The 286978-nt window shown below is 40.1% G+C and overlaps 4 protein-coding genes and 1 long non-coding RNA gene across 5 annotated transcripts; 1 reads left to right on the top strand and 4 right to left on the bottom strand.

Annotated features, from left to right (window-relative positions):
• The first annotated feature begins 111837 nt into the window (after positions 1–111837).
• LOC119720458 (fibrillin-1-like) lies at positions 111838–156139 on the top strand. Its single transcript, XM_038190129.1, has 57 exons — positions 111838–111906; positions 113217–113348; positions 114232–114595; positions 117405–117515; positions 117934–118154; positions 118739–118823; positions 119193–119357; positions 119653–119769; positions 120149–120406; positions 120781–120933; positions 121702–121883; positions 122432–122612; positions 123423–123569; positions 124165–124296; positions 125099–125224; positions 125490–125738; positions 126120–126248; positions 126948–127067; positions 127419–127441; positions 127537–127675; positions 128072–128191; positions 128364–128498; positions 128742–128873; positions 129586–129711; positions 130221–130358; positions 131213–131461; positions 132515–132652; positions 133322–133450; positions 134009–134128; positions 135469–135587; positions 136067–136313; positions 136462–136575; positions 136757–136876; positions 138798–138917; positions 139413–139505; positions 140220–140312; positions 141069–141137; positions 141459–141554; positions 142520–142612; positions 143303–143395; positions 144324–144416; positions 145276–145368; positions 146724–146825; positions 147415–147558; positions 148008–148117; positions 149039–149261; positions 149689–149773; positions 150564–150655; positions 150951–151052; positions 151886–152026; positions 152279–152388; positions 153020–153236; positions 153807–153891; positions 154766–154827; positions 155195–155496; positions 155869–155952; positions 156083–156139. The coding sequence occupies exons 1-57, from the start codon at positions 111838–111840 to the stop codon at positions 156137–156139; spliced, it is 7749 nt and encodes a 2582-aa protein (XP_038046057.1).
• A 7297-nt stretch (positions 156140–163436) lies between these two features.
• LOC119720457 (fibrillin-1-like) lies at positions 163437–204998 on the bottom strand. The gene is made up of 46 exons (XM_038190128.1): positions 204930–204998; positions 203649–203780; positions 202455–202905; positions 201843–202022; positions 200731–200841; positions 200080–200300; positions 199411–199495; positions 198541–198705; positions 197408–197524; positions 196712–196969; positions 195981–196133; positions 194853–195034; positions 193761–193941; positions 192531–192677; positions 191881–192012; positions 190680–190805; positions 190150–190398; positions 189831–189959; positions 188314–188433; positions 187624–187740; positions 187103–187222; positions 186803–186937; positions 186476–186607; positions 185663–185788; positions 184683–184820; positions 182392–182640; positions 180772–180912; positions 179725–179853; positions 179383–179502; positions 178779–178897; positions 178036–178282; positions 177434–177547; positions 176338–176457; positions 175740–175856; positions 174860–174952; positions 174203–174295; positions 173463–173555; positions 170683–170784; positions 170180–170323; positions 169577–169686; positions 168799–169009; positions 168129–168213; positions 166695–166783; positions 165649–165887; positions 165128–165211; positions 163437–165000 (listed from the first exon to the last, which is right to left on the bottom strand). Exons 1-46 carry the CDS (start codon positions 204996–204998, stop codon positions 164944–164946), a joined length of 6732 nt encoding a protein of 2243 aa, XP_038046056.1. The 3' UTR covers positions 163437–164943.
• Positions 204999–206076: 1078 nt separating this feature from the next.
• On the bottom strand, positions 206077–253210 carry LOC119720455 (mucin-5AC-like). Its single transcript, XM_038190127.1, has 26 exons — positions 253021–253210; positions 229846–230118; positions 228773–229033; positions 223026–223283; positions 222061–222315; positions 221474–221650; positions 220837–220998; positions 220283–220462; positions 219626–219805; positions 219070–219327; positions 218419–218673; positions 217835–217957; positions 217274–217453; positions 216616–216795; positions 215131–215388; positions 214491–214745; positions 213909–214031; positions 213521–213697; positions 212479–212535; positions 211886–212140; positions 211152–211406; positions 210531–210779; positions 209285–209533; positions 208553–208807; positions 207543–207794; positions 206077–206093 (listed from the first exon to the last, which is right to left on the bottom strand). The coding sequence occupies exons 1-26, from the start codon at positions 253208–253210 to the stop codon at positions 206077–206079; spliced, it is 5334 nt and encodes a 1777-aa protein (XP_038046055.1).
• A 21308-nt stretch (positions 253211–274518) lies between these two features.
• On the bottom strand, positions 274519–277602 carry LOC119720451 (low-density lipoprotein receptor-related protein 1B-like). The gene is made up of 6 exons (XM_038190115.1): positions 277530–277602; positions 277111–277201; positions 276616–276662; positions 275802–276115; positions 275623–275700; positions 274519–274747 (listed from the first exon to the last, which is right to left on the bottom strand). The coding sequence occupies exons 1-6, from the start codon at positions 277600–277602 to the stop codon at positions 274703–274705; spliced, it is 648 nt and encodes a 215-aa protein (XP_038046043.1). The 3' UTR covers positions 274519–274702.
• A 45-nt stretch (positions 277603–277647) lies between these two features.
• LOC119719968 lies at positions 277648–278983 on the bottom strand. Its single transcript, XR_005270026.1, has 3 exons — positions 278860–278983; positions 278150–278259; positions 277648–277746 (listed from the first exon to the last, which is right to left on the bottom strand). It is a non-coding gene; the product is annotated as an uncharacterized LOC119719968 (long non-coding RNA).
• Positions 278984–286978: the final 7995 nt, after the last annotated feature.

Genomic DNA, 286978 nt, shown 5'->3' with positions numbered 1-286978 from the left:
GAGATTTTAAATTTTTGTTCTCAGGCTCAGGTTGGGGATTGCAGTTATCTTTTTCAGGTCCCAGCCTACCTTTATTTTTTGATACCCTGGGTTGGGGATTTCGGTTTGCTTCAGTTCTTAGCTGCGATAGCTTTTCAGGCCCAGAATTGGGAATCGAGGTTTCCTTTTGTTTTTGTCTGAATTTTTTTCTGGCCTCAAGCTGAGGATTGAGATTGCCTTCAGTTTGTTCACGCCTTAGGGTGGGGATTTTTGCTTCGAATTGGGAACTGTTTGAAAGAGATTCGGACAATCCCAGTTTCACTTTTTTTAAACCTTCATTGTTGCCTTACCTCAGTTATTGGACAGTGGTCATTTTTTTCTGTTTTGTTTGTTTTTAGTTTTGTGGGTTTTTTGTATTTAGGTGCCTTGGGGGGGGGGCATTTTTTTCCCACGTTGGTTTTTTGTTGCCTCTCATTGTGAAAGCCCTGCGTTTGGGTTTAGGTTGCCTTTTCAGTGCTCATAATGGTGATTGTAGTATTGGAGCACAAACCTGTGTTCATATTGTTTCCCTCAACCCCTCCTAGCTTCAGGATGAAGGTGTTGGTTGAGTTAAATTGTTTTTCTCCTACGCACTACCTCCAGTGTTGGCTTTCAGGCCCAGAGCGGGACTTTTTTCCCTTTTTTGAAAAAAACAGATTGGCCCATACATTGTGCACCTATTTATTTTTCTTTCCAAAAACGGATGAACGGTATAAACCAAGATAGTGGTGAAGCCACCCATTACATTATTTATCAGTCCTTCACGTTATTTGTTGTGCCATGATGTATCAAAAATACTCAAAGGACTCATGTCTTAGAGATTCATTCTATTTCTTAGGAAATAACCGAGTTGACTGCTGCTTAAGCACACAACATTGCTTAAGCACAGAAACCCTTGCTTAGTAAAATCAGGTTACCAGCCAAAATTTCATGTAATTGTCATGCTAAGCAAACAACAGCTAAATACCAGTCACAAGCAGTATACATCACATGGAATTTTGTCTTATTTAACTTAAGCAGATTCTTTTAAACTGGTTCAACTCAGAAATAGTCGTGCTAAGCTTTGCACTATGTAAAATAAAGTGTTTTAGATAGAGAAGCCAATTTGTGATGGGATACCCCCACCAGGCTGACCAGGGGTATATTGCGCAGTACGTATACCTCAAACTGAGGATGCTTATTATGCGACTTCTGTGGGATGGCATAGTAGTTAGCCGGGTCCACTACGGCCCCGGTCATGTACAGTCAAGAGTTGAGAGCCCAAGTTTTATAATTATCTCATGTTTTACACTTTTCTCATAGTAAACAGTGGTCCATGATTGCCAAAGAGTCATTGAATATGTACCCATTGAATAGTTTCAAACATCCCATTGAATAGCGCCTAACATCGTACTCGTTTGGAGGGCAGGCATCGTGTACATGGGATGCACACTTCCCAGGATCGAATGTAAAAGTCTTCAAGGAAAGGATCCGTGGGCTACTTGGATTAATTTTGCCTCGATGATAGATTTAGTAGGGGCGCTACCCAAATTTTTCAGAGTTGACAATAATCCGCGGTTGAATGTGCAGAAAGGTTTTTGAACAGGCCGTAATATTGATGGTAACGTTCACCATTGAATATTGTCTGTGACTTTTGAATAAGTGTATAGAAATTGACTGGGGAAAAGGATTGTTGAAGTACAACGGAAAATGCACAGAATCAGAAAACTATGATTCGCTTTACTTGCACTGAACCAAAATTACGACAACCTGTCATTTTTTTTATTCAAATCATTCCTTAAATCGTGTTACATGATATACCACATAAAAACTCCACTTACTCAAAATGCACCTTTATATTTACCCCAGTTGAAGTTGTTTCTGCGATTTTGCCATATAAAAACAATTATAATTGTATCTTACTGAGAGCACACTTGCCCTGTTTTAGATGAATACATAATGGTTATGACACCGGAATACACGGAAGATTTTTTTTAAATAACACTGATTAGTTAATGATTTCTGTTAAAAAGTTTGTATCTTGTGATATAGGCAACCAATACATGCACTGATTTAAAGTCGCACCTTTTAACAAACTGATGAATACAAAACCATCAAAACCTTTTTACACTGGTGAATCAAACCTTTTGATTTCTGAACTATTTTGTTGGTTATAGTCTAATAATCAGTATATTTTTCTAAAATGATTTTAATTTATCCATTAAAACTGTTGATCTACGGTAATTCGTACTCAAAATTACTCTTAAAGAAACAAATGGGTATAACAATACATTTTATTTAGTTTAGTTTTGCCATATAAAAACAATTATAATTGTATCTTACTGAGAGCACACTTGCCCTGTTTTAGATGAATACATAATGGTTGTGACACGGGAATACACGGAAGATTTTTTTTAAATAACACTGATTAGTTAATGATTTATGTTAAAAAGTTTGTATCTTGTGATATAGGCAACCAATACATGCACTGATTTAAAGTCGCACCTTTTAACAGACTGATGAATACAAAACCATCAAAACCTTTTTACACTGGTGAATCAAACATTTTGATTTCTGAACTATTTTGTTGGTTATAGTCTAATAATCAGTATATTTTTCTACAATGATTTTAATTTTTCCATTAAAATTGTTGATCTACGGTAATTCGTACTCAAAATTACTCTTAAAGATACAAATGGGTATAACAATACAGTTTATTTAGTTTAGTTTTGAAAAAAAAAATTAATTGAGAAATCCATGTTAATTGAGTGAATTTGAACATTCTAATTCACTCTGCATTAAAATAAGTCATCGAAATCTAAATGAACCATTTTTTTGTGTGAATCATGATCGTGTCTACTTCTTAATCATTTACTGAACTTTAGTTTACTGAACTAAAGTTTCATTTTTTGGCGTGTTCACTTTCGGGATGTGATTTATTGGGGGAAATTCTTGATCTCTCTCTCCCCCCCCCCCCCACTTTTGGACACAAATCGCCGCCACTGCAATTACAAGACACCAACTCGTGTGTATGTAAATCCTATGAACTATTACAATTGAATGTAAAATGACAAGACATAATTTGTCTATATTTAAGTTAACGATTGACTGCAATATGAAAAGACTCGGCAGGGGCATATCCCCCCTCCCCCCCCCTCCCCCCCCCCAGCTGGTTGCCATTTTCTTTCTTTTAAGGGACCTACGTGTTAAGTTGAACCCCCCCCCTCATAAAAAAAAAGCAAAACACAAACTCAGTTGGGGTCTTTTCTTGCGTGTACGGTTAAAAACAAAACAGAGGTTAAATGGCATTACCAATGGCGACGAATAGAACATCCTGTTCGTGTTCTAATGTCCACAGTTGATATATAGGAAACGCTTGTGTGTCCACGTTTGAATGTAAAATGGGAAGACATCACGACGTCGTGTGTATACCAATGTTAAAGAACGACGTTTGTTTGTAAAAGAAGCCATGACTTGTCTTTATACTAATGTCCACGATTGAATGTAAAATGGCAAGACATCACGTGTGTACCAATCTGTGGATGAACTACACGATTGAATGTAAAATGACAAGGCATCATACGTGATGTAAAAGTGCTAATGTCCACGGTTGATATATAGAAAACGCTTGTGTGTCCACGTTTGAATGTAAAATGAGAAGACATCACGGCGTCGTGTGTATACTAATATAAAGAACTTCGTTTGTTTGTAACAGAAGCCATGACTTGTCTGAATACTAATGTCTACGATTGAATGTAAAATGGCAAGACATCACGTGTGAACTAATCTCTGCTGTGAAATATACGATTGCATGTAAAATGACAAGACGTAACTTTTTTGTATATTTACGACTACGATTGAATGTAAAATGACAAGAAATCATATGTGATGCAAAATGATAAGGGTACACATCCTGTGCGTGTTCTAATGTCCACGGTTGATATATAGAAAACGCTTGTGTGTCCAAGTTTGAATGTAAAATGAGAAGGCATCACGTTTGTTTGTAAAAAAAAAGCCATGACTTGTCTTGTTACTAATGTCCACGATTGCATGTAAAATGGTAAGACATCGCGTGTGCACCAGTCTCTGCTGTGAACTGTACAATTGAATGTAAAATGACAAGACGTAACTTGTTTGTATATTTACGACTACGATTGAATGTAAAATGACAAGAAATCATATGTGATGCAAAATGATAAGGGTACACATCCTGTGCGTGTTCTAATGTCCACGGTTGATATATAGAAAACGCTTGTGTGTCCAAGTTTGAATGTAAAATGAGAAGGCATCACGTTTGTTTGTAAAAAAAAAGCCATGACTTGTCTTGTTACTAATGTCCACGATTGCATGTAAAATGGTAAGACATCGCGTGTGCACCAGTCTCTGCTGTGAACTGTACAATTGAATGTAAAATGACAAGACGTAACTTGTTTGTATATTTACGACCACGATTGAATGTAAAATGACAAGACATCATATGTGATGCAAAATGATAAGGTACACATCCTGTGCGTGTTCTAATGTCCACGGTTGAAATATAGAAAACGCTTGTGTGTCCACGTTTGAATGTAAAAGGAGAGGACATCACGGCGTCGTATGTATACTAACGTAAATAACTACAATTGTTTGTAAAACAAGCCATTACTTGTTTTAATACTAATGTCCACGATTGCATGTAAAATGGCAAGACATCGTATGGGATGTAAAATAATAAGGGTACACATCCTGTGCGTGTGCTAATGTCCACGGTTGATATATAGAAAACGTTTGTGTGTACACGTTTGAATGTAAACTGACAAGACATCATAATAATGTGATGTAAAATGATAAGGGTACAATTCCTGTTCGTGTGCTAATGTCCACGGTTGATATATAGAAAACGCTTGTGTGTCCACGTTTGAATGTAAAATGAGAAGACATCACGACGTCGTGTGTATACCAATGTTAAAGAACTACGTTTGTTTGTAAAAGAAGCCATGACTTGTCTGAATACGAATGTCCACGATTGAATGTAAATTGGAAAGACATCACGACGTCGTGTGTATACCAATGTTAAATAACTACTTTGTTTGTAAAACAAGCCATGACTTGTCTTAATACTAATGTCCACGATTGCATGTAAAATGGCAAGACATCATATGGGATGTAAAATAATAAGGGTACACATCCTGTGCGTGTGCTAATGTCCACGGTTGATATATATAAAACGTTTGTGTGTCCACGTTTGAATGTAAACTGACAAGACATCATAATAGTGTGATGTAAGTTGATAAGGGTACACATCCTGTTCTTGTGCTAATGTCCACGGTTGATATATAGAAAACGCTTGTGTGTCCACGTTTGAATGTAAAATGAGAAGACATCACGACGTCTGGTGTATACCAATGTTAAAGAACTACATTTGCTTGTAAAAAAAGCCATGACTTGTCTTAAAACTAATGTCCACGGTTGAATGTAAAATGGCAAGACATCACGTGTGTACCAATCTCTGCTGTGAACTATACGATTGATTGTAAAATGACAAGACGTAACTTGTCTGTATATTTAAGACCACGATTGAATGTAAAATGACAAGACATCATATGTGATGCAAAATGATAAGGTACACATCCTGTTCGTGCTAATGTCCACGGTTGATATATAGAAAACGCTTGTGTGTCCACGTTTGAATGTAAAATGAGAAGACATCACGACGTCTGGTGTATACCAGTGTTAAAGAACTACGTTTGTTTGTAAAAGAAGCCCGTTGACTTAATTCTAATGTCCACGATTGAATGTAAAATGGCAAGACATCACATGTGTACCAATCTCTGCTGTGAACTATACGATTGATTGTAAAATGACAAGACATAACTTGTCTGTATATTTAAGACCACGATTGAATGTAAAATGACAAGACATCATAATATGTGATGTATAATGATAAGGGTACACATCCTGTTCGTGCTAATGTCCACGGTTGATATATAGAAAACGCTTGTGTGTCCACGTTTGAATGTAAAATGAGAAGACATCACGCCGTCGTGTGTATACTTATAAAAATAACTACGATCGTTTGTAAAACAAGCCATGACTTGTCTGAATACTCATGTCCACGATTGAATGTAAAATGGAAAGACATCACTCGTGTGTTTATACTTATGTCCACGATTTAATGAAAATGACAAGACACTATGTGTGTATACCAACGTCCACGACTGAATATGAAAAAAATCGATCAAATCTAGAAAGAAATGATATCAGTGGTCCAGGATTGAAGGCGTGATATGGTTGTTGAAAAAGCAACATTGATTTTATAAGGTCCACAGTTCAATTGTGCAAATCATTCTTTGTTTGAGGCATAACTATCATAAACTGATATCATAAACCGATTCCCGCAAACGCGTCCGCGTTTTGCAGGCAAGATACCACATTGATACACCAATGTCCACGGTTGGATGTAAAAAGAAAACCGGTGGGATTCCTCACCAGGGAAGTACATTCGCAGGTGTAAATCCTCAGACAGTTTGACAAAAATGTGACTGCCTATATGTATCCCCCTAATTTTAAATTTTGGAGACGTCCACTGTTGGCCAGTCCCATACGTAGTCCGCGGTTGGAGGCGAGTTCGCGAATGGGTGTGTGTGTGTGTGAGCTTGTCTTACATACGCAGTGTGGACTTCCGAACAAAAGACGTCCACATAATGTAGGTAGCACCGACGTTGTGTGGACTTACCCCACGTCCACACAGTGTTTCCCCATTTCTGGAAAACAGGTTTAGAGGCATTTTTGGGTTAGGTTTATCCGTAGCAGAATGAAGAGAAACACTAAAGGGAATCATAGAAAAAAAAATGGGTTGAAAGAGTTTTCACAGTTTGAGAAAAATGAGTTTTTTCACTGGTTTTTCTTAACTACACAAAAGCAATGGAAAGTCCACACTAGTCATGTGAAACAAGTATGTGTGTGTGTGTGTGTGTGAATAATTGTAAGCCTTGTATATCATGTCTGTTTGTTTGGTTCTCTCTTTTTAATTTAATTGTAACTGAAAGGACTTTTATGTAATATAAAATGTGATGTGTGTAATGTTTATACGTGTAATGCATGTCTGTTTGTTGTTGTTTAGTTGTTTGTTGGGTGTGTTTGCTCGTTTGATGTTTGGGTTTTTTTGGGGGTAAGGGTTGTGTTTGTGTTGGTGATCTAAACTGATTGTGTAAAACTTTTTACCTGTTTTTTTTTCTTCAAAATCATCAGTTGTATGGGATGCAAATTTTCACCTTTGGTGTGTGAATTTTATGCTTTGTATCATGTCTGTTTGTTAGTTTCTCCCTTTTAAATTTTACTGTAACTGTGACGATATGAACTTTTAGCCTTATTTTGTAAATATTGTACTTGTCAGCATTTATGATGTTGTGTACAATATATTTTGTTTCTAATAATAAACCAGAATAATAATAATAATAAAATGTGCAGGATGTTTTCGGATAGAAATTGACGTGCCACTTTCCTCTCCACGGCGTTGCCGTTTCGACATGTGACAATCACCATGAACTCTAGACTAGACCTGCAGTAGTCCAAGAGAACAGGGTGCTGTGTTTGCCTTGCTTTTCTGAACTCATGTACTTGAGGTTTTGTTAACAGGCAGTTTCCACAACCACAACTTCAAGTAACTGAACTGACAAAGGAGGGAACATAGGGGGTCGACGGTTGAGGTTTGGTGTTTACAAAAATGAGTTGTTCAAGTGACATTGTCCTTTGTTATACTCATTACTATTATTGCAATGTTATGTGTTTGTTGTATACGTGTATTTATAAAAGTTCCTTTAGCATGACATTCTGAAATATTTTATTAGAATAGTTCCCTAATCCTTAGTTTAAATAGCATGTATAATGGACGCCTTTAGATAAACAGCATTACCTACTTTTAATGCAAATTGTATAAGTCAACAACATTTTAGCGACGCTGTGTTCAAATATCTGGAGTGCACAAGTCTGTTTGTATAGAAAGTTTCAGCATAAGCTAAACAATGTCAAGAAAACCACAAGGCATTTCCAATTTTGTGGCGACAAAACTGCTAATACCCCAATTTCTTACATGAAATTAAAATAACCCATTACAAGTACTACCTTTGAACGTACATGTAGTTTACATTGCAAGACCGAATGAAACTAAAAACGTGGGCAAGACCTGGTTTTGGGCAATGTCAAGACCCCGAGTGAAACTTGTGGGAATTTTTGCGAAACGCTTGGATATTAAGTAAAACACTAGGAATTCAACGAAACTAATAATATTCCCTTATTTGTCATTACATAGTACACTACTGCTCTTGTTTGTATGCAATGTCAAGACCCGGAGTGAAACGTATGCGTTTACTGCACTGAAAGCGGATTGCTTATTTCGTTGCAACAAAGCCACTAAGGTGAGGAATGCGGAAATAAACTGCAATGACCTCAGCGACGACTGTTCATTCATAAATCCGAACGCCACTGCTGTTTGCAATCTCAGTGAGTAACTGAGCGATAGAGGGCGTTATCACAGAGTTTCGGCGGCGGATTGCTTATTTCGTTGCAACAAAGCCACTAAGGTGAGGAATGCGGAAATAAACTGCAATGACCTCAGCGAGGACTATTCATTCATAAATCCGAACGCCAATGCTTTTCATTGAGTAACTGAGCGATAGAGGGCGTTATCACATAGTTTCGGCGGCTAATTTGCTAATTTCGTTGCAACAAACCCACTAAGGTGAGGAATGCGGAAATAAACTGCAGTGACCTCAGCGCCACTGTTCATTCATAAATCCGTTCGCTACTGCTATTTGCGATCTCAGTGAGTTTAACCATTGTCGCTGAAGAACTCATAGATGTAACAAAATCAACTATGATGGACCCCCTTTATTTTTTCTCCTTTTGTCAGTTACTTGAAGTTGTGCTCATCCAATCCTGAAGTTCATTAGTTCAGAAAGCGAGGCACACAAGGCATGTTACAACTGACTTGTAGTAACCAACGGTTAACGTATCACCAACCGATAATGTATCACAAATTGACTGATATTGTATTACTAACCGATAATGTATCACAAATTGACTGATAGTGTAGTAAAGTTTGTATCCGATAATGCATCACGTGTCGACGGATAATGTAGTTACCAAATAAAAATTGTATCCGATAATGTGTCACCACAAAACGGATACTGTATCAACCGATAACGTATCAAAATCAACCGATAATGTATCAGTATTGGGAAAGGTATATAAAAAAATGTCTGTTTATGTCTTATTGTTTGCACTTGCTAAATCATCGTTGCGCTCACTAAATTCAAACAAATCTCAAATTGAATATAACAATATGTTGTTTACTGTCTTTTTTTTTTATCAGGGGCAGATCCAGGAAGTTTTGCGGGGGAGGGGGTGTTCAGGCCGGGCAGGTTTTTTTTTAATCAGTAAATCAGTACTGACATGAAGACATTTTTTCTTTTAACCGGACACTTGGCTTCTCCGTAAAATCCAAAAGTATAGGGGGCTGGTACCATTCTTCCAATGGGGTCGTTGTTCAAATAATAGTGTATAATTACCCCCATACTCCCGCTGGCTACGCCTCTGTGACACATTGTTGCGGACAAGCGGGCATAGAGGTAATTATAATGAGTATCATTAGGTGCGGATCCAGATGGCGGGCGGGGGGGGGGGGGGGGGGACCCCCCCCCCAGCTCTGACTCAATTTGTTTTTCCATGGAAATACGTAAACAAATAATGTGAAACTCTCCCTGCTCTGACACCCCAAAATAATTATACTGGTATTAATGATCGAATTTGCGAAATTACGGGGGTATTTGTACTGTATAATGTAAGATAGTGTTAATGATCGGATTTGAACAGCGCCCCCACTGAAACTAGGATACGAGCACCCCCCCCCCCCACACACACACACACCTATTGATTTTGATGAGGCCAAGTGACCGAAAAAAAAACTGTCAACATTGATTTCCGATGAAACCCTCCCCCCCTGCAAAAATTTCCTGGATCCGCCCCTGAATCGATTCATTGTTATAGGCTTTGTTTATGTCAGAGTGGGGCGGGTGGGGGGAGTGACCCCCAAAACTACCCCTCTGTATCCACACTTGTTTATCGCAAATAAACATTTGTGAAAAGGCCTGAGCTCGGTTTATTTTTGTCCTTACTGTGGCAAAAGTCACCTCGTTAGCAAGGCAAGGGGGAGCATTACCTTGGATCATAATACATTGGTCTACACGAATCTTCTAGCTTGTATTAATTTCCCACTGCGTTGGAAAAGGTGCGTAAATAAAACGTTTGTGTTCTCACGAAAAAGTAAACGAAAATTGTTAATGACTGTTCGATTAAGAAAAAATGTAAACACGAAAGAAAGTGCCAAAGGTTTTTTGTTACAGCAAAGTTGTCAAACAGTTTGTAAAAAAGGATAAACTTCAAAAACTATTTGTTTTCTTTTCATAATCAACTTTATTCTAGATTAGGAGGTTATTGCCACTTCATGATCAGCGATGAAAAGGGGCTGCTACGTTGGCAAACTGTGGAATCACATTTTGAAATGCTTACAAATCTTATTTCCCAAAATTAATATTCAATGTGATCAGTTGTTTTGCTCATTACAATTTAGACCAACACACGTACAGGTCCCGATCAACTTGGGTTTAGGGGAAAATGGGATATGGTATTTAATGGCGGGTAATTATATGCAAATTGTGTGTCAAGTCGTAGTTTCTAACGTTCTGTGGTATTTGACAATTTTAAAATAACTATGTCCTATTCATAATCACACGTGCACGGTTCTCGCGGGAGTGTTAGGGGCATTGCAAAAGAGAGGTATTCCTCCGAAAGTGGGACAATTTTAGATGCGAAAAATCCCCCCCCTCCAAAAAAAAAATATATATAGAAAGTTTTGCGTTTAATCTCACTTAAGTCAGTGGATGGACAAATAATAAAACAGTGAATGAACCTGTTTTGCACAACCAGAACTTTACTTCTGATTGATATGGACTTAATACAACAAAATATTGGAACAATTTTTTTTCACTACTCCGAAACAGTCATAACCTCCGAATGCGAATGCAGTTTATAGAATCCCTCGAGGCTCAACCTATGGGTGCCTTTTCAGTGGTTCATTAAAGGATGAATGCCGCGTACAACCCGCTAAATTGTTAAACTTCTTACATTGTATCTTATGTGGCAGCTCAGGTTACACAATCATTTTCAGCAGTAGATTGGCTATACAAATGCCGGGGCCGTATCATTAATCCGACAATGGGCCAGTCATATGCATGTGTTAGACATGTACGAATCAAAATGGCAGCATCAAGCATCTGTTTTCGAGGTGTCTTGTTCCCAATATATTTTGCCTTCTTGGCACTGAGCTGCGATGGACACGGAGAACGACCCCTCTCCGATGTACAATACACAACCATCACTGATTATTTCGATCAAGAGTAGTATATGAAATAAAATTAACTGGTCATTCTACAGCTAAAATTGCTTTGTACTTTGACGTCTGATGACGCCATATCATGTTGTTAGAGTCATATACACCACTCAGGATGACGGTTGATATGTGTTGAAGTTACAAATTCATACCATAAACGGTTCAGGAGAAAAGGTGTTGTTCTAAGAAAAGAAAGATTTATTAGAACAATTATAAACAGTTTCCGGGTAAGGTGCGCCCGACCGTGCACTCAAATAATATGTAACATTCCTCCTTTTCCGATACTGATACATTATCGGTTGATTTTTGATACGTTATCGGTTGATACAGTATCCGTTTCGTGGTGATACATCAGATACAATTTTTCTGGTAATTACATTAACCGTCGACACGTGATACATTATCGGATACAACTTTTACTACATTATCAGTCAATTTTTGCTACATTATCGGTTAGTGATACAATATCCGTCAATTTGTAATATATTATCGGTTGGTGATACGTTATCCGTTGGTTACTTCATTATCAATTGTAACAATTAGGCGCACGTTTGGTTATTAGAGCGCCGCAGGTCTAGCCTAGAGTTCATGGTGACTGGCACTTTCCGTTGTTTTGTATCTAATCTAGTTAATCATACTCAATCTATATAGAAACTAAAAAAAAGGTACTGTAAAAAATGAGAAAGTAAAATATCAAAACACAGAGAGTTTACATTAGTTCTTGAGCGACAGAGTCCTTGGTTAACTTATACTCAGTGTCGTGTGGCGAATCTATAGTGTGTGCAGCATACCAATATTGTTGTGCGAATGGTTTCCCCAAGTGCACTGCTATTACGAAGCTCCGCTCTCGTTGGCCAGAATGCACCCACTAGTTCTGCACCTTGCGGCTTCGATTACCAATTGAACGTCCTGCCAGTCTTTGCTTGAACTGCGGTGCGGTTGCGAATTGCCCGGCGTTCTAGCCCGTCCAGAACTAGCGTAGTATCCGCCCCGTCACCGTAGCGGGCTGTTCCCGCTACGGCCCACTTGGCTCAAGCTATCCATTCCTCGTATTGTCTAGCTAAAAGCCAGTATAAACCACGGTCCTCAGGCGTAAACATTATGATCGTGCACAGTGCCTGTTATGGGTTGACTTTGGATACGCCACATGCACACCCAAACATGTGTTCACCGTCGAAAGTGGACGTCCTATTGTCCCTCTTTTGTTTGTACTAACTTTTTTGGAAGACTCCTATGACCCCAATCACGGACGTATGCTGGGAATCGTCCACGATATTGTTCTCTTTTGTTTTCTGGGGTTTTTTTTTCGTTCACGGTTTGTAAAGATGAACACGTACACCATGGCTCGAACTGTAGTTTGATCTAGCACACTCGCTCCCGTTTCGGTCCGGCTGTCGACAGCCCGGAGCATGCCCACAGCCCACACAGTTCAGCTAGAATTTTTTATTGACTCGGTTGCGCCAGTTAGTGTATTAGGACACCAACCTCATTACCTTAAATGCTACCAATATAAAGCCTTGGGATTCGCCAAAAAGTAATGAAGTGAAGAGATTAAATAAGTTAAGTGACTGAGTGACTGTCACCAAAAAGTCCTGTTTGAAAAACTATCAAGGAATGCAACAGTATGTAACGTAAATACTTCCAATCGAAATTTGTAATTTCCCAATGATTCTAGTTGAACCGATTGGGCATAGTACGTGCTATCGACGGCCGGACCGAAATGGGAGCGGACCGCTATGGTGATGGGGAGTGTTGCAGATCCCACTACAGATCGAGCTAGGGTGTGCTCGTGGCGCATCAACCGGAACACTGTGCACCGCTGGATAATGGTTTACGACAGGACCGAGGTTACTAATACTAGCTTTAATATCTGAACAATACGGGGAATAGCTATTTGGAGCTGGGCGGGGCGTAGTGGGAACGGACTGCTTCGGTGACGGGGCTGGTACTTGCTAGAGCGGACAACTGCACTGCTGGTTCAGGCTAAGACCGGCAGGGCGTTCAAATGGTAATAAAAGCCGCGCGGTGCCACGTTTGAGTGCATTACTACTTCTCCTGGTCTACCCTCCGTAGATGAAGCGCAGCTTATAGAAACGACACTGTACTTTGGGGATCGTTTGCACAACAAATATTGGTCTGCCGCACCAATTAGGATTAGCCGCTCAACATACTAGTTGGCCGTACATAGTCAGGTGGCTTAGACCCAATTTTTCACAACATCGTAACTGACTGGTCCAAAGCACCACATTTGGCAGATAGATTTTATAGCCCTAGAGAAGGTATTTAGAAGGATGACACCTGCAATTCTTTCGGAAAGAGTTCCTCATTTACATAAATCGTAAATACCTACCGAGTATTGTATTTGGTTCCCTAATTATTTGGTTCTATTTTTTCAGTATATTTTTGTCATTTTACTTACAAATCTGCTTAAGTAGCATTTTCTAAAGCACACATGTGACTGAATAAATATTTGGACATAGTTGAACGATCCAAAATGGCTACTATTATGTCCTCAAACTGCGCGCAATTACCTTGTCTCCAGATATCATCAAGTAGACTTGCCAAACCTCAGTACTGATGAGCTTCAAATGCACCAAGGTGCTTACTGGCACAGTTTCCATGTTAACACTTTATGGAAAATCATGTGAACAATGATAACAGCTTAATTTTTGGCTGAGAAAACACAACTGGGGATAAATTAAGTGTCCGTAAATTAGGCTTAAAAAGTAGGTGAAGAGTTGCCTTACGCGGGAGACTTGAATAAGGTCAAGGAAATTCCAAACATTATTGCTAAGAAAACGTTTTGACGTAGACTTAATTATTGTAGGCAAAAGTAATCTCTTATAATAGGGGATTGTCTTGAACTTGTTTAAACCCCAACGTTAGGCCACCCTTCGCCAATTTTTAAAGCCCGATTTACGGATACCTAACTTTCCCCGTTTTTAAGTTTTCTGGGCAAAATATCAAGCTGTTATCAGTTCGGACATGGTTTTCCAGATATTTTTGCTATAGGGTAACTATGACCGTTATTAACTTTGTGGAGTAGAAGCTCATCAATACTGAGGTATGGGAAGACTACTTGATGATATCTGACGAAAAGTTAAATGCGTGCAAATTTAGTGTATAAAGGTAGCCATTTTGGATCTTTATTAGGCCATAATAATCATACAGTCTCTGATGTGATGTAGAACAATGTTATTTAAGGAAGGATATTGAGTGATTTAAGAAATGTTATATAAGTAAGGAAGTAGAATCCCCAATATAAACTTTTCAAAGAAAACAAAAATAAAAAAATACACCCAAATATGGAAATATTCTATTACACGGCAGGTATTAACGATTTCAGCAAATAGGCACCGTTCCCATAAAAGTTTCAGCCCAGGTAGCCCATATGCCATAGCTCATGGCATATGGGCCCCATCGGGGCCAATATATGGGTCCCATATGGGAGGACCCATATGGGTCCCAGATAATTTTGCACCCAAGATTCTTATGGGGCCCATATGGGCCAGCCCAGATAAACCCATATGGGTTATGTCTGGGGCCCATCTGGGCAAACATCTGGGTAAAATATGGGGAAGCTTTAATGGGTTCCATCTGGGCCAAGATATGGGTCCCATATGGGCGGACCCATATGGGCCCCAGATAATTTTGCACCCAAGATCCTTATGGGACCCATATGGGCCAGCCCAGATAACCCATATGGGTGGGATGTGGGGCCCATCTGGGTAAAATGTGGGTTGTCCAAAATATATTAATCCTAATCCTGAATCTTACCTTATTACATTCTCATCCACCATAATATATCCAAATCACATTATATTTCCATTAAATCACTTGCATACCCAGTCACATTCCTCGCTAATACATCTCACAATGCTCCATCCAACTGTCCAACTTTACTTCTCCTAATTAATCCCTTAATCCTCCCAAATAGCATTTACAACCATAATATACCCTGTAATCACATCCCCTATACCTGTAATCACATCCCCCATAATCATCCCTCCCTCTCTATCCTTTCTAACTACATCTTTTGTGTGCCACTTCCTATATATATGCCCAATAATTTCCATTTTCTAAATCACAGTTAGCAAATTTTCAAGCTCCGCCCACAGCTTTGTTTCACAAGTGAGCATGCTCAGTTACGTAATAAATATTCATGACGTTTTGTATACCAACTCTTAATGATCAACAAGACATTTTCTAAACAACTTCTTTAGCTTATAACTCTTGACTAACACCGTCGATCTTGTGAATAGTTTCCCATTCTATAGACAATTCACTGAACAACAACTTGGCAGTGTGCACAACCTCGTTTGACCTTAACTTCCGGCTCTACCGGATGTTCGAACTATGATCAATTATTTCTATTATAGATGTTCAACAATATCGCAAATCGTGTTCATACTTTGCAATGCGATGCTACATTCATAGATCAACATTTGAGAACTGTACATGACATCCTTCGACATTTACTTCCGGCTCGACCGGAAGTTCAAACTTAGATCAGCTTTTCCCCATGTAACACCCATATGGGCCGGCCCATATTCTGCCCACATAAGTTTGCCCAGGTTTTTCCCATGTGACACCCACATGAGCCCACCCGTATTCAACCCACATTGGATTGCCGCTTTTCCCCATATGACATCCGTAATGGGCCAGGCGGTGTTCTGCCCACGGTTTTCCCATGTAATACCCTTACTGCCAGCCAGTATTCCGCGAACATGGGTTTGCCCAGCTTTTTCCCTAATGACACCCATGGGCCAGCCCGTATTTTGCCCACACACCCGGTTTTTACCATTAACCCCATATGGGGCATTCTGTATTCTGCCTACATGGAGTTGCCCAGTATTATGACAACCACACGGGCCATCCCGTATTTTTCCCACACGTGCTTGCCCAGGTTTTTTTCCATTATGAAACCCACATGGGCCAGCCAGTACTAGTATTCCGCCTACATGGGTTTGCCCAGGTTTTTTCCCCAATGACACCCATATGGGCCAGCCTGTATTTTGCCCATTATGAGCGTGCCCAGGTTTATCCCATATGACGCCCTCATGGGTCAGCCCGTATTTTCCCCATATGGGTTTGCCCAGGTTTTTTCCCAATGACACCCATATGGGCCAGCCTGTATTTTGCCCATAATGAGCATGCCCAGGTTTATCCCATATGGCGCCCAAGTGGGTCAGCCCGTATTTTCCCCACAAGGGCTTGCCCAGCTTTTCCCCTTATGACACCCATATGGGCCAGCCTGTATTTTGCCCATAAGACGCGTGCCCATGTTTATCCCATATGACGCCCACATGGGTCAGCCCGTATTTTTCCCACATGGGCTTGCCCAGCTTTTTCCCTAATCACACCCATATGGGCAAGCCCGTATTGTGCCCATATGAGCGTGCACAGGTTTATCCCATATGATGTCCACATGGGTCAGCCCGTATTTTCCCAACATGGGCTTGCCCAGCTTTTTCCCTAACGACACCCATATGGGCCAGCCTGTATTTTGCCCATATGAGCGTGCCCAGGTTTATCCCATATGACGCCCACATGGGTCAGCCCGTATTTTGCCCATATGAGCGTACCCAGATTTATTCCATATGACGCCCACATGGGTCAGCCCGTATTTTCCCCAGATGGGCTTGCCCAGCTTTTCCCTAACGACACCCATATGGGCAAGTCCGTATTGTGCCCATAAGACGCGTGCCCAGGTTTATCCCATATGACGCCCACATGGGTCAGCCCGTATTTTTCCCACATGGGCTTGCCCAGCTTTTTCCCTAATCACACCCATATGGGCAAGCCCGTATTGTGCCCATATGAGCGTGCCCAGGTTTATCCCATATGACGCCCACATGGGTCAGCCCATATTTTCCCACATGGGCTTGCCCAGCTTTTTTCCTAATGACACCCATATGGGCCAGCCTGTATTTTGCCCATATGAGCGTACCCAGATTTATCCCATATGACGCCCTCATGGGTCAGCCCGTATTTTCCCCACATGGGCTTGCCCAGCTTTTTCCCTAATGACACCCATATGGGCCAGCCCATATTCTGCCCGAATGGGCTTGCCCAGTTTCTTCCCATATGACACCCATATGGGTCAACCCATTTCCTAGCCCATATGGGTTTGCCCAGTTTTCCCACATATGACACCCATATGGGAAAGCCCAGGTAGACCCCCATATGGGATAACCCATATGGGTCCCATATGGGATACATATAGGTTTGCTCATACCCAGGTTGCCCAGATACTTCCCATATGGGCCCCATATGGGCTTGCTACCTGGGAGGTGTCATCCCTTCCATATCTTCTTTAGGGCTATAAGAATATATCTGCCAAGTTTGGTGCTTTGGACCAGTCGGTCACGATTCTGACCATATGCCACTGACTACCAGCTTTGAGTTAAGGGTTCGTCGAACCGCGTGGGTGGGTTGGTTGGCCACAGTGCCGAAAATGAGGGAGACCTACGGTATTTAAATTTTGGCAACTGAAAGCTCGGGGTTTAATAATATATGAGCATTGATTTAGGAATGAATCAGTAGTAATCTTCCATGTCGAAAGATCACATGACTTGTCACATGACCTAATGAGAGTGCCTCGAGCATAGAGGCTAGTAATGTGTGCAAACACATAACAAGGAAAATGTAGAGAGAGAGGTGTGCAGTAGTTAGATTTGGGTGCAGAAAGTATAAACAAAAAACATCTTGAGCAACATTGATGGGGTCTTTAACAACCTAAATGGTCATGGTGCCACTGGTCATTTACATAACAGGGTACTTTACCACTCCCAGCTTTGCAACCACGCGAGGCTGACCTTCCATTGCCCTAAACTAAGTACGGGACTGTAATCTTGACAGAGAGCTCTAATTTTCTGTTTGTAATTTTTGGTAAAACACCGACTAGGGAAGTGTTCAGAGCCGCTGAGGCGAATGGAGAAGTGGTGGACAACTGCGCATATAAATCGGCAAATGAATAATATGCCAAGTCCTAGGGAGGATTTTGTGTACAAACCATCTTTGAGATGTTGAGAAAAAGTAGTGTACAAACAAACAATGGAAACACAAAACTGAAACAATAGGAGGTCCTTGTAAGTAGAGGATAACACGAGTACACTGTGAACCAAACATGGCTTTGTTGTCTACATTTTGGGATAGGCTGCATGCCGATGGCATTGCTTTGTGTGCTGTTTGCAATATGCACGTGGTAAATCGCGTGCCAAGTACTTCGTTAATAGTTTGTTTGTTTGTTTGTTTTTGTTTTTTTTTTATTTGTGGGGGGGGGGGGGGTTGCCCCCGTTGCTCCACCCTGGATCCACCCCAGGAAGGGCCAACCGGGTCTGTCGTGCTTCTCCGACCCAGGGCTCATACTCCTGTAGAAGAATTGCAGCCTCAGAATGATCATCAGCTACAATTGGAAAGAGAGACACAGAGAGAGGCATACCGGTTTGTTAACATTGGTGCAACTGTCAAATTAGGCACTCAGGCTGTCCAAATAGACATCTTCAAACAAATCCAGAGTATGAAAGTCAACCTGAACTTTTGCATGCTGCCGAGGTGTGCAAAGGTAGGCCCTACTAGGCGTAGGTGTGTATGAAATGTTGACATGTATGCCAGAAGTTTGAATTTCACACCGACCACACACAACTATATACAGCGAAATACCGCACACTGGGTAGGGTCGGCGGACTGCCATTCCCAATTGATGTCGGCAATGGACACAACTGTTCAAGCAAAGTCTGGTGTGCAAGGGGAAATCATCATCGCTGAACGCAAGAAAGACATGAGTATGAAAAGGGGAACCGTAAAAGACATTGATTCATAAACTACAGGTTAATGACAGGGAGAGCGCCGCAGCTGTTGAGATGGACAGACATGACGGATCCAGCTCTTTAGGAGCCAACCCGACCAAACCTACCAACTGGTCGGGTCCTCACGCATACTTTTGAAGCTTTTCTAAAGGGAGAGTGCATGTGTGCCCCAGGGCATTAAGATTGTTATCACCACTAATCCTATAATGAGTGTGATAAGAGATCCTGCCTGAACGATTCAGCTTACAATTTTGCAAATAAATACCTTGATATAAATTCATATAAATATCTTATTATTTACGTGTGTGAAATGTTATTTTGTTTTCTTTTTTGAACGGTTGAATTCCATAAAGTAATGACAGAGAACGATTATTACATACAGATGCACATACAGTGTATGTACATGTCCATGTCCATGTGGTCATATTGAAAGTATAGTTCCAACACTCACCCAGCCAGCTGTGTTGTCCACAGGAGGTTGTTTATTTAAGTGACTAGGGGGATTATCTTGCTGGACATGGGTGAAGTGTGTTTACTCAAGGACTCCCCACTGGGGTTGAAAAGTAATCCATCTAGGTTTTCTAAAGGGCTGTTCACGTAATGGATAGTACAATGACCCCCATGGGCGTCGCCAGGATTTTGTTTCCGGGGGGGGGGGGTAAAGCAATTTTTTCCCCCCAAATTCCTTAACTTTTTCATAATTTTCTAATTTATCATTTTTCCGAGCGTGAGCAGGGGAGCATTTGCCCTACCCCATCAAATTAAAAGCAATATGGCTTCGCACCTCTTTTTTCTTTTTCCTTTTTTTTCCTCCCCCCCCCCCAATTTCCAGGGGGGGTGCACCCCTTCCCCCCCCCCCCCCCCCTCGCGACGCCCATGATAACCCCCTAGGGAATGCCCGCAAGAAAACTATGTTCATGCTCGCAACACAAGCTACATATGTCGTTTCACGGGCATCGCCAGGATTTTTTTCTGTGAGGGGGCACTTTTTTTTTACCAAAATCATTGTACTTTCTTTAGCACATTCACAATGTATCATATTCCCGAGGGTGGGCGGGGGACATTTACCCACCCCACCCCTATCCATTGACACCCCTGCAGACGCCCATTTTGTAAAATATATATTAAGTTAATATCTTTTTTGGGGTTGCTTTTCCGGAGGGGGGGGGGGGGCGACGTAATACTGGTGTACGGTAATACTGGCTCCACGCACGCAAAATGTATACCGCTGCAGTGCGGTGGTCTGGTTCACAGACCAAATGATGTTGACTATTGATGTTAGATATGTCGCAACCGCAACTTGTTTAAAACCCACAGACTTACACAATAAACAATATCAGCCGTGCCGATGGAGTTCGCCTGAAGATCAGGGACAAAATACGACTATCTAACGACTTGCCATCAAGTCTAATGAAAATCCTGCAAAGGCCTATTCAAATGCTGGGGCTGTACACAGCTATAGAAAGTTCTTGGGCGTTTCTTAGTTAACCTTTGAACTCGTACATTGTGTGGGGATGTACTGAAAGCGACTGTTTTCAGTCATCGCTGTGGGTCTTTCGTGTTATTAAAACTACCAGTTTAAATTAGACTACCCAATATATCGTCGTGAAGGTGGAAAATAACTGAAGAGTTTTGTGTTTTCTTTATGGTCAAGGTTTGCTGTCAGCCATGATTTCCCAAATATTATGTTTCCCAAACATTCATTTATTCACCAAAACTGTAATGAAAAAAAAAGACTACCCACAAATGTACAGTGTATCAAAAAGGACCCAGTTTTCATTTAAACAAATGATTTATTGAATGAAAAAAAAAGGAATTCAACCCAACCTTATCAACGAAAGTTTCCACAAGGTAAAACAAATGAAGTTACGCGTTCTCGGCCAATCAAAACACCTAATTATCACTCAAAACACTTTTTTGTTACGATAAACTGAATGATCGGAAAAATCAGGCATGATATTTTTCAGATTCAGCTAAAATCAGACCGCTCGAATATGAGAGAAAGACATTACCAGTATTGACGAGTTTCAAATTGGCAGTGAAAACATGGACTTCAATGCTGTTTTTTTGTTAAAAGGATTCAAAAACCAAAGGTCCCGAATGTCATACAATGGCTTAGCACAGAGAGCCTCGGTTGCAATTCCAATTTGAAATTCGTTCAAGAAATGCATCTTTCAGACCTTTCATGCAATGTTCAGACTGTTTGTTAATATCATCCCCGAATGAAGGATAGCAAAAAACTGTCAGTGCAGCACATGGTACGGAAGATGGTTGGATTGTGCTTTTGATGACACAAGCATGGCATTTGGCACACAGTCAGAGTATGACATGAGACATATTTTCGCTAAAGGGCCTTCGCAGATTTGTCCTTTAAAAAACAAATAGGTGGAATAACAAGCAATTGGAGCCATTTTGAAATATTTGAAACTTGCTGGTTATTCTGCCTATATTTTCTTCAAAAAGGACAAATTTGCGGTGGCCCTATTGCCAAATGTCATTCATAAGATATACTCTGACTGTTTGCCAATTGTCATGTTTCTATTATCAAAGGCAAAATTACCCCCAAATATTTCCCCTATCTTGCCCACTATAATCGGCATTTTTTTCAGAGCCAAATCACTGTCCCGGAACTTTGTGAAATGTAGTGCTCACTTCAGAAAAAAAGACTATGATTGTACACGCATATATACGGCGAACTGTTTATCTCAAAAGGAACTTGTCAAATCTTGATGTGCACATTGCGCTTGCGCAGTTGAAATACCGAACTAGACTATTGAGTATCCATATACGCGCATCATTTCTCATGGTCCCTCTACTATTGGCGGATGTTTGAAAAGTATACAAGTGAGATTGAGGCTTTGCATGGTGGAGATACTAATGAATGAAAGGTTTGCAGAAACACTATGTGCGAATAGTTGCTCAAACTAAATTAATGGTTCTGAGGAGAACCAGAGGTAAAAACTCTATGTTCCGGTCAGTATGCTCTGACCGTCTTCAGGAGAGTGCCTAGACTCTAAGAAAGTAAACACATAGTACCAAATGCGAAATCGATGAAGTGTAAGATTGCATCATGTGGTGATGCCAAGTAGCTGGGAGCCTAGAGCAAGATTGGGGTGCCTACCGAAGTGACTGAAATAGAACAGTAGGGATGGAGTCTCGGTAGAGGGAGGGCCTAGGGTAAAGGAGACCCATCAGTCTGAGATGATACTTGGCATTCCCACAGGATGCAACTGCACACTTCATCGATTTCGCATTTGGAACTTATGTGTTTACTTTCTTAGAACTTAGGCACTGTCCTGAAGACGGTCGGAGCATACTGACTGGAACGTCGAGTTAATACCTGTTTTTTTTTTTTCAGAATCATTATCTTAGTTTTAGAAATGATTCCCGCATGGTGTTTCTGCAAGCCTTTCATTCATTAGAGCACGAGTGCATATCCCGCGAACGAAAAACTGTAGGAATAATTCATATGCTCTCCCCTACTTCATTGTTACCCCTGATTTAGCTTGCATATGCAGTTTCCAATAAAATATTGTTGTGTTCCATACTGTGATTCAGCGTATTTTTTTTTGGTTAATCCGTCTCTCTGAATAGGCCGACTTCCTTTCAGTCGCACGGTGTTCGCATTCCTATGACCCAAATGGCATTGTTGTGTACATTTTGGGGTAGGGTTCATGCATGCCAATGTCATTGCTTCGTGTGTTGTTAGCATAAAAAAAATCGAGGTAAAAATCGCGTGCCATGTAGGGATATTTCAACAACAACAAATAGTTGACACTACCACAAACGCGCGTGAGATCCACAACGGACATCCAGGAGCCCCTTTCGCACTATCATCAATCCAACGCGGCTTCTAAAAACAGGTCCAGCGTTTCTACACGGGTTAAATCCAGTCCTGATTGGGACAAGGGTTGAGAGGATCCACCCGGGTAGAAAATCCAAATATTTTAACCGAACTGGTGTAAAAACAAACAAACAAACAAACAAACAAACACCCCAACACCCCCAACGAACAAGCAAACAAACACCCCTGTACGGTTTGCCTGGTCAACCTGTCTTCGTTGGTACCCGTAGCCGCTCAAGGTGGACCCATGTCGATTTGAACAAGTTTATGTGGGATGATAGTCCCTTGGATGATTTCACGAAACTCATATGATCCTGCGACTCATAATTTATTAGGACTTAGGATGAATCCCCGCTCTTGGATCGACCTTAAGCCCGCTGGATACAAGAGCAACAGTCTGAGCTGAGAGGCCTTTAGCTCAGCACGTAGCTCACCAGTGCCCCCTTCTCACGAATGGCTACACCTCTGGCCGACATCATCTACGTTATTACTATTATCAATACAATTTTCAATAGTTTTCAACGGGGGAAGGGGGGGGGGTGACACAAAAAACACCCCCTCTGAATCCGCGCCTGGCCGGCTATAGCTAATATATTTTGGGGGTAGACCGTTCGCATGTAAGTCACATTCTAACATTTGATACTGCTATTCCACTTTTTTTTTTACTGTTTTATATAGCAGAGTTTTATAATAACTAAACTGGTTGCCATGGTAAAATTGGGCATCCCACGTAATTGTTTTAGTACCATATTGATCTCTGGTAGAAGGTAAGAAATGTCACCAATTTCATGCCGATCAGCCAAAGCTTTCAGGAGTAATTGCAATAGGTTTCATTGTGTGGGGGTTGTGGCCCTGCCCCTGATATATACCCATGGGGTTATAGCGTTAAAGGGGCCTGGACTTTCAAGGGGTGATAACCAATAATTAGCTACCTCGTTGAAAAGGCTACCATATCAAAATGTAAACTAGAGATTTATGGCAGTAACAAGAAAACCAATAATGGAGTTCGACTAGTACAGTGACAAAATACGACTATCGAACGACTTGTCATCAAGTCTATTGAAAATCCTGCAAGGGCCTATTCACATGCTGGGGCTGTACACAGCTATAGAAAGTTCTTGGGCGTTTCTTAGTTAAACTTTGAACTCGTGCATTGTATGGGGATGTACTGAAAGCGACTGTTTTCTAAAGAGTTTAAGCAGGCTTTCATCATTGTGGTCGTTCGTAATGTTATTGCTACAAGTTCAAGTTAGACTACCCAATATATCGTCGTAAAGGTGGAAAATAACTGAAGAGTTTTGTGTTTTGTATGGTCAAAGTTTGCCGTAAGCTATGACTTCCCAAATATTATGTTTCCCAAACATTCATAAAAGCTGTAATTAAAAAAAAGACTACTTACAAATATACAGTGTATCAAAAAGGACCTAGTTTTTATTTAAAAAATAAGTATTAAATGAAAAAAAAAAGTATTCAACCCAACCTTTTTAACGAAAGTCTCCACAATGTAAAATAAATGAAGTTACGCGTTCTCAGCCAATCAAAACACCTTATTATCACTCAAAACACTATTTTTTTAACAATATACTGAATGATCGGGATATACCCATGGGGTTATAGCGTTAAAAGGGCCCGTTTAAACCGCAGTTATCACACGCAGTGCATACCCTGTACGGGTTTTTCTTTTCTATACTCGGTCACACTTGTTCACTGCGCAGCGATTTTATCAACGCGGGTGATTTCATCCAAGGTTTCGATTCACACTCGAAGCTTCAAACCAGGGCGCGAATGTAATGATAAAACCAAACATGATAAAACCTGAGCTAATAATCATCTTGTTAATTCGAGAAACCTCAAACGTTATGTGAAACATCATCATTTTCTAATTCTAAAAACACTTGTTTCTTTCATCGCGTGTGCCAATTAAAATAAAAATGAGATATTTAAAAGCCTTTCACACTGTCCAAAATCTCATTGTTGGACCCTGGTCCAACATAAAGATTTCGATAACCATTTTTGTTCTAGACAGAATTCAAAAGCGGCTTCCACTGGCCCACGGATCCAGTGTTCCACATCGGTAAAATCCAACCCTGGTCGGGACCGGTGTTCAGAATATCTATCTTCACAAGTAGAAATCTACATCCGAGGCGCGGACATAGTATGACAAGTTACCGGTATGAAAGTGTGAACGGCATTCCTTGCCAACCCGTGTTCGTTGGGACCTGGTTCCGCACATGGTTGATCCGTGTTGATTTTAACACGGACCGTGAGACGATAGTGTGAAAGCCGTTATGGTTGGGGCAACTTCAGATATCTTGTAAACGTTGGTTTAACAAAAAGGGAATCTAGGCGCGCACGATTGTGTGGTTCAGAACATATTATATTAGCATCCCTTTTTAGTCAGAAACGCTTAAAGGCATATAGGATCATTTGCAATGATGTATTTCGTTCGTTAATTTCCAGTCATAACACCATTCTAAATCAAAGCGGAATGCTTAAAACAACCTGTAGAAGTTTCAATACAGAAGATATAACACATTTCGAGAAAGCAGTAAAAAAAAACCACATTAATCCATGGGCCAGACCAGATGTTTCATTTAGTAATGAGTAGCATAATGTCTTTTTGACGTAGTTATTTTTTTTAACGTAAATCCTATGGGTATGAGGGGCGGGGCCACAACCCCCCCCCCCCAAAAAAAAAAAAATAATAATAATAATATGATACTTATTAAAATTACCAAATTCGGCTGATCGGTATGACATTCGGTGATTTCTCCAAACGTCTACGAGGAGTCAATGTGTTACAATATATGGTGTGTGTTAAACCATGAATATGTGAATTGTTTGGCTAGAATCCAATGTTTTCTTTGGCCAAGCCTATCATGTACTTACTTGAGACTACAATTCATGACCACCTGATTAACTGCAATGTATACTGGGAATGAAATATGGCCGAGTGAGAGGAATGGTGGCTGTATGCCATCCAGACAGTGGCGTTAATCTGCCTAAATGTTATAGACAAGCCGACATGGCGACATCGAGCTGTATACTCCCCAGGGATCTGAGATGGTATATGGAATGTTTCATTGGTCAGATAGCTGCTTTATCATATATACGCGTTGTTATTAGTGTGGGATTTTGTTGAACCAGTGCTATACATGAAAACCCAGGGCCAACCCGCATGGACACCAACCCGGTTCACAGACAAATAACACTATAACATGCAATTCAAATCCACACACCGGACTGAAAAGCTCCGTGCGGCCTATGCATACCAGAACCTCATGCTATTCAAATTGCATGGGCGTTGCTCCGTTAAACTTTGATCTCGAACCGAGCTTTTTTGTGAGAGTGAAAATGTAAAATTCCAGAAATACAACACTCAACCTTGAACACATCTCTGCTATTGGTTCGGAAGCAAAAACAAGATGGCTGAATGAGACTGTGTATCACAAGATACTTTTGGCAAGTTCCCAAGAAGTTCAAGAACTGCATCTCAAATGATATTGTCACCAACAGGGAGAGGACTCCGCAATAGCTGTAGAGCATACAGGACGTCTTTCTTCACTTTATGGCAGATTATCAGCTTTAAACCCTAGAAGGGCTGGGTTATTTTGACCATCTCTCAGCCGGCGGATTCCGCCAAATCTATTGATTTTATCAACACGTATCAATGTAAATGTTTACATGCCTCAGACAATTTTCTTTAACTCTTATATAATCACCAAAACCAAATGTATGTTGTTTGGGATCAAGCCAAACTACGCCGTATTGAGAGAAATGCACATGCTAACACCAGCAATGTAGCCATTAATAAACAACTTCAATTTAAATGTGTAGGTGTCTGACTAGACCCATCTATCATATCGACTTGTGAAGACTTGTGAAAAAAATGTCAACAAATGTAGTGGGTTCTTCGTAGGAGACCCAGGATTATTCTACGAGCATAATTCTACTCTTGGATAGCACACTCTAAGTGGAAGAACATTTTTTTCACGTGACTTCTTTAGTCTGTTTTTAAAATTGTTTGGGCACTTGTGGTCTAGCGGACGAGCACAAGCTCCATGGTCTGGATTGTGGGTTCTAGCCCCGCTGTGGCCATTCGTTTTGTGTCCTTGAGTAAGGTGCTTGACCTCAATTACTCCTCTCAACCCAGGTGTTAAATGGGTATACCGGCATCATTCAATGGAGGGAAGGTAACAGACTCGCTGTAGAGGAGGTGTGGCGACCCTCCACAGCAGCAGCACTCCTTTCCTGTGAACACAGGTTTATCCCCTTTTATAATACAACAAGCTGATTTACCCGATCATAGATCGGGTAGGGCGTAGTGTTGGGGATAAAAATGTGGGGAGTTAAATGTAAATGGGGGATATAGTTGAGGAGACATGCAGTTATAGAAAAGCAATTTCTGTGGTGTGATCTGAGGCAATTTCTGACCACTATATAAAATCAATTTCAGCGAAAGATCACCTTTTAAAGTTTTGAGTTTGGAGTAATTGAATCAGCTACATGTATTCTGAGCAGTAGAATCATTATTGTTTATTTTTATTCGGGGAAGAAAAAGTTGGGGGGGGGGACCAAACAATGTCCCCCGCTTGAAAAATGTGGGGGGGGGGGGTTCCCCCTGTCCCCCGTCGATTTACGAACATGATAATTATGTACCATTGCAACTGTCTGTAAGTGTTCCCGTTGGTCTGTTAAATTGGTATTTCGTGAGGCAGTCGCATTTGGAAAACGTAGTGAAAAGGTTACCGTAGTACACAGGCGAAGCCTGATTGTACAGTTTTGACAATAAATAATAATGCAATAAAACGTGAAGGTGTCATTTGAAATGAAAATGTTGAGTGTGACCATAAGCCTTGGTGGTGGAAGGTCATAATTAAGTTTCAGTATTGGACTCTTCATTAAACGTTAACTTGAACTTCTTACAATTTGCGAGACCGTCTGGCGAGGAAAAAGTCGATTCAACTTTTATTGAAGTTGGTTCAACCATCTATATAAGAGCAAGTTTTACTCGGCCTCCGAGAAATGTTTGCTCCTGAAAGGATCCGAGACCGCGGTCTCCCGCGACGCCAAAATGGCTCCACGTCCATGGAAAAATATGGAGGGTGTCTTCCGCCGGGTCGGACACTAAAGTCTTTTTCGTCGATTTTGTTGTGACTGCGTTTAAGATTGCGATAAGTTGAAGCAATGCATCGATCCTTCGTTGATCCAAAACAGGCCCCCGAAGTTATAACGCGACACTGAAATACGTGGCGGGCAGCGAACTCACAACGCTCAGCCTTGGTGGTGGAAGCATGGAGCTGTATTATGGAAGCAACAGCACTCTATCACGCGACGTCACATGCTTGTGCTTCAAATAGCGAGCACCGTAGACTCAACCTCGTTTCCAGGGTGTGGAGCAGGCTGCAGTACGCGTTGCCAGTGACGGTTTTACGCATAGCCGGGAAGTACCACGCAGTGTAGACTTTCGATTGGTCAGACCGCGCTAGGCATACTAATGTGTAGTCCTTCTGAGTATTCGTTGCACTCGGCGCAGGGGCGGCAAGCGAAGCATATGAAAGAATAGGGACACTTGGTGGCCACGCACCATGGACAAAAAATATGTTACCAAGGTCACCCCATACTAACGTTTGGTGAACTCTTTTGCAAAACGGCCGAGTAGAACACGTAAACGAAACCCCTACGTTGACCTCGCTGACCTCGCACAGTCTAGACACGCAGAAAAAGCCAGCACAGGGGGCGGCCAGGCAGACAGCGTGAAAGCGCACACGACGGCAAATTCCTGCGCAAAACGCAGTCACGAAAAATCGACTAAACGGATCGCCGGTCCGTACGGGAAAATCAGGACGACCCAAAGTGTCCGACCCGGCGGAAGACACCCTCCGCATTTTTCCACGGACGTGGAGCGATTTTGGCGCCGCGGGAGCCCGCGGTCTCGGATCCTTTCATGAGCAAACATCGTCTCGGAGGCCGAGTTAAACTCTCTCTTATATATATAAATATGTACTCCCTTATACAATATCAGGTCTGTCTCATAAGGTAATCAAGTTCCTCCTTTATCCAGAGGATAAGGCATCACGTGAAGTGAATTTATTCAATTACCTTCATGCGACACGTAAACATCCTTTGCCTACCATTCTAGCCATTTTTAAGCGCCATTTCAAAAATCTGATATTTTTTTTATATTTTATGGTACATGAAGGTAATGTTTCTGTTTGTTTTACTGTCAATGTAACGACTCAGTGTGAATAACCTCATTTTATTGCTCATTAACTTTTTGTTAAATAATGTTTGTATTGCTTTTTAGAAATATTTATACAACCGAAAGTTTGTAATTGATGTGCACCTTTTGCAACTGGTGTTCCTTTGAAAGGTTTCCTGGGATAAACACAAAAATAAATAACCCCATCTGTTGCAGTATGGCTATACTCTAAACTTGCTTAATATAAGGCCGGGTCAACTGACAGGTTTATGTATGTCCTTGTTTCTGATATCAAACTGGTGTGCATTCATAGTACGTTGCCTTAGTGACGGTCTAGTTTGTCAGATGAAGATCAAAATACTTGCACAACAGTTTCACGTGAGAAACGGGAGTCAACACGATTGAAAGTACGTAAGGTGAGGCACAAAATGCATACTGTCACACGATCACGTAGCCTTCTATTATATTCAACGCGAGGAAATTTTGAAAAGCTTGGGGCCGATCCATTCAAATATCATTGGGTTTTGCGCTGAACTTTAACCCGGATCTTGGCGTTTGAGTTTGTCAAAGCCAACCCAAATATTTACCGCCAGAATTCCATTCTGAAAAAAGGAGATCAAGCTTGCTGTGGAAAAGTGATAACACATCAAGCTTATGTCCTTAAAGGAGGCATGCAGTGAAAATTCTGCTCATCTTGTTTTCATGCAAATCAATATGTGTTGCAACAATATATAGAAGATATAATACTTGTTTCCATATGAAGTGACAAGGGAGTGGTAGTTTTTAAATCATTAACAAATCATTTCATCAGTACATGCAAAAGAGTGCTATTTTGCTTTTGTCAGTCTTTCAAAATTACCCACAAATAAAAAGTTTTGAAGAAATATTGGCAACTATTTTTGTCCCAACAAGTTGTTTAACATGATACACAAGTAAAAAGTGGATTTTTTATAAAACAAGGAGAAAACATGAAGAAAAGATTGTACACAAAGCTGTGAAGACAATACTGTTCTGCCTTAAATGACATTACGCTTTCACTCATGAATATGAAAATTTTCATTTGCATAAAAAACTAAAATGCTGAGAAATTCTCCCTTTTATTGCTACAAAGTAGGTAGAAAGTCATAGTTACATGGCAAGAAATCTGTTTTAAATGCATTTCAGTTGAAAGAAAATCCTATTACATGTTCCCTTTAAAAGATAATTTCTACAAAGTAGGACTGTCTAGTGAGTGATTTGCAGTCAGGTCATCAAACAAAAGAAGATCAAAGAAACCTAAACCGAGCCAAAAGTAGCCCAAATAAGTGCGAGCACTCATAAAAAGGGGAAGATGCTTGTACTTATGCTGAATATGATAAGCTATACGGCAGATAGCTTTAAGTACAGATGTGGACGGCTAGAAATGCCTATTTTTTATTTTTCCTCATTTTAATTTCCGCATTCGATTGAGTTTGCCCCGTTTGGCCAATCCCGAATGCGCCAGTCAAGCGAGACAAGTACGTGCAACCCAGACAAGTACTGTTTTGTGGTGGGATAAAGTGCAATAACCACCACAACCACAATGGAGAATAGCTTTGCTAAAAGGCACCAGCCTGGAAATGATTCAATCAACCCCTTGCTCAACACTCCTACAATGAAGGGACAAGTTTCTCCAATTTGGTCTAATCATGTGTCTAATCGTGCGCAACCTCGCATATGTACGCTGCCACAAGCTGCCCTCTCTCCCAGGTTCTGGATCATTGCAAGTTAAATTATCTTGCAAATGAATTTAAAAAAGCTCCCAGCCTATATGAAGCACGATTGACAGTCTGTGATTGTTCATATGACTTGAAACAGCTATGCTTTGACCGTAGGTGATTGATAAGCAAGCTGTGGCTACCACTTGCCTGTTTTGCCTGTTGACTGAATTTGACTTGTCACAGTGCTTGGTTGAATTGACTAACCTGTGTAAAAGGCATGGCAGGGAAATAGGATTGATTTGTTGACTGTCCGTGTCTGTTCAGACAGCAGGAGGCCTAGGTTTCATTGCATTTAACGAAGCTTCGCTCGCCTGTTGCGCTATACGCATCGCAGCAGCTCTCCCGCGGCCGCTACGCTGGCGATCAACCATGGCAGCCTAATTCCCATCAGCACCTCCTTAACACCTTCACCACACACATACTTTTTTTCCGCAAATATAGCTGCATGGGTGCAAACGGAATCAATTCGTTGTGGCGTGAGATCGAAACATGGGGCCTACATGAGTTTTTGACAAAGTTGGAATGTTAGAATCTCATGCGTCCAACATGCAGTATTACACTTTTATAATGAGCAAAATGGAAAAGGTGAGATTGTTTTAGTAATTCACAATGAACGTTAAATAACATGACACGTTGAAATTAAATCATCCAGTACACGTTATAAATCAATTACTTGCTATTGCGGAATACAGGAAGCCAGTTGCCTTGTACTATTTATCGAGATTGACAGTGGACCCAGCGAACAAGGTTTAATTATAATGTTCCAAAGAGAAACAAGGACTCAGCTGCGAATCTGTTTGTGTTGGTGTTGATTCAAAACAAATCTGACGGGGATGATCATATGGCCCATTCTTGAAAAAAAATGAGAGAAACAAATCTGCTTATTCTAGTACAGGAAGCGACAATAACAAGGTGTTTTTACACATTATATATATATGTTGAAAACAGTTGCCGAGAAAAAAATATCAACGAGTTTTGAAAAACATAGGCCTTCACGGTAGCTCAATAATGATGAAAAGATGCGATTCACAGATGGAGCCCAGCCAATTTTTTTTTTATTTAATACATGACTTGGACACGATCTGTGAATGTTTAAAGAGATGTCGGTTGGCTGATTCGTTCACTGATCAGGTATTTCGAGTCATTTTACATGCATTTTCCCCTTCTTTTTTTTTGGGGGGGGGGTGAAAGTCATGGCTTACCTGGTACAAATACTTGCAAACGGTCTGTGAATTCATTTCTTTTATGAGGAACCATCAAGTGCAAATGCGATATGGAAAACACAATTTTGTTTATGTACCTGGCCTTTCGGCTTGCCCCCTGCGACGTCATGCATAATTCTGTAAGGAAGAAAAAAAAAGTTAAAAGGAGCGGGAGTCACATGCTCTGCGCAACCACACTCGGAGCTGTCCGTCACAGACGGGGGAGGGGTTTGGCATCTAAGCCCCAATATATGTTGTGTCGTCTCGGTGGCATGCCCAGACCGCTCCTACATTGCGTTCGGAGAAAGTGTTACCTGTACGTAACGCGACCATATAAGCTACAGTGATTCAACGGGATTTCTGGTCGAAGTTTAAGGCAGGGCCATCGCCGGCCAACCCAGGCGAGCAAGATGCGTCAGCGACTGAGGTTGGAGGCGCTTTCCGTGGCCGTTCTGTTTCTTCTTGTTTCAGTCACACTCCCAGTGTCAAGTCAAACAACGACTACCGGTAAGTTCAGATTTTTGTTCCTTATACCGTACGATTTTGTTTTTCTTTTCGAACAGACCAACCACCGTTTCTATTTCAGAGGAAGGGCGGAAATAACTCCACAAACTCGAACTGCATCCCGTCCGACCCCACCAGGATTCAATGCCTCCGTGCGGGGGCAAACTAACTCTTCAAGGGTGTTGGAGAACTTGTCCAAATATATTTTCTTTCAAGTGAAATTCAGTATGATTTTAACCGTTAAAGGGCCTGTCACGTTATGCGCTCTCATAGGAGACCTTACGGCGAGTAAAAATATTAAATAAGTTTAAACAATCGCAGCGAGGACGCAACAAAATTACATTTGTCTGTCTCCAATGGCCAAAAAGTAGCTCAAGCTATGCTCATAATGCGCTCATCCCGCGCGCCTGTCAAACCCAAATACTCGATTTAGTCGCCGCCGCTTAGCTGTCACTGTGCTCACACTATGCTCTACGCTCTGAGCTCGCGTCGCGTCGCGTTTAAAACTGTTGGCGTTCTTCGGAGACTATTAAAACCAGCTGGCGGCCAACTGGCGATCTAAGTAGTTTTCACTGCGATCAAGCAGTTGTTGTTGCGCCCTTTCTATTTGTTAAGGACGCAGTGAGACCCCATTATGATCGCAGGCAGTGTGGCAGGGCCTTTAGATGGGCAAATACATTTTCAAGAGAATAACAGGTTCACTTTGATACATCATACAAAATTGTTCACATCAGACAGTCATTGGGCTGGATGTATCTGAACTTAATAAAGTAAAAAAAAAAAAAAAGAAGTCAACGTTAACAGTGTGACTCAAAAAGAAAAGTGACAGAATTAGAAACAAATATTTTTGAGGGGGAATGTGGCGCTCGCTCCATAAAATAGAAATATAGTATATGTTATTTATTAGTATTATTTGAAATGCTCACGTAATTTTGATATTCTATTCCCAAATTATGTCTATTTTGAAAGCGATATAACAAAATCCAGCAGTCCACCACTGATCATTTACCGTTCAACGAACTGATGAATACCCGTTAAATACAATGGAGCATGAGCGTTTTTGCTCTTCCACAAAAATAACACAAATTTGCAAAGGAAAACAGACAAAAAGCCATTAACATTTCAGCGAACGAAAAGCAGTTGACTAGTTCCTCATATCCAAAACACGGAATGTGACAGTAAAAATAACGTTTCAGTCTTGACTCAAATGATTAAAATATCATTTGAATTTGAATGGCCTCGTGTAATCTGTAATTAAAACTCAGTTTAAAAAGCTTCCAATGACATTCCATGGACAGCTATAAAGGGTCTTTTATTGATGCATGCATAATTTCTGATCGTTTGGATCGATATCAGTTTTTTTTTTTCAGATGACAGGACGTACGTGCTCTTTTAAGACATACTTCATTTGGTGTATCAAATTTGATTGCTTTTCAAGAGGAAAAAAAAACACATCAATCCAGGCCACTTTCTTGTTGACTCGCCCTGCACATGCTGTGAAATTAAAGAGTGTTTTTTTTTTCGATATATGATTTTCAGTTCAAAGTGTTACATCGATATTGTATGAAATTTTTGTTTTGTAACAAGACATCACTGCAGTTAACATCCGCAACATCCCGGCCCCCACCCATGTAACTCGGCCCGAGTCAGACTCGCGTCACGGTATGGTCATTGTCGCGGTCCTCGACTCGCCGCTGCCACTCGATTCATGTGGTTTCTCCCAACAATGTCCCTCCTATTTTGTTGGTAATAATTTCCAAACTAACGTGAAGCCCACTGTAACTTTTGACACGACGCAGGGTTAAATTTGACACCTTCACTCAAAACGTACGGGAACCTGGTTTTTGAGACATTGTTGTACCTTTCGCGCCTTCTCCAACTATGGAAAAACATACACGCGCACACCCATGCCGTTCGTACAAGCTTGAAATATTTGTGGGTTTCGGTTTCAACTTTCTTTTGAAGTATAGGCTAAAAAAGATCAATATGCACAACCTTGACGGTGGTGTCCAGGGAATTGACTAACTGTTTGCGTGTTCCAAAGTGAGTTTAATGGTGGGTGGGACGCGTTCAATCTCTAGTGGAACTGTTCAAGCGATTTTTTTTACCATGTGTTTAGCGGATCAAACAAATGTAATATTTCATAATATGTTTATCTTTACTCAACACTTGTTTTGTAACAAGCCTATATAGATCTTCGAATTGTATTCAGTTATCCTTATTAATTCATGTTCAACAAAATTAAAAGCTGTATCATCTCTGAGTGAACCCAGCAATTTCTTATGTGAGCAGCATTGCCAAATTTGCCGGACCGTGACTTTGGGTGTGATCCCTGACTACATTTGCGGTTTATCGCTCTGACTAGCATCCCTGAACAAATGTGTATCGACAAAATGGGATAACTGCTAGCATACAGGGCAGGCTAAATAGCTCATTTATTGAAAACCGGTATATGCGGTAATCCAGAGGTCGCAGGTTCTGAAAGAAAAATACCATTGGAAAAGAGCTGTTATATAATTCACGTCTTTTCTATCTTTAGAAACACAAAATAGTTGAACACATTGTTGTTCATCCTCCGTAGCTTGAAAGAGTTGTAGGTTTTGTGTTTTTGTTTTTGTATTTTTGGAAAGCATATATGGATCCGATATGCACAAGCTTGACGGTGGTTTCCGAGAAAATGATGTACCGTTCAGAGTGTTCCAAAGAGAGTTTAAGTATTCCCCGTTCTCATTCCAACTGTAAACCTGAAATGTGGATTTCGTTTAGGAATGTTGTCTAGAAAAATAAGTTATTCACTTTTGAATGACACATCACCCGAAAAAAAGAATTTGCTCGTGTTCAATTATTGAATTATTACTGCCCCGACAATTTCGCATTATTGGCTGCCATACGATAATTCTGTCCGTTTCAGCATGTCCACGAAGGAGAGATTTCATCTCCCACGTGAGGCAGTTTTGATAAGATATTGACTAATGTGACGGGCGCTAGCATTGGACTGGATAGTTTAGTTGGATAGAACACCAGTAGGGTATTCTGGAGGTAGCAGGTTCAATTCCAGTTCTACTCAAATTCTTTGTTACATTTAAATTCATGTTTTACCAAATGGTATGCTTGGTGTTGATACATTCCCGCTTCCTTCTTTGGGCAGGCACCTGCCATGACACACACACACAAATTGTTTTAAATGATACGATATAAAAAGCGCTATTGACTGCATAACCAAAAAGTGAAGAGCGCCAAGTGTCTGAAAGGTATTAAGAAAGAGTACAGTGGCTAGCAGAATAAGACTTCGCATCTTGCTTACGCACACAAATAAGGCGGCTTAGTACACACTCTCCCAAAAGAACTAAGAAATTGGTTTTGTTCTAATTAAAATATTTGTGAACGTTGATCATCGCATGAAGGATTATATATTATTAATTATTTTGTTGGTATGTTTACAACAGTCGGGAGAATTATTGAAACTTGTTCTCGATCGCCGATTGGACTCCCAGAAAAGCAATGATGCTTGATAATGCACCGCACGCAGCGGGGAGGGGGGGGGGGCTTCCCTTGTCACCCGCTTTTTAAATCTTAATGATTCATGTTTGATCCTAATTAAGTACTGGTTTCTATCTTGAATTATGTTGTGTTTTGTCCGAATACATGGTGCAACTTGAGTGTAGGATGGACCTACCACATCACAGTGGCAAATACTGCCTAGAAGTGGGATTCTTACAACAACAATGCCTCTCCAGACGTTTATAGAACCACCACCAACGGCATACAGCCCGTGTCGAATGTTTTCTAAGACTGGTAAAGGGACAGGTCTATCGTACATCTTGAAGTTTTTGACGGTCTGGAGAAACAAAGGCAGCGCAACGAAACGGTGCTAACCGCTATGCCAAACTCCATGACCAAAACTACCCCCCCCCCCAAAAAAAGGAAGAACTTCTGGTTTGAAGCAAAAGTAGTGGCGTGAGAAGTACATAACAATTCAAAAAACGTTGGACTATGCCGAATTGTCTGAGTGCAATGATATGAAAACGTTCTTGAGGTGACAGATGGACTATTCCATTCGCCTCGTGGAATGGAACTTTCCATCTGTCACCAAAAGAAATTAGTCTTTCCATTACAAAGTGAAGCATCCATTACATATATTTTTTTATGCACATGCGCAGTTGGCATAACAAACTACAGCCTATATATTTTGCAATCATGATTTCCGTGAGGGCAAATCTCACTCTCAAAGGCAGGGTTCTACTAGTAGTCAGTGGGCTTATGGTCGAAAATGACCCCCCATATGCAATTTCGGGTACATTCTTTGAAACTCTCAGGATCACTAGAGGATACCTCAAGAAGTTCAAATCCACTTGATGCCATTTTTTTCTGACCCTTTTGTGGGCGTGGCCATGATTTTAAAAAGTGGGCGGCTTCGCGCGTAAAAAATTATTAAAAAAAAAAAATTCTTTTTCTCATTTGAACAGTTAACTAAAGTGCTACATCACAAAAAAAAAAATTCACAATTTTGCCTCTTTTGGGGGTGGGGCGTCATTTTAAAAAAAGTGGGAGCACACGTTGCTAACAGAAATAGACCTGTAACAGGCAATCTTGAGCTTTTTTGTTTTGTTTGTGTATTTGTTTTGTTTTTGTTTCAATCCCTTATAATTTGGTGTGGAAAACATGTTTACATGTCAACCCATAAATTCTTGGGTTCCCATTTGTGGGGCGTGTCACACTTTTTTCATAAAAAGGGGGCATACGTGTATTTCAAAAGGAAGCTTGTGAGAGCCCTTATGGATTTATGGCACATTTTTTCAAACTCTCACAAAGACCTATGGACACCTCAACAAGTGAAAAACTGCTCCACCCTATTTATCTCTCCTACCCCCCCCCCCATTGGCCATTAAAATGACAGCTTTTTTTTAACATATCTTGCATATATTGTACAAATACAATTTTACAATCAATTTTGAGAGACATTTAAGTTTTGATATAAATCTCCATAACTCAAACTTCAAGAGAGTGGGCTCCACTTTGAGCTAAGCAGAGTTTTGAGTTAAGCAGGGTTGTATATCACTGTTATAGAAGGGAATAAAGTCCTTTATTTTTTACTTAACAGGAGGTTTGAGTTATCAAGAGTTTGACATTTTGAGATTTCACAGTATTTTATTTCGTCCTGACAACAATGTTGACCTCGTTTTATTACAAACAAACTGCAATAGTCTTTTTAACTTCAAATTTATTTTTCTTCACTTCATTTATAAAAATGATATTATTAAATGTGGTACTCGGTCATTGGAAATAACGTTTGAAAATGACAAAAATTCAATATTAAGAGTAAAACTTATCAAACTTGGGTGATTTAGTGAATCCTTTATAAGTCACTTGTAATTGGACAACATATTTGGCATTTAATATCCATGACCTTATTTAGTAATAGAAAAGTGTGAGACTATATTGTCAATAGTTTTAAAATCCAGATCTGGATGGATTACACAAGATTTGTTTCACTGAACAGTTTTAAATTTGGCATATCACCATAAACGAAATGATTGGTGATGTACTTCAAGATTGGATATATCAAAAGGATTTGTAGCCACCGAGTAGAGAAACACATCTTAGGCTGAAACTTTGATGACTATAATTATTGCCAATAGTTTCTGAAAACCCAATCCACATGAAGGCCCAGGCAGAAATCGAATCCTGCGATGAAAGTCGAGAAAAGTAACCAATGAGCCAACCTGACTCCCCAAGCGCCAACCTGGCTCCCCAAAGATTCAAGAAAAGCATGTGACTAGTTCAAATAATAAAAGTATTTTAATAACTACAAATCCTTTACCTTAACATTCCAGCATGGTTTTGCAAAGCGAAAAACTCGAAAGTTAGGCAAACCTCTTGACAGAGGCTTGGGGTATCAAGTTTTCCTTCTGATATATCCAATCTTAAAGTATGGCACCAATAATATTGATGATAATTATATATATTCAGTGATGTGCCATATTTAAATCTGTGATACACAAAAAATGTTGTGTAATCCATCCAGATCTGGATTTTGAAACTATTTACAATATAGTCTCACACTTTTCTATTACTAAATAACGTCATGGATATTAAATACCAAATATGTTGTCCAATTACAAGTGACTTATGTAGGATTCACTAAATCACCCAAGTTTGGCAAGTTTTACACTTAATATTGCAATTTGTAATTTTCAAACTTTATTTCCCATGATCAAGTACCACATTTCATAATATCATTTTTATAAATGAAGTGAAAATAAATAAATTGCAGTTTGTATGTTTTAAAACAAGGTCAGCATTGTTGTCAGGACAAAATAAACTACAGTGAAATCTCAACAAGTCAACCTCTGATAAATCAAACCTCCTGTTATTAGTCAAACAAAGACTAATTATTCCCTTCAGTTGTATAACAGTGATATACAACCCTGCTTGACTCAAAACTCAGCTTAGCTCACATTTTGAGCCCATTCTCTCAAAGTTTGACTTATCGAGATTTCACTGTATATCAAAACATAAATGTCTCATAAAATTGATTATTTGCCCATGTGTACATGTATGTGTACAATATGCCAGATATGTTAAAAACGGCTGCCATTTTAATGGCCAATGGGGGGGGGGGGTAGGGTGGAGCAGATTTTCACTTGTTGAGGTGTCCATAGGTGTTTGTGAGAGTTTGAAAGAATGTGCAATAATCCATATGGGCTCTCACAAGCTTCCTTTTGGAATACACGTATGCCCCCTTTTTATGAAAAAAGGGTGACACGCCCCCCAAATGGGAGCCAAAGAATTTATGAGTTGACATGTAAACATTTTTCCTCGCCAAATTATAATGGATTGAAACAAAACAAAACAAATACAAAAAAAACTCAAGATTGCAATTTACAGGTCGATTTTCTGTTAGCGACATGTGACCCCCACTTTTTAAAATGTTGCCCCGCCCCCAAAAGAGGAAAAATTGTGGATTTTTTTTTTCTTGTGATGTAGCACTTGGTTGAATTGTCCAAATGCGAAAAAGAAAAGTAATTTTTTTGTAATTTATTTTTGCGCGCGATGCCCCCCACTTTTAAAAATCTTGGCCACGCCCACAAAAGTTTCAGAAAAAAATGGCATCAAGTGGGTTTGAACTTCTTGAGGTATCCTCTAGTGATCCTGAGAGTTTCAAAGAATGTACCCGAAATTGCATATGGGCCACCACAAGCCCACTGACTATAGGGGTAATACTTACCTTTTGTGCTCCGGCAAGGTCGTACAAATTGAAAGCGGGTCCGAGGTATTATGACAAATGACCGACTGTCACGCAGTCTGGTGGGAAAAAAAACAACTTCTACTGAAAGTAAGGAAATTCGTTTGAAGAAAATATGCAAGAGAAATGAAAACTGAACAATCACTAGAACCACTCAGATTGGATGAATATTCCAGCCTTGGGCAATCTGTTTCGATCTGATTGATCTACTCTTCAATGCGATTTGCACCTTTTCAGATAATCTTTGCTGGTACAGATTCTCAAGTACGCAAATAAAATTGTCATTTTTAGTCTGAATCGGTAGATCCAATTACTAACAAAGTTTAAGAGTACAAGTCCCGGTTCTTCGACAAACGAATTGTTTCAAAACAATATCAATGCATAAAGATTGCAAACGAATGAATCCCTGTTGCATTCTTGTTTCTCATACCAAGCCTCCATGCGCAATGTATAAGGAAGTTATCAGTAGTAAAGACTGCAGAGTTTATTATCGAATCAGACCTATTGCATGGGATGGGTTGCCGTGGTCCTATAATGGGGTGCCGTGGTCCAATGGTTACGGTGTTCGACTCGTGTGCCGTGGTACACGGGTTCGAATCCTTACCGTGGGAACATGGCGCTTGTGCTCTTCAGCAAGGAACTTGACCATTATTTATTCGTCCTTCGGATGGGATGCAAAGACGTAGGTCCCATGTGTTGTGTAATGCACGTTAAAGAACCAAGTTACACTTAGGCCAAAAAAAGAGTCTCCAGTTTCTGGTATGGAGCTTGCCAAAAAAGTGTTGCGGCTTCTTCTTTTTTTTACCTGACTTTTTGGCTCAAATGTCGGTTGATGACTGCAAATGGTGTCCGACTAAACTGAGTGCAAATATATGGGAGTCCAGAGAGGCCACATAAAGCTTATTCTCGATCATAACCCCATCTAAAAAGACGTTAAAATTGTGCAGCAGCAGGATTCCAGTCAAACCAGTGAGTTTGGCGCGTGGGCGTAAATATTTCAAGCAGCCGATGTCACGAAACAGTGCGTAACTTGCGCCATGCGTAGGACGTTGTACATGCTACACGCAGAATTTGGGGGCGCCATTCGGGTTTCCTTTTTTTACTCACACTGCATTTGCTCTGTGTCAAAACATCGAGTGCGATGAGTGGCCTTTGAAAGGCCAATCAGAATAATTTCCTTTTGGCTCCATAGTAGGTCCACTAGGCCAAAAAAAAAAAGTCTCCGGTTTCTGGTATGGAGCTTGCCCCAAAAGTGGTGCGGCGACGTGGCTTTTTTTTTTTGTTACCTGTTTTTTTTTTTTTTTTTTGGGGGGGGGCTTCAAATGTCGGTGATGACTGCAAATGGTGCCCCACTAAACTTAGTGCAAATATATGGGAGTCCAGAGAGGCCACATAAAGCTTATTCTCGATCATAACCCCATCTAAAAAAATGTTAAAATCGTGCAGCAGCAGAATTCCAGTCAAACCAGTGAGTTTGGCGGTTTTGAGACATCATCTTGTATTAAAAAAAAACCGTTTTCATTTTGCCGACGCGCATGGCTACGGCGACGCGCGCGCATATCAGAAACCGGAGACTTTTTTTTTTGGCCCTAGGGGTCTTTTTTTATATCTGGTACGAACAGATTTGGTAATTGTATAATCTGTGTGCAACAGCGCTGCACAAATTGTAAAAAAAAAATCCTTAAAAAGTGTATTTCCAGTTATTTACCTTTATTTCTTGATTATCAAACTTAAAAAGGAAGTCTTCCTGAATCTAGAAAATGTTCATAAAATAACGTACACTGTTTATACCTTTTAGACCCGTCGATGAAAAGTAAGCCCATGCAACTTGATTCAGATCTTGGCTACTAGTTGTATAATGCCTTATCTGCTATTTGAATCACGTAAAAAAGTCTAATAAACAAATTGCCAATAAACATTTGTTTTTGTAAAAGTAAGACAGCCTTTTTCACAGCCTCCCCTGCCCCTGTAGATTATCATGTCCGCAAAATCATGTCGGCATTAATCAAAGCGGCAATGAATAATAGTAACCCCCATTGCGTAATAGTGCCCAGTGCCCTCTGAATTGAATAGAATCCCATTGGTCGGATGGTTTCCAGTCCGCCCGACCTAGTCTGGTTCCCAGACCTGACATTTATTTTTGGGCTGAATGAATCTGAATTTAAACGAAAGTGACCGAATTAGAAACCATTTTCTTTCTTTGCAATTGTGGCGCTCGCTCAATTTACTACTATTCTATGAAAAAAAAATCACGTAATTTGGACACTTTATATTCCCAAGTTAAGTCTATTTTGATAGCGACATTACGAAATTCTGCGGTCCACCACCGCCGGATTCTTTACCGTTCAGCGAACCGATGAATACCTATTACATTGAAGCATGAACGTTTTCGCGAATAAACGCGACTTAACACGAACAAACACAAATATGCAAAGGAAAATAGACAAAAATGGCATAAATATTTCAGAAAAGAAAACAGTTGACTTGTTCCTCATATTCAAAAACACAAAATCTGACGGAAAAATAATGTTTCAGTCTTGACTCAAATGATTAAAATATCATTTGAATTTGAATGGCCTCGTGTAATCTGTAATTAAAACTCAGCTCAAAAGCTTCCAATGACATTCCATGGACAGCTATAAAGGGTCTTTTATTGATGCGTGCATAATCTCTGATCGTTTGGATCGATATCAGTTTTTTTTTCTCAGATGACAGGACGAACATGCTCTTTTAAGACATACTTCATTTTGTGAATCAAATTTGATTGCTTTTCAAGGGGAAAAAACATCAATCCAGGTCACTTTCTTGTTGACTCGCCCTGCACATGCTGTCAAATTAAAGAGTGGTTTTTTTTTCGACTGATGATTTTCAGTTCAAAGTGTTACATCGATATTGTATGAAATTGTTGTATTGTAACAAGACAGCAATGAAGTTAACATCCACAACATCCCGGCCCCCACCCATATAACTCGCCCCGCGTCAGACTCGCGTCATGGTTTGGTTATTGTCGCGGTCCTCGACTCGCCGCTGCCACTCGATTCATGTGGTTTCGCCCAACAATGTCCCTCCTATTTTGTTGGTAAGAATTTCCAAACTAACGTGACGCCCACTGTAACTTTTGACACGACGCAGGGTTAAATTTGACACCTTCACTCAAAACGTACGGGAACCTGATTTTTGAGAAAAAAAAGAACTGTTGGGACATTGTTGTACCTTTCGCGCCTCTTCCGACTTTGGAAAAACATACACACGCACACACTTGTCGTTCGCACAAGCTTAAAATATCTGTGAGTATAGGTTAAAAAAGATCAATATGCACAACATTGACGTTGGTGTCCAGGGAATTGACTTACTGTTTGTGTGTTCCAAAGTGAGTTTAATGCTGGGTGGAACGCATTCAATCTCCAGTGAAACTGTTCAAGCGATTTTTTTTCCATGTGTTAAGCGGATCAAACAAATGTAATATTTCATAATATGTTTTATCTTTACTCAACACTAGTTTTGTAACAAGCCTATGCAACTCTTCGAATTGTATTTAGTTATCCTTATTAATTCATGTTAAACAAAATTAAAAGCCGTATCATCTCTGAGTGATCCCAGCAATTTATCAGGTGAGCAGCATTGCCAAATTTGCCGGACCGTGACTTTGGGAGTGATCCCTGAATACATTTTGCGGTTTACCGCTCTGACTAGCATCCCGGCCTGAACAGATATGTATCGACAAAATGGGATGACTGCTAGCATACAGGGCAGGCTGGATAGCTCATTCGGATAGAAAACCGGTATATGCGGTAATGCAGAAGTCGCAGGTTCTGAAAGAAAAAACACCATTGGAGAAAAGCTGTTATATAATTCGCGATTTTCCAACTTTAGAAACAAAAAATAGTTGAACACATTAATTGTTGTTCATCCTCCGTAGCTTGGAAGAGTTGTAGGTTTCGTGTTTTTTTAATTTTTCGAAAGCATAAATGGATCTGATATGCACAGCTTGACGGTGGTTTCTGAGAAAATGATGTACCGCTCAGAGTGTTCTAAAAAGAGTTTAAAGTTGTATTCCCCGTTCTTATTCCAACTGCAAACCCGAAATATGGATTTTGTTTATGAATGTTGTCAAGAAATATAAGTAATTCACTTGTAATGAGACAATGAGACAGCCCCCCCCCCCATGAAACCTTGTCGCACCCCACTGAGATTTTGAGTTTCTAAAAAAATTATCATTGATCTACATGACGCTGCAAACCCGAAATATGGATTTTGTTTATGAATGTTGTCAAGAAATATAAGTAATTCACTTGTAATGAGACAATGAGACAGCCCCCCCCCCCATGAAACCTTGTCGCACCCCACTGAGATTTTGAGTTTCTAAAAAAATTATCATTGATCTACATGACGCCCCCCCCCCATGAAATGTTCCAGCCCCCCAGCGCCCCCCCCCCCCACTGAAAAATTCCTGGCTACGCCACTGATCCACACTCTCCCAGAGCAAGCCCCCAGACTCCTTGTCCCCTATAGTACCTAGTGCCTTTGCTCAACCCCCTTACAACTTTATTATCAACTCCCTTTTTCTGAAAGCTACATCTACCGCAGACAGCATATTGTTACCCGACATTTTTTTTTGTCCATTATGAATGCAAAGATGTGCATGACGAACTAGTTTGTTTCGCGCGTGACGCCGTAATTTGCCTTGCATTAAAATGGGAAGAATATTCATGTGCACAATTCTACTCGAAATATACCCGGGATGCAGAAACAGGTCAAAAATATTACTGTTTCGAACTTTTACACCGAATATAATTCTCAAGCTTTTAAGGCTTACTGTTTTACACAAACCCAGTCAATTTTAATTGATTGAATCGATTTAAGTGAGTCTAGGAACTGTTGTGACTTAAATGTTGAAATTATGAACAATAATGATTCACTTAAATACATCAGTTTAGCACTAAAATAAGTATGGGTGCTTAGAATTACCGATTAAAAAAATGAAGCACCCTACAGTTAAGTTAGCAGGATGCTTCTATTTCAATTAGGCTTAAGTTTTCTCTTCAATGTAGTGGGGCTGTTGAGTGATACAACTGTGCACTTTGTGACTAAAGCCTGAAACTTCGCATGTTGGTTCTTCATGCCATGAGGAAAATTTTCAGATGTGAAGACATTTAATATTTGACCTCTGGTGACCTTTGAGAGGTCAATGACCTTTACATACACTATTTATAACAATTGTTCCTGAAAACACTTTCCTATGACCCAAGTCTATGTCATAGGTCTTCAGGCCATGAAAATAAAGATCAGATGTGAAAGCAAAAATGTTTTGACCTTAAGTGACCTCCCAGAGGTCAATGACCTTTGTATACATTTTTGTCGTTATTATGATATTTACTCTTTAAACCCAATTTTTTTCAAGACCAAGTCTACACTGTTTATGGTATGATTTTTCGTTTCATATGTAGGGCATTTTATATCTGACCTCTGGTGACCTTCAAGAGGTCAATACACTTTGTATGCCCTATTTATAGATATTTATAAGATTTATTATTCAAAACCCAACTATTTCAGGACCCAAGTCCAAAAGTATGCTCTTTTTGACATGAAAATAATTTTCAGATACGGGGACATAATAATCTGACCGTTGGTACCCTTAAATAGGTCAATGAACTTTATATACCGTCATTTTCGCATTTTTTTAAATATTTATTCGTCAAAACGCCTTTTTTTTCGTGACCCAAACCTCAATATTGCAAATGAAAGGTATTGCACCTGTTATCATACAGTTATATCATGAATTCAAATCCCACAAATAAAATTGGGGTGACACCTGACCTCCATTTCCCTTTTTCAATTGGCTGACGCAACATGTTGCGACTGGGATAGAAGACTGTTGGACTTTCTTTACAAATATGTACAAATGTCTAACAATAGTCAATCTTGTGTACTTATTACACTCTGTGGTATCTAGATGGACTTGGGTCACCACATTTTTAACCTTTTAACCGAGCCCGCTGGTCACTGTTAGAGTTTGAGTCTTGTCCAATGTACCTCTTGTATTCTGTTGCGCCCGTGTCTACCCTTTAAAAAAGGGAAATGGAGATCAGTGTTCATAAAAAAATGTCCTTGGGGTCTGAATTAATGACATGCTGTAGAACAATACTTAAAATACATTTGTTTGGAACTATTTGGACTTGGGTCATGACAAAATGGCATTTGGAATATTAAATATGATAAATAGCGGCAAATAGGGTATGCAAAGTTTATCGACCTCATAAAGGTAACCGAGGGTAAAATATGAATGTTTACACATCCACAAATTCTGTTCATGTCACGAAGAGCCAACTTTTAGACTTGGGTCATAAAAAAGTGGGGTTTTGAATAGTAAATATTATAGATATCTTTAAATAGGGTATACAAAGTTAATTGACCCCCTGAAGGTCACCAGAGGTCAGATATGAAATGTTCTTCATATGAAAAAGTTTTTTCTAGCATGAACACCTAACTTTTAGCGTTGGGGCTTGAACAAGTTGGGGTTTAAAGTATCAATCTTATGAATAACTATAAATACTGTATATATCGGTCATTGACCTCTGAAAGGTCACCGGAGGTCGAGTATGATTTTTCTCACATCTTATCATTATTTCCATTGCCTGAACACCCATGACATAGACTGGGGTCATAGAAAAGTGGTGTTTTCAAGAACAATTATTATAAATAGTGTATGTAAAGTTCATTGACCTCTCAAAGGTCACCAGAGGTCAAATATGAAATGTCTCCACATCTGAAAATTGTCTTCATGGCATGAAGAACCAACATGCGAAGTTTCATGCTTTAATCACAAAGTGCACAATTGTATCATATAATTGACCATAACTGCCCCACTAATGTGGGTGAATACTGCCACCTTTGTGACTAACGGTGTGCGCGCATAATGTCGTGCACGACTTAAATTCTTTATTATTGTGTGTATCGTTAACCTTACATATTTTTAAAAAACCTTAATTAAGGCAACTTGTTATCTCGTTTGAGGGCTGGTTTTGATAGCGTTCATGGTGCAAGTGTGATATAATATGGCCAACAATATTTATGTTGTGAATAAAGTTCATTCAATCAACACATACAAAAATTGCAAATAAAAAAAACACACACACACACAATAATTTGCCCTTTTATTCCTCCATGGTATTAATACAAAAAGTGAACTAGCCTCACAACAACATAAATTTATGTTTCAAATCAGATTGTTTCTACAAAACTGTACAGGTTAAATTGTATGTATTTGTGACTAAGTGAGTTCTGCAGGGTACACCGGAAAAAAAGGAAATGCTCTCTTTACAGTGCACTGCACTTAAATATTCTCGTTTTTAGAAACGCAATGCAGGCTTCTATGCCTATTTTAGGGCTTGATAAAAAGGGCAATCACTATCACATACTCCAAGCCCCTGCTTCTGTTTTTATCATTTGGTTTGTTTAAAATTAATTCAAAATGACATTGTTTTGTAGTCTATTTTGGCAAACTATCAGTAGTACAAACCAAAACTTCAGAACCAACTACCACTTCAGAACCAATCAACACGACAGAACAACCACCACTCCATGTGGAAAGTGATACTAGATGTTAAAAATAAAAGCGAACTTTGAGTGCTTTCAAATATTCGTTTCGGCTCTTTACATGTTTTTGGTTGATATTAATATTTTACTTTTTAGCGTGGATGCAATCTGTATGGGAATCGCAGAATAACAGTATACTGCACTGAACAAATGTTACCTAGGTTAACTGCAAAAAGTACATGCCGTGTGGAAATACGAATGCAGGGATCCGCAGATTTGTTTTAAACGTTAAATGGGTGAGCAAGATATTGGGTATCGGGGTACTTAGATTTAAGTCTGACCTACATTCTCTTGAGTTTAAGTTTTGTGAATACGGCCCCAGTATCCCATTGTGACTAACGTTTGGTGTGCATAATGACGAGCATGACTTGAATTCCTCATTGTTTTGTGCATTTTAAAAACTTATATTAAGGCAAGTGGTGTAAATAGTCCATTCAATCAGCACAAGCTAATTGCAAAATAAAAACAAGCACTTGCCTCTTATTCCCATAGACCTTTTGACCTAAAGATGATTTAAAATGCATGTAATTGGAAGCAGAAGGTGTTTTTGTTTTACCCAGAGTTTTAAAGACTCGAGTCAACGACTCGACTCGATTCCGAATCGAGTCACAATTTGTGGTAACTCGACTCGAATCCCTTTGGGTAAATGACTCGACACGTACTCGAGTCACTGTGAGCAAATGACTCGACTCGACTCGAGTCCCTTATTAGACTACTCGAATCTACTCGAGCGAAGGCTAGTAAGACTCGAGGCACCAAAATAAAAGTCGAACTTTGCGAAATATTTCTGCATTGACTTACGCGTCACTTTGCAAATACAGTACGGTACAACGGCCGCCTGTCGTGTACAAAGACACAGACCCCCACCTTGTAGTTCTAGAACGCACAAAACACTGTCCCGGAACCAGACTGTGTACGCGTTTTCCAATTAGTTGTTTCATCAATGTGTTTGGGTGACTTGTTATTCGATTCAAACGCCAGCTAAATTTAAGCTATCCTTTTAAAAATTAAATTGATTTATGCCCACTTAAATTTAAAGAATATGTTTTTAATAAGAATATGTTTTGTATAATGCAATTAGTTTTGTTTTAATGTCAGCGATCAGCAAAAAAAGATCTAGACCTGAAAACAACCCTATAATACCAAAGTTTCACTTCTTGTTAACAGTTAACGAAAAAAATGACTTTTTCTCTTGTTGGTTTTTGTTATACATGTATATAGTTTTCAATTATTCGTAACTCGAATGGACTCGAGCTAAATATTTGGCTCGACTCGACTACATACCGTGACTCGACTCGAATCGACTCGACCTTCTTGACCTAATGACTCTACTCGACTCGAGTCACTTCTTTAAAATAACTCGACTCGACTCTAGTCACAAAAATCAGTGACTCGTTACCATTTAGATGAAAGCTCGCTGAGAGTTTTGGTGAGAAAAAAAAGGACTCATTTAACACAAAAAGTGAATAATATTCAGCCTGATAACAGAATAAATTCATATTTCCAATGATGTTGTTTCTATATATCTGTTCAATTTAAAATATAATTATTGTTTTGCCTTGGGATGTTGAGCAGGCTACACGAAAACCAAACAAAATTACCTCTTGAAAATTTACAATAGTTAAATATTTCCTTTTTACCGCCCCTTCAGAACTAACCAGCACTCCAGAACCAACCACCCCTCCAGAACCAACCAGCACTCCAGAACCAGCCACCACACCAGGTGGTAAGTGATAATATGTTAAAAATAAAAGCTAATTTTGACTCCGTTCAAGTGTTCATTTCGAATCTTTACTTGATTTTACTTATTTTAGTTTTAGCATAGGTACCATCTGTTTTGGAAACACAGAATAGGTACATGCCGTGCAACAATACGAATGCAGAGATCCGCAGATTTGTTTTTTTAAGTTAGATTTAAGTGTGACTAATATAACCCTAACCCTAACCCTAACCCCTAAACCCTAACTCTCACCCTAACCCTAACCCAAACCATAACTCTAACCCTAACCCAAAGGTATTGTTATTTGGGAACAATACACGGACTGCCCAAATATGAGTCAATCGTTTTCACATGTGTGTTGTCAGTGTGTTGTCACTTGAGGGTAGTGCAGCTAAACCTAGTTGTAGTTTGCTGCTAGAGTCTCTCTATATCCTGCTGATGGCGAGACTAAAGATTGTGCTACTTTTGCAAAATGTATTAAAATGGACTGGACGCGACTCGTATACTCAGTGTGTAAACTGTGAATTGTGATTGAGTTTGGAAACTCAATCTGACCGGTTCACATTTTTTTCCACTTTTTTTTGAGGGGGGGGGGGTGTTCCGTAAAAAACGAATCGGTAATCTCAAACAGAAATCAGAAACAGCTATGCGTTTTTCCTGTGACAATCAACATGTTAAGCATACAAATAAAATGCTTTTTAATTATTCTGTACTGTATCGAATTACACGGGAACACTTCCCAGATTTGTAATACAATGCCAAACTTTTTGTTATTTCATGGGGATGAAATTAATAATAAAGAAGTCTATAATTTCTATAGACGTGATGTGATTTGAAATACTTTATATTCAGTATTACGCGAATATGTTCATAAATGCCGCATTTTCTGCATAAAAGTATTTCCTTTGTCTTTTCAAGATAGCCCCTACCCAACCTTGTAAAATAACCAGTAAATACCTGAAACCTGAAGCATCTATTCCTTTTTTTTTCATACAAACCAAACTAAAGGCTTATAGGCTAGCAAAAGCTAAAAATAACAGGAGAAAGTTACTACTTTTAGAGTATAGCAAATATTTGTCAGTAAACGCGTTTGCTTCATTTTTTTTATTGATAGGGATGGGAGTTAATGTTTAATTAAGTAAAAATTGGTAGTAAAAACAAACGCTTGTTTTTATTCATACGACCAACATCCTTAAGGACAAATCTTTATTGAATTTCACTCAGGGACTGAAAGAAATGAAGAATACGATTGACAACTTTCGAGGTAATTTGCTGGTATAGATTGTGGGGTGCGCAAATAAGATTGGTGTTAAATGAATTGGTAGATCCATTAATTGACACAAATCAAGAGTACAAGTCCAGGTTCTTCGACAAATCGAATCGTTTCAAAACGTTTTAAATGCATACTAATTAGAAACAAATGAATTGACCCCTGTTGGATTTGTGTTTCTTATACCAAGCCTTAATGCGCAAGGTATACGAAAGTTATCAGTTATGTAGCAAAGGCTGCCGAGTTGGACCTATCGAATAGGTTACACCAAAGGCGTCATCCAAAGTTTTCAAAAAAATTACAATGACACTTTTTGGTTGTGCCAAGATTTATTATGAATAACAAGAAACGCTTTCAAAGAAAAAAAAAAATAATTGAGATGTGGAATTCAATCCACCTCACACTTGTCAACAAATGTGAATGTTGTGGTCACGTGATGTCGACGTTTAGCATTTTTTTTCTGTTCTACCCAGCAGGCGTGTCCAGTGGCCTAGCCACGGGGGGGGGGGGGGCGACAGCCCCCCCCCATGAAACCTTGTCGCCCCCAGTACCCCCCCCCACTGAGATTTTGAGTTTTTAAAAAAATTGTCATTGATCTACATGACGCCCCCCCCCATGAAATGTTCCAGCCCCCCAAGCGCCCCCCCCCCCCCCCACTGAAAAATTCCTGGCTACGCCACTGTATTGAACAAACATTTTGACTAATTGTGACGGGCGCTAGCATAGGGCTGGATAGCTCAGTTGGATAGAGCACCAGTAATGTATTCTGGAGGTGGCAGGTTCAATTCCAGTTCCACTCAAATTCTTCGTTAAATTTAAATTCATGTTTTACCAAATGGTATGCTTGGTGTTTATACATTCCCGCTTCCTTCTTTGGGCAGGCACCTGCCATGACACGCACAAATTGTTTCAAACGTTAAATGAGTGTGATAAGATATAAAAAGCGTTATTGACTGCATAAAAAAAATGAAGAGCGCCAAGTGTCTGAAAGGTATTAAGAAAGAGTACAGTGGCTAGCAGAATACTACTTCGCATCTTGCTTACGAACAAGGCGGCTAAGTACACACTCTCCCGAAAGAACTAAGAAATTGGGTTGTTTTCATTAACATATTTGTGAACGACGATCATCGCTGGAAGCATTACGTATTATTAAATATTTTGTTGGTAAATTTACAACAGTCGGGAGAGCTATTGAAACTCTTTCTCGATCGCTGATTGGTTTCCCAGTAAGTGATCATGCTTGATCATGCACCACACGCAGCGCGGGGGGGGGGGGGGTGCTTCCCTTGCTACCCGCTTTTTAAATCTTAACCCTATAGTGCCTTGCGTCTACATACGTGGACGTTACTATTATCATCATTTCAACATACATGCCTATCTGAGGATACTGCAATGTATTGCATAGTGATCTCTGTACCCAAAGTGATCATTTGTGACCATAACTATCAAAATGTGGACAATTGAGGGGGCTATATACAACTCATCACAATGGCAGCCTCCACTAGGAAAGCTTCGCCGCGAGTTTCTTTAGATTTTGTTTGAGAAATTCTTCTTTCTCTAAGTAATGGTCAGTTGGTGGCCAATTTATGTTGATGTAGTGATTCAGGAATGTAAGGGGACACTTTACTTTGTAAAATATCATACATTTTTATGTGAGTTATATCACCAAACAAATTGTCCAATTTTGTGGACACGGGGCACTAATTGATAAGGGCGCCTATCAACATATGTGGACGTCAGGCATTGTAGCACTGTATTGTATGCACCTACATGTACTTCTATACATGTTATATCAACAACAGTGACAATCTCGAAAATACTTGTGTTCTTGTTTTGTTTTGTACTTTCCTTAGTGTTCATCACTAATTGTTGTATGTTGATAGTTATTTTTCATTTGTCTATATTACAGTATTGTACAACGCATGTCGGGTGAGAGCGAATTCATGAGGAATATAGTGTATAACGCAACTGTAAATGCCTGACGACATGTATGCCTGCTCGGAATTTTACATTATTCCACATTTCATTCTTGCCATTTTCTGCAATTATTGCCAGAATGCTTATCACTAACCATCTTAATGAATAAATGTTGCAACTGAAGTTGAATTTTACACCAGACACATGTCCACAGCTCAGTTTATATCAGTCCTAATTCATGAGGAATATAGTGTATAACGCAACTGTAAATGCCTGACGTCCACATATGTGGACGTTTCGTAAATTGAAAATTAAATATGCAAATTGGCAAATGTGAATAGTTCTCCAATTAGTGATCCTACAGTGAGACACACAGCCAGCAGTATCAATTTTAATAGCCAGCAAGTAGTCTCAGGCACTAAAGGGTTAATGATTCATGTTTGATCCTAATTAAGTACTGGTTTCTATCTTGAATTATTTTGTGTTCTGTCGGAATGTATGGTCCAACTTGAGTGTAGGATGGACCTACCACACCACAGTGGCAAATACTGCCAAAAGTGGGACCCTTACATTAATAACGATCCTGTCCAGACTTTTATAAAACCATGCACCCATAACTGTAGCCACGGCGCGGCTCATGTGGAATGAATTCTGGCATTGGTTAGGGGCATGACTATCGTACATCCTATTTATCTGGACTTTTTGGCTTGAGGAACAAAGCCAGCGCAACGACACGGTGCTAACCGCTACGGAAAACTCCATGACCATAATGACCCCCCCCCCCTCCCCAGAATAAAAAAGAAAAAGAATAATAATAATAATATTAAAAATGCTTTGGGCCTGACCATGGTCGCTTACGCAACGGAGGAATATTTCTGGTTTGAAGCAAGACTAGTGGTGTGAGAAGTACACAATAATTCCAAAACGTTGGGCTATACCATGTTGTCTGAGTGCAATGGTTTAAGAATAAGTTCTTGAGGTGTCATATGGAATGTTCCATTCCCCTCGTTGAATGGAACATTCGATTAGTCACCGATAGAAAGTATTCTCTCAGTTGCAAAGTAAAGCATCCATTTAAATGCATTTGTTATGCACCTGCGCAGTTGGGAAAACGAACTATAGCCTATGTCTTTTGATTCGCATGAGGAAAAAACTCCATTTCAAAGGCAGGGTCCTACTATCGGGGGCGAGCTAAACTCCCTTAGGGATAATATTTCCCTTTTGTGTTCCGCCAATTTCGTACAAATTGAAAGCACGCAGCGTGAACGTGTATGCAGTAACCCACTGAAAACGTATGAGGGAAAAACTCCATGTCAAAGTCAGGGTCCTACTATCGGGGGCGAGCTAAACTCCCTTAGGGATAATATTTCCCTTTTGTGCTCCGCCAATTTCGTACATATTGAAAGCACGCAGCGTGAACGTGTATGCAGTAACCCACTGAAAACGTCACAATATGAGCCCCGTGATATGACGATAAATCATCGACTGACACGCAGTCTGGTGTGGGCAAAACAACTTCTATTGGAAGGAAGGAAACTGGTTGGTAGAAAATAAGAAAGAAAAATGAAGAATGAACAAAGACTAGTACGGCTCAGATTTAATGAAAATTCCAGCTTTGGGCAACCTGTTCCGCTCCGATTGATTCACTCCTCCATACGATTGGCAACTTTCCAGATAATCTTTGCTTGTATAGATTTTGAAGTAGAAAATAAGATTGTTATTTTTTAGTCTGAATTGGTAGATCCAATATTTGACAACATTCAAGAGTGCAAGTCCGGGTTCTCCGACAAAGAATATTTACAAAGCACTATAAATGCATATTAATTCGAAACAAATGAATCGACCCCTTTTGGATTCTTGTTTCTTTAAACCAAGCCTCATTGCGCAGGTTATAATGAAGTCATCAATTCTGTGACTGAGTTTATTGATCGTATCAGACCTATTGAATAGGTTACATCGTGGGCGTCGTCCAAAGTTGTCAAACTTTACAATGACACTTTCTTGGTTGTCCCAAGATTTATTTTTAATAAACAGAAACAATTTGAAAGAAATAAAAGTGAGTTGAGTTGTGGACTTCAATCCATTTTACACTTGTCGACAAATGTGAATGCTGTGGTCACGTGGTGTCGACCTTCAGCAAACTGTTCTGTTCTGTACAGCATATGTGGCACTTGAAGAGTGGGTTGTTTTACTGTATAAAGTGAGCAAGACAGCTTTTGGTAGCTTGTCGCCTATTGGCGCGTTCATGAGGAAGTAAAGAGTGTTGTCTAACAATAGTCTGAAGACACCGACAGCTGCGCGTGGGCGCGAATAATCAAGCAGCCGATTTCAGGAAACAGTGCGTAACTTAAGCCATGCGAAGGACTTGATGCAAGCTACACGCAGAATTACTTTATTAAAAAGAAAATAGGGGGCGCCATTCGGGTTTCCTATTTGTGTTTAGACTCACACTGCGTTTGCTCTGGGTCAAAATATCGAGTGCGAAGAAAGGACTTGGGAAGTACGTTACCAAAACAGACTTTAAAAAGGGGGCACCATTCGGGGTTTCCTTGGTGTTTTTGTTTTTGGGGGGAGGGGTTTGTTTTTAGACTCGAACTGCATTTGCTCTGGGTCAAAACATCGAGTGCGATGAAAGAACTTGGGAAGTACGTAAAACCAAAACAGACTTTTTAAATCAATAGCAGGTCCGGTTTTTTTTCCAAGGCCATCCAGCCAACATGCAACGTAATGTCACAAAAGTACAATATTACGACAAAGCATCAATCTTTACCCTTAACACAAGGACACATTTTAAAATTTATTGTTGTACTAACAAATCCTTAACAAGTGTATTTTCACTTACTTTCATTTATTTTCCTTTATTTAGAGTTTATCAGGAATAACAAGGGAGTCTTCTTGAATGAAGCACATTTTCATAAACAAACGTACACTGTGTATACTTTTGACAAGTAGACCGGTCGATGCATTACAGGCAATAAACCTCCTCCCCAGGGACCTAATTTGTTTTAACCTCGGACCTGAATGCCATATATAGTCAATTTTGGTGGTAAAACCCATGTAATGGATACCAAGGAAACCAAGTATATCATTGTTGATGGGACATTCGCAATGAATGGCAGCCATCTTTGATATTTCAAAATGGCCGCTATTTTGAAATAATTTGCAAAATATATTTAGACTCGAATGTCATATGCAGTCCATTGCGGTAGCGAGGCGGTGTAACCACGACAGGACCAAGGTTATCTGTGCATGTAATGCAGTTGAGTTTGGAAAGGGTCTCTAGCACGGTGACAGGTGTTGACCATTCATCTGCTTGATTGTTAATTATTAGTGCCAGAATTGTGCACTTTTTGGATAAAGCATGATACTTGGCATGTCCGGTCTTCATGCCATTACGGACATTTTCAGATATGGAGGCATTTCATATCTGACCCCTGGTGACCTGTGTGAGGGGTCATGAACTTTGTATACCCTAAATAATTGCCGCTATTCACCATATTCTATTCTTTTTACCGATCTTCTAATGGTCTAATAGTGAAAGAGAAGTGTATTGTAGCAATTATTATAAAGTTTGTCATGATTTCGAACCCAAGAGACAATTTTGTCATGATTTCTGATCTCCATTTCTTTTGTTTCCATCTGGATACAATGGAGTGTAATAAGCACACATAGTGAATACTTTTGTACATATTTCATTGCAAAACATCCTCTCAGGCTTCTATTGCAATTATATCATGTTACGTATGACTTACAAAAAAAAAGGAAGATGGAGTTCAGAGGTCACCTCCAAATTATTTGTTGGGTTTGAATTCATTTCATGACTGTAGAAAATTATGTGCAATAACTTTCCAGTGCTATATTGATGCTTGGGTCATGAATATATATGAGAAGTAGCGACAACTAAGGTATACACAGTTTAATGAACTCTCCAACGGTATCAGACAGGTATCAGATATGGCTATCAGATATGATGTCACAACATCTGAATATTATTTTCATGACAAAAAAACAAACTAACTTTTAGACTTGGGTCGTGAAATTGTGGCATTGATCAGAGTAAATCTTAACAAAAAAAATATCGTTAGGAAGTGTTTTGATTTTAAAGTTTCTGGTGTAAGGTCCCTTGGTTATTCTCATTGATGGTCATAATTGGTTGGTTGTTGATTGTTTTAATTGACAGATTTATATCCTTTGTCTTGAATTTCGAAAGTCGTTTTAAAATCTAAGTATGGTCTTAAACTGAGAAGTTTTGCAGGGCTGATTTGTTTGCCATGAGGCAAAAACAAAAGTATCCGGTTTCTGGTATGCGCGCGCGTCGCCGTAGCCATGCGCGTCGGCAAAATGGAAACAGTTTTTTTTTTCAATAAAAGATGATGTTTAAAAACGGCAAACTCACTGGTTTGACCGGAATCCTGCTGCTGCACAATTTTAACGTATTTTTAGATGGGGTTATGATCGAGAATAAGCTTTATGTGACCTCTCTGGACTCCCATATATTTGCACTAAGTTTAGTCGGGCACCATTTTCAGTCATCAGCCGACATTTGAAGCAAAAAAGTCAGGTAAAAAAAAAAAAAAGCCGCGTCGCCGCACCACTTTTTGGACAAGCTCCATACCAGAAACCGGAGACTTTTTTTTGGCCTAAGTCTTTCCTTTTTTGTTTTGCATTATTTCACTGAAAGTAATTGCTAACTTCAAATACATTTTTATTTGGTTACTTTCTGAGAAATAGAATTTGTTTTCCCTGTCTTTGTTCTTAACTTAACCTGCGTTTGCTCCTCACCCTTTCCTGGTATAGAGTGAATTTTAGTTTAGAATTCTTTCAGTCCGCTAGTTCCCCATGGTGTTGGTTTTCAGGTTACATATGCACAAAAAAGCGACAGGTGCATGACGTCATCATGAAATTACCAAAAATGACATTTTTCAAAACAAATTTAAGGGTAGGACTGATTGTCTTGAAACTTGACGGGTAGGTAAATACTGTTACTAATATGTGAAAAACGTATTTATTAAAAATAAATGTGCATGAGATGTAATAATATCAAACCTAGTCTTCCTTTGCACAGTACTTTAAGAACACCTGCTGTACGTCACATTTAGCATGTTCCCTGGCAATTGGAGATAGTTGTCTCAATGAGGCCGCGACATGTTTGGCAAAATATTCTTCCCCATCTGCTGGCTTGGGATCAGGGGTGGTGAGGACTTTCAATGCTTTTTCCATCATTGTTTGCCTTGCACTTGCAAATGGGCCAGACTTCCTCTTTCTTGGAGGTGGTTGAGTTATGGGGCTAGGCTCTGTCAAGTCCTCAGTATGGGCTGTGGCTTGACGAGTCTGAAAGAGAATGTAAACATACTGGATAAAATGACATTTAGAGCAGTGTTGTAGTCCAGTGCTTTTTCACGAGCACAAGTTTCGTAGGCCTACAATGTTTTGCCATGAATACGAGTACGAGTATTAGGCAACATTTTTCTATGAGTACAAGTATGAGTACGACGAACTTTGCCATGAGTATGAAGACGAGTACAGGAATTTTTTTTCTTGGGAGCATGAAACTCGAGTACGAGTACATTTCAATGAGTACGAGTATGAGTACAAGTGCAGAATAAAAGTACTCAAGTACAAGTACAAGTACTACAACACTGGTGAAGATCGAGTGAGCCCATATAAATTGAAGCTGCAGTTCAAAGGTGTTTTGTATTTTTGTTTTGCACAAGTCAAGAATAGATCAGTCTGCTCTAGGTGAAAACAAACACATGATTACTCACTCTCAAGTTTTGAGATTAAAATTAAGTAACAGATTTAAAATGGGAACACATTTGTTTACAATGAATGTACCTGTGGTTCAAGCAAATCTTTGCTTGGGCCAGTTTTCATCGATTCTTTTAAGGCCCTGTCACACTGTCTGCGATCGCATATGCACCCTCACTGCGTCCTTGAAAAATGGGTGGGAGCAATAACGGCTTCCAGATAGCAGCGACAACTACATAGGTCGCCTGATTGGCGCCGGAGGGTCTTTATGGTCTCCGAGGAGCGCCAAGGTTTTTCAACATGCTCAAAATAATCGCAACACCTCTGCGCTCTGGCAGGGCTCCGTAATGACGCAACTGGGGCGCTCTGCGAGCATAAATCGTTCGACATTGACGTTGTATTGACGCAGCCTAGTTGCAGGGCAGTCGATGCAGTCTCCATGAGAAAGTAACTCGACTGCTATGAAGTTGCCGAATAAATTTGAAACTCGACTGCGGATTTTGACCGTTTTGTCGTGGTATTTATAACAGCGCAAGTGACGTCACATGAGCGTATTTTGGTCGAAATAGAGAGCGTGACGCAAGCTACTATGACGTATCAACCGCGAGCAGAGCGTAGTGTGAGCGCAGTGACAGCACAGCGGAAGCGACTAGATCGAGTAATTGGGCTTGACAGGGGCGCATAGAGCTACTTTCTGAGCACTTAATAAAGCAAATTGTCATTTTCTTGCGTCCTCGCTGCGACTGTAAATCTTTTAAATATTTTTGGTTGCCATAAGGTCTCCTAAGAGAGCGCATATTGTGACATGCCCTTTAAGAGCGACATTTCCTGAAAATGGCTCCACCTGGACTGGTTCACATTTTCAGCTCCTGTTCCTTGACTGAAAAAAATAATTAAACAAAATGTTCTAAAAGAGCTTCATTGTGTAATTACGTAATCTATGTAGATTCGCTGATTAATAAGGCAAGACCCCACCTCTTGACCTCCTAGATTTTGACCAATCAGCGGGCGTTTTCTATATCGGGTCTTCGGGCATTCACCTGTTGCGCGTTATAGACAATAAATAAAAAAAGTGTCACGCGCTCTGTATCATGTTACGCAATATTGCCTCTGGCTGTTGTATTACAAAACACTGCATTCGAATTGACCAATCAAAACCGTTTAGTCCTGATTTAGGAAATTAATGACGTCACGATTTAGTAAGGTCCACTCCGATTGGCTTGCGCGCGGCATGCATATAACTGCATGTTTAGACATATCGGACGTTATACAGGACTTGGCTGCGTTGATAACGGGTGATACTCAGACTATACCTGCGGTGCGGCTTATGTCGAATGTTTCCTTATTAGATTGGTTAGGGACATGACTATCGTATATCCTGTTTATCTGGAAAGTTTTGCTTAAGGAACGAAGGCAGCGCAACGGCACGGTGCTAACCGCTATGGCAAACTCCATGAACAAAACGACCCCCCCCCCCTTCCCAAAAAAATAAAAATAATAGTAATAATATTAATGAATTACTTCGGGCCTGACCATGGCCTCTTGCGCAACGGAGGAATTGTTCTGGTTTGAAGCAAGGGTAGTGGTGTGATGAGTACATAATAATTCCAAGACGTTGGACTAAACCATGTTGTCTGAGTGCAATGGTATACAAATAGGTTCTTGAGGTGTCATATGGAATGTACTATTCTCTCCATTGCATTGCAAAGTAAAACATCCATTAAATGTATTTGTTATGCACCTGCGCATTTGGGATAACGAACTATAGTCTGTTTGTTTTGATTTGCATGAGGGAAAGTCTCAATTTCAAAGTCAGTGTCCTACTATCGGGGACGAGCTAAAGTCCGTTAGGGATAATATTTCCCTTTTGTGCTCCGCCAATATCGTACACATTGAAGGCACGCAGAGTGAACGCGTATTCACTAACCCACTGAAAACATCACAATATGAGCCCCATGGATTGAAGACAAATCAGCGACTGCAGGCGCGGTTTTAGAGCCAATATTTTTGGGGGCGAGAAAGGTGAATCCAGATTTTTTTTTTTCATGGAAGCGTGCTGAAATGTAGACCGGTTATTTTCTCTGGACACTTTTAGACCTTATTATGACCTATTATATCTCATAATTATGACTTATATCTCATAATTATGACTGATTATTAAGTAATAAAGACGACTTATATCTCATAATTATGAGTTAATATTAAGTCATAATTGTGACTTATATCTCATAATTATGACTTATTATTAAGTCCTAATTATGACATATATCTTATAATAACGACTTAGTATTAAGTCGTAATTACGATATCTCATAATTATGGCTTAATAATAAGTCATAATAATGAGATATAAGTCGTAATTATGACCTAATACTAAGTCATAATTATGAAATATAAGTCGTAATTATGACTTAATAATTAGTCATAATTATGAGATTTAAGTCATAATTATGAGGTATAAGTCATTATTATGAGGTATAAGTCATTATTATGACTAAGTGCTTTTTTTTTTAGTTTGTATTATGTCCCTTTAACGCTTCCGTACTTAGGCCTCTGAAAATCAATACGTGGAGGGGAGGCTCGTGTCATATTTTTTAGGGGGAGCGTTCGCTCGTACCCACCCCCCCCCCGCCCCTCGAACAGGACGCTGGGAAGGGCTGACGATTCAACGTTCTGATTGGATAGATTTTGCGTGACCTGTGACCGGAAAGGCGTCATGGCTACGACCCTTCAAGGTTTGAAACGGCCATTAAAACTGAGTCAATCGTCACTCTTTTATTCTCATTCATAAATGCGGTTCCCTTTTTTGCTTTTAAGCATAATAATGTAGAAAATGATCTGTAAAACTGTAAAATCTGTTTCTAATTCACGAAGGGTTGAAATTCATATCATTCGACGCTCAAAATGTGTCCACAATGAAAAAGAAATCACATCCGTTATGATGTGTATGCATTTCTATGGCAAACTTTTCGGATAGTATTTGCGCGCATTGGCTAACCGCGGTCTACAGCTGCAGCCAGATGCTTTATACAAAGGTCGTGATAAATTACCCAGAATGCCATCCCCACTTCCTTCATAAGATTATGTGAAGCTCATCTGCCCTTCCAAGCGCCCTGTTTGCAGGGCGGGGGTACGAGTAGCCTTTCACCAAGGCCATCGTGGCTTCTCTCAACCGCATTCAAAGCGGCGAAAACGCGACTGGAGATGGAGACCACACATCCGAGTAGCAAAGCCACGTGGGCCTTTTGCAACTTGTCGGGAAATTCTTATGTTTTTCTTTAAAATCTCGATTTTTGCTACCCCAAAAGTTAGCAAAATTCCAACCAATCAGCAGCCTGTTTGTGCGTGCATAGCTACTACCTGGACGCGTCGACGCGCCCGGATGCTTGCACAAAATTTAAAAACAAAAAATGCGAGTCTAGTTTTTCACGAGATCGTGACCGCGTAATAAGCCATTTGCGTGTTAAATTTGAATAAAATCTGGAACGCTGACTTAATAATACAATGCTTTGCACGTTTTAACCTAGCATTCTCCCGACCAAAGAGACTGTTACTATATCACATGATTCGGGGCAAGCCTTATGCTAGCAACCCCCAGCTCCGGCATGGTCTGGTGTCTTTGTGCCATTCTCACCCATTGTGAACGATGTATTGGTGCTGAGCGTCTCTTACGTAACTATGCAAGAGCTTGCCCCGAATCATGTGATTAGCAACAGTGTCTTTGGTCTGGAGAATTCACAGTTAAAATGTGCCAAGCATTCTGAGCAAGTCATTGTACCAGACGTTTTTCAAATGTAAATCCCAAATGGTATAGGTTACTCTCAAATGGCTTATTGTTCTTACACTATCTTATTTTAACTGTACTTATAAAGGTATTTCAAGAAATTATTTGCGGGTAAGAATTTATTTTTTATCTGAACCTACAGTTATTTGCTCTTACGTTTTCCTTACTCACCCTTCTTTTAAAAATGGAAGCGACTAGGCAAAATCCACGTTGTGATTGGTTAAGCTTCAGCACGCTTCTTATTTGCATAAAAACTATGAATAATTCAACAAAATCAAGTTGTAAAAGGCCTCGTGGCTCTGCCACTCGTGCGTGCTGAGTTAATCGTTGCTCCAGTCGCTTCGGGTCTTCGCAACTCCTCCGCTCTAAGCCACGATGGCCTGGGCGAAAGGCAAGGGTACGAGCGAATGGGGAGCGCTGATAAAATCCTACAATAGAGCAAACTATATTAACTAAAAGTGTACGTAAAATTCTGACATTTTGCCAGTACATTTTGTTTATGGATTTTTTTTTTTTTTTTTTTTTTTTTTGGGGGGGGGGGGGCTAGACACTATTTCTTGGGGCCCCATACCCCCCCCCCCCCCTACGTAGAATCGCGCCTGACCGACTGACATGCAGTCGGGTGTGGGCAAAACAACTTTTATTGAAAGGAATGAAACTGGTTTGGAGAAAAATAGAAAGATAATTTCCAGATAATCTTTGCTGGTATAGATTTTGAGGTAGCAAATACGATTGTTATGTTAAGTCTGAATTGGTAGATCGAATAATTGACAACATTCGAGAGTACAAGTTCAGGTTCTTCGACACAAGAATCGTTTCATAACACAATAAATGCATATTAATTTGAAACAATTGAATTGACCCCTTTTGCATTCTTGTTTCTGAAGTGAACCAGCTCCCACGTCAATTAAGGGGGAAGGAAGGAGGAACGGTCCTCTAATTAAAGCGGAAGAGTGTTCAAACAAAATGTACAATTATGATGAAACGACGACTATAATTTCCTGAACTACAATAAATGTATTCTTACATTACAACACTTCAAGCATTCAAGCTCATATGCACAATAGAATGTCAAAGTAAATACAATGTGAACGTCAAAGTTCAACACATGGCTGGACAGTGACTGTGTACATACACTACACACGAGTACAAAACTACAATGCAACGAATCATTTGGTCTCACTGTCACGAAAATACCACAATTTCTCTCACAAAACGACCATATGACACAACAATACTCAATGGGAAGTTTCTTTAAGATCACCCTCCCACAGTGACATACCTCAGGAGCGTGGTAGGAGCTTTGCTTCCTAAAAAAACGAGAGAATTTTCTCGACAAAATATTATGTTGTTCTTCCCTGTTCGTAGCCCACATGAGAAAACTTGTTAAAAGTTGTCTTTGAGCGGGAAGTACAAACTTCACACTATGCAAATCACTTTGCCCAACTTTCGGACGTACAATAACTGAGGGCACGCTTGGTCTCCGTACATTTCTTTAAACCAAGCCTCAATGCGCAGGCTATAATGAAGTTATCAATTCTGTGACGAAGACTGAGTTTATTGATCGAATCAGACCTATTGAATAGGTTACATTATGGACGTCGTCCAAAGCTTTCAAAACTTTACAATGACACTTTCTTGCACTCGAGATCTATTTTGAATAAACAGAAACACTATGAAAGAAATAAAAGTGAGTTTAGATGTGGACTTCAATCCATTTTACACTTTTCGACAAGTTTGAATGCTGTGGCCACGTGGTGTGGACTTTCAGCTAACTGTTCTGTTCTGCACTGCATGTGTATCACTTGAATTGTGGGTTGTTTTACTCTACAAAGTGAGCAAGACTTGCTTTTGGTAGCTTTTCGCCTATTAGTCGTTCATGATGAATAGTGTTGACTAACAATGGTCTGAAGTCACCGACAGCTTAATAGGCTGCGCGTGGGTGTAAATATTTCCATCAGCCGATTTCACGAAACAGTGCGTAACTTAAGCAATGCGCAGGACTTGATGAATGCTACACGCAGATTTTCTTTAAAAATAGGGGGCGCCATTCAGGTTTCCTGTTTTTCTTTAGACCCACATTGCGTTAGCTTTGGGGTAACTTTTGGGGTAGCAAAAATCGAGATTTTAAAGAAAAACATAAGAATTTCCCGACAAGTTGCAAAAGGCCCACGTGGCTTTGCTACTCGGATGTGTGGTCTCCATCTCCAGTCGCGTTTTCGCCGCTTTGAATGCGGTTGAGAGAAGCCACGATGGCCTTGGTGAAAGGCTACTCGTACCCCCGCCCTGCAAACAGGGCGCTTGGAAGGGCAGATGAGCTTCACATAATCTTATGAAGGAAGTGGGGATGGCATTCTGAATGCCGAGTGCGAAAAAAGGAATTGGGAAGTACGTGACCAAAATGACTTTTTAAATCAATATCAGGGCCGTTGCCACGAGTTTTGTCCAATTTCGTATGTTTTGGGGCTGCACATCAATCGTTTTTTTCCTGTTTTTCTACGAACGCCATCAAGCCAACACGCAAAGTAATGTCACAAAAGCACTATATCACGACAAAGCATCAATCCTTACACTTACAAAAACAAAAATTACAAAAACGCTTTTTAAAATGTATATTTATAGTAGTTTGGGGCTCTACAATACAAGGGCACTTGTAGGGGCACTCAAAATAATTTCCTTTTCGCCATGAGTAGGTCAGCGAGTGGATTTTTATATCTAGTAAGAACATTTTTTGGGCAACTGTATACTTTTTGAGCAGTAGCGCTGGAATCTGGAACATTTACATAAATACATATACACCCGTGTATACTTTTTTTAGACCACTGGATGAATAGCAGGCAGTTCAATTTCCCAGGTTCCCCCACTCCCCCCCCTCCCAATGCCACCGTATTCAGATGTGCATAATGTCTTGCATAATGTAACAGACTCTAAATTAACAATTTGCCAGTGAACATTTTAGAAAGCAAGACTGCCTCTCCTGCCCCTGGGGCATGGGCGTCGCCGGGTTTTTGTTTTGTTTTGTTTTGTTTTTTTTCGGGGGGGGGCAAAGCAAATTTTTACCAATATTCCTTAACTTTTTATTATATTCTCAATTTTTAATTTTTTTTCTGAGCGTGAGTAGGGGAGCATTTGACCACACTGGGATCAAAGGCCATCATGGGGTCACTGGGGTCGAACGCCTGATTTTGCTTCTCAAAATACTACTCCTTCCAGAAATTAGGGGGCACAATCACGTTACTTATGCCTGAACACGAATTTTTCGGCTCGCTGCCTCCGAGATCCGATCAAGCTCGTGTACCTATTCAATCAAAGTTACTCTTCTTTTTCGAAAATTCGTAACCTTTCTGAAATACAGTAATGTGGAACGTTAAGGATCATTGAGGGATCCACAAAACTTGTTCGTAATAGCGATTGTTCGGTAGAGCAATTTTAAGCTGTTTGTGTTCCAGAACTCAATTTCAATGAATAGCGCCCTTCAAAACTATCCGTACGCCCTGCAGGCCTAGTATTTACTGAAAGAAGACTTTAACCAAAAGCCGACTATTGAATCACGTACAGTCTTCGAGCTTACTACCTACATCAATGAGTGGCTTTCCCCTTCAATTCTTTAGGAAAATAATAGGTATTAAAGGTGTGTAGCTCTTCTGTTGACATTTTTGAACAACAATGTTCTGTTGTGATCCTAGGAGGTGAGGGGTGGGGGGAGCGTGATGTTGCAGGTGGAGGGAAACCCAATTTCATCCGTACTGAAAGTTAGACAGGTTTGTTTCACCGCACACCTGGCCTCCGTAACGTCAAAAAGTGTGTGTGGGGAAGGGGGGAGGGGGGCACCTTCTTCCCACTGGGGCGCTGTTTTTGGTCAATACACAATCCGTTCATAGAAACGGACCCTGAACATACCTCTTGACCAAACCATCGTCAGAATCTGTAACTGTTCTGCTTTTTGTTTTAAGTCTTTGACCAAAAAAGTAATGTGTGAATGTGAATATTAATAAAAACTATAAAGATTTTGGGGCAGTTTTTAAAACGTCCGGTTATAATCGGTTAGCCTAGGGCCTGGTAGTCGATAATGTTCGGTGAGGGCCATTTTGAGCAACCTGACCCTTACCCGGTTTTAAACCAGACGTTTAAAACTGTTCCACCAATCAAGGTTCTTGTGGTCAGTGACAATCTGTAGAGCGTTGCCCTACATGTCAAAAAACTATCAGATGGCAGATTTCACAAAATCTGCAAACTGCCCTCATATTGGGTACAATATTATTGACCATTTACAAATGGCTGCTACACAAGCTGTACCTGTATTTGTGGTCACACTATCCGCCAAACTTCTTCAATAGGCTCTGACAGTTGTACAGTTGAATCCATAGAGATTTTTGGCAGTTGGAGAACAGCCTGTACAAAAACTGTCAAGAGCGGTTGGGATACATGTTTTTGACAGTTTGTGATAGCTATACGTATGGGAGGGTTAAGACAGTGTGCAAGATGATAAAGCGGCACTCTTTTTTGAATTGGCCGTATCTCAAACATTTCTCCCCGAATTCGTCGTTGAAAAGCTAATGAATCATACCTGTCAAATTCGCGATTTATTTTTGTAAAAAAGGTGTGAATAAGTTTTCAAGGTAAATCCAGTATCTTCATGTATGGCTTAAAAGTAAACGACAAATTTACCTCGAAATCTAATTCGGGAGCTTAAAATGTTAACACATGGTTACAATTTTAATTTGGCGCATGTGTTTATGAACAAAACACATTTATAATGAAATTGGGCAGCTGCATTAGCTAGGTCGTGACTCGATTGTCTTAAACTAAATTAAAAAAAAAGATTCTTGAGTACTAACTGGAAAGTACGAAATCCCGCTCTGGAAACGAAATTATTTATGAAACACGTTTTGCAAGATTAATGAAACCTAAAAACACTCTCTGAGCTAAGGTAAGTGTGTTGTAGTTCTATCGTGAAACCAACAAGATCAGTCAAATCTTGATTTTGTCCTTACATGAGAAATCAGCCACTAATAAAACATTAACATGCCATCTTGATTGTTTACTTGCGTGAGCAAGGAGCCACTAATCAAACGCTAACGTATCGTCTTGTTTGTGTCCAACGGCGAATCCAGGGGGCGCAAAGGAGGCCATGCCTCCCCCCCCCCCCAAAAAAAAAAAAAATACGTCGCAGACAAAAAGGAAGTCAATGCGTACACCATCATCTTTTCAACAACAAAAAAAAGGTTAAACGTGGTCGGAAATTGACTCAGATCGCACCACATAGCAGCTAGAAACAATACAAGTTCCGGGGCCCTTATGTAGGCCCCGAATTCCACGCCATCATCATTCGTTTTGCACCCCCCCCCCCCAACAATGGTGTTCTGGATCCGCCCTTGCTTGTGTCCTCGTGTGATTAAACAGAAACACTAACATGCCTGCTTGTGTCCTCACGTGACACTAGTAAAGAGCTACTAATCAAACACATGCCCTCTTGCTTTTGTGCCCCCTTACCTTTGTCTTCACGTGAGTAAAGAGTAATTAAAGACTACCATGGCCTCTTGCTCGATAACTCTTATGAGTAAAGAGCCCATTATCAAACTCTGATATGCCCTCTTGATTGTGTCCTGGTGAGAATAAAGAGAAACGAATCTTACACAAACATGCCCTCTGACTTGCTCAAAACCTTCTCATTCTACCGTGTGTTCTTATACATGTATGTCGATTTTGTTGTCCGAGCACTGACGTATTGCCAATAATTCTTACCTATAGATCACCTTCTTATTATATATAAGAGGGTGATCATTTTGAGGCAAGTTGGTGCTCACTTTTAAGTACGTAAACGTACTTGTTCATGTAAATTCCAGGGGGGGGGGGGTATGGGATGTAAATGTACAATTAAGAACCACTTTAGGGTCAACCACCCTTCCACCAACTGTTCCGTCGTAGATGGATCTCCAACACCGTCAAACACCACTCTGGCACAAGCCCTCCCTCCAGGAGCATCCACCACTGCAGGATCAACCACCCACCGAGTAGGTGGACCTCCCACAACACCAACCACCACTCTGGCACAAGCCATCCCTCCAGGAACATCCACCACTGCAGGATCAACCACCCCTCCAGTAGATGGATCTCCTACAACACCGACCACCACTCTGGCACAAGCCATCTCTCCAGGAACATCCACCACTGCAGGATCAACCACCCACCGAGTAGGTGGACCTCCCACAACACCAACAAACACCACTCTGGCACAAGCCCTCCCTCCAGGAGCATCCACCACTGCAGGATCAACCACCCACCGAGTAGGTGGACCTCCCACAACACCAACCACCACTCTGGCACAAGCCATCCCTCCAGCAACACCCACCACTGCAGGATCAACCACCCCTCCAGTAGAAGGATCTCTTACAACACCATCCAAATGTTAGTCGTTCGAAAGTTATTGTCTTAGTCGAACAATAATGTGAAATGTGTTCTTAATGTGAAGAACACAAAATCTTGAAGACAGCTCAAATGGAACGTTGAGACAGTTTAATCCGACACCAGATCCCCAACTTCTCGAAATGATTTGTGCGTGTGTGCCAAACAAACAAAGACCACAACCTGATAACATTTGGTTGACATTTGTGTCGATTACTTTGCATAAAAATTAAGAATTCGTGTGGCTTTAACATATTGATGCAAAATGTCTTGAATTTTGATCCATTCAACTACATTTTCAAATCTGTCCTGCTATATGCCATGTTGCAGCTTCACTCTAGACTCTAGATCAGTTTAAGGAAATTCAGATTAACTATCAACATGATCAGCCACCTCAACAGTTGTACAACAACCGCTGCACGCCTAAATGCAGTGCTGCTTAGTCTTGATTCAGAATGAAGGTGATCTCGATTACCTTAACAAAATAAACACCATTAATGGCACATTCAAACAAAACACGCCTTTTCATGGAAACGGCCCAAACGAATTTTTCATCAGTTTGTTATGACTCAGATCATGAGATAAAGTAGTAGGAAAAAGAATGGGGGAGACCTCACATGTGGTGACCATTGACAAACACTGTCTATGTTTTGTGGTTAGTGTTTTTGTACTTAAAACACAAATCATACTTGATTGTTTTCTTCCGGAATAATTAATGTTTCAAAACGGAAATTCAAACGAGTCCAGCACTTTCAATGTAGGTTGTTCATAATAAGTCAAGCCAAGAAATGCTTGTCAAAGTACATGTATTGTTCTGTATAAAGCTCATGTTTCGCATCCAAAGAGCGATCTTGTAATTACAAATACGACAGCTTGTAAACCGTTAATCTTGTTTTAGCTTGATGTTGTGATTGTGCCTACCTGGCTTATCTGATTCTGGTCGATATTTTATCACAAGTCCAGAGGAGTGCATACCTATGTTCTCCGATACCAATGTTTCACAACCTTAACCCTAACCATCTAATCCTAACCCTTGCCCTAACCCTAAGCCTTACTCTAACCCTAGCCCTAATCTTAACCCAAACCCTAACCTTAACCCAAACCCTAACTATGACTTTTACCCAAGGACATTGTTTTTTTTTTCAATTATAGAACAATTTGTAAAATCAAACGATGCAGTATTAAAAACAATTTCAACTCTCCTCCCACCAACCTTCCACAGCTGAACCAACCACAATTCCAGGAACCATCTGCCCATGTGGTGAGTAAAAAAAATAACATTATGTGTTTTGATTTTTTTTTAATAAAACCTCAGTTTAGAATTGAGCGTCATCAGAGCAGTATACATGAATTAGGATGTACTCGTGTACCAGTAACGTTGGGGAATGCAAACGTTTGAAGGGAATGAAATTCTAGCACCCGAACAAACCTTACAGTGTCATTGTTTTTTTCGTTTTTTTTTGTTATATTCTTACCAACAACATCATCAACAACAACAAACAACAAAAAGTTCCTCTTATTGTTATTTTGTTGTTTAGCTGAGAAGAAATCATTATTGAGTTTCGTATCTGAGTAGAGAGTGTACCCTGTAATCGCAATGTTAGTTTGACTTTTGGCCTCATACATACACATTCAAATCCGTCATATTGTTTGTCAGCTACTTAAAATTAACTGTATATGACATTATCCCTTCCCCTGTGTCAACCACCATTCCAGGATCAACCACTCCAGGACTAACCACCACTCCAGGATCAACCACCACTCCAGGATCAACTACCACTCCAGGACCAACCACCACTCCAGGATCAACCACTACTCCAGGATCAACCACCACTCCAGGATCAACCATCTGCCAATGTGGTGAGTGATAAAATGATATTATGTTTCCTTTTCTTTGTTTAAAAAAGATGCCAATTAAGATGTGGTCATAGGGACAGCAGAACATGTGGAAAAGGATGTATACTAGTAATGTTGGGGTATGAAGCTGTGAGGACAAAAAAAAATCTAGCACCTAAACAAAAGTAAATACTACAGTTTGACAACTCTAGCTTGAAGAAAATGTTACTCTGACCGATGCAAAGCATTTTGTATTTCAGCAATTGGGCTTTTTTTAGCAGCTCAACAAATCATCATGTCTCTCCTTTAGTCCGTAAGTTAGTAAAAAAAAATTGACGTTGTATATTGCTCCTTCATATTTTGACCTAATTCAACCAAACTTTATCAAAATATCAGTAGCCCAACCTACATGTCACATGACCAAACTGGGGTCAAATGTCAGCATTGCGTCTCTTTGGTAAAAAACCTGATTTTATTTTTGATTTTGCTTTAACTTAATACACTATTCATTCCAGAAATTACTTTGCTCAATTACGTGGCTAATGCATGAACACGAATTCGTTGGCCCGTAGCTTCCGATACATTTCTGATCATATAGCTTGTTTATTATTAGTTGGAACAGCAAACACAATTATGCCATACAGGATTTATTCACCCATGATAACATGCACATTTGTGTTCGAGTTTTGAAACAAAAACTCTGACTGTTTCACATTTCTTTTCTCTTTTGATTTGGCTAATCAATAGTCTCAAAAGAAATCAGGAATAGCTATGTGTTTGTCGTTTGGCAAACACTATGTCAAGCTTACAAATAAAATGCTCTTTAAAGATGTAGGCCGTATGAATAAAAACAAGCGTTTGTTTTTAGTACCAATTTTCAATTAAGCATAAACTCACATCCGTATAAATAACAATAAAGCAAACACTTTTACTGAAATGCATTTGCTATACTCTACAAGTACTTACTTTCTCCTTTTATTGTTAGCTTTTGCTAGACTATAAGCGTTTAGTTTGTTTCGTGTGAATACAAAGGAATACATGCTTCAGATTTCAGGTATTTACTGATCATTTGTCAAGGTTGGGTAAGGGCTATCTTGAAAAGACAAAGGAAATGCTCCTGCGCAGAAACTGCTCCATTTATGAATTGTTATTTGCGTAATATTAAATAGGCCTCTTTTTTGTTCAATCACATCCGTGCAAGATTTATATACTTATTATTAATTTCATCCCCAGGAAATAACCAATAATTTGGCATTGTATTACAAATCTGGAAAGTGTTCCTGTTTAATTTGATGCAGTACAGAATAATTAAGGACAAATTTGTATTCAACTTCATTCAGGGGCTGAACGAAATGAAATAATTGTCAAATGTATTCGGTAATAAATTTGTTCCAACCGTTGTATTTAGTTTTTGCCAGCTGCATGTGTCTGGATAGTTGTAGGAAACTGTGACTTCCTCCTCAGGACATGACACTTTAAACGTTTCATGAAGTATACTTGATGCATTCCGCAACTGGCGAAAATTGTTATAAGGCTCCTTAAAAAGGAAAGAAATCCAAGTTTTGGAAATATGCCTAATTTGCATCAATTCAAAATGGCAACTAATTACATGATTTCTGATTTGGCCATAACTCTCGCTCGTCCTGGATTGCTTTTTGGGGTACTTTGAACAACCATTTGTCCTTTGACATTGATTTCATCATCATTCCAGTCCTGGGTACCTTTTGAGATCCTATGTTTCCTATGGGGTATACTATTTTTTGTTAGGTTTCTAGCTCTTGTCAAAGTTGGTGTAAGTGTTGGAAAATGTGATATCCCTGTGTCGCAGAGCGAACCCTTGCGCCGCTCTACTCAGACCAAAATAACTCAAGGAATAACTCAAGAGAACAGAGGATTCAACACAGGATTTATCAATCACAAAAATTTAATTATATATTACGGGAAAGAAATAAACCAAAAACCGCAAAACTCAATCCGAAAATACGTGGGCGTGGGTTTTCTACCCCTCCCACATGGGTGCAAGCCCGGAATTGTTTTGCTATGGGAAAAGGAATTACGATTTGCATAATTCACCTAGCATCCACCTCCGAAGTTACATAACACTTTACGGCCGTACAAATCTAGTGATTAATAAATCAACTCAGAAAATAAAAGGAATATTTTTAACATTCTTGTGACACCCTGTACATGAACTCATTTCAGGGACACAAGAATCCCTACTTTAAATCCACTAGTACACTGCATAGGGATATCACATTTTGCAAAACGTATGCCCACTTTGGGATGAGCAAAAAAACAAACAAAAAATATTGTACCCTATTTTTTGATATTTTGTAGAAACCGTGTTGGGGTTTAATATTCATCCAAGTTAGTCTCAATGTCGGGTGATCCACTAGGTCAAGGTCAAAGTAAAGGTCAAAATGTCATTATACTATTTAATAGCCCCGACATGAAAAACAATGGTAAATTTGGATTTTTCATGGTGTAACCTTTCCAAAGAAATCAAGATTAACAAATTTGGCTCACAGATTATAGAGATATGGTCATTTAAAAAATGGCAGCAAATGTCCATTTTGACCTAAATTGCCTGGGCGGTAGCGCGAAAACCGTTTGTCCGATGGCGCTAAAACTCACAATTTCGGCTTTTCAGACGAAATTTCCCCATTAACTAAATATTAACCAATTTGAAGAGGTTGGGGTTTAAAATTTAAAAGTTTTGGGGGGTGATTTGACACTGAATGACCCCAATGTCAAATGACAAAATGTTGTTTAGAGTACCCCGAAAAACAACTTAGGACGAGAGTTATTAGAGAGTATATTATGTCGTTTTTTTGGCCATTGCATTTTTCTTTGCTAAAGAAGGAATTTTTCTCATATTTTGATAGAGTTTACCTTCATAAGCTGGAAATGCTTTGGTAACATTTTTTCCATCTACCATGTGGCGGCCATCTTGGAAATCAAAATGGCCGCCATTTCGGGCCTAATTTGTATCTAACTTCGTACCTGATTGCCATATGAAGTTCATTTTGATGGCAAACCCCATGTTTTTGATACCAAGGAACACGGGAAAATCATTGTTGATGGGGTATACTCCCAGTGGAGTACCCCATCATCAATGATTATAACTTGGGTTCCTTGGTATCAAGAACATGCAGTTTGCCACCAAAATGGATTTCTTACGACATTCAGTTGCCACCTTATTATTTAAATGAAATCCAAGATGGCCGCTATTTTTGAAGATCGAATATGGCTGGCATCCATTTGGGATGCCTAAATGTGTTAATTGGATTCCCTGGTATCAAATTTATGGGGTTTGCCACCAGAAGTGACTTCATACGACATTCAAGTCCAAATTTAATATGCAAATTGGTTCAAAATGGCGGTAATTATAAAAATATCCAAGATGGCTGCCATCAATTGTGAGTACCCCATCCACAGTGATTTACTTGAGTTCATTCAAAAACATGGACTTCATAGGACATTCATGTGCAATGTTATTATAAATGAAATCCAACATGGCAGCTATTTTGAAAAATCCAAGATGGCTGCCATCCCTCTGGGATACATCATCAGCAATGGGCCATTAAGATTACTTGGTATCAAATGTATAGGGTTTGCCACCGAAATTGACTTCGTACGACATTCGAGTCCGAATTCATTATGCAAAGAAGCCGAAAATGGCGGCCATTTTGAAATATCCAAGATGGCTGCCATTTTTTTTTAGTACATAGTAAACAATAATGTACTCGGGTTCCTTTGTATCAAAAACATGGGGTTTGCCATCAAAAGGAACTTTATGTGACAATCAGATCCAAAGTTACATGATACAAATTAGGCTCGAAATGGCGGCCATTTTTAATTCCAAGATGGCCGCCACATGGTAGCTGAGAAAAAATGTCTCCAATGCATATCCGATCAACTTAGGGAGGTAAACTCTTTCCAAATATGGCAAACATTCCTTCTTAAAAAGAAAAAAAATAAAAGTACATAACGGCCTATACTATATAGCCGAATCAAATGAAAATCATGTAATTAGCGGCCTTTTGAATTTATGCAAGTTAGGCGTATTTCCACCACTTGGATTTTTAACAACTTCCTAGGGACCTTATAGCAATGCCTGTGTTGTGAAATTTGACTTGGATTATCAGGGAAAATTCAATTGGTACATGTCCACACATGGTATACATTATTTTAACTTTAATTTAGGCAAATTGATATATGGCATTTATGCAATTTATACGGCATTTTGGAAAATTTTGGAAACATAGGGATCTTGAAATTTACCTTGGACTAGAATAATAAGTAAATCAATGTACAAGGACTAAAACTGCCGTTTAAAGTACCTCCAAAATCTACCTAGTATGAGAAAAATATGACCAAATCAATACGAAAGTCCTAACATATGCGGCCATTTGGAGTTATGCAAATTAGGCATATTTCCACCACCTGGATTTCTTAAGACTTTTAGTATGTCATTTGAGGGACCTTATAGAAATGCACTGTGGTGAAAAAAAATTGTTGCAATTTGTTTAAGGTCAAACCTTATATTGCTTGTACTACTAGCCTGTAGTTTCGGCATCCACAGAGTCGAATAATAAAATACACGAAAATAACAACATTTAAAGTCCGTCAAAATGTAGCTGAGATCCCTGTAGTTGTCTTCACACTTTGAGTACAGTGGAACGTTTGTTTATGGTGTAAATCGAGGACACACACGTGCAACATCATCGGTGAATCGAGAACAGCAACAAAGTAGAGGACGACCTCGATTAGAAAACGTATACAAAACTGTCGAGAGCTGTTGCCAAAAAGTAAAAGAAAAAGGGAAGAGGAACAAAAGAAAATCCTCGATTTACACCACTCCAACAGAATCTGACTTCAAAATATTTGTACAATATGTACTCCAAGGGCGAATCGGGGGGGGGGGGGGGTGGCCAAAGGGGCCATGCCCCCCACCCCCCCCCCCCAAAAAAAGAATCATTTTTTGTTTCAAGTAATTTGGCAATAAAGGCAGGCAATGAGTAAACCACCATCTTTTCTTAAAAAAAAAAGATAGGTTAAAGTGGTCAGAAATTGCCTCAGATCGCACAACAGAATATCTAAAATAAAAAAAAAATATCATTTCTTTTTTGGGACACGCCCTTAATTTACTCACGTTTGATCCATTTGATTAAATTGCGATTAACTATAAACACGATAAACCACCCATCAAGTCACATCCACCGCTCCAGGTTCAACTTGGGGTGGCCCATCACTAGCGACGATAGTGGGTTGTACGGTCTCACTTTAGGTGGGATGTGGCCTCAGGAGTTCAATGAATGAACCACAAACAGAGCAAAGGGGACCTGTAAAGTTTGCTGTGGGATGGTTCTTGCATGGTTACAACCATCCTCCTCGTCTTGGCTCTGACGAGTCTGCTCATGGTTAGATGCCAATCAGTCCTAATATTGGCGCGGACCTCAAGTTCAAGCTCCTTTCGGTTATTCCGTATTTGGTATAGAGGAATTTGCTTGGATGCAGTCGTTAAAGCGCTTTTTAGGGCATCCCAGACTTCTCTGGCCAAGCGAAAGAATTCCATAGAGAAGTTCCATATGGCATGCACAACTCATCCATGTGTATCACGTACATAATCAGTTCATTGAAGCTGTGTTTTTAATTAACCAGACAAAAAATAAGGAGACAATGGTCAGGCTGTTTTGGGTAGAATAATGCAAAACCATTTATTCTAAGGCTACAAGACCGGACCACATTTAATTAAGAAATTCTACTAGGCCAAAACATATTCACTAGAATCAATGTTCAAACTAAGAAACAAAAGAGAGTCCTCATGAACACTGAATTCAACGTTAGAAAGTTAAATGAAAGAGCCAAAACTATTACACCATCTGTGGGATTATTATTTTTTTTTAAATAAAACAAAAGGGAGGTAGAGTGGGAAGAAAATTGTTAAAGTTGTGCTGCAGAGTCTTGATACTGAATGGAGCTGATCTCCTTTGTCCATGATTCGCTCCATGCTGACTTGTCCATCTGTTTTCATGACTCATTAGAGGGGGTAAAGAGCCACTCGTCAAACAACATGTTATCTTGGCTTGTGTCCCCTCCTGAGTAAAGATCAACCAACCAAACATTATAACATGTCCCCTTTCTTGTGTCCTCGGGTGAGTAAAGAGCCAATAATCAAACACTAACACGCCCTCTTGAGTGTGCCTTTGCATGAGTAGTACTTTCACTTTCACTTTCCTAACTGGGATGCTTTTGATAGCCATCACAGCCTGTCAATCATAACGAGTTTTTAAAGGGTGAAATCAAAAGTTTTCTCAATGGTCTGTGGGTAAAACAATCATGTATTCAAGATATTGTACTTAATCGAAAATGTATTCTTCAATGGATTCACTAACGTGTCATGACGTGTTACAGTGACTACAGAACCACCCACAACAGTGACTACAGAACCACCCACCACAGTGACTACAGAACCAACCACAACAGTGACTAAAGAACCACCCACCACAGTGACTACAGAACCACCCACCACAGTGACTATAGCACCAACCACAACAGTGACTACAGAACCACCCACCACAGTGACTACAGAACCACCCACCACAGTGACTACAGAACCACCCACCACAGTGACTACAGAACCAACCACAACAGTGACTACAGAACCACCCACCACAGTGACTACAGAACCACCCACCACAGTGACTACAGAGCCAACCACCACAGTGACTACAGAACCACCCACCACAGCGACTACAGAACCACCCACCACAGTGACTACAGAACCACCCACCACAGTGACTACAGAACCACCCACCACAGTGACAACAGAATCAACCACAACAGTGACTACAGAACCTCCCACCACAGTGACTACAGAACCACCCACCACAGTGACTACAGAACCAACCACAACAGTGACTACAGAACCACCCACCACAGTGACTACAGAACCACCCACCACAGTGACTACAGAACCACCCACCACAGTGACTACAGAACCACCCACCACAGTGACTACAGAACCACCCACCACAGTGACAACAGAATCAACCACAACAGTGACTACAGAACCACCCACCACAGTGACTACAGAACCACCCACCACAGTGACTACAGAATCAACCACAACAGTGACTACAGAACCTCCCACCACAGTGACTACAGAACCACCCACCACATTGACAACAGAATCAACCACAACAGTGACTACAGAACCTCCCACCACAGTGACTACAGAACCACCCACCACAGTGACAACAGAATCAACCACAACAGTGACTACAGAACCTCCCACCACAGTGACTACAGAACCACCCACAACAGTGACTACAGAAAGAACCACCACAGTGACTACAGATCCAACCACCACCGCGGTGACCACAGGAACAACTACCTGCCAATGCGGTGAGAGATTAATTCACATCCTATCTTTATATGTTGTAAATTCCTTTTCTGTTAGGTGTGAGTTGTGACAGGTACATGTAGTTCCAATAGCAGCAGTTATGAATTGATGTAGGTGTAATTGCTTGACATGGAAAGGTGGTATAAAAGAAACCATTTCTATACTATAAGTACAAAATATCATTTGATTGGTGAATAGATTGGCCATACATGCCAAACTATAAATTCCATAATTGTCATGAAAATCAGCCTTGACTTTCAGATTGATAATACGAGTGACTGGGACAAAAAAATAATATTTATTGCTAAAAACTTAGCAAAAGAATTGAAGTATATTCCTAATCCTGGTGTGTACTTGATCTTATTTCTCTGTCAATTGCCTTAGATATCACAATAAGTGGCCAGCAACCCATCAAAATCAATTTAATTTAATGACTGAATACAATGTTACCCATGACTGTTTGTGACAACCCCTGCAATTGCACACAATTACACATTCTTTCATATATTTTTAAATTATTAATATAGTTTTCTTACTCAATAGTTTGGAGTATAAAGGTATGTATAAATGTATATAAAGTATAAAACGCCAAATTCTGAAAACGAATACTTCTTTCGTAGTAATTGCCTTCTCCTTAACATTGGTCCCACACGCGTATTTAAACTCATTGAAATACAATCGAATGCTCTTACTGCAACTCAGAAACCGTATTCGTACCCACTGTAAAGATGCTGATTGGATCGTTTAGAGATGCTGAATCGAAGATAGTTGCCGCGGACCCTTAGTGTCACCGGATTCATACCTATGTCCCCAATACCTATGTTCCCCAATACCGATGTTCCCCGAAATCCTTACCCTAAACCTAACCCGTCGACTGGCAATTTAATATTCTAAAGAACAACATCAACAACAACAACAACAACAACAACAACAACAAAAAGTCTCTCTTATTGTTATTTTGTTGTTTAGCTGGGAAGAAATCATTATTGAGTTTCGTATCTGAGTAGAGATTGTTCCACGTAATCGTACTTCACAATGTTTGTTTGACTTTTGGCCCTCATACATACACATTCAAAACCGTCCTGCTGTTTGTAAACTCCTTAAAATTAACATTTTTGACATTATCCCATCCCCTGTGTCAACCACCATTCTAGGATCAACCACCACTCCAGGATCGACCACTAATCCAGGATCGACCACCACTCCAGGATCAACCACCACTCCAGGGTCAACCACCACTCCAGGATCAACCATCTGCCAATGTGGTGAGTGATAAAATGATATTAAGTTTCCTTTTCTTTGTTTAACAAGATGCCAATTAAGATGTGGTCATAGGGACAGGAGAACATGTGGAAAATGATGTATACTAGTAATGTTGGGGTATGAAGCTGTGAGGACAAAAAATAAATTCCAGCACCTAAACAAAAGTAAATACTACAGTTTGACAACTCTAGCTTGAAGAAAATGTTACTCTGACCGATGCAAAACCTTTTGTTTTTCAGCAATTGGGCTTTTCTTAGCAGCTCAACAAAGCATCATGTCTCTCCTTTAGTCCGTTAGTAAAAAAGTTGACATTGTATATTGCTCCTACATATTTTGACCTAATTCAACCAAACATTGTCGAAATATCAGTAGTCCAGCCCCTACATGTCACATGCCCAAACTGGGGTCAAATGTCAGCATTGCATCTCTTGGTTCAAAAACCTGATTTTTTGTTCATTTTGCTTCAACTTAAAACACTACTCATTCAAGAAATAACCTGGCACAATTACGTGGCTAATGCATGAACACGAATTCGTTGGCCCGTAGCTTCCGATACATTTCTGATCATATAGCTCGTTTATTATCAGTTGGAACAGCAAACACAATTATGCCATACAGGATTTAGTCACCCATAATAACATGCAAATTGTGTTTGAGTTTTGAAACGAAAAACTCTCACTGGTTCACATTTATTTTCTCTTTTGATTTGGCCAATCAATAGTCTCAAAAGAAATTAGGAATAGCTATGTGTTTGTCCTGTGGCAAACAATATGTCAAGCTTACAAATAAAATGCTCTTAAAAGATGTAGGCCGTATGAATAAAAACAAGCGTTTGTTTTTAGTACCAATTTTCAATTAAGCATAAACTCACATCCGTATAAATAACAATAAAGCAAACACTTTTACTGAAATGCATTTGCTATACTCTACAAGTACTTACTTTCTCCTTTTATTGTTAGCTTTTGCTAGACTATAAGCGTTTAGTTTGTTTCGTGTGAATACAAAGGAAAACATGCTTCAGATTTCAGGTATTTACTGATCATTTGTCAAGGTTGGGTAAGGGCTATCTTGAAAAGACAAAGGAAATACTCATGCGCAGAAACTGCTATATTTATGAATTGTTATTTGCGTAATATTAAATTGGCCTCTTTTTTTTTCAATCACATCTGTTCAAGATTTATATACTTATTATTAATTTCATCCCCAGGAAATAACCAATAATTTGGCATTGTATTACAAATCTGGAAAGTGTTCCTGTTTAATTTGATGCAGTACAGAATAATTAAGGACAAATTTGTATTCAACTTCATTCAGGGGCTGAACGAAATGAAATAATTGTCAAGTTTATTCGGTAATAAATTTGTTCAAACCGTTGTATTTATTTTTTGCCAGCTGCATGTGTCTGGATAGTTGTAGGAAACTGTGACTTCCTCCTCAGGACATGACACTTTAAACGTTTCATGAAGTATACTTGATGCATACCGCAACTGGCGAAAATTGTTATAAGGCTCCTTAAAAAGGAAAAAAATCCAAGTTTTGGAAATATGCCTAATTTGCATCAATTCAAAATGGCAACTAATTACATGATTTCTGATTTGGCCATAACTCTCACTCGTCCTGGATTGCTTTTTGGGGTACTTTGAACAACCATTTGTCCTTTGACATTGATTTCATCATCATTCCAGTCCTGGGTACCTTTTGAGATCCTATGTTTCCTATGGGGTATACTATTTTTTGTTAGGTTTCTAGCTCTTGTCAAAGTTGGTGTAAGTGTTGGAAAATGTGATATCCCTGTGTCGCAGAGCGAACCCTTGCGCCGCTCTACTCAGACCAAAATAACTCAAGGAATAACTCAAGAGAACAGAGGATTCAACACAGGATTTATCAATCACAAAAATTTAATTATATATTACGGGAAAGAAATAAACCAAAAACCGCAAAACTCAATCCGAAAATACGTGGGCGTGGGTTTTCTACCCCTCCCACATGGGTGCAAGCCCGGAATTGTTTTGCTATGGGAAAAGGAATTACGATTTGCATAATTCACCTAGCATCCACCTCCGAAGTTACATAACACTTTACGGCCGTACAAATCTAGTGATTAATAAATCAACTCAGAAAATAAAAGGAATATTTTTAACATTCTTGTGACACCCTGAACATGAACTCATTTCAGGGACACAAGAATCCCTACTTTAAATCCACTAGTACACTGCATAGGGATATCACATTTTGCAAAACGTATGCCCACTTTGGGATGAGCAAAAAAACAAACAAAAAATATTGTACCCTATTTTTTTATATTTTGTAGAAACCGTGTTGGGGTTTAATATTCATCCAAGTTAGTCTCAATGTTGGGTGATCCACTAGATCAAATTCAAGGTCAAAGTAAAGGTCAAAATGTCATTATACTATTTAATAGCCCCGACATGAAAAACAATGGTAAATTTGGATTTTTCATGGTGTAACCTTTCCAAAGAAATCAAGATTAACAAATTTGGCTCACAGATTATAGAGATATGGTCATTTAAAAAAATGGCAGCAAATGTCCATTTTGACCTAAATTGCCTGGGCGGTAGCGCGAAAACGTTTGTCCCATGGCGCTAATACTCACAATTTTGGCTTTTCAGCCGAAATTTCTCCATTAACTAAATATCAACCAATTTGAAGAGGTTGGGGTTTAAAATTTAAAAGTTTTGGGGGGTGGTTTGACACTGAATGACCCCAATGTCAAATGACAAAATGTTGTTTAGAGTACCCCGAAAAACAACTTAGGACGAGAGTTATTAGAGAGTATATTATGCCGTTTTTTTGGCCATTGCATTTTTCTTTGCTAAAGAAGGAATTTTTCTCATATTTTGATAGAGTTTACCTTCATAAGCTGGAAATGCATTGGTAACATTTTTTCCATCTACCATGTGGCGGCCATCTTGGAAATGAAAATGGCCGCCATTTCGGGCCTAATTTGTATCTAACTTCGTACCTGATTGCCATATGAAGTTCATTTTGATGGCAAACCCCATGTTTTTGATACCAAGGAACCCGGGAAAATCATTGTTGATGGGGTATACTCCCAGTGGAGTACCCCATCATCAATGATTATAACTTGGGTTCCTTGGTATCAAGGACATGCAGTTTGCCACCAAAATGGATTTCTTACGACATTCAGTTGCCACCTTATTATTTAAATGAAATCCAAGATGGCCGCTATTTTTGAAGATCCAATATGGCTGGCATCCATTTGGGATGCCTAAATGTGTTAATTGGATTCCCTGGTATCAAACGTATGGGGTTTGCCACCAGAAGTGACTTCATACGACATTCAAGTCCAAATTTAATATGCAAATTGGTTCAAAATGGCGGTAATTATAAAAATATCCAAGATGGCTGCCATCAATTGTGAGTACCCCATCCACAGTGATTTACTTGAGTTCATTCAAAAACATGGACTTCATAGGACATTCATGTGCAATGTTATTATAAATAGATTCCAAGATGGCGGCTATTTTGAAAAATCCAAGATGGCTGCCATCCCTCTGGGATACATCATCAGCAATGGGCCATTAAGATTACTTGGTATCAAATGTATAGGGTTTGCCACCGATATTGACGTCGTACGACATTCGAGTCCGAATTTATTATGCAAAGAAGCCGAAAATGGCGGCCATTTTGAAATATCCAAGATGGCTGCCATCTATTTGGAGTACATCTTAAACAATAATGTACTCGGGTTCCTTTGTATCAAAAACATGGGGTTTGCCATCAAAAGGAACTTTATGTGACAATCAGGTCCAAAGTTACATGATACAAATTAGGCTCGAAATGGCGGCCATTTTTAATTCCAAGATGGCCGCCACATGGTAGCTGAGAAAAAAATGTCTCCAATGCATATCCGATCAACTTAGGGAGGTAAACTCTTTCCAAATATGGCAAACATTCCTTCTAAAAAAAAAAAATAAATAAAAGTACATAACGGCCTATACTATATAGCCGTATCAAATGAAAATCATGTAATTAGCGGCCTTTTAAATTTATGCAAATTAGGCATATTTCCACCACTTGGATTTTTAACAACTTCCTAGGGACCTTATAGCAATGCCTGTGTTGTGAAATTTGACTTGGATTATCAGGGAAAATTCAATTGGTACATGTCCACACATGGTATACATTATTTTAACTTTAATTTAGGCAAATTGATATATGGCATTTATGCAATTTATACGGCATTTTGGAAAATTTTGGAAACATAGGGATCTTGAAATTTACTTAGGACTAGAATAATAAGTAAATCAATGTACAAGGACTAAAACTGCCGTTTAAAGTACCTCCAAAATCTACCTAGTATGAGAAATATGACCAAATCAAAACTAAAGTCCTAACATATGCGGCCATTTGGATTTATGCAAATTAGGCATATTTCCACCACCTGGATTTCTTAAGACTTTTAGTATGTCATTTGAGGGACCTTATAGAAATGCACTGTGGTGAAAAAAAAAATGTTGCAATTTGTTTAAGGTCAAACCTTATATTGCTTGTACTACTAGCCTGTAGTTTCGTCATCCACAGAGTCGAATAATAAAATACACGAAAATAACAACATTTAAAGTCCGTCAAAATGTAGCTGAGATCCCTGTAGTTGTCTTCACACTTTGAGTACAGCGGAACGTTTGTTTATGGTGTAAATCGAGGACACACACGTGCAACATCATCGGTGAATCGAGAACAGCAACAAAGTAGAGGACGACCTCGATTAGAAAACGTATACAAAACTGTTGAGAGCTGTTGCCAAAAAGTAAAAGCAAAATGGAAGAGGAACAAAAGAAAATCCTCGATTTACACCACTCCAACAGAATCTGACTTCAAAATATTTGTACAATATGTACTCCAAGGGCGGATCGGGGGGGGGGGTGGCCAAAGGGGGCCATGCCCCCCCCAAAAAAAAATCCTTTTTTGTTTCAAGTAATTTGGCAATAAAGGCAGGCAATGAGTACACCACCATCTTTTCTTCCAAAAAAGATTGGTTAAAGTGGTCAGAAATTGTCTCAGATCGCACAACAGAATATCTAAAATAAAAAAACAATTATCATTTCTTTTTTGGGACACACTTTTTGGGGACCAACTTTTTTTTTTTAGCCCCCCCCCCAAAAATTATGTTCTGGATTCGCCCTTAATGTACTCACGTTTGATCCATTTGATTAAATTGCGATTAACTATAAACACGATAAACCACCCCTCAAGTCACATCCACCGCTCCAGGTTCAACTTGGGGTGGCCCATCACTAGCGACGATAGTGGGTTGTACGGTCTCACTTTAGGTGGAATGTGGCCTCAGGAGTTCAATGAATGAACCACAAACAGAGCAAAGGGGACCTGTAAAGTTTGCTGTGGGATGGTTCTTGCATGGTTACAACCATCCTCCTCGTCTTGGCTCTGACGAGTCTGCTCATAGTTAGATGCCAATCAGTCCTAATATTGGCGCGGACCTCAAGTTCAAGCTCCTTTTGGGTTCTTCCGTATTTGGTATAGAAGAATTTGCTTGGATGCAGTCGTTATAGCGCTTTTTAGGGCATCCCAGACTTCTCTGGCCAAGCGAAAGAATTCCATAGAGAAGTTCCATATGGCATGCACAACTCATCCATGTGTATCACGTACCCAATCAGTTCATCGAAGCTGTGTTTTTAATTAACCAGACAAAACATAAGGAGACAATGGTCAGGCTGTTTTGGGTAGAATAATGCAAAACCATTTATTCTAAGGCTACAAGACCGGACCACATTTAATTAAGAAGTTCTACTAGGCCAAAACACATTCACTAGAATCAATGTTCTAACTAAGAAACAAAAGAGAGTCCTCATGAACACTGAATTCAACGTTAGAAAGTTAAATGAAAGAGCCAAAACTATTACACCATCTGTGGGATTATTTTTTTTTTTCAATAAAACAAAAGGGAGGTAGAGTGGGAAAAAAATTGATAAAGTTTTGCTGCAGAGTCTTGATTCTGAATGGAGCTGATCTCCTTTGTCCATGATTCGCTCCATGCTGACTTGTCCATCTGTTTTCATGACTCATTAGAGGGGGTAAAGAGCCACTCGTCAAACAACATGTTATCTTGGCTTGTGTCCTCGCCTGAGTAAAGATCAACCAACCAAACATTATAACATGTCCCCTTTCTTGTGTCCTCGCGTGAGTAAAGAGCCACTAATCAAACACTAACACGCCCTCTTGAGTGTGCCTTTGCATGAGTAGTACTTTCACTTTCACTTTCCTAACTGGGATGCTTTTGATAGCCATCATAGCCTGTCAATCATAACGAGTTTTTAAAGGGTGAAATCAAAAGTTTTCTCAAAGGTCTGTGGGTAAAACAATCATGTATTCCAGATATTGTACTTAATCGAAAATGTATTCTTCAATGGATTCACTAACGTGTCATGTCGTGTTACAGTGACTACAGAACCACCCACCACAGTGACTACAGAACCACCCACCACAGTGACTACAGAACCAACCACAACAGTGACTACAGAACCACCCACCACAGTGACTACAGAACCAACCACAACAGTGACTATAGCACCAACCACAACAGTGACTACAGAACCACCCACCACAGTGACTACAGAACCACCCCCCACAGTGACTACAGAACCACCCACCACAGTGACTACAGAACCAACCACAACAGTGACTACAGAACCACCCACCACAGTGACTACACAACCTACCACCACTGTGACTACAGAACCAACCACTACCGCGGTGACCACAGGAACAACTACCTGCCAATGCGGTGAGAGATTAATTCGCATCCTATCTTTATATGCTGTAAATTCCCCGTTCTGTTTGGTGTGAGTTGTCACAGTTACATGTAGTTCCAATGGTATACAAATATTGAATGCTTCGAGTGGTGTAGTAAAACTAGCCTCCCGAGGTGATCCATGGACATTCTATTTTCCCGAGGCGAAGCCGAGGGAAAATGAATGGTCCATGGATCACCGAGGGAAGCTGGTTTTACTTCCCCACGAGATTTGCTTGATTTTAATATTTCAAATTATTTAAATCTGAACACTGTTGAAAAAAACCTTAATTTCAATACAAAATTGGTGGAAAATGAACTTTGGCATATTCCTCTTCTGGACAGACTGTTTCGTACTATAAGGCACTCATCAGCAGCAAACTGTAGAAACCAAATGAAGATGTTATCTGATTTTGTTTCTGCCTTTTAGACGTGATCACCTATGATATACTGTTTTGCATTACTCATATTGATGGAATGAGTGCTACGCTTAGACCTGGTTACTTGGATTACACAACAGCTGAATATAAGGAGTTAAGTTCTAGGATCCGTAATGCTGTGAGTATGACGACTGTTCTCTGTTTTGTGATGAGCGATGTGATTAAATAGAAAAAAGTGAGTCAATCTCCCATCCCCTCAAAAATGTGTTAAAGCAGAGCAGGTTGTAGACATAATTGTTAAATACTCCACACGTCACAACATGTTTTGCAAAGTATCAGTTGCCGTTCATGTATGATGTAAATCTAATCAAAAGCCAACATTTCCTGAATTAAAACTTGTTTCAAAAAGTAGTGTGCGTAGACTGTTCCCTTCAGTTTCCAACAGCACAGGGCCTACAGCAGAATTGTAAAGACTCGAGTCAGTTAGCCCTCCTTTTGAATGCCCACTTTTAAATAATCAGAAACAGTTTTGTATAATTCAATTTTGTTTGAACTTGCCAGAAATAAGCGGAAAAATCTAGACCCGAGGCCAAATTGTATATCTTATATAAGATCGAATGTTCCCTCTTGTGAACTGTTACTGATACAATGAATTTGTCTTTGTCTTTATGTGTTATATATTGTTCAAAGGTTCGTGACTCGAATAGATTCGAGCTAAATACCTGACTCGACTCGCCTCGACTCGACCTTCTTGACCTAATCACTCGACTCGACTTGAACCACTTCTTTAAAACTCTGGCATACAGACATTTTGTACCACTTGTACACTGGACAAAGCTGACATCTCTAATGTTTAAATCTTTTTCCCCTCGTTTTAGGCCATTGGAAAAATTACAGAAATTTGTCCCAACGACGAGCCAGTCATCATCGAAGTTATCTTCAGTCCTGGAAATGCAATCGAAGTTTCTTTTAAAATCAGAACTACAATTTGTACCATATTTGACCTTGCGGAATTAATTTCATGTGGGCTTCAGTCGAACTCGACCTTTGTCACTGATTTTTATGTAAATGGTAAGTGTGATTATTTCGTTTTTGAACAATTTCATTTGTTCTGTCTTCAATATTTTCATCCTCAATGAAATAGAATGTACCTGTCGTTTTACATTGTTTCTCTATTTTTTGTTTGGCCTTTGTGTATGTGTCCATCCACAAGTCCATTATTTGAGTTAGTTTTTGAAAGTTGACTAAAGCAAATTAAAAGTGTCTCATCTAGTTAACTTAGCTTTGCAGTTCATGTATTCATTGTGAACCAAGTACAAATAAGCAAATCCTTTCTTTTTAAGACATGTGGGCATTGTAAATAAAGATTTCAGTCTCAAATAACACATGTTAGTGCAAAGTAAAAAACTATGTATAGGTCTGAATAGCAAGACTCAATTTGTTTTTGAGTGAATTAATTAATATTTACGTTTTGCAGTTAAATTATGGTATTTCATTTTTTTTTTTATTTCAAAAGTGGAAATTAAAAGTGGCCCTAACATTGACATCAGCATAGGATTTAAGAGTGCAGACTCATCTAAATATGCAGCCTAAAATTAAGCTAAATGGATGAAAGAAAATGAATTTAAAGTGGACAATAAATCTGGATAGTTTTGATGATTGTACAGGAACATTAGTGAATACATCAACCTCCACTCCGGAACCAAGCACCGTGACATTTGGTAAGTGGATGTATCATTTGAAACAGAAAAGGTCACTGAGACTTTGCAAAAGTGTTTGGTTTTGGTTATGACATGCTTTGATCGAGTAAAGCGCCACTAACCAAACATTAACATGCCCTCATGCTTAAATGTCTTCGTATGACTAAAGACCCACTAACCCAACACAAACAATGTCCTTGCATCGTCGCCAGGGGCGGGGGAACCGGGGGAGGGGGGCACCTACCACAGTTGTACTCAAGTACCCCTGTTGCCGACATAATTGATCCCCATTGAGCATAAACGAGATGAAAACAAAACTTTTCCAAAAATTTGGGATAATTTGTTATCAGTTATGAGAGTTCTGATATGAACGAGGAATATGAAAACCAAAACCCATAACCCTTATAATGCGCCCTGAAATTGGGCACATTATTGGTAGCTTGCATTTCGGTCGGTTTTGAAGAGCGCCCTCTATTTTGGAAGATGGTACCAGCCTCCCCCCCCCACCCGCCCTCATTCTATATAACTTTTCATCTTGCTTATATCCTTTCGTTCTTAAAAAGAGCCACCGTAATCAAACAGAACCCTTTTCTTTTGCTTGTTGAGTTAACAAGTAAAATCAAGTAATATCGATATGTCCAGTAATCGAGTAGTATCGATATATCGAAGGAGACTATTTTGAAGTAGCTTAATTCACATTTGGTAAGCTTGCATGGGGAGCTGCAGCAGAGTCAATAATCAAACACCAACGTGCCCTCTTGCCTGTGTCCTCGCATGAGTAAATGTCAGAAGTCAACCGTGCAGGATTATTCACTGTTTTGCTATAGTATGCATTCATAAAAACCTGAGACAGATTTACCCATTCCTAATGATCAAGAGCTTCTCAGGTGGGTGATCTAAAACTACCGGTAAAACACTGATCTGTGTTTTACCGCCGATGTGGAACAAATAAATCGTAATGGATTTGACTGAGAATGTATTATGAATCGGGATAATGGTGTGATTTAGCAGTTATAAACGTTTAAAACTGGTTAGGGACATTACCAGCAGCCAGCAGGCCCCTAATCAGTCTAGCTGCTCCATCACAATATTACCCCCTCAATCAATGCTGGATTTGAAGAAAAGTCTCTCTTTTTGAAATGGGTGGAAAAATAAAGAGATCGAGGTTATCCAACAGAATCTGACTTCAAAATATGTGTACAATATGTACTCCAAGGGCGGATCCAGGGGGGTGAGGTGGGTGCGGATGGCCAAAGTGGGCCATGCCCCCCCCCCCAAAAAAAAAAAAAAAGAATCAATTTTGTTTTCAAGTAATTTGGCAATAAAGGCAGGCAATGAGTACACCACCATCTTTTCTTCAAAAAAAACATTGGTTAAGTGGTCAGAAATTGCCTCAGATCGCACCACAGAATATCTAGAATAACAAAAATGATCATATGTTTTTGGGACACACTTTTGGGGGACCAACATTTTTGTTTGGCCCCCAAAAAATTATGTTCTGGATCCGCCCTTAATGTACTCACGTTTGATCCACTTACCTATATTTTCAAATCCTGCTCTGTACCATGTTCAAGCTGCTTGAGATTACTCTAATAGTTTAAGGAAATTGCGATTGACTATAAACAGGATAAACCACCCCTCAAGTCACATCCACCGCTCCAGGTTAAACTTGGGGTGGCCCATCACTAGCGACGATAGTGGGTTGTTTCGTCTCACTTTAGGTGGGATGTGGCCACAGGAGTTCAATGAATGAACCACAAAGAGAGCAAAGGGGACCTGTAAAGTTTGCTGTGGGATGGTTCTTGCATGGTTGCAACCATCCTCCTCGTCCTGGCTCTGACGAGTCTGCTCATGGTTAGATGCCAATCAGTCCTAATATTGGCGCGGACCTCAAGTTCAAGCTCCTTTTGGGTTCTTCCGTATTTGGTATAGATGAATTTGCTTGGATGCAAAAGCGCTTTTTAGGGCATCCCAGATTTCTCTGGCCAAGCGAAAGAATTCCATAGAGAGTTAAAATGGCATGCACAACTCATCCATGTGAATCACGTACATGATCAGTTCATTGAAGCTGTGTTTTTAATTAACAAGACAAAAAATAAGGAGACAATGGTCAGGCTGTTTTGGGTAGAATAATGGAAAACCATTTATTTTAAGGCTAAAAGACCGGACCACATTTAATTAAGAAATTCTACTAGGCCAAAACATATTCACTAGAATCAATGTTCTAACTAAGAAACAAAAGAGAGTCCTCATAAACACTGAATTCAACGTTAGAAAGTTAAATGAAAGAGCCAAAACTATTACATCATCTGTGGGATTTTTTTTTTTTATAAAACAAAAGGGAGGTAGAGTGGGAAGAAAATTGTTAAAGTTGTGCTGCAGAGTCTTGATTCTGAATGGAGCTGATCTCCTTTGTCCATGATTCGCTCCATGCTGAATTGTCAATCTGTTTTCATGACTCATTAGAGGGGGTAAAGAGCCACTCGTCAAACAACATGTTCTCCTGGCTTGTGTCCTCGCCTGAGTAAAGATCAACCAACCAAACATTATAACATGTCCCCTTTCTTGTGTCCTCGGGTGAGTAAAGAGCCACTAATCAAACACTAACACGCCCTCTTGAGTGTGCCTTTGCATGAGTAGTACTTTCACTTTCACTTTCCTAACTGGGATGTTTTTGATAGCCATCATAGCCTGTCAATCATAACGAGTTTTTAAAGGGTGAAATCAAACGTTTTCTCAAAGGTCTGTGGGTAAAACAATCATGTATTCCAGATATTGTACTTAATCGAAAATGTATTCTTCAATGGATTCACTAACGTGTCATGACGTGTTACAGTGACTACAGAACCACCCACCACAGTGACTACAGAACCACCCACCACAGTGACTACAGAACCAACCACAACAGTGACTACAGAACCACCCACCACAGTGACTACAGAACCAACCATAACAGTGACTACAGAACCACCCACCACAGTGACTACAGAACCACCCACCACAGTGACTACAGAACCAACCACCACAGTGACTACAGAACCACCCACCACAGTGACTACAGAACCAACCACCACAGTGACTACAGAACCACCCACCACAGTGACTACAGAACCACCCACCACAGTGACTACAGAACCACCCACCACAGTGACTACAGAACCACCCACCACAGTGACTACAGAACCACCCACCACAGTGACTACAGAACCAACCACAACAGTGACTACAGAACCACCCACCACAGTGACTACAGAACCAACCACAACAGTGACTACAGAACCACCCACCACAGTGACTACAGAACCACCCACCACAGTGACTACAGAACCACCCACCACAGTGACTACAGAACCAACCACAACAGTGACTACAGTGACTACAGAACCACCCACAACAGTGACTACAGAAAGAACCACCACAGTGACTACAGATCCAACCATCACCACGGTGACCACAGGAACAACTACCTGCCAATGCGGTGAGAGATTAATTCACATCCTATCTTTATATGTTGTAAATTCCTCGTTCTGTTTGGTGTGAGTTGTCACAGGTACATGTAGTTCCAATAGCAGCAGTTATGAATTTATGTTGGTGTAATTGCTTGATATGGAAAGGTGGTATAGAAGAAACCATTTCTATACTATAGGTACAAAATATCATTTGATTGGTGAATAGATTGGCCATACATGCCAAACTATAAATTCCATAATTGTCATGAAAATCATCCTTGACTTTCAGATTGATAATACGAGTGACTGGGACAAAAAAAATATTGATTGCGAAAAAGGTATATTCCTAATCCTGGTGCGTACTTGATCTTGTTTCTCTGTCAATTGCCTTAGATATCACAATAAGTGGCCAGCAACCCCTCAAAATCAATTTAATTTAATGACTGAATACAATGTTACCCATGACTGTTTGTGACAACCCTGTCAATTGCACACAATTACACATTCTTTCATATATTTTTAAATTATTAATATTATAGTTTTTTTTCTCAATAGTTTGGAGTATAAAGGTATGTATAAAATGTATATAAAGTATAAAATGCCAAATTCTGAAAACGAATAATTCGTAGTAATTGCCTTCTCCTTAACATTGGTACAACACATTGAAATGCAATCGAATGCTCTTACTGGAACTCAGAAACCGTATTCGTACCCACTGTAAAGATGCTGATTGGATCGTTTAGAGATGCTGAATCGAAGATAGTTGCTGCGGACCCTTAGTGTCACCGGATTCATACCTATGTCCCCAATACCTATGTTCCCCAATACCGATGTTCTCCGAAATCTTTACCCTAAACCTAACCCTAACCCAACCTTAACACTAACCCTAGTCCTAAGGATTTCAGGGAACATCGGTATTGGGGAACATAGGTATTGGGGAACATCGGGTAGACTCCGTCTCACCTATGTATGTGGATTCTTTTCTGAAAAATTACAGAAGACTAGACTGTATTCCAGAAGGGGCGCCACCCGTTAGTGCTAAGGAATGCGTTCAGCTTTGTCTGAAACGCGTTTTGCCTGTTTCTGGACACGATAAGAAGAAGAACCCGTTAGTTGTACATTGATATCAGCTAGATATGTAAAAAAAAAAAAAAAAAAAAAGTAAAGGGGATGAACCTGTGTTAACAGAAACGGAGTGCCCATCTCTCTTTCGTTAGCGTTTGGGCCAGACTCATGCTGTTGTTGGGGGATCGCCACACCTCCTACACAGAGAGTCTGTTACCTTGCCAGCATTGAATAACGCCGGTACCCTTTTAAACCTGGGTTGAAAGGAGTAATTGAGGTAAAGCGCCTTACGTAAGGGCACAACACGCATGGCCACGGGGTTCGAACCCACAACCTCACGATCATGAACCCTGTGCTCCACCGCTGGACCACACGTGCCCTAATAGATATGTTACTCTCAGTGAAGCATCATGAAATGAAATGACTTTTTTATGATTGAACCTGTTCACACAAATGTACCAGTGGCATACCGAAAATGATACAAATAGGCTAAAATGTGGTGTAATAACATACAATTGAAACTATATTATATAGGAATATTGGTGTTAAAATGCTACAAAAGATTTGAAGATGTTTTGGGGTTGTACATGTTCACATGACAAAATGAAGATCTCCCGGGTAATTATTGTAATAAAATATAAAAAATCACGATATTGATGAAATAGAAGAAAAAAATACGATATTGATATAATTAAGAGTAATTTGATGATTTGGAGTGTTATTGTATTATTGGAATAATAAGTGGATGTTTTTTTCTTCACAGCAACACCCGTCTTGACCGTGCCGACTGTTGGTGACGAGTGCATTGCACCGGGGGAAGCATCAATTCCAGTGTCATGGGATCAAGTGAGCGCAACCAACTCAGATGGTCAATCAATAACTTGTTCGGATGATGCAGGGGGAACCAGTGTGACAATCACAGCAGGAGACTTCCCAGTAGGCTCTCATAATGTAACCTGCACTGTGACCAATGATGGTGGTTGCACGGCATCAGCATACTTCACCTTCAATGTAATTGGTAAGATTTTATTTGTATTTGACACCTTTTCAAATATGATTTAAAGGCTGGGATACTAGGTCCTGAAATCCCCTAAAAAAAAGTTTTGGATTGTTTACTTTATTATCCAATAAACATCTGATTCAAAGGAAACGAAAATTATTTTTCACTGTTTCTGAGAAAAGACGAAAAAAAACCGTTGTTTACATCGGACGCGACGGAGTACGTGATATATTGAATGAGATTATTCACAAACATGTTCACGAGGTAAACATGAGTATGGTGCAGTGTACTTGAACTTGTTTCTCTGTTAATTGATTTCGACATGGCATTAATAATAATATGCCAAAAAGCCCTCAAATAATATCAAATTGATCACTGAAATAGCTTCATTCGGAATCTTATGAGGGGAACACTCTTCATTGCCTGTTAAAAATAAAATCTTTCAATTTGAACTTTGTATAGTATTACTGCATGGATCGTTTAATAATCATTGGAGTAATTTGATGATTTGGAGTGTATTTGTCTTATAGGAATAATAAGTGGAGTTTGTCTTTTTGCTTCACAGCAACACCCGTCTTGACCGTGCCGACTGTTGGTGACGAGTGCATTGCACCGGGGGAAGCATCAATTCCAGTGTCATGGGATCAAGTGAGCGCAACCAACTCAGATGGTCAATCAATAACTTGTACGGATGATGCAGGGGGAACCAGTGTGACAATCACAGGAGGAGACTTTCCAGTAGGCTCTCATAATGTAACCTGCACTGTGACCAATGATGGTGGTTGCATGGCATCAGCATACTTCACCTTCGATGTAATAGGTAAGATTTAATTTGTAATTGACACCTTTTCAAATATGATTTAAAGGGGTACTTAGTCCTGAAATCCCCTAAAAAAACGATTTGGATTGTTTACTTTATTGTCCAATTTCAAACATCTGATTAAAAGGAAACGAACATTATTTTTCACTATTTCCGAGAAAAGACGAAAAAAAAACCGTTGTTTACATCGGACGCGACGGAGTACGAATACGTTTTTCAGTTTGGCTGGTGATATATTGAATGAGATTATTCACAAAACATGTTCATGAGGTAAACATGAGTATGGTGCAGTGTACTTGAAAATTATTCTCTGTTAATTGATTTCGACATTGCATTAATAATAATATGCCGAAAAGCCCTCAAATAATATCAAATTGATCACTGAAATAGCTTCATTCTGAATCTTATGAGGGGAACGCTCTTATTTGCATATTAAAAAGGAAATCTTTCAATTTAAAAAATGTAGAGTATTACTGCATGGATCATTTTTTTAATCAATGGAGTAATTTGATGATTTAGAGTGTAATTGTATTATTGGAATAATAAGTGGAGTTTGTCTTTTTGCTTCACAGCAACACCCGTATTGACCGTGCCGACTGTTGGTGACGAGTGCATTGCACCGGGGGAAACATCAATTCCAGTGTCATGGGATCAAGTGAGCGCAACCAACTCAGATGGTCAAACAATAAATTGTACGGATGATGCTGGGGGAACCAGTGTGACAAACACAGGAGGAGACTTTCCAGTAGGCTCTCATAATGTAACCTGCACTGTGACCAATGATGGTGGTTGCATGGCATCAGCATACTTCACCTTCGATGTAATTGGTAAGATTTTATTTGTAATTGACACCTTTTCAAATATGATTTAAAGGGGTACTTAGTCCTGAAATCCCCTAAAAAAACGATTTGGATTGTTTACTTTATTATCCAATTTCAAAAATCTTATTCAAAGGAAACGAACATTATTTTTCACTATTTTCGAGAAAAGACGAAAAAAACACGGTTGTTTAAATCGGACACGAGGGAGTGCGAATACGTTTTTCAGTTTGGCTGGTGATATATTGAATGAAATTATTCACAAAACATGTTCATGATTTAAACATTAGTATGGTACAATGTACTTGAACTTGTTTCTCTGTTAATTGATTTCGACATGGCATTAATTAATGTGCCGAAAGCCCTCAAACAATACCAAATTGATCACTAAAAAAGCTTCATTCGGAATTTTATGAGGGGAACACTCTTATTTGCATATTAAAAAGGAATTCTTTCAATTTAAAAAAAATGTAGAGAATTACTGCATGAATCGTTTTTTAATCAATGGAGTAATTTGATGATTTGGAGTGTAATTGTATTATTGTAATAATAAGTGGAGTTTGTCTTTTTGCTTCACAGCAACACCCGTATTGACCGTGCCGACTGTTGGTGACGAGTGCATTGCACCGGGGGAAGCATCAATTCCAGTGTCATGGGATCAAGTGAGCGCAACCAACTCAGATGGTCAAGCAATAACTTGCATGGATGATGGAGGGGGAACCAGTGTGACAATCACAGGAGGAGACTTTCCAGTAGGCTCTCATAATGTAACCTGCACTGTGACCAATGATGGTGGTTGCACGGCATCAGCATACTTCACCTTCGATGTAATCGGTAAGATTTTATTTGTAATTGACACCTTTTCAAATATGATTTAAAGGGGTACTAGGTCCTGAAATCCCCTAAAAAAAATGATTTGGATTGTTTACTTAAGTATCCAATTTTCAAACATCTGGTTCAATGGAAACGAAAATTATTTTTCACCATTTCCGAGAAAAGACGAAAAAAAAAACCGGTTGTTTAAATCGGACACGACTGAGTACGAATACGTTTTTCAGTTTGGCTGGTGATATATTGAATGAAATTATTTACAAAACATGTTCATGATGTAAACATTAGTATGGTGCAGTGTACTTGAACTTGTTACTCTGTTAATTGATTTCGACATGGCATTAATAATAATATGCCCAAAAGCCTTCAAACAATATCTAATTGATCTCTGAAATAGCTTCATTCGGAATCTTATGAGGGGAACACTCTTAACTGCATATTAAAAAGAAAATATTTCAATTTGAAGTATGAATAGTATTACTGCATGGATCGTTTTTTAATCAATGGAGTAATTTGATGATTTGGAGTGTAATTGTATTATTGGAATAAAAGGTGGATTTTTTTTTTTTTACTTCACAGCAACACCCGTCTTGACCGTGCCGACTGTTGGTGACGAGTGCATTGCACCGGGGGAAGCATCAATTCCAGTGTCATGGGATCAAGTGAACGCCACCAACTCAGATGGTCAAGCAATAACTTGTACGGATGATGCAGGGGGAACCAGTGTGACAATCACAGCAGGAGACTTCCCAGTAGGCTCTCATAATGTAACCTGCACTGTGACCAATGATGCTGGTTGCACGGCATCAGCATACTTCACATTCGTTGTAAAGGGTGAGATTGTATTTCTAATGGACAAGTGATCAAGACAAGAAATAATAGGTTTAACAGCTACGACAGTACATTGTTAATCACTTTTTATTCTGCTTGTTTGCCTTGAAGGGGGTATGTTACAACAAAACTCTATAATGTTGAATATTATGTTCAGGTCTGATGATATCTTTTTACCTATTCAAAATCAAGAAGTTTTGAAAATATTACTTAAATTCAGAATGATTATGAAGGTCCCTGGTGGGAACCAGTGTAATTATTGAAGCACTTATTTTTTTGTTAAGTAAATAATGGGCCTAAGGTTGATTCAACCAGCATGGATAAGAGTAACATTTAAGTGAAACATAACATTTCAGAACTCATCAACTCACCTTAATGCATTAGTTATGCTGCAAATGATGTTCACACGAGAGTCACATGTGATTAATTTGAGAACGTTTTGACATTTTGCTTATCATTTGACAACTACCAGACTGATACTCTCATTCTGGGGGGGGGGGGGGGGGTTAAAATGGATCAATCTCAAAAAGACACATAAAAAATGTTTGTTCCAGTTACAAAGACATTTCAAATGCAATACTCTTAAAGGATATTGAGACTAATTTAAAAAAATAAAGAAATAAATAAAGAAAGAAATACATAAAATAATTGCTTGAATGCATCTCAGATTTACAGAACATCACTGGTACTCTGTGGATAATAACAATGACAACAAAAACTCATATACCGCCACAGTTCGGTTTTCATACGGAGGATTTTTTTGTTGGAGAAAGAAATCATTCAGTGAAATGCATTACTATTCCACTGTGTTGCAGTGTAAAACTCGTAGCAACCATTATTTGCCTCTGAAGTAGTGTTGGTCAGTCTGCAATAAATACAATTCTGAAGAAAAAATAAATACATTTGCGCTCTATTGCCAAATTAAATGATGCAAAGTGCTTGTCGTAAGGGTTAAGCAGGAGTTGATATAAAGGGAGGGGGGGTAATTCATCGTTGACTTACATTTTATCTGCACCATACAAACGTTTTGGCTGTAGTTGCTGGCATGACATATAAAGGTACACTATTTATCAAACCTAGTTGCCTAAATTTGGCATTTTGTTCAATGTTATTTCTGGTTTTAGACGGGGTAATAAAAAGGCTGTTGTTTGTTTGCATGTGGGGTGGGGTGCTCGTGTGTTTATTGGGTTGGTTGTTGGCTTGTTTATTTGTTGGGTTGTTTGTTTGTTTGTTTGTTGTTGTATCTGTTGGGGTGTGTTTAAGGGTTGCGGTCGGTGTTTGTTCAGGAGCCCAAAACAGGGTTGGTCAGAAATAAGAACCAAAACATTTACAATATCACTTTCTATGTCGGGGGTAAAAATTTCATTCGAGTTCTTTATGTCAAATGACGTTTTAAAAATAGGTGAGGAAGACCCTAGTTATTTTCCAACGTTGTTTGGTAGTGCTGTTTAAGTTTATATGGAGCGATGTAGAACAAAATTATTTACATTGCCGACTTATCCACTAGTCAAGCTAGTTGCAAAGTTCACAAATGGTACTTTGTTGCCCGACTGAAAAGTAAATATACCTACCAAGTTACAAACAAATTCGGACCTTTGGTTCTACAAATATTGGCCTCAGAACATTCTCATTTAATTTGACGTCACATGACCTGTGACGATGTCATCGTGAAGTCTCTAAAATATTTACCTATATCATATCCCTTTCTGTATCTATACAAATGTTCAACCCCCAATCAGATTTGTTCTTAAGAAAATAAAAAGCCTCGAACAATTAATGACACATCATCTGACACACAATGACGTCCTTGCAACAAAAACAATATTCAGGGACCGTCCGTGGGTGGTGGTCTATGTGTGTTCCAAGTCCGGAGTCGGTCTGGTTTGCAAAATGCCAAAGTGAATTGGTGGAAGAAAATTGTACAAACCCTGTCGAGAGAAAAAAAATGCACCTTTAATGTGACGTGACTTGACTTCTAATGACTTCATAGTGACGAAAATCTTGTTCCTAGGCCGTGTCAAGCTTAGAGTAACCAGATCAAAGGCAGTTTCAAATCGGCATTAGAAAAAAAATAGTCTTCTTTTTTTAAATCAACTGAATACGTCTACGTCATTTGGAGTCACTTCATTTTTTTTTAAATAAAGACATTAACTAGATATCCTCCAATTTGAATGACCATCGGACCATAATATATGGTCAATAATTGGTAGGTAATTTTTCTTAATGGTTAATGAAAATTGATTATATACCTTCACAGAACTACCCACAGTCATCGTTCCGGTAGTTGAAGATCAATGCATCGCAGAATCTCAAGGATCTGTGTCTGTGACATGGGATGAAATCACCGTTGTAGGCGCTTCACCTGTAAACATCACTTGTACAGACTCTGTTGGAGGACAGGCAGTGTCTTCGACCGGGGGTTCATTTGGAGTAGAATGTCATACAGTGACCTGCATCGTTATTCTACCATGTGGATGCGTAAAAGAAGTGACTTTTACTTTTTATATCTGGGGTAAGGTCATTTGATTTATTTCGACTGATCTTCCATGAGTCATGCCTGTTTATTGTCTAATTGTCATAAAATCAGGGATATTTTTCAGCTTGATAATGCATTCACCTGGAAGCGAATATATTTACTGAAAATAGTCACACAGAATTTTGCATTTAAAATGTGTAATGAGTAGCTGTTCATATTACTTGTCAAGATTATTAGATTTAAACATGGCAATAACACGCCAACTTAAAATAAATTGCATCACCTAAAACAATGCCATCCTTGAAAATTTACAGAAAGCTGTCAATTCCACATCAATTTCTTTTCGTTTTATTCTCAATCGTTGCTCAGTGTTGGTGGTAGTGTGCTTGCATCTTTGACATGATAAATAAATATTGTAAATTGCTCTGCAGCGATACCAAGATTTGATGTGCCGAATGTCGATGATCTGTACATTGCACCTGGCCAAGCATCAGTTCCTGTGACATGGGATAAAGTGAACGCAACCAACACAGATGGTCAAGCAATCACTTGTACGGATGATGCAGGGGGAACCAGTGTGACAGTCACAGGAGGAGACTTTCCAGCAGGGTCTCATAATGTAACCTGCACTGTGACCAATGATGGAAATTGCACGGCATCAGCATACTTCGCATTTGATGTACTAGGTAAGACTGAATTGGTAGTAATAAAACCTAAGACCATTCTGTGAGAAAGGATGGTGTGTTAAGTTGATTAAAGCCAATAACCTCTTCTCACACAGCATAAGGGACTGTTAAATAACATTACATTATTTTAGAATCATCGTGAAGGTCCAGCTGGCAGAAACCAGTATAATTAATCGCGCCTGATATCCGGGAGCGATTCAAATGGCAATACGATCACAATATTCATGTTCGTCATGTTTACATGTCTTGTCCGTTGTAAAACTTTAAATCAATCCTTTTTTCACAACTTCAACAATTTCCACCACAGATGCACCTACCACTGCAGCACCAACCACCACTTCAATAACAACCATCTACCAATGTGGTGAGTGATACGTTCGCATCCTTTGTTAGAATAGAAAGGAAATTAAATTCTAGCGTCTTAAGCAAAAGTAAAAATATTGTCAAATCTTTATATTGTTCATGAACTCGAAAATATGGGTGCGTGGTTCAAGGGAAATAATTAAGCATCGACATTTTCATCAGCTCGGACCCGCATTGATCGTTAACTAGATTGAAACATACTTTCGTTGTTTACCTCTGTGCTGTGCGACTTTATACTGACATTGTCAGTACATTTTTTAGTTAATGTTTATTAATTCCGCCATTGTTTAGTGAGCAACTTCCTATATTTCAATGTTATTTGAAAAAACGTGGGTGGGTGGATCAAGGAAAATATTTGAAAATCGAAATGCACATGGTAAAAAACAAAAAAAACAAAAAAAAATCAAATAGCCGGTGCCTTGCACATGAATTGCTGTTCGGTTATTTTTTTGCAACCTCATTCAAAAATAAAGATGGGGCAGAGTGTACAACCTTTTCAGCACTTTATGAACAAGGTTTTTTTGTTTTTTTAATCAGGGTATCCCGTACAGTAACTAGGTTCATTTAACATACACAACAAGTAATCTGGGCAAATGTCCAACATAACAGGGTGCACGAAACAAGTCAACACACCGTCACTGAACTAGGCATACATGCATGCGTTTAGATTGCCATACAGTGCCCTGGGTTATTAGTCTGACATGTGAAGGTGGTATAGAAGAAATGATTTCTATATTATAGGTACAAAATTTAATTGATGAATAAATTGGCCATATATGACAAATTATATTTTTCAAAAGTGTCATGAAAATCAGCCTATACTTTCAGGTTGATTATACGAGTGACTGGGACAAAAAAAATGTTTGCGAAAATTAGTGATCAACAACCCCTGAAAATTATTTCATTTAATCACTGAATAAATGTTACCCATGATTGATTCTGAAACCCTTGTCAATTGCACATTATTGTAAATTCTTTCAGATATTGTTTTAGATATTTCAATAGTTTTTAGTATAAAAGTATGGTCGAAGTTGTTAATGATGAAGATTGCATACGTTGCTTTACAGCAATACCGGTATTTACTGTGCCAACTGTTGATGATCAGTACATTGCACCTGGCCAAGCATCGATTCCAGTGACATGGGATAAAGTGAACGCAACCAACTCAGATGGTCAAGCAATAACTTGTACGGATGATGCAGGGGGAACCAATGTGACAGTCACAGGAGGAGACTTTCCAGTAGGGTCTCATAATATAACCTGCACTGTGACCAATGATGGTGGTTGCACGGCATCAGCATACTTCACATTCGATGTAATCGGTAAGATTTTATTTGTAATTTACACATTTTGAAAAAAGATATAGGTTTAACCACACCTTTTGTAAAGTTCTTTGGATTAATGTAACTGGTAAGTTTGAACTTGGAGTTCTCATCACGTTATCAAAATAAGAAATTCAGCATTACTTCAAGTTGGTTTGTTTTAAATGATTCTTAGTGATTCAGAACATCAACCCGTATATAGTGTGTCCAAGTGCCATTGAAATTAATAAGCTGTTTAACCAAACAACCAGGAACGGTTGATTATGTCTGAACATACAGAAATAATATGTAAAATGATGTACAATGGAAAGTGCATACGCATTACGATGTCATTTATTTTTTGTACGGAAGACGGCTTGCTTTCAAGAAGCTTATGCTCACCATACGTTCATATGTATGTATTTTGTCGATTGAAATCAATAAACAAGTTGAAGGTTTTGTCAGATGGCTGATTTGTATATGTATATTGAATATTGGCATTTCATGTTTTGTTTTAAATGTGACAGTAATGTTATGTTTTATTGGATGTTACTATAACTATAGTCAGTTTAAACACCAATACCTACCGGTAAGTACAAGTACGTCATCCATTTGATTTACCATTTTAGAAATGGGCACCATTCCAGGACCAACCACCACTCCAGGACCAACCACCATTCCAGGACCAACCACCACTCCAGGACCAACTTCCACTCCAGGACTAACCACCATTCCAGGACCATCCACCACTCCAGGACCAACCACCACTCCAGGACCAACTTATCCTCCAGGACCAACCACCATTCCAGGACCAACCACCACTCCAGGACCAACCACTACTCAAAAACCAACCAACCCTCCAGGACCAACCACCACTCCAGGACCAACCACCATTCCAGGACCAACCACCACTCCAGGACCAACTTTCACTCCAGGACTAACCACCATTCCAGTAACAACCACCGCTGTAGGACCAACCACCACTCCAGGACCAACTTATCCTCCAGGACCAACCACCATTCCAGGAACAACCAACCCTCCAGGGCCAACCACCATTCCAGGACCAACCACCATTCCAGGACCAACCACCACTCAAGTAGCAACCACATGTGGTAAATATTACTCGTTTATTGTATGTATTATGTCCTGTTTTAAAAGGCTTGCACCAAACCACTTCGGACAGGGTGTTTGAGGGTAATTTTATGAATGGTTCCTTTGGTAGTATACACAATGTAGTAAGCTTTGCACAAACACATAATTCATATCTCGATTTAACAAAATTAGTTTACATTATAACCGACATTTTACACATGATAACTGGTTGCCATTTTTATTTGACCATTTTTATGCCATTGGCATCCAGTACATTAAATAGTTACATATGAATTCTGTGTATTATCGTTCATAATTTCTTTATCACTGACAATTTTACGTAATGGATAATTATTATTTCCAAACTGCGAACTTTTTGCCTTCAGGTTCTAAATCATGAAACATTACTTTTGGGCAAATCAATTCTCATTGCACCCTAGCTATTAAATCTTATTTGAGTGGGACAACGCTATAACAGTTACACGTTACAGTAAGACTGTCAATACTGACTGTGAACAATTGGAAACTGTACTTACTCAATTCTGATCAGATTTATGCTTTCTCTTCTCTAGCGATTGTAAAAACGTCATACAGTTTGGACACGATGGAGGGTCATGTCCCTGTAAGCATCGAATTGCCTATTTATACTGAATTGTTACTTTGTTTTCTCAGCACCACCAACTGTGAATGTGCCGACTGTTGGTCCGCAGTGTCTAGCTGTTGGTGCAACCACACTTTCTGTGACTTGGACCAATGTAACCGCGATCAATGCTGGGGGTGGAAGCATCGCTTGTACTGATTCTGGAGACGGAACTGGATTGACGACCTCTGCTGGAACCTTTGGAGCAGGATCACACACAATCACGTGCAGTGTAACCGATCATGAGGGTTGCTATGGTTCCAATAGCTTCACATTTCTCGTATCAGGTATCGTTTTTGTCAAATAATTGGGAAAACATGTTTTTTGAAAAATGATACTTTAAAGCGCTAAAGCTGAGTCTTTATCTGATTTCGTGGGTGAATAGTTGTGAGCACATACAAACGGACTGACTAATAATTGGGAGGAATCTGAGTGTCTCATCAAAACGGTATGAGTGCTGTGGCCTAGTGGTTACGGGCATTGGGTTCGTGGTCTGCAGCTAAAGCTGCATGCTGTGGGTTCTAGTCCAGCCTGGGATCATGGTGCGTGTGCACTTGGGCAAGGCACTGTGTCACCCATTGCTTCTCTCCAACCAGGTTGGGTACATGTGAGAGCAGATTTATTATTGTGATTGAATTAGCTCCCTTGCACCTAGAAGGCTGCATCGAGCTGTTTACTCCCTAGGGAGTTGACATGGTATTTGGAATGTTTAATTGGCCCAATGATAAGAGGTAATGAATATATAAAGCGGTTTGATCTTAGTTAAAGGGCTTTATAAAACCCCGTCATTGTGATTATTATTATACAGAAAATGTCAAATAATTTGCAAAAGGGCCTTGCCTCAAATTCGTGTCCATAACTTGTTTACCCCCCCCCCCAAAAAAAAATATTCTTATATTTAAAACTCACAACATTCAGAGTGACCTTTGTTTTTTGTTGGTTTTACTTTGCTATTATTTATTCCAAATGTTATACCTCATATTTTTTCAGTTTACTTAGGAAGTAGGAAGTGGAGACGACCAAAGCATTAATCTCTAATTCATACAGTTTTAAATATGGCAACAGTGGCTTTCAAATTCCTTTGAATTTATAGACCGGATCCCTTGAAATGTGTCTTTTCACTTATTAATTTTCGTGCACAGCGACACCAATTGTGAATGTGCCAGCGGTGAGTCCGAAGTGTGCAGATGTTGGTGCATCTACAGCCTCTGTAACTTGGCCTATCGTAACTGCCACCAATGCTGGGGGAGGGAGCATCTCTTGCAGTGATTCTGGAGATGGAGCCGGTGTGACAACTACTGGTGGAACCTTTGGAGTAGGATCGCACACCGTCACCTGCACTGTAACCAATTCTGGCAGTTGCACAGGCTCCAATAGCTTCACGTTTGCTGTAGCAGGTACTGAACAAGTCTAGAACCATTAAGTCTGCCAAATGTATTGTGAAAATTGATCCCCTATTTTTTTTTTCAAGTTAGGCAGCATTGACCAAGACATTGGGATACCACCATAGGGTTTGGTAGCTTAGCTGGTTAAACACATCGGTCATTAAATATACGTTCAACCTAATATGCATTCTGTAATAGGCTCCCAGTCCGTTTCCCTTCCTTACAATGATTATTTTGTGTGCGCTAATTTTTGAAGCGAAAAAGCCAATATCCTGACTGATACCTGAACGCCATACCCAGGTAAGCAAAATTATTAGCAGAATGTTGTTAGCATTGCGTATTGTGGTGTGATCCCTGGCTACATGGCGCGTGTAGATTGATGGCTTCTTACTGGGCCAAGACATTAACAAGTTTGAAGACTGTAAAAATAGGGCTCAGTTCAGCACTTGTACGATATTCCAAAGGCGGCAGGTTGAATTTTGTTTCAACCTTACATGTGCCCAATTTTGAAAAACGTTCGACATTGGTCATTTGATATTGTGTTTGACACAGCTTCTCCATCTGTGACTGTGCCCAGCGTGGGTCCACATTGTGCCGGTGAAAGCTCTTCTACGGCTACTGTGACATGGACCACTGTGACTGCCACCTATGCTGTGGGCGAAAGCATCACTTGTACTGATTCTGGAGATGGAACTGGAGTGACGATCTCTGGAGGCACCTTTGGAGTAGGATTGCACACAATCACGTGCAGCGTTACCAATTCCAATAGTTGCTCAGGCTCAAACAGCTTCACGTTTGTTGTATCAGGTATCAAACATTATATGTTCGTGGAAGTTTTTGCCTCTGAAAGGATATCAAATTTAAAGCAAATGTGGAAATCCTGTTAAATGTTTTTGAAGATCACCTTCATTGTGTCTTTTTTTTTTACCCAATAGCTTCACCATCAATTTCAGTGCCTGTAGTCCCTGTTAGTTGCACCAGTCCAAATCAGGTGACAACTCGAGTGTTATGGAGTCCAGTAACTGGTACCAACACCAACAGTCAGATCATTCAGTGTACATCAGGTGCATTGTCTGTGTTTCTGGTTGGAGGTAACTTCCCTCTAGGAACTCACACCGTAACTTGCACAGTTACCAATAGTGGTGGTTGCATGGCATCAGAAACCTTCGCAGTTGCTGTTGTAGGTGAGACCTGTAGCTCCATTAACTTAGTATGTTGTGTAAAGGGATATCGCATACTGCTTTTCAATCCAAGCAAGCGTGCAGAAGTAGGGCAAGGCTAATTCTTGTAGTAGAAAAAAAGTGTCCTCAGCTAAAAAAATATTGAGTAGAGCTAGCTAAGGGAAGCCCAGGGTCTTTTTTCCCACATACAACGAAAGAACCCTACTCCAGGCTCCCATCATTAGTAAGCCTATTAGCTCCATCAACAGTTCCCCGCGAAAATTACAGTGGAATTAACGATGGGCACTTTTACTACATCGTATTACAGTGTATTTATTTCCAGATGATTCCATAAAATCATGCAGTGTTAAGGCAGTATAGGGAGTCCATAGTGGTCGGTTTTGGATGAAAATGAGACATATTGGGTAAACTTTGTACAACGAGAAGATTTGATTTGTACTTGTTATCCACAGCATCTCCATCGCTAACGGTGCCAGACGTGGACGACCAGTGCACTGATTTCGGTTTAGCTACCGCCACTGTGAGCTGGCCTGCAGTATCTGGTACCGACCTGGGCGGACAAGCCATCTCATGCAGTGAAGGAGGAATCGACGTGCCTCTCAGTGGCGGTATCGCCTTTGGTGTGGGTGTTCACATCGTGACCTGTCAGGTCACCATCAATAATGGTTGTGAAGATTCAAAAAGCTTCTCGTTCACTGTCCAACGTAAGTAAAAAAATATATATATTAAAGTTTGGTTTATGTAACAGTGTATTTTATCTGGTAACATTGTATCATCCTTTAACCTCCTTAGGGTCAGGGCATAAGTACCCTCTTCATCACTGAAAGAGGAGATGATTATAGCTTCTGAGCACCGTCGCCGCCATGCACTTGTGCTCTGCTCTGTGTCCTACAGCTTTTGGATCACGGCGCCATCCAAAAAATGTTTTTTAATTTATTTAACCTGTGGTCCAGTACTCAATTATTTTTTGGCCACTTATGATTTGTGTGTTTAATCATAAGACGGAATTTACGTTGGGGTGGTGTAAATTCAAATTTAGGCTCTGCCCTTCACCAACGTATAAACACTGTATACTCAGCGTGATATCCTCCGAGTGAAATATGAGAGAAAATCACTCGAATTCACGACATCCTGCATACTAGTGCAGACGTCTTACCACTCGACCGCCGAGCTTACCGGGGTCTGATGACTGGTTCGAATTTCAATTCGAATTTCAGAAGAAATTGAGTTTTTTTTCATTTGGATGTACTTGTTTTCCAAAGTAATTTAAAACACGGTTTTCGTGTTGGTGCTTCGTAAAGGTCTAGCGTGTCGTTGCCCAAGTGCATTCAACACTGTGCGGAAAAAAAATGCTGAATAATAATTTATTATGTAACATTGTCCCTTTTTTTCTACCCACATAGAATCACCGATTCTTAGCCTGCCAGTTGTCGACAATCGTTGTGCGGTCTCGTGGTGGGTGTATGCCCAGGTGTCATGGCCCCAAGTGACCGCCATGCACAGCAACAACAACCGAATCGTCTGCATAGCGTGGGGAATCTCCATGCCACTCACAGGGGGTTGGTGGTACCTGCAGGACCATACACACGTCCACACCTGCGTTGTCACCAATAATGCTGGTTGCACAGCAGTGGGGGCATTCGATTTCCACGTATTCGGTAAGGAATAATCCAAGATTCAAGGATACAGTCAAGACACGGGAAGGCTTACTTAACACGTAATACCTTTAATTGTTTGTAACCAGTGTTTTGAAGGGGAAGAAAATGCTGCCAAATTTATTCCATGAGTTTCACCCACTCTATATTTTTTTTAGCTGTGGGTAGCAGCCCTACAAATCACCATGTCTCTCTCTTAGTCTGTACGTTAGTTAGTTTGCTAGTTAGTTAGTAACAAACGTTGACATTGTCTATTTCAATGCTTCTGAGTGGCATCCATGATGTAAATTTAGATGGTGACTAATTACAGGGCGTCCTGAACAAAATGGTGCATCCTTTTTTGCGGATGCTTTCACCATCTTCAAGGTAATAGATTTAGCTCGAGAATACCGTTTGTTTCATTGCGATTGCTCTTGAAAATCTAAAGATGTGTTTGAATACGGCAAAAACAAGAAACCCATTTTTTTGCCACTTTCTGTGAAGCAGTTAAAATCAGTATAGTCCTTGTCTAAAACCAAATCAGTTTACTGCTAGTGATTTACAAAAATTTAAGCAGAGTGTGCAATATTTATATATATTTGATTGAACTCTTTCATTGAAGTTTTAAAGAAGTTAACCTGTTTGTTCTAGTAAATTGTTTCAACACAAGAACTAAATCATATACTGTCGTGTGAATGGAATGCTTTTCTTACACCCACAGGGATAATTTTATCAAAAGAGCAATACTGGCATTGTCTGATCTTTAAAGCTCCTTAAAAGTGGCACAGATTTTTTTTTTTTTTTTTTGGGGGGGGGGGCTTTGCGGTTGTTTAAAAATATCTCTGGATTTACAAAATTAATCTTAATCAAACAACGGTATCATCAAGCTAAATCTGTAACCTTGAAGATCGTGTAAACATTTGCAGTAAATTCCGATAGTAAGTTGGCGAAATTGGCGGGGTTTACGTGCACCATTATTTTTAGGACACTTTGTAGAACACCGCGAACATAGTCAGGCTCAATTTGCTTTTTGAATAGGACACACTCGTCTGTGAAATTTCGTATACATTGTTGGATGTTACATTGCTAGGCTATCATAACAAATACAGTTCTGTGCATATATAATATATCAAATTAACCATGTTAAGGTCTTGATGAGGCGTGAGACTAAGGCGTATTCATAGCTCAGTTGGTAGCGTGTCAGAACGGTAATCCTGAGGTCACAGGTTCAAAACCTGCCCAGTCGAAACGTTTGTTCAACTATAAATTTCTACTAATATACCCATAAGGAGACGTTTTTTAGTCATAGCTTTTTCGGTATACCTTTGGAAGAGAGTGGAAATTAGGGAGACATTTCATTGTCTTCCTGATGTCACGACTCCTATTTCGAGGCAAAAATGGGCTAGAGTTAAAATAGAGGTCAGTGGTAATGTAAGTTTGGAAAAAGTGTGTATACAACCCTTTGGAAAATTCTACCTCGGGTACCATTTCTAAATAAAATATCATTATTGTGCAACTGGTGAGTTCGACCCCTCTTGTAGTTTATTTGAAAATGTAACAAGATGAGTGTTTTCCACATGTGGGTTTATGTGAGTATTTAAAAAAACAATCACGAACCTCTAGATTTACATTCAGTCAATACTTCATTTGTCTCCACAGCAAAGCCCCGCATAACGGTGCCATCGGTTGTTGACCAGTGTACCCTGCCTGGACAGAATGATGTCCTAGTTTCGTGGCCTGCAGTAACAGGCAGATACTTGGACGACCAATCCATCAGTTGTACCGATCAGAACCGAAATGCTGTGCCTCTGAGCGGAGGCATCTATTTTGGTGTTGGATCTCACACAGTGAGTTGCGATGTTATGGTTGAAATCTGCAGTACTTCAAGGAGCTTCTCATTCAGTGTCTACGGTAAGAAATCCATAAGTGTTGGTACCCAATTAATGAGAAAAGGGTGTCTTTTCTAGTTCACAGCTGTTATTTTTTGTTAAATATTGTTTCTACATGGCAAATTTGTGAAGCCAAAAGGAGCCAACTTTATATATAAATGTCTGGGTCGAGTTTGCAACTGCTTTTTACTTTAACTCCTAAAAAAAAAATGACTGATATCCTTTTTGGAGCTGAAAAAGGGTGTTTCTGTTACAAGCATATACTACAGTCAAATGCTAGCCTTTTGGAAGAAACGATGGAGATTTGAATAGACTTATTTAAGTTGTTTTACCAATGATTTTGCCCTTTTCGAAAACAGAGGGCAATTTTGTTCCTTTTGGAGCCGCTGTCGGCGATAGGCGTCTTTCACAAGAACTACAACCTGTAAGTAAACTTTCATTTCATTGAGCATGAGTTTCTGAATATTTGATTTGTATCAACTTTGGAACCTCATTCTAAGTGGACACCTTACAATTATATTCAAAAAGAAGGGTAAATTCTTCCTTTCTTGGACCCGCGAATAGAAAAGACAGCAATAACACAAAATAAATTACAATTCAGTATCAGTCAGTTCTGATGAATAATTGAAAATCGGTGATTAAATATACCTTATCAAGCCACATTTAAAAAATAAGTGAAAGTGAAGTTTGGAACACAAAGATAGTCTGGCACCATCCCATTCAACAGTTACAATTTAATAAATCTCTTCAGGGAGCACGATCACAAATGGCTGGATAAGGTGCATCACCGCATGTACCTGTTACACCCTGTACCAAACTATCGCAGCACTATTTGTGTTTATGGATATGGAGTAGCCAGGGAATAAATGCAATGTATAATACGTGTTCATTTATTAACCATTTGTGAAAATCATTACATAACTGCTGAATCCCTGTTTGAAATTGCAGACAACCTGTTTTAGTTAGGAACAGGTCGATAGTACTGGAATACATAGTGTCCTTACTCCAAATTACGTTTTTATTGGGTTTTTTTGTAATAAAGCAGAGACTACTTAATACATATTGGCAAATGCAGGGAGGTACTTCTCTCTTACGTTAGTTACAATCTTAGTCACTATAGGTGTATATGCACGTCTATGGGTTGGTTGAAGAATCGGGAGGATTTCTTTTATAGATATGTTGTTTTTTTAAAACAATGTTTTCTTAACTATTTGAATCATATCGATGGCGCACTGAATTCAAAAAAATAATCCCCTTTTGTCTAAACAGCGATCACGGTCGTCTAACAAAGATTTGATCTCACGAACCATCAGCCCACCAAATTTCTTTCCTTACTGCAATGAGCTGCATGAGACAATCTATGTAAGTATGACATATGAAAAACAAGAGGAAAATGCATATTTTGTTTTGGAATAGAACACCTGCATTGAAGTTCGAGGTCACGGCTTAAGTATGCCTTATTTGTTTAATCACACGCAGTAGCACTGTACTGTACTATAATAATGCAAAACACGTGTGCCTACTATTTGGCTGTAACAAACATTCATTTTATGTACAATCATACTGACCATTGGATGCCGAACTTACTCTAACAAACAACACTAACGGGACAAGAATATGTGGGACTTCCATTCTTGTGTAAAATATATATGGACGTTCTGCTTTATTGAAGTTAATAGAATGTATCCCTTGCATTTCTGGGGAAAAATGTAATTTTTGATCGGTGGTGGAGGTAACAATAAAAGGTTGAGGAAAGCAACTAGTGTTTATGCCCAAAATAAATCATTTTGAATACCGCTTCCTAGAAGACGGTCGGACAATACAAGTACGTCCAACCCGGGAAAAAAAACCTCTAGGTTTACCGCGCGGTAACGCACGGTTTACTGGGGTTAACTCAGAGGAACCGCTTCTTTAATTGTGCATCTGACCCTAAGTGTGCCATTCAAAACTACCCATCGTGGTATTTTCGGCAGAAAAAAAGCTTGGTATTGTGTGGACATTTGTAATTTGGTTTAATAGAAACCCAGGGTTGAGAATGTGTACCTTTATAACGTTTGTCAGTACTTTGAAAAAGATGGCAATTTCGTTGGACTTGTGTGAAAAGACACAGGTCACATCTGTTGGTTTTTCTCAACAAGGGCCAGTTTCAAGGTGTTGCTTAACAGTAAGCACAGACATTGTGCCAAGTGTAGCGACAAAAATTACAAAAATCAATTAGATTTCACGCTACCGGTATTGTGCGCATGAAGATTTCTGTTGCTATTGGACACAAATTTGGCCCTGGTTCAGTTAGCTGGCTCTTGGCTGTATAATGTAGGTCTCTGTGAAATGGACAAGGGATTTTGTTAACACACAAATGTGTTCTTAGCTGTGTCATGAAATTGGACGCACTTTCAAATTTTAATATAATTATAATCCAATAACATAATTTAAACCCTTTTTTTCACGGTCCTGACACATCTCTGACTTGTCTGTTTTTTACAGTTCACAGATAATGGTGTCATTGTCTTGTCCAATGCGCGACGTCTGAACAGACGAGGTTACGCAGGCACCAGAAAGTCTTTCTTCAGGGGCCCAACAAAAATGATAGCTCCTTTTTGGGCGGACGTCAACAGCAGAAGGTTTTCTCAAACAAGGAATGTCTTCTTTCAGGTTAGTTTGTCTCAGTTTTGTGTTGTGGTGTCGTCTAGGCCAGTAAACCCTGTCCATCTTTCAGAAAATTCTGTGTTACCGCATGCAATCCGTCATGCTAATCTCAAAATCATACTGAGCACGTTTGAAATTAACCGAACAAAACTAATCTCGACACAGATCATGAATAGCAAAGCTAAGCATTTTGTGGCCTCTGACTAGTTTTTTTTTATAAAATGGCTTGGTAAAAAAGGCTTTGAAACATCTTCTTCACCTAACTGAACAAAACCAGTTTGTAGTAGCAAAAGCTATCTTCGAGTTACACGTCATGAAGGAATTTTATCTTGCACAATTGGAATCAAAGGAACACTCTGTATTGTCAATAGCTTAAAGTACATATGCATTAGGATATTGAGAGCAGGTTATGCTATTTGCAGTGCATCAGAAAAAAAGTCTTCTGTCTCCTCACCCGCTTTGTGAGATGGGGCCACTTCGCTGCCTGTGGCCTGCTTCCCTTCATGTCGCCTGCTTCGCAGGCTTTGCATGCTTCGCGCATGATCACTGCGCAATTGTGTACACTCCAAATGTCCTGGATGAGACAACGAAACTGACTTAAATTGACTTTGTTTATTTGAAGCTCGATGTAGATTCGTACTTTAAGACCCTTACCCTTGTCTTATAAACATGCATACACCCTTTGCGCGCTTTAGAGACGTAGCGGTGGTTCAGAACTTGATTAGGAATCGTTTTGTGGGATCTGGACGCAAAAAAGGTGCTTACGCAGGATTTTGAGCAGGGCAGGGTGGGTGATACTGGAATTAATTTAATTTTAGTGGCATCTTTCACCCCACCCCACCCCCATATGAATGTTATAGGTTTACTTAGTTGAAACTGTGGCTTAACAAATGTGGACCTTATCCATGTTTTTTTTCTTGGGATGCGCGTGGCGGCTTACACACCCAGTTCAATGCCCCGCCCCACACATCAATAATAAAAACATGTCATTTAACTCATGATTTGTTACACCGTAGCTGTCCCTTAATTGACACCTTGCATAAACAGTGAGAACTTTAATAGCGGGACGCACTGCCTTATGCATACTGATTGTCAAGCGTATGAAACAATGTCAGTTTGATGCACAAGCCAAACTTTGTCTTTACCCTCATATTTTTCTTTGTAATTCCAGTCGCTTTAGTCTCAGGTGTGCCAACCAACATGTTCTGGCTGCATTGGAAGCAGTTAACGATTCTGGACAGGCCATATCTTTTCGTATAAAGCACATGCGCATTCAAAACGGCCCTCAAAGATCTCGTGCTTTTGTTTTTCCCCAGGTCTATGATGGCAGTGGCTCAACCATGTTATCAACCTTGAGTAGCATCGTGTCTGCCCGGTATAGCAGCTTCAATGCAGCCTGGGCTCTTGTCATCACATGGCGCTTTGTAGAAGCCCTCTCACCGGATAAAGTAAGTATTTGTGACAGGCTTGTTTGATTTAAATAATGTCTCTCTGTTAGATATGGATGTTGAACAGTTGGGTTTATCATTAAAACCCATCTCCCACCGTAGGTCTCTAGCCACCCTCAGTTAATTCAACAGATATGTCCAAGGAAATTGTTCCGCTAGTTAGTTTGATTTAGTTCCTCCTGTAAGGGTGTTTGAGTGGCAACTGCAGGCTCTCTGCTTCCTCTAACCCATACACTCTAGCTGTGCCGAGATGCAAGCAAAGAGCTACTCTAATAGCTTTTTCCCATTTGCTGTATAGATCTCTTTGGAACTCCTTGCCTAGTTCGTTTTTCCCTTCATTCTGTGATGTAGCCTTGATTAAGAGGACTATCAATTCCTGCCTCCAACTTTTCTGATTTTGTATGAGTTCATCGTTAATTACATTCATTTACAATCGGCAAACTGGTTGAACACAAATAACACCTAAACGCATGACAAATTTGTCTTCCATATAGTTGGTCCTTCACTCATGTTCAATGTCCAATCATTTCATAAATCCATCGACTGCAATCAGAAACTAGTGAGACAGCTAATGTATCTCTTCCTAATTGGAAGCAGATAATTATGAATTATAAAAGCTAAACATGTAACGCAAAACAAGCATAATTTAACAGAATGGGAATAGAATAATACGATAGTTTATCTAACAAAATATGCATGACCATACATTTGGTTCTACACTGTTGAGTCAAATCGACATCAATTACAAAACTATATATAGGCCTACAATTTGTTTTATATTCAAACCGGATTTGGACATTAAACAAACTTGTTGATTTTTGTGTGTATGTGGTAAGTTAAGGTAACTCGTATTCTCTTTATTTTCTTCTTTTTTTCTGTTCAGAGTACAAACTCTTTCCAAGCTGTGCTTGTGACAGATTACATTCATGGCTATGTTATCTTCAACTACGAGCGCTGCGGCATGAACTGGAACGAAAAGCTCTTGGCAAACGACAACGTCATCCAGGGCTTCACCTGCGGAAATTTTGGCAACAAATTCTACCTGGACATTCCGAGTGACTCGCGTTTCCGCCCGGGAAATATTGTTGGAAATACCGAGATATACGGGCGCTGGGTCCAGCGACTGGACAGCCTACCGGACAATTTTGTCAATCCCCGCTTGTTCTGTCGGAACTGGTCCAGCAGGCAGGTTGTTGATAATTTTATCCTTTCCTACAGGTTTGCGACTGCTCACACTTGTCCATGCAGTTGGTTCCAGGCATTTTTGGACCCAAGGTGGACATACATTGGTTACAGTTATTTCCTCCCAAACTCAGGAAGCAGCACATCAGTCGGTGAGTATAGCGTATCCACTCCTCCCCCCCCCCCCACCATCATATTTGAATGAACAGTGAACAGTTCATGAAAAGACAGTAGTTGACTCGGCGCTTCATGTTTTCTTGACTTTGACTGTGCGGTTCTTTTATAAAGCAAAGAACAATAAACAAATGCCGTACACTTCTAAAACTATTGAATGAGTCAAAAACTTTCACGACAAAGATAGCCAAGGCATTCTTTTCTGTGAGTTTACTTCTTCCAAAAACTGGGTGCCGAGATATTGGGAATCTCAAACTTGACGAAAAGCAGACACGATACACAAAAATGTATTTCTTACAATCTCAAAATTGATTCTGCAGTTCAATTTCTGAAAATCAAAATGGTATACTCAAGTAAGATTCGAGGCTTTGCATGGTATAGATAATTATGAAAGAAAGCTGAAGGCGGTCAGAGCAAACTGACGGGAACGTCGAGTTGATACCTCTGGTTCTTTTAAGAACCATCACCATAGTTTTTTTCCATTGGTTTACTCAACCTTAAGGTCCTACATCTCCATTTGTTTGCAAAGAAAATTGAATATTTTATCCTCTATTGTTTTACGTATAAACCCTTCTACACTAAAGAAATAACTAATTCTACATTTTGTTTTTAAATTGAATGTAATGTTCGTGCAGCTGCTGTTTGCTATGTCAGGACGTTTACGTTTCCTAATACTCCGGGCCCGCTATGCTGCTACAGCACATGGACATGGAGTCTTCTCCGGGGCGTCAGGAATGCAATAGTTGCTTCCGTCTTTGAGCATTATCCAGTCAGTCCCTTGTTTTATACACCTGATCGGTTCAACCGGTGGTATGGTAAGTACTTAATAGGCAAAAACCTATGTCCGCAACACCTCTGCAACGTTACGTTTAGACCAGCTGGAGGCCATAGACCTGCGACATAATCACATGCTGCTTTGTTTACAAGTACGATGGCAGCTTTATTGGGTCAAGACCCACCTTTAGCTCCCATGGAAAAGCAATCAGTAAACAAAGTGAAATGTCATCATGTCTTACGACAATTTCACGGATCTGATTGGTCATTCCCTAATGAACTCAACTAAAGTCCAGGAATCTTCCACGGCCACCAACTCCGATTTTGGCTCAATCAGTTTCTGGTAGTAGGCCTACCTTATTAATATGTATCACGAACAGATAAAACATTTAAGGGTTATCACCCAAAAGTTTCTGAGACATGGTCCTCCAAAGTTTCTGAGACATGGTCCTCCAAAGTTGAGGTGTCACACCCACTTTTTGGACTCGCGTTTTGCTTACATTGATTCTTGGGGATTTAGGAGGCAATATCTTGGAGATGAATCAATAATTTGTGCTGGATTTTGCTATGCGGGGTTTGCCGGCACCAAGCATCAACCATCTCTTTTCATTTCAAAATATGAATCTTGTCAAAGACGAAAATCAAAAGTTCCATTTTCAAGGGACTCCTGTCAGCCAAGGATCTGTCACAGACTGGATGGGTTAATAGTCATGGATTCCTGTTATCTGTGGAGTTTTACTGTAGGAGTACTTGAGGCTCTGAAAAGGGTTTCTGACCGGTTGACAAAATCTATTTCCCCCACCTATTTGGCTAACAAGTTCATCATGTGGGCAGTCAACCTTAATAATGAAACTCTTCTCCACATTATTGTACAGGGTGAGTCAAAAAGGGGAAACCCAAATGGTTAACCCTATTAATTTTGTTTAAGTTGTGCAGGTAGCGCTTTCAAGATTCGGAATAAAAAAAAAGAAAAATTCTAAAGAGTCCTTCAAATGTACTTTTTTTAGTTATGATATGTTGTACACAAACACCGTTTTTTAACCATGTCCACGGATCACATTTCACGTTCGTAAACTATCAGCAAAATGAACCCAGTCGTATCCTGAAAATGATATCAGAATACTCACATAAGTCTTCGGGGTAGCCAGGTAAAAGGCAGGGCAAAAACCTTTTTTTAATATATGTGTTATGATACATGTGTAAGTGCCAGTTATCATACTTATGAGAGTGTTCTGGTATGGATTTTGATTTTGGATGTGAATAGATTTAGTTTCCCTGAAATATCACTCAGCTTTATTGTGATCCGTAGACAAGGTTGAAAATGGTGTGGGGTGTTTGTGTTCATAATTTCGATAGCTGGTACACTTAGATCTAGATCTAACATAACCTAGATCTGGAAAGCGCTTTATTTAGAACAAAAAAAATAGGGGGCACCAGATGGATTTTCTTTTTTGACTCACCCCGTTCATATATTGCCTATATTTGTTCAAAATTTCCACTTTTCACCTTTTTTTTTCATCTTCTTAATTGGAAAACCATTTTTTTAAACTGAAAATGCCCAATGATTACAATAAACAGGGTGAGGCAAAAAGAAAGTGACATAGATTAATGATGCTTCCCCTTAAAAAAAAAACAAATTTATTTGAATACCAATAGCAAATGTATCAAACGAGCATATGCTTTCACTAATATGAAAAAAAGAATATCTGAAATAGCTCCATGCTATCAGAAGTTATGCATGTTTCCTAAATGAAATCATTTGTTTTTACAGCTGGCAATAGAACTGCTCTCAGGCTGTCCCAAACACTGGAAATCGATTGAATCTGATAGACTACAAAATGAGAATAGATTAATTGGTGAAATGGGGTACGTTCCGTAATTTGTGTTTTGTTTAAACCGCTAAACAAACTTTGTGTTTGTACACAGATCTGGAAGTACTGCCTCGGTATTACTGCTGTCAGGCTTCTACACTCTGCGGCTTGTACTACGCCTCCAGACCGCCCATGGGTTGCTGGAGATACCGAACACCATTTTGGTGTAAGTTTGCATTATTGAGAAATCTGAACAAGCATTTTCTTTTATTACACAGACGATGGTTGATAAAGAAAATTATTTGCTTGTCAGATCTTGGCTGTCCAGCCATATATCTATATCAATACCTTCTACAGTTGCAAATGCTCAACTCATTGAGACAAAGGGTTTGGTTTTTGTATTAACTCAAGCCTTCTGTCTATGCATTACGGTTTTTTCAAGCAAATGGAAAAAGTTGATTCATTTTTACTGACATGTTGGTCCAATTTTCATTTAGGTGTAAGGCTTATAGAGTCATTGATATGAAAAACCTTTGAAATTTTTGTTTCTGATTTCAAACCAACAACTAGTGAAGAACAAACGGAAATCCAGTCACTGAGTAAAAAAATGTTGTCACTCTTTTTTCTCCTGGAAATTCCCGAAGTCTGGTTCTGGGGAGACCCCCACATCAAAACCCTGGACGGAGTTGAGTACACCTTCAATGGTCTGGGGGAATACACAGTGGCTCTCGTTGAAGATGACAACGGAGGAACAATCTTTGAACTACAAGGCCGGACACAGCGAGCTACCAATGTAGAAACTGGTCAACTAACGGATGCAACATTCTACTCTGGGTTTGCTGCAGAGTATCCTGGAGAAGGAAGGGTTTGTAACACTTTACTTTTCAACAAGAATATTTTTTTTTGCAAAAATTCAATATGTTTTCCTACTAGTAGATTTTGAATTGCACCCGATTATTAAGTTTGAGTAATTGCCAGCTGTAGCTAACACGTAGTTAATATGACATACTGTTTTGGCACATTGCTATGAACTTGGTAATACTTATGAATTTACATGCTATTATTGTATTGCCAAAAAATGAGAAATTATTTTAAAATGCGTGTTGTAGATTTGGAAAGAATCGCATCCCTTGCGTCATTGTCTTTACGGGCTATTATGTATTTCTTTAAATCTGGAACTTTTGAGGAATTCTGGAATATTAAAACTCACCGTTTTAATTGAAGAGAAATTTACTTTTTTTTTTCCTTCAAAACATCCTCTGTCGTTGGTTTGTATTACACAACGCAAAAATCTAGTACCAAAACTAACAGAAATTTCACATTTTCTGCACGTGTCTTGCTCTGGATCGCTCACTTTCGAAATATTTAAAGTTGTTAGGAAATAATGGCCTAGCTTTCTGAACCTGTCATTCTTTGATAAGAGGTGGTTGTTTGATTTATTTTCCCCAGGTTGAAGTGAAATTAAACAAAAGGCAGAACGCCGATGACCTGATAACAACTGTCAATGGAGATGTTGTCACGCCTACAACAGCAGGTACATGAACAGTGGGTGGAGTTTAAATGCTATCTGGTAGCCCTGCCCCCTAAATTAGTAGTAGAGGTATAATTACAACATCTGTGCTGATCAGCCCATACTTAAATCAGTGAATTTTTATTGAACACAACCTGATATGCGTACCCAGTTGGGCCTGTTAGATTTCATCATATATCTGTCATACCTTTCAGTTGTGTATTAAAACGCAACAAGCAAGCAATTGCCTGTTGCGGTTTCTTAGTTTTAGAAGCCTTAATCTTTGAGTGGCGTTGAATCTAGTACTGATGGCGAAAATAATTAAAGACCAAGAATGTCTCACTGACTTTTTGATAAGTAGTTGTGAGTTATATTGTCTTCTATGCTCTTTAGGATTGCTAATTGGCAATGTGACTGTCAAAAGGGATGCATCAACTAACAAAGTGGTCACCATGTTCCCTGGCGATATTCAGTTTACAGTGGGAGTAAACAACAGCATTGGAGACATTACTGTCCAGTTTGGGCAAACATATATGGGAAACACCAAAGGACTTCTGGGTGAGTACAACTCAAATTACTCATTAATAATATAAACAGAATTAATTGCCTTAGCAGACAACATTTTAACATATGACTTCAGTCCGATGTACACAAATTTGGTCAAGTCCTCACAAGTTCTCACAAGTGCACAAGTCAATGGAAGTCATCTAGTCTAACTTCAAGTCACTTACTCAACCAATAAGCAAGATTTCAAGAAATTGGAAAGTTTTGCACTTCTCAAATACTTGCGTAATTAGAGACCAAGTTCTCGGTCTGCGTCGCATGAATGATTGATTAAATGTCTGGTGTACAGGTGTTTGGGATGGCGACCAAAGCAATGATGCAACAAGACGTGATGGTACTATACAAGCAGCCACCGGTGACAACGGAGAGATGATTGAAAGTGACTTCTATGCATTTGGTGAAACCTGTAAGTCAATCACCAACTCTAGGTGACTGTTGTGAAGTCATTTTGCCGAGTTATCTAGATTTTGTGATCATTTAGCATTCATCCGGGATACCCCATGAAAACTTTGACACTTCCTCCTTCAGTCGAGAACGTAGGTAGATCAGGAAGGGGTTGGAGAAAATTCACACAGACTTTCCACTAAATACCCACACGATCAAGTACACGTCAAAAATGCATTCAACATGTTGGAACCAAGGTCACATTGATTTGATGGCAGAATGTGCTCATACAGTAACGTGATCCTATATAATATTGTCAGATATAGCTAAGACATTGTTCGCCACAATAGTGTCCTCAGTTTTCCTAAAGTACATGTGCATTTTTCTTTGGCTGCATGCAGGGCGTATCACTGAAGCGAATTCTCTCTTCTTCTATGTGGGTGACGAGACCTTTGCATTATCAAACGAACACTCCTTCGTCCCAAGTTTCTATGAAGACCTTGTCGCAGCTGCCACTCCGGAAAAACTTGCAAAGGCTCAAGAGCTATGCGGGGACAACAAGATGTGTTTGTTTGACACACTGGCGACAGACGATGAAAGCATCGGACAGTCTACAGTGATGCTGAATGAAATGAACTCTGCAAGCGAAAGTGCAGCAAGTAAGTAGAGCCTGTGGTTCATAAGTAGCCCTTTATTTGTCACGAAGGAAGGGTTAGGCAGAGTCTTTTTGATATCGTTGACACCATACGCTGATATGATGCTCATGCATCATCAGCGTTCACACAGCGCACGTACACGTGCTCACCATATCATGACAATCGTGCATGCAAATGATCATTTACAGTTAAACATCAATAAGAAATGGCAGAACGGGTTCCGTACAAAAACAGTTTGTTTAGTGGTCATTTGTAAATCCAATGTTCTGCCAAAGGTTTTGCGGTGATTGCTTAGGTCAAATGTCCGGTATTATTGGATTTATGTGGCATTCTACTGCGGTGCAATAAAATGTACTTATTTGTTGTACAATTTGCAGCCAACTATCCACCAAACATAACCGCTTCGGATACCTTGAGGGTGATGGTTGGTGTGCTATTCACAGAACAACTGGAAGCCATGGATCCTGATGGAGACGATGTTATATTTTCATTGGTGGAGCCAATTGAAGGTGCATCCATCACCGAAGACGGTAATTACAATTAACCTTTACGAAGTAGTTCGATTTGGCTATGCTTTCCGTCAGCAATATTTTCATAAGAGCGGTGTACGCTTTGCAGTCAAATTAATCTATGATAACAAAAAAACCTCAGCTAAATTGTGTGTGACTTAAACCCACGACCTATAGCTCTTGCCAGGAGAAAACGATTCAGGTGGCTAACAAGCTCCCTCCCTCCCCCCCCCCCTAAACCCCAACACTCCCTACCTAACCGGTGTTAAATGATTCCAACTTGAATTACACAACGTTCCAAGAATAATATCACCACTCATTGTTGCGAATCTTGAAAGGCCACAGGCCTTTGATCGTCGTATGTGTTGACGTCAACACCTCACCTATCAATCCACTCTTGAAAAGTATCGTGACTTTAAAGTCAAAGCTAGTGGACCAGTCATGAAAGTCCTGGATCTACCACTGCTATAGCCTACTTCAGTTGTAACCATTGGAATTAAGACGTTCTATCCATGCTTTTCAACTATTTGTGTCTTCTCTCTGACCAAATATTCATTTTGTATATTTTATTGTAATATACAACCCTCACAACTCTCTTCTACTTGGGGCTCCTGCGACCCTCTGAAAAAAAGTGGCTTTTAGTATTGATCTGCCCGATATTGCTATAGCCCGCTCAATCCACCCTGTTGGGAAGCAAATACTTCAGACAACACATATTAAAGTATGAGTACAGCAAATTTTGGATGTTCAAGTTTCAGAAGTAAGCATACATGCCCACTAATCTTACAGGTGGTCTCTTCACTTGGACGCCAGCGGACAAGTCGAAGGTCATGGTTGGTTTCCTTGCAACAGATGGCAAGGCTAATGCAACACATGAACCAACCGTACAGCTCTGTGACTGCATGAACGGTGGCACGTGCCTGTGGGATGAATTTGTGATGGGCACGGATGTTGTCGAAGACCGTTTTGGGGTGAGTGCTTATTGTTTTCTGCTGGACCCAAAGGCTAGCTTATTTTCCTGTGACCGACCTAATGTCCTACTAATGAACAACTGACTGACCGACTGACAGACGTGCTGGCGACTGACAGACGTACTGACCGACTGACTGACTTTCTTAATTTGTAAAAATAATGTCCTTTTCTCCCAAAGTTGCTGTCAAACGTCTGGTCTCAGATTAAACAGGCAAGGCTTTGCTTACTTCCTCGATTAATTTATTATGGGTCCGTGTAGAAGCTGCGTTGCATGTTTGCTAGTTTGACAATGATTCTTATAAGCTATTGATTCATTCTAGGTCGAAAATGCAGATTATGGAAGGTTTGCCTCTTTTTTTTTTCAAAGAAAGGTGTCCTTCTCAAAGACGGAGGATTTCCTAATCCGATAGACCCTTCCTAAAATAAGCTTTGTGAATGTCGGTAGCAAATAGCAATACAATCAAAGAGATCAAGTTGTTACGGTTGTTATGCACATTGTATTGTGTAGTAGAAATTGAATTTACATTGTCAATCTTTTCCTATGTAGGTGGTGCTATGCGAGTGTGATCCTGGCTGGAGTGGTGAGTTCTGTGAAGTGGATTACGACGCCTGTGAGGACGGCCCCTGTTTCATGGGCGTGGCTTGTTTTGACGAAGCGCCACCGTCGTTGAACAACACCTGTGGGCCCTGCCCTGAAGGACTTGAGGGTGACGGCAGGTTTTGTCAAGGTAGGCCAAGACTTTCTTGGTTTGAGCATTTAATTTTAAACCACTAGCTCATTAACGTATAACTGGCTCAGACTAGCTTGATTGTAGACCACGTCACCTGTGACATACCGACGGGCGACCCAGACTGCAAGAGATGTACTTGCAATGCAGGCCAGAACAGTTTGCATCACGTGATGCTATGCATCACATGACATCAAGTGTAAACAAATTGTGTATTGCTCTCTGTGCTACCCAAGACTTACAGTTATGGGCTTATGGATTCATCAGGTAATAGAGACAATGTCGAACGATGTTGTATATGTACTGAGAGGCGAATGGAAAATTTATTGAAATGATCCTACATGATGTTCATTGGCAAAGGAGTAGAGACCATTTTGCACCAACGATGTATGGTCTGTCAAAATGTGTTTTTCAACAGTACTAAAATACATGACTGAGCACATAATTATGCGTTCTCCGTCAATCAAGTATGTGTACATTCTCTGAATCAAGATTTTTTGTAAATGGGGTCAAATGAGGAGGTCTCATCGTTAACACATTTGGAAACTAATGGCAAGGAAATGAACTTGGAGGGGAGTGTTTAGCCACCTCAACCATCCTCCTCCAAAGGAAATAATTATGGTTAACCGCCTCCCCTCCCCTCCCCACAATTCCCTGTCGTGATAGATTATATCAATAAACTACACAGTGATTCTGTATTCATGACTTAATGAAGTTTGCTGTATGAAAGACTTATATGGACCTCACGTTAATTGTTAATGATATTGACGTACTGTGTTACCCTGACGATTCACTGCTAATTTCCTGCAGATATTGACGAGTGTGAGCTGTACCAAGACGAGCCAGCCAGCAGTGGTGGACGCGGCTGCGATCAGATCTGCAACAACCTCCTCATGGACTACAACTGCAGCTGTGAATCTGGCTACTCCTTGTACATTGACAACAGGCGATGCATTGGTATGCATTGTGTTCTTTGCATGCACGAAAACAAAGATAAGCCTGCAAAATACAAAGATAAAACTTTGGAAAGAAAGTTGGTTACGCCGTAACAGTGTTGCGAAAATGAGGGGACGCAATACATACGTTTTTTCATTAAATATCCGTATAAGGTGCAGTTAAGATTATCTTAAAATTTTAAATTGTGAGACTCAGACACTGATCTTTGGGGTAATTTACGATAGTCTCCACAATTTCTGCCAACCCTCCCCCCCCCCAAATAACCCTACTTATCTGAATTGGTTTTTTTTCAACGGAGATGAAATCGCCACAATTTAGCTCTTTTCTTGGTCTTCAGCCTTTTAAATTCATTTTTTAATATCTTCCTCAGTTATTTCCACTTTATTTACAGGCAGAGAACAAAAATACAGATTGACAAATATAGAAACAAAAGTACTAAACACATAACGACAGTGAAGTGGAGGGGACCTGTAGAAAGTTGATTTTACCCTAGTGGTATCTGAGGATTTGAGGCATGTCAGTGTTTTTGTGTGCCAGATTTGCACATTGTGAAACCAGTAATTTAGAACGGTTGTGTTTGATTTGGATGATGTAGATATCGACGAGTGTGAAATGGACCTGCACAACTGCAGCGTCAACGCCGTGTGCAACAACACCAAGGGCAGCTATGAGTGTGACTGTAAGCCAGGCTTCAGGGACGACTTTATGGATGGAACATCGTGTACCGGTATGTGTGTTGGAAACGGTAGAGATGCTGCCAACATTTGTTGTACATAAAGCAAAATTTAAGAATATGATAAAGCACAAACAGTATAAAAACAGGTGTTTTTAATTTTCTTCATTAGAGTTTCAAAAAGTTTGATTGTTTTTTTTTTCTTTTACTTTTCTTTAAATGTTCCATCATGAACAGAATTCAGCTGAGCAATTTATTTTTCGATGTCAGTGCTTGGTATAAAATTTTGGACAAAACGGCGTTTATGTTTTTGCCTTTTAACGTACAAATGATGATGCTGAACATACGGCAGTGTTAAGGTTACAGTCAAGACAACTGCAAAACATTCATAAGTTACCTTACAGCGTATTCAACTAAATTACGCAGGGAAGGAACACTGGAAAAAGAAGTACTGTTTGTTTCACTGTTTGTTTTACGATTTGGGTAGTTGTCCACTACTTGTGACGATTTCTGAGAACTTTCGAGAACTTGTGAGAACGTGTGAGAACTTATATTTTCAGATGTTTGAAGGTTTGAGGCCTAGATAGTAAATAGTATACAAAGGAATAGCGTTAAACGTGAAAGGAAACCCACAGTAATGGCACCAAAATCGTGTTTTTGTCAGTTTTCTAAGTTGATTTAAGTCAGCCAAGGCTCGAAAAAGTCATTTGTGGAAATTTAGTCAATACAAGCAAATGATGCTAAAAAAAACAGTGTATAGAATGCTCCTGCTTTAAGTCTTATTCCTATAATTGTGAAGTCAGCGTTAGATTAGCTAAAGTTAAAGTCACATTTGTTTTTGTCATACATCCCTCAGACCTCATGGAATGCATGGACAATAGTAGCTACACTTGCGACGAGAAAGCTAAGTGTGAAAACACCATCGGCTCGTACCTGTGTGTGTGCATTGCGGGATATGAAGGTGATGGCAAGACATGTCAAGGTAAGGCCTTATGTACTAATTGACTTTGGAATTAATTGCCTTAATTAGACGCAAACAATGTGGTCCATTTCATTGCAAATGCAAATGTAAATGTGACGTTCATTTGGAATAAACAAACTTTCATGGCGAAATCTGTTGGTGTTAAACTGCTTCCACATTTTGTGAAATAAAAAGGCTGCGTGAAAAAGTGTTGTGACGTCACCCAGTCGCATTCAGCTGAAAGTGTTGCTCGAAACATGACTTTCTACTTTACGTGTATCGATAGATCTGAATGAATGCACAAGGACCCTGGATGATAACTGTCATGCTGAAGCCGATTGCACAAACACCGTGGGGTCATACACGTGTGCGTGTGGGGATGGCTGGACTGGCGATGGCACCAACTGCACCAATGTAGACGAATGTGCCGCATCGTTACCAGTCTGTCATGAGAACGCTGAATGTACGGACACTCAAGGCAGCTTTACATGCCAGTGCAACACTGGTTATGTTGGCAACGGAATGATGTGTGCGGGTAAGTAGTGTTTTCGCAAGTTTGCAGTGTACAGATTGCAGTGTTACGTTTTGATTGCTGTAGTGAAAGTAGCCAGCCAGGGCTATATGTGGAGTGTTTTTTTTTCTTAAGGTGATGCAGTTGAAAACATTAGATGTTCTGTTCAGTGTATCATTTATACGTCGAACATAGTATACCAGGGCAGTCAATCTGAATTGTCGACTTCGAACATAGCACCATCATCCTAACCAACGTAGGCCCTGTCCAACACAGACACTGTTGTCCATGACTATAAAATAATATTCACTGTTGCCCATCATAGGACAAAGGCGAAGCCAGGGCTGCAAAATACCAAATGTTTGCACAGCCTAAAATGTTTCTGTCATTACCGTTGATTCGTAGATTTGAATGAGTGTACCACTGGTCAGGACGATTGTTTGGCCGTTACTGGTGATTGCAGCAACACAGTGGGTAGCTTTGACTGCAGCTGTAAGGATGGATATACTGGGGACGGTCGGACAAACTGTACAGGTAAATCAAACATAACCAGTGTGCTATATAAATGTGTTAGTGTCCCTTGCAGGTCCACAATGTTACTGGGCCTGAAAGTTGGAGGTATCCTCTGTTTTCTTTTTACCAAAATCTTCGTAGATACTGACAGAATTGTTTAAAATGGAAAGGCGATTTATTTGTATTGTTCTGTTGCCAGTGCTTTTGTGTCAAAGGACTAGTTTTTAAATTTGTAGACTAAAGGTAGTTGACAAGATCAGAAGATGTGCTCATAATTAGGGGCATAGTTCGACTGATTTCATTGGGGGTGTGAAAACAAATTTGATGACCGACCCTCCGTGTTGCAAGGTAGCCAGAAAAGTTTGTTTTTTTCCCAGCAAATAACAGGACGTCGAAAAGCAAAAATAAAGGGATGTTGGAGGGGAACTGCATGATCTGACTTAAAGGCGGTGATGTTTAAATCCCTTGGACCTTATCGGACAATAGGTGGCACTCTTCATTGCAGCAACGCCCATGATGGATCATTTGCCTAGGTGCGGGATGATATACTCTTTAGTGACACTCCGCCCCATTCGCTACATTCCTTAATGCGCTGCCAAATCCCTTGTCTGCAAACACGTAGAATCAAGTCCAGAAGGTGACATTGACACCAATTGAAATGAAAGTATTTTTTTTTCCAAACATTTTTTTTTTCCTGTCATACAACTTTGATCATTGTAGATATCGATGAGTGTCAGGGAAACAATGATTGCTCTACGAACGCTAATTGCACCAACACGGTGGGCAGCTATCAGTGTGACTGTGTGACTGGATACACAGGGGACGGACAGACCTGCGAAGGTGAGATGTCAAATAATCTTTAGCACCCTGACATTGCAACAAAATCTTCGTCAAAGGCAAAACAACAATTGAAAATTGCTTTCTAAGAGCCCATGTCTAAGTGTGACTGTTTTGACCCAGATGTTAATGCCATCATACTCAGCCAATGCATTCTCTAACTTTCAAGCATTGAGGAAAGACTCTTCGTTTGTTTTTGTCTCATGTTTTCGACTGGATGTTGCAATAAAACTATTGTAATATCAACATTACTCTCAAAAGCCCGTGTTGTCATTCAAACCGAAGCTGCAACCATACCTTTCTTTTGTTGTGAAGTCATTTTTAAACACAAATCTCTTGTTCGGTAAATTGCAGGTCGATTGCTAAGTCCATTAACAGTACAGGGGATTTGCAATGACAGAACAATTGCCTCTTTTCACAGTTATCAGCGTGTTACTCCACTTATTAATTTGTGCTATTTGGTATAAATAAGTTTTTTACTTCCTTTTGCACAGACATTAACGAATGCACTCTTGGACTTGACGACTGCCAGCAAGAGTGCTCCAACACCGAGGGATCATTTGCTTGCAATTGTAGCACTGGATTCACCCTTCGAGACCGAGTTTGTCAGGGTGAAATATTCAGTTGGCAACTTTCCTTGAATAAGCTAGTTTGGCATCCTAAATATGCACCAAGAAATTCATCAAGATACAGAAGAAAATAACCAGTTTGCCCAGTGGGAAAATCTCTTTTGCTGATTTCTGTAAATTAATATTAAGAAAATGAAGAAAGTTGAATTTGTAAGCAAACATAAAAAACCACTCATTATCTTTCAAAACATTGTAATTACTTCTTCTCATAATTGTCTCTTTAATACAAAATATCGTAACCCATTAGTCCATTAACAACCTCAAACTGTCCCAGCACTGTCCGGTTTTATAGATTCATCAGTGAGTAAATACAATGTAATACAATGTAAGCTTGTTGCCATCACAATAACTCCTTCATGGTATGGTTTTCGCCCACAGCTGAAATGGTGTGTTCGGATACAAATTGCACCCAGGGTGACTGTTACAGAGCCAGCAATACAGACATGTGCCTCTGCTACCCAGGATACGCAATCAATGGTGATATCACTGTCTGCGAAGGTAACATAGTTTAACAGTGTCCTCCTTAACTTGTTTTCATGTTTTGATCTTTCATCACAAAATGAGTTTCAATTCTAATTTCTTTTAGGAATTTAGATATTTCTATGCCAAACAGTTCAGTGGCTTTAAGAGAACACTCCTCTCAGTTCATCTTTTTTTTACTGCATTTCAGATATTGATGAGTGCACAAGCCAGAGTGACCCTCACATGTGTGGTGCCAACTCGATGTGTGATAACCTGGAAGGCAGTTACGAGTGTCGTTGTTATCCCGGTTACACTCTCAATAGTGACCAACGGACCTGTTCAGGTATGTCAATCTGACAATGACACTAGAAATCAATTTCGTGTGGCTGCTGAGCAGAAATATTGCTTACCAAAAGTACTATGAATCAACCGACATTTTTTTGGTGGGGGGGGGGGGCACTGTTCAAATAAAAGTACTTCATGTCAGGTAGAATTTGTATTGGTTAGCAAGCACTGCAGTCTACTTGATTTTTACTTGAAATCTAAGCTCTGACAAACCATCATGTCATTATTTCATGATATTTAGATGTGAATGAATGCCAAGCCGGTACTCATAACTGCGATGCTATGAGCCAGATGTGCGTCAACGATGAACCCTACTTCACTTGTGACTGCAAGCCTGGCTTCAGCAGCGAGAGTTTCAACGGATCCTGCTCAGGTTAGGACCCTTTCCTCATGGGCGTGCATACCCAGGGGCCTTTGGAAACTTTACAAATTAAGTCCCACTTTGGGGGTTGCGAGGCCAACCCCACTTCTACATCTCAGTTTAGAGAATAGGGCTGTCGTGCACTTTACAACGTCTTCATTTTCAGGCATCCTGTGAGTGTGAGTGAAATGTGGAATAATACAACACACGTATTTCAGATGGCTCAAAACTAATGATATATCAGAAGTATGCTCATTTATTTCTTTGTTCCATGCCTGTGAACAAAAATATCAAAGTGCAAACTTAATTCACAACATGCACACGAATATTCTTACTGTAAACAGGAGTTAAACAGAAGCCGAAATCTGTTTGAATTTCCAGAGACACGCAATTTTACATTTTGTTAACATTTAACGGCTTGTTTGACTTTCTTTTGTTGGATATATTTCGAAAGTCAATTACGGACTTACCTGTATTCAGCCACAACCAGTGCAGAGAAAAATGGCTGTGTCGGCAATTTTGTCAATATGGCTATGGATAGTCACTGCAACTTGTAGCCGACAGGAATCCTCAGAGCCGCATTAAACCACTCAATTGAAAGAGAGCTTGTCATTGCCAGAAAAAAATACTTTGAATATCGTGTATATGTCCCGCTTCCATTCATTTTATATATATATATATATTTGTTTTAAATGACGTGATTCATGTTTGCTCATTTTGACAGACGTCAACGAATGTTTGAATGACACCTTGAATGATTGCCACATCGACGCTGACTGCCTGAACAATAACGGTTCCTTCACCTGCCAATGCAAAGACGGATTTACTGGCACCGGACAGCTATGCTTTGGTAAGTAAACTGTTTATGTTTTGGTATTATTCAAGGTTTCTGTGAGTGTTTGTTTGGTGTTTTACATTGATGTTTGTTAATTATGTTGCCCCAATTGATACAACCCATGTATTATGCAGTTAGATACTTGTAACAACATAATCCTTTTTCTGGGGGGGGGGGAGACGTGGGGCCTAGACTACACATACAGACTATGGGTTCTTTTTTTCATCAGTTATTAGCGCTTGGTTGTAGCATGTTTTGAAGTTGCACCTGACATGATACGTATATATCATATTTGCCAGCACATATTATGTTCCTGTTTAATTTGTGGTGTTGATTAATTGGAATACCCGATGTGAGTTTGACATGTGCTAATTTTCTCGAAGATCTGGGCTAGCTTTCAGAACTTTGTCTTTTCATTTTAATCTAGTCAGAAATTGTTAACGCATCATTATCTGCACAATGTGAAATAGATTGAATTACTTCACGTGACAAATTAACATATGAAGTTAATTTTTTTCCTCCAGATATTGATGAATGTTCCTTGCCCACCGACGACCCGAACTATGCCAACTGCAGTCCCTTCGCATCGTGCACCAACCTGGCGGGCTCATTCCAATGCAACTGCACCATGGGATACGAAGGGGGTGGGCAAACTTGCCAAAGTAGGTGCAAACAGAAATAACCTGCTTTAAGCCTTACTTAGATAGATGACCGCCAAGATTGGCTTGTGGCACAGTATTGTTAGGGTTCATCTTAAATGAGGATAAAATTGATGAGTATGGACTGTGTAGCACAAATGCCGCCATATTAGTTGCAAAGAGACACATTTGAGAGACTGATGGGAGGAACCCTAGAATGCAATGCCTACAGCGTCTGACACTTAAACACGTGACGATTGAATGTCACGTGACGATTGGGGTCGTACATAATACTAAGAATACACAAATCCTGTGAATGTCATACCACACGCAAATTGACAAGTGCACAATGTGAATCCCGTCTACTGCAGCTCTCGTGAGTGGTAAGGAATTATTGTGTATTATGCATAGCGCATGGAGTCTATACAAGTTATCGTAATTCTCGTATGGCCCTATGGCAGAAAACTATTTGGTACACTAAATCTGTGTATTTACTTAGAGTCATGATACCAAACGTGATTTGTTTCACGACAGATGACAAATATGTGGAGCTAGCATAAATTAACAAGTACACACAGTACTAGTCTTATATTCATAGTTAAAAAAAACATATTTCCAGAAATGGATGTTGGAATTTGATAAAAAAAAAAACAATTGGGTAGGGAGAGTTTACGTTTACAACTTGTATCTTAAAAGTGTACACGATTTTTTTTTCGGCCTTGTGAAATGAATATAATTTAGAAAATGGGAGGCCATTTTCAATGGCCCATTATGAGCTAAAACAGGCACTTTACGCTTTGGAGGTAAGTCTTGATGCGTCCAGATGTATTTTGCCGCTGTATAAAATCACGTGTGTTTCACACATTTTCCTTCACCAGATATCAACGAGTGTGAGAGTGGGATCTCCGCGTGCGCTACCAACAGCACCTGCACGGACAACTTAGGCAGTTATTTCTGCACGTGCGACGATGGTTTCCGTGGTGATGGCTTCACCTCGTGCGTCAACATCAATGAGTGTCAGGAGAACCCTGGCGTGTGTCACTCCTTAGCGACGTGCACAGACACTATAGGGAGCCATTTGTGCAACTGTAACCAGGGTTACCAAGGAAATGGCACATATTGTGAAGGTAAAAACGAATATCAATTGTTTATGTATCAATTTCTCTCATTCTGACCTGTCTCTACGAAATAGGGGTAAGGTCTGATGTCTTTACAGAATTGAAAGATTGGAATTCCGGATACTGCTAAGCACGCAATTATGAAACCCAAACGACCGAATTTATTAAGTGTTTTGAGTCAACTATATTGATATAATTTTGTTGTGTGGACATTATTGCAAGGCTAAGGAAGAATAGAAACAAGAACTACACATACAAGTCAGGAAAAATAAAGAGAGCAAAATATTAAAAAGTGAAAACAGAAAGTTTAGGCCAAAAAAAATAGTCTCTGGTTTCTGGTATGCGCGCGCGTCGCCGTAGCCATGCGCGTCGGCAAAATGAAAAAGTTTTTTTTTCAATGAAAGATGATTTCTCAAAACCGTCAAACTCACTGGTTTGACTGGAATTCTGCTGCTTTATGTGGCCTCTCTGGACTCCCATATATTTGCACAAGTTTAGTCGGGCACCATTTGCAGTCATCAGCCGACATTTGAAGCAAAAAAAATCAGGTTAAAAAAAAAAAAAAGCCGCGTCGCCGCACCACTTTTTGGGCAAGCTCCATACCAGAAACCGGAGACCTTTTTTTTGCCTTATTTATAAATGTTTGACTAAATTGAAAGATACATTTGAGAAAACGTAAACATAGGAGTTACAGATTGAGGTTAACTCCAAAAGCCAAACGACCGGCTCTTCAAACGTTGGCTTTGTCTGATTGTACTGTTAAATGGCAAAAGGGTAATTTCATTTCGTAATTACAGGTCACACAGCAGTGGAAACTAACAAAGTCAGTAGATTTTTGGCAAGCCAGGGTCAAACTTAGTTCAGACTCCACTGAATATGTTCCTTTTCGCTATAATGTAAAGCATGTACAGCTAATACACCAACTTTAAAAAATGAAAGCTTTTGCAGATCAGTTTATCATGCTCACTTGCTTTCCAATCTGAAAAAAAAATGACCATTAAAAAGCTGACATTTGAAATTTATATAAATCACATTTAAAATTTGATCTTTGGTTGTCGGTAGATGTGAATGAATGCATGACCGGTGCCCATGAGTGTGCAGCCGACATTGCTGAGTGTATGAACAATGTCGGTAGCTACATGTGTTCCTGCATAGGTGGTTATGTCTCTGCAGGCTTCCCAACTGGTAGACAGTGCGATGGTAAACACCTTTTCTTTTTTTTTTGAAAACATGCCAGGAAAATGTATACGCTGTGAACTGCACAATCACATTCAAACTTGAGTGAACTGGGTCCTAAAAATGTTCTGTGATGTAAATGTGTAAACATTCAAGATCGTTAAAACTCCAACATTAGGTTTCAGAAGGTTTTGCAGGATTTTCAAGAAGGTCGATCCTGTTCCTGTTACTACAACATGGCTTGATGGCAGTAGCATGGCCACGTTTTGCTCGATGGAGGAGGGGCGCTCATATTTTATTGGAAAAATGGTTAAGTCAGTGCTGATTGTAAAATGCTGATGCTTTTGGTTTAAAAAAAGGGAACATTTTGAACGGCTTACACGTTTCTTTCCTCCCCTGTGCTCCCCCTGTGCGCCTCCCCTAGTATATCTGCTTGATGCTTCTTAAAAGATGAAGATTAAGATTGTGCCATTGAATTCCAGTAGACAGTTTTGGATTTTATAGGATTTAAAAAACGTTTCTTTGCACAAACAAATCCCTGAGAGAAAGAGTAAGACAAGCTCTATTGTGTGTTCCTTTCAAGTCAGTTGAGCCTAGAGCTAGAAACCTGCCTACTTCGTCTAGTGTTTTGTCCATTATCAGACAGATACTGAATATTCAATGATATGTTGGATTGGCTCCGTTTCTTTATAGATGTTGATGAGTGTGCGCTGAATCTTGACAACTGCGATACATCGGTGTCGCTATGTAACAACACTGTCGGTAGCTACATGTGTGACTGCAAGGAAGGGTATGAAAAGAATGAATTGGGCCAGTGTGAAGGTAATTGAATTGTTAAAACAGTTCAGTGCTGAACATTTTTTATTGATGTTTGGACGACTGATGAATTTTCACTTGTTGTGGTTTTGGACAATAAATATTAACACTGTAGAAACAACAACCATCTTTCACTGTTTCTTTTTTTTAAATGTTGATTTTTATTTTGTATAAGGACTAGAAGTATCTGGCCAAGAGTGAATTGCACTGGGGTGGCCTACCTCCCTCTGAAACTGAGGGAAATACTGTCATATTCCATTGGAAATCTCTTTTTCATTGCTTAAAATAAGGTTTAGTTTTGTGTATAAACTTAAACCGTAAACTTATCTCAATCTACAACACTTTGCCCAGGTTTTATTTCAATTAACCATTTTGAAGGACTTAGCTGGATTGAGGGAAGGAAGATCCCAACCACTCACATTAGTAAATATAGAACGAAGAATTTGTCATTGGTTTACTTGCAGAATGGTTACTCTTTTTGTAGGATTCAAAAAGGTTCTTTGCCAAAATGTTGAAGGGGTTTTGGGTTGATGAAATGTTCTCGATATCTTTCCCATTGTTTAGATGTGAACGAATGTGATGGGACTCCATGTACGATGGCCAACTCAATGTGCGCTAATCTGCCAGGGACGTATGAGTGCAACTGCATGTTAGGATTCTATCAACAAGAGTCAGAATGTCTGGGTAATATTTTGCTATTCCAGATTTGCTAGAAAGAGTTACTCTCATTAATGACTTTAGAAAAAAAAATTGCCATTAAAAATAATGACGAAATGATCATCCAAATGGTGCACAGGTAGAAAGGGAAAGTTAAGGTGTGAGCCTGACTATTATGGTAATTTGGATGAACATTCCCAAACGCTTGTCAGAAAAAGAAATGGGAAAAGAAGAAAAAAATGAAGAAAACAGTCGATACACAGCAAAACGTTGTTGCAGTGTGGATCACTGTGCTCGCAGCACGCATAAATGCCCCTGTTACATGGCAAGAGGATGTTGGCTGCTATTGTTTGGAATGCACGTTGTGGAAGCAGTTCGCACAATGTTTCTGCCATTTATGTGGAGCAGAGTTGTAACGAGTCACAATATTTTGTGATTCGAGTCGAGTCGAGTTATTTCAAGGAAGTGACTCAAGCCGAGTCGAGTATTTCAAGGAAGTGACTCGAGCATAGTCGAGTGATTAGGTCAAGAAGGTCTGGTCAACTCGAGTCGAGTTAAAGTTTGTGGTCGAGTCGAGTCGAGTCAAGTCATGTTTATGCTCGAGTCAAATCTAGTCACTGGTACTTGTAAACCATCTAATAAATTATTGAACAAGGCACCAGTTTGTTATGAAGATCCAGAGACTGAAAATATGTTGCATGGTACCCATTAGACAGCTTCTGCTGGACGTTTACCAAAGATCTACGGAACTGTTAACACGAAGTGGACATTCGGGTCTGGAATATTTTATTTACGCTGATAACGTCATAGGCTTTATGGTTTATATAAATATATCGAATTATTTGATTTTAAAGCATGACATTTAGTCCGAGTATCAAGGGCTTAAGAAATCGCCCGAAGCCGATGATGAAAACAGGAATTTGGAGATGCGTTTAAAACTTGGTTCCGGGATGGTAGTTTGTGGGCCACCTTATAAAATCAGAAGGGAATCCGTCATTCGGCGTATATTTGTATGCGATAAGCGGCCACAGCTTGACTGTAACGCGAAATACGCGAACATAATTACATTTCCCGTAAGTCACTGCAAAATTTCGCACAGTGTTGGGACTCAAGTGATTATCCCACTCGAGTTGGGTCATTTGCGCACAGTGACTCGAGTCGAGTCAGTTACCCGTTGGGACTCGGATCGAGTCGATTTTCCAGTCGAGTCGAGTCGCCAAAAGATTGTGACTCGAGTCGGACTCAAGTGCAGTCATTGACCCGAGTCATTACAACTCTGCTGTGGCACTCAGCTTATAGGTAAATGGCCAAACTTGTCAATAGTTTGTCAGGTCGCCTACTTAAAATGTGCGTATTTTTTTTCTCAGCGGCTTATTCAAAAGAGGCATCTGCCGTGTTTGAAATCATCAGTGGCTTGGCTGTGGACGGTGCTGGATTTAATCTGGCAACAGGCTCCGTCACATATCGCCAGGAATTGAAGAATTCGGTATGTAGATTGCACAGACAACATTATTTCTTCAAATGTATTCCCCCTAATGGATTACATGACTGGTGGTTACTGATATGGGAGTGGTGTGTTTCAATTTAAAAAAAACCACAAATTTTTTAACAGTTTTTCTTAACATGTAAAATGAAATTAAACATGTATAGAGGAAACTTGAATTTATTAAATCAGCACTCCAATGAGATCAACAATGTATATTATTAGGAGCAAAACAAGAAATTGAAGACATCCCAGGAACGTTGATTGAACCATTAATAATGCCCATAAAAATTGCATAGAGTTTTCGCTTCAACAAGATCAATGCTCATTGCCGATGCCATAGACAGGTGGTGGCTTTTGTAAAATATGGACTAAACGTTTCCAAATTGTGATGTTGAGGCAGTGCGTGAAAGTTTTGTTGAACGTTCATCATAAAAAAGAAATTAATTGCTGGTTCTCTTAATGACTCATGTTGAACTCAGATGGAGGCAGCCTTCGGAGATTCTTCTTTGAGTAGTTCCTTCAGGGATGTAGTCATCACAGACTTGACGCTGAGCTCGGACTCAACAACAGCTTTACTGACGTTGGTTATCAACTTCCAAAGTGGCTCCACGCACTCGGATCTAGAGATCATCATGGCATTGCTTGGCCAGCTGACGGGTAGCAATGGGGGTCAGCTGGCTCCCAACCACCAGCTGATCAAACGGACGTTCATTATCGGTGACCCCAGTAAGTACTCGCTCTCAAAATGTATGCTTCTAATGAAAGTGTGTATCAAACTCAAATAATAATCTCTATTCTCACAAAGGAGAATAGCGAACAGAGGGGACATTCACAGTTTAACAGTTCACATTCTGCTGCTTTTGTTCTCAACCAGAGTGTGATGCGACGCCCTGCATTAACAGTGGTGAGTGTGTTGAGGACAACTTGGCCACGGGAGGATACACGTGCAGCTGCCCACCGGGCTACAGCGGACAAAACTGCCAAGTCGGTAGGTGAATTTATGTACAAAATATCGTGATTTGTATCTTGCGGGGAAAGACTAGTGTGGAATCGGCTTCCATTGGATTGGCAATTTGTGAAAGAACCCAACGAAATAGGAAAACTTTGAGCATGGTAGCATTTTCTTATATTGTTTTGATCAATCATGTGTGTATTTCTGTTTCCCCCAGAACCATGTGACGTCAACCCTTGTATGAACAGTGGGAATTGTGCAGTTAACTCTTCATCAGACACTGGCTACACCTGTACATGTGGTCAAGGATTCAGCGGCCCGCGGTGTGAAACGATGGGTAACTTTCTTAAACGAGAAACTCTGCACCTAATAAGATGCACTGTCAGTGCCAGGATATCGGTCCTTTGCCTGTGCCACTGTAGGTATTCACCACACGCTAATGGAAAAAGTGGAAGTGGAAGTGGGAAACCGGATTGCCTCAGTAGTCTTACCAAAACAAAGTAGTTCCTCATTTACATATCACAACTTCCCTCCCCTCTGGAAAGTACAATTTCAAGAACCATAATTGAATTTTAACCACAGAGGTCTGAAATTTACTACTCTATAATGGTGGGCTGTAATGAATTACCTGGTGATATATATATATATATATATATATATATATATATATATAACATCTGCATTTGATTTCAGGTAAATGTGGAATAATGGAAAATGATCAAAATCTTTCTATCGTGCACAGTTCTCATCAATTCTAAATATCTTTGCCCTCATGAAACAGTGCTAAATTGCAGATCTCTGTAGTTAAAACTTGATTATAGTTAATGAAATGTCTACTTTTAAAGGAGGAGGTATGTTTTGATATGTAAATTTGGGACTACTTTGTTTGCGTAAACCTACGAGTCAAATTGGTTTCTCATTTCCACTTCTTCCGTTAGTGTGTGGTGAATAAACCAGCAACGGCACAGGCAAAGAACAGACTTCTCCATCTGTATCTTCTTGTTCATCACAATTCAGTAGTAGTAGTATGTTTAATCAAAATCAGTGTAGGCATGGGCCAAATGAACAACTGTTGATGGATTAAAAGAAATATCAGTGATGTAGTCCAGCCTATGCAATTCCCTGCCAGTATATCCTAAGTTAATCAGTCACAAGTCATGAAGTCACTAGTTGCATTACAATGACATGCAACAAGATCATTATTCGGTCGTTGTTCATCTTGTTACTTGTGACTGACTTTATGAAATGACTTTTGATTGACTCGACGACAACACTTGGAAAAATACAGGTCATTTCATGTAAACTCAAAAAAAGTATATGATTGTAGTGTTACTTGGTAGGCAAAATCTCTATGGTAAATATGACTGTTTTAAAATTTCGGTACCTCGTTTTACGTTTATTGATTTAAAAATCTTGCCATTTAAGTGCATAGATTGTTATCCTGTAATGTTTACAAACAACTGTGCCCTGTAATGCATCAAACGGGTTATGTTCACTGGCTAACTAAGGGGCGGGGGAGGCACAGGGGGCACGTGCCCCCCCCCCCCCCCCCCCCCGTGGATGTCCGTGCCCCCAGTGCCTACCCCCGGTACCCCCAGTGCCACTACCCCCACCCCAACTCCGCTCCCACCCCACCCTCACCCCCATCCCCCAATTTGGAATTAAAAATTGATCATAATCAGTACCCCCAAGGACCATAATTAACCATAGTTCGATGACTTTGATCGAACGCACGTTAGTCGACGATGGTTAGACTAGTCTAGTCGATTATTCAGGTTCATGGTTCTGACACTGTCTTTGGTCAACATTGTACAATAGTTGGATTTTTAAACAACTTAACGTCTTATTGTTCTTATTGTAAGGCACATTTGATCAATTGTATTTAGAAATGCGCGGTAGAAATTTGTATATTATTGTTGTTATTATTAATGGCGAATATGTAAGATAACATAAACTGCACTATCACTATGATTGTGTTAATAAACAGAAAAAAAGTGTTGAATGTGGGACCGCCATTTTTTGACGGTCGTTGACATGACAATTAGAGTCGTTTGCGCTTCAGCTTCAGTGCGCATACGCTAGGTACATCACGAATCAACCACAAGCTAACCACTGGTCCTTGATCGAACTTGCTCATAGTTACGCCACTTGTCGTTTGATGGCTGAAACCAACTTATTCCAGTTTTTTAAGATATATTTCAGCTTTGTTAACCTCCCTCCAGGTTATAGTTCAATCCGATCTTGTTTATTATCCTAAGCACCTTGTCAAATGGGCAACGACTGCGTAAACGGAGCAACTTGCATCAACGATCTGAACACTGCTCGCGGGTACACCTGCAGCTGTGACGTAGGGTTCATGGGAGAAAACTGTGAAATAGGTAACAAGTTGGAATTGTGATGCTTGTTTGAGAAAATATTAAACTTTAGTTCAATCTGTCTTATGTTTAAGATAATATTGAACTTTCAAATATGTTATTATTGGTTTTATGATATCAGTGGCAGTAAGAAATAATGCAGTGTTCACAAACAATAGGGAAACTTGGAAATTTTAACCTTACAAACTGTCTAGCCGATATCAAATTGAAAAAAAAAAGAATTGTATGAAAGGTCCAATCTATGCCCTTGGATAAATGACAGCATTTTGAATTTTTTGTTAGTCTGAAGGTGGTGAAGGTGTAAGGTATAGTTTCAGGTTTCATGATTGTGTAGTTTTCTTACTTTTTGCTCAAACTATGCAGAGTCATTTTGCAGTCATATATATATGAATGTTAATATATGAATCAATATATGAATCAATCTTTTAAAACAATTGTCATATGACTTGAGACAGGCATATCAAATGAGCACTGAATATGAACGTGTTACCTTTTCAGTATGTAAGCTGTCATGTGTGAATGGCGGAACACTGGATCTTGCAGCGTGCACATGTACCTGTGCCGACAACTGGGATGGACTAAACTGTAGCGGTCAGTTGAAAGAAAAAAACCTGGTCAAAACAAACAAACTAAAAACAGTATTTATGTTGTTTTTTTTCAATAGTAGCAAGGGATATGTGAAGAGATAGAAGAGTTCATGGGCATGAATTGGAATTCTGTTGACTATAACTGTCGGATTGGTATTGTGTAAAAAGGAGATAATATGTAAGTCGTCTTGGTAAGCTTTGGACTTAATTTAGCCAAAAATAGGACCTCTACAGGCCCTAATCATACAGATGTAGAACAAGTTTGCATTCATCTTTTTTAATCATGATTGTAAATTTGCATCCTAAAAATCTAAAGTAGGATAAAAAAAAAACACCTCTTCAGTCTAAGTGCCATGAATACATTTTTTTGTTCATAAGGAATTCAAACCCATGTAGTTGTTTTAGTACAAAGCCTGTATGCACATCATCAAAGGCAAGTAACACCTTCATAAAGCACACAGTTTCCATGGATTTTTTTTTGAGGGGGTGCACGTGATCTTCCTGACTTTGCAAGATTGACAGGAGACCCGTGGCCGATCTTTTTTATGCATTGGAATTTGAGGCTTGGTTCATCCCGTTTGTAGTCACATTAATGCCTCATAATGCCAAACGTGTTTGCCAACAAAGCTCCAGTACTGCATTGTCCCATATGGATTCATCAGAAAATAAAAACAACTTACAGATGTTCATGGAATCAATGTTATTTGTTTCTTACTAGCTTGCACATTGGACTGCATGAATGGTGGTAATTTGAATGAGGCGACATGTCAGTGCACATGCATAAACGATTGGAGTGGAACGACCTGTACTGGTAATTATATTGATTGCGATGTCTTGTGTCACTGTGTTTTGTTTCTGCATCTAATAGGGGACGTTGGACAAAGGGGTCCACAATTACAGAAGGAACACAATTGACGATCCTGTACACAACATATGGGAGGTCTTCCTAAACAGTTTAATTATAAACAAAGGGGGGTCAATAGGGGGTCCATGATTGCAGCTTAATACACACTTCGGTGGGATGGTTATCATTCAGACTGAGGACTTGGAACAATGGGGTATGTTCGATTTCAAAGAGCCCAGGTCCTCGGGAATATTGGTGTACAAACATTATGGGAGCCGTTGAGAACAAGTTAAGGTACAAGCAAAAGGGAACAAAAGAAGGAAACGATCAGGTCTTAATGAGTGTGCTTAGATGTGTACTTGCACCCTATTTCACGGCGGGAAGATAATTAGGCAGACAAATTGTGCTGGCTGTAGCAGACAAAGTTGTGATGACCATAAGCGTACTCGACACATTCTTAGACATTCGTATCGATGTGACACAATTTTTTGGAAGCATGTATACTGTTTACTGTGCCATACTTACCGTCTCTATGAAATAAACGGATGCTCTGCATGCAGTACATCATTTGAGCTCAGTTAGCATTTTTCGCATGTGTTGAAAAGTATCTTCCTACAAAGATACAGTTTCTAAAACAAATTTAAAATAGATTAAACACAACAATTTACCAAACAAAAAAATGAATCGAATAAGCTTTGTTCTCTCTTTCTTATTGTTTTTCAGTCTGTAGTTTAACTGCCGATAGCTGTCAGGAAGGACAGAATCTGTTCACCAGTACTTGTCAATGCTCAGGTATAGGAAAATAAGGACAATATTGAACTTGTGATAACCCCCCCCCCCCATTTTTCACGTTCTGATATTTACAAAACAACATGAATTTGTTGATTTTGCCAAAAATCATGCATGACCACACCCGTGGCGTTATTTCAGGTCCACTTCAGTGTTACTTTATGAAAACTTTACTTTATGACATAATGGAAGCAAGAAAAGTACAGTTTCATTCATGCGCTGTAATTATTTTCACATAATAATATTTGTATGAGAAGCAGCACAATTTACGGAACTAAATGTTTATAAGTTCACATTGCTCCCTGTTTGTTGTGTGTATGGCAGCTTGCCCGTCCACCTGTTCCAATAATGGAGTGCAGGATCAGAATTGCGAGTGTACATGTGACAGTGACCAGAACTGGACAGGGGATTACTGTTCCGGTAAATGAACATCAATGATTTCTTTTTCACTGTATTAACGTAGAGTTGTCTGAGTAGGAAAGCTCTCTTCTTGCTCTGAAATTGCAATCAACTGTACAGTACAACAAATTCAACGATTTCCAAAACCTTTGCTCTCACTCTCTCAGGGAGGGGGAAGGGTGCTTCAGGTTGACACCCCTTTCCAAGTTTTAACACCCTCCCGTGACGTCAAACCACTATTTTGCCTTCACATTATTTTGGACGCATGGAGCACGATGCATCAATCGACATCCACCACAATTTTCTCCCATACGTGGGATCATTACATGACACTATAGATTTTCGATAAATCCATGTAGGTGAAATAATGGTGTTTTCAAAAATTGACATTGCAGGATTCGATCTAGGGACCTTTTAAATCTAAGCTCATTGAGTTAGCCATTAGGCTTTTGTGACAGCTCAAGGACTGCCGTTCTTTTAAATGCTTTGATATTACTAATTTACTAAATTGTAACAAATTCAACAATGAAGATATACAAAGGCCATTGTTCAAGCAATAGTGTTAAGTTGGCTAATATACTTGGTGGCGCGCCGTTCAGCAACATTTTGACCATACATTTATCATATTACTATTCCTTCGAGCATTTTAAACATTTTTACTAAAGACATCAGTCTTCATCGACCACAAACTAAATCCTGTAGCCATTCCAACCAAGTTCAGCTTAAATTAGTCCTTGGCTAAAGTATCAGCAGAATTACTAATCGTTGGCATAATGAGACCCTATCACATCTTGTCATAATTATAACAAATTACGTTAAGCATTTTCAAAATGTGTTATGTGTTAATATCAGGGAAAGTAGTTTGTTTGCATTTATGTGTTTGCACATGTTGGTGTTTAACATTTATCGTCAAATCAAAAGTAAATTATGTTCAATGTTTAAATACTTTTACAGCACTTGAGAAATGTCATCTGTTTTGTTTACAGATTGTACGTTACAATGCGAAAACGGTGCACAGCAGAATAGTCAGACCTGTGAATGTCCATGCACAGGTAACTGGATGGGAACAACTTGCTCTGGTAAGTATTGTGTTTACTTTTCAAAAATACCCTAATGTTATCTACTTGTCTGTTTTTATCATTGAAAAATTCACAGAAATATCCATCATCTTCTCTCATTTAAGAGTTTGGAAATCATGCAAACTCTTAAATGAGGGGAAACCATAATGTCAGCACCCTGTTGAGTTGTTGTTTTTTCGATTGGTTTTTGGGGTTTTTCCGATCTTGTAACACATCAGACGCAGTGATCTTTGTGAAGCAGTGACGCAGTACAATTTGTAGCTGACAAAAAGAGAACAATTGTACTATTTATTTGTCGTTACGCGAGCGGAAGCTTTTGTGAATCGTGGAAGAAGTTATGTTATTCGGTGTATTATGTTGCATAGCCTCCACCTGTGTAAAATCTCAAAGTCCAAACAATATGTAGTTAAACAAATTGTAGTTAGCTGTGAAGGCCAAGTTCCCTGTTTGACGCTGCAGTTTTCTAGGCTATATTTGTTCTTCTAAAAAAGTCAAATATCGACTCGACAATGTAAGTATGTCCTTCTGCATGGGATGAACTGTAGTTGTTTTGTGAACTTGTTTTTGAGGTATTGAATTTTAAACATAATTGTGTTTGTTTTTATTTTTTTTTATAAAGAAAAGGACAAAATAACACATGTAGTACAACTGGTGTTAAATGAAAGAGATGAATTTGACCCTTGTTCACAGATTGCCCTTTGACCTGTGCAAATGCTGGGAATGTTAACATTGGGAAGTGTCAGTGTACATGTGCCGGTAGCTGGACTGGAACCACCTGCTCTGGTGAGTTTTGTTTTAATTTAAGAAGATGAGCGTCATAAGAAATTATTGATTTTGCCAACTTTTTAACTGCCTAGATATTCAAATCATGTTTTGTTGTACACAAAACAAACGGACGAAACAAACCCTACCATTTCAATTGCCATTCTCTACTGACGGAGCCCTACTGATTGGCCAGTCAGCCAGTTGCCAATTTTTATTTTCGTTGTCATATTAATTGACAATGTTCACAAAATAAGTCTATATTTAGAAATTCGCATATGCAAAAATAAAAAAAAAACATAAAAAACATTTTCAAAGCTGTTGGTAATTTCCTGATTGAACAAAGACAAGTGGCTATCCTCAACTAGCTTGTTGACATTTATTGATTGAAGAACGATGACAATGCTCACGGTTTTGCTTGAAATTTCAAACAATGTCTCAGTTTCTGAAAACGTGTGAGTAAGTTCACAGAAGCCTCGTTCTTTTTTATTTACAATAATTAGGATACTCTTTAAGATAAGGGTATATTGATCGTTTATCAGACTTTCAACTGTCCTGTGCAAGTTGCGATACGCTGAATTTTAGAGCGATGGCAATGCTAAGGGCTGTGCTTGAAATTTCTAACCGTGCTTCAGTTTCTAAAAACTTACTCACAGTACTCACAGTACTCACAGTAAGTTCACACAAACCTCGTTCTTTTTTATTTACAGTAATCAGTAAACTCGTTTAGCTAAGTGTATTTTCATTGTTTTCAAGACTTGCAACTTTCCAGTGCGATACGCTGAAATTTAGCACCATGGCAATGCTCGGGGCTTCGCTTGAAATTTTAAACCATATTTCATTTTTTGAAAACTTGTGGCTAAGACTATATATAAGCCTCGTTTTTGTTTTTATTTGCAATACTTGAACTCCTTTTTTTTAAGCTAAAGGTATTTTGATTGTATTTCAGACTGCCCACTTGTCTGTCAAAATGATGGCACGTTGAATGATGAAACATGTCAGTGTCAATGCGATCAAAACTGGATGGGAATTACCTGCTCTGGTGAGTACAGTACGAGTGTTATTATGTGTACATGTGCAATAGAACATTGCTATAAAAATACCACCACACCAAATATGCCTTAAAACGAACCTCCTCCTGGCTTGTAGATTGTATGTAAAATTAAACAGACCATCGTATGGCTGCAAGTATTATTCAGTTTCCTAGATTAATGTGTAGATTATTCAGTTAAATTGTTTTATTTGATTAATCAAAAACCAAGTTGTGAAAAAACGGGCTTATATATGGAAACATCCCACGAACCGCTTAACGATAAATCATTTCAGCACGATTATGATGTTTCTCTGAATAAATCGGAATTGCGTAAGGTCAAGACAAATCGAGATACAGGCGATATCGTTTTTCAATTGGCGCGAGGTTTTTTTTTCAACCAGAATTTTCCTACAACAATAGGCTTATCGGTTAATCGAAACTGTTATCGGAAGGGAACGATTAACTGATCGAAAAAAAAATGATCGTAAACTTGCGGCCCTATAGAGCATTGTCATCAAACAATTTTAACCTCTATATCCACCCAATTATGTTCATTATAAAATGGTTATATCAAATCTTGTTGTGACCTGACCCTCACTGTAGCCTGGGCTGGGTGCCGGTTTGACTTTTTTTTTGTATTTTTGGTCAAATCAAACTAAGTGTTTTTACAGTGTATAGGCAAACACGTATTGATATTTATACAAGGCCTTAACATTGATTGAAATGTCCCATCTAGCTGCCACCTTTTCCATTAAGTGTAATTTCTCTTGCACTCATAAACAATTTTTCTTTGCATATTGTAGCACTGTAGACAGGACTGTTGTATACTTTAAAAAGACAATTGACAAATATAGTTATTTCGTTGCAGACTGCGAGTTGAATTGCATGAATGGCGGAACTCTCAACACTGCTACTTGCCAGTGTTCATGTGCCCAGAGCTGGACTGGAACTGACTGTTCAGGTATGGAAACAAAGATAAACATTTAAGATTTAGAATGAGCTATTGGGAAGGGCTTTTATTTATTGGGGGTTCTTACATTCTTAAAAAATATCCAAATGTTTTTGTAAATCTGTTGCTCAGAAATTGATTATTTTCCTACATCATTCGCTGGAAACAAATTGGTCTATAACTGATCAGCCGTGTCTTGGTTGAAAAAAAATGATAAATTTGGCAGAATTGCCATATGCATAAGTATAAGACCCGTTGGAAACATCAAATCACGCCAAGAGAAAATCTCCACCTTTGTGGCCCTTTGAAACGGGCCCTGTTTCCATTTAAATCTAAGAACTGATGTTTTGTAAGGCCATTCCCCATGGTGTTGCAACCAATCGAACGATGACCTTTAAACCAACTGTCTGATAGAATTTTGACAAAATTGTACTTATATAGTTATGGAGCCTACGGCCGGAACGTATAAGGGGCGCACGTGTTGTCACCAATGTCCGCCGTAGCCAAATCTAGAACATACTGTCCATTATTAGATAAAGATCAATTAACCAAATTGTAACACAAGACAGGTACAAAAGTCAACTACATACCCACTTCAGTTATATCCAGCATTGATTTACATGTTGCTACTTGAAGTCTGGACATCCAAAACTGATCGGAGTATATTACTGAACTTCTTGACATTGGTCTTGATGTTACTTGAAGTTTGAACATCCACAACTCATTAGAGTATCTTACTAAAGTTTTTGACATTGACAACCTTTCAATAACACAGTTCTGTATAAGTAGATGCTCCAATCAAGTTTAGTCGAAGTTGACTGTGGAATTTGTACCGGAGATTCATATACACAATGCACTATGTCTATGAGAGATCAATTTGGCATAGCTGCACTTTCTTGCACTTCACCACTGTGAACCTAATGTAGAATCGTATACCTGGGCCTTATGTGTGTGGACAAGCATTACATTCACTGTGTGGACTTCCGAACAAAAAAAGTTGTCCATATAAACCAGGTAGCAGCGACGTTGTGTGGACCTGCCCACGTCCACACAAGGTTTCATTTCCACCCCATACGCTGCTGTTTCCTTTCCCACATCATTCTTCTGGATCTCACTTGAAATGAGTGGAAAGAACCTTAGATCATTAAGGCTGTACCACCGCTTTACCATTATTTTGTCTATATTCAGCCTGCAATGGCAGACTCCAATTAAAGACATTTAATTTATTAGAAGCCATGTGTGTAACATTATTCATGTTGCTAGCATCTGTACTTGAAGCATGATCCCTGCAGGTCCAATGACACATACAATGTCCATTAACTCCCATGTGGCTCATGGTTGTTTGTGTTTCTGTTTGTTGGTTTCAGACTGCCCGTTGTCTGCATCTAGTTGTTCCAATGGAGGTGAATTCGATGCAGACTTCTGCCAGTGTCTTTGTCCGTCTGATTATTCTGGACCAACTTGTGCAGGTAGGATTTTGCAATAAGTTGTCATTAAAACTGTGTTTTCCTGTGTTCAAAATAATTCCGAAATTATGGTTTTGCTTTTGTAATTCTTGTGAATTTTTTTATATTTCCTAATAATGCTGGTTTCATCCTATGCTATTCACCTTTGATACCACAAAATGACACTGAGTAGTAGTCTGAGTTGCTCCGTGGTGATTTTTTTCATTCACTATTGGCACATTAAATTGTATCTAATATCTTTTGAGTTCCTTATTCAGGCGAATTACAGTGCAAAACGAATGTATTCAGGTAACAGCAGACTTCACAATCAAACTTCAGTTATCGACGTCATTGGGTTGCTTCAAGAGAGCACTTTGGCAGGAAGTGCAGATGCAGTGTCACAGCTGTAATAGATTGCTCGGGTCTCTTATATCTGTTTTTTTTTCCAATTATATGCTAGCCAATTAATGACGAAAAAAATGTGCTTTGCTGCAAGAAGTTTCATTTAAATTTTGTTACTAAGATGTGGTCAAGCCTTTACAACATGTACCGCTATCAACGCAACAATAACTTACAAAATCATTTACTGTCCCATATTTTACCATTTTTTCAGCTCCCAGTCCATGTTTGTCAGACACCACTATATGTTCAGACACTGAAGGGAAGTTCTGTCAACCGGCTACCAACGCTGCGGGCTACACATGCGAATGCAATGGGTTTGCAGGGTATTTCACTAACAGTGACGGTTCATGTACAAGTAAGTATGCGTGGGTCCTGCACAATCTTTTTAAAATTGACTGGAGCATTACTTCATCCTTAGGCCCGTAGCATACTGCATCATTGCTCTCTCGATTGAGTTTTTCTGATTATCTCACTGTTCGAAGAGCTATTATTTGAAATATGTATCATCAATCTGTATGTGGCATCAGAAGTAAAGATAATACTAGCAGTACTTTAAGTAAACCGTGCATATTTAGACCAATTAGCTGGTGGGCAGTTTACCAAAATTTTCCTCCAATTTCAAGTCAGTCAACCCTACTAATAGTTTAAGTAACATTTACATACAGAGCACCATGCACAAGCAGGCCATGTAAAGAGAAAGTGCAAGGGTAATTCAACATAATTGCTCTAAGATTACTACAAGACAGGTATACTATTAAATTTCGTTAAAAATATCAAACACTGTTATTGTTTTTTTTTTTTCAGAACGCACGTCATTCAGATTTGGCATGACATTAAACCTGGCTTTCCGCAGTGCCTACCGTAACCCAGCATCTGCTGCATGGAAACAACTCGCCAGAAGGATAATTTCAGCTGTAATATTCCATTAGATATAATGGTTTCGTTCATTTAATTAAGTGTATACACCTGTGGAAATGAGCCTAGAACGTGTGTGTTGCACACAAGGATACAATCCAGTCCATTACAACCGAGCAAATGCATATACGAACAGCTGTGCCTAAGGTCTGCAAATTGCGTGGAGGGTGTCTGCTCTTGCCGGTGATTTTGGAACCGGATACGCGTTGTCGAAAGGATCAAGAACCTCCTGAACAACAACAAAACTAACACATGACAAAACCGTAGGTTCACATGTAATGCGCACCACACCTTCGTTAACCAAAATTTTAAAAAAGAGAAACTCTAAGCACTTTGTCGGTATTTTCGAATCATCCTTACTGTTCTGTCAAGTGCCCTTTGCATATTGGCAATTATGGGGTACCGGGAAAAAGGGCAACAATTGGGACAACGGAATCCTGCAAGTCTGTCTTTAGAAATTGAAATACCCCATAGCCGTTACGCTATGTTTTTTTTAGATTATTACAAAGGATGTGGAAAATCAAAGTAGCATGGCAAGAAAGCTGTTTTAAGTGTATTTAAGTCATACAAATCTTTAATTACATGTTCCCTTTAAGTTGACTGTCTCTCTATAAGAAAAGTTATGTTTGTTTGTGCAACGAAGGTTTTCAGAAAATGTGGAACCGTTTTAATATCTTGCATCTTAATTCTGTTGGGTATTTGGTTCCCAGGTGTTGTTCCTGTCTTACAAATCGCAGTTATGATGGATTCATGTAAACTGAATCCATCCATCATAATGAAATATCCACTGAAATGTGTTCCCTTTGCAGATTCCTGTGGCAAATTGCCTTTATGTCGCAGGTGACTTTTACATTTGCATTAAGAAGAAGAACTAACCTCTTATCTTTACTATCTGAACATATACTGTCTCCTTTTTTCAGATTCTTAACAAACTGCGGGGAAGTAGTTCCACCAACCGTGTGGTTGCGGTAGCTGTTTTGAGCTTCCGCGCAGGCAGTGTGGTTGCCGAGACGGCACTAGCATTTCAAGGGCAACCACCCTCCGTGGATGTCATCAGCAATGTGATAGCAGCGAATGATGTACTGAACGATGGTGTGGAAGACATAGCTCTTGTCCCGAACTCTGTCAGTTACATAAACACATGTAAGGTTGTGTTATATTAGTTCCTTTAACACCTAAAACCAACTTGCCTGTTTCACCCAGTAAGTGTTGTTTCAGCAAAACAAAATCAAATTACATAGGCGTGTGTGTGAATTGCCTTAGTTTTGCTGAAAGAACGCACACCTTTTGTGATCCATGGAAAGAACGGTGGCTGTGATAAAAGTTGTGTGATTTAAATGATTCTTGGACTAAAAGAAAGCTGATGAATTGGGTTTTCATATTCCGGATTTTAAACGTGCTACATGCATAACTTTACTAAGAGATTGGTCCCGACATTTTGGTTTCGTTTTCTATGAATCACCTTGGCAACGCTGTCTTTACGTCAGTAACATGAAAACCTCCAAAGTGAATAATTCGTCAAACAATGGAATCCCAGTGACCTTTTTTTTATAATTGGTTTTGTTATCAGCATTGTTGACAGACTGCACACAAGATGGTTGCATGAATGGCGGAACGTGCCAGAGATCAGGATTCTCCCCTCAGCCAACTTGCAGGTACTTTGGAGTCGGGATTGTGCGAAAGTATGGGAGTATATAACCATAAGAAGCAGCACAACGACAAAGGGACAGAAAGCTGCCTGAATTATCTATGTTTGGAATGTATCGCCCAGTTGAGTAATTATAAGTCATAATGATGATGAAAAGTCCCAAACTGAAATAAATATTGGGTTCATAACCTCAAGCTGTTTTTTTTTCCGAGGGAAAGTGTCTTTCAAGTGTCATGCACCAACCCAGTACCTTTTATGTACTTATGTCCCTGGCGAAAACTTACAACGTGTGTTTGAATTGAGGTGTGATATATTGATTGCCATTGAAACATTGATTGTAAATTGTACTAGTTAGTCGATATAGTGTAAATCGAATTCTAGTATTAACAAAGACCACGTGGGCTGATTTATTGCTGTAAAAAGATAGTTAATTGAATCAATGTCACTCATCAGTGATGAGTGTTCGAGACCAAGAACACGCTCAAACCGGTCTCGAGACTGGTCTTGAATCAGTCCTGACGGCTAAAGCGCTGCTCACTGCATCCCGGATTTAATCATAAAACAGTGATGGATAAATTCCTCCATTAGTGGTCCCACTTTCTTTACAGTATGCACAAGACGTACATCAATAATAACAAAGGCTGGTAAGGAAGGCTTACTGACGCAATTGTGAAATAAATTGTAGATAATCATTGATTCATTGAAGGTTTTCTTAGCCCAAACCTGCAGAATCATTGTTGAGAACTAGATATAATATGTTAAGCATCAGTGGGATGTAATCTGTCTGTTTCTTGTAGTTGCCCTGCATCGTTCACTGGTGAGCGGTGCGAAACTGAAGTGCCTTCGACACCATCAGACTTGACAACAGAGACACCAACCACGGAGGGAGGTAGGCTTTTCTTAAAAAAAATAACAAAGAAATAAGGCAAACCCTGATATTTATATTTAACCGAACGAAGATAGAAATACTGTTCACACAGTATAAAAGTATTAATCTCGCAACTATGTTTGTGTTAGCAGTCTCCCAAGTCGTCAATTGGACAAATGGAGGTGTGCAACATATTGCATGTTGCTAGCAATCGCGACTTGGAGCATGATTCATGCAGGTCCTTTGTCATAGTGCACATCGTACATTAACTATTTTATGGCTCATGGTCTCTGTGTTTGTGTTTTGTTTGAATCAGATTGCCAGCTGTCTGCATCAAGTTGCACGAATGGAGGTGAATTTGATGCAAACTTCTGCGAGTGTCTTTGTCCGTATAATTATTCAGGACCAACTTGTGCGGGTAAGATTTGGTAACTGATAGATTTCTCATGTTTACAATGCTTCTACAGCTATCGCTTGTTTAAGTAAGTTTTATTTGATTATTATTAAAATACTGACTTCATTCAAAGTTATTTGCTTCTGATGCCCAAAATGGCATATATTTTTTTTTCTACTGGAATGCATGTATCTTTGTTACCATTGACGTTCTATTCCATCAATTGCATTGCAACAAAAAGTATATTTTAAAGAGAAGTACATATGTCCTTAAGATTTTTATCCTTTTCTGCGATGAAGTGATGGAACTGAAGGTCAATAGTAACAGAGATACATTGATTCTGTAGTGGAAGAACTATTCGTTAATGACAACTTGGAAGCTGAATAGATTTATGGTGCTAATGGAGGACACACACGTGCAACATCATCGATGAATTGAGGACAGACACCAAATCGAGGTCAACCTTGTTTAGGAAACGTGTACAAAACTAATGATAGCTGCTCAGTATAATCAAAAGAAAGGAAAAAGGAACAATAGAAAATCCTTCATTTAGACATAAACAAACGTGGGTGTGCCAATGTTTCAAGAATATATTTACTTATTAATGAAATGCTTAAGTCAGTCTTTCTTGGTTGTCTCTCTTCACCTCATGTACGTTTCGATCAGTCGACGAGAACACCTGCTATGTAAACTGCTACAGGATGTTTAACTGTATGTTCAAACCCTATAAATTGTCTACTAAAGCGGTACGACCTGTACATGTATTAACACAAAAATAAGAGCAATAAGGGCAAAACCTAATTTGAAAATAAGAGCAACTTGAACAATATACCATCGTCCATTGCATTATTTTTCAGCTGCCAGTCCGTGTTCGTCAGGTAACCCTCCTTGCTCAGAGAGTGCAACCTTTTGTCAACCGGCTACCAACGCTGCAGGCTACACATGCCAATGCAACGGTTATGCAGGATTCTTCACTAACAGTGATGGTTCATGTGCACGTAAGTTTGGGTACTACAGTTAGCTTTTGAAATGAAGTAAAGTTAGAACTCGAGCATGGGGGCCTGTCTATTCAGAATCACTTATCTTATGATTCCGCTACTAGAAGTACAACTATAACAACATCTTTAGCTCAATGTAAATTGCTGTATTTCTTTTTTTCCCCCAAAAGACATGTAAAAAGCGTTGCTCTAAGATTTGGTTCAAGACGTAAAATACAAAATTTAATTTGAAACACCTATTGTTTTTTTCAGAACGCGAGACACTCTACTTTTTCATAGAAATAGATTTGCTTTTCATCGGTGCCTACGGTAACCCATCATCCTCTGCATGGAAACAACTTGCCACGAGGCTTAATGCAGCGGTAATAAACCACTTCTTGTTGCATTCATTTATTGAAGTATTTTTAGCACATTGCGCTTGCACTGTTTTATGTTTCCAAAATAAACTAATAAACACAAATTAAAACTAAAAAGCTCGTAGAGAGCGCAAACAAACCTCTACCAAGGCTATTCAATTCCCCGCCATATTGTTAGTACAAGAAACAATCACATAAATGGTGAAGAGTCCTTATAAAAAATGGATTCAGATCCAGATCCGGATAACCTCCAAATGTAAATCGATTTATACTTGTACCAAGGACCTTTTTTAGTTATCTTGTTAGAAGAGAAACCAACCAACCAACAAAATCAGATGAAAGCATATCCTCCTTGGCGTAGGTAATAAAGGAATTGCCTCACAAATGGCACACATTGATTGATGAAAACCAGGTATTTAACATTAGAAGTGTTAATGTGTGCCGGTGTCATATGAAATAGCACTCTTATGAAATCTGGTTTGTTGCACCTTATAATGGACTCTTACCCTCACACTGAAGCATGCGCAATACTTGCGCAATAGCGAGTCCATAAGTCGGAATTTCACACTACGTCGGCATTAGCTATAGGGAGAAACCTTTCCTTTTTCAGCACCCTTTTTCCAACTTCACGTTCCAGATCATGAGCAAACTGCGGGGAGATACTTCCACCAGTAATGTGATTGCGGTACAAGTTCTGAGCTTCAAGGAAGGCAGTGTGGTTGCACTCACGGCAATAGCATTCCAAGGGCAACCACCATCGACGAATGTCATCAGCAATGTGATAGGAGCGGGTAACACACTTAACGATGGGTCGGGAAACATTCCGCTTGTCCCGAACTCTGTCAGTAACACAGGTAAGTCTTCCCAATGCATTTGTTCCAGGTGCATCAAACCAACCTACCTGTTCCCCCTGTACTGCCCCAGTCCTAGTATTGGTTTTGAATAAATCAAGGAGTAAAATCGGCGGAGCATATGTTACACATGCACAAATGAACTAAGGGAACATTAGGATAAGAAGCCGATTCTAGATTTGTTTTTATATTTCACTTGATTATTGACATTCAACTCATCCTCTGAAACAGGGCCTTAATAAAGGTCCCAGTTTAAAGTCAAAGCTAACTACAAACTATGTTGTTGACAGAAGTATCTCTCGGTAAACAGAAAGAGCAGTGCATGTACATGTACAGTACCAGTAAACATTTGTGTCAGTTATTAAAAAAAGATACGCATAATTGATTGACACGGAAACTTGCTGAATTGAAAAGGCAGTCCCTGCAAAACATCCAGGCACAAAGTGCTCAGTATAGCAGTGGTCCATTGAAGATGATGTCAATATGGATTATTGAAACACAAACCAATGAGTGGATAATGTATGCATACAGATACATTTACACGTTTTATAATCGGCTTTGTTTTGTTATCAGCCATGCCATCGAATTGCATGCAGGGAGATTGTATGAATGGCGGAACATGCGAGAGGTCAGGATTCTCCCCTCAGCTAACTTGCAGGTAAAGTCAGGGCGGAGCTATAGAATAATGTGAAAGGAGTGGGAGTATATTTATCATAAAAAAGAACATGACAGAGCGGCAAACAAGTGCCTTAATTCTTTGATCACGGAATTTATAGCCTAATTAATAAATTGAATGGTGAAGAGAAGTCTGATGTGGACAATGTGCGTAATTTGTTTATTTATCGGGGAAAACTCAACGATGGTGATGGTTTTAAAACTTTAAGCATCAGCCCTATACATGCTTGTACATTTGTGCCTGGAATAAGTGAACTTATTTATGTATGCTGATAGTTGGTTGATGTATTAGTAACTGAACATTCTGGTATCCATTGCGTATTTGAACCCAGATCGTTGAGCGCCGAGAGTTAGGGCCCGTCTCGATACATATCTGGGACAAATTTCAGACAAATTCTGGGTAGAATCAATGACTTTGTCCGACTGAAGGTCTGCATTTGTCCTGGACTTGTTCTGGGGAGATAGCTTGGCTCACTCGTCTCATTGCGGAAAGATTGCGGGGAAATTATTCGGAATCCTGCAACTAATACCCGATACAATGTCCGCAACTTGTCCGAAACTCCTCCCGTAAATGTAATGAGAAGGACCATTATCTGAATCCAAGTGTCACATGTACATCCTTGATTTTGTCGTGCAGTGAAGATCATGCAAGTCCTTCTCTCCTGACCCCAACTTCTTGCCATTATGACAGGACATACATCAAGAATGAAAAATAAACTCTAGAAGGAGCCCAGTGCCTGCTAGGAAAATTTCATTTCATTGAATTTTTGATAATGGTTGAGTTCAAATGCGTGTTGAGAAACTTATGTACACGTAGGCTATACAACGTAAGTATATTGTCTTTATGTGTTTTGTAGTTGTCCTGCATCATTCACTGGAGAGCGTTGTGAGACTCAAGTTGTAACCACGTCACCACCAGGTACATCCAATTCCAATCATTTTCGCATCCAAGACCGTAAACTGTTGTTTCATCTGACAAGGGCTAGTGCGATACTTTTTGCAACATTTGTACACCCTTGGTTCAGATATTAATCTCACAACAACTTGTTTCTGTTTGTTCTCATTTAAAGGGTCAGCTCCAAACGTTCAGTTTTGTTTCTGATAAACAGATCTCGGATTATTATGCAATAACATGTAATGATGCAATACAAATAGTTTGTCACCAAAAAAAAAAAAAAGGTAAATCAGTTTGTGTTTACCTGCTTTCTTTTCGAAATCTGAAGGTTTTTTTTCGGGAAAACAAAACCAGGTATGTTTTAAATGATGTACTGTTTGCGCTGTTGCAGGTGGTGATGTGTCGCCTCTAGCTACAGTTCTCATCATAGTCGGATGTGTTGTTCTCCTGCTGGCCATAGCAGGAATAGTAATGTGTTGTTGCATGCTGATGAGGCGTCAATACCAAATTAAGAGTCAAATCTACCATCAGTCAGGTAGACAGTTCCAAGCAAGTAGAGAACCCTTCGACTTTGAAGATCGCAGGGATCGCAGCCTGTCCTCTGACGAAAGCTACAGTGTAGCTGACTACAGGGAGGAAGTAAGGAGGATGAATCGTCTCGCTCATGTCATGAGCCAGTCACCTTACCTACAGGTAAGACCGGTTTATAGCCTATGAGAGAGATTCTTCTCTAAGGGAGGTTTATAAAGAGATATCCTGTCAAGTTGCTGGAGTTATAGCCCTAGCCTTACAGATCTTTCCAAATCCTCTATGAGGCTTTGATGGGATTTTGTTGGATACCGGAAAGTAGAGTTCAGCCACTGTCATTTTACATGGGGCTTGATGCCTCCTAAAAGCAAGAATCATGTGCTAAGGGGCACGGTAAATGGATCCTGATATGAACAGACAGGGTCTTGCATAGGCATGGTCACAATCATTATACTGTCTTTGGATATGTACCCATGTATTATTTAAGATGTTATGTGTAACTTTCTGATTTAAGTTTTATTTTTATATGACACACAGTCTATGCAGAATCGCCCAGACTTCATCCGACCATACATGGTGACTGGCAACGAGGCATTTGAACGTTACCGCGAATACGAAGCGGTAAGTTTTCAGGATCGAAGCATTCACATTTTTAAGTTTGAGATATTAAATGTTCTACCCTCGGTGTACATTTCTTTAACACGACTTTTTTTCGAGACTTGTAAAATGTATTTGGTGTTTTATTTCACAGCGTGATGGAGGGGATGTTGCAGGCCGCGTGGTGTACAATCCCGCCCTCTACTACTAAACCTCGTCATTGGCCACAGCTTCCATTGCTGCAAATGCAGCTCTGCGACAAGTAATGCCCATGGGATAAGTAGACTGAACGACTAAGCGAAGGATTGCAGCTTTACTATGATTACCAGTTCCACAGTTATCCAAGTTCTTGTGTGGAATCAATCCTCACACATTCTGCATTCACCCAATGTGGTAGCGTGTCTCTTTCCAACCTATTCTTGATTTGAGGTGTTTTCTTGGTTCTTGTAGAAGAAGACAAAGCAAACACCCATTTTCAAAACTAACCTCTTAAAAAACTATCTCAGTTGAAACTTGTTTTGAATCCAGCGAAGCATGTTTGTTTTATACCCCTACTTTCATGATTTTAATTTCGTACACTCATCCCCACCAGAGGGGGGCATTCATTGATGTTAAATAAAACTGCACATTCAATACTTTGTGGTTGGCTTCATCACTAATTATATGGAGATAAAATACATTGTGTTAATATGATCTGAAACTTCTCAGCCCCCTTATTATCATGGCCCAGCCTCACACACTACCATACATGTATTTCATATTTTTGTGGGTAACCCATTGAACTTCTACACAGTCTTGGATGGAACTGTTCAGTGATTTTGGTAAAGCAGCTGTTATTTTAGTTCTTTGTTTATTCATTGGTGTATTTAATCCATAATATGGGTACGAGGTAAATAAATGTACGTCTTTCATTTTTAAACATAAAACAGTTTTTAGGCTGTTTTAACAAGTTATATGCTGCTTTGTATTTTGATCAGCTGTTAGTTACACCATTTTATAATCTGTTTGGTATTGTATTTTATTAGTGAGCGGATGGAAAAATGTATAGTAGACTGAACGACTGAGCGAAGGATTGCAACTTGACCATGATAACCAGTTCCACAGTTATCCAATTTCATGTAGAGAATTTATCCGATTTGGTACTGTGTGTCTCTCTCCCCTATTCTTGATTGGAACTTTTTTAGGAGAAGACAAAGCAAACATGCATTTGCAAAAGTAACCTCTTTTCTTAACTCAGTTGCACATGGTTTTGGATCCAGTAAAGCTCCTTTGTGTTTGACCCCTGCAATGATGCTAATTTTTCTACGACAAACACTACCAGAAGGAGTCATTTACTAATTTGCCAAAAACATTCTAGGTAAGTCATGGTTGTCTTCAGCCAACCACCAACATCATAATTTTAAAGTGAAACAAATATGAATTGTTATGAATCGCCTTTAAACACTTTTACATATAATCCTCATTTTTTGGTAACTTATTGAAATTTCACACAGTCTTGGATGGAACAGTTAATTGATTGGTCAAGTAACTTCTTTTAATTTTATCTGTTTTTTCATTTGGTGTATTTAATCTGTAATAGGGATATGGGGTCCTTTTTGTGTAACGTAATCAAACTAAATAAGTGTCTTTCATTTTTGAAAAAAAAAAATGCCTAGGCTGTTATATACTGCTTTGTAGTTTGATCTGCTATTTGTGATAATATTTTAAAATCTATCATATTTTTTTTGAATTCTATAAGTATTTGTGAGGGATGGAAAAATGAAGGTACTATGTGTTAAGGAAGTGTACAGTCAAGGGCGGATCTAGAACCAATTTTTTTTTTATGGGGGGGGGGAAACAAATTTGTCCTCCAAAAAGTGTGTCTCAGAAATTACGGGGTGTTTTTTTTTTTTTTTTTTTTTTTACGGGGGGGGGGGAGGGATTCGAGATACTCTGTGGTGCGATCTGAAGCAATTTCTGAGCCTCTAGCCAAATCATTTTGAGGAAAAGATGGTGGTGTACGCAGTTCCTACCTTTATTGCGAGATCACTTAAAAAAATTGGGTTCGTATGTTTGTTTGTTTGTTGGTAGTTTGGAGAAAAAAAATGGGGGGGGGCCCCAACCCCCGATCTGCCCTTGTGTACAGTACTTGAAGCCAACACTCAGTAATGTTCCGTCGAATCTTAAACATTCGGAGCAGTGTGTACAATCGTTGACACCTGAGCTGCACAAGACAGAGTTTTGAGTGACCATCAGTTGTATTTTTTAATGCTTAGAAATGTTATAAACGTTTGTGTAAAATTAATTTTAATACTCAGAGTAATCCCATTAATGACATACATGATAACAATTACACCCCACCCCTCCAAGGGAAAACAGTTCTTTGATATCTGGCGGGGCTACTTTGGTAAAATAGAACAAAATTAACACCGTCATGTTTCATCCATAGCTAAGCTGATAGTCAAAGGGCCCTGTACACATATTTCATTCGGAAGATTTTATACAGCATCATTTTACTTCATGTCAGTCAGTGAAAAAATACAGAAAACGATTTTATATGAAACCTACATGTAGTTTTGGCAGCATTTATGACTTAGTGGAGGCCTAATTAAATGAAAAAAATATATATCCAGTTCGGTCTTCCTGAATTTAACTGTTTTATATTTTTGTAAGGTGTTTTATAGTTGAAATTGTAGTTTTCTATCAATTTTAAATATCATTCGGGGTTTCCAGGGAATTTGAAGCATATTTTTTTTGTGTGTATATTCAAATGGAACATTTATGTAACCACCACAACACTGGAATGTTTCTGCTACTTGTGTCTAAAAGCACTTATAGCACTTGGAATGAAGTATTTTGTAATGTGGATATTTCTATGCACATGAACACATTTAAATAGAATAAAAGTCAACATATTTGTATGTGTTAATGTGTACAGAAGTAGCTGTGTTTTAAAATTGCCATTTTTATGTCTTCATGATGACGGCATGTCGTTCTGTCACAAATCCAAGAGAAAGATTGTATACGAAACTTATTTTTAGCAGCGTTTTGTCATTTAGTGGAAGCCTAAATAAATTATATATATATATTTTGTGTCTTCCTAACTGTAACCTTTAGTTTATTTTTGTATTTACACGTTCTCTCTATTAAAGAATAGTTTGGTATCAGTTTAAAATATTGGGTTTCGATGGAATTAAGGGTATGTTTTTTTTCCGTGATTTCAAGTCATTTACGTATTAAAATAAATTTCAGCAAAGGAAAATTGTTTTCACGATCCCTATCATTGTAACAACATTATTCAATGTGTTAAATGGGCTAATAATATATCCTTACTTTATGTAATAGACCCTTGCAAAGTAGATATGCGAGCAGATTTGGCGATTAATTATGCAGAAAAATGACTGCGTCCTAACCTCGAGATTATGATCATTCAGCGGGCGCCTTCTATATCGGGTCTTCAGTTTCATATACCCTTTTTCGCGCCCTTGATTTATACAGGGTGAGTTAAACAAAACACCAAATTTTGAGACCATTGTTTTAGTGAAGTTCTACATGTAGCATTTTTAAAATATGGGGTATGAAAGCCAGATTCATAAGCATTCCTTTACTTTAGTACAGTACTTTTCAAGTTAAACACAACCAGCATTTTATGGTTCTGTCAACGGATCACAAGAAAGCAAGTGTTCTATCAGCAAAACACATAGCAGATATCATATAGGGATGTGTGGGTATTGTCTTTATATTGCTGAAAGGACGCACACCTTTTTTGTGATCCTTGGACGAAACTTTAAAACGGTGGTTGTGTGTGTTTAAATGTCTGTCACTTAAAAAGTACATAAGTGATTTGATTGATTCCTGTACTAAAAGAAAGCTTATGAACTAAGCTTTCATATCCGAGATTGTGATAGTGCTATATGCAGAACTTCAATAAAACAATAGTCCCGACATTTGGTTTTCGTTTTGTTTTATTCACCCTGTATAAATAAACCTACACACAACATCTATTAATATATTACCTTGTAAATTGAGCTAGCAAAGGCTGCGTCACACGCTCTGTAACGATAATGTAACGCAATGCACAAAGCTTTGAGCTTTGAGCAAAATGTCGTGTCTATATTTAATCTCCATGCCCGGCCGTTGTATTAAAAAAAACCCAAACAAACAAACAAACAAACAAACAAACAAACAGTACCCGAATCGACCGTATTGACCGACTAAGGACCTAGTCCAGATTTCAGAATGAAACGATGTCACGATTTAAGAAAAGTTGACTCCGATTGACTGGACCAGTATGCGGATTTGCGTAAATTTGCATGCTTAGATATATCAGACGTTGGACCACAGACAGGGCTCCCAGTGCACAACGTGTGATACTAGGGCTAATCTACCTTAGGATAGTTTTACAAAAAAACAATCCCGAGCTCCGTTGAACAGTTATTATGGCTTTCCGTAATGTGGGAGTTGATTTGCTGATCCTTACCCAAAGGTTGCAGACCTGCAAATCGACTCCAATGGACCTTATTAATGATATCGTGTAACTTCCGAAAATTATTAAAAGTACTCACAAGTCTTGAAGGTGTTTGAAACACCTATCGAATTAAAGCTCTGTTCATAATCTTTCATTTTCTGTTCAATTTTGGTTCCATTGTCCCGCGATTTAGGGGAGAAAATTCCATCCAAAGAAAGATGATCATCCCGAAGTAGTCATGCGACCCATCGCCATTTTAAAACATGATGCCTGCACTCTTTTCAAAGTGAGCATTTTTTAAGGCCCAAATTCATGCAAATTTCAAAGAAAATGCGAGATCACACTCCTCTGCATATCCAATTCTATCCATCTTGTTTACAAACCTTCATGTTCACGGCCACAAAATGTTCTATATGAAAGCACAAATTTGAGGGTAGACTCAATCAGTTATTTTTTTTTTTAATGGCAAGATTTACACCCCTTACAAGATGGCTGACGAGCAGAGGAATGCGCTATGCCGTGATAGTGGCTTGTCAGTGGGCAGAACCTAGGGGAGGGAGGCAAAAGCATTTCTATGGAGTCACCAATGGCGGATCTGCAACAAAATCCACCAAAATTCCGATAGACCATCGGCCAAATAAAGTAATTCGAGAAAAGAAAGTGGGTGTGTGTTTGGGGTGGGGGGGGGGGGATTTGGGATTTTGAGGAGCTGGAACTCAACAGCCGGGGAATGCGTAAAGCTGCCCCTGTTCAGGCCTCATATCAACCTCAGGTATTTTATCTTTATTTATTTTTTTGTTTTATGAAATATGAGTTATGGACCCCTCCTTTTACCGTAAAAATTGTTTGGAAAAAATACACTTTCGGGAAAACACAAAAGGATCCTATACATCCCAGTAAATAGGTAAAAAAATCCGTCCGCCGAGCTTATTAATGAGAGCAATACACTCAAATTCTTCTATATTAGAGGTTTCTGAGAGCAATGGAATGAGGGAACTGAAAACGTATGGAACTGTACCTCTAGCCTGGACTTGGGGCTTCCAATTCTAAACATTTTAGTTGCAAAGTGGCGCTATTTAGCCATGTTGTGGAGGGATCTTTTTTTTTCAAAAAGGCTACTTTTCCAGTTCCGGAAACATCAGTCATTTTTGGTTTTTTCTTTGGATAAAAATGTCTTTAAAAAGTCAATGGTCAACCTACCAAAAATTGAAAAGAAATTGAAAGATGACATGTCGATCATCAGTTTTATATGCAGCCTGAACACATGTGAGAGTTTTGACTACAAAATAAAGTTGAAGTATGGGGATTTATAACACTGGTGTCATTGGCAATTTCTATAATGGGGTGCACCCATATAGAAACAAAAACTGCAGTGCCGCATTTCAGAAATAGACGGTAAACTCACCCCATTTTTTTGGGGAAGTGATTACTCCATTTCATGTAAATTGTCTCTGTCGTGTGTCCATATTTATCACCAAAGTCTTTCAAAGCCAAAAATTGAAGGTCCTAGACCACCAAAAAAGCTGTACTACTTCCCGAAAGCAAATTAATATTTTGTGATCCCTAAGTTAATTTGAAATAAAAGTTCCTTGCGGCCTATATTTGGGCAATTTGCAAAAATATTTCTGAAGATCAAGCTTTTGTGACTCTATATGTATGTATAAAATGTCTTCGAATTTCCTTCAGATTTGAGATTTCGTGAAAATTTATTTTATTTTTTACATTTTCTGAAATTTCCTTGAAGAAAAATTTGACATTTCTTGAGAGTAAGGCCATTTTGTTTTTTAATTGAAAAAGCACTACAGTGTGTGTGATGCAATATAACGCCGCAGCAAAGGGATACTGTACACCGTGTGCATGTACTTTCCAATGCAAGCAGGGTTGTATTGCTGTTATGGAGCGATTCATGTGTGCTTCGGGTACTCGGCCAAATCCGGGCCGAACACGGTCAAAAAGATCAAATGCATTCTCAGTATTGAAAACATGAAACGACTTAACTTTGGGAAACACACTGCATGCACCGATCCTAAGCAGAACCAGAGTCAAAAAGATTGGAACAAGTATGTATATTGCAAGATCTAACGTAAGTTCTGATAAACGGAATGCATGTTTGAAAATCGAACCAAGGCCTACATCTTTAAATCCAGTGCATTTTAAAACGGAACGTATTTCGAAACATGGAACGTGTATTTCACGGTTCGAATGCATTCGCAAAATCCAAATGAAATTGTACAAACCCAACGTCTCTACGACTCAGTGCATTTTCCAAAACCGTGTACGATTGTACAAACCAAGTGCCTATACGATCCGAATGCATTTCCCAAAACCGAGGAACAGTGCATAGTTTCAGCAATAACACAAGTGACGTAAGCCCGGTCACACCAAACTTAGATTTAAGTCACAAAAGTAAGAGGGACATTCATCGGGAAACGTCTTTGTTGCATATTTCAGTTGGGGGCTTCATTTTTTAAGCCCTGGCAGGAACTTCTACATGTCACTTGCTCGTTGGTCAGTCTGTCCTGAAAGAAATTGACCAAAGGTATGGTGTTCAATATGTGGCGTCGCATTTTTCAGAGTTGCATTTTCCAGACACGGTCCGTCAACTAGTCTGAATAGAGCGCCCCGATATAGATAGGCCTATACGGTGCGAAAAGCCTCCAGCCCCGGGTGGACGGACCCGATGATGAACGAAGTGGACTTTCTATCTAAAATGACCTTTCATACAGACTGGATGGGCCAATCGTTTTAACAACCAACATCCTTTCAAAAAAGCATTCAACTCAGCTTGGATTTGTTGCTGTAATGCCATATCCTAGGATCTATTGTCACATGATTAAAAAACCTTGAATAGTATTGTTATATTAATAAGAATTATAAAAGCATAAAACAAATATTGCCATGCTAAGTTTTATTTGAATAAGTAAATGAATTAAAATTACAGCATAAACTTTACCCTTAATTCCATATTGAGCCCAATTAATAATACAAATTGATACAAAATATATTTTAAACTTTCAATGTTGGCAAATACAAACAGTAAAAAAAGATGAAATTTTGCAAGATAAAAATATATGTATCTCTTTTTGCTTATTAGGACTGCTACTACGGCCTCATCAAACGCTACTGAAATAGGTTTCATACAAAAAAAATTGTTTGTGATAGACCGACATGATGACATTAAGACGACTTCAAAATAACAACACATGAAGTTGCACATGACTATCCAAAACCACTACATTCTTACTGTTGTAAATTCATAACTTATTCCTCAATGGTCATAACTAGCCGAAACAGTTCGGTATTATGTTGAACTTAACAGACACATGTTCTCTACTTGAATATGTCAACGAACTAAGATTACCAAATACAATTAACACTGGACATACCGATATATGCAAACTTAAAACAGCCATAACTTGTCAATGTGATATCCGATTGGAATGCCAGAAACAGTATTGTTGGGATAATTTCATCCTCTTTCATAACACTTTTTAAACCCCCGTTTCGACCTCTGCCCCCTTTCTGTCTCTTTTGCCAAAACACCTCTCATGATTCATTTGTTTTCTTAGATTTGTGTACAGACTAACATACGTAAATTATGAAATGATCCTGTAAACTTCCGAATGAAAAGTATTGAAAGGGCCTATTTTAACTGAGCTATGGAAACATGACGGTGTTAACGTAAAGTTTTACTTTACCACGGAAGCCCCACCGAATTTCTAAGAACCCTTTCGAGGCATAGGTGTAGTAGTCTACATTAATGGCATTGCTCTGAGTATATTTTTGAACACAAACCTTAACAAAATTATATTCATTTATACAATACAACGGATGGAAAAAAGGACAACTGTTCCAAATGTTCGATATTTGACTGGAACATTACTTTCAAGACGTGGGAAGAGCTAGTGATGGCTTCATTCGGTAAGCACACTCTATAACACACACTACATTCCTTTTTTCCATCCTTTCACTAATAAAAATTCAATTTTATAAACAAATATAGTGGATCAAATTAAAAGCAGCGTATACATGTACTATGTAGAAACATCGATTAACATCTAAAAATGAAAGTCATTAAAAATGTACCCAATAACCATATTACGGATTAAATACACCAATTCAGAAACAAAGATCTAAAAAAAATATATATACCAATCAATTAACAGTCCCATCAAATTGTAGAGTTTTAATAGGTTAGAAACAAAATAAGAAATACATATACATGTATCGTGTTTGAGGTACGATGCTGGAAGATTGCTGAAGACAAACAGAAACACTGTTGAACGTTCAACTTCATTTCATATTATTGATGTCCCCTTGTACATATTAGGTGCATAAAAGGATCCACATTATGTTCATAGTCAGAGATAACTTTAGTTAGAGACTGCTGTTTGCTTTTTAGTCATCTTCGAGAAACAAGAAGTACGAGGATTGATTCTCTACTTGAACTTGTATGTTTGAGGAACTGGAAATCATGGTACAGCTGCTAGCCTTCGCTTGGTCGTTCGGTCCACTTATTCCTTAGAAGTTACTTGTCACTATGGAAGCCGTGGCCAGTGATGCTTGGTTTAGCGGTAGAGGGGGCGATTGTACATCAAGCGGCCTGCTACTTCCCTTCCACCACGCTGTGAAATAAATTACCAATGCGTGCCACAATTACGTCTTGAAATTAAAGTCTTTGGTAAAATGTAACCTGAAGTAAAAACATGCAACAGTTGAAGCTCACAAAATGCTTTAATGTTATAATCTTACCGCTTCATCTTCTCGGATGCGATCCAATGCCTCATTGCCAGTTGCCACGTATGGTCGTATGAATTCTGGATTAGACTTCATTGTCTGTGTGTCATTAAAAAAGAAACAGAAAAAAATGTATGATGCGACCTAAATCATACATAAGTGTCCAGAGGCATCAGGCCCCATGAGAATTAACATTGGCTGAACTCTACTTTTCTGAAGCCAAAAAAATTCCTTCCAAACCTCATATAGTGGATTCACAGAGGTCTGGGATTTCCATTACTCCAGCAAATAGCCAGCCTCTTTCTTTAATCTCTCTTAGCGAGGAACACAATTAACCTGCTTCACCTGTAGAAAAGGTGACCGGCTCATGATATGAGAATTAACTTTTGCTGAACTCTACTTTTCTGAAGACAACAAATTCCTTCCAAACCTCATTATAGTGGATTCACAGAGGTCTGGGATTTCGATTACTCCAGCAAATAGCCAGCCTCTTTCTTTAATCTCTCTTAGCGAGGAACACAATTAACCTGCTTCACCTGAAGGAAAGGTGACCGGCTCATGACATGAGCAAGACGACTCATCCGTCTTTCTTCCTCGCTGTAGTCAGCTGCACTGTAGCCCTGCTGCTGTCTTCTTGACCAATGGCCGATTCGACCCGCATCATACCGACGCCTCGTAAGCATGCATAAACACATGACTAATCCTGCTATTGCCAACAGCGTAACAGTACATCCGACTGCGATGAGAACTAAAGCTAGAGGTGACACACCACCATCTGCAACAACACAACGAGTGGTATTAAAACAACCTGTAAGCGATTTATTTATGAGGAATGCATTTCATTTTCGTTTAGTTGACAAAACATATAGGTTTTATCGGGCTATTTAAAACATTTTTCGCTCGAATTCAACTATTTCTATTTTCAAATTCGTCAAGCACCATCGATTTGATGCACTTGCAAGGTTTCATTTTGTCTTTTGTAAGACAATTGCGAATTATTACCGAACGAAGTCAAACAATGAGGACACGTTTCGGACCCGGTGTACTCGACTTTGCCTCTTCCACGCCGAATCGTGTTATTCAGAAAACGAATGCGTCTTAATGATTAAATATAACCCGAATTTGTCTCTGAATGCTGCTATTCGGCATCAGCTTACATGAATGTGATCAATAATGACAAATATTCTCGGACTGGTGACTGAAAAAGATGACCACACTTTAAAAAGGAATGGGTGATGACTAAATTGTTTTTGTTAAAAGCGTGTGGATTTTTTCGAGGACGAAATTAAATGATATAGTTGGCGAATTTGAGTATAAAAGCTTTTAAAATATCCAGGAAGACCCACATCAAGTGTATCACTTCATGCATAGTACTCTGAAATTCCCCCCCCCCCAAAAAAAAAAAAACCCAATTCAACGTTGAGACCTGACTACGTTAAATAATGGAGTGAACAGAACAACTTGTTGTGGGGTTAATATCTGTTGCAAGGGTTTAATATTAGAATTCTTTTTTTCAATAAAAGATCTGTTTATGACTTTGTCATGACAGAAAGGGAGGTGGTGGATATTAATTTGGACGTACCTCCCGGGGCTGCGGTTGTTGTTGTCTCTGCTGGTGGTGTTGTAGGTACTGTACTTTCGCATCGCTCGCCTGTAAATGATGCCGTGCAGCTACAGAAAACATACAAATTATATCCCATCTGTATGCAACATTATTTAAATTGCTCAATATGCCTTTAAGAGAAACACACAACTTTTCCCTCGCTGTAATTTTTAGAAATGGATGGATTTGGGGTTTGTATTTTGTAGCAAATATTTTAACACTGACTTGTTTAAAGTTCTGTGTTCGCAGATGCTGAAAAACAAGTCACACACAATGTTAAAATATTTGCTACAAAATGCAAAACCCAAATCTATCGATATTTAAAAATGTGAAGACGTCGGGGAATTTAAAGGTTAGGGAATCAGTCCTTTAACCCTTCATGTGTGTGTAATCGATTGCAAATTAAATGCGGACTAACTAAATATGGTACATTTTGGGCAGCATTTGAAGGGGGAAAAGAGTTGGTCGGCTGACTGACAGTTTTCCTGCAAATGACAGGGTACCGGGTACCATGATTTTACACGATACATTAGACTGTAAATAACATCAAACTTAAAGGTATTTCATGATATTTTGTCATTTTTTTTTTTCATGTTTGCAAAAAAAATAAAGTGGAAAATTCCCTGTAAGTCAATATTTACATAAACACATTCAAACAAAATGTTTATTTGAAGCTAATTCCTGTCCAGTCGTAACCGCAATATGGTGCAAGTAATTAGAAGGAATTGCACTATCCCCTTTTTTATCAAATCTTGCATGCGTATTAAGTGACATTATTTTAGTCAGTTTACTTTCTACTTACAACGACTTAGGCTTAGTTAATATCAGAACATTACACTACCGATTAATAGACCAGATAACATCGATTATGTAAGTACATACAAAAACGTCCCAGGCGCATGCCTGAATTGGGCTGATGCACAAGTAACACAAAGCCTCTGAAAAATGTCCATAAGCTTCTAGTTTCCCTTAAGAAAAAAAAAACAACAAACAAACAGAGGCATGGGCGTCGCGAGGGGGGGTAAGGGGGCACTTGCCCCCCCCCCCCCCCGGAAAAGCAAAAAAAAAAAAAAGGGAAGAAAAAGAAAAGAAAAAAGAAAAGAAAAGAAAAAGAGGCGCGAAGACAAAGTGGTGTAAATTTCATGAGGGGGAGGGGGGGGTCAGAATGTCCCTGCCCCCCTCTTAAACTGATAAATCGAGAATGTGAAATACAAGCATTATTTTGCCAATATTTTTTGCCCCCCTCTAGAAAAATCCTGGCGACGCCCATGGACAGAGGCAGCTGTCTACATTCAGTTTTAAACTTCATTTTAGCTTTCAATTTTAGCTGTATAAGTACTCAGGTAGGGTTATATATTCAAAGAATTCAAGCACTTTTCTGCACCTAGACGCCAGCTCCGCCACTGAAATTACCTGCAAGTTAGCTGAGGGGTGAAGCCTGACCTCTCGCATATGCCGCCATTCATGCAATCACCTTGCATGCAATCTGCTAACGATGCTGAGAACAAAATAAAATCATTAACAAAAAAGGAGTTGTCTACAACACACCACTGCGTGACTGATCAGTTTGAGCTTAGGTTTTTGCGGTAATTGCACTTAAAAAATGAGTTTCCTAGTTCGTAAAAAAAAAGAAGAAATACAAGGCTACACTGTTCAAAGTCCGAGAACACAATTGCTTAAATGCCCAATATGTAAACCAAATGGAACTGACTATACCCGTTCTTGTTCTTGTTCTTGTTCTTCTGTTAAGCAACTCCATTGGTAAAGAAATTTCTGTTAGCAACGGCATTTGTGGTTAGCTTTGACCTTGATTTTGCCCCAAACAAATGACTATTTTTCAGAGACTGGGCCGGCTTAAGTTCAATTTCATTAACCAAGTAAATATCTCGACAAATCGTAGATATCTTATTTGAAGTCGCATCAAAATTTCCCCGTAACAAAATAACACTTGGGTAGGATTGTGTTACATTGTAATTACTCCCTGCTGAATCCATAAACCATACTGGGCTGGGCAATTTGGGGCAGCACCTGTAGTAGCAGTGGGTTTGAGCAACATTGGAACTAATGCATTTTAAAGACTTACATGGGTTTGTGTAGCCGACAGAGCCCTGGACAAGAGGTATGCCGTTTAGTGTGCCACCCGCTGCTATTGCATTGCTGATGACATCCACCAAGGGTTGTTGCCCTTGGAATGCTAGTGCCGTCTGTGCAACCACACTGCCTGCGCGGAAGCTCAAAACTGTTACCGCAATCACACCGCTGGTTGAACTATCGTCCCTTAGTTTCTCACGGAGCTGAAAAATGGAAAGGAAAGGTACTCTCAGATTGTTAAGCGATAAGACTTGATTTATGTTTTATTGCAAGTGCGAATTAAGTCCTTTGCGACATTAAAGCAGTTTGCCTCAGGAATTTTTTAAAGCTTTAACAACAACATACAGTAAAAACCTAAACACAAAATAACCCTGTATTGGACTTGTTATGAACAATTTACTTCACATGACTTCATATCCTTACTGCATGTGATGATTCAAATTACTGAGATGAAGCGCAAACAGTTTCTCGTATTAATTTGGCAATCTAATGTGTCGTGCGCATTTACTTCAACTTCTAGTTTTGAGATGTTTGTTATAGTTGTCCCCGACAAGGGGAGTGTAAGCTTGGTAAATTTAATGTGAATTGAATTTGTAGTTAATTTATGTAAAAATGTATTTTTGAGACCATAGCCAGAACTGGCATACAAAGGTGTGCTCGGTTGTGCAGGACACTTGTTTATATCGTTTCTGCAAAAACATACGTGTTAGTTTCAGTCCCACGGTTCTATGCACTTAAATTATTATTAAAACAAAAATATGGCATATTACCGCTGATATAACCATTTCAGCAAGGTTCTTCCATGCAGCGGATGCTGGGTTGTTATAGGCAGTTTGGAACGGCAGGTTTAATGCCATGACAAATGGGAGTGACCCGAGTTCTGAAAAACAAAATTAAATGAAAGAATACAATGCATTTAGTATATCTGTCTTGAAGTAACCTTTCTTAGGTGTTTTGAAGACAAATGAACATTTTAAATTGTGATCATGTACGAACGAGAGTTCATAAATGACCCATTGGCAGAAAGGGGGATATAATTGTAACAATGAACCCCATGCCAAGAAGCAGGTGCGCAGTTCTATCCCAACGTTACTTAATTAAACAACAAACAAATTTGACAGGCCTACCCATCGAAACGGGACAGGAATTCACTGCAACTACCATTCAGAATGTGTACCTAACAGCATTGCTAGAGTTGCTAACATTCTCACCTAGGTTAGCACATAAAAGCTTATGGACTAGGTCTTCAAATATCAACCATTTAAACTAAGATATCTCAAACAAAGAGTTGGAAAGCTCAGATGAGATAACCTAACTGCAGTATTCCACATGACCTCAGCTTACGTCATACAGCTTCTAGGACACAGACTTACGTGTACATGAACCATTACTGTTGGCAAAGAATCCTTTAAAACCATTGCATTGGCAGATGAAGCCTTCATCATTGGTAGCCGGTTGACAGAACTTCCCTTCTGCATCTGGGCAAAGAGAGGTGTCTGACAAACATGGACTGGCAACTGAAAAATAAAGAAAAATAGGAGACACTGGTTACTTCAATGCCTTTATATTGGGGGAAAATAAACATGAGGAAAACATGGAGGACTAACCTGAATAAAAACAAAAACAAAGAACATGTTTAACACGAAGAGACCGGACACTGTGGCTGCGTTTCTTGCCAAAAGGCCAGTATTTACTTGACGTTAAATCAAAAGCGAAGCAAATCCATTGCGTCAATATTTGAAACTTCGTCATGTGAAATTTTGTCACGACGTTTGCAGCTACCCTACCCGTTTGCAGCTACCGGATTCACACCGCTCAAAATAATAAACACACATCAATTTTTCGTTTTCAATGATGAGTCATTGTAAAATCCTACCTTCACAAGTTGGTCCAGAATAATCATATGGACAGAGACATTCGCAGAAGTTTGCGTCGAATTCACCTCCATTTTCGCAACTAGATGCAGACAGCGGGCACTCTGATGAAGACAAACACAGAAACCATGAGCTATATTAGAGTTTAGTGGGCATTTTGAGTGACATATGCCCTACAGAAATCACTAATTAAGTTGCACACCTCATTTTATGAGGTGTGCAACTTAATTAGTTGTTAAAAAATAGTCAAATGATAAAATAATAATTAGGGCTAAAAAATAGTCAAATGATAAAGTAACGGTGTTGTTTTCAAGATTGCAGATTCAATCTCCGCTGAAAGCAATTTTCTCACCATGGCCTTCACCGTGTTTTGAGCATGATAATCGAAACGACCAGTCTAAGTGACCTTTTTTGAAGATGATATCACTTCTTACCAAACACATCTGTGATGGTGGTTGGTTCTGGAATAACGGTTGGTCCTGGAACGTTTGTTGGTCCTGGTGTGCTGGTTTGTCCTGGAGCATTGGTCTGTCCTGGAGCGTTGGTTTGTCCTGGAGCGTTGGTTTGTCCTGGACTTTTGGTTTGTCCTGGAGCGTTGGTTTGTCCTGGAGCGTTGGTTTGTCCTGGAGGGTTGGTTTGTCCTTGAGTGTTGGTTTGTCCTGGACTATTGGTTTGTCCTGGAGCGTTGGTTTGTCCTGGAGCGTTGGTTTGTCCTGGAGCGTTGGTCAGTCCTGGAGCGTTGGTTTGTGTGGGAACGTTGGTTTGTCCTGGACTGTTGGTTTGTCCTGGAGCGTTGGTTTGTCCTGGACTATTGGTTTGTCCTGGACTATCGGTTTGTCCTGAAGCGTTGGTTTGTCCTGGAGCGTTGGTTAGTCCTGGAGGGTTGGTTTGTCCTAGGGCGTTGGTTTGTCCTGGACTATTGGTTTGTCCTGGACTATCGGTTTGTCCTGGAGCGTTGGTTTGTCCTGGAGTGTTGGTTTGTCCTAGAGCATTGGTTTGTCCTGGTGTGTTGGTTAGTCCTGAAGCGTTGGTTTGTCCTAGAGCGTTGGTTTGTCCAAGCGTGTTGGTTTGTCCTGAAGTGTTGGTTTGTCCTGGAGCATTGGTTTGTCCTGGAGTGTTGGTTTGTCCTGGAGCGTTGGTTTGTCCTGGAGTGTTGGTTTGTCCTAGAGCGTTGGTTTGTCCTGGAGCGTTCGTTTGTCCTTGAGTATTGGTTTGTCCTGGAGCGCCGGTTTGTCCTGGAGTGTTGGTTTGTCCTAGAGCATTAGTTTGTCCCGGAGCGGTTGTTCGTCCTGGATCATCGGTTGGTCCTGGAGTGTTATATGGTTCTTGAGTGGATGTTGGTCCTAGATTGGTGGCTGGTCTTACAGTGTCGGTTGGACCTGAAATGTTGGTTGTTCCTTGAACATTGGTTGGTCCTGGAGCGGAGGTTGGTGTTGGAACGTCGGTTAGTCCTGGAGCATTGGTTTGTCCTGGAGTGTTGGTTGGTCCTGGAGTGTTGGTTGGTTCTGGAAGGTTGGTTTGTCCTGGAGTGTCTGATAATCCTGGAGTATTGGTTGGTCCTGGAGTGGTTGTTGGTCCTGAATCATCGGTTGGTCCTGGAGTGTTAGTTGGTTCTTGAGTGGTGGTTGGTCCTAGATTGGTGGCTGGCCTTACAGTGTCGGTTGGACCTGGAGTGTGAGTTGTTCTTTTAACATTGGTTGGTCCTGGAACAGTGGTTGGTGTTGGAACGTCAGTTGGTCCTGGAGCGATAGTTGGTCCTGGATCGGTGGTTGGTACTGGAGCTGTATTGGGAGCTGCAGTGGTGGTTGGTTCTTGAGTGGTGCTCATTTCTGGAGAGGCTGTCAGTTCTGGAGTGGTGGCTTGTTCTTCTGTTTATTGTTTTACAAAATAGACAACAAAACATAGAGGGTATATTAATGTTTGATAAGTGGTCCAATACTCAATACTCGAGAGGAAACACAATCAAGAGGGCATGTTGTTTGATTAATGGCTCATGTATCACGCGAGGACACAGGCAAGTGGGCATATTAGTGCTTGGTTAGTGGCGCTTGAATCAGGTGAGGACATAAGGAAGAGGGCACGTTATTGCTTGATCAGTGGCTCTTTTTATAACAGCAAGCAAACGAGCATGTTAGCGTTTAATTAGTGGTTCTTTACTCACAACAGCATACAAGCAAGAGGGCATTTTAGCGTTTGATTAGTGGCTCTTTACTCACAAGAGGATACAAGCGAGAGGACATGTTAGTGTTTGATTAGTTGCTCTTTACTCACAAGAGAACACAAGGTTAGTGTTTGATTAGTGGCTTGTTACACACAAGACGACACAATGTTAACGTTTGATTAGTGGCTCACTACTCACAAGAGTACACATTTGTCAGGATATTGTCAGATATTTGCATCGTCATGGTTGTGATTGGACAGAACAACTCAGGTGGTGTACCAATCGGCCTAATGCCAGAAGTTAGTGGAAACACCGTCAGTTTCCAAGGGTTCACACGGGTGGTGTTTTTCTCATCGTGAGGAAATATAAGTTTAATAATTTAAAATTAAGTCTCAACTTTTGTATCACAATAAACAATCACTTTATCAAAAAAAAATTAAATATTTTCCAACCTCAAACGTATACAAACTGTTCTAGACCAAATTAATTGTTTCCTACAAATTATATTGCCAATTATACATTTTTGAGAAACCGATTTATTTAGGCTGTTATACAATTTTTGAAAATGCCAAATTGCTCCCTGATACTTGTTGTGAATTCCACACGTCTAAAGTTGTTTACCTGAACAGTCAACTCCAGTCCAGCCCTGGGCACATGAACACTCACAATTAGTAGTGTTGAGCGTTCCGCCACTGGTACAATTCAAAATGCAATCTGCAACAAGAAATCTTTATTAGTGATTTTTTTTCATAGTACAACCACAGTCTCCTTCTACACTATTTACAAGAGTGCTATGTACATATGAATGTTCATAAGTGCAATGGGACAAAGATTTTCAAAAAATATATATTTTGTTTAATGAGACTAGCATGGTGGACACGAACAAAGTATGCAAGGTTCCAGAAACACCAAGGAACATCATTATACTTTCTTTTGCACGAAGGTAAAACATTAATAAACTATTTGTAACAACACCGCGCCATTAGTGGTGTGACCGTGCAGCAGAATATTGTTTGCTTGTGGTGCGGCTGGGCCAGGTTTGGGACAAAGAATTCAGTGACAAATTATCAACGACCCACTCTTCAGATGACGGGGATTTATTCATGCGTTTTAAACCTCAATATACCAACCTAATGGACTTTAACAAGTCACAATCAGTAGCTGACACACCATGGGGGTCCATAAATCATTGTTTCATACAGCGGTCTAAATTTTTGGCTGCCATGATAATGCTCTGTTCAACTGTACATTCAATTTTAGAACTAAAGAGGAGCTAACATATTGGTATATTGGTGTTTGTTATAGCAGTAATCTAATGATTATGATCATGCCTCTATGACTAGTCTGAAAGGCCTACTCACCAATACAGGTATTTCCAATCCAGTTTTGGTCGCATTCACACTGGCATGTTGTCTCATTCAGCATACCGACATTTGTACAGGAAAGTTGACAATCTAAAAAAAAAAATGTGGGTTGCCCCTGGCTTGAACTGTATTCAAATGATTGTGAAGGTCACAAAAATAACAGGTTTGAACGAAGCTTATGTGATCTTCCTCACAAGTTTTCAAACATAGTACTTGAACTTGGTTCAAAATTTTTAGCAAAACCTTTAGTATTTTCATCGTTATAAAAAATATAAATGTTAACGTTCCTGCCGTCAAATGCGCAATCAAGTCCCATACGCATAACATTTAAACCCATTAACATCAGTACTATGTGTTACAAGGTGAGTCGAATAAAAATGGCCTATTTACAAACTTTTCCTAGGTCTTAACAATTCCCAGGATGACCTGAAATGTATAATTCCCTTTTATACACTGTACCACTCAGACTTTTAATGCAACAGCTATATCATATTTAAAAAAAGTCAACTTTACTCCTGTTCATGGCCGTAAACTCTGCTTCCCTTCAGATCCAAAAAAAGAAAGTCTGCTTCCCTCTAAAAAAAAATTCTAAAAGTAAAAGTGCAAAGGTCATGCTGTTTCATGTTTGTTTACTTTGACCGATTTTTAACTGACCGTTACAGCTCAGTCCACTCCAGTTGTTGGCACAGGTACATGTACACGCTGCAGGATCAAGTGTTCCGCCATTCGCACATGAAAGCGAACAAGCTGGAAAAGAAAAGACACATTAAGCATTCATTTAATATTTCAGTCACAAGTCTCATGACGATTCTCAAGGGACCGTTTCTTAATACCAAATAGCCAAATGTTCTAGAAATGTATCACAAAAAAAGGTCACAGCATAAATTGAACAAAGTAGAAAGAAACTACTCATTCATTAAATCTGATACCATACCTTACTCCTTCACCATCTTCGGGACCTCTCCACAAACCTCTACAAAATGTTTGTCATCTCTCAAAACCATAGATTAGACTTTCCAGTGTTCCTTTTCTTGTTTTTCTTTCACTAGCCAACCGGGCTACTAAAAAGGAATCTCAACTAGCCCACGGGTATTTTCTTTAGCCCGCATATTTTGTTTTCTTTTATAAGAATGTCTTACAAACAACAATGTGCATACATGTAAAACGTGCATCCTGGGGCCATCTGGTTAGTGTTTTTTTAATAAACAGATCTGATAATATGACCCTAAATAGTTACTAAATTTAGACATAAATTGGTAACCGTTTACTTTCGAAATTTAATGATTTATTTTTTCTTTTCCTTTCATCTTTGGCGTAGCCCAATTATTATTGTTGACTCGCCAGCCGGGCTATTTAAGGAATAGTTTAGTTGGTAGAACCCTGATTTCCGAGTCGTCTTTTTATATTTGTTTAAAATGTTAATATCTGGTAGATAGTTTAATAATTGCTCAGTTGTTCCGATTTCCTGAAACCCACTCGATAATTTCAGTAATATAATAAACAATCCAGCACCGAGTGAACTAAAACTGATTACTTTCACAGTTGGTTCCCGAATATCCAGCGACGCAGCTGCAACTGTACCCGCGAGCGATGTTCAGATTATTGCTGCAAGTTGCTCCGTTTTCACAATCATGGCCCATTTGACAGGGTGCTTAAAGAAAAATGTAAAACACAAATTATCAGATTGAAACATGACAAAAAAGGAGCGTTAGAAATGTTCTCGCCTTAATAAGTGCAAACGTCAACAAGAGATAAACACAAGCAGCAAAACTGACCACAAATAGATAATTCTTTTATTTACTTTAATGACCCTTAATCCCACCATACTCGAATTGGTTCCTTGATACATGCCAATCTATACATGCTTAATTGTGGTGTGACTTTTGCTTCAATAATGCTCATTAACGAAGAACTATTTTTGTTCACACGTCTAACAACCTCTTTGAGTGATTACAGAAAAGTTTGTGGAGTCCTATGCATTCTTTTAAAGGACCTGTACATTTCCTTTAATGCTAAACATTTGAGCATTTGGTCCAAGCATGCTGTAATTGATTTATATTTTTACAAAAAATCACCTAGGTCTTGACACTGGCAAAATTAATATTTCTTAATTTTATTTAAAGTAAAGTTACCTATCGTTTCACACCGTTCGCCGCTGAATCCTAGACTGCATGTACAGTTGTAGCCTGTGTCTGTTGTCGAGTCAACAGCACAATCCCCACTATTCATACATGGGTTGACATCACATGGTGCTAGGGGAAACAACACACAAACGAGATGATGAGTTTCCCAACTGTGCATTAGCATGAGTATACAGGGTGTATAAAAACAGGTAAGAAGGATGTAAATGTAAACAACGTTACAGATCATGTGAAACACGAAGGAGTCCTCTTTCCAATTATTCCTTGATTGTGTATTTGTGGCCACGGATGACTGAGCATTCATTGTTATCCCGTCAAGGATCAAAACTGGTACCGAGCAAAAAAGCTAACCGGTATTCGGATTATGTGAATCGGCTGAAATAAAAGAATGAAGACATCCTTTTCCTTAAAACAATGCGTACAATTTTGGCACAGTGATTTAAGCACTTTCTTTGTTCAAACTGAAGTTAACCCCTCATGGCCCAACGTGGTTACCACCTCTTTACACACAAAGCTCTGTAGGCCTCTTAGCCAGGTAAAACTTCGATCATCACAGGTTTGATCCTTGACAGAATAACAATGAATGACCATCAGTGATCTGCGACCACAGACACACAATCAAGGTATCATTGGAGAACAGATTGGTGTTACATTATCCTTAACTTATTTGAAAATATTTATTAGATTTGTGTGTATAGTTTACGTTTACATCTGGGTTTCCTGATTTTTGATACACTCTGCTTTTACAGTCGCTGGGAGGACGGTGTGGTTGTCTGATGATTAAAAATGTCAGATATACATTCATAGCTCCAGCTTCAGCTCCAAAGGCTATTACTCATACCCTCCAAATAAAGCATCTCTTTTGAACTGATTCCACTTCTGCTTATAATCTGTCACAATTCAAACAAATGTGAACAGGCATCGTCTCTTAGAAGTTGGGAACAAAATAGGCTAACTACTCAAAACAGAATGCTGGTAACTTGCAATTCATTTTTGGATGACAAAATCCCAACCAAAGCGAGCCAGTTCCCGATAGTCTCTCTTCGGAGGATGAAAGTTCGTAAGCTTTTTACAAAAGTTCACCTACCGACTTGGCAGTTTTGTCCGCTGTAGCCCGGTGGGCAGCTGCACGTGTATCCTCCCGTGGCCAAGTTTTCTTCAACACACTCACCACTGTTAATGCAGGGTGTCACATCACACTCTGAGTTAGAAAAGAAAACCAGCAGAACATGAATTGTGAATTTCTGTTGTGCTTGCTAGATTAAGTCAGCAGAATACTCTCAATTCTTTGACACATAGTAGATAGGCCTACATTTATTTGTAAAACTTTGGGATGGCAAAACAAAGCCAATATAAAGTTGCAATTTATTTTTTAAACAGCATCGCAGAAGTCAAAGTCTAAGGGGTAGAGGGCTAGGCCACGTAGAAAGAGGAATATTTGTGATTTCAGCCCATATTTTTCTCAAGAAGAACACCGTGAAATTTACAGTGAAATGACCCCTACTCGGTTTCCACATAGAAGCCGTTATTTGCAACAGAATACAGTTTAGCAACATGCTACATCCTACTAACTGTATTCCTTTTTATATTTGGTTGCACAACATTTTCAGATGCAACCTTTGTTGGTTTGTATTTGATGTTTTAAACACACGTTTCTCATAATCGCTCATCTTGAGTGTAAGTACTTACTGGGGTCGCCGATGATGAATGTCCGTCTGGTCAGCTGGTGGTCGGGAGCCAGCTGACCCCCACTGCTACCCGTCAGCTGGCCAAGCAATGCCATTATGATGTCTAAATCCGAGTGTCCAGAGCCACTTTTGAAGTTAATGACCAACGACAACAGAGCTGTTGATGAGTCCGAGTTTAGTGTCAAGTCTGTGATGACGACATCTCTGAAGGAACTACTCAAAGAGGAACCTAGGAAGGCGTCCTCCATCTTAATTCAACATGAGTAGAAAAGACAACCAGCAATTCAAAATGGGAAACTATGTGTGATAGTAAACGTTCAGTATAACTTTTCGCACCGTCTAAACATCGGGATTTTGCATTGTTTAGTATGTGGTTGCACAAAGGAAGAACACTGAGCACTGATTTAGCTAAAGCAAACTGTCATTTAAACTTGGTTAAATCAAAAGTCCCAGGACGCTATCAAGCTCTTTTGTTTTTGCTCTTATTGCTCTGAATACTATATAGTTCTGATATTGACGATTATTTGTAAAACAATACTTGAGTGCAAATATCTAATGAAAAGTATTAACTTGGGAAATATGTGTCCTATTTTAACTGCTGGAGCAACTATGTTGTCAAACATTCTTGTGTGTATTTTATTAAGAAAAATGAACATCGCATCCACACTATGAATCAGTTGGAATCAGAAAGACTTTTGCAATTAATCTGAAAAAACACACATTATTTGGCTGAAGTAATCGTACCGAACTCTTCAGTTCTTGGCGGTAGGTGACGGAGCCTGTTGCCAGATCAAATCCAGCACTGCTAACAGCCACTCCATTGATGATTTCAAACACAGCAGAGGCCTCTTTTGAATCGGCCACTGAAAAAAATGCACAGTATTTGTTAATTCGGCTCTGCATTTTGTCTAGATGAATTGTAAGCTGTAAACCAATCTGGCCACTGCACAAATGCTGTGAACACCCTTTTAACCACTGGTACATGTATTACAAACCATAGCCGACACTGCTCCTGCTTTTACCGAGTGTACAATGATGCACATTTCAACAGCTTCTCGCTGTGTATCCAAGGACACAAGCACCATTATCCCAGGCTGGATTCGAACCCACAACCTGCAGAATTACCCGCAGACCATAAATTCAATGCCCCAGACCACGAGGCCACGGAACTAGCTGAAAAGGTTGAAGCCATGATGTCCGCAACAGCACAACTGCCATGCTGCGTCTTTTAACTATATTCCTGTTTACAACATTTGAACAATAGCTTCATCATTATTTTAACAACACATTGAATACAAAACAATAATGAGTGTCAAGATTTCAAACAAATCTAGAAAAGCAATATTACCCAGACACGTTGAGTTTTGCTGATAGAATCCTGACATGCAGTTGCACTCATATGTCCCTTGCAGATTGGCGCACGTGGAGTTGGCCATCGTACATGGAGAACCATCACATTCATTCACATCTAAACAATGGGAGAGAATGTCAACAAACTTTTCATCAACCCCTAAAATGGGCCAACAACCTTCATGGATCCTACAAAATCAACAATTGTGCAAAAACCTGATGACAAATGCTGTATTCTCCATCTAAAATGTGCCATAAAACCCCAATTAACAGAATATGTATCAGTGGTCTGTATAACCAATAATAGCACCAAAAAATGTATTCACAATTCAGTTATTACCTTCACACAGGCCCAATGCATTCTTCTCATACCCCTCCAGGCAATCACACGTGAAGCTACCGATAGTGTTGTTACATTGAGAGTTTGATGTGTCGCAGTCGACAAGATTTAGAGCACACTCATTTACATCTGAAAATAATGAAGAGACAGTCAAAGATGTTTTCATTTAAATTACGATGTATCTGCTTGATAATGCAATTAGCAGTAGCGTTCGCGTTTCTAGCTTCAGGCTAGACTGAATAGGCACACAATAAAATGTGTGAAGCTCTTTCTTTTACGGTGTTTTACGCAGATCAACTCTCCTTAGTCCTGCAAAATCAGAAACTGGTTGCATGAACTCTATCGGACAATCTTTGTACCCTAACATTCGAAAGGCATCGAACAGCCATCTATCTATTTAAGGGGGGGGGGGGGCACAGTCGGAGTACTTGGAAAAAACGTTTTCTTTGTTAACATGAGAGTATTTTACAAGTATTCTTTTGAACATTTTGTTCAAATAGAATATGTGTCCGCAACACCAACCTAAGACATGTACATGTTAATTGCATCAAGCCAATGTGTATTTAAATAGCAGCGGCAGCGAATAGGACTAGCCTGCTGGTAAATTCTTCAACATCCTCTGTCAGATTTTGAATAATCTTGAATGTTTACACATTCGAATTCGAATGTGCAATTTCACATTGCAATTTACTTGCCCTGGCATCAAACGTCTCCGCTCTTACTTAAAGTCGATCATTTGCAGCAATCCAAAAAGTAACTGACGTATGACGATGCGTCTAAAGACGCATTTTTGTAATTTCCGTTAGTAGTTTTTTTTTTATTCGGCGAAGCGCGCGCAAGCGTTGAGACATACAGCTGAAGCTGAGCTGGCACGTAATCAGGTAAGTTTTCCAGCACCTTTCTGTAGATTTTAAACACTTTTGTTGCTTCAAACGAACAAAATACACAAATTACAAATGATAGACTATACCGTTAACATTCTAGCCAAAGTAAAATGTGAACAACATAGGATTTCAAAAATAGTTTCAAAAATGAGTGGGTATGTACCATCGCACTGTCTACCGGTTGGGAATCCCTCTGCAGAGACATAACCACCCATGCAGGCACACATGTAGCTACCGACATTGTTCGTACACTCTGCTATGTTGGCTGCACACTCGTGGGCACCGGTAATGCATTCATTCACATCTACAGACAACGAAAAAAAAAACAGTCCAAACTTCTCAAATTTAACTCGAAGCGTAAATTTCAGTCCAAGATATGGAAAGCTAGTTAGCATTGTCAACTGAACCGTGAAAGAGGTCTACTTTTTCCCCCTAGCTTTGGCACATTATAGCTGTACATGCTTTATAATCTAGCAGAAAGGAACATAATTAATTGAGCCTAAACTTTGACACCTGTTAGTTTTAAAACCGATATTTTCTGCATTTCCCGATATTTTCTGTGTGACTGGGCATTACGGGTGTGCACATATGGGCGTCGCATATTCTCAATTCATCATTTTTCGAGGCTTGGCAGGTGGACATTTGCCCTACCAACTATTCCCATTGACAACCCTGCGGAAGCCCACGTAGGTGAAATTAACATTACATTTACAGCAATTTGACTTCAAAGGTCATCTTTTATTTTGATATTTTTTTCTCTCTTTTTTTTTGGGGGGGGGGGGCTATATTATTTTAATGATAATTATAGGATTTACGGGAAATGGGTCATTTGGGATACATTCCCGTAGACTTATGCACAAATCTTTTCAAACTTCGATGTTCCCTAACCCAATATTCCCTTGTCTTTTTTCCACGAATTTCTGTATGTTTACTAATTAGACTACGAGCAATAAATATAATCTAATTGCGACGGGTAAATTTTGCCTCTAAAGGGGGGGGGGGGGCTGTGACATTAAAGAGACGTGAAAATGTTTCCCTAATGACCGATGTCTCACATCGTGCGAAGAAATTACGATAACGTGTCTCCGTAATAGTACCTTGACAAGTATTATTGTTATAATTTTTTTTTTTGGGGGGGGGGGACAAGGGCTCCGGCCCTGCAACGCACATGTGTGTACATTAAGCCAGAGCCAATATTTGAATCGGCGGTCGATGGTCTGTTTGAACTTAACCTCAATCTCCTGCTCCCTGCATCCAATACATTTATCAAAACCATTTCAACCCATTTTAACTATTTCTATCTCTTGATCCGGACTTTTATCTGCAGTTCTTGTTTCGAGTCACCCTTGACCTTGTGAGATTTTCCATAAAAAGACCTACTGATAATGTGTTAGTTGCCTCATAAATTGAAGGAAAAAACGCAATAGTCCGCAAGATTAATTACTGGAAATAGCTTTTATCCAGATATCCAGATATAATTTTGTCGATTCTCAAAAGAATACGACTTGCAGCTCGTATCTTGGACACAGCTCAGGAACAGTGGCGCAGCAAAGGGGGGGGGGGGGGGGGGGGGGACAGCCCTCTCCCCCATGCAACCTTGTCGCCCCCACTGAGATTTTGAGTTTCGAGAAAAATTATCATTGATCTACATGATGCCCCCATGAAAAGTTCCAGCCCCCCCCCCCCAGCCCCCCCCCCCCCCCCCCCCCCCCCCCCCACTGAAAAATTCCTGGCTACGCCACTGCTCAGAAATGAAAGAAATCTAAAAACAAAAATGTTTTACCTTCACAGTATGTGCCATTTCCTTGGTAACCCTGGTTACAGTTGCAAAAATGGCTCCCTGCAGTGTCTGTGCACGTCGCTAAGGAGTGACACACGCCAGGGTTCTCCTGACACTCATCGATGTTGACGCACGAGGTGAAGCCATCACCACGGAAACCATCGTCGCACGTGCAGAGATAACTGCCTGGGTTGTCCGTGCAGGAACTGTAGGTAGCACATGCGGCGATCGCACTGTCACACTCGTCGATATCTGGTTAAGGAACGTGTGTTATACATGTGAGTTTAAAGGGGCAAAACAAATCTGGGTATATCAAGACTGCAAGGTTCAAAATTGAAGGGTGTTTTTGACACATAATGTGCAATCAAACATCGGCCTCAAAGTGCAAAAATAAGGCCCATTTGGGACGCAAAGTATATTATTTATATGTTTGCATGGCAAAAGTTCAAAAAGTAATTCGCTTAGTAAGTACTATTTTCATATTAAAATCCCATTTTCGTTCCTGGAAATATTGTTTTCTACTATGAATAAGATCAGCTCCACCAATTCGTCGTCTCACCATCTATCATAAAACATTTCTGAGTGAATTGCACTGCAGAATAAAATGCATACCATGTTCTTTCCATCAATATCCAAATGATTTTGATTGGATAAGGGAAAGATGGAATGTTATGTTTAATCCAATCGTTGCACTTTTTTTCTAGAGAACCCATATGGTAGTTTGCATTCGGATTGTACCATGGAAGTTTCAATTTATACAAATGAGACATTTTAAAGCAGTTTTCGTAGATTGCAGGACACTCAATGTTATTGGTTGTCAGCTGTCAGCTGTACGTGCCAAGATACTTTCTTCATTGTAACAATTAACAAGATTTGGTGTATAGTACCTCTGTCTAAAGTACAAAGGACGAGTTCATTGACATGTTTGTGTATTCCCCCACGGTATGTACAGCAACATTATTTCGCTGTTCCGTCCATTAATTATTAAGTGAGTTCCAGTAGAAGGGATTTACGGCGTTGGCAACACCTGTAGACTCTTCATGTATTTAAAGCGTCATCACCTTTGACCACTGAGGCGCGGGTTCGAATCCCGCCCGGGTCATTATATGGATAGGTTTTTTCACTTGTCCACGTCCACACAAGGTTTAAAGGCATTTTGGGGTCAGGTTTATTGTTGAAAGAGTTTTCACATTGCGAGTAAAATGATACTTTCTTTTAACTACACAAAAACAAAGGAATTTCCACACTAGGTATGTAACCTAAACATAGGTGGGTCTTCCATAGACTATTACTCTTGGGTTTTCCTTCCACCTCTAAAACTGTTTCATTGTCTCCTCTCTCCATGTTTCTTCTGACTTGCGAGCTACAGTGCCTTTGGCGCTTTTGAGAAATCATCGGTTCCATTACCATACAAAAATTAAAATACCACTAACACCACTTCAGGGCGTCCTGAAAAAAAGGTGCATGTAAACCCCTCCATTTTTGCTGCAGATGTTTACACCATCTTCAAGTAAATAGATTTATCTTGAGAATACTGTTTGTTTTATTGAGATTGCTTTTGTAAATCCAAAGATATGTTTGAAAAACGGCAAAGCCAAGAAAGCCATTTTGTGCCACTGTCTGTAAAGCAGATAAAATCAGTATAGTCCTAGTCTAAAACCAAATCACTTTACTGTGGGTGATTTTAACATTTTTAAGCAGAGTGAGCAATATTGATTTATATTTGATTGAACTCTTTCATTGAGGTTTTAAAGAAGTGAAGCTGTCTGTAATATTAAATTGTTTCAACATAACAACAAAACCCTACATTGTCGTGTGCATGAAATGTTTGTCTTACACCCATAGAGATAGAGGAATCTTATCAAAAGAGCTATACTGGCATTGTCTGATCTTTGAAGCACTTGCTTCCTAAAAGTGGCACAGAATGGGATTTTTTTTTGGCTTTGCGGTTATTCAAACATATATCTGGATTTACAGAATCAATCTTAAATTAAGCAAACGGTATTCTCAAGCTAAATCTGTAACCTTGGAGATCGTGTAAACATTTGCAGTAAATTCCGGTTGTAAATTGGCCTAAATGTCGGGGTTTACATGCACCATTATTTTCAGGACACCCTGTACAACTACTAGGAAAAATAATCCAAAGGTCCCTCTCTTTGGTACCATCAGAGGGACACTTGCGTCTACACAGTCCTACACATTATCAACATTCAAGGTGAATAATACTCCGCCACGAGCCAATCTCTGCAATGATATATCCACGGGTGAAAGCAGGTTATCATGTTTGCACATACTTTGGCAATTGTGCCCATCCCCTTCGTATCCCATGGTGCAGTTGCACTGGAATGACCCCGCCAGGTTGATGCACGATGCGAAGGGACTGCAGTTGGCATAGTTGGGGTCGTCGGTGGGCACGGAACATTCGTCAATATCTGAAGGGGAAAAGAATCAAATTAAAATGTCAATAGACACATGAAGATTATTAAATTAACTTTACATTGTGTCGATAATCCATTCAGGACTTCTGGTTCAAATAAATACATTGTGCTGGGAAGAAGTTCAAGATTTCCAATTCAATTAGTCTAAAAAACACTCTGCGAAAATGGAGTCATTATAGAAAAAGTTCTGTGCACAAACTATTTCAATTTAAAATGAGATAAACACAAGGACAGTCCGTGCTGCATGTTTGTCAAAATTGTGAAAGCTGGTTTTTGAATTTGCATAGGTAAACAAAATCAGTCACTCCAATGATTTCATTATCGAAAACTGTAAATGTAACAGGAATAAGTAATTTTTTAAATATGTTTTCTTACCCTTTAAATCATGCCACGCCTGACTTTAAGAATGGCATTCCTTAAATTTTTAGATATTTGGTATTTAAAAACTCAGTCACAAGCCCATAATATGTATTTGTTTTTCATGGGTAACCAATCGGTTCCCCCAAAAAATGCAACATAAGAATATATTTTGAAAAATATTCATAACTCCTTAATGTCAGTAACACTTCCGCACGTGGCAAACTAACATGGCAAATTGGCAAGTGTTTCAGTCAATTAGAAATCCTAAAAAAAACACTTTGCAGAAAATTTCTAGAATAAAAGCAAAAATCTGTTCATTCATCTTGGACAGTTAATAACAAAAAAATACATGGGCCTATTTCCAGTGGGGTCTCATGAACTTAAATATAAATGTTAAATATAAACAGAACGGTCAACGAAACCTCCAAAAAAATAATAATAAGTATAAAAATACCCCATTTCACAAATTGCATTACCAAAGCATAGGTGTCCGGTGCCAGTGAATCCGTCTTTGCATTGGCAGGTGAAGGAACCGTTATTGTTTAGGCAGTCAGCGTCGATGTGGCAATCATTCAAGGTGTCGTTTAAACATTCGTTGATGTCTGTCAAAATAAGCAAACGCGAACCACATCTTTAACAGCACAATGATCTCGAGTGGGGGCAGTGGCTGCCTGATCTTCCAAATCTGCCTTTGTTCGTGGGAATGTCAGAACATTTCTTAGCTTCATTTTGTTTGCAATGACTGTGTCACTTTGAATTGAGTCGTTTCGCCCACGGCTCTGAAGATTTCTGCCAGCAACATGTTGCACTGACTATCCATAGCTATATTGACATAATAGCGGATACAGCAGGTTGTGGCTGAATACAGAAACGTCGTTAACAAACTTTCAGATCTTCTCCTTTAAATGGAAGAAGTCCAAACGGCTTTGAAATGTCAGCAAAAGTTGTAATTGTAAGTCTAATTCAAACTGCAAATATCAGATTTACTTATGTTCACAATAACGAACTTCACATGCATTTTGTGAATCAAGTTGCTTTTGATATACTTTGTCTATGGAACACAGAAATGTTATAAGCCTAGACCTACTTCGGATATCTCACATGCACTGCAATTTTGCATTTTCAAACTCACACTCACACGATATAATGCATAATTATGTTGTAAGGCATAAGACAGGTCCATTCCCTGACCTGAGATATTAGGGTGGTTTCGTCAATCCCCAACGTGGAAACTCTGAAAGTTCCCAAAGGCCCCCAGGTACACCTGCCTAGTAGAAAAGAATCCTAACCTGAGCAGGATCCGTTGAAACTCTCGCTGCTGAAGCCAGGCTTGCAGTCACAAGTGAAGTAGGGTTCGTCATTGGCGCACATCTGGCTCATAGCGTCGCAGTTATGAGTACCGGCTTGGCATTCATTCACATCTAGATTTCATGAAATAATGAAATGACGGTTTATTCGAGCTTGAAGATTGTACTGGGCAAGAAATAACTACTTATATTTGACCAAAATCAGAAATATAAATCCACTGCAGCTTCACATTGCTTCACAATATTTTTTCTGGCAGCATCGCTGTTTAGCAGCTCCATAAAAACAGTTTGACTGTTAGATTGCCATACCTGCACAAGTCCGTTGGTCACTATTGAGAGCATAGCCGGGAAGGCAACGACACTCGTAACTGCCGTCCAGGTTATCACACATCGAGTTGGCACCACACATGTGAGGGTCACTCGGGCTTGTGCACTCATCAATATCTGAAATGCAGTCAGATATGATTAAGTTACATGTTGTTTTCGGTTAAATTTAAGCCTAAGAACTGTTTGGCATACTTTTCTGAAATATGATTTAAGCTGTGTTTGTGGTGACTGATCAAAAAATAAGACCAGTTGAGGAAGGAAGACACTATTAAACAATATTACCTTCACAGACAGTGTTATCACCATCGATTGCGTATCCTGAGTAGCAGAGGCACATGTCTGCATTGCTGGCTCTGTAGCAGTCACCCTGGGTGCAATTTGTACCCAAACACATCGTTTCAGCTGTGAGCGAAAAATACAAATCAGTCTTTGTGTCGTCAAAGAAGCTTACATTGTATTACAATGCATTGATGCACTGATCAATCCATAATCCCAGACAGTGCTGAAAAAGTTTCAGGCTGTTCATGGACTACAGGGAAAGGAAATTCGACAATATGAAGACAATAACAAGAAAAAATTATGAGGCTTTTTTTTTTAAACACTATGATGGAGATCTGCTAACTACTACAAAATGATATGTTCATAGACGTTGAAGAAAGAGAACAATTTGCCTGCTGGAAGTACTTGTCATTTTCCAATTCCTCATTTTCTCTTTCTCGATGAATTTCTCAGCTTGATGCACCCATGCACAAGTGGGATGCCAAACCGGTGTATCAATGAAAACAGGTAAACAAATGTTTTACTTTGACAAACTCCATCTTGAAGGGTGAAACCTGCACTGCAATTGCAAGCAAATGATCCCTCGGTGTTGGAGCACTCTTGCTGGCAATCGTCGAGTCCAAGAGCGCATTCATCAATGTCTGAAAAAAAGTGCAAAACTGCATCACAGCAAATGAATCAACTCAATAATTGGAGTAACATGCTTATGGGGAAGGGAGGTTGAGGGGTGGGATTGGGAGACTGGGTAGAAATAGTGGACATCTTTCTTGTCAAGTCTATCACAAGTTCACAAAAGCTCATCACACGCCATCCAATGCCAAGTCAAGCTACAAGTTGTAAGTTTAAAAAGAAGTATGGAAAAGGCAATTCATCTTTTATTGCAAATCCCCTGTTAGTGGGCCTGTGAATGGATTTATGATTTACTTGAAGAGATGTGTGATAATCACATAATGGACTTCAGAACACTGGATGGGTAGGGTTACAACTTGGGTTGCAATGGCAACGAAGGCTATTTACAGTATGACCAATACCGATGTGTTACTTATCACTGCAACAGCTAGTCGGTAGTCTTAATACAGCTGAGACAATTAACCGAAATGCTCATTCTATACCGTTGGTTCACAAAAAGCATTGTTTGTGGTTGTTTTACCTTTGACAAAGATTTGATTACAATGTCAGGGTGCTAAATTCTGGATATTGTTCGACATTCTCACCTGTGCATGTCTGTCCGTCCCCTGTGTATCCAGTCACACAGTCACACTGATAGCTGCCCACCGTGTTGGTGCAATTAGCGTTCGCAGAGCAATCATTGCTCTCCTGACACTCATCAAAATCTACAATAATCAAAGTTCGTTACAAAAAAGAATCGGTTTGTATTGCAATTAACAATGATGTCGTTTAAATTGGTGTCACTTTTCAGGTTCGTTGTTCAACGGTTTGCAGAGCAAAGGTAAATTTGGCGGCACGTCCAAGAGCATAACAAATGGGGTGTCACTCTCACCAGCCTTTCACATAATTATTCAGATCTTTTCAAAACTGCCTCAAGCTTAAAGCCTTCCCTTTCTTTTAGACTGAAAGTGCCTGCAAAACCTGGAATGTAAACCTCCCGATCCAAAGCTTAGGGTGTTAGGGATCTACGGATCCTAAAACAGTCAATGGATATGACCACAAGCTTTAATGTTGGACATCATCAAATGCTCTCCGTACGGCAATACTTTACACATTGGGGTGGACTGTTACATGTAACTTTGGAACCGGGCTAGTAACAGCCTGCTGCTGTAATGGTCAGTTAGCTGATCTGTGTTTAATATTTAAACATATAACAAAGCTGGAAGTAAGGATAGATCTAGTCCGAAAATTTGGGACTCTAAATACTATGTATGAGAGTCCCAAAACTTAAGGTATTGAAAACATGCAATACAAAAAAAAATTGACTGACATCTGAAGCAACCAGTCCAACATTTGTTTCAGTACTTCATCTGACTGTCAGCTGACTGTGCCAAAAGAAATATCTCTGATGCCGGGTAATAGGTCACTATTTCTATGAATTTGTATATAGTTAGGCACCTGACTTATAAAAATAAATGAAGAAGTCAGACTTGTCAAACAGTTGGACCATGGATGGACATGTAGAAGTCTAGTCTTTAGCCTCATTTTGAAATCACTTGACTTCCCGCTCATCATGTGCAATAAAATGTAAAAAATTCTACTTTAAAAATTGAACTGAACCTTCAAACTTAGTTGGTGAAATACTGAGGAACTTTTCTTTGCCACAATGACAGTTTTGGAGAAATTTGCTGGCTAAAGAGTGAGTAACGTTGGCCAGATCTTCTTTTGCATCGTTTTGAGCACTTAATGTCCCAGTCTGGGTTAGATCAATACAGTCATTGTACGAGTGTCTTGCAAAGTTGCAAGCATTACCCCTGAATGATAGCTAAACAAAAACAACAAACTGCAGTCACTCAACACATAATGGCAACTGAAGTCATAACAAATTTAAGAAGTATACTAACGAAGCACTGCTATTTACTGACCAAGGTAAATTTGCGTTTTCAATTTAGAAAAAAAATGTATCTGCGAAAAAGGGTTTGTTAAAGATGGACCTGCTTTTTTCGGTCCCGCAACTGGTACCATGTTATCTGTCCAAGCCCCAGTAAGTAGTAATATTCTGGACCTACAAGATACAATAAGAAATGCACACAACACACTACACTGATTATGTTTGATTTACCTGTACAGTTTGTCCGACCGTCTCCGGTATATCCATCCTTACAGCTGCAGTCAAAGCTACCCACTGTGTTGCTGCACTCACCAGTAACGGCCAAACAATCGTCCTGACCCGTGGTACACTCATTCAAATCTGCGAATCAACGGTAATAGCAAAAAGAATAAGGCTTTGCTGAAATTGTAGGTAATATTGAGTATATATTCATAGCAACAGTGTCTGTGTATAGATATGGCTTAACACTCCAACGATTGTCCTGGCTGACTAGTTACACCAAGCAAACGAAAATTATGTTTACATTACAGATTGCAAGAACATTACATACCCACACACATCATTCCGTTGCCAACATAACCAGTGTTGCACTGGCACGTAAAGCTGCCTTGAGTGTCCGTACATTCAGCGTTCTCATTACAGACTGGTAACGATGCGGCACATTCGTCTATGTTGGTGCAGTTGGTGCCATCGCCAGTCCAGCCATCCCCACACGCACACGTGTATGACCCCACGGTGTTTGTGCAATCAGCTTCAGCATGACAGTTATCATCCATGTCCCTTGTGCATTCATCCACATCTAGTGACATACATAAAACAAGTTGTGTATTGGACACCACCTTCAGCGGAATGTGACTTGGTGACGTAACAGGAACTTCACACGCTGCCAATCTAATGTGAATACATTTTAACACCAACAGATTTCGAAACAAAAAGTTTGTTACAAAAAAAGCACACTTAACATTTGCATTGGCAATTAAATGGGGATAACCATCTGATGTATTCGCTTGGTAAAATCCTCATTCCCTGCGTCTAAGTAAGGCAATTAATTCCAAATTTCAGTATTATATACGGTCTTACCTTGACATGTCTTGCCATCACCTTCATATCCTGCAATGCACACACACAGGTACGAGCCGATGGTGTTTTCACATTTAGCTTTCTCGTCGCAGGTATAGCTACTGTTGTCCATGCATTCCATGAGGTCTGAGAGATTAATGAAAGAAACAAATGAAAGAAAATACTTTGATTATTTCGGAGGCCTTCATAAGTGACTGCAAAATTAGATAATTTAATTAATACTGGGTTCACAATAAGATGAGAAGAAAACTGATAACAGCAGAATGTTGGCGCATAGTATTTTGTTCATTATTTCACTGCTTGTTTTGTAAACTAAAGTCCGCAGAAGACTTTGTCAAGCCTTGGCTGACTTATACTTTAACATTAACATGAGTTTGTTCCGCATTATGATTACTGTGTGTTACAATTCTATGTTAACTCCTATTCCTCGGTTAATTATTCACCTCTCTAGGTTTAATTGTGTGTATACATCTCGAAAAACCTGCAGGTAATACACAAGCTCTCACTAGTTGTCACAAATCAGGCGTAAGTCAATTTGGTCAGGTGACAAGCTGCTAAAATCAACCGTAAGACACTTCCTCTTCCATTGTCGTCCCCTCTCCCCATTGATTTCAGGCTCCTTTATGAGTTGACCACGTTGTACATTAACTTGCAAATGACATTTTGATATATTCAACATCATCATTTGTATAGTTTGAAGGAACAATTACAAACACCAATTGGCGATGAATAACATCCCTTTTGGCTCCCAAGTGCTTTTGTAGAATAATACCAAGCACTGACATCTGGAAAATTACTACAGGCCCTACCGATCATTTTTGGAGGACCCTACTTGTTGTTATCATTACAGACTCCTTGAATGAACAGTAAGTGGCTCTTTTTACCATTATATACATAGAGCTCATTGAGAGGGACACACTTAGTGCGGGCACACAAGACCATTGGTTTGTGCCCATAGGGTAGAGGCACGTACGAATAATGACTTGGTTAAATGCACACAAACTTGTAGGTCTTCACTCAAGCAGTAGACACACAGTGCCATTGCCTATGATTGTTTTGTTGTGACGTACATCAGCGGTCCAACTCTCTCTATGTAACTGACTACGGGATACTTGTGCATGGAGTCCATAGTAAAGATCTTCAGTTCAACAATTGTTGACACCTAGCGCTTCTACTGTTTGTTTTTACCCAACACACATACCTGTACACGACGTTCCATCCATAAAGTCGTCCCGGAAGCCTGGCTTACATTTGCACTCAAAGCTGCCCTGGGTGTTGTTGCACACTGCGTTGACGTTACAATTGTGCAGGTCCATTTCACATTCGTCGATATCTACATCATCCAAATCAAATGCAAGCATTATAAACCACTGGTTACACAGAATGCCGGTCTGACACGCACACAAACTAGGCTTGCCCCAAATCCTCAGATACCACATAATTGAAATCAGATTTTAATGAAAAAAGGCTGAACATTTCAACAAATATTAGTGAAGCAAATACGAACTTTTTGGGGCGGAGGTTGGAAGAAATTGAGGAGTTCATTGGAATTGACCCTTAATATCAGTGTCCGAGTCGCACAATGTAAATAATAACTTCATCACAAGCAGGTTCAGGACAAGTTACAACTAATGCTAATGGGCCTACTGCGATAACTTTTCCTGCACCTTATCAGGATATTAAATGAGTCATATCCGGATATTAAATGCGGCCCTTACTTTCACAACATTGTAACAAATTGTATTCCTGCAGGTTTTGCATCTAGTTACTCTCACACCACTAGTAGGGTAACACATTTGTATTTCTGCATGTTAAGCTTTATATTTGTGCGTGCAAAGCAGAAGTTCATACCAATGCATCGCCTGTTATCAATGTACAAGGAGTAGCCAGATTCACAGCTGCAGTTGTAGTCCATGAGGAGGTTGTCACAGATCTGATCGCAGCCACGTCCACCGCTGCTGGCTGGCTCGTCTTTGTATAGCTCACACTCGTCGATATCTGCAAGAAAATCACCGGCGATGTTTAAGGGCTACGCGGTACGTCATCCGTAATTAATGTGAGATCCATACAAGTCAACCGTGAATAATTACAATTTAATCTCAGGGGATTGTTGGGGTGGGAGTTGAGGTGGCTATCCACCCTTTCATGTTAATTCCAAGGTTATTAGTCTCAATTATGTTTTGACGATGTTAACACCTCATTCAGCCCAATCTGGAAAACAATCCTGATTCAACAAGTGTATCAACCCTAGATTGATGGAAGATGCGCAATCATGATATGCTATCATTAGTCTAGCCTGTTAGAAAATAATAGGTAAAACATTTTTGGGCAATGACATTTTAGCCAAAATTCATTCAAAATTATCTCATTTGGGTAAAAAATTGCCCAACTATTGGGAAGAAAGACTTTAACCTGTTGATATGTTGACCAACATTGGTCCACATATCAACCTATTCTGCCCAACGTGTTACCAGTGTGTTAAACGCCTATACACTAGTTGTACTACACTGTCCCTATATATGCCATTTTTATCCATAAAACTACACAGTGATGAGGTGGCTGTTTGGCAGTACAGAAAACAATAGACTATGTAAAATGTGTTTACAAATAAGATATTGTGGTTATGTGATGCAATCTTTCATCAACTGTTCTCTACTGCATTGCAAGTATAGCTCTTGAAATTTGGATGTGGGGTGCTGTGGTCCAATGGTTTGTCCTTCGGATGCGTCGTAAAGCCGTAGCAGCTGTGTAATGCATGTTAATTAGAACACAGTAACACTTATTGCTAAGAGAAGGGGTTTGCCGCGGTGTTTTCGGCAATGGCTGCAATATGCGCTGCATTATTGTCTTTAATGATAGATATTATTTTCAGGGCCTTGAGAACCTAATTGTTGTTAGATAGGTGAGCTATGTAAGATTCCGGTATCATTAAATGTAACAGGTTTTAATATACGTATTGATGAATGCTTGTAAGAGTGGCGTCAGTGGTGTCGTAAATTGTCTACTGGCAAGATGATCTTGGCCAGTAAAGGGAAAACTGGGTTCAAAATGATTGCTGAAACAAAGAAAGTCTTGGCCTACCCTGACAGAACCTGCCGTCACCCTCAAGTCCTTGAGGGCAAGGTCCACAGGTGCTGTTCAACGACGGTGGCGCTTCATCAAAACAAGCCACGCCCATAAAACAGGGGCCGTCCTCACAGGCGTCGTAATCCACTTCACAGAACTCACCACTCCAGCCAGGATCACACTCGCAAAGCACCACCTAGATATGAAATGTTTGTCCAAAACAATACTTAAATAGGCAGAAAACCGGCTCATATGAATCTTTTAAATTCTATAGCATGCAGCAGACATCCACAAAGAATAATTTCAGGTAGTGTTTATCAAATTGGGATTGATATATAAAGCCTTTCCTTAGGCAGGACAATTTTTCTGCAAACAACTGTACACTTTTCATAATCTCTTTCAATTTAGCAAGCATCAAACACGGTGTGTACACAGATCCGCTATGTACATACAAATACAATCCTGGTTAGGACCAGTGTTGAGGGGCTCTAGCCACCTGGAATATTTAACCTGCGTACGAACTGGTGTAAGTGTAAACAGTAGTAGCTAGTCTAATACTGTGTTTGACCGCACCAAATTTCACTCATTATTGACTAATGCTGATTTCAACATGGATAGCCAAATAATAGCGCGGAAAGGCTCGCCAGGTTGCGCTGGGCCTCGGTCAGTCAGTCAGTCAGTAAGTCAAGTCAGGTCAGTCAGTCAGTAAGGGTAGTCAGGTCAATCAGGTCAATCGGGCAGGCAGTCAGTCGGTTAGTCCAGCAAGGTAAGTCAGTAAGGTTAGTAAGGTCAGTCAGGTCAGTCGGGGAGGCAGTCAGTCAGTCAGTCAGGTCAAGTGAGTCACTAAGGTTAGTCAGGTCAGTCAGGTCAGTCGGGGAGGCGGGCAGTCAGTCAGTCAGTCAGTCAGGTAAGTCAGTCAGTTAAGTCAGTTTGTCAGTTTGTCAGTCAGTCAGGGGGGAGTCGGCCAGTCAGTCAGGGAGGGGGGAGTCAGGCAGTCAGTCGGGGTGTCAGTCAGTCAGGGGAGTCAGTTAAATTTACCACTGACTTTTGGTAGGTCAGATGACAAAGCCCTTGGGTCTGAAGAAAAGAAACGATAAGAACACTCACCCCGAAACGGTCTTCAACAATATCCGTGCCCATCACAAATTCATCCCACAGGCAGGTGCCACCGTTCATGCAGTCACAAAGCTGCACCACTGGTTCGTGTGTGGCATTAGCTTGGCCATCTGTTGCCAGTAGTCCGACCATGACCTTGGACTTTTCCATCGGTGTCCATTTAAAGAGACCACCTGTAATGGAAGTTGGTGTACTGCTATAATTATGCTATTTTTGAACTGAATAATCTTTTTTTTTTTGTACTCACACTATAAGATGAGTTGTCAGAAATACTGAGTGGTTTCTGCTGACCCTTATCCGAATGGGTGTATGTAGGGACAGAGGACGATATAGGCTGGCTACACGCCGTGGCCACATTAATAATGAAAAGTAGTTTTCAAAGTGTAGCGGGCACCCAACATAGAACAGAAGGTGATAGGGAAAGTAAATAGAGCATACAATTGACAATGTGTACAGAGAAAGAATGTTGAAAAGGATGAATAGAACATCTTATTAAGTCATATGATAATTGACACAGCCACTAAAGTGCGATAGGAGTGGCATATGTAAAATTGCTTTGGATGATATTAGGGTGCTCAAAACCAACATTATTTCAAAAGTGGATTAACGGATAAGGTATTGCAAAATCTGCAGTCAAAGCAAAAAAACTACCATAATGATTGGTGACATTATTCAAAGAACCTCACGACATTTGGGATCGCTTTTATTATATGGAAACCAATTACATTAGTAAGTGTGGGAGGGTGTCAGATACCTGCAGCATCCCTCCTTGGATCTTGCATTGGCAAAAGCAACGGGTCGAGAGTTCAATTGAGCTGATAACGTTTTTCGACTATTTTCAAGGGTTTTTGCTCCGAAATATACATGCAATGCGCAGTACAATTTTGCATTTGAATCTCTTCTTTTATTTTTCCATTCATTTGCATCTTATTTTTCCCCATTTATTTTCATGGGGGAGAGGGAAATGGGGGGCGGGGAGCTATAATGGGGGGGGGGGGGTAAAAGCCGCCTTTGGGGGAGTCCCAGCAACCCCTACCCCATTACGCCGCCAATGGCTCTTTTTCATATAATATTGTTTGGAGGCAAAACATAAACAAGTTCGTAAAGGTTTTTTTTCACCATCTTCGGTGATGGATGCATTTTCGATTGGCTCAACCAATGAAAATACAACATCGTCTCCATCAGGATCCACGGCTTCCAGTTGCTCTTCGAATTCCACTCCCACCATCACTCTGAAGGTATCCGAAGCGGTTATGTTTGGTGGGAAATTCTCTGCAAATTGTGCAAAAGAGGTATATTTTATTGAATTACAGTAGCATGCCTTTTAAATCAACATTTAAACCGATCATTAATGTCTCAACTAACATCGCGAAATGTGGCTCGCTATTTTTGGGTACAATTGTACAAGTCATAGTGGCCAACAATTGGTTTCGCAAACGACCACTTTACAAAAGTTAAGAATATTTTGCGGACCATACTATGTTCATTGTAGTGGAATTCTACTGCAATAGAAAGATTATTTGCATTCAAATTGATGCTGATCACCGAGCACAAGCTGTTAAAGATCTCTGTGCGAAGGATGGAAACTACATGTTATTTGAGATATAATGTACTATGAGGTATGGATCAATACAAAGACTATATCCAAATCATACACCGCCCTCCTCAGTATGGTGTTCGCCCTAGGCTAATGCTGGTTTACGCATACATCAACTTGTTTTTCTGAACATGCAATAACCCGTTGTGCTTTGGCATGAGAACCATGAGCGAATGGTGGCAATGTCATGTCAGATTCAGCCTAACTCTCTCTTTGTCACCAATGAAGGATTAATATGAACCTCATTACTTACTTGCTGCACTTTCGCTTGCAGAGTTCATTTCATTCAGCATCACTGTAGACTGTCCGATGCTTTCATCGTCCGTCGCCAGTGTGTCAAACAAACACATCTTGTTGTCTCCGCACAGCTCTTGAGCTTTTGTAAGTTTTTCCGGAGTGGCAGCCGCGACAAGGTCTTCATAGAAGCTTGGCTGGAAGGAGTGGTTGTTGGATAATGCCCAAGTCTCGTCACCCACATAGTAGAAGAGAGAATTCTCTTCAGTGATACGCCCTGCATGCAGCCAAAGTTGAAATATTTGGGTGTTTTTTTAACTGAGGCTGGAAATCTAACTAGAAAATTATTCTGGTAAAGGTATATCTGCCGTGTCCTGCAGTTGTTGTTTTCAGCAGCTACATAAGGAGTCTTGGGCTCTGTATATGTCAGTGATCAGGTTAAAGTACAGACACTTTCTTACACTGAACCACTGTTACTGGATTTCAATCATGTGGACTGTATTTTCGACCCCTACCTGATTGTGTGCATATTCCTCGGAATATATTTGCGAAATTGTTTTCTCAAACCTTTTCCGGATCTACGTAACGACTCTGCTTAGGAAAACGTCTAAAAGCTTCCAAGAGGTACCGAGGCCGACTGCTTTAGAAACCAGAAGTATACATACTATGCGAAATGGTTTCATAACAGTCAACAACAGTTGATTGATTGACTTACAGGTTTCAGCAAAATTATAGAAGTCTCTTTCAATCATCTCTCCGCCGTCACCGGTGGCTGGCTGTATAGTACCATCACGTCTGGTTGCATCATTGCTTTGGTCGTCATCCCAAACACCTGTACAGTGGACATTTAATCAATCATACATGCTACACCGACTGAGAACATGACATCTAGTAACACAAGTACTTGAGAATGGCAACCACTTTGTTTTTGAAATATAATGTTGCTGATTGGTTGTTTTGTGCCATGACGATGTTGGCTTCTCTGTAACCTGAACGTACAAATCAAAAAGCCCCTTTTTTATGTAATATAGAACGCAAAGCTCCATGTGTATACATTTGGAGATCTTTGCACGAGATGAAGTTTTCTAAAGAACGCATTTTGTGCAAATTTTTACTCCTCCTAAAATGTATAAACATTTCTTGAAAAGTGTACATTTGTATAGAAATTTCAAATTTCTCATACTTTTCTAGAGACTGGAGAGTGCTGTTGCTGAGAGTCATTCCCGGAAGACAGTGTTCACAGGGGTTTCTGTTCAAATTGTGAACCCAACTAGCTCGCCCTTCTCAAAATTTGTATTTGAAAGGGTTGTTCATTGACCTACTGCCTTACTCACACAACAACAAAACACCAAAGAAACGAATATGAACAAGAACAAAACATCCACTCTTAATCGTTTGTGTTGAAATAGCTGTAACATTCAGGTTTCTGCACAGAAAAATCACAGGTTTGCTTAAGAATATGGAAATTCGCTTTGGCATGAAACCAATAAAGGCACCAAAATGCACTTTCAAATGGCTTTTAAACAATCAATGAAAATAAGCTCAAGAGGGTTATACATGTGCATTGTCAAGGATTGCATAGAAAAGAAAATACATCTCATGGGCCCGGGTAGACCCCTAATGTAATGTCACTGTAGCTGAACGTCACACCCCTTAGTCTCATACAATAAATCATAGCATTGTTTTCTTAAGTTTATCCCCATAACGTACATGAACAATAAAAAATAATCACAGCTTATTTGAATACTTGATTTGGGACTGGACGCCTTTCGATTGAATTGTATCGAAACGTGTGTATTATAAGATTGAAGAAATAATGCATTGTTGAAATTTTGTCTAGCAACTCACCAAGTAATCCTTTGGTCTTTCCACGATACGTTTGCCCAAACTGGACAGTAATGTCTCCAATGCTGTTGTTTACTCCTACTGTAAACTGAATGTCGCCAGGGAACATGGTGACCACTTTGTTGGTTGATGCATCCCTTTTGACGGTGATATTTCCAATGAGCAATCCTAAAACAATGAGTGATAGTACAACTCACCACTAATGATAAGAAAAGCCTTTGTTTTAACTTTTGTTTTTCAATTACTAGGAAAAACACCACGGAAATGTTAAGGCTTCTAAAAAAAAAAGCATGAATAAGGCCAAAAAAAAAGTCTCCGGTTTCTGGTATGCGCGCGCGTCGCCGTAGCCATGCGCGTCGGCAAAATGAAAAAGTTTTTTTTTCAATGAAAGATGATGTCTCAAAACCGCCAAACTCACTGGTTTGACTGGAATTCTGCTGCTGCGCAATTTCAACGTGTTTTTAGATGGGGTTATGATCGAGAATAAGCTTTATGTGGCCTCTCTGGACTCCCATATATTTGCACTAAGTTTAGTCGGGCACCATTTGCAGTCATCAGCCGACATTTGAAGCAAATTTGAAGCAAAAAAAGTCGTGTAAAAAAAAAAAAGCCGCGTCGCCGCACCACTTTTTGGACAAGATCCATACCAGAAACCGGAGACTTTTTGGGGGCCTAAGGGTTGCTTGTTGTATTCTAAACAAAAACACTGAGGTATTTTGTAATCTGAAAACGTCAACGAGCGACACATAACAGGTTGCATATAGTGAAAAATCACTTGGATAAGAATGGATTGATCAGCACAGATGGTAGACCTCGACTGCTTATGGGGTGGCTACCAGACACAAATTTGAACTTCATCAACTGCACATGTACCTGCTGTTGTAGGCGTGACAACATCTCCATTGACAGTAGTTATCAGGTCATCGGCTTTCTGTCTTTTGTTTAATTTCACCTCAACCTGGAGGAAGAACCCGGTTCGTATAAAATATGACAGAGGCGGATAAATATGTACATCTTCAGCAAGTAAACTTCACATTATTTCCTTCCAACTAAAAATGTTTTGAAAATGCTTGATCGCGTGAAAGTTGCGTACACAAAATGTGAGCTTGCCAAATACGTCTTGGGACTGAGGGCGGGTCCTTAAGTTGAATTACACGCAACGATGCCAGAGGACACTTTGGCGAAAGTCGGGTTAAAAGATCACGTTGTTAATTGAGCTTGAATCGTTTAAGAATGTAAGGGAAGATCACATTTTTAAAAAAGAAAGATATTAAACCCTTGGCTTCAAATGAATCCTTTTCAAGTATATAGACAAAGATATCAACAGAATTGTTGACTTGAAAATATTGAGCTTGTTGCGTGTTTATTCATTGCCAAGCAATAGCAACGTGCAAAAAAATAATCACACATATTGCCATGAAAGCCAAAGGAAAGAATGTCCAGTGCAGCCTGAATTCTGTGAAACCTGAAATGCAATGTTTCAATTTTTAAAAGAACCTAATTAATACTACAGATTTTTGATAACAAGTACAGTGTACTAACCCTTCCTTCTCCAGGATACTCTGCAGCAAACCCAGAATAGAATGTTGCATCCGTGAGTTCCCCGGTTTCTGCATTGGTAGCTCGCTGCGTCCGGCCTTGTAGTTCAAAGATTTGTGCTCCGTTGTCGTTTTCAATGAGCGCTACCGTGTATTCACCAAGGCCATTAAAGGTGTACTCAACTTCGTCGAGGGATTTGATGTGTGGATCTCCCCAGAACCAGACTTTGGAAATAAAAAAAAATAAAATAAAAAAAAATTGTCAACGTGATCCGTGCCTGCATTTCCATTAGTTTTTTAATACAACTGATCAGTTGCCGTCAAAGGTTTCAGTAAAGATCTGCCAGACTCTCTCATTGACCTCATGAGCTCGACACCAAGTTTGGCAAAACTTGTCACAACATTGTAAAAACAAATATCTGCAGTCTTTTTTCATTTACACAAAAAAGCTCATTCGGAGACAAAAAACCCTTTATTTTAATGAGACCCCTTTGTGTCAAATTTGCACACGACGACGTTGTGAACATCTGTAATTGGACAGCCCAGAACTTAACTGAAAGGGGCAGAATCCCCCCCCCCCCCGCCAATCTCGTCCATGACACAGTCAAAATGAAAAATGGCTCGATTTAGAGTAAACCAAATAATACAAACCTACACCAAAATGGTGGTCGGTATCTCCAGCAACCCATGGCCGGTCTGTAGTCATCGTAGAGGTGGCAGAGTGTAGAAGCTGAACAGCAGTAATACCGAGGCAGTACTTCCTGATCTGTGGACAAAAACGAAGGTTGCTAAGCGGTTCAATCAAAATGGCGGTTATTGCACGTGCCCAACCCGTTTGGTTCTTGTTTTAATTCACACACTAGGTCAAGAAACTGCCACAAAACTAGGGCCCAATTTCACGGAGTTCCTATTAACAGAAAACACCGATCACCAGACTGACATGCCAGGGCGGGTCAAGAAATGTTTGTATGAGGATGGTTGCGGTTTTGTAACCGGATCAATGCTGAAATGTAGACTTTTTTTCTCGGGACACTTGGCCTACGTAAAATTTATGGGGGAGGGCTTACCATACTATTCAATGAGTGCCGCTGTTCAAATCCGCAAAAAGTATGCATTGCATGAACATTTGCCTCAAAATCTGTATTTCCCTATGAAATAGTTTCCAGTTTCTGTACGATAAAGCACCTAATTTGTTTCAATGGGAGATACAAGGTGGGTCTTGACCCTACCAAGCTGCCATCGTGAATGTCGAGCAAAACCAGATGTGATTATATCTGAGGTCTTTTGGCCTGAGGTCCAAATGAAATGATGCATAGCTGCTGGGGACTTTCAATCGTATGTTTTGGGTTTTTTTTTCGAAATACCCAAAAGGCAACTGGGGCATATATTCAATTCTGTATCTCAGAATAGCTGATTAATTACTCCAAACTGAAAAAAAATGATGTTCAAATAAGGATCTTTAGCTAAAACCTTACCAGTAGTCAAAGCACTTTACCTGGGGGTCCTTAAGTGGGCCCCCAACCCCTAGCCGTTAAGGATTCGCACTCGAATTAGTTTTCATCTTGATGCATATGTTTGTACTACCCCAACCCATTATACTCTTAAAAAGCGATCTACGTCCTTGGTGCCAACAGGCTTTTAGAGCTAGGACCTATACCAGTTTGGACGGGCATTATTTGTACAGAATTAGGTGCCGGTGGATAAGGCGGAGTAGGACTATAACTCTGGTGGCTAGAATCTACGAAACACTTAATCGGGCCTGCTTACCGTACCGCTGGTTGTAAAAACTTTCTGTGGAAAACAAGGGACTGACTGGATAATGCTCAAAGACAGAAGCAACTACAGCACTCCTGACGCCCCGGAGAAGACTCCAAGTCGATGTACTGTAGCAGCATAGCAGGCCCGCGTTATTAGGAAACTGAAACCTCCGGGCATAGCAAACAGCAGCTGCGTGAAAATAGCATTATTGTTTATTATTAAGGATGTTATAGGTAATTAATAGAGGGTCAAATATAGGTTTTCATTAAAAATGAAAGCATAAGACTTCAATGTTGATTTTCAAAATGTCGACTTTCCCAAATTAAACAGCAACATATGTTTACAGATGTATGGCATCAATTTCGAGAATCCTAATATCGTGTTCAGAGGTACAGTACGAAAAAAAGTGATTAGGCTTTACCTGTTTAAACATTGCAATTTAACTTTATAACTTTATAATGTTTTATCTTTATAATTGTGAGAGTGTTGTTAAATGGTATTTGCCTAAAACGGCCGGCAAATTCAAAATTCAAGATTGTATAAAAAGTCGCGTCTACCATTGTCCATGAGTGCACTCAAACACGCACTCAGTTGAGGGGGGACAGTGGATAGGCTACTCACCGACTGATGAGCTGCTTCCTGAATTTGGGAGGAAATAATTGAAACCAATGTGTGTCCACCTTGGGTCCAAAAATGCATTCATCCAACTGCATGGACACGTGTGAGCAGTCTGAAACCACCAGAAAAGGGTAGACATTGTTACAAATTGCCTGCTGTACCAGTTCCGACAGTACAAGCGGGGATTAACAAAATTGTCTGGTAGGTTGTCGAGTTGCTGGACCCAGCGCCCGTACATCCCGGTATTTCCAACCATATTTCCCGGGCGGAAACGCAAGTCGCTCGGTATGTCCAGGTAGAATTTGTTGCCAGATTGTCCGCAGGTGAAGCCTTGGATGACGTTGTCGTTTGGCAGGAGGTTTTCGTTCCAGTTCATGCCGCAGCGCTCGTAGTTGAAGATAACATAGCCATGAGTGTGATCTGTCACAAGCACAGCTTGGAAAGAGTTGGTATTCTGAACAGCAAAACAAAACCACAGCAAAAAGAACATACCTTGTGAATCCCGAATGAATAATATATCAGCTCAGTACGATTTATATTCACTTACCCCAGAAACACGCGTTCTAACTATTATCAAAACATGGATTTTAAAACATTGTACACGCAGTCAAGTTAGGAACTAATACAAGTTAATCATGCTTTAGTTTATCATGCTCATCTTGTTCGTTTATGAATAATATGTTTGCCTCATTTTATACATGCTACTAACTTCATGAATTAGTGTATGATTTGTCACGCAAGTTCTGCGCTGTTTGCGCAAGATATGCAATTAAACGTTGTACATGAAGTGTTAGTTGTCGCTGGCTGAAGCTTTTCGTTGCATTAATGTAAACATGCATACACTTTCAACGCTCTCATAAACTGTCATTTTTACGTAAAAATTATGCATTTCCATAAGCTTTCTTATTACACAGAGCAAATAAATCGACACACTTTTGAAGCCATATAAGCCGATTATTAAGGTTGATAACAGAATGCGTTTTGGAAAAGGGGCGAATTCATGTGCTCTGTCGTAAACGGCCAGTTCTAGACAGAGCTTAAAAATGGACTGCTTGAAAGTGCCGATGTATATCACCTGTTGTAAGCAAGTTTTGACATCAACCGGTTTTTTTTTTTCGAGCAGAAGAATATTATACATGGATTTTGTGAGCAGAATCCTTGTCTAATTTGACAGAAAAAAAATGAACAAAAACTTACTTTATTGGGTGAAATGGCTTCCACAAAGCGCCATGTAATGACAAGGGCCCAGGCTGCAGTGAAGCTGCCATACCGGGCAGACACGATGCTACTCAAAGTAGATAACATTGTTGAACCACTGCTATCATATACCTGGAAAAAAAACCAATGGACCAACGTTTTTCTAGTTGATTAGGTTCTCCCTGCACAATCATCACCTTCTAACGCAATTACAATGAGAGAGCCAGCAGACTGATTAACATGGTGCATCAAAGAAAGTAATTCAAAAACAATGGGTTGCTTTGTAAAAGTAATAAACTTGAACAATGTCAAAGCGGCTCCATCTTAAAGGGTAGTTCATTAGCTCATCGTTGATATCTTATTTACATCTCTTCAGTCACGATGCGCCATCCAGGGTCATTTTAATGTCCCCAAAGGGACAGATCGAGGACTCTTTTTTTTCAGGGGGCGTCAGGCCCGTCAGGTTATGCGTATGTTCGATTGTTGCGGACAGTAATGCAGCACATTGTTACTAAGGCACTATTTGTTTTAATTTGCTTACGTGTCGGAGTAGGGAGGGGGTGGTGACCCCCAATCCCCTTCTGGATCCGCGCCTTCCCCAGTTGAAAAGGTCCACAATCATCAAGCATCCTTTTAACTTTGCTAACCTATTACTTTCACAACTTTGCCCGGCCTCCTCTAATTTTGTTAGGAATGTTAACTACAATTGGTCAACATACAATAGCTCAAACATAGTAAACGTCCCGTTGTTTGAGTAAATTCGACAGTATGTACTGCAGGGGTACCCAATGTACTCGTCCATGTATGCAAATTCATATTTCAACAGTGCCCCCTAGGGTCAGATGAGTTTTAATACCAGCTAACCCCAACCCCAGCCCCCCCCCCCCCAACTTGAAATCCTGTGCATGGTTCTGGTTTTGTGTTAAAGTTCATAAGGTGACTCTTAAAGTTTTTAACCTAGCATGTAGTTTAAAGCGGAAAGGAATGTGCATGTGTTTGTATTGGATGGGGTCATAGCGTAATAAAGTGGTAATTAAGTTTTTTGTTAGGACAATAGGAAATCCTCGATTAAAATGTATATACATTCAAAGAGTGGTCCTTGAATAATAGAGGACAATAGAGTTGATGATTTGGCGAATGTCCACTTATGAGGTGTGCGTACAAAATATATGCTAGGTCGTCATAAATGTTTTAGTAAAAACAGAGAGGGCCAATGTCGCGGTCCACGATTGAAGGTGTTTACAAAGATGACCCGACTGCACAAACCCGCAAGTAACTCACCTGAAAGAAGACGTTCTTAACTCCAGTAAACCTGTTGCCATTGACGTCAGCCCAAAAGGGAGCTACCATTTTCGTTGGGCCACTGAAGAAACTATTTGTGGTCCCGGGGTAACTTCGTTTGTCCAGACTTTGCGCATTGGAGAATATAATAACACCGTTATCTGTAAACTGATAAAACAGGCAGCCAAATATGTATCAGGGCAGTAGAATAATTCAATTGTTGGCTTTCGACGTTGGTTCAATTTTATGACACTGCTATGCAAACTTTTGTTTTATTTATAAGTTAAGCCCTTGTCCATTTCACAGAGACCACAGCGCAGCAAAGCGTAAGCTACTGCCGCTCCACGGAGAAAAATCTGTTTAAATAAGTGAACTATCCATGTGCACACAACCGTTAGCATACATCCGCTGTGAAGTGTTTTTGAATTTGCTGACTCGTCTTGCTATACTGAGCACAATGATTGTGCTTACTGTTCAGCAGCACTTTACAAATTCCCCATGGAGAGTGGAAAAAAATGATGTGACCTTTATCGTTCCACACAAGTCCAAAATGACCACCTTTAAAAAAAATGATGAATATTATACATGTAGTTTCTGTTATAAACCATCGATTTATATTAAACCAACTTGGTTAAACCAACTTGGTTTGTTCCAAAGATTGTCAAGAATATTGTGTCCAAAACGCATCGAGACTAGGTTTTGTCTTGTCACTTAAAAAAAACACAGACGCTACTTATACCATAAATAAAAATTTACAGAATCGTTCATGCAAAGGGTACCTTTTAATATTTACAATACAGCACAGGAAATGGTGTTCCCTTAATCCTGTCCACCAAGTGCTTCATTGTCAAAGCAAGTTCAACTTACAATATGCTCAGTATAATTGTACATACATTAAATGTGTGTTATAGCCAAATTATTTTGAGGGACACGTATTGCGGTTTTTGTTTAATATTATAGTGCAGCAGTAGGGCATGTGACAACAGGGGACACATATGCCGATACCTTCAACGTGAGAGCAGGTAATCCGTTCCATACATATTCTTCATGTTTATTATCTGTCATACTTACATAGATTTTCTCATGCAGCTCACTGCAGTAAGGAAAGAAATTTGGTGGGCTGATGGTTCGTGAGATCAAATCTTTGCTAGACGACTGTGTTGGCTGTTTAGACAAAAGGGGTTGAATATGTTGAGGTCAGGGGGCGATCGATATGATTAAATTAATCAGTAACTTTACATACAAAATAGTACAAAGACAAATTTTTCTCTACGTTTTCCTTGCGTCTAAAAAGTCTCTAGAATTCTAGTAGTATGACGTTAGGGCTCTGTATGTCCCAGTACCATAACTTATTGCATGTTCTCTATACCGAAACAGGTTGTCTGAAATTTCACACAGACATTCAAAAATTACGTAATGATTTCCATAAAAACATGAAACTTCATACTCTCTCCTTTTTCATTTGGGTGCAGAAACTAAGCTGATTAATGTATAAATACTTATAATACATTGTATTTACTCCCAGGTAAACTCATGAACACAAAGAGTGCTGGGGTAGTTTGGGGTGGTACGGGGTGTAACAGGTAAATGTAGGGGACTGGGCGGTGCAGTGACGATTGGGTAATTACTTCCATATTAACAAGTGTTTTGATAAGAATGCGGTTTAAATACATGTATCCAGAAACCGCGTTAAATTATTTGATGTATTATACTTACTGGTTGTGCTTCTTGTGAAAGACGCATATCTCCAGCTGCGACTCCAAAAGGAACAAAATTGCCCTCTGTTTTGAAAAAGTGCAAGATCATTTAAAAATGTGCATCCCTGCATTCGAATCCTACACAAAACTATAATGACCAGTGTCAACATTTCTATGAATGTAACACATCTGGGTGTTCGTGACAAGAGTCGTTTGTGTATGGAGAGAAATATGAATAATCTGAAATTTGAAGAGCTTGTGCAGCTTGTTATGCTCTAATCATATCACTGAGTATATTGTGGAACACAACACGCTAGAAACACGTGGGGTTCGAGCGTCCAAGTAATGGTAAACAAAATTATCTCAGAAATTGTCAACTTCAATATGTCTATATGCTAATCTCAATAGATTATGCTAAAACAAGCACAATCTTTCTGATGAGTGCTAGGCATCACCGTGACATTAGTAAACTAGGGAAAAAAATCACAAACCTCCTCGAAAAATGTGCTTTTAAACATAAACGGGTATTCTCAACAACAGAATGTCATTCAAAATGGGGTGATATACAAGTGGGCAATTTCAAAGAGCTGGTAAACAGAATTTATGACCAAGCAAATTGTTCGTGGAAAAAATGCAGTTGAACACTAATCCCAGACATGGATGTTATACGGCATTTGCATGGCATTTTGTCTTTTACCTGGTTTTACCAACGCAAACATTTTCTTTCGTTTAAAAACTATTGGATGTGAAAGTTCCATGAAAATGGTTCCCAATTGACCGAATTGCACATAATTGCTAAGTAGAAAATAATTTTGAAGAAAAGAAATCAACTTTGAATTCTGTAATATTGTTCTAATTTTGTTTTCAAAAAATCCCTATTTTAATAATGAGGTACTACTACTAATGTATTTCTTACCATAGACACTGAACGAGAAGCTCCCTGATGTGCTGCAGATTTCAACCGTAACACCGCAAGTCACTGTGTGATATCCAAGACCAAACGAGATGCCTCCGCTCAGAGGCACAGCATCTCCGTTCTGTTCGGTACAACTGATGGATTGGCCATCCAAGTATGTGCCTGTCACTGCGGGCCACGAAACTACGACACCATTCTGTCCAGGCAGGGTACACTTGTTAGTAACTGATGGCACAGTTATGCGGGGCTTTGCTGCAGATATCACAAAAGTATTGACTGCGTGTAAGGATTTTGAATGTTCCAAATGCTGCAATAAATCCGCAGGTGGAAAAAAAAAAGAAATTAAAAAAGGAGGGAGACTTAATTTAAACAAATTCAATATTTTGTTGTAGTAGCGCAAAGAATTTGACTGGAGCGTGCTTAGAACCTGTGACCGCATGATCACAGCCTTCAAAACATTCAAAAATGTACACTGCATGAAAACGCCAGGAGGGGCTTTCAAGTACATCGAACATGTCTGAGTCTTTTCATCGACGAGTGGATCATTGCTTTTATTCCAAACTTCCTACGAGTGAATCAATGCCAATGTTTGCAAATTGAGTCACTTGGTATATTTATTTGTCGACATCAATTGTTTTACCAGCATTACTCAGAAGCCTTCACTGTTAACTTATGCAAGCTGTGGGCATGAGTTATGAATCCAAAGGCTCACTCTCAGTGTACCTAGTACATATGCCCTCTGCAAAACCTAGTGTCAAAGCTTGAGTAATACATTCAAATTGAACGGTTATCTAATGTCAGAGAGTCATTTTACATATCAACTCTTTTTTCTCATACCAATGCATGAAACGGTGGCAAGTAATCAGAAGGCACAAGCCGTTATAATTTCACTAGTGCGAACTGCCGACTTCACAACACTGGTTTTAACAAAATAGGAAAAAAATATTGTTGTTATGTAGGCCCCATTTCCAGGCTTTGGCTGTGTCCTTAATCTTGGGACTAGTTCTTACCGAATACATGGAAATCAAAGGTTCCTTGTGCTGTGCATCCTGCATTATTGGCGACAAAGCAAGTGTGTGGGTGCGTGTAGTCCTGCAAGTACCACCAACCCCCTGTGAGAGGCATGGAGATTCCCCACGCTATGCAGACGATTTGGTTGTTGTCGCTGTGCATGGCGGTCACTTGGGGCCATGACACCTGGGCATACACCCACCACGAGATCGCACAACGATCGGCGACGGTTGGCAGGTTAAGAATCGGAGATTCTGAGTGGGTAGAAAAGTGAACAAACGTCCAGGATGACCGATTTTCATTTGATAAGGCACAAATCTGACTAGTCTTCCCACAGTATAGTGCTTGAATGAAAGTGTGGTACTCAAATGTTTTCATTGCCTCCTCTTTTACAGTTGAGGGGTGTACTATAGAGGTTTGGAAATATGTTGCATTGCTATCAGATGGTAATGTAACCCTCAAAGCAATATTCATGTGTATTTTTATAGCGCGCATCTGCACCAGCCTTGGTGCTCAAGGTGCTACATCATTACTATTATTACCCCTGCTCATAGGGCAAATAAACCATTCCACAAAACATCTTCGCTTTTTTTCGAGCAAAGCAGCTTAAATAAACCACAAGAACCATGGCTGCCTTCAATGTGGGTCAAGGCACTCCAAATACAATTTTAGTGTACTTTCTCACTTACGTCGGACAGTGAACGAGAATTTGTATGTGCTTTCTTACTTACGTTGGACAGTGAACGAGAAGCTTTCCGAAACTGCACAACCATTGTTGGAGACCTGACAGGTCACGGTGTGAGCGCCCACAGCAAAGGCGATACCGCCACTGAGAGGCACGGCAATTCCTCCTTCACTGCATGAGATGGCTTGTCCGCCCAGGTTGGTGCCAGAGACTGCAGGCCAGCTCACAGTGGCGGTAGCTACACCGAAATCAGTGCACTTGTCGCCCACATTGGGCACTGTTAGAAATGGAGATGCTGCGGACACAACAAATAATACAAATCAAAAGTACTCGCAATGCGGATCTGGATGAAGTTTAATCCTTTACATGTTTCCAGGCTCCATCCTCAACCGTCATGTCTGTTATTCCCTGCACTCCGCCACTGCTTGTTTTTATAGCCGGATCATCAGGGAATAAATACAATGTAATTACAATGTAGTACACGTGTTCATTGAACTGCACGTTCTGTGGCCAACTGTCAAAGCGAACTGATTCCCAGTGTTGTAGTACTCGTACTCGAGTACTTTTCTTTGGAGTACTCGTACTCGTAATCGTACTCAAATGTCAAGTACTCGTACTCGAAATGACGGTGCTCGTACTTGGGCAGCAAAGTTCTCGTACTCGAACAGCAGTACTCGTGGGAAATGGTATAGCCTGAATTTATACACCATGGCCTTATTTTATTGATACTTTCAGTTTGAAATGGTTGATTGGTTTGTGGAGAAATCGAAGTTTCCTGATTTTCCTCTGTACACGTCCAGACAAACACAACAGCTAGCCGTGATTGAGTCTGCATATCGGTCTGATTGGGTCTGGGCCAATTATTACGCACAATCAACCATTTGCCGTATGTCCGTATTCGGAATACAAGTGCTTGTACTCGTACTCGGAAGTAAAGTACTCGTACTCTACTCGTACTCGAAAGTATAAGTACTCGTACTCGGAGACCTGTTCTTGTACTCGGAGGTACAACTACTCGTACTCGTACTCGTACTCGGCTACCTAAGTACTCGGCAGTACTCGGTACTCGGAAAAAGTACTCGACTACAACACTGCTGATTCCACACAAATAGCATACTTAAGGGGGAGTACAACAGATCATAAGGCTTTCCTGGACTAGCTGGACCCAAAATGTGTAGTTGATGACATGTTGTTTTCTAATACAACGTAGATAAGCGGTTTTGCTGCCTTATTTAATTGTTTGGAGTACCCGTCTTCCTCACAGACTAAGATAACATAGGTGCAAGTCTCACCTACAACAACAACTGCGAAGCTTTTTGTTGCCGTGCAACCACCGTTATTGGTAACTGTGCAGGTTACGGTGTGACTTCCTACCGGGAAGTTACTTCCAACCAGAAGCACAGGCAATCCAGCTGATGCACACTGAATGGTTTGACCGTTGGTATTGGTGCCAGTAACTGAACCCCATGACACTGTAGTTGTCACCTGATTTGGAATGGTGCAATGAACAGGGACCACGGGCACTGAAATTGATGGTGAAGCTATTGGGAGAAAAGAACAACACAAAAAGAGTGCAATTTTAAATTCAAAAACACTTAGATGCGGGTGTTTTCTGTGTTTTACACATTTAGTTGAGGTTGTTTATCAGGTAAGATGGAAGCGTAAAGACAAGTAGTAAAATGGGCATGGATATTGTAGCACACAGTTTAATGTCATCACACCTGATGCAATAAATAATCCAAAATCAAACAGTCACCTCTTAACTGTTTTACTTATGATAGAAGGATGTCTTCATCCACTGTTTGAGGTTATATCCTGTGAGAAGCAAATTCTTTCATGAACTGTTAGAGATGTATTTTTTTTAGCCAACGACATAAAAAAATACACCAACTACAGAACATAATGTTTTATACCTGACACAAAGAATGTAAAGCTTCTTGAGCCTGAGCAGCCATTGGAATTGGTTACACTGCAGGTGATTATGTGTGATCCTACTCCAAAGGTTCCACTAGAGGTCGACACTCCAGTTCCATCTCCAGAATCAGAACAAGTGATGCTTGCACCCACAGTATCGGTGGCAGTCACAGTGGTCCATGCCACAGTTTTTGTAGTGGAGCCTTCATCGGTACACTGCTGACCCACCGTTGGCACGGTCACAGATGGAGAAGCTGTGTCAATCACAATGTGTTAAATGACAAATATGTATTATTTTCAAAATGTGATACACGAAAAGTTTGAAAGAAAAAACTATTGGAACTAGAACTGTGGTCTCTGGAATACTGCACAGGTGCTCTTTCAACTGGACTTTTGAGATCTCTCTTTACAGTCTTCTAATTTGTTGATGTCTTGACTTGGGTAAGGCGAACAGGGATCACTCATGAAGGATAATATTGGGGGTTTTTAACAGTAAAAGGGAACGCAAGAGGAGCCAATATAATAAGTATTAGGTTGTATGTATACGAATGGACTGGAGCGGAACTCAAACATCAATAAACCTTAACTGGTGCTTAGCCAGCTACTTAGCTATCAAACCCAATGGTGGCAGTATCCTAATGTCTTGGCTATGCTGGCAAAATTTTCAGACGACGACGGGATCTATTTTCACAGCACTTTGGCCAATTGACATGAATATAGACATGTTCAATACCTGCTACAACAAACGTGAAGCTATTGGAGCCTGTGCAACTGCCAGAATTAGTTACAGTGCACGTGACTGTATGCGATCCTACTCCAAAGGTTCCACCAGTGGTTGTCACACTAGCTCCATCTCCAGAATCACTGCAAGAGATGCTCCCTCCCGCAGCATTGGAGGCAGTTACGGCTGGCCAAGTTACAGAGGCTGTAGATCCACTAACAGCTGCACACGTAGAACTCACCGTTGGCACATTCACAATAGGTGTCGCTGTATAAATGACCATTAATTGACCAGCATCAATCAGTTTCAATTTTGAAAATTACAAGACATTATGCCAAGAAAAGATTTGCGTTGAGGATGAAATTGCTTTTGATACAATAATTCATACTTCAAAAGAACAAATGGTCCTGTTCCCGTCTTCATGGCCGAGTTGTGCATTTAAGTGTTATGTATCGAAAAAAAATGTAAATTATGCATACATCGAAAAAAATAGCATATTGGCGTACGAAGCCAACCTAGCTTTCAGAAGCTACGTTAAATCACACTTGACAAAATGATTTCGTGACAGAACTTTAAAAAGAAACAAAGACAGATATTACAATTACCACAGGTGGATGTTCCTTGAGTGGAGGTAAGTCGTGCTGCTTCTGTATTTGGTGTTTCTGGTGGGGGTTGAACGAGAAATATGAAATTAGATCTATATTGATGACTATTTCCAGGCACTAATTGGTCTTTAAACGTATGTACCTAAACGTGGGCAAACACATATTTTGTTTGCATTCATAAATAACTTCCGATAAATTTTTTTTATCGAGTTACATAAAAGATGGTGTTTGTTTCTGGAATGGTTGTTTGAAGTTCAGTGACATAACAAATGAGAGCAAAAGCGGGGTAATGTGGTCCAATGGTTACGCTTTTCGATTCGTGTGCTTAACAATATGCCAGTTTGTCATTACTTTGGTACTGACTCAAGGTTGGTACTGACTCAAGTACATGTACAACACTGGAAGGCTATAGGAGGAGATCTAAGGGCCAGAATTACTGTCAACACTAGTTTGCTTGGACAACAAATCAACCTTTTTTTTGTTTTTGTTTATTTCCTTCTGGTAATGAAACCAAGGATTCCTCAAAAATACCCTAAGCACTGTAGCTTGAAGCCTGAAAAAACCTGTAGAGAGAAGCCAATGAGAAGAAATTACAGTTTTAGAGGTGGGAGGAAAAGCCCAGAAAAATATTCTGAGGAAAACCCCCGGAATCAGGTAAGAACTGAAAACCCAATCCACATATTGGCCCGGGCGGGATTCGAACCCGGGTAACAGCGGTGGAAGGTGAGGAAAGTACCGCTACGCCAACCTGACTCCCCCAATGTTCGAATATATGTATCAAGAACGAATGACTGAATGGAGTAAATTCTGAATTGGATTCAGTGGTTAAATAGGTCTTGATTCTGGGATAAAGGTTTTTTGCAAAAGGTGTGTGTAAGTTTAGGAGTGATGGTGTTTTCAGCATCATACTTTTTTTCTGAATTAGAGTTGAAAATCTTGCAGTGCGTTTTTGATTATTAAAGTGCAATACTTGTTTATGGAGTGGTAGTTCGTTGTTCTGTTACACAATAAATCAGAGAAAATGTGTCTGAGGTGATTTTACCTGAAGTAGTGGCTGGTGTTGCTGTTAGAGGTCCATCTACGGCGGTAGTTGTATGAATGGTGGTTGGTCCTGAAGTGGTGCTTGATACAGGAGTTGTGGATGTTAATGGAGGGGTGTTTGATACTGTTGTATCAGCCAGTGTTTCAGTCGTGCTTGAAACTGTCGCTTCTGTCAGTTCTTCAGAACAAAATAGTTATTCCTCATTACGCAAGGAGTTTAGGAGTGATGACGTTTTCAGCATCATTGGTTTGTTCTTATATATTGGAAATCTTGCATTGCGATTTTGGTTATTGAACGCGAGCTACATAAAGTACAATACTTGTCTCTGGAATGGTAGTTCTTTGTTCCGATACGAAACAAATGAGAGAAAAGTTTGAGGTGATATTACCTGAAGTGGTGATCGGGGTTGTTGAAGGAGGTCCATCTGCGGTGGAAGTTGTTGGAATGGTGGTTGATCCTGAATTGGTGCTTGATACTGGAGTTTTGGATGTTACTGGATTGGTGCCTGATACTGTTGTATCAGACAGTGTTTCAATCGTGCTTGAAACTGTCGTTTCGGTCAGTTCTTTAGAAAGAAAAGGTTTTCTTCTCATTAGGCAAGACATATCAACGACTGAATTCTTAATAAAGCCTTAATATGACACTTCGAATTTCTGATTTCTTGACACTGGTGATTCTTTGCTATGACTTACTAAATTTGTGAAAGGATCTCAATCAATTTTTTTATTTCAAGATTGTATTGGAAAAGTTGGAATATTTTAACAGGATCTTCATTTTGACTTGGCACACTGGTCACCGCTTTTTTGTCCATGAGACCTGAACACTCCTCCACCTCGCAGAGTGCTTCTCAGAATACATGCATGTGGCTGTCAATCGAAGCAGACCAAAAAAAACACCAACTGGTTTACCCCTAATATTTCTTCTCCCATATGTCATATATTAAAGCATGGCAGTTAAACTTAAATCTTACCGATTACACCGAATGTGAAGTATGTTGATGCCGTGCAACCACCATTATTGGTCACAGTGCAGGTTACATTATGAGACCCCACTGGAAAGTCTCCTCCTGTGACTGTCACATTGGTTCCTCCTGCATCATCCGTACAAGTTATTGCCTGACCATCTGAGTTGGTTGCGTTCACTTCATCCCATGTCACTGGAATGGATGCTTGGCCAGGTGCAAGGTGATGATCATCAACAGTTGGTACGGTAAATATCGGAATTGCTGTAAGGCAAAATATAAAATATGAATTTTTTTTTTTCAATCACACTCCATCGAACAACCAGTATTGCACGTATTAACTTGATAAAATATGTAAAAGATGCGTTTGACGGGGTTTTCTCAAATACACATTAAAATGTATCCAGTTATTACATTTGCAGAGGTTGTTGCAATTGGCCCACTATTAACGTTTTTAAGTCAGTTGATATAGACAGATGGACAAGTTCGCTTCGCAATATGAATTTTAGCATCCATCATTTATTGGGGGAGGGTGTATTTACTGCAGGGCATTATCAGTCTGACAGCCAAGTTTAAATCTTATTTTGATAAAATACTTTTAAGTTGTCATGTCAGTCCAATTTATACACAGATCAAATGATTGTCGTACCTATAATATAGAAATAGAACGATTCTTCTATCTTGCATCCACAAGGGAGAGTAATAATGCAGGTCACTGTGTGACATTCTACTTCAAATGACCCTCCTGTCAGAGACACCACGTTTCCTTCAGCGTCCGTGCAACTGATGTTCTCCGCAGAAATGTTTGTGGCAGTGACTTCGTCCCATGTGACAGAAACTGGAGCTTCAGCTGCATCAATGCATTGATCTTCAACAGTTGGAACGGTGACAACTGGCGGTTCTCCATCTTCAACAAAAAATAATATGAGTTTGTCAGATTCAGTGTGAACAATTTGTATTGTTTAATTATAAAAATATTAATACTAATAATTTACAGAGATTTAAATAATGTGCACAGTATCTGGAGGATCATTCAAAGGCGCCAGTCAGTAGTACATTACTTGGTTCAAATGAAATACTAAAAAAGGTGAGTCTTGAGATTTTAATTATCAAATTTCGAGCTCTACTATGCAATGTCCTTATTTCATTCTGTAAGCATGACGTAATGCGTTAGTTACAGGGATATATACATCTAGCGTTATTCCTTTTGAATAGAGAATTCAAATCTTTGTTGCACCAACAATCATCACTAGTACCGTAATATTCTCCTCGTCTCGAAGTTTGGGTGACACTTTGTGCGTAACGTTTCTATATGTGGGCAACACAAACCATTAAGTTGACAATTTGCTTACGCCGTATTGTTTTCACTACCTTTTGGAGAAGGAATTTTGTTGTTGCAAATAGCTTAAAAATCTTAGTAGGGAAAAAGAAATTCTCGAATATAGATTTCCATGAGGGTAGGATAAGGTGTAATTGGGCTTAAATTTACAGTATTCAGAAGAATTATTGTATTTTTTTTATTATTGTAGTAATAATTATTACCGGTAATTGGGTGTTAGGGGGACAGTCCAGTAGACTTGAGCACACATTCTCCTCCCAACTTTAATGACCCCTAACCCCAATTGTACCTACCCCCTCAAATGTTGGTATGTTTACGAATTGGAGCACGTGCCATTGAACAAGCCTATTTGTGACACTAAAATGTTGCCTCTAAAAGAAAGCTTTGGCATCAGGCAGACATTCAAATGTCTCCCTCATTCCACATGTCTCCCAAAGTTATAACTTATGACGCTAAAGTGTCTTCGAAAGGTTACACTTGTGGCTGTGTTAATTAATCACAGGAAATGGTACCTACTGTATGAAGGAAATTTCCATAAAAATGTGCAAACAATCTTGAACTTTAATGATCCCTCACCCGATAACTTTCTAATGAAAGTCCAGATAAAAACGCCAGGTATTGACAAAGTTTCCTTGGGGGGGGGGGGGATGATGTAATTTATTTTATTTCTTACGCCTTCAAACTTCTATGCATCCTTTTACACGTGTACTGTTATCCTGACGCCCACTTATTATTTTATATTTGATTTAATAAAGGATATTAATATATAATTATAAATATAATGACATCACTTACAACATTGGCAGATGGTTGTTACTGGGGTGGTGGTTGGTACTGTAGTGGGAGGTCCATCCGGGGTGGAAGATGTTGAAACTGTTGTTGATACCACAGTAGTAGTTAACCCCGAAGTGGTGGATGTTACCGGAGCGATAGTTGATACGTGAGCGGTGGTTGGTCCTGGAGCGGTGGTTAATTCTAGGGACATATAAAATGTGCCAAGAGTTCATAAGTAACAATTTAACAATATTCCAGTTTGCCATAAGTTTGATACTGACTCAAGGTTGGTGCTGAATCAAGTACATGTACAACACTGGAAAGCAATAAAAGCGCGATCGAAGGGCCGGAATAACTGTCAACACTACTGAGCTTGGACAACAAATCAACATAATGTTTGTATAAAGAACACCCGGCAGAATGGAGTTAATTCTGAATTGGAGGTCAGTGGTTAAATAGGTCTTGATTCTGGAATAATGGGGTTTTTTTTGCAAAGGTGTAAGTTTAGGAGTGATGGCGTTTTCAGCACCATAGATTTGTTCTGAGATAGTTGCAAATCTAGACTTGCTTTTTGGTTAAAAGCAAAATTAATACAGAAATATACTTGTTTCGGGAATGCTAGTTCGTTGTCCCGATACAAAACAAATAAAAGAAATGTGTTTATATGAGATGATCTTACCTGAAGTGGTGGCAGGTGTTGTTGTGGATGGGCCATCTACGATGATAGTTGTTGGAATGGTAGTTGATCCTGAAGTTGTGCTTGATACAGGAGTTGGGGATGTCACTAGAGAGGTGCTTAATACTGTTGTATCAGGCAATGACTCATCAGTTGTATTTGACACGGTTGTTTCTGTCAGTTCTTTAGAATAAAAATAATTCATTATTAGATAAGACTTCACACTGACTGAAAGAAAAGAACCTATCGCATTTCAAAAGTGTGATTGATTGACAATCATACATACATGTATAAAGAACACTCGGCTAAATGGAGTAGGTTCTGAATTTGAGGTCAGTGGTTAAATAGATGTTGATTCTGGAATAATGTGTTTGCAAAAGGTGTAAATTTAGGAGTGATGGCGTTTTTAGTGCCATAGGTTAATTCTTTGAAGGTTGCAAATCTAGCATTGCTTTTTGGTTTTTGAAAGCGAAATACATAAAGAACATTACTTGTTTCTGGAATGGTAGTTCGTTGTTCCGATACAAAACGAATGAGAGAAAAACGTGTTTGAGATGATCTTACCTGAAGTGGTAGCTGGAGTTGTTGAGGGAGGTCCATCTACGATGATAGTTGTTAGAATATTGGTTGATCCTGAAGTGGTGCTTGATACAGGAGTTGTGGATGTTACTGGATTGGTGCTTGATACTGTTGTATCAGACAGAGTTTTAGTCGTGCTTGAAACTGTCGTTTCGGTCAGTTCTTCAGAAAAAAAGGGTTTTTTTTCTCATTAGGCAAGACATATCAACGACTGAATTCTTAATAAAGCCTTAATATGACACTTCGAATTTCAGATTTCTTGACACTGGTGATTCTTTGCTATAACTGACTCAATTCGTGAAAGGATCTCAATCAATTTCTTTTTTTCAAGATTGTATTGGAAAAGTTGTAATATTTTAACAGGATCTTCATTTTGACTTGGCACACAGGTCACTGCTTTTTTGTCCATGAGACCTGAACACTCCTCCACCTCGCAGAGTGCTTCTCAGAATACATGCATGTGGCTGTCAACCGAAGCAGACCACACAAAAACACCAACTGGTTTGCCCCTAATATTTCTTCTCCCATATGTCATATATTAAAGCATGGCAGTTAAACTTAAATCTTACCGATTACACCGAATGTGAAGTATGTTGATGCCGTGCAACCACCATTATTGGTCACAGTGCAGGTTACATTATGAGACCCCACTGGAAAGTCTCCTCCTGAGACTGTCACATTGGTTCCCCCTGCATCATCCGTACAAGTTATTGCCTGACCATCTGAGTTGGTTGCGTTCACTTCATCCCATGTCACTGGAATGGATGCTTGGCCAGGTGCAATGTGCTGATCATCAGCAGTTGATACGGTAAATATCGGAATTGCTGTAAGCCAAAATATACAATGTTAAGTATTTGTTTTTCAATCATACTCCATCGAACAACCAGTATTGCATGTATTAACTTGATAAAATATGTAAAAGATGCGTTTGGTAGGGTTTTCTCAAATACACCTTAAAATGTATCCAGTTATTACATTTGCAGAGGTTGTTGCAATTGGCCCACTATTAACGTTTTTTTTAAGTCAGTTGATATAGACAGATGGACAAGTTCGCTTTGCAATATCAAATTTTAGCATCCATAATTTCTTGGGGGAGGGTGTATTTACTGCAGGGCATTATCAGTCTGACTCTGACACCAAAGGTTATTTTTTATTTTGATAAAATACTTTTTAGGTGTCATGTCAGTCCCATTTATACACAGATCAAATGATTGTCGTACCTATAATATAGAAATAGAACGATTCTTCTATCTTGCATCCACAAGGGAGAGTAATAACGCAGGTCACTGTGTGACATTCTACTTCAAATGACCCTCCTGTCAGAGACACCACGTTTCCTTCAGCGTCTGTACAACTGATGTTCTCGACAGAAATGTTTGTGGCAGTGACTTCGTCCCATGTGACAGAAACTGGAGCTTGAGCTGCATCAATGCATTGATCTTCAACAGTTGGAACAGTGACAACTGGCGATTCTCCATCTTCAACAAAAATAATATGAGTTTGTCAGATTCAGTGTGAACAATTTGTATTAATACTAATAATTTACAGAGATTTATATAAGGTTTTAATGCAAGTCCGGATAAAAACGCCAGGTATTAACAATGCTTCCTTTTTGGGGGAGGGGGGGGGTGATGTAATTTATTTTATTTCTTACGCCTTCAAACTTCAATGCATCCTTTTCCACGTGTACTGTTATCCTGACGCCCACTTATTATCTGATATTTGATTTAATAAAGGATATTAATATATAGTTATAAATATAATGACATCACTTACAACATTGGCAGATGGTTGTTACTGGGGCGGTGGTTGGTACTGTTGTGGGAGGTCCATCCGGGGTGGAAGATGTTGAAACTGTTGTTGATACCACAGTAGTAGTTAACCCCGAAGTGGTGGATGTTACCGGAGCAATAGTTGATACGTGAACGGTGGTTGATCCTGGAGCGGTGGTTAATTCTAGGGACATATAAAATGTGCCAAGAGTTCATAAGTAACAATTTAACAATATTCCAGTTTGTCATAAGTTTGATACTGACTCAAGGTTGGTGCTGAATCAAGTACATGCACAACACTGGAAAGCTATAGAAGGGCGATCGAAGGGCCGGAATTACTGTCAACACTACTGAGCTTGGACAACAAATCAACATAATTATGTATAAAGAACATCCGGCAGAATGGAGTTAGTTCTGAATTGGAGGTCAGTGGTTAAATAGGTCTTGATTCTGGAATAAAATAGTTTTTTTGGCAAAGGTGTAAGTTTAGGAGTGATGGCGTTTTCAGCGCCATAGATTTGTTCTGAGATAGTGGCAAATCTAGCCTTGCTTTTTGGTTAAAGGCAAAATTAATACAGAACAATACTTGTTTCTGGAATGTTAGTTCGTTGTCCCGGTACAAAACAAATAAAAGAAATGTGTTTATATGAGATGATCTTACCTGAAGTGGTGGCAGGTGTTGTTGTGGATGGGCCATCTACGATGATAGTTGTTGGAATGGTAGTTGATCCTGAAGTTGTGCTTGATACTGGAGTTGGGGATGTCACTAGAGTTGTGCTTAATACTGTTGTATCAGGCAATGACTCATCAGTTGTATTTGACACGGTTGTTTCTGTCAGGTCTTTAGAATAAATAATTCATTATTAGATAAGACTTAACGCTGACTGAAATAAAAGAACCTATCGCATTTCAAAAGTGTGATTGATTGACAATCATACTTACATGTATAAAGAACACTCGGCTAAATGGAGTAGGTTCTGAATTTGAGGTCAGTGGTTAAATAGATGTTGATTCTGGAATAATGTTTTTGCAAAAGGTGTAAATTTAGGAGTGACGGCGTTTTCAGTGCCATAGGTTAATTCTTTAAAGGTTGCAAATCTAGCATTGCTTTTTGGTTTTTGAAAGCAAAATACATAAAGAACATGTTTCTGGAATAGTAGTTCGTTGTTCCGATACAAAACGAATGAGAGAAAAACGTGTTTGAGGTGATCTTACCTGAAGTGGTAGCTGGAGTTGTTGAGGGAGGTCCATCTACGATGGTAGTTGTTGGAATAGTGGTTGATCCTGAAGTGGTGCTTGATACAGGAGTTGTGCTTAATATTGTTGTATCAGGCAGTGACTCATCAGTCGTGATTGACTCGGTTGTTTCGGTCAGTTCTTTAGAAGAAAAAAAATCGCCATTAGATAAGACTTAACATTGACTGAAATAAAAGAACCTACCACATTTCAATTGATTGACACTGCCAAAAATAATTGTTTTTAGTGACTCAATTTGTAAAAGAATAACGATCAAACCCTTGATTTTAACACTCCTGTGTTTGGACAAGAAAATCAACATACATGTATCAAGAACACACGGCTGAATGGAGCACGTTCTGAATTGGAGTTAAGTGGGTTGAACAGGTGTTGATTCTGTCTTTTTTTTCTTTTCTTTTTTGCAAAATGGTGTGTTTAAGTTTAGGAGTGATGACGTTTTCAGCATCATATGTTTGTTCTGAGATAGTTGAACATCTTGCATTGCTTTTCGCTTATTGAAAGCGAGTTACATAAAGAACAATACTTGTTTCTGGAACGGTAGTTCGGTGTTTCGTTACAAAACAAAAGAGAGAAATTGTGTTTAAATTGATCTTACCTGAAGTGGTGTCCGGGGTTGTTGAGGGAGGTCCATCGCCGGTGGAAGTTGTTGGAATGGTGGTTGATTCTGAAGTGGTGTTCGATACTGGAGTTGTGGATGTTACTGGAGGGGTGATTGATACTGTTGTATCAGACAGTGACTCAGTCGTGGTTGCCACGGTTGCTTCGGTCAGTTCTTCAGAAGAAAAAAAATCCCATTAGACAACAAATCTTAACAATGGCTGAATTTTAAAAAAAAAAATAATAATAATATGGCACTTCAAATTTCTAATTTGTTGACACTGCTGATTCTTATCTATCACTGACTCAATTTGTAAAAGGATCACAATCAAACTCTGGATTTCAAGATTGTATAAGATAACTCGGAGTATTTTAAAGAGATCTTCATTTTGACTTTGCACACTGGTCACCGTTTTTTTTTTCCCATGCGACCTTAACACTATTCCACCTCGCAGAGTGCTTCCAGGAATAATTGCTTCTGTGCCGTCAATCAAAGCAGACAAAAAATTAAAACTGGTGTTACACCATGTATTTCTCCTCCCATATGTTATAGATTGAAACGTGTGAATGAAAATTAAATCTTACCGATTACATCGAACGTGAAGTATGCTGATGTCGTGCAACCACCATTATTGGTCACAGTGCAGGTTACATTATGAGACCCTGCTGGAAGGTCTCCTCCTGTGACTGTCACACTGGTTCCCCCTGCATCATCCGTACAATTTATTGCTTGACCATCCGTGTAGGTTGCATTCACCTTATCCCATGACAACGGAATCGATGCCATGCCAGGCGCAATGTACTGATCATCAACAGTTGGTACGGTAAAAGTCGGAATTGCTGTGAATCAAAATATACAATCTTCACAAATGATTTGAATCATACAATTGCACTCCAGTTAATTCGTCGTTTGCCTTGCAGATGGGCATAATGCGCGAACGTGTAAGAAAACTGCCTCTATTTTATTGAGATTTAAGCATTTCAATCGGAAAATAACACAAGTTGTTCCAAAAATCATAATTCATACGTGTGGACAATTTAGAATTCGTGCAATATATAAAAATCGCAGGGGAGAACAGGTGATTTAAAGCACACATTGGTAATAATGGAGCTGTTCGATGCAATTTACTTCAAAAGCAATGTTTGCGTCAGCACGCTCATTCGCCCTTCTGTCGGGCACCAGACAAATTATTGAACCGGCGGTACTGCATTTATTAAAAATTGTATGATTAAAAACAACTTATTTGAAAGAGTATTAAAATTTTGCTGTTGACAGGGTTATCTGAAATAACCCTGGTAACATTGTACTCAATGATGAAATTAATCATCATGGATTTTTGACCTACCATATGCATTTCTCAATCTATTTATTTTGACAGATGGACAAGTGCACTTGACAATAGAAATGTTTACGTACCAAAATTCCCTTGTTGGTTTTCAATCTGGAGTATTATCAATCTGACACCCAAGGCTGGTTTTAATTCCATTTACAGATTGTTTTAGCCTGCCACGTCGGCCAAATTTATACACAAATCATATGATAGTCGTACCTATAATATAGAAATAGAAGGTTTCTTCTATTTTGCATCCACAAGGGAGAGTAATAACGCAGGTCACTGTGTGACATTCTACTCCAAATGAAGCTCCAGTCAGAGACACCACGTTTCCGTCAGTGTCTGTACAACTGATGTTTTCAGCAGAAATGTTTGTGGCAGTTACTTCGTCCCATGTGACAGAAACTGGAGCTTGAGCTGCATCAATGCATTGATCTTCAACAGTTGGAACAGTGACAACTGGCGGTTCTCCATCTTCAACAAAAATAATATAAGTCTGTCAGCTTCATAATAATAATTATTATTATTAACAGAAAATTATATAAGGGGCACAGTATCTGGAGGACCATTCAACGGCGCCAGTCACTAGCTGATCACTTGGCTTAAATGAAAGACTGGAAAGGGAGTCTTGGAATTTCAGTTATCCAATTTTAAGCTCGACTATGCAATGTCCTTACTTCATTCTCTAAGCATAACGTAATGCGTTTGTTACAAGGATAAATACATCTAGCTGTTCCTTTATTTATTTTGAATTGAGAATACAAATATTTGTCGGAACAAAAATTGTCACTAGTAATATTATCGTCGTTTCGATGTTGGGGTGACACTTTGTCCTTAACGTTTCTATATAAGGGCAACACAAACCACAAAAATGACAATTTGATTCCCTATATTGCTTTCGCTACCATTATTTGGAGAAGGAATGCTTTTGTTGCAAAACAAGCTTAGTTGGGAAGAGAAACTCTCGAATATGGAGTTTCGTGCAACCGAACTAGGCTAATCTTACAATAACAATTTGCATCTAAATAGAAGCTGTGGCATCAGGGAGACATTGAGATTTCTCCCTTATTCCACATGTCTCCTAAAGGTTTAACTTACGACGCTAAAGTATCTCTTGTGGTTGTAATAATCACGGGAAATTGTACCTTTTGTATGAAGAAATTCCCATACAAATTTGCACACAATCTGTACCATTAATGCCACCTCACCCAAATTTCCACTTAACTTTCCCCAATACATTTTTGTACATTTATGTTTTGCACCATCAGCAATTGATCAAGGTAGTTTGTGACTTTAAAAGTGAACCTGACAGGGAAACATTGAAATATCTCCTGAATCTACCTGCTAGTCTCCCTGAGGTATATTAAATAAATAAATAAATATACTGTACCAGTCTAGGTTGATGTTGAACTGATAACCACAATATGACTCACAATCGAGCAAACTTTGGTGACTTAATCCTTCATAATTGCTGAAATAAATTGTTTTTCGTGAAGCGTCTTTTCATTGGCCAGATATTCACAGCTGTCAAAGCTGTCATCAATACAAATAATCATAATTTCTTATCAGCTTGCGTAAGGCTGTTTACCAATGAATTATATATTTCCTTCATATTGAAATTAGCAGATGAATACTGGTTCGACTTAATATCACTTCATTTTTTCCAGCACAGAAGTATTCAAGTTTCTTGTTAAGAATACTTCATGACAGTCCGGGGGAAAAAGCGACACTGCGATCAGGACTATCACACCTCTATCCCGCTATGCACCATTATAGCATATCTGCAAACGGGCTTCCGCAAATTTTTGGACCAGTAAAGGTCCGAATCCATCATTTGTGTCTTTTTATAGCACATCTGCTAAGCCTTTTTAAGTGAAATAGCCCAGGTGAAATAGCCCCTCTTTTGAGCATTCCTAAATAGTGGAAGATGTTAGAGGAAGATTCAAGATGACGGTGGACTATATTATTAGATGCTAGAAAACCTCTTGTGTTTGAAAGGACGTGAAATGCTGGAGTTGAAGTAAAGATGAACATGCCTTTGTTTACTTCGTCCCTAAATGCTAGTAGATTAATATTTGCCCTACATTTTGAACAATAACGAATTTAACTGACAGAAATTTCTTTCAAAAGTGATGTAGCAGATATGCTAATGTTGGTGACAATGTCAGTATTTGTACATTATGTCATGTATGCAAACGCGAGAATTGGAAAGTTCACAAACTGCTGTATGGTCTTAGGTCATACCAGGTTTCTTGACATTACTTATTTAAAAGGTAACTAACCACATTGGCAGGCGGTGGTTGACATTGCAGTACCAGTAGATCCTGCAGTGGAAAATGTTACTTGATTGGTGGTGGTGTATCCTGGAGGGGTGGTGTCTCCTAGAGAGGTGGTGTTTCCTAGAGGGGTGGTGTCTGGAGGAGTGGTGTCTGGAGGGGTGGTGTCTGGAGGAGTGGTGTCTGGAGGAGTGGTGTCTGGAGGAGTGGTGTCTGGAGGAGTGGTGTCTGGAGAGGTGGTGTCTGGAGGAGTGGTGTCTGGAGGAGTGGTGTCTTGAAGGGTGGTGTCTGGAGGGGTGGTGTCTGGAGGGGTGGTGTCTGGAGGAGTGGTGTCTGGAGGAGTGGTGTCTGGAGGAGTGGTGTCTGGAGGAGTGGTGTCTGGAGGAGTGGTGTCTGGAGGTGTGGTGTCTGGAGGGGTGGTTTCTGGAGAGGTGGTGTCTGGAGGGGTGGTGTCTGGAGGGGTGGTGTCTGGAGGGGTGGTGTCTGGAGGAGTGGTGTCTGGAGGAGTGGTGTCTGGAGGAGTGGTGTCTGGAGAGGTGGTGTCTGGAGGAGTGGTGTCTGGAGGAGTGGTGTCTTGAAGGGTGGTGTCTGGAGGGGTGGTGTCTGGCGGGGTGGTGTCTGGAGGGGTGGTGTCTGGAGGGGTGGTGTCTGGATGGGTGGTGCCTGGAGGAGTGGTGTCTGGAGGGGTGGTGTCTAGAGGAGTGGTGTCTGGAGGGTTGGTGCCTGGAGGAGTGGTGTCTTGAGGAGTGGTGTCTGGAGGGGTGGTGTCTAGGGGGGTGGTGCCTGGAGGAGTGGTGTCTGGAGGAGTGGTGTCTGGAGGAGTGGTGTCTGGAGGTGTGGTGTCTGGAGGGGTGGTTTCTGGAGGGGTGGTGTCTGGAGGGGTGGTGACTGGAGGGGTGGTGTCTGGAGGGGTGGTGTCTGGAGGAGTGGTGTCTGGAGGAGTGGTGTCTGGAGGAGTGGTGTCTGGAGAGGTGGTGCCTGGAGGAATGGTGTCTTGAGGAGTGGTGTCTGGAGGGGTTGTGTCTAGGGGGGTGGTGCCTGGAGGAGTGGTGTCTGGAGGGGTGGTGCCTGGAGGAGTGGTGTCTGGAGGAGTGGTGTCTGGAGGAGTGGTGTCTGGAGGAGTGGTGTCTGGAGGGGTGGTGTCTAGAGGCGTGGTGTCCGGAGGAGTGGTGTCTGGAGGGGTGTTGTCTGGAGGAGTGGTTTCTGGAGGGGTGGTGTCTAGGGGGGTGGTGCCTGGAGGAGTGGTGTCTGGAGGAGTGGTGTCTGGAGGAGTGGTGTCTGGAGGTGTGGTGTCTGGAGGGGTGGTTTCTGGAGAGGTGGTGTCTGGAGGGGTGGTGTCTGGAGGGGTGGTGTCTGGAGGGGTGGTGTCTGGAGGAGTGGTGTCTGGAGGAGTGGTGTCTGCAGGAGTGGTGTCTGGAGGAGTGGTGTCTGGAGGGGTGGTGTCTAAAGGCGTGGTGTCCGGAGGAGTGGTGTCTTGAGGAGTGGTGTCTGGAGGGGTGGTGTCTAGGGGGGTGGTGCCTGGAGGAGTGGTGTCTGGAGGGGTGGTGCCTGGAGGAGTGGTGTCTGGAGGAGTGGTGTCTGGAGGGGTGGTGTCTAGGGGGGTGGTGCCTGGAGGAGTGGTGTCTGGAGGAGTGGTGTCTGGAGGAGTGGTGTCTGGAGGTGTGGTGTCTGGAGGGGTGGTTTCTGGAGGGGTGGTGTCTGGAGGGGTGGTGTCTGGAGGGGTGGTGTCTGGAGGGGTGGTGTCTGGAGGAGTGGTGTCTGGAGGAGTGGTGTCTGGAGGAGTGGTGTCTGGAGAGGCGGTGCCTGGAGGAGTGGTGTCTTGAGGAGTGGTGTCTGGAGGGGTTGTGTCTAGGGGGGTGGTGCCTGTAGGAGTGGTGTCTGGAGGGGTGGTGCCTGGAGGAGTGGTGTCTGGAGGAGTGGTGTCTGGAGGAGTGGTGTCTGGAGGGGTGGTGTCTAGAGGCGTGGTGTCCGGAGGAGTGGTGTCTGGAGGGGTGTTGTCTGGAGGGGTGGTTTCTGGAGGGGTGGTGTCTGGAGGGGTGGTGTCTGGAGGGGTGGTGTCTGGAGGGGTGGTGTCTGGAGGAGTGGTGTCTGGAGGAGTGGTGTCTGGAGGAGTGGTGTCTGGAGAGGTGGTGCCTTGAGGAGTGGTGTCTTGAGGAGTGGTGTCTGGAGGGGTTGTGTCTAGGGGGGTGGTGCCTGGAGGAGTGGTGTCTGGAGGGGTGGTGCCTGGAGGGGTGGTGTCTGGAGGAGTGGTGTCTGGAGGAGTGGTGTCTGGAGGAGTGGTGTCTGGAGGGGTGGTGTCTAGAGGCGTGGTGTCCGGAGGAGTGGTGTCTGGAGGGGTGTTGTCTGGAGGGGTGGTGTCTGGAGGGGTGGTTTCTGGAGGAGTGGTGTCTGCAGGGGTGGTGTCTGCAGGGGTGGTGTCTGGAGGAGTGGTGTCTGGAGGAGTGGTGTCTGGAGGTGTGGTGTCTGGAGTGGTGGTGTCTGCAGGGGTGGTGTCTGGAGGACTGGTGTCCGGAGGAGTGGTGTCTGAAGGTGTGGTGTCTGGAGGGGTGGTGTCTGGAGGGGTGGTGTCTGGAGGAGTGGTGTCTGGAGGAGTGGTGTCTGGAGGGGTGGTGTCTGGAGGAGTGGTGTCTGGAGGAGTGGTGTCTTGAAGGGTGGTGTCTGGAGGGGTGGTGTCTGGCGGGGTGGTGTCTGGAGGGGTGGTGTCTGGAGGGGTGGTGTCTGGAGGGGTGGTGTCTGGAGGGGTGGTGCCTGGAGGAGTGGTGTCTGGAGGGGTGGTGTCTAGAGGAGTGGTGTCTGGAGGGGTGGTGCCTGGAGGAGTGGTGTCTTGAGGAGTGGTGTCTGGAGGGGTGGTGTCTAGGGGGGTGGTGCCTGGAGGAGTGGTGTCTGGAGGAGTGGTGTCTGGAGGAGTGGTGTCTGGAGGTGTGGTGTCTGGAGGGGTGGTTTCTGGAGGGGTGGTGTCTGGAGGGGTGGTGTCTGGAGGGGTGGTGTCTGGAGGGGTGGTGTCTGGAGGAGTGGTGTCTGGAGGAGTGGTGTCTGGAGGAGTGGTGTCTGGAGAGGTGGTGCCTGGAGGAGTGGTGTCTTGAGGAGTGGTGTCTGGAGGGGTGGTGTCTAGGGGTGTGGTGCCTGGAGGAGTGGTGTCTGGAGGGGTGGTGCCTGGAGGAGTGGTGTCTGGAGGAGTGGTGTCTGGAGGGGTGGTGTCTAGAGGCGTGGTGTCCGGAGGAGTGGTGTCTGGAGGGGTGTTGTCTGGAGGGGTGGTGTCTGGAGGGGTGGTTTCCGGAGGAGTGGTGTCTGCAGGGGTGGTGTCTGTAGGGGTGGTGTCTGGAGGAGTGGTGTCTGGAGGAGTGGTGTCTGGAGGTGTGGTGTCTGGAGGGGTGGTGTCTGCAGGGGTGGTGTCTGGAGGACTGGTGTCCGGAGGAGTGGTGTCTGAAGGTGTGGTGTCTGGAGGGGTTGTTTCTGGAGGAGTGGTGTCTGCAGGGGTGGTGTCTGCAGGGGTGGTGTCTGGAGGAGTGGTGTCTTGAGGAGTGGTGTCTGGAGGGGTGTTGTCTGGAGGGGTGGTGACTGGAGGGGTGGTGTCTGGAAAAGTGGTGTCTGGAGGGGTGATGTCTGGAGGGATGGTGTCTGGATGGGTGGTGTCAGGAGGGGTGGTGGCAGGAGGGATGGTGTCTGGATGGTTGGTGTCTGGAGGGCTGGTGTCTGGAGGAGTGGTGTCAGGAGGGCTGGTGTCTGGAGGGCTGGTGTCAGGAGGGGTGGTGTCAGGAGGGATGGTGTCTGGATGGGTGGTGTCTGGAGGGGTGGTGTTTTGAGGGGTGGTGTCTTGAGGGTCGGTGCTTGGGGGAATGGAGTCTACAGGGGTGGTTTCTGGAGGGGTGGTGTCTGGAGGGATGGTGTCTGGAGGGGTGGTGTCTCCTGACATGGTGGTGTCTGCTGGAGTGGTAGTGTTCTTAGTATCTGTAAAGCAGGGTGAATAAGAGGGTGAATAAGCAGGATGCCAAAACAACAAAGCTGTCTCAATTTTAAGTAAATAAAATACACAATTCAGTACCTTTAAGGAAGCTTTGACAACAAATTTGGTGGTCCTTATATAACTGTAGACAGGGGCAGGTTTTGGTGGTTGTAACCAATAACTGGTTCGACTGTCTCGCATTGGTTTAGCATTTGAGCAATTTGCGCAATGCAGTAATTCGCTTTTTATTATTTCACAACCACGTTTTCTAAATTATCTGACAAAAGTATCAAACAAAAATGAACGAAAACTTAAGAAGTGAAAGTAAAAATCAGAAAAGCAATGTACAGTTTATAAAAGGGATACAAACTTGTGTTTTTTTGTGTATGTGTAACCAAAAAATCATGTGCAATTGTTTCTCATTGGTCTAGCATTTTAGCAAATTTCAGCAAAAAGTGCGGCTATGCACTTCACAACAAATATTTCAATACAAATTAAAGCTATCGACAAAACAAACACTCAAACTTTACAAGTGAAAGTAAAAAATAAGAAAAACAATTTCCAGCTTGTAAAAAGGCGTATTACTTTTTTTTTGTATTGAACTTTAAAATATTTTGTTATAATATTAGGTACTGCAATATCAGTATAAACAGCATGTATATATTTTCAATAACAACTTAATAATTAGGGTATGAAAATTCATGAGTTCTGAAAACTTGAATTTTAATAAACATGCAATCAGAAAGTTGACAGGTGAAGCTCACTTTCTTAGATTTGCCACAGCCAGAAAAAATGTAGAGTCACTACTCAGTCTTACCGATGATTTCGATGGTGAACATGCACGTATCTGAGTTCCCAGCGGCATCAGACACAGTGCAGGTGACTGTCGTTGTGCCTAAATCGAATGTGCCACCTGACATCACCTGATTGCTGTCACCATCTGTACAACTTATGTCACTTGCAGTTAAGGTGTCCACATTATCCGTAGCCGACGGTGCTGGTGACCACGTAACTGAAGCAGTCGAAACTCCAGCGTCCGTGGACATGCCCATGACTGAGTTAGGACATGTGATGTTAGGGTTCTCAGTATCTGTAAGGAAGCATGAAATGAAACTGAGGGTGAATAAGCTGAATGCCAAAAACAAAGTTGCCTCTTTTGTAAGTAAATAAAACACACTATTCAGCACCTTTAAAGGGAGCTTTGAAAACAATTTGGTAGTCCTGAATTACTGTAAACAGGTGTATGTTTTGGTGGTCGTTACCAATAACTGGTTCGACTGTTTTCGCAACAAAAAAAATGGAAGTAAACATAACAAAAACAGTGTCCAGCTTGTAAACGGGCTAATTATTTGGGTTTTTATTTTACAAGTTTAAAACATTTGGTTATATGGTTACTTATACTCAAACTCCAATAAGGACACACAAGAAGCGCGTGTGTGTGCCATAGCTTCACGTTTAATTAAGGAAACTTAACCGAAATACCAACAAGAAGAGCAAACCGGAATGACCACGGTAAATCAGCAATGAAAAGTGATATCTCTTACCACTTCATTGTCAATGTATTTAGATAGTGGAGCCCATGACCAGAAACCTCCAACGGCAGAAGTTGTTTTTGCAATCGACAAAGAATGCAAAACTATAAATTTGAAATTTGAAATGCTTTTGTTGTAATTATTTGGAGTTTTTCGGTGCCAGAACATTAATAGACCTTTCGATTCAAACTTTAATTCAACTGTTTAGCTGTATGGGCTCCGCGCACGAGTACCCCCTTCAGGGGACAGAAATGGACAGTTTGGGGAGACCTAGACTGGGGCCCTCGTCCATCCACATCGTATTTCGAGTGATCCAAAGTTATTGGGAACGGGGATTAGTCTGGGAGACCACCACAAGTTAAATTCGAAAGTAATCGAACGAAATTAGCATTGCGCACAATAAGGATAAAAAAATCGTTCATATTTCTAGCGCGAACCAGATTCGGGTATACGCACACGCGGTCTCCCGTCCAAGGGCATAGACATTATGTCTTTGGCCAAGAGGCTCTCGGAAGTGGTAAAAACGCGCCCTCTTTGTTGGCGACGGAGCCCGTGCATGTATATTTGCAAATACATAGTGTTTTTATTCAATACATTTGTAACATCATGAAACTCAATAAATCGAGAATGAGGATCGGTATATCCATGTCTGTCCAACTGGGGATTTGCTTCTCTTGGGAGGAGGAGAAGAAAATATAATAATGTAATTTACGAATAGAAAAACTGAACGGTGAACAGTTTTATTCCTTTAGTAAACATCACACGTGATAGCCAAACCATAGGTTTAATGTACCCCATGGTTCAAACAAAGACTTTCTTTGAAAACCATTCCAGGCGACAGTGAACGTAGACTCACAGATTACTGAAATCCCAGCAATGGGCTATCACTATTATCTCCACCCAAAAGCCTTTGTTCGCCAGCGTATGCCAGCCAACTGCACACAAGGCCGACATCGAGGCCTGAACTATTAGTCACCATATAAAATAAGTATTGGACGCAGTGACTACTAATATTGACTAAATAGCGCTTCGGGCCGTTTGGGACGAAGTCACTTGACGCCATTTTGACGCTCTTTTTGGTCATGACCGCGTGTGTGCGACGGCGACACGGTCTTGTGCACACGCATTTATAAGTCGAAGGACGATCCAGTCAATATTATAGAGATAATTGATCGGTTGTCCCTGTGCCAAATGTAACCGTTCAGAAATTAAAACAAAAAGGAAAATTACATTGAAACATATAACTAATTCCAAGCATTTTCGTTCTTTCTTTAAACTTCGGGCAGAAATTTCAAGCCTAGTATTTATCAAAACCCCTCAACTGTGACCACTTATGCAGTAATTCCCTACTTATATAGTAGTGATCAAAAATTGAATGCATGCATTTGTACACCAAAGTGCCCCATTCAACCTGCCTCTTTTGTTCGCTATAACCTGATGGACTGAACTCAAGTTGACCCCCCCCCCCCCCCCCCACTGAAGGAGAACAATTTTTTTGCGAATTCATTATGACACGAGAAATTTATTTTGCATTACTGAAGGGCAACAGGTTTTCGATTTTGGGATGTTTTGGTGTTGCTCAAGTAAAGGAGCGGCTCAGTTATACAAGTAGGCCTAGAGCCAAGGTGGCATATACATTATGTACATTATGTATTATATTAACTTTTCTTTTAGATGTATATTTTTTTGTTCCCGCTGATATTTATAACATGAAAAAAATGAGTTGAAATTGACCGTGGATAATTTTCTCATCGGCGTAAGACTGTGAACATATATTGTTTTTAGATGTAGACTGTGGATGAGACAATTGAAAAGATAAGACATCTAACATGTTGACGAGAACGCTTGTTACATTTGTTAATAAAGTAACAAAATGAATTGATAACGTATCACCAACCGATCACGTCTCAAACATTAAAATAATAGGCCTACTGTATCACTTACCGATAATGTAACAATTGACTAATACCGTTGCAAATGTAGAGAAAGTATCCGTTCAGTGGTGATTACTTTTTTATCACATCTTCCGTCGACACATAATACATTATCGAATAGAAATTGTACTATAACTACTATAACTATAAGTCAAGTTGTTTTACATGATCGGTTAGCGATACAACATCGGTCAATTTGTTTGGCATTATCGCTTGGTGATAGTTATTCGTTGGTAACTACATTGTCAGCTCTTAATCACCCGGCGACCGGTAGGCTTTTATCGCCAGCCACCAAAAAGCGCTGGATATTTCGGATGACAAGTCTTTCGTTTCTTTTGAAACTGATGTGCATGGTGAAATCAGGCAATGATTTTTCCATGCACACGACGTTTACCTATGTCTTGTACCTCAGTATTTATAATGTTACATGCACATTGTGATCTACATGCGCAAGCTTTCAATGTTAACGAAATGCCGTCCCGCGTTAATGTCGGGCCTACATGTGTGGTCGGATCAGGCAGCCGTGTGGTTGCGACCGTGAAGCGTGCCGGTTGTCATGAGAAGCTAACAGACTACGTACTTAGACGCTGAAGCAGAGCAGTAAAATTCGTGAATCCAATAAAATATGGCCCTTTTGAACGATATTTTTCTCAGAAAATATACTCAGTATGATCAAAAGTTAAATATTATAACGAAAGAACGAATTCTAAAAGTCAAGTCAGCGGCGAGATGGTAATTCGCCGTGGCGAGATGGTTATTCGCCGCGGCAAGATGGTAATTCGCCGAGGCAAGATAGTTATTCACCCCGGCGAAAAAGTAATTCGCCGCGGCGAGATAATAATTCGCTGTGGCGAGATAGGAGCTAAATTTTCCTCAATTTCTCTTGGCCCTTCATCCTTTCCGTACCAGGCGACCGTGAACGTAGACTCACAGATTCCTGTAATCCCAACAATAGGCTATTGCTATCTCCACCCTTTGTTCGCCAGCGTATGCGAGCCCACTGCACATAAGGCCACCATTGAGCCCCGAACTATTAGTCACCATATAAAATAAGTATCGGGTGCACTGACTACTAATATTCACTGAACTAGCGCTTCAGGCCGTTGGGGACGAAGTCACTTGACGCCATTTGGAGGCTCCTTTTGGCCATGGCCGCGTGTGTGCGAGAGTGACACGGTCTTGTGCACACGCATTTATAAGTCGGAGGACGATTCAGTCAGTATAAACCCTCCGGCGCAGAATCTTTTGGGGACCCAATTTGGTTAATTACCTTAATTAAAAAAAAAAATCAAACCAATTCTGGTGATCTTCCATCTAATCCTAGCAAGAGACACCCTCTACGGATATATGCAGTCACCTTTAGTGTGTGACCCCGGGTCAGGCATATCTGAGCCTGACAACCTGGACTAAGGACCGACGCAATTTCTGCCCATCCGGGGACCCACCATATACACGCGCACAAAACAACTCCGACGCAATTTCTGCCCACCCGGGGACCCACCATATACACGTGCACGAACAAGGTCACTTGCGAGTAGACAGTGCACGGCTTGACCACAGACTATGTACACCTCCTTAGTCTACACACATGGCAAGATTGTGTTCATGTGGATACAGTGTTGTGTAGCCTCAAACCGTGGCGCTAAATATTTGGGTCCCCGGGGGACCCCTTACTGTCAGTGTGTTACTAAATGGGCTTTCTGCGTCGGCGGGTTAAGAGAGAGCAGTGATAGGTTGTCCCTGTGCCAAATGATTACAAGCCAACGCTTATTAAAGCCCGTCATATCAGATTTTCCGGAATGATCGACAAACCGATACCTCCTGTAAGGGTGCGTTCCTATAGCCATTAAATCAAATCTTATGGGTAAAGAAGAACCTGATCAGAACACAGACTGTAAATCTGTCTGTATGGGCCAGTATCCACATCAAGACTTTTACTGCGGCGCCTTTTATAGACGCCATTTTTTGATCTACCGCACCCAACTAGGTCTACCTGACGTTGCTATTTCAAAACTCACAAATAACTGCCAAATTATCTAAGCCAGAGATTTCAACCTCCCTGACGTGGATTGGGTGAAAATGTATTTCACTACCGGGGGCAGATATCCAGCTCTTAGCAAGCAAATGATCGACATCGCTCAAAACCATAATCTGTATCAGGTTGTGACTATCCCTACAAGGGAAGATAAAACTTTAGATCCGGTCTTCACAAATATTCCTTCACTCGTCCAGAATGTCAACATCCTGATTGGTATGTCTGATCACGACATCGTGTCTGTGGAGATTCTTACTTCTTCCCGAAGAATCAGACCACGTAGGAAGATATTCTTATTCAAGAAGGCAAACTTCGATAAAAATCAATGATGACAAATATGCCGACTCCATCACCAACGAAGTCAATTCCGCCCAGTCCGCAGACACTCTGGATGGGATTCAAACACGCATTACCAACTGCAATGGAAAGACACATACCCACTAAGATGACAAGTGCCAACAGCAGCCTTCTTTGGTTTAAACAGCCCCACAAACGCATCATGAGACGTAAGCGTAAAGCCTATACGATAAAGCCAGAAGCACAGGTGCTACCTCTGACTGGGAAATCTTCAGGGCTTACGTCTCACCTATCTTCAAAACAAGCTACAGGTCAGTTTCACTTACATCCATCCCTTGCAAGTTGCTCGAACATACTATCCACTCTAACTAACGTCATGTGTCACATTGATAAGTACAACGTTCTCAACAATGAACAGCATGGATTCCGCAAATGTCGATCGTGTGAAACACAGCTCGCTCTGACCGTGAACGACCTTGCTTAGATCTTAGATAACCAAGGGCAAGCCGATGTAATCATCATGGATTTCAGCAAAGCGTTTGACCTTGTTCCGAATAAGAGATTATTGGCAAAGCTGAAACACGATGGAATCTCTGGCTTTCTGCAAGACTGTATCAACAGTTTCATTACAACAAGATCGCAACAAGTAGTTCTAGCGGGCGGTTCATCCAATTCAATAACTTTGACATCAGGTGTGCCCCCAGGGCACTTTTCTTGACCCGATACTCTTCATTTTGCATCTCAACGACCTTCCGAAAAGAATTTCATCTCAAGTGAGAATTCTGGCAGACGACTGCATATTTTATCCAAACTCCGGAAAACAACCAGAAACTAAAATGACATCGATGCCCTTTGTAACTGGGAGTCCAAGTGGCAGATGCGATTCAACGTCACCAAATGTTATGCCATGCACAAGACCCATCTCTTCTGTCATCTTATAAGATAAACAACTATCCTTTCCAAACAGTCACTAATCACATCTACCTTGGAGTAGAATTGAGCAACAAACTGAACTGGGCTGAACACATAAGTATTACTCTACTTCTCAAGCAAACAAAGTTCTTGGACTGCTGCACAGGAATATGTTCAGCTGCTCCACCAAAGTTAAAAAAAAAACTGCACATAAGACCCTGGTCAGACCGAAGTTGGAATATTGCGCCAGAATATGGGATCCATACCATCAGGACCACAAAAATAAACATGAAGCTGTCCAACGTAGAGTGGCCAGATTCGTCTGTAAGGACTTCAGGCGCATAAGTGGTGTCTCATCCATGATCACCAACATCGGGTGGAATTCATTGGAGGAACGCAGAACCATATCTAGACTAACCTTGCTCTACAAATTCATTCATCATAGAATCGCAATTGATGTTGATCAGTACCAAGTTGATTCAAAACGGGACAAAATCTCAACTTGAAAATCATCTTCGTGATCCTTTGTTCTCTGTACAACTAAAAACGACCGCAACAGATAGTTTTTCCTACCAAGAACAACAGCTCAGTGGAACTTACTTCCTACAGACGTCAGGGAAGCTACTTCAGTGGAGTCATTTAAGTAAAGGCTCCATGAGATGCAGTTGGCTTCTAGACTAAGGGGCCTACTAACAAAATTGTATAGGGATTCCGCTAGCCACCACACGCCTGCAATGCACTAAAGCAGTACGCTACAGATACAGATACAGATAGAGCGCGAACAGCGACCTATTGTTTTTCTTTATTTTGCGCTAGATTTCCACCGCACCACGTACCTCATACGCAAATACGCAAATGTAGGCAGGGCTAATGTAATCACACTGTGGAAAATCTCGACGTCATCAAATCATTTGCAACTATTCGCCCCATGCAGACGTGTCAGAAACCACATTTTTGTGCATTGGTGCTTTGTGTAATGTAAGACATTCACACAGATCGTGTTATACATATGGATGTATACAGTAGTAACAGTACATGTCTCGCCATTATACCGCTAACTATATATGCAGGTTTCCACGCAACGATTGACTAATAATAAAACGACCTTTGATAGAATAATGAGCACCACCCCAAAGCCGCACACAGACGAATAGACCAAGGCTTTCGTCTGGATCCAAATGATTTGCATAGAATGGTGGACGCAATGGGTCGTTGTTCATGGTGTATTTTTAATGCACTGTATAGCGAGGTTATGCTGCCGATCGTTTACCGCGTATACGGACGAATAATGACGAACGCCTTGACCAAGGTTACTCGGGATCGGCGAGTGGGTCAGGCTTGAGTTAGCTCGACAAGTCACGTGAGAGGTAATTCGAAAGCTGTTGGGCTTGCACGAGTAAGTGCAGGCAAAGTAATTGAACGCACTGTTGATATAACATTTTAGCCCGATCGGCCCAGCAGTTATTTCGATGAAAACCATTGCCAAATTGGACCTTAAAGATTACGTCATGTGGCACATGAAGACGCCATCATTACGTCCATCAAGACAGGCTTTCTTTGTTATGTGGGCGTCGATTGTGTAAAGTTTGATTAAGGTATAAACATGAGAACTATCAAAAGTGCCGCAAAGTCGCGGACAAGGTCTATTGGATCTGGGAAAGAACAAAAGAAAAGAAAGAAGAAAAAGAAGGGGGAAAAACAGAAGAAAAAAATATTGCTTTTTTGCACGTTTTGGAGAGCCAATTACCAACCAGTCGTAACAAGTCCTACAACCCTAACAGCAGTTTGTATTGCAAGTTTAGTTCGATATTACAAAGGCCGACTGCGGGCGACTTAGACATCGAGGCGATGAAAAATTAATGCATGGTTGGAACGGTTAGAATGGTGTCCTTCCTGCTCGCTTGGGTTTTCAAGCGAAACGCATCCAACTCTTGCACGTAGGTGTAGGACAATTATCTCCTAATGGCTGTTGTTAGCGATTCCAAGTATCCTAAATTCACGCCCACCATTCGTGCATAGGTATATAGTCCTTTCGTCAACCATCCATTATACCCAAATTGAACTGGAAATAATAACGCCCACGAGCTGCAAACACGATGTCGGTGACTTCAGACCATGTAGGCTATCAGCTAGCTTCAGTCTCAAAAAGTGGGCCACCGGTTTAAAATGATCGAAAGGCCCCTGCTCATTGCGATTTTTGGCAAGGTATGCACATCTTTAATTGGAAAATGTGTGATAGCTTCGCAATGTGAGCGGTGGCAGTTTTATGGGTGTTATGACTTTCAATTGTTATTCTTCAAAATGGCCGCCATTATGCCTTTTACTGCTTAATTATATGTGATTAAAAAGCATGTTTTGGCCGCCAAAAAGCTGCCACCGCTGCAATGCTAATTTCCAACTATTGGGGTGGATACCTTGCCAAAATTTACAATGACCATTATTCACCTCATTTAATATACGTACCGACCAGACCCCCACCCCCAGGCTGATGGCCTGATGTGCAGCCAAGCGCGGATCAGGCGATCGAACAAGGGTTTTAATATCGGGAACGATGATACGTGCACCCCCCCCCCCCCCTTGTACTGTGCTTTGCCAAGGTCGTACAAATTGAAAACACACAGCGGAACGTGTATAACTAGTAATCCAGAAAAAAAAAGTACAATGAACCTCGTACGTGTTGTGTCATGACAAATCACCGACTGTCACGCAAGTCTGGTGAGAAAAAAAACATTTCTAACTTGCGAAGAAGGAAACTAGTGGAGAAAATAGGAAGAAAAATGAAGACTAAACAAGAACTAGAACCATTCAAATTTAATTACAATTCCAGCCCTCGGAAAAATGTTTCGATCTGTTCCGTTTACCCTTCCGTACGATTTGCAACTTTCCAGATAATCTCTGCTGATCTAAATTTTGAAGCACGCAAATAATATATATTTACCATTAACAGGAATTGGTAGATCCAGGTTTTGACAATTGTTTAAGAGTAAAAGCCCTGGTTCGTCAGGAGCAAAAATTATCAGTGGTGGACAGCTGAACTTTGTCAACTTTTTCATTGAAATAGACATAACTTGGGAGTAGAGTATGCAAATTACGTGAAATTATCACATGCAGTTACTAGTAAATAACATGAACTTCATCCCCATCATATTTTTATGAAAACGGAGTGAGCCTCATTTTCTGCTTAATATTTTTTTTAATGCGGTCACTTTGTTTTTGACTTACCCTGTATAGGCCTTCAATTGGAATTGAAATGACCAAAGCGACCAAAAACCTAGGCATTTTCATACCAGGCTTTCGATGTTTATCTTTCACTGAGTCCAGTGTAACATTATTTGGTTAATCCCCAAAGGCAATTAGTTGCACCACAGGAGGCAAGTCCAAATGGCGCTGAACCCGTTGTTTGTGCATCAATTTCAATGATCGAAAAAAAGAAAACATTGTTTCATTACTGGACAAAAAAGAATATTGCGTTGGATATTTAATTCGTGAAAAATGTAGGTGCGTTTAGGCCACTGAGGCTCGATTCGGGCACGCTGTCAAGTCGTTCAGTCAAGTTGGCCTTTATCAGGCGTCTTAGCACCGATCCTACACAAAATATATACTTCAGGACGTAGCAGAAGTATTGTGCAGTTTTTGTCGTCATAGATTAAGTATGTACCCAGAAAATAGGCGTCAGATTTCGAAGAGAACACCTTTATCCAAATTTCGTTTTTGATTAGGCTTTTAATAAGAAGTTTTAGACAAAATCCCCAACTGATGAAACAAAAGCGACATTTCATTGTTTATTTTAAAGCTTAAGACATTGTGCTCGGTATTAACAGGGTTATGCAGTTATCAGTTACCAGAATTCAATAATAAAGACCAAAAACGTAGAATCGTGAATATTCAAAAATATAATGAGCTGGCTTGACTGTCTTCGACACCAGATCGGGCGCAGAGCCCTGCAAATCTTAAAGCCCCCGCGCGCAGGGGGTCTTTGTTGACAAGTATTCGTGGTATTTGCCACCAGTACTGGCCGTTAATCACGCGTCTAACCAAGAGTTTGGCCGAGTCGTTGATCCTTCTGTGTAGAATCCGTGGTCTAACCATGGTCTAACCAAATAGTTTGGCCGTGCTAACCATAGCCCATATGTGGGGTGATTTCCTTTCATGAACATTACCCCACGTGTGAAATCTATAGAAAAACATCACCCGGATGTGAAATCTTTAGAAAAAAAGATAAAAGGAATACATATGCCATCACCAAACATGCCTCATCTGTCTAGTCGTCCGAGTCGTTAATCCTTGTGTGTAGGATCCGTGGTCATTTAATTGTGTAAAGAATTAAAATGTACCATTGTGATATACTTGATTTATTTGAGTCGTGTACGCTGTATAACGAATTGTTGTGTAATGTTACACAACACAAAGCACGGAAGTAATGAGAATGACTTTCCGTAGCGGCATAGAATACACGCTGGAATCTGAACTAATCAGATTGTTTGCATAAAATTCGCTAGCGATTCAAAATACTCCCAAATGTTGTCTACAAAATAGAAAACGTTTTCGCCAAATCGGTGATTGAACATCAACAGCCAGCATCATTTGGTCTGGATACCAGGCTACGTGCATTGCAGTGATATTTTGCGTGCGTGGAACCATGCAGTAACCGGTACCGTACGTACGTGAACAATAGCCGACTTGGACACCAAATCTACATTGCTCTTAATTTGATGGGGGGGGGGGGGGCAAATGTTCCCCTGCTCACGCTCGGTAAAATGATAAATTGAGAATATAATGAAAAAGTTAAGGAATTTTGGGGCAAGTTTTGCTCCCGCCCCCCCCCCCCCCGGAACAAATCCTGGCGACGCCCATGGACAATGCAATTTATGAATAATAATAAACCACACATTCCAAGTAAGGTACTGTACGTGGGCTACGTGTGAGTTGTGTGCAGACTGTGCATAATGTGCATGTGTATGCCATTAAAAGCGACCACGTAAAACTAGACTTGGAAAAATATGCGTTTTGCAATCCTCTGAGAGGAAAAGGCACAAAAGTAGCAGAGATTCGGATAGAACGAAGGATCTGTGGTACAGCCAGGCCGGCCTGCCAATTTTCTTTGACATCCGCATACATTGTTATTTAGCACCCTCTATGATACTTTTATGATACGTACGCAGGTATATAATTATTTCTCCCCCCCCCCCCACGGTTTGGCGTGCAGTGCGATAGCTCAGTCGATACAGGATCGTGATATTGCCCCGCGAGGTTGCGAGTTCAAAGCAGGGTTTTGCACTAGAAACTTTTTTTTCTTTTCAAACCTGAGGCTTCGGAGATTTTTTTTTAAGGGAAACAAAGTCTGAATTTCAAAACGTTCGAATTCATTTTTTTTCTGCTAATTTTATATTTTCTTCTCATGTTTTTAGAAAAGTTAAGTCCAAAACGCCATAGCGTACGGCCATATGCGGATGTCGTTTAGAAGAAAAAAAAACGCGGCCGGCCTGGCAAGCAGTAGGCATACCATGATCGCGCAATTGTCCCAGAACGACTGCGATCATCACGTAAGGATCGGTTCAGGCTAATGCAAGACGTGTGATTCCAAAATTAACATACATGACTACAAGAAAAAGTGGAGTTGGGCAGGACATGTCATGAGAAGAGACAACCACAGATGGACCCTGAAAGTAACGGATTGGACGCCATTATCATTGAAGAGGCGAAGAAGAAGACAGCCTAAGAGATGGCGAAATGAAATCTTTGATTTCATAGGGAAGAAATGGAAACAACTGGCAAGGGATCGAAAAGCATGGAAAGTTAGTGGAGAGGCCTTCATCCAGCAGTGGATTGAATTAGGCTAATGATGATGATGATGATGATGAGTACATGCCTACGTCACTAGATATGAATAGTTATGACGTTTCGCTGAAACTTTCTAAACAGAGGGCGCTGTGTATAACCCCTTTTTAAAACTGTATAAAGGCCTGCAAATGCGAACAAGCTAATGTATTTGTTACAGGGTATTAACATTAAATTCCTTAAAATGTCGTTAAGGAAAAGATATTTAAAAGTTTCAAAAAACATGCATATACCAACTTAAAGTGAAATACATGCTACCGGTTGAAATGAAATAACTGTATGTTAGTTGTGTTCAGCATTTTTTTATTGGGGGGGTTCAATTTAAATTCAATGTTTTCGAGAAAATGTCGTTTTGGGTCGTTACTTTCTTTCCCTTTCCACGATCGGTAAAAGAGGGACAACTGTGTTGGCATTTTTTAAATGTTCTGCAGGTTTCCCCAAACATACCACTCATCACAGCATTTGCATGATATATAAACAAATGTATCATGGGGTTGACGAGTTATTGCGAATACGTTTGCGTTCCTTGGGTGTGTTTTATTTTTGTAGCTTGCGATCCCTCGAACAACCGTGCGTGCGTACACCCATACATGTGTTTAAAATTATGTACATGTGTGTACATGAACAAATTTTACTCGCGTTATGGTCGGCCAGACGGCCTTTGCGTACTGGGAAAAAACATTGAATCTGAAATTATAATGGAAATTACAAAAGTAGAATAGTAATGCATACTTTGGGTCGAAAATAGAATTAAAGGAAGAACAATAATTGAACCGTGAAAAAAATGGCAAACGGTACGAACCGCACGCTGGCAAAAACGATGTCACCTTGAACGGGCGGCCACGTTGGGCCGTCCACTTGAGGCACAGGCCCAGCTTCCGCCATGCGCAAAATCACGCTGCGTTAAATACCAGTTAGCGGCAGAAAAACGCTCACATTCACAATTTCTACCGCTGAAATGTTTGGGGTATTACCATCCCAAATATTTGAAAAATGATAGCTAGTTTTTCGTTATCAATTTGTACAGGTAGGTACGACATGGCTTAGGGTTGAGTTAACCTAGGTACGACTTGATAGGTAAGATTTGACTCGGGTATGAGTTGAGCCCTGCATCGGCTTTCTGAATATGTCATCGGGAAGGTACCTGTGTTGTGGCACGGCCTTTACGCTGTTGCACTGACAATAAACGTCGATGAATAAGTCGTTCGTTCTGGAACTGTCCTATATTCGAAATAACTCGAAAATGACATCATTACGTTTATATAGTCTTTACATGGCAGTATCTTTCAATTATTCAGGGAAACTGCAGACATAGTTTTAAAAGTGGATTGATTTACGCTAACTTTAAAGACTTTTTATTGGGAAAGTGGTTTTTGATGTCTTTTTTTCGCAGAAAGGTTTTCAAAATTGGACAATCTCAGCTCATAATGTAATTGTAAAATTCAGTTTTTATATTCTCCAAAATGTTCATGAGTTAGGCCTAAGGCTGTCTGTAATTTGTGCAAGTTATGTATTTTTTTCCGGCTGATCAACGGGTGCGGAATGGCGTAATACGTCTTCTGTAAAGATTTGTCAGAATAGTAGAAATCTTATGGTCCGGGAACCAGATAAACTAAGTGGTAATAAGTGCATTAGCATGAATTATACGTGACAGGGAAACCCCACGGAATCAGGAAGGAACTGAAAACCCCCAATGCACATGTTGACCCAGGTGGGGTTCGAACCCGGTCACAGTGAAAAAAGGCGAGCAAACCATTACGCCGACCTATGACAGACAGACTTTTCATTAATACGATTCAAAGGAGAGTTCTTCTAGCGACTGTACTGACATAAAAAAAAGACTTTGCCAATAGAAAAACTTCAAACACCTAACGTTGTACCAGGCGCCATGATTTTTTTTGTACTGAAAATAATATCATATAAATCATTGAACATTTCGACGGTGTTTTCACAAAGTGAGAAAAACCTCAATATCATACAAAAAGGTCATTCCGAGATAATCGCCTTTGAAGCTAATCATTTTTTTCAAAACACCTTTTCGACTAGTTTTTAGTTATAGACTAAAGGAATTGCTGCATTGTCAAGTAACGTATGCTTTGTTCTTTGCTAATTCAAAGTTGTTTATTAGAAGTCTCTCTTAATTAAACTGTAATTCATTAGTAAAGATCAATACAAGTTTTTTTTTCACTTCTTGAAAACAGCAAAACACAGAGGCCTCACTATTTTGTCCTATTAAGTTGTACACACTCTGTTACTTCGTGAAAACATAAAAAGGTTCTAAGAAATTGTAACATTTGCGCGTCTGACGTCAATGCAGCGCGCGCGCATCTGTTCTTTATCGACATCGTTCACGACGTGCGAGTCCAATCCTGTCCAATCGCATCCTTACGCGGGTGTAGAGAAAAGTTTTATTCCTTTGGCCCTGCTAACGAGGTAAGTTTGTGTCACTTCGTGAAAACAGAAAACACGGATTTTAGGCATTTTGTCAAATGTTTGTTTACGAGAATTACAAAAGTAAACAGTATTTTGCTTTGAAACTCAGCCAAATTCTTCCTTTTGTCAAATGCAATAAATTGGTCGGCAAAACTCAAACTCATTTTGAATTACGAGTGTCCCGCTCCTAATTACGTGGCGGGGTCCCATGCAGTATGCACAACTTAACAGAAAGCACGCAACTGAATGGAGAGCGCGCAATTTGCGCTGTGATAAAAGAAACACTTTTTAACAACGTACAATGTCCCTTCAGTGCAACAAATAAAATGTATTCATACCAAGTGTATGGTCTTTCTGCAAAATTCGTTCGGAAAAGAAAATAGAATTGTTGTAAAAAGCACGGACACACTAACTTTAATTAATTGAATTTAATTTTTAATTAGGAGTGTTCGAAGTACCAGGAATTAAAAAGTCCTACAAATTAAACGCCTCGTTTTTCCGCCGTCGGACTTATGAGGCGTCGGACTTATGAGGCGTCGGACCTATGAGGCAGAATAAAATAAATGTTATGCCTCATAAGTCCGACGCCTCGTCAGACCTATGAGGCGTCGGACTTATGATACGGTCCCGGACGGGATGCAGTTTATGTTTATGGAGTTGTCATTACGACCCTTAATGAAAATGGTTATTGCATAGATAAAACAAAACGTCGATGTCGAAGGATATTAGCAGCAGCGTAGCCAGGAATTTTTCAGTGGGGGCGCTGGGGGGCTGGAACATTTCATGGTGCGTCATGTAGATCAATGATAATTTTTTTAGAAACTCAATATCTCATCGGGGGGGGCGACAAGGTTTCGTGGGGGGGGGGGCTGTTTCCCCCTCCCCGTGTCTACGCCACTGGATATTAGACACACAGGTCTGAACTCACCCATAGCAGGTACTGATGACGCTGGGACTGCAACGAGAAGAAACAAAATGGCCCCGAAGAGCGCCTCTGAACACCGTCGCTGACGCATCTTGCTCGCCTGGGTTGGCCGGCGATGGCCCTGCCTTGAAACTCGCCCAGGTATCCCGCTGTATCTCTGTCGATATACAGTCGAGCTGCAGACAGGCAACACACTGTTCTGAGACCAATTTACAATGGACGATACAACACGTATTAGGTGTTAGATCCAACGACCCCTTCCCCAGTCTGCAATCGACAGCTCCGAGTGCGATTACCACGTAGGCACAGAGCAAATGAATCCGAATCGTTAAACTATTTCCTTAAAACAGGAACGACGTCATCAGGGGAGGCCAACTGGAAAGGCTGGGTAGAAATCTTTTTTTTTTTCCTTCAAAATTGCACGAAGTCATGGTGGAAAATCTTTCAAAAAATTCACAGACCGTGTCATCTGTGCGTTTGTGAATAGCATACAAAAGTGCAGACTTGGCCAACGTCAGATACCTGATAAAAACCAATTGCTGCAGACACCTCTGAAAAACCAAATGACCGTGTCACGTTTTGGTGCTATATAGCTCCTGCGTTTCAGTTGAAATACTTTGCACACAGTGTATATAGGTCTTCATCTTTTAACCCGCGTGTTGCATTAAAAACAAATAGTCACGATGTAGGCATATAATACGTTCTTAGACCCATTTGTATTTTGTCTCTGCAATTGTTCTCGATATATAATGTAAAAATGTGTAAAAGCCAACTGTTTTACTTTTCAAGGTACGGAGCTTTAAACACAACCGCCGTTTTAAAGTTCTGTCCACGGATCAAAAAAAAAATGTGTTCTTTCGGCAAAACGAAAACAATTCACACACATCCTTGTGTGATTTGTTTTGTTTTGCTGAAAGTAGGCCTACACTGAATTTTCGTGTGATCCGTGGACAGAACCTTAAAACGGCGGTTGTGTTTAAAATTCCGTAACTTGAAATTTAAAGTGCATGTGTTTTGAATGATTTTTGTACTTAAAGAAAGCTTATGGATTGGGCTTTCATACCCTAGATTTTGAAAAGTGCTACATGCAGAACTTCACTAAAACAATGGTCCTGACATTTGGGTTTCGGGTTTTTTTTACTCACCCTGTATATGTGTAAGGGAAAGAGGTTAAGTCTTAAGACGCATGCATTTATGAATCTTAACTCCTGTTTGCATTCCATAAATAGATAGACGTACGTTGTAGGAAAAATTATAATTGTGATCACTAGACTTGTTTAAGTACAGGTCTTTACCAACAGTTGGCGCCACCATTTTCACAGATGATTCCGCTCCAAAGGATGGAATTCAGGCAATGAGACCGCCCGCTATTTTTTGTTTACTCCGTTGTAGTATTATTTGGTTGGTATTTTGACAACACAAACACCAAGCTCCAGGTTCAAAAGGTTCGCGTAAAGCCCCATGAACGTTCAATGGCTTCTCAAATTTTCCCGACTTAATTGGAAAATAATTGGATTTTTCGACGCGAATACAAAATCTAGATATTAACACGAGTGCGCCAATCTGCATGTGCGTTACATATAAATGCACACAGTAAATCACAGTAGTCAAAAATGTGGGCTACGGGGGTCCCAGTGCACCCTTTTAATTATTGGCATGTCCCCAATACGAAAAAAAATAAGATGTTAACAGTGAACATTAAGGGATTCACACACTCAGGAGGCCACTAAAACGAACCGCCTCGGATTGAGACTACATGCATTTTCTTAGCACCACAGTTGGAGGCTGGGCGGTACTCTGGGTACGGTACGGGTATGTTTTGCACGCCCAGCGATGATCGAACGCTGATACGATATACAGCATCTACACAGCCTTGCAATCAAGGCTAGGAAGTCCGCGGATATGCGGAAAACTTTCATGCTGCATCTCAATTTTAAACGTTGACTCGCCAGACGGGCTACTTGGAGAATGGTCTAGTCCGCCGCTGTTTTACTCGCATTTCGCTAGCAGGCTACCGCTATGGTCGATATTATATAATATTCCCTATAAAAATTATGTACAAATAACTAAACAACTTTGTTATGCAGCTATAGCCGTGAACGAAACAAGCAAACCAGACACGGAGGGAGTGGGGGACCAGTTCGTTTTGTTGTAAGTCCAATTTCTTGATTAAAAGGAATCTAGTAATTCTGCGAATTTGTACTGAATGCCCCGAGGAGGTGGGGTGGAAAGGAGGGCACAGAGAAAGAAAATGTATTGGCATATGTAGGCCAGGTAAGATTTTTTAGTCAAAATCATATAGAGGTCGGGGGGGGGGGCGGTGAAATGTCACCTTCAAAATCTAACGTCTTTGTGGCGATATACAACATGACCTTTGACCTCTAGTGGTTCTCGGTATCTTCTTGCCTAATGATAATCGAACTATTTCAGAACTGTAGCAGAGTGTATATCACTGGTCAGCAGGGTGTTTTGTTGGGCAAGTTAACGCCGACATTTGGTGATTTTTCCCTATGTTCACTCTTAAAAGAATTCCTTAATCCCAAAACCATTGTCCAAAATCTTCCTTCCACTCCAAAGGCCCCCCCCCCTTAAAAAAAAAGACTTTGGGGTAAAACATTTCTCCAAAACGTCTCAGAAAAACAAGTTCAAAGACCGGTTTAGAGCCGAGAACCTCTATTTCTACAAACCCTCAAGTGCAGAGGCCTAAAACACTGTCTATATTATGAGGGAGAAAAAAAGACAAAACAAAGTAAATGTTTTACTGGTCTGCACTCGTAGGGCATTGAGCGTAACAGTAGGTTACCCACAATGTTTCGCCTTTCCGTAATATCGTGTCATTTTTCCCATAAGCCGTCACAAAAAGCCCTAGATGTTGAGTACATGCAAACGTAGCGGGTATTCCTACTTATTAAGGCGTTCCATTCCAAATTACAGCTTCCACTATTCCAACACCCTATAGGCATCGGTCACCCTCACAGTACTTTGAGTAAACACGTTTGTTTGATTCACGTAAACAAAATTGTAAAAAGAAACACTTTGAGTGCGAGTTCACGGGGTGAAAACCTAGGTGAAAGCCCTTAAAATGGTGTAGTATTCCTAACAATGGTGGGTTAAGCTTCACTACTCGAGCGAATTTTTACGATTACTTTGAATGCAATCTGTTTTGTACTGACTGAAACGTGTGTCAGCCTTAGGGGGTTAAAATATCGCGATAGACTCGCGTCAGCGCAGCACCTATAAATATTGTCCAATTACATGATCTACAAATGGACGCGGAACGCGCAAAATCTGAGACGAAGAAAACTTTAGGTTCAGCATTCCAAAGGGTTGTCCAAGGGGCGTGGAAAACTCGCAAACGGCGATAGGTCAATTAAAGCTCAAGCTAAGATCGTCTTAGCTTCTTTTTTTTTGAATTATTAATTAATAATACTTAGAATGTCTGGATCACCAGGAACCCAATCAGTGTCTGACATAATTAACGGGAAAGGGTTCATAATGAAAAAAAAAATGTTACTTTACATCGCCTAGGCGTATTTCCAACCGTTAACAAAGCCGTGTAATTATGAACCAAAGCTGTCAACATCTGACTGGGGCCGCCTCGTCATGCGAATAACGTCCTCGAGCTCGAGTTCACAGGAAGGCCGATGGGTGAAAGCCTTTTTTTAATAATTGCGCGCTGAGTTTGATTATCCCAGCCCCAGCGAATGTCCAATTACTGTAATATAATCTGTCTCCCGCTGACTAACGTGTGTCAACAAGAAGGTATTAAAGTTAATGTGGGTGTTTTTTATATTATTTTTAATTAATAATAAATGATTTTCAAAGGTCTGGATCGCAAGGAATCCAGTCTTTGTCTCTCATGTGCGGGGAAAACTATTTTTACTGGTTTGTTTACATCAACTGTGCGTTTTTCCAGCAATAAAGTCATGAAACTATAAACAAAAGTTGTCAATATCAAACTGGGGCAGCTTTGTCATGCAAAAAATGTAAGTGACAACACGCTGTTAGGAACCAAGTCCCACAATAATTGTTACACCTGTGTTTGAAGAAACCTCACTGAAAAAAAACGTGTTTTCATTGAATAAAAACTATAGCGCTCCAACGTTTCGACGGGGACCGACAACATTATTTTACCCCACCGTTTACCTTCACGTCAAATATAATTTATCTGTGCCGACGTTTAATCGTTTTTACTTTTTAGTTATCTTTCCATCTATTATTATTTCGTGGACATCGCGTTTACGGCCCCACGAACGAATGCCATTTGAGCTCTAGTACAAAATGCATTGGTTGGATGAGTGATAACAGGCCTTACTACCGGTTGGCATGTTAATCGCGAATGCTCTATGTTGTCGGTTACTCGTATAACATGTAAATTGGGAAAATCATAAAACTTTAAGCAAAACCGTCCCTTATGTAAGATATACTTGTTCCAAAATTGTTCAAAAATTTAACTTCGGGATATAACAAATGGAATTGTGCAGTTTTTGTCTTCAAAGATTAATTGTTTACCCGGGAGATAAACGTCAAATGTGACACCTTATTCGAGGAGAACACCGTTAACCCAAAATCTCGTTTTTAATTAGGCTTTCATCAAAATGTTTAGAGAGATGTGGTCCCGAAACAAATGCGACATTTAATAGCTCATTTTAAAGTTAAAGATAGAAATGTGCTCGGCGTTAGCATGGTAATGTTGTTATCACTTATCAGAATTCAACATAAATGTTCTTGTTTTCCCCGATATGTAGTAAAAAATAATATTTAATAATAAGATGATCTGCAGCATAAGGCGAATCATTGGCTTGCTTGGAATCAAGCCCGGATTAAGTGTTTCGTAGGCACTAGGCACCTGTTTTCCGAAGAATGGAGAAGGAAGGGGAAAGAAAGAGCGAATAAGAACAAAGTGGAGAATGTAAATAATAAACACCGCTGATCAAAACTCCGCGAAGCTAAAATCAGGTTCTGCAACCCATGGCAAAAGATTGTACATTCGGCACAAGCTGCCGCGCGAAGTCGCTTCACATACGGGCGTTGACAGCTACAGCTGTGCAAAACACAAGCACGTGCTCTGTCGCTCGCAGGCAGTTACGAATTGAGCTGATTCTTATTCGTGACGACTCAAAATAACGAGGCCATTTTTAGATAGAGAGTCAAGCTACAATTTTGATATTTGCGCCACACAGCATCTGCAATCCAAACATTTCCCGGAGCGTCCCCGGACCCCACGCCTTCAGGACTTCGCGCTCGCATGTAAATAATTCCACTATATAGGATTTAAAGACCCCCCCCCCCGCAGTCTGGGATTAGGAAACAGGCCTGAACAAGATTTGCGCAAAAGTACTGATCATGTACATGCAATTTCGCGACAATGACATAATAACATTATAGTATGTTAAGAGATTGAAGTTTTGACTTGAAAATTGCTGCTTGGTGCTTGACGTATTTCCGGTGGTAATTTATTTCATTCTGCAAAAATGGGAATAATGAGAACTTGTAGCAATCTTTATGTGCGGATGGTTTGATGAAAGAGATTGCTGCCTGTTGTGTTGTAGAATGGTTAGGTTTGGCCTGGTATGAGTCCGTATTGCTGGCAACGATTTTGTTGACAGATTTGTAGAGGAGGGTCAATCTCTGGGCAGCTCTACGATGTTCCAAGGGCTCCCATTCCAGTTGGGACAGCATTTTGGAGACGGTCTCCCTCTTTGTGTTGTTGTTGAGGACAAATCTGGCAGATCGTCGTTAAACCCCTTCCAGCTGTAATCTATGTTCCTTATGATGGGGATCCCAGACTGATGAGCAGTACTCTAGACGAGGTCTGACTAGCGTTTTATAAGCCCTCGCTTTTACTTCAGAAGAACAGCTGTACAGATTTCTACGTAGCAGTCCAGGATTAGGTTAACTTTTGCGGTGATACTTTGAATATGAGTTGCCCAGCTTAATTTGTTGTTGATTTCGACTCTAAGTGTGGTTGGTTACTTGTAGTGTCACGTCCCCAGCTTGTAATCTGCTAGAATTGGCTTCTCTTTGTGAGTAGTTTGCATGGTGTAACATTTAGACTTGTTGAACTTCATTTGCCATCGTTGTTCCCATGTGCAGAGGTGGTCAATATCATTTTGAAGATCCTGGCTATCGTTGATGTTGTCTATCTCTCTGTAAAGGATACAGTCGTCTGCAAATAGCCGTACTTTCGATGTAATTCCATTTGAGATGTCATTCACGTACGGCAGAAATAGTAATAGGCCTAAGACCGTACCTTGTGGGACACCAGATGTTACATGAACGGAAGATGAAGTTTCACCCTGTATGACAACTTGTTGAGATCTCTGGGTAAGAAATGTCCCAATCCGAGTATGGAGTGAACCATTTATTCCGGAATGGCTAAGCTTAGCTAAGAGTCTTTCGTGCGGAACGCAGTCGAAGGCCTTGCTAAAGTCCATAATAATTACATCTACTTGGCCTTTGTTGCTTTGTGTTGAGGATCTTAGTAAGGTCATCAATGGTCAATGCAAGTTGAGATTCGCATGACCGGTTCTTGCGGAATCCGTGCTGCTGATCATTCAGGTATCCATGTTTTTCCAGATGATACATTTTGTTTGAATGGATGATGTGTTCCAGTAATTTACAAGGTATGGATGTTAGTGAGACTGGACGATAATTCACTGGCTCTGAGTGATTTCCTTTTTTTGAACAAAGGAGTGACATTCTCCCTCAGCCAATCAGCCGGAAGTTCACCTGTACAAATGGACTTCTGGTATAAAATAGTCAGGAGAGGAGCAATACTGCTGGCACATTCTTTGAGTAACCTTGGAGTTATCCCATCTGGTCCTGGTGCTTTCTGAACGTTTAATTCCTTAAGGAGCTTCTCCACGCCATGAGTAGATATGTGAATAGGTGGCATGTCTGGAAACTCGGATGCTATTTTCGGAACACTGTTGCGATCTTCTTCCGTGAATACAGATTGAAATTGTTCATTTAAAGCATTGGCTTTCTCGACAGCTGATGTAACAAATCCTTTTGCAGTATTCAATACCTCAACACCTGACAAATTCTGGCGGGTGTTTTTGATGAACCTCCAGAACGGTTTTGTGTCCCCAGTTTTTAGACTTTCTCGAACTTCAAACAAGTACTCAGATCTTGCTTTTCTGATGGTGCGGTCAGTGATACGACGAAAGTTTTTGAAATCATCCCAGTCCTTGATTGTATTTGAGCGTTTAGCTTTGTTATACAAACGCTGTTCACGGCGAATCATCTTTAAGTGTGAGCGATTAACTCATGGAAGTTGAGTACTACTCTTGGACAGCCTGCTCGGTATGTGTTTTTCAACTCTGAGGAGATTATTTCAGTTTTTTTTTTAATTTGTCCAAAGATGGTCTACAGTAGAGTGTTTTATGACATCTGGTGTAACTGTCTCTGCAAACTTATTGATATCTTCATTGATGAGTTCAAAGTTGCCCTTTTTGTATAAGTAGACTTTCCTGCGGGGAGTATGAATTCTCTGCGGAGTCAGTAACACATCAACAGGGACAATGTCGTGGTCACTAAGTCCTGGGAGAATATGTGTGTTTTGAACGAAAGACGGTATGTTCGTAAAAAGCAGATCCAAAACATTACCATCCCTAGTTGGGTCTGTTACCACCTATTGTAGGTTGTACTCTAGAGCCAGATCTAGCAACTGTTTGCTTACTGCTGGATACCTGCCACCACTTATAAAGCTATTTCTGTCCCAGTCTACGTCAGGGAGGTTAAAATCCCCAGCAAGCCAAATAAGAGTGTTCTTTGGAAGCTTGAGAAGAATTTGCTCCAGCTGATTGATACATTCCTGGTCAGTAGTCTTGCATCCTGTATCAGATCTATAAAAGACACCTATTAATAGACAGCTTGACTTCCTTTGATGTGGATGCTTGCCCAGATAGATTCACAGTTATTTTAGAGATTTGGCTCTTCTTTTGACTATCAATGATGTGTTCCATAAGTTTGCAACAGACACACGTCAGTGAGATAGGACGGTAGTTAGCTGGGTCGGATTTCGAATCTTTTTTGAAGATGGGCGAAATATTTGGTATCTTCCAGTCTTCTGGGAATTCACTCTGGTCTAAACTTTGGCTGAAAATAAACTGCAAGACGGGTGCCCATCGGACTGAGGCAGTTTTCAGGGCAGCATTTGGTATCTCGTCTGGTCCAACAGCCTTGTTGACTTTGAGGGAGGAGAGTAGTTTCTCTACACCGTCAACAGTGATCTCCATGTCTGGAATATCTGGGTAAGGACTTGGCGGCATTGAGGGGAGAACTGGATCTTCACATGAGAAAAAGCTTTGAAACTGGTCAGCAAGCTTATTGGCCTTGGTTTCGTCGTCGACAATGGTCTGCATACCAACATGATCCTTTCGCCGAGGTCTTACGTAGTTCCAGAATGTCTTGGGGTTGTTAGAAGATGATAGATCAGCCACACACTCTCAGTTTGCCTTACGGAGTTCTTTATCAACTTCAGTTCGGATTTTCTCAAACTAGTCCCAATGTTGGTGACTGCCATGTTTTATGGCTTTCAAGTAGTAGCGCTCTCTCTTCCTGCAGAGTCTTTTATGTCCCTGTGTGAACCATGGTGGGCGTTGCTGGCCTTTGACCTGCTTACGAGGGACATGTTTCTTAACAAGGTTCGTGATGGTGTTTTTGAGGGAGCACCAGTTTTCGTTAACAGTCTTTTTTCCGATTTACTCTCCAGAAATTTGTCAGCGAAATGTTGGGCATCCTTCTTAAAACCTTGCTCATTCAACTAGCTTGCTCCAAATATAAACAGTCCTTGGTGGTTTCACAGGGATGGAAGTTTGTGTCTCTATTTCAACCATAACAGTGTTGTGGTCTGCAAAGGAAGTGTAGGGATACACGTTGATCACATGTGACGGTGATGTTGAGAAACAAAGATCAAGGAAGTTTTCTGTTCCATTCACATTTCTTCATGTCGGAAAGGTCACAGTCTGCTCCATGCTGTGGTCACCGGCGAAAATGATAATCTGGTCCTGAAGAGGGCCATGAAAATCGATTGAGTCAGTGTTCCACTTCATGTTTGGGATATTGAAATCCCCTCCCACGATAATGTACGGTGATATCGATTCCTGTAGTAGCTTCCTATAAAGATGCTTTCTGGTCCCATCTGCAACTGACACCAGATTTGTTCACTGGATTCGTGAACAAGATCTGGTCTTTCTATACGTGGCAAAGTGTCTTTAATGGCAATACAAACACCACCACCATCTCTGGTGTTTCTGTCTTTCCTGGTCACTTGATATTGGCTGGGGAAAATTTCGGATGACGAAATGTTTTCGTCTAACCGTGATTCGCAACCAAGAATTATGTCAGGAGATTGACTGTCAATTAAGGCATGTAGTTCAGCAATTTTTCTCCGGATGCTCTGGAAATGAATGATTGCAATAATCGGTTTCCTGCATTTGGGGAGTTTCGCTTTGGATTTTGAATGCATATTCTGATCTATTGGGGAAGAAGTGCGTATCTGAGTTGTTTCATTTTCCATCTCAGCATTATCAGAGCTAACGTTGGAGACGTTTTTGAAACTCTGCGACATGGGGGTGTAGAGAAGGGAACAGCGAGGGCAAAACCAAGGTTCATGCTGGTTTTGTTGATGATACTCATACGATCTCGTGTATACTACGCTGCATCTGGAGTCTTGTTGATTACGTCACGATTTACTATGTTTTGTTTGCTGCCCCCAACGACGACTTTTACACAAATTGCACGTTCGGGTGGAAACAAGACCTGAAAAACAGCTCTCAAAAGTACCTTTTGTACTCATTTCATGACAGACACAATAGTCGTTTTATTTCATCACACTTTAGGCTACATATGCCCGAAAAATGAACCCGGAAATGTCTTCCAGCATTCCACTACCTCTTTAAGACTCACAGTGTAACTGGTCATCATTACAGGGTATCTTACACGCCCAACTACGCGGCCTTGCGAGGGCGACTTTCCAAAAATGGGACAGGAATCTGGACCGAGAGCTCCAGTTTTCTGCTCGTGGGTATTACACACCGACGAGGGAAGTGCTCCGCGTCGCTAGTACTGAGCGTTCTCTCGGAGAACACCAATAGTCCAGGCAAAATACTTCAATTTTTGAGTGAACCTCAAACAAATTGCAACAGAATTTTTTTTTTCACCACAGTGCATTTCTATAGGGTCCTTTAAATGACATACTAAAAGTCCTTAAAAATTCAGGTGGTTGAAATATGCTTAATTTGCATAAATCCAAAATGGCCACATATTTCAGGACTTTCGCACTGATTTGGTCATTTTTCATATACTAGATAACTTTGTGAGGTATCTTAAACAACCATTTTAGTTCTTTTACGTTGATTTACTCATTATTCTAGACCTTGGAAACTTTCAATATCCTATGTTTCCCAAATGTGCGATATGCTGATAATAATTTGTACAAATGCTATTTATTAATTTACATAGATTAAAGTAAAAATTATGGCTGTCATGTGTGGACATGTCACAATTACATTTTCCCTGATAATCCAAGTTCAGTCATGTACATCAATAAATTTCACACCATGGTGCATTGCTATACGGTTCCTTAAAAAAGGAAGAAATCCAAGTGGTGGAAATATGCCTAATTTGCATGAATTCAAAATGGCCACTAATTACATGATTTTGATTTGGCCATAAGTCTTGTCCTGCATTGCTTTTTGGGGTACTTTGAACAATTTGTCCTTTGACATTGATTTTATCATCATTTTTGAGACTCTATGTTTCCTATGGGGTATAATATTTTTTTAGGTTTCTTGCTCTTGTCAAAGTTGGTATAAGTGTTGGAAAATGTGATATCCCTGTGTCGCAGAGCTAACCCTTGCCCCGCTCTACTCAGACCAAAAATCTACAAATAACTCAAGAGAAAAGAGGATTCAACACAGGATTTATCAATCACAAAAGTCAAATTATATATTACGGGAAAGAAATAACCCAACATTTAATTATAAACAAACATTAGCAACATCCTACTGCTGCAATCAAATGAAAACGCGTTGACAAAACCCTCTGCGAAATACTGCATGGGCTATGAACCCGTTGCGTGGAAAGTCTTATACAAAGTCGGTTTTTTTTGTCAATTTGTTTTTTTATTGAAGCGCACCTGTACCTTTACTATTCTCAGTGTGAATAGGTTACCTGTACAGCCTGTGGCATTTGCTGCAGGCTTGAATGACTACAGACTTCCACTGAAATAACAACTACTCATGCCTGACCATTCGCAGACCAATACAAAGCAAAAAATGAAAGGAAAAGACTAAAAATAAATTGCCGCTTTAGATACAAAAAACAGGGTCTGAAATAAGCGGTAGCCCGCTAGCCAAATGCTAGTCAAAACAGCGGCGGGCTAGTCAAACTATTCCTTATCTAGCCCAGCTGGCGAGTGAAAATTATTGGGATGCGGCAAAGATGAACGCACAGGAAGAAATACATCATTAAATTCAGAAAACAAACCCAATCAATTTGTGTCTAATTTTATCAACAGATTTAAAGGGTTACATTATTACATCTGTTAATCAAAAATCACTGACAAAATTGCCTCAGAATTGAGCCTAAAAATACGCCATTTTGTATTTGAGATATGAAAACAAATGCAGAACAATATACAATTAAACAATATGAAAAACAACTTGCCTCTCTGAGAATTTTTGATGAATATTGGGCTCGAAAGTCACTCTCTATATTTTTGCTATGGAGTGGAGGGGTCATTTTTTAAAACAGCGAGGGAGGAGTCATTAATGCTTTCAGGAGTGATCACCTTTGGGTGAAAAAAAAACACCCAGAAGTCATCATTAACTCACCCAAAAAAATGTACACAAAAGTGAAAGAGGGTGAAAATCGAGCATTAATTTGAGTATGTAATGTTTCACCTGCTAGAGTTGTGAGTGTTGTTTTCCCAATTTGTTTTGAAATTGCCGGCATTCATCATTGGCGCCTGTGGGCATTTATTGTCTGGCCTGTACTCCCTGACTTTTTTTTTTGGGGGGTCAGGTATCCGCAGAACACAACGCAGCTGAGCTCTGCCCTTGGTGCGTACTTAGTGTGCAATGCCTAAATGGGCTTAAAATACAAAAACTATTGGACATAAAAACTTACATCAAAATTAGCAAACGGTAGTTTTTATGCACTGGATTCCAAATTTATACGGGGGGGGGTGTGTTTTGGTATGTCTAAACACATTTTATACATGTTGCGCAACTGCACCGGAGCAATATCGAACTTTAAACATAATTGCGAGTGTCATCGGAAACGACTTCTCAAAAAAGTCGGTCATTTTCCGAAACGGGGCGAATCCTGTCTCACAGCTTCCTTACCGGGAGAGGAGCTTAGCAATGGCACAACACTCCGGGATGGATTTGCACAACAATACATAACAGTTTAGTGGGAAGAAGGGGTTAGCCAATATTACACATAACTACACAAGTAAGGTGTCTAAAGTCATGTTTTGAGGGTCAGGTATCTGAAGAAGACATTCACGAAGTAACTACGTGTGTCTTTGGCATGAAGATATGTACATTCTAAAGTGCCGGTTTATCAAATATTTGATTCAGCCAATATTTTTCAATCACAGTATTAAACTTTATTTTGAATATGATGGCTTAAAATCAACTTTGATCATTACTGTTTATCAAAAACCCATCCGTCAACATAAGCTGCAATATATGCTGAGATATTGGCTAAAAAGAAGCCGCAGATTATGTGTATTGTTATTTATTTGTGACAGAAACTACGGATCGTTCTTTGTAAGCATTTTTCAATTATTTGGAATCGTTTTTTATGAATATGCAACAGCAGTCTAAACTGCACGACAGTGGATACAGACGACATATTTGAGATTTTTGTCACAAACAAGATACAACTTGTGCACAGAAGTGCAACAAATTCTTCACACGCCGACAATTTTTGACGAGCGATTTTTTTTATTCGTGTACGAGAACCTTGATAACCGAGTACAATTTTGACATGTCGAGTACGAGTACTTTGCGCCGTATTATGAGTACCGTAAATTCGAGTACGAGTACTTTGACATTCGAGTACGAGTACGAATAATAGTGCTCGAGTAGTACTCGAGTAAGAGTACCGGGTACCGAATACTACAACACTGTCACTTTGGTATTCATTTGAGCGTTTTACAGGCTTGGCGTCACTCACTCATGCGTATTAGGAAATGCTATTATGCCAAATGAAAAACCTGCTGAAACGCCTGGGCTACTGAGTTGCTGGAAGTGTACACAGCTATTGAATTTTCTTGGGCGTTTCTATGTTAAACTTTGAACTCAAATATTGAGTGGGATGAATGAAACTGTTTTCTAAAGAGTTTAAGCAGGCAGTCATCGCTGTGGGTCTTTCGTGTAGTTATCACTACAAGTTCATTTTTAACCAACCAATACATCACTCTAAAGATGGGAAATAATCCAAGATTTCTGTTTTTATGTATTAAAGTTAGCTTTAAGCTATGTTAAGCTATGGTTAACATCATGTTAACCATTAAAACAAGCAGATCTTTATCACCATTATTAAAGATGTCGATAGGCCTATTTGTTTTTGTTTGAAAATAAAGTGTTGTTTTTGGGGTCGTCTCCAAATGGTAACTTTAATAGGCAATTTTAAGTTCGTAAAGAAAACTTTGAAAGGAGCATAAATCAATGATAAGGAATTAACATTCTTTAATTGTAGGTTTTTATTTTCAACAAATTATGTATAAAATTCGCAACAAACTTTAAGCAAGAATAATGTTCTAGAGACGTGAGTTAAAAGTAAAATAATGTAGTAAACAAGGCACAAATTACAACCAATACAGACGCTCTACAGTCTTTTCAAACTACGACGTAGCTGGTATTAACCCCTCATCAGAAGAAACTGTACAATTAATAGGATTTGTTTTAGAGAAACAATTATATTTTATGTATTGAGGAGTTAAAAAACACCACGCTTCATCGTATTCGTTAAACAACAAGTATTGAAAAAAAACCAAAACATTCAACAGTGTTTCAGCCAAAGTTTGTTTCATTAACTTTAACTCTCTGGGGTGTGTGCACAATTATATTGAAATGAGGGGATTCAGGACTGTTGGGGCAATGCAAAAAGATATAAAAGAATGATCAAATACAGCAGTTAAATCCAACCTTCTCAACGAAAGTCTCTACAATTTATAAACAGTTACACGTTCTCGGCCATTCAAAACACAGAAATGTTGGTGGTGAGAGCTTATTTAATAGTTATCCCTCAAATGTTGGAACACTTTTTTATGTTGTACTAAATGATAGAAACAAATGTATCCATCAATATTTATGACGAGCTTTGCTTTAGTTCATACAGAAAACCTGAACCAATCGGGTAACTTTCTGAATTTTTCATTGATCAGGCATGATGTTTTTTCAGACTTGAGCTAAAATCAGACATTTAAAATCTGAGAGAAAGACATGAACTGTTTTGACAGATTTTAAATTGAGACCAAGGGCCTCAGTAGTGTACTCAATGTTGTACAATAATGCTCAGCTCCGAGTGCCCCGGTTTCAATTCCAATTTCAATTTGAAATGCATCTACAGAAAGAAATGCATCTTTCATTTTTTGATTAATTGTTCAGACTATTTTTTTTTTACTTTACAATATCATCCCCGAATAAAGTATAACAGAAAACTTTCAGTGCAACACATAGCACGACAGATATGTGATGGGACTGTGCTTCAATAACAAGCAACGGCAGCCATTTTGAAGAAAAAAGTTGAAAAATGTTTGTTATTCTACCTATATATTTTTTCAAAGGACAAATCTGCGGTGCCCCTTTAGCCAAATATCTTTCTTAAAACATACTCTGACTTCGTGCCTAATACCATGTTGTATCATCAATGGAACAATTCCCCCCCCCAAAAAAAAAAAACATCCTTTAGGCCAAAAAAAAAAATAAGTCGGTCTCTGGTCAGCGTGCGCGTCGATTTTAATCATGCGCGTCGATCTTTTTTTTCTCCAAAATGTTCCGCGGTAGCTCCAACAGCGCCCTCTAGTTTCCGCACCTCCTCAATTTTGGTAACCAAAGAGCACCAAGGAATGGGAAATTGCACCAAGGCAAATGATCGAAAGCACCCAGGCAAATTATGGAGGACACCAATGTACATGAGGACACCAAAAAAGCAAAATAGTACCCACCTTGTCTGTACAATCCAAGCTTGAAGAAAAACAGAAAAAAAGCCACAAAAAAAAAAAAAGCCGCGTGGCCGCGTCAATTCCGGAACTTTGGTCTGACCAGAGACCGAATTTTTTTTTTTTGGCCTTATATCTGCCACACTATAAAAACATGGAAATGTCGGACATGTGCCAAGCCGAAAAAAAATATATATTGGAAAGCCTTGCACATGTCCGACATTTCTGTGTTTTTACTGGTCCAACATAAAGATTTCAATTACCATTTTTGTTCTAGAAAGAATTCATTTGCGGCTTCCACTTGCCACGCGGATCCAGCGCTCTACTGGTGGGGACCGAGGTTCAGAATCCAACCCTGGAGGGGACCGGGGTTCAGAATCTTTATCTACACGTCGAGTAGAAATCTACAGCCGAGGCGAGGACATAGTGTTGCGTTCCCTAATAGCGGTTCATGAAACATTTATCAACAATAGTTCAATAAGTTGGAGGGAAACAGAGCGTTGGGGTGACAGTCACACATGTCAATAGGCCTACACTCATTTATTCATCTCTTCACTTTACATTACTTGTGTAGATTTCATCTACCAAGGGTTTCTCCTTTTTGTTAGTTTTTGGTAGCGTTATAGAGATAACTGGTTGCCGTCTACCAAGTCTATACATGTACTATGGCAAAACCATGTCAACCAATCCTAATCGAGTGGGCACCGGCACGGTACGGGTTATCGACGGTCAGACCGAAGCGGGAGCGGTCCGCTACGGTGATCGGGGAGGCAACAACAACTGGACGGGGCCAGCGAGTGTATTCGTACCAGGCCGCACTACAGTTCGAACCAAAGTGTGCATGTGGCGTATCCGGTATCCAAGGTCAATCGAGGCACTGTGCACCAAGGATAGTGTTTATGACAAGACCGGGCTAGCATAACTGAACTACGGGGGGAATGGCTGCGGGGAGCCGGCTGGCCACAGCGGGAGCGGTCCCCTGCGGTGACGGGGATGAACTAGCTCTAGCAAAAGAGGCCGAAGTGGTCTAAGGTCGTTCACAGGTGGTACACAGGATGCTCAGACATCGCCATGTACGCCATGGTCGCAGTGAATTCTTTGAACATGTTCAAAACAGTCGCACAAAGGTCGCCGAGGATATTGGTTGCTCAAAAAGAGCCCAAATGAGGCAGAAGGGACGCACAAGCCTTGTCGTGGTTGCAGCATGGATGCACAATGGTCGGCCAATGGTCGCCACGTCATAGATTCGTTCTGTTGCAAATTTTACCGTCAACCTAGGCGATGCTTCTGCCTCCCTTGTGCCTCAGGGGTCGCCGAGGAGGCAGAAGCATGGTGAATGTTTGACCAGTGATCGCCGTCGGTTAGTTGCCGTTGGTCGCCGATGATGGCACAGAGGAGGCACATAGGAGGCTCAATGGTTGCCCAAACATTGCTCGGGGGTCGCCTATGTTGCCTATAATCGCTTCGGTTGCCGTAGGTCGCACAGGGAAAGCAAAGGGGAGGCAGGCAAAGGTGGTTCACGAGAGGCACAAGAAATCACTTGAGCAGTTACATAGAAGCAGGATTACTTCAATTGATAAAGACAGACTTGCGGGTTACCATTGTCTTTATTGTTGCCCTTTGTTCCTGGTAACCCATAAGTGAAAATGTTGTTACGAACTCAGAATGCTTGATTATGGAAATCTAGCGCCTCTGGTTTCACTCCGTCCATGAAGTACACAATCTTATTGTTGTCTTTTACAGTTCCTGTATTTTACCCATTTATTGTAAATTGCCAACTTGCACTTTAATTTCCAGGGTCTCTTACCAAGCACAGCGCGATGCAATACCACGCGCGCTATTATTCAAGTAGCAATGTACATGTGCGCGACTGACCACACCTCCCTTCGCCCCAGCGAGCTGAGATCCTTTCCCCATAGCATGTGTGCTTCGGCGTTCTCTGAGAGACTGCTCAGCGGCACGGAGCATTTCTCTCCCCCGTGAGTTACCCATGAACACTAACGGGAGTTCTCTGTCCAGTTTTCTAGTCACATGCTCAGCTCGAGGGAATGGAATGCTACCCTGACGTGGTCGAGAAACAGGGCGAGGTAAGACATCCTGTGATGTAAATTACCTGTGACACAGTAACCTTTTAGCTTGTCACTCACTCCATCAAGGTTGCTCGAGATGTTGTGTAAACACTTTTGCACTCTGATCTAACCATTTGCACACATCTCTCACTGTATTAGCACACTTCTCTCTCCATGTTTTCCCTTATGTAAATACACACGTTTCTAGTCTCTTGCACTGGTCACTCTTAGTAAATCATGTGACTAGTCGTGTGATCCTTAGACATGGAAGTTAGCTATTGGTTAATTCCTCAATTAGTGCTCATGCATTATTTAATCCCGAGATTTCTACTGCCTATAAATACCGAAGGTTTTCCTCACTTTCGGTAGTGCGGCGAACCACGAAACCAATGTAGTGCGAACGAACCCTAAACCCAAAGTTGTGCGGCGAACTTATATGTTGTGGGGTAACTCGTATGAATGACGTGCGGCGAACTCGACTCTGACAGACCGATTTTTGTGCGACTCTTGTCACTACGAAGCATCCCTCCCTCGGTGGTTGAGGCGCGATGAAGTAATAGTGCAATCACTAGTACTACTGTTATTATGAAGCATCCTTTTCTTAGATCCCTCGAGGAGTGTGTAGAAGCTGGTGAAATAGTAATACACTAGTCCCGATGGTGCTGTGCGGTTTCGAATGGCCATTGGACTGCTAGTCTTAGCTTGAACCTGTTGTGCGGTTGTCTGGTATTCTAGCCCAGCCAGAGCTAGTTCATACCCGTCACCACAGCGGACCGCTCCCGCTGTGGTCAGCCAGCTCCCCGTAGCCATTCCTCCCGTAGTTCAGTTATGCTAGCCCGGCAGTGGCGTAGCCGGGGGGGGGGGGGCGACAGCCCCCCCCAATGAAACCTTGTGCCCCCCATACAGCCGCCCCCCCCCCACTGAGATTTTGAGTTTCTAACAAAATTATCATTGATCTACATGACGCCCCCCCCCCATGAAATGTTCCAGCCCCCCCCCCCCCCCCCAGCGCCCCCCCCCCCGTAAAATTCCTGACTACGACACTGTATGTAGCCCGGTCTTGTCATAAACACTATCCTTGGTGCATAGTGCCTCGATTGACCTTGGATACCCGATACGACATGCAGTGCAGCCAGGTACACTTGCTGGCCCCGTCCAGTTGTTGTTCCTCCCCGGTCACAGTAGCGGACCGCTCCCGCTTCGGTCCGACCGTCGATAAACTGTTCGGTGCCGGTGCCCACTCGGTTCGTATTGGTTGACATGGTTTTGCCATAGTACATGTATAGACTTTGCAGACACCAACTTGTTATCTCTATAACGCTACCAAAACTACTAAAAGGAGAAACCCTATAGGTTGATGAAATCTAACAAAGTTATGTAAAGTGAAGTGATGAATAAATCAGTGTATTGACATGTAGCTGTCACCCCAAAGCCCTGTTTCCCTCCAACTTATTGAATTATTGTTGACTCTGATAAATGTTTCATAAACTGCTATAAGGGAACGCAACAGTATGTAAAAACACGCCCAGACACAAACCTTTTCCGCATGTAAAGCGGTTGCCTATATGCATTGTCCGGGGTGCAAACAAAATCAATTCGTAGTGGCGTGAGGTGGAAAAAAAATAGGCCTGCATGAGTTTTTATCCAGGCTGTAATGTTAGAATCTTACTCGTCAAATATGCAGTAAAACACATATATAATATATAATAATTAAGTGCTTTAATTAATAATTCACAATGAACGTAAATAACGTCGACGGCGTGTACTATCATCGAGGTTGCCAGTAGACCCTGCTAGCGACGTCTAATATCATTTTCCGAAGAGAAACAAATACTTGCGTGTGTACAAGCATTACATTCAACGTGTGGCCGACTTCCGATCCCCTCTCTGAAAAACAGGTAAAAAGGCATTTTGGCGTTAGTTTTTTTTCTTGGGGGGGGGGGGGGGCAAAATAAGGAGAAACACTAGAGGAAATCATTTTAAAAATATTGATAAAAAAATAATTTCAAAGTATGAGTAAATTGAGTTTTTTGCTCACAGGTTTGTGATATGATAATACAGATAGAATAATGACAAGATAGGCGATGTGTTAGGTGAAGTGTTGTAGGTCATGTTCCACACTCCATGTACAGTAATCAAGTAACCATGGGAGGTATATGTCAATGAATATGCATGGCCCATAACATCCCCCTTTTGAGAACCAAATCTATGAATGAAAGTGAGTGATAAACTAGATTTTGTAGCAAAATTGGAAATACAAAGAATTGTCCACTGTGTCTAAAAAATGAACTAATCGCCCATTTGTCACCTAATTTGCTGAACCAAGTGGGAAACTTTTCCACATTCTTGTTTATCATCTACAACATTTTTATTAAACTCTTTTAGGAACTCTTATTTCGAAACATTTTTAAGTAATTTGGTTTTTTTAACATTCTTACCGAACACTTTCATCTTACTTTCTAAATGACAAAAACAAAACTTTAAATTTGTCTGCTTAAACAATTGTTTCTTTGATGAATAAAATGACCAAAAAAAATTAAAAGAATAAAACTTGACATAACAAAAACTGAAATTGTTGTCTCTAAATGTTACTTGAAACAGGCTCATGTTTCAATTAGTCTGTGGTTTCTTCACTACGCGGCCACTGCGTGTACGGTACGGTTCAGTAGCCACAGCAGGTTAGTTAGTGAGAGAGTTGTTGTCACTGTCTTGTTTCTGATCAGTAGACTTGCTCCTGGTTTTTCTCAGTATAGACGTAGGAGCATGTGGGTTGTGTGACGGGGTCTGTACGCTAGCAACCGGTGCATGTCTGCAAAGCGGAGTGTCTTTCTCATTGATTTAGTATCGCTAATGTGCACTCTGTTTCGGCGTAAGCTTTGTCCATTCGGTGTCGGAACAATGAATGATCTGGGTTCTGGACAAGCATCTGTGACAACTGCAGGCGTCCATTTCCTAGTGTGATGATCTTAAACTGCCTCGTGTTGTCCCTGTACTAGTTTTCGCATGCCATCACGGTCATGCCGCTACTCCTTTTTGTTTGTCTTGGCGCTGTGCCAACCAGGCGTACACGTCATCTTTGTCGTGTACTTGTGTCGAATCTTCGACGGAAGGTTGGCCTTGAGTTTGCGACCATTGAGTATAGCTCTGCAGGTGAGGGAAGAGCACTGTCTATCGGAGTTGTGCGGCCATAAGAGTGCAAGGTAGGGGTCCATGTTGGACTGCTTTGCCTTTGTCAATCCGCTCGATGAACCTGTTACTCCTTGGATACCTTGGGTTTGATGTTACGTGATCAAATCCCTAGTCTTGGGAGAATTTGTGGTACTCGCGGTTGTCATGCATACTGCGGGTCATTGTCACTTATGACTTTGGTGGGGATACTTTGCTCACTAAAGATTTGTTTTGTGAGTGTTATATTACTGCTGCACTCGAACACCGACCACTCTTTGGAATACTAGTCCGTGATAATGAGGTAATCAGCATTGTCAAAGTGGAATAGATCCGTTCCGACAGTCTGCCAAGGCTGCTGGGGTATCTCATGAGGTAGTATCGGCTCATGAGACTGCTTGCACTGATGTGTTTGGCACACAACGCATTTCCCAACGAACTCTTCAATGTCCTTGTTGATACCTGGCCAATACACGTACGCTTTGGCTCGCAGTTGGCATTTGTTGACACCTTGGTGTCCGGCATGTATTTTTTTTCGAGTGTCTCTTGTTGCATGGAGTCGGGGATGATTCTGTCTCCCTTGACGACTAGGCCGTTGTCGACTGACAGCTCGTCTCTACATGACAAGTAGTGACGTATGCATTTAGGTAGATCCTTGATATCCGCCGGCCAGCCAGTCAGGATTGTCTCAGACAATGGTCGTAGAGTAGAATCACTAGCTGTCTCTTGCTTGAGCTGAGTGACTAGCTTGAGAGGACTGTATGGCGTAGATTGTCGTATCGAAGTTGATCTGTGGGCCATACGCGGGATTGAGTCGCGAAAGAGTGTCTGCGATAAGTCCCGGCTTGTATACGATTGTGAAATCGTAGGGCTGCAAATTCAACAACAAACAACTTTGTTCCCCGATCCACAGTTTGTTTAGGAATGAGAAAATCTGGGTTAAAAACGCCGAAAATTCTGCATGAGAAAAAAAATAAGAAATAGTGCCATGTATTGAACTGTCAGAAACCTTTTCGCACGCAATGAGTGCTTTCCAGATAATACTTCTTTTAATTGTCATATAACATCCATATTCTGGATGTTTGTTATTCTTTCTTATCAGGATGGGAACCATTTTTCAATACAGTTTGTTTAACTTGAAATTATCAGGCTATAAGATTCGAATGTTATGCATTGGCTACATAAAAAAAAATGATTTGTAAAATTATAGTCACACCGTACCCCCCAGATGAAAATATCAGGGTAATATATTTTAGATCTGCTCTCAAAATGTTTTATCTATTTTTTTTGAGGAGGGGGATTTGTCTTAAGACAAATGGCCATATATGAAGTGTTTTAACATACTTTTAGCTGTAGAATTTAAAATAAAAAATAATATACATGTATCAGATAAGTTGAAGCGTCTTATTACAAAAAAAAACAACTGAAAGATGACATATCAACTTCTCATGTGGTTGATTTGATCTTTGATTACACTTTTATAAAATAAAATGACTCATAAAAGTAAAGACGGCAATAACTGCAAATACGGTTATGGGATTTTTTTTTTATATTCCAGGCACATTGTGGTTTAAGTAATAGCAACAAGAAATAAAAATAATGATTTATTTAATATAATCTAATTATATTGCATATTTTTTTTGGTGGGAATTGTTGAATATAACATGTCAAAAGTCTCCTCAAATTTAAGGATCCGTTTTTCTGTTTGCCAACTTTTTTAAGAGAAAATGAAATTATTTTCCCCTGTTTGGAAGCTTGGAGTGGCAGCATTACACCTGCAATTATTGTATTTCAGCCAAAACCGCCTTACCGTTTTTATCATTTTGAGTATTGTTTTAAGAACCGATTCATGGTTTGTGTTCCTTTTTCTATGCTCCATTTTCAAAACTTTAGATCTTAAATTTGAAACCTGATCATTTCATGTTGGACAAAACTGTTACGAAGATATATTGGCATCCCGATGAGAAGTAACAAAAATCTAATTGAAAGAGGTATTCTCTAGCCAGCACTCGTTGGCCGAGTTCGGGCATGAACTATTCCTCCATGGTTCGGGCGGGTCTTGTTAATGTCACGGGTATATCATTCATGCAAATCCCGACGTACGGATAGGTGGTTTGAGATCCTGTTCCGATTGCAGTGTTCGTGGGTCGTGTTTCCGCTGTTTGAGCGCGAGAACAACAACAATAGGCCTTTCTTTTGTTTGTAAACATTGCCGCCATTTTGTATGGGCTGCTGTAGGCGCATAAATTGAAGCCGTGGTTGGCAACATATTTTTCCAAAAAAGTCCTCATTACACCATCAACACAAAGTAAAGGCATGTGTATGAATTATTTTGTAGCTTTGTTGAAAAGTTGTATTTTCAAGTAACAAATAATATTTTGACGATCTGTAATAAATCTTCTTCATTTTTGCAGCGTTGGACCTTCCATAGTTTTGCAAGCCCTGGTTGGCAAAAATGCAGTTTGCCAACCAAGCGCAGAAAAGTCTATACTCGCGTCAAGAACAGACCGCCCGATTACGGACGGCCATTGTGCGAGAAAAGGTTTCTGACTCTGTCAATAGAGGACGCTGTTTCTTATTTTCTTTTTCTCATGTAGATTTTTCGGCGTTTTCATCCCAGATTTTTTCATTCCAAAACAAACTTTGGACCGGGAAACAAATTTGTTTCGATATGGTTCACCATAATCTACATGTCTGTGAAGTTTTATTAAAAAAGGCCCCGGGGGAAAAAAGGCCTCGTCCGACGGACTATGATGTCCGGACTTCGTCCGCGGAAGAGAACCAACACAATCAACTGGGACTTTACTAAATGGCTCAACAAACGCGGGTATGGGTTTCATCGGTGAAGGCTTGATTGATGGCTGTGGTTTTCCCACCAACTGACAGGTATGACACGTCTTGAAAAACTTACCACATGTTGGTGTAGCTATTGGCTAGTAGAAATGTGCAATAATTCTTTCTTGTGTCTTCCAGATTCCAAGATGACCTGCCACTGGAATCTCATGATCAATTCTGAAGATTCCATTGCGGTAACACGGGTGGAACCATTTAATGGGCAGTACTACTTTCTTCTTCAGCTTGTCAATGGGTAGGTCTACAATCTCCATTTCCTCATCAACACGCCAGACTTGACGTAGGAGCACTCTGGAACCCCCGTGGACTCTTCCTCAGAACATACTGTCTGGGCGAGCGTCCTCAAAATTGGTTGGTCTTGCTGCTTATAATATCAGCAAGGATTGCCAAAATTAAGCGTCTTGAGACACTCCTATATCTTCATCCCAATCGTGGAAGGAAGTTTCCGTCAGCCAAACGGCAGGGTATTCCTGTATAGGCACTGACTCAGCTACCTCCTTTTCCTGCACTTTTCAACTGAGATCTGGTCACGACACGTAAGGGGAAGATTTCTAGAAATTTCTCCTCCAGAGAATGAATTTCTGGCTCATCGATAGGTTCACTAGAGACAATAGGGGATGCTGACCAGTGGCGTCGCCAAGGGGGGGCCAGGGGGGAGGGGGGGGCACGTGCCCCCCTGGAAAACCTAGTGCCCCCCCGAGTGCCCCCCATCTGAGATTTGGGTTGGTAAAAAAAAATTCTGCGCGTTGTTAAAATCATAACCTCGAAAATAGCAATTTCTGGAGATATCTTCAGATCGAATTTAGCATCAAATGTGGCACCATTTTGCATCTAGCCCATCCTCCGTATGCGAAAATTTTCCAAAGGGGAGGGGGGCACCCCCTCCCCTTAGACCCCTCCCCCAGGACGGCGATCCGTATCCACCTAAGTGCCCCCCCATCAAATGCTGGTGCCCCCCCCCCCCTGTGCCCCCCCCCCCCCCAGACTGAAAAGTCTGGTGACGCCACTGATGCTGATACGTTTACCGCCACGTTGTTACCTAGCGACAAGCTGACACCTATCATGTATAAGCTTGTAACACATCCAACAACCGCAGGGCCAGCGGAACAAGTCACTCACATTGCATTGAACTCTGTCATACGGGACATGTATAGTTACCGCCAATGATTCAAGATTTTTGCATTCATCGAACTTTCTGGAGACAGTGACGACATGATCGGATGATCACGACACTTCACCTTGATAGACAGAATCGTTGTAGAGAGGAAGATCATCGGCTGAAATCGGTCATACCGGACTTCTCATGAAGCAGATTTTCTGGACGACTAGGAGTTTGGCGTCTGTGACTGCTGTCGCTGGTTAGGGCGATAAACGTGAAGGACTTTTTAAGCGCGTGTGAGGGGCAGTTTTGTTTTCATCTCGAGGGGGGCACATTAATGACCGCGAGAGCAGCACTTTTGTGGCCTGGGAAAATCGGGGGAGGTAAGTGCCCCCCTGCCCCCCCCCCTCCACCCCCGGTTCCGCCGCCCCTGCATAGACATTTTATATGGCAGCAAGGAGCAAGGGCCAATATTTCTCAGGCCAATCTAGACTTTTGGCAGTTTTCTCGAATGGCAGACAACGTGTCTCAACATTTTGTTTGTGAAATTTTGGAACCAACCTGATATTTTTATATTTCAAAATTGGAGGGAGTTCTCTCCAGCATGTCGATGCTCTTCTTGGTACTATGTTTCCTGTTTTAATTTTAACTCGAGTTCGAGTTCAAGCCTTCGAAGTTCGAAGTTTTTTTTTCTTTCCTTTTTTCTTCGCTTCGAAAGCCTCTCTCTCCCCTTTTCTGTTTGTTTTCTTTCTTTTTCTTTTTTTCTTCCCTCTCTGTCCTTTTCCCTTTATCTTTCTCTTTCCTCTCTTTTCTTTTCTGACAGTCTCTCTCTCTCTCTTCTTGTTCTTTGTCTTCTCTTTCAAACTGAAGCCGTTGAAATCTTTGCGCATTCATTTTCACGACCCACTTGCTAAGGCTCATCTGCCTTAAGATTCATCTTGTCCGCAGGAGCTTTGATTAGTTTTGCCTTTTCTAAAAGCACTTCGAGAAATGTTTAGACCAACATGTTGTTTAACTTCAGCTAAGTCATTTTTGGCAACTTTTGCAGTTGATCGACAGACAAATTTTCATCATCAACGAAAGCTTGTACCTCCAACTTGCCAGCTATAGTTATTTATTTACTCTACGATGCACAATTAAATCGCGAAACCTTGTTTGAAATACGATATTGAAATATCAAACAAATTTTAGCATGTCTTGTTTGATTTGCAGGACCAGCCCAACTTTGTTGCGATCTAAACATCCCCAAAACATTATTGAATTTAGATCACCCCAAAAGCTTGAATATTCTCAGATGTAACATAGAAATTAAACAAGATTGACACAGATAATGTACCAGAATAAAGTAAACAAGATGGTGATCAAGCAGAAGCCTTGATACTCCTGAACGGCATTCAACACTTAGGAACACTGGATACACGTTGGTGGACGAGGTATCACTTCACTGAAATAGTATTAGTTCTTAAGACAGGTACTGGAACACGAAGCTCCGTAGAATACGGGTATCTGAATACCACGAAAAATGACTGGAGTAAAACCACCAGAAGAGTATGGTGGCTCTTCCGTAAAATACGAGAATAAGGTTAGGGTTAGAGTTAGGGTTTAATGGATAGATTTGGGGCTTGGGTTAGAGACAGCTTTATATTTTGGTTTGGATGAAGTTCAGGGTTAAAATGTAATGGATATAGAGAGGATTCAGTTTTCGGGCTAGGATTTCATGGATAGGGTTAATGCAAATTATAACCCTTAACTCACCCTAACTCTATCCATTAAAACCCTAACATCAACCCAAACCGTACTAATGTAATCCTTACCCAACGCTAACCCAAACACTTTGTATGTTACCCTCAAAATTATTCAAGCACTATCCATTAAATACAATTTGAAGGTTTGCATAATAAAAATATCAATAAGATCTAGGCAGAGCATACTGTCCCAAACGTTGAGTTTTCCGGTTCTTTTAGAGCCTCACAAACTCACAAGAAATTGACCTCATGTCTTTAATTAAATCAAAAAGACACCCTCATTTCATGTTTCCACACCACAGTTTAACAACCCCGTATCATACTAAATGACCTTCGATTTATCCAACCAAATGTGTAATGTAACTTTGTAGGATACTGTGACCAACTCTCTCAATGTAAGTCTGTCCGAATTTACATTTCTCGCCGATTGAGAATTGAAAATAAAACAATTACGAGCCACCTGCAATGCATAAAACTGTGTGTCGATCAGAAGACGAGTAACTGTCTTCACTTCTCATCATAAGTTGTGCGCAATTGAGCTTAGCATCTGGTTTATATGGGCTAATAAGGGGATCATCTGAGTAAGAAAGCAAACACAATAAACTAATACGGATACCATTTGTGAACCCATAGAGTATATAGGAAATACGTAAATACACTGCAATAATAATTAATCTTCAAGTTCTGAAAACTGGCGATAGGACCATTTGCACATATATTTTTTTAATCCGATGACAATATCACTCGATAAACGTAATACATTATACTGGGACATAATTTTGTATCTGTCTGCCTACTCTTTGTCAAATAAAAGCACAACAAAGACAGACGTTTCTAAATTTGTCATTGTAATAAGAAGACGTTATTGTCCGCCACGGATTGATTATCAGTTGTTCATCATTTGACAATGATGTTCAATTTGTATCTGGATGATTGCAAATGATCTCATGCCATTAAGTCTAACTAATTCTTTTTAAAACCACAGCTCAACAACCCCGTATCATACCAAATGACAATCGATTTATCAAAACAAATGTGTAATGTAACTCTGTAGGATACTGTGACCAACTCTCTCAATGTACCCTACTCTCTCAATGTAAGTCTGTCAGAATTTACATTTCTAGCCGATTAGGAATTGAAAATGACAAATTTTACGAGCCACCTGCAATGCATTGCTTTGTTTGACTAAAACTAAAATTGTGTGTCGATCAGAAGACAGTAATTTTCTTCGGGTCTGATCATAAACTGTGTGCAGTTGAGCTTGGCATGACATTGTGGTATGGGGTAAATGAGGGGAAATCTGAGTAAGATAGCAAAAACACTAAAATATAATAAAATACGGATAACATGCGTGAATACATAACGTATATGAAATACGTAACTACACCGCAATAATGATTAAACTGATTAACAGTCCTTAAGTTGTTAAAACTGACTATAGGACCATTTGCAAATCATTTTTTTTTATTCCGATGACAATATCACTCGAAAAACGTAATACAGTAAACGAGAACATATTTTGTATTTGTCTGTTTAGTCTTTGTCAAATAAAAGCAAAACAACCTTGCAAAACAAAGCTAGACGTTTCTCAAGTTGTTATTGTGATAAGAAGACATTGTTGTCCACAAAGGATTGATTACCATTCGTTTATCATTTGACAATTATATTCAATTTGTATCTGGATGATTGCAAATGATCCTATGCCTTTAAGCAAAACAAAAAAATACACCCACATTTTAGGTTTACAAACCACAGCTCAACAATCCCATATCATACTAAATGACCATTGCTTTGACAAAACAATGCATACTTTTTGTTTGACTAAAACTGAAACTGTGCGTCGATCATATGACAAGTAATTGTGTGATCGTCATCTGTGATCATAAATTGTGTTCAGTTGAAATTGGCATGTGGTTCATACGGGGTAAAATGAGGGCAAAATCTGAGTAACATAGCAAAAACACTAAAACAAAATACGGATAACATGCGTGAACACACTGGTAAACAGGAAATACGTAAAGTTTGATCTCTATATACGGCTGAGGCAAGGGCAGATCCAGAGCACAATTTTTTTTTGGGGGGGGGCAAAAAAATGTGGTCCCAGAAAAGTGGGTCAAACAAATTACGGCGTGGGCTTTGGGGCCTTTCCGGAAGAAAAAAATGGATTTTAGATGCTCTGTGGTGCGATCTGAGGCAATTTCTGACTACTTTAACCAATGTTCTTTGAGGAAAAGATGGTGATGTACTCATTGTCTGCCTTTATTGCGACGTCACATAAAAAACAAAAATTGGTTGTTTTTTTTTTGGGGGGGGCATTTCCCCTTTGCCCCCCCCCCCCCGATCCGCCCTTGGGGTGAGGTTAAGTGCTCTTCTGTGGTTTTCCTCCCACCTCTAAAACTGTACTGTTTTATTATCAATGTCTTCTCTCTACAGGTTTCTTCAGGATTGAAGCTTCAGTGCCTAGGGCAAGTTTGAGTAATCCTTGATGACATTACGAGAAAAAAATTATAACAATGATACTACACAATGTTTATCCCTCTATCCATAATGATAGAAAACACTCAGGAAAAGAACATTATTAAATTTATCAGAATGATTTTATAAGCAACAGACGCATGATACTTGAATTAATGCGATTGTAATGGACATATTTTTTACCAAACACCGCCGTCGAGGAACAGTCCTTCGTGGCTAATACGATCCACGATTCCCTCAAAAGAGCAATCGATTATAGGCAGATTTTCTAAAACCATATCGAGATATTCTATTCATAAGAGCTTACACAAAATGTTCATGTGAGCTCATACAAAAAAGCGAGGAGAACTACCTTTGTACAATAATACAAGGTATGAGCTCAGATAAAATACGTGCAATTTGTTAAACTACCTCCCTATAATATGAGCGTGGTGAAATTCTGCTACACAAATGCCTCAATCCATATAATTATGATCTGGCGAATACTATCAGATAACAGAACATTATCAAGTTATCTGCTGTTTGAATATAATAATGACAATAATTAGCAATTGGGAAATCAAAGTATAAAACATGATTTCAGATCACCCCGCCTGACTCACGGTATCAACAATGCCTGGCCAGGTTGAGGTCGTAAATCAATCAAGTTTTTTTTTTCGTCAACACACTGTTCTATAAATGTCTACTTAGTTTAATAATGAAACAAACTACACCACCATTAGTAACGATTAATATTAAATAATGTTAATTAATTTTACGCACGCATAGCACTAAAAATATCTTGGAAATCCCATCCACCGATATTTACTTTTAACGTAACTTTCATTAACGTTGAAACAAATTAACATTTGTTGATTACAACTTGTTTTTCTGGGTAACATTAGCAGAGGTAACAATTTGAAAGCTAATATGCTGGTAAAAAGCATCCTGATTTAAACCATCAGCTAAATATGCGAACTAAGTCTAAAGAACATAATGTCAGAGTTTGTTTTTATATGAAACGTTTCTTGAAATGTTTAACGCAAAGTCATGAAATAATTCCTTGCATTAATTTTAATCTTCCAGTTTAAAATACCTGGTATCTAGTATCGAAGGAATACAAGTAACACTAATGTAGGAAATGTGTTCCATTCGGGTTTACCAAAACGCTGTTAACGTGCAGTGAACGGATGGGGCGTCTAGTTGACCATGGGATTGCGCACCACACGACCTGCTGGGTTGACCTGATGAAATAAAAAGGACCGCTAGTTAACAAAGATTTTGCTATCCATAGACAGTTAACACAGAACCACTCAGAACGTTTGTGTAACCTTTACGCCCAGACTAATGGTTTCCGGTGTCTTTAAGTGACGGTAACTGCATTGCCTTCATGATAAATTAAATAAAATTGATCTGAATTTGAATCTGAAATAGTTCCCGGCTTTGTATGAATATGTGGAACAAGTGCTGAAACAAAATTTGAATGACCCTCACATGAATTTAAGGTTTTTTCTAAAGTTATGGGGATCTTTCGGGAAGTAACCATTAAATGAATACAGATCGGGAAAATGACTTCACATATAATGTTCACATTCAATCAATCCTTCCATCAAATATTTGATGAATATTTCCCAACACATACACGTAGAAAACATTGGAATTATTTTTTATAATGGATGGATGGAGGTCTCAAAAAAGCATGATCTTGTCGAGTGGAGACCCCAATGTATGGTTACCATTACAGGTGCATCGAAATACGTTAAATAAACAACAAACAAATTTAATTCTAATTTTGGATCTTCTCGTACTACAGACTCGAGACCATAATGTAATGTCTATAGGAACGTAATGTACATGTACTGTGCCGAATGATATACAAATATCAGCCTGAACATATTTTTCAAGTCGTAAGACATTACGGAAACCAAGAAAGTGATAACAAAACAAATACACAGAACCGCGCTGGCTCTCTTGTGGATGAAATACCACTGTCTATTGATTTGCTACGAAGTCTGTTGAGACGTCGACCTGAATCGAAGTTCGTTTCCATTATTGGGTCTATATCTGAACTAACTTTCAAATTAATTCGTCAGCTTGAAACTAGGTACAATGTACTCACGGAATCATCCTCACGATACGGCCCTTCAATTCCACTAGCCATGTAGGGTAGGACAAACTCCTCTCGAGCAGACAAGTTCTTCACAGAAAGAGAGTGGGAAAAGTAAAGTCAGCACCTATTAGGCCAAACAAAATTACACTGCAAGATTAACAGTAACTATGTTAAGACATATTCCTCACCTCTTGCAAGTAGCGAGACCGGCCCATCACGTGCATCAAACGCCTCATCCTAACCGCCTCATCATCGAAGTCTGCCATGCAGGAGACATCAACAGACTCCGTGCTCCGATCACCGTAGTTATCGAAAATACTCCTGCTTTCTCTTCGCACACCAGACCGCTGTCTGTCCTCACGATAAGCCAGCGACTTGGCGTGTTGCCTCTGAATGAGGAGACACATGCAGACCAGCATGCACACCACAACGATAAGCAGCACAATGCAACCAACAATGATGAGTACAACAGTGACGGTTGATAGACTGCCACCATCAGGCTCTAAATTGGACACCGATTACAAAACAGTTGGAGGTTAGTATGCTGTGAATACCAGCGAAACTGTATTCTGGCATAAGAAATGACAAAGATCCGACCAACACTTTAAAGACTAACTGCGTACAAAAATATGCCTTCTTCATCAGATGGAATGAAATAGAAATGCTTCGGCATTACAGTCGTTGCATTTGATCATAAATCATTTGAGGTTAATTAATCAGTCCCAGTTTTAAGACTCTTTAATTAGATGCAGAATAAACAATGTTTACTCTTTTTTACAATAAAAAAACAATTATATTTTGCAAGTTTTGCAACACAAAGTTAGTCTGTTCAATTGATGCAAATCTAAGTGCGAAGCCGTTCGGCGAACGTAACAATGAAGCTACACTAATTATTGACGTCAAGAAAATCGCTTTGTGCGTTCGGTGAAAGTATAAACCGACTCCAAATTTGCAAACATTTTTCTGCAGTAGATTATATCTGCATTGTTTTTACAAGCTTACCTTGGACATCCGTCTCACAACGTTCCCCTGTATATGAAGCTTGACAGCTAAAAGGGGAAAAAAAGGATAATGATTCCTACCGATTGCATTATGTTTGAAAAGGAATCGTCCCACCAATGTGCTCTATATTTTGTTGAATACCCATCATTCTTATAATTTTCTCAAGTTTAATACTCATCGAGGGGATTTATGAACTTCTTTGGGTTTGCCCTAATGAAAACCACGTACAAAGTTGGGTAACTCTTGTACACATTCTGCTGGGTAGTCACCACAACCGTGAGTTAATATACACATTTGTATTGGTGGATATATTACAACTGAAGTTGCATGTAGTTTTGGTAATTGACCTCATGCATTAAGGCGGATTTATATGGAGGCCAATAGTTTTGTATCGTATAGAGAGGCATGAGTAAACCTTTCTTTGTATCCATTGTTAATGAATTAAAACAAAGAACAGCTTCTGACGCGCCCAAGGTCCATGGAATATGGTTTTACCTGCACGTATACGAAACTTGAGGGAAGTTTCCAGACACCTCACAAGTCCCACCATTTTTGCAGTAGGTCGGTACACAGTCTACTTCCCCATCTGTCATGACAAAAGTCATTAAACTGAAAGTGGATGTAATGTAAAAGAATAAATGTCGGTTCCATGACTAAGGTTGTAAGAATATCGGGACACAAAAAAAAACCCAAATAACACAACAGCATATCTTGGATATAGCGGACGCAATTAGAGGGCGCCATTTGTATTCAGCAAAACCTTTGGTGTTTACCCTTTTGTATTTACCTTTGTCTTACTTCTTGGAACTTGATGCAGTAATATTTCAGGGAAAAGGACATTCGTCCACAGTCCTTTACCTAACCATAATGGGCCAAAACCCTACCTGTTTAAAATTGGTGTACAGTTGCATTACCATTTACAGTGACTGAATCACGGTCGAAGTTGATTACATTGACGCCGTCGCTCAGTGATGGACTGCTTGACATGACTTCCTGCAGGCTGGCGTCTGAGGGCGCATCATTTTCAAATGAAGCCACAGACCTTACGACAACGCTCCCTTCCTCCATCGACGGGACTTGAACTGATAATACACCGTTGGTGGATGGGTTCTCCTTCAGTCTCATGAAAATCTGAAGTTAATTTACCAGTAAGGGAATGCCCTCTAAATTGAATTGCACATCTAATGGTCAGTTTCTGCCTCAAAAGATGTGTAAAGTTCAAACTAATGGACGTCATTTCCGACAATGATCCGGCATACTTCAAGATCATTGTCGGAGGAATTGTTAAGACTACCTTCAATGCCGTTATTCATTTCGTTAACAACTGAGAATAAAGTCACGATTCCAATCATTTATAGTTGTATTATTATTTTATAATTCACAGTATTAGCCCTGTGCTCAGGTGAAGACTTTGCGATCTTGCCGCAAATAGAAAGATATTCCAGGTTACTATTTAACAATGGGGTCTAATCGAGAGAAAGAACAATGTAAAACAGCACAATTATAATTTCTCCTAATCGACCAGTATAATTACCGCCCGTTCAAATACAGCAGCTAGTCTCCGGAAAGCAGTTGATGTCGGGTTTTTGTAGGCCTGATTGAAATCCAAATCAGCTGTCACCACAATCTGTTTAGATGGAAGTTCTGTTAAAAAAAGGGGTGATATCACTGGATTAATATTTAAAAAAAATGTAGTTTGCTAATAGAAATATTCACAGCAAAATATGTTACAAAAAAACATTACCACAAGCTCCCACAAAAAGGGAATATTAGAGGTATGTAGGATCATTTGCATTTTTGTGAATTTGTTTCCTGTTTGAAACTACAAAATTGTTCAAACTCTTAAGAAGAGTGCATAATAGCTAACTAGTTGAAGTTTCTGCTGGATACAATCCATTAGAAAAAACAGAAAACGTACGCATTGGTTTAGAAGTATCATAGCTGTTTTCCGTTGCTTACGCACTTATAAACATTGAATTCACGCACACTTTCTCAATCCACCTTCTGTAATTATTTGTTTTTCTTCCGAATGATGCATTTGAAGCGGAATGATGTCACATGGTAATTTGTACCAGTCTTATCCTCACTCTGAGAACGGATTTTCTCGTTAAATTAGTAGGTTCGTCCCAGGATTTTTTATTAATTCCTATTTATCAAAATTTGATGAGCAGGTTGTGAAAGGAGGTAAGGTGAATGAAGATCCTTAAACTGCTTGTGGAATAAAGTGAACACATTTCTACTTACTTCTACACGAACTATCGTTTTGCAAGAAAAACCCATCGAAAACATTGCAAATGCAAGTGAAGCCATCTTGGTCTGTGTCTGGCAAACAGTAGTGTTGAGCATCAGAGCATCTATTACCAGACAGACACGGATTCTCATCTGCAAACAAAGGTATTTTTAGGTGATGTGATCTCCGATCGTAGACATGTGATCGATCTTTAATGGCATTCATGACATAGAGGTTGAAAATGAGAAGATTTTCAGTGTAATATGTCGAATGACACATACTGAGGAGTTTTTGGAACAGTTTTTGGAACATTCACGTAGACCACCGAATGTGCATGGTCATTATATTGGTGTGTAGATAACTGATAGTTTCAGCAGTTACGACAAGGTATTGATACTTTTCAGATGCTGTGTCCATGGGCGTCGCGGAGGGGCGCTTGCCCCCCCCCCCCCCCCCGGAAAAGCCAAAAAAAAAAAAAAAAAAAAGGAAAGAAAAAGAGGCGCAAAGTCATGGTGGTGTAAATTTAATGGGTTGGGGGGGGCAAAATGTCCATGCCCCCTCTAAAACTGATAAATCGAGAATATGTCGAGAAATACAAGATTTTTGGGGGAAAATATATATTTTGCCCCCTCTAGAGAAAATCCTGGCGACGCCCATGGCTTTGCCCCAAACCTGGCGATAACGAAGACAAGAATAGTCCGTCGCAATATTTGGTAACATTCATGAATTACTGGCATCAACTTGCAAAACTGTTTGTACCCATCACATTATCCTAAGTTGGCATTTTGTTTATATTTCTACAAAACGAAAAGTTCATGTAATTCATATTACCAGAACATGTTGATCCTGAATGTGTAAGTAGACAGGCACACTCGCAAAACTCATCATCAAATGTCCCTTCATTCAGACAGCTTAAAACCTGGCAGTCTAAACAATCAAAAGATAAAATCATTTGTAGTTATTTGTATTACCCTAACTTAGGAAGTGTTTCACACACTGCACTCATTTGAACAATGAATAATGACCTATTGAAGTAAAAGTGTTCGTATTTCCACAACAGATTATTGCAACTAGACCTCTTTAGCCACATTTGTGGCTACAGACCTGTTAGCAGGCATGTGATTCTGACAAATAATTTATTACCATTGGATCTGACAACATTGGTGCCATCACAGGCAAATGACAAGAACTGACTATAATTGATGACGTGGAGCTTCTTGTTGAATTATCTGACAGATTCCAGGCCTATGCACTTTCCCCTGATGACTACCCACGTTTGAAAACCCGAATATGCTCTGTGCTATATATACTGGGTGAGTTCCAAGGAGGAGCGCAATATATTATCCAGCCAGAATTCTGCAAACAATGTGTTTGTGAGTTGTTGGGTGTAGGGGTCGTTGGATGTATTGGTTGGTGGGTCGTTTGGGTTGGGGGTCATTGGGTTGGTGGGTCGTTTGGGTTGGGGGTCGTTGGGTAGGTGGGTCAGTGGGTTGGTGGGTCGATTTGGTTGGGTGGGTCAGTTGGTTAGGGGGTCAATAGTTTGGTGATTCAGTAGGTCGGTGGATCAGTGGTTCAGTAGATCAGTAGTGCGGTTGGTCATCGGGTTTTCGGGTCAGTGAATTGGTGTGTTGGTGAGTCGGCGCGTCGGTGCATGCCGAGTTGGTCGTCGTACATTTTGTGTTGTTTTATTCACATTCGTGTGATGTTTAAAGTAAATGTACATCATTGGCTTTTGCTGTAATTTTCAGAAATGAGCTATTTGAGGGGTTAGTATAATAGCTAAAATGCTGTTTAACTGACATGTTGGACGTTTTGGGTTCGAAAATGCTTGAAAAACCAAGAAAAACAAAAATGTTTAAGTAGTCTGGTTCCTTGACTCCACTATCGATAAAATGGATCAATTTATAGATGTCGGAAAATTGTAAGGTAAGAGACCAGTCTAGCTGGCCTGCACCCGTTCATGAACATGTAACCAATAGCAAACAAAATTTGGACTAAGAAAATTGTAAAATTGGAGTAGTAGTTGAAAAATAGTTTTTCCGACGGTGGTCGGCCGACCACCGTTGGAAATGTATACAACAATATCATTTTTTTGAAAATGACTGGACACCAGGTGCCATAATTTTACAGGATGCTTTAAACTGTCATTTACCAACATTCTAGAAAAAGGTATTTCGTAAAAACTTGGTAGTTTTATTTTTCGACGTTTGCAAATATTGTATTTTTCCTTTAACCGGCGACACCTCTGTTCTACATTGCACTTACCCAGTCAACACTACTTACTGGGCCCTTAATGGGTCCAGCTAGCGCCGCTTCATGGCCCAGTTGGGACCAGCAGACTTTTGTCCGCCGGCGAAACTTGGGTCCCACATGTGTAAGCCCAGTAAATTTAATGTGGGTCCTATGTGGGTCCCATTTACACTTTAACCGGGTCATAAATGGGCAATATGTACGTATGAATGTGGGCCCTTAATGGGTCCCACTTGGGTTACCTCATGGGGCCCATGTCGGCTGCCCAGTTGAGGCCCACAGAGATTTGTCAGCCGGCGGTACTTGGGTCCCATATGGGCAAGCCCAGTCATTTAAATGTAGGTCATATTTGGGTCCCATTTACACTTTAACCGGGTCGTAAGTGGGCAATATGTAGGTATGAATGTGCGTTCTATGTTGGTCCTGTGTGGGTCCCTCCTACACTTTAACTGGGTCATAAGTGGGCAATTTGCACGTATGAATGTGGGACCTGTGTGGGTCCCTCCTATACTTAAACTGGTATGTGGTCAATATGTACGTATTAATGTGGGTCCTTTGTGGGCTGCTAAGCTGGCTCAAGTATGGGTCCCATCTAGGTCATGTGTAATGTTTACAAAGGCAAGCAGCAGGTGAAGCATGGGCTCATTATGGGCACTCCACAAGATGACATTGATTTAATACTTGGTAGTCTCAGTGAGCTCTCGTGCAGTTCGGTTTTGACTCTGATTCAGGTTATGGAGAATGGGAGAAGAAAAGCAAACACTAAACCAGTGAGAAACAATAATTGTATAAGTTCTCAAAATAAAAAATGTAATACTTATAGGAATCCATAGCAATAGGCCTAGCTAAATCTTTGAAGTAACCATGCAGTGGTGCTCACAATGACATACATACTACGCACAACTTAAAAATCTGAGACTTTTGGCAAGAATCTTTCGGTTTATTACATGTATATGGAAAGGGGTTTGGGTTTTCTGTTTATCATGCAGTCTTGGCAATGCATACTTCATTACATGACATGCATTGATCAGACATGTCAGAAGTGTTGACACCACTGTTGTTTTCTGACTAATGTTTCACCGGTTTTGCTGATCTTCACCTTGCATTAAGTGCCAAGGATTTGAATCATTCTGAGCACAACTTGGTTGTTATTTACTAAGACTTTACTGTTCCTAACAATAATTCCTGTGAGGGTATCAGTGTTGTAGGTCTCGAGACCGGTCTCGGTGTCGGTCTCGGTCTCGGTCTCGGTCTCGAGACCACTTTTTGCCGGTCTCGGTCTCGGTCTCGGTCTCGGTCACTTTAACTGGGTCATAAGTGGGCAATTTGCACGTATGAATGTGGGACCTGTGTGGGTCCCTCCTATACTTAAACTGGTATGAGGTCAATATGTACGTATTAATGTGGGTCCTTTGTGGGCTGCTAAGCTGGCTCAAGTATGGGTCCCATCTAGGTCATGTGTAATGTTTACAAAGGCAAGCAGCAGGTGAAGCATGGGCTCATTATGGGCACTCCACAAGATGACATTGATTTAATACTTGGTAGTCTCAGTGAGCTCTCGTGCAGTTCGGTTTTGACTCTGATTCAGGTTATGGAGAATGGGAAAAGAAAAGCAAACACTAAACCAGTGAGAAACAATAATTGTATAAGTTCTCAAAATAAAAAATGTACTTTAATAAATCGAATTTTCCAATGACAATAATCATAACAACAATTTATACAATTCTGGAATTTGTATTTCTGGGTCAAAGTATGTTTTTAACAAAACAAGGTTTCGTTACTCCAAGCTATGCAGATTTTATCATGTAATGACACGAAAGTCATAGAATATGGTCTCTTCTTTGGATATTTCTAGAATAATGATTCCACCAGCAGCAAAAAACGTCTTATTTCTCTGCATTTCAAACCTAGAAGACTTAAAATCAAAATTACGTCAATGTGTACAGACCGAGCTAGTAAACCATAATAGGCTAAAAAAAAACTACTACTTCACGCAATGTTCGAGGGAGATAAACATATTACAACATGGACAGTGCCCCCATTATCATGTGGTGAAAATCAAAAGTCTGACTACAAATATGCTTACATACAAAATATTACCGAAGTATTGCACAAGGGAAGGTGGCTCTAGCCCAAAGAACTGGGAAGTGGAATTACCATATAAGCACACATGGGCATTTGTGAGGAGACCTGAGACAAGGTACATTTTACCACATGCCGAGAGGCAGACCTGTTGATTTACGCGGGCTAATTTTTTAATGTACAACATTAGGCGCCTGTTTGGAATCAATCCATGACACCATGTAATTTGAGCCACCCGGGCCTCAAAAAAGTCGACCATTCACCCCAGATTAGCCACTGGTATCTCTCAGGCCCCAAACAGTCATTAAGACCAGAGACACAGGGGTGATCGAGGTAATCCCTATGTGCATAATGCATTTGTACACAAGCCTATGTAAATGTGCACAAGCACACTAGGTTTCCCGCCAATTTTCACCCCCTCCAGTAGGATCACAAGACTGACACCCCCTCTGGCGGATGTACCGTGGTCCATACTAGGATCTGGTGATAGATGACCTGGGCATGGCTACCACGTGGCTGGGACAATATAAAACAAAGAAATGTGGAAGCAATTTTATTCACACTGAATCCGACAATGTATTTGAAATTGTTGACTACATCTCCAAAGACCCACTCCACACTATTTACTTTACTCATGGATCTATTGTAGGCCTCTTGCTCCTCAGTAATGTTATCCCCCTCAAAGGGGCCTTGGAGATGAGCCCTTAGATGGTAAGCCGGGTCCCCGTAGACACACAAGGCGTTGCCCTGAGGGTCGAAGCTGCGCATCTCAAGTTTTGTCAGGAGGCCGGACTCTCGCAGCATGTAACTGTCGCCGCCCCTCAATGGGCCCAAACAGGTTCGCTATCAAGCCATTTGCAGCTACCACAGATTGGTATTTTAAGGCATGAATGCGCTTGTGACATTGAACATCACTCGTTGGTTCACCGGAACGGCAGATTGGGCGCAATGTACCGTCAACAGATCCCCAGCAGTTGCATATTCTTGCAGAAACTCTGGAGAAAGCCAGTGCTGATCCATTGTGTGCAATAGACGGCTGAATCTTTCATACATGTGCTTCATCATATGCTGGGTTATAAGGCACAATTGAGGCACACTTCTTGCAAAGATCCGAAGAAGATCCCCGTACATACACGGATAAGCAAAGCGGGTCAACATAACACACAGGGCCTCTGTTCCAGACACTCGTGTGCCATTCTTGCATCGTATCCAATCTGGGATGTGGAGCACATCTTTCAGGCGATGTATGTCATCTTTTTTGAACCTGCGGAGAGAAAAGAATATGACTTTGTCACTCTGTTCTTCTTCACAGCTTCTCAACATAATCTTTATCATGAAAATCAAATCTCAACATAAGTTGTTTGGCAGTGATATTTTGTAAAAATGCTTTAATATTTTGCCTGCGACTAACCATTTCATCCACATAATTTACTTTTCTTAATTTAGAATAAAATAATCCAATAGGGCAGATTTTACTTATAGGAATCCATAGCAATAGGCCTAGCTAAATCTTTGAAGTAACCATGCAGTGGTGCTCACAATGACATACATACAACGCACAACTTAAAAATCTGAGACTTTTGGCAAGAATCTTTCGGTTTATTACATGTATATGGAAAGGGGTTTGGGTTTTCTGTTTATCATGCAGTCTTGGCAATGCATACTTCATTACATGACATGCATTGATCAGACATGTCAGAAGTGTTTACACCACTGTTGTTTTCTGACTAATGTTTCACCGGTTTTGCTGATCTTCACCTTGCATTAAGTGCCAAGGATTTGAATCATTCTGAGCACAACTTGGTTGTTATTTACTAAGACTTTACTGTTCCTAACAATAATTCCTGTGAGGGTATCAGTGTTGTAGGTCTCGAGACCGGTCTCGGTGTCGGTCTCGGTCTCGGTCTCGGTCTCGGTCTCGAGACCACTTTTTGCCGGTCTCGGTCTCGGTCTCTGTCTCGGTCTCGGGAGCTGTGGTCTCGGTCTTGGTCTTGGTCTCGGTCTCGGTCCCCTTTGATCTCGATATTTTTTATTTTTTTTTTTTGGGGGGGGGGCGGATTCCGCCCCCGGCCCTTATAGGGTTAAGTAAAGAATCGGTCTAGGGCAAATGTGACTGCAGTGTGATGAGGGCAAAGTCAAAATACCTCTTCTTATTTCTCGTTTTTATTGTGGGATGATCTGTTGAAACAAACACTTTATAGCCATCCTCATTAATTCCAAATACAACTGAGATTTAAATCTTATGAATCAAGACTGAAACATTATTTTTACCGTCAGATTTTGTATTTTGAATATGGGGAACAATTCAACTCTTTTTCCCTAGAAATATTGGCGATTTTTTTTCTATTTTCCTTTTCAATTTTTCCTTTATTCATGGAGGCGGGAAAACGTTGTTTTTTTTTCATCATATTTATTAATGGATATTCATCAATTCGTAGACCGTTAAATTGGGATTAGTGGTGGACAGCTGAATTTTGTGATCTCTTTATTAAAATAGACACGACTTTGGAATAGAGTATGCAAATTACGTGAAATGTTACTACTCAATAACATGTTCTTTATCCCAATTACATTTTTTACAAAGTGGAGCATGCCATTTTCTTTTAATACGGTCACTTTCTTTTTGACTCGCCATGTATTCATCTTTTCATCTGTAATAAACACAAATTGAGCGACTGCCATGGTCACACAAAAATACAGTCTAATTGCCTGCCTCGTCTCCTTTTTAAATGTCAATTGCATTTGCATGAGTCGAGAAGAATTGCGTTCCATTATTCACTACATGCTGTTTACGGCCATCACAATAAACTATTAATACATTGGCAATATGACGTACTTGTTATTCACTAAACTATTCAAGTAAATTGCCCAGCAAAGTAGCCGATGCGGGTGATACGCTGGCACGGTACGAAACACAGAGAGGAGGCGCACTGAGCCATGAATCCTAAAAGTACATCTCGCCCACCACATTCAGTTTGTGACAGCGCCCTTCTATTGTGTCGGCCATATTCTCAAATAGGCTAATGGCGATGGTGACGGCGGGCAGATTAACAGAAGATAGATCAGCCATATATGGTTCATCAATCTTCTATAGTATATGTAACGTTATTGACATTAAACAAAAATAAAGCGGCATTACATTTCAGCCTTAGCCAGGCCTTCTTCAGAGGTAAATGATAGAGGAACAAGAAACAAACCTGTAGGGGACACACAAACATGCAGGGTTGGAGAATCACAAAGAGGGATGGGGGGGGGGGGCAGACCAATCCATATCTGGCTACCATCTCTCGATTTTTTGGTCTACATGTACAAATCTATATTCCATGACTGAATTTTTAAAAAAATAAATCAATATTTTCTTCCTCCAAATTTTTTTTCGAATCAGGTTTACAAGGAGGTCCAATGTAAAATTAAAGTTGCATTTAAATATCCGTTAGTGGTCATTGCTGAAACCAAGGGGTGGCTGTGGAGTTTAGGGTCCGAGTTCCTATAACAGATGGAACATCCACCTTTAATTTTTTACTTTTGTCAAGTTTCAAAATGTTCAAGTTTTGCAAAAACTACACTCTAAAAACAACTTAGTCAAAATATTGACTGGTTTTCCTAGTTATTGAAATTTGACTAGGAATTTAGTTAAACATGCAAAGTTGCATACTATGACTAGAAAAAGTTGTTGGGTTCGACTCCAAATTCAGTTATTGGCATAACTATTTTTCCCAAGTCAATAATACTGACTGGAAAAATCTAGTCAGATTGACTGATTTTCAGTTGCACCCAGCTGACCCTGAATGGGTAGTCAAA

Source organism: Patiria miniata, unplaced genomic scaffold, assembly GCF_015706575.1.
Source record: "Patiria miniata isolate m_02_andy unplaced genomic scaffold, ASM1570657v1 HiC_scaffold_9, whole genome shotgun sequence".
Classification (NCBI taxonomy): domain Eukaryota; kingdom Metazoa; phylum Echinodermata; class Asteroidea; order Valvatida; family Asterinidae; genus Patiria; species Patiria miniata.
This window is presented reverse-complemented; position numbering and strand designations above follow the sequence as displayed.

Excerpts from the sequence above, each read along its gene's own strand:
- LOC119720457 (XM_038190128.1), bottom strand. The coding sequence starts at position 204,998 with ATGGTAGCTCCCTTTTGGGCTGACGTCAATGGCAACAGGTTTACTGGA. Across the intron at positions 177,548-178,035 it reads ATTCATCATCGGCGACCCCA|AGTGTGATGTGACACCCTGC; the intron begins GTAAGTACTTAC and ends TTTCTAACTCAG. Across the intron at positions 165,212-165,648 it reads GCCGGTCACCTTTCCTTCAG|ACAATGAAGTCTAATCCAGA; the intron begins GTGAAGCAGGTT and ends AATGACACACAG.
- LOC119720451 (XM_038190115.1), bottom strand. The coding sequence starts at position 277,602 with ATGTCAAGCAGTCCATCACTGAGCGACGGCGTCAATGTAATCAACTTC. Across the intron at positions 276,663-277,110 it reads CAAGTTTCGTATACGTGCAG|CTGTCAAGCTTCATATACAG; the intron begins GTAAAACCATAT and ends TTCCCCTTTTAG. Across the intron at positions 276,116-276,615 it reads TTGTGAGACGGATGTCCAAG|AGCCTGATGGTGGCAGTCTA; the intron begins GTAAGCTTGTAA and ends TGTCCAATTTAG.
- LOC119720458 (XM_038190129.1), top strand. The coding sequence starts at position 111,838 with ATGATAGCTCCTTTTTGGGCGGACGTCAACAGCAGAAGGTTTTCTCAA. Across the intron at positions 125,739-126,119 it reads CAACGGAATGATGTGTGCGG|ATTTGAATGAGTGTACCACT; the intron begins GTAAGTAGTGTT and ends GTTGATTCGTAG. Across the intron at positions 128,874-129,585 it reads TTTCAACGGATCCTGCTCAG|ACGTCAACGAATGTTTGAAT; the intron begins GTTAGGACCCTT and ends TCATTTTGACAG.
- LOC119720455 (XM_038190127.1), bottom strand. The coding sequence starts at position 253,210 with ATGCCGCCAAGTCCTTACCCAGATATTCCAGACATGGAGATCACTGTT. Across the intron at positions 217,454-217,834 it reads AACTCCAGCTACCACTTCAG|AACTGACAGAAACAACCGTG; the intron begins GTAAGATCATCT and ends TTTATTCTAAAG. Across the intron at positions 215,389-216,615 it reads AACAACCATCTGCCAATGTT|ATGGAGAACCGCCAGTTGTC; the intron begins GTAAGTGATGTC and ends TTTTTGTTGAAG.